Source organism: Melanerpes formicivorus, unplaced genomic scaffold (genome assembly GCF_026170545.1).
Source record: "Melanerpes formicivorus ecotype bairdi unplaced genomic scaffold, bMelFor1.0.p_v2 SCAF_38, whole genome shotgun sequence".
NCBI classification, from domain to species: Eukaryota; Metazoa; Chordata; class Aves; order Piciformes; family Picidae; genus Melanerpes; species Melanerpes formicivorus.
In genome coordinates, this window is record NW_027142390.1 from 874,020 (window position 1) to 1,148,126 (window position 274,107).

Below are 274,107 nucleotides of genomic sequence, written 5' to 3' on the forward strand. Positions count from 1 at the left end.
TTCTTGATCCTCCCAGAGGCTGCTGGGGATAGAGAATCATGGAAAGGTTTGGGTTGGAGAAGCCCTGAGCTCAGCCAGCCCAGCAGCAACCCAGCCCCCATGGCCACCAAGCCCTGGCCCCAGCTGCCATGGCCACAGGGCTCTGCAGCACCCCCAGGCCTGGGGACTCCACCACCCCCCTGGGCAGCCTCTGCCAGGCCCTGAGCACTCCTGCAGCACAGAGATTGTTCCTCCTCTCCAACCTGAGCCTCCCCTGGCACAGTTCCAGGCCATTTCCTCTCCCTCTGTCCCCTGAGACTAGGATCTGAAGTTACTTCCCTCAGCCATGGTGGAAGTTCTCCTGCTGTTCCCTTCCTCTCAGGGGGCCCAGGACTCCCCCCCTGCTGCTGCAGCCTGGCATCTCCTTGCTGGCCCATGGGGCATGCAGGAGCCACAGCAGGGACAGATTCACACCCCCCAGGAGAGTTACTGTCCAGGGCACACGAGGAAGGCAGGGGCAGGCAGGCTGCTCAGCTGAGCCCTCCTGCAGCACTGCTTCCAGCTGGGAGCCCTCAGCACAGGGAGGACCTGGAGCTGATGGAGAGGCTCCAGAGGAGGCCATGAGAATGGTCAGGGGCTTGGAGCACCTCCCCTGCGAGCACAGGGAGGGAGCTGGGGCTGTCCAGCCTGGAGAAGGGAAGGCTCTGGGGGGACCTTAGAGCAGCCTGCCAGGACCTGAAGAGGCTACAGAAGAGCTGCTGCCCCCCAGCCTGCTGCCCCCAGCCCTGCTGCCCCCCAACCCTGCTGCCCCCCAGCCTGCTGCCCCCCAGCCTGCTGTCCCCCCAGCCCTGCTGCCCCCCAGCCTGCTGCCCCCCAGCCCTGCTGCCCCCAAGCCCTGCTGCCCCCCAGCCCTGCTGCCCCCCAGCCCTGCTGCCCCCCAGCCTGCTGCCCCCCAGCCCTGCTGCCCCCAAACCCTGCTGCTCCCCAAGCCCTGCTGCCCCCCAAGCCCTGCTGCCCCCCAGCCCTGCTGTCCCTCCCCGCTGCTGTCCCTGCCTGCTGCTCCCCAAGCCCTGCTGCCCCCCAGCCCTGCTGTCCCTCCCCGCTGCTGTCCCTGCCTGCTGCTCCCCAAGCCCTGCTGCCCCCCAAGCCCTGCTGTCCCCAGCCCTGCTGTCCCCAGCCCTGCTGTCCCTGCCCGCTGTCCCTGCCCGCTGCTGGAGCCCAGCAGATGTCACTGCTGTAAAGCTCTTCAGCTGCTTGCTGAGCCCTGGCACAGGCTTAGCAGAGACCAGGCTGCAGAGGAGAGCCTCTGGCCCCGGGCTGGTGGCCAGCCCTGACCTGACTCTTGCCCCCTGGCTGCACAGAGCTGAGCAGAGCTCTCTGCAGCTCCTGCTGTGTGAGCTCGGTGCCCCGGGCAGCCTCTGGAGATTCAGCAGCCCTTGGCTCCTTCCCTCTCTGGATCCCAGCCCACTCTCAGCCTGCCTTTGTGCCCTGGCTCCTTCCCTGCTCAGAGTGCCTCTGCTGCCTCCCAGCCCCCTCGGGGCCGTGGCAGCTCCTGGCACACCCCCAGGTCCTGCTGGTGTTTGCTGGACCCCAGGGGGCTTTGGACCCCGGGAATACTTTGTTAGCCCCTTCCTCCCATGCATCTCCTCCAGACCTGAGGGGCACCTTCACCTGGGGCCTGCAGGGTGCCCAGGGAGGTGCTGGTGCTGGGGGCTCCGAGCTGCCAGCTGACTGAGTTTGCTGCTGCCCATGGCACTGCCACCCAGCTGCTCTCTGCCTGCCCCTCAGATCCTTGCAGCTGGATGAGCAGCAATTGTCTGTGCCTGACTCTGGCAGAGGCAGAGGGAATTTCCTTCTGCTCCATGGAAGCAATTAGCTGCCACAGCTCTCAGTGCTGGGGGAGGGTTTCTGCAGCCTGACCCAGGAATGAGCCAGGGCTCTGCTGTCACCCCGATGAAACTCAGCCTCACCCAATGCTTCCATTTGGGAGCTGCTGCTGCAGAGGAGGGGCAGGAGTCACCCAGGCTCCCACCCTTATGATTCAATAGTGGTTGGATGGCCTGACTGGCATCATGAGGCTCAGTCCAGCCAGCTCCTGCTTGCTTGCAGGGGGCACAAACCTCTCCCTTTCTGCCCCAGAAGCAGGACTGGAGAGTCCTTCTTTGTCTCCCCTGCAGTGGGGAGCAGAGCCCCAGCCTGGGGCCAGCTGGCCAGGGGGTGTGGAGCAACACCTTGGCTCTAGCAGGAAGGTCCATGGCAGGGCTCTGAGCTCCTGCTCCACCACTGCCAGGAGCAGGGCAGGGCACACAGAGCCCCTCCAGCTGGGGCTGGAAAGGCTCCAGAGGAGACTCCACAACCTCTCTGGGCAGCCTCACAACAAACAACTTTCTCCTCCTGCTCAGGTGGAAGCTCCTGGGTTCCAGCTTGTCCCTGCTGGTCCTTGTCCTGCCCCTGGGCTCCCCCAAACAGAGCCTGGCCTCTTCCTCCTGCCCCCCACCCCTCAGAGATTCACTGGGCAGAGCCCTCTCAGCCTTCTCCCCTCCAGGCTCTCAGCCTTTGCTCACAGCAGAGCTGTTCAGGTCCCTGCAGCACCCTCACAGCTCTGCACTGGACTCTCCAGCAGGGCTCTGCCTCTCTGGAGCTGGGCAGCCCAAGCCTGGATGCAGCATTCCCGGTGTGGCCCCGGCAGGGCAGGGCAGAGGGGGAGGAAGATAACCACCCAGAGCCCTTTGTGAGCGCTGCCGAGCCCCGGGGGCCGGCAGCGAGGCAGAGGGGAGCTGGGCTGAGGGCTGTGCTCCCTGCGGGGCCAGAGCCCAGCCGCTGCTGCCTGCCCTCTGCCGTCCCGGCCGGGACGCGCTCGGAGCTCACAGGTCAGGCAGCAGCCTGGGCTGGAAGGGACCCAAAGCTCTCCCAGTCCTAGCCCCATCCTGGCCGTGCACACCCCCAGCCACGGGGACTCCCCCACCTCCCTGGGCAGCCTCTGCCAGGCCCTGACCCCTGCTGCAGCAGAGACTTTTTGCCTCCTCTCCAACCCAGCCCTCCCCTGGCAGCTTCAGGACGTTTCCTTCCCTCCCCCGAGGCTGGGGAGCAGAGCCCAGCTCAGACCTCACTCCAGCCTCCTGTGGGCAGCAATGAGGTCTCCCTCAGCCTCCTCCTCTCCAGGCTGCACTCCCCCAGTCCCCTCAGCTGCTCCTCAGGGCTGGAGCAGCAGTCTCACCCTGCCCACAGCCATCCAGCCCCCCCAGCTCCCCTGCTGGGCAGGTTGTGTGGTTAGGAAGCCATGAAGCCCCAGGAGCCTTCTTCCCTCCCTGCTGCAGATGGCCTGGGGTTGGTTTTCTGGGTGTGAAGGAAGCAAGAACCACACCAAGGAGCCCCAACCAAGCCACTTCAATCACTGAAGGGATGTCAGTGCTAATGCTGCCCTTCCATCCTCAGCTGCTGCCACTCACAGCCTCTGCTCTCCCCCAGCAGATGGGCCAGAAGCAGTTTGCATTCAGCTCAGTGCTCCCTGCAGCTGGTGGCAGCCACTCTGCAGGGCAGGAGCAGCCCTGGAGGGCAGCCAGGCTCGGGGCATGCACAGAGCTTGCTGACACCTCGCCCTGCAGCCCAGCAGCTCTAAGAGCCCTCTGCCCAGCTCAGCTCCCAGGCTGCAATGAGCTGAAATGACTTCATCTGCTCAGGAGCTCCTCCTTTATGGTGTGCAGCTGTGACACTCAGCACCTGGCTGGCAGAGGGGCAGCAGCAGCAGCAGTGTCCTCTCCAGGACTCTTCTTTGATCCAAGAGGTGATAAGAGAGTCACAGAAGCGTTGGGCTGGAAGGGACCCCCAGGGGCACCTTGGCCACCCCCCTGCGGGCAGCAGGGACAGCTCCAGCCACAGCAGGCTGCCCAGGGACACAGCCAGCCTGAGCCTGAGTGTCTCCAGGCCTGGAGCCTCAACCCCCTCCCTGGGCAGCCTGTCCCAGCCTCTCCCCAGCCTCCCTCTGCAGAACTCCCTCCTGATGCCCAACCTACCTCTGCCCTGCCCCAGCCCCAAACCATTGCTCTCCTGCTCTCCCCACAGCCCCTTCTGAGCAGTCCCTGCCCAGCCTGCCTGCAGCTGCCCTGCAGACACTGAAAAGCAGCTCTGAGCTCTGCCTGCAGCCTGAGCACCCCCAGCTCCCTCAGCCTGTCCCCACAGGGGAGGTTCTGCAGCCCTCTGATCCTCTTTGTGGCCTCCTCTGGACCCTCTCCGTCAGCTCCAGGTCCTTCCTGTGTTGGTGGTCCTGCAGGTGAGGTCTGAGAGGGGCAGGATCCCCTCCCTCCACCTCTGGCAATGGGCACTGCCAGCCCAGGGGGCCAAGGGCAGCCCCAAGGCTGCTTTGGGAAGCCTGGGTGGGCACAGGCAGAGAGCTGCTTCAGCTGGGAAAGCCCTTTCAGAGCACTGACTGCAGCCAGCCTCTGACTCTGCCAAGCCTGGGGCTCACCCAGGGCCCTCAGCACCTCAGCTCTGCCCCTCTGAAACGCCTCCAGGGGTCAGCCACCTCCCTGGGCAGCCTGGGCCAGGCTCTGAGAAGCCTTGCAGAGGGAGGACTGCATCTGATGTCCAAGCAAAGCCTTCCCTGGTGCACCCTGAGGCTCTTCCCTCTTCTCCTGCTCAGCTTTCCATTCCCTTAATGCAAACCAGAGGCACCAGCAGCACCAAGTGGAGCTCAGCTCAGGGCTCTCTGAAGGCTATCAAAGGATATGGCAGCCCTGGGCAGCCCTGGGCTGGTGAGGGGTGCAGGGCAGCTGGAGATCGATGATCTTTAAGGCCCCTTCCAACCCAGGATTGGATGCTGTGGAAGAGGAATGGCCAGAAAAGAGCAACCCCCCCCAGCAGCCCCAAAGCAAGCAGGGGGGAGGAGAGGGTGCAGAGATTTGGCCTTTCCCTGAGCCTCCTCGGGAGCCCTCAGGCCATTTGCTCCTCCTCTCGCAGGCTCCCAGAAGGGAGAGGACAATGAGTGAGGCGTTGGGGGAAGCGCTGGGTGTTGAATTCCCTTGCAGGTCCTCCCTCTGCCTGTCCTGGGTGAGCAGAGAGGGTCGGGAAGCCCCAAAGCTGGGCTTGCCGCGGGCTGCCGTCGAGGTATGGATCTCAGCAGGGGTTTGTTGTGCCTTTAAAGCACACCGAGGAGCCGACAACCGCCCGAGAAGCAGAGAGGAAGAGCCTGCTTAGACCTAGCAGGTGATCAGCTCGGGTCTGTGTGTGCCTGTGCTTCGGGAGGGGAGGGGGGATGGCTCTGGGGCTCCCCAGCAGAGCCCTTCCTCTGGCAGGGGACAGCCAGGCCAAGGCTGGGGCTGCTCTGCTGGGGCTGCTCTGCTGGGGCTGCTCTGCTGGGGCTGCTCTGCTGGGGCTGCTCTGCTGGGGCTGCCTGCCCTCAGCTCTGTCTTCTTTATTGCAGCTTCCTCCAAGTGTGCTGGAGCCAGCCAGAGCAGCTCCTGCAGAGACAGATGGCTTAAAGCAGCCTTAGTGTGGCAGCCTCTGAGTGCTAGGTGCAGTGGGAGCCCAGGAGGCCAACCCTGAGCTGGGCTGCACCAGGAGGAGTGAGAGAGCAGCAGCACAGGGAGGGGATCCTGCCCCTCTGCTCTGCTCAGAGCCCACCTGCAGCACTGCCTCAAGTGGGACCCCCCAGCACAAGGAGGACCTGGAGCTGCTGGAGAGGCTCCAGAGGAGGCCACAGAGATGCTCAGAGGCTGCAGAACCTCCCCTGTGGGGCCAGGCTGGGAGAGCTGGGGCTGTGCAGCCTGGAGAAGAGAAGGCTGCAGGGCCAGGAGCAGGGGCAATGGTTTGGGATGAGAGCAGAGCAGACTGAGACTGGATGTGAGGAACAAGTTCTGCAGCAGGAGGCTGCTGGAGCACTGCAGCAGGCTGCCCAGGGAGGGAGCTGAGTTCCCATCCAGTGGCTTGCCCAGAGCTGCCTGAAGTTAGAATCCCAGAGCTGGCAGGGCTGGAAGGGACCCCAAGGCTCAGCCAGCCCCAACCCCCTGCCATGGGCAGGGACACCTCACACCACAGCAGGTTGCTCACAGCCACCTCCAGCCTGGCTGCAAACACCTCCAGGCAGGAGGCTTCCACCACCTCCCTGGGCAGCCTGTGCCAGGCTCTCACCACCCTCAGGGGAACAACTTCTTCCTAACAGCCAATCTCAATCTCCCCACTTCTAGCTCTGCTCCATCCCCCCCACTCCTGTCCCTCCCTCACACCCTCACAAGTCCCTCCCCAGCTTTCCTGCAGCCCCCTGCAGATCCTGGAAGGCCACAATGAGGTCTCCTGGGAGCCTTCTCCTCTCCAGCCTGCACAACCCCAATCCCTCAGGCTGAGCTCACAGCAGAGCAGCTCCAGCCCTCTGCTCCTCCTCTTGTCAGCAGTGAGCCTGAGCTGGCACTTGGTGCCCAGCCCTCGCTCCCTGGGGGCTGGTTGGGATCCCCCTCAGCATTTCCCCCCTGCCCTTGGGGTTTGTGTTTAACTTTGCTCAGTAAGTGACTGTTTAGCCCCTGGCCTGCTGCCTGTGCAGGCTGGGCACCTGTGGGACCACCTCCTTAGGACACTTAATTGCCCTGTTGGATGAGCTGCTGTCCATGCCCTTGTGAGGCATAATGAACACAAAGCAGCAGGGCTGTGCTGGGGGGGGCAAGGAGCCCATGTCTCCCCGGGCTCCCACACCATTAAGAGCCAGCACTTAGAGGCATCTCAGCTGTGTGGCAAAGGTGCTCCCAGGCTGGCTTGGGTCAGAAATGTCAACTGGGTGTGAAAGGGCAAAGGAGAACTCTCCCAGCCCGCAGCCTTCCCCCATGGGGCTCCAGCCTTCCCCCAGCAGCTCTGCCCAGGCTTCCCTGGGGGGGAAGGAGGAGGTGGCAGCTCCTGCAGGGAAGCTGCTCCCAGCAGCCTGATGCTGCTCTCCCAGGCCTTGGGTGGTTGGTGACCAAGCCAGGTGGCATCACAGTGAGGGGCAGGCCCCAAGGTCATCATCATCATCATCAAGACAGGCTTTGCTCTGGAGAGGTCTCTCTGTCACTCAGCAGAGAGAGGCTCTCAGAGCAAGGCAAAGGTCTGCAGCCTTCAGTGCTCCTCTCTGCCGCCCCAAGCACCTGTTGGCAGCAGCCCCCTCTGCCCTGCCCAGCACCAGCAGCTCACAAACCCTTCCCCAGGCAGTGCAGAAGCCCTGCAGCACCTGAGCCAGCCCAGCTCACCCCCTCAGAGGGCACCACCAGCACAGCAATCAGCCATGGGCACCAATCCTGCCCCAGAGCAGACCTGCACTCAGCCTTCCCAGGTGAGGGAGAGCCCCAGGCTGCCCCTGTGGCTGCAGCTAGTGACTTCCATTGCCCTGGGAGACAATCCTCTGGCAGACCTCAGCCCTGAGCTGCAGCAGCTGCAGAGATCCACCACAGGCAGGCAGGTGCCAGGCTTGGGGGTGAGGTGCCAGCCTGCCAGCTCACCAGAGCCCCCTTGTGCAGAAGGGGTCCAGGTGAAACCAGTTTGCTGCCTCCCTGCTGCTGCCGCCCTGCTGCTGCCTCCCTGCTGCTGGGCTCTTGGCTGCTCCAGCCCCTGGAGCTGCACCACAGCCTCCACAAGGCAGGGGGAGGTCCTGCAGCTGGGGAGGAGCAGCCCCCAGCACCAGGCCAGCTGAGGGGGCACCTGCTGGGGAGCAGCTCCATGGGGAGTCCCCCATGGGGGGCAAGAAGCTCATCAGGAGCCAGCAAGGTGCCCTCCCGGGGTGCATGAAGGAGCCAGCAGGGCAGGAGAGCTTCTCTTTGCCCTCCTCCCTGTGCTACTGAGCCCTGGCTCCAGCTCTGGGCTCCCCAGTTCCAGAGGGACAGGGAACTGCTGGAGGGAGTCCAGGGCAGGCTGGGAAGCTGCTGAGGGGCCTGGAGCAGCTCTGGGAGGAGCTGGGGCTGGGATGGGAAGGAGCTGGGATGGAGAGAAGAACAATCCCATGGGATAGAGCCAGCAGCCACCCCAGGCCCTGATGGCAAAAGGCATTTTGTCAGCCTCAGCTAAGTAAACTCAGAGGCAGCTGCTGAGGGCCAACCTCTCTAGGCAGGACACCTTCTGCTCCTTCTTTCCCTCCTTTTCCTTTCTCCCCAGCCACATCTCCTTCCCCAAGGGCTCTCTGCCTGGCAAGGAGGTGCCTGCTCTGCCTGGCTGCTGCTCTGCAGGAGGACATGTACCTGACACGTTCCTTCTGCTCATAATGAGCCTTCACTCAGGGCTCTGATCAATAGCAGACAGCAGCAGGTCTGTCTCCATTGCTTGTTTTCCCTATCTTGAATCTGCCAAGATAGATTAGGCCATTGCCAAGGTCACTCAGGCTGCTGCAAGTGGATGGGAAGAGATCTGGTTGACTTTTTCAGGCCAGGGCTGCAGAAAGGCAGGGCTGGAGCTCAGCTGAGTGCACAGTGACAGATCAAATCTGCATCAAGGGCACAGAGGGTGGCTTCAAGTGAAGGCTTTGTGCAGCACTGAGCCAGATCCACGTCCCCTGGCAGGGAGAGATCACCCCCCAGAGCATCCTGGGGGGAAGGAGGGGGAGCTCAGGAGGTGGTGCTGAGAGACCCTTGGGTGCCCCTCTGGAAGCCTGCAGGGTTTGCATCCTCTGCTGGTGGCAGGGACTGAGCTGTGGGGAGCCACAGGGCCAGCAGGAGTCACCCCAGAGCTGCTGCTTCACCTTGCTGCTGCACCAGCAGCAGAGCCTGGGCTGGGGGCTCAGCTTTTCCCAGCTGCACCTGCAGGAGCTGGTGGCACAGAGAGCCAAAGCAGAGCTCTGCCTGCAGCTCCCTCCTGGCTTTGGGCTCCAGACTCTGCAGGAGCTGGTGGCACAGAGAGCCAAAGCAGAGCTCTGCCTGCTGCTCCCTCCTGGCTTTGGGCTCCAGACTCTGCAGGAGCTGGTGGCACAGAGAGCCAAAGCAGAGCTCTGCCTGCTGCTCCCTCCTGGCTTTGGGCTCCAGACTCTGCAGGAGCTGGTGGCACAGAGAGCCAAAGCAGAGCTCTGCCTGCAGCTCCCTCCTGGCTTTGGGCTCCAGACTCTGCACCTGCAGGAGCTGGTGGCACAGAGAGCCAAAGCAGAGCTCTGCCTGCAGCTCCCTCCTGGCTTTGGGCTCCAGACTCTGCTCCTGCAGGAGCTGATGGCACAGAGAGCCAAAGCAGAGCTCTGCCTGCAGCTCCCTCCTGGCCTTGGGCTCCAGACTCTGCAGGAGCTGGTGGCACAGAGAGCCAAAGCAGAGCTCTGCCTGCAGCTCCCTCCTGGCTTTGGGCTCCAGACTCTGCAGGAGCTGGTGGCACAGAGAGCCAAAGCAGAGCTCTGCCTGCAGCTCCCTCCTGGCTTTGGGCTCCAGACTCTGCACCTGCAGGAGCTGGTGGCACAGAGAGCCAAAGCAGAGCTCTGCCTGCAGCTCCCTCCTGGCTTTGGGCTCCAGACTCTGCTCCTGCAGGAGCTGATGGCACAGAGAGCCAAAGCAGAGCTCTGCCTGCAGCTCCCTCCTGGCCTTGGGCTCCAGACTCTGCAGGAGCTGGTGGCACAGAGAGCCAAAGCAGAGCTCTGCCTGCAGCTCCCTCCTGGCTTTGGGCTCCAGACTCTGCAGGAGCTGGTGGCACAGAGAGCCAAAGCAGAGCTCTGCTTGCTGCTCCCTCCTGGCTTTGGGCTCCAGACTCTGCACCTGCAGGAGCTGGTGGCACAGAGAGCCAAAGCAGAGCTCTGCCTGCAGCTCCCTCCTGGCTTTGGGCTCCAGACTCTGCTCCTGCAGGAGCTGATGGCACAGAGAGCCAAAGCAGAGCTCTGCCTGCAGCTCCCTCCTGGCCTTGGGCTCCAGACTCTGCAGGAGCTGGTGGCACAGAGAGCCAAAGCAGAGCTCTGCCTGCAGCTCCCTCCTGGCTTTGGGCTCCAGACTCTGCAGGAGCTGGTGGCACAGAGAGCCAAAGCAGAGCTCTGCTTGCTGCTCCCTCCTGGCTTTGGGCTCCAGACTCTGCACCTGCAGGAGCTGGTGGCACAGAGAGCCAAAGCAGAGCTCTGCCTGCAGCTCCCTCCTGGCTTTGGGCTCCAGACTCTGCTCCTGCAGGAGCTGATGGCACAGAGAGCCAAAGCAGAGCTCTGCCTGCTGCTCCCTCCTGGCCTTGGGCTCCAGACTCTGCAGGAGCTGGTGGCACAGAGAGCCAAAGCAGAGCTCTGCCTGCAGCTCCCTCCTGGCTTTGGGCTCCAGACTCTGCAGGAGCTGGTGGCACAGAGAGCCAAAGCAGAGCTCTGCTTGCTGCTCCCTCCTGGCTTTGGGCTCCAGACTCTGCACCTGCAGGAGCTGGTGGCACAGGAAGCCAAAGCAGAGCTCTGCCTGCTGCTCCCTCCTGGCTTTGGGCTCCAGACTCTGCACCTGCAGGAGCTGGTGGCACAGAGAGCCAAAGCAGAGCTCTGCCTGCAGCTCCCTCCTGGCTTTGGGCTCCAGACTCTGCAGGAGCTGGTGGCACAGGGAGCCAAAGCAGAGCTCTGCCTGCAGCTCCCTCCTGGCTTTGGGCTCCAGACTCTGGTGGAGTTTGGAGCTGTTTGATCTGCAGGAAATGGAACTGAGTTCCTCTGCTCTGAGGCTGTGCCCCAGACCCAGCTCTGCTTTCATCTGCAGCTGCTCAGCCCTCTGGTTTCATCTCACTCTGCTTTCCCCTCAGCTCTTAAACTGCAGCCTGCCCTTAATTGCTGTCTTGGCCTGGAACCAGAGCAGTTGGGAGAAGAGTGATGAAAGCAAAGCAGAGCTCAGAGCTTGTGTGAGGCATTTAGAGATAAGAGAAGCCTCCTGACTGCCTCCACTTCTCCATGGCCACCAGGATGCCCTTGCAGGGCTGAGGCCAGAGCCTGGGTGACAGTAATGGATGAAAGGAGCTGTGTTAATTAGCTGAGCTGTAATAGAGGACCTCACCTCATTATCTGTCAGAGAAAACCCAACAGGCAAGCAGGAGCTGGAGAGCCAGAGCCTGCTGCAGGTGTCCTGTGTGACCTGCAGGCTTCAAAGCCCTGGGAGGTGTCTGGGTGGCCTGGCTGTGCCCTCACCCAGCTGGCAGTGCAGAAGCTGCAGCTCTGGGCATGGCTGTGCCCAGCTCACAGCTGTGCCTTGGCTGCCAGCTGGATTTCAAGGTGCTGATCAGCAGCTGCAGGATGAGGCCACAGGGAAGCTCTCCAGCTGCTGGGGAGCTGGGGTTTGGGTGCCAAGTGGTGCTGAGCCCTGCCCAGGGCTGGGCTGGGCAGTGCTGGCCTTCCCCTCTCTCCTCTGGGGGGCTGTGGGCTGCAGCAGCTCCTCACAGGGCTGAGCTCAGGGCACTGGTTTGAGGAGAACCCTTCCTGTGCTCCAAGCAGGCACCCATGGAGCTGGGGCAGCTCTGAGCCCTGCTGCTCTGTCTCCAGGCTGGGCAGATTTGCTTTGCTCTTCAAGCTCTTCTCCCCCTCACTGGTAGGCTCTGAGGCTCCCTGCCCTGGCTGGGGTGGGCATGGTGGTGCTGGCCCTTTCCCCCTCACCCTGCAGCTCCTGGGGGAATCTGGCAGCTCAGAGGAAGGGCTCAGAGCCAGGGAGCATGGGCCTGGCTGCCACACTTGGGCTGGTCCAGCACTGCTGACAAAGGCTTTGGGGCTGGGTTCTGACCTGCCCCCAGGGCTGTTTGCTGCTCTGCCCTTTCCTGCCTGGGAGGTGGGAACTGGTCCTGCCTGGCAGGGCTGCTCTGGCAGTGCCTGCAGAGGAGGTTGGGAGAACTGCAGCTGCTGGAGCCCTGCCTTGGGCAGGGGGCAGCAGTCAGGAGGCAGGGAAGGGCTTTCCCTCTCTCCACAGGGATCCTGACTCGCAGGCAGTCTTGCCAGCAGGGAGCCAAGTTGGCCATCCTTCGCTGCTGATCTGTCCCCTCCTGTTAGCAGGGCTGGGGCCGGCTGGGCTGCAGCTGGTGGGAGGGCAGTGCACAGCCCCAGCTGCCCTGACACCACACATGGCAGCCTGCTCCATCCCATCTGCTGCCCTTCCAGCCACCACGAGGAGCTCTGACACTGCTCTGTGCAGTGGGGAGGCTGTGGCAGGGCAGCACCAGGCTGGCACTCGGCTGCCACAGAGCGGTTCAGGCTGGAAGGAGCTCAGAGCTCCTCTCCTCCAACCTCCCCCCGTGCCCAGGGACACCTCTCAGCCAGGCTCTGCTGCTCAGGGCCTCATCCAGCCTGGCCTTGAGCACCCCCAGGCAGGAGGCAGCCACAGCCTCCCTGGGCAGCCTGTGCTAGAGCCTCTGCTCCCTCCTGCTGAGCAACTTCTTCCTCAGCTCCCCTCTGCCCCTGCTCTGCCTCAGCTCTACTCTGACCCTGCTCTGCCTCAGCTCCCCTCTGGCCCTGCTCTGCCTCAGCTCCCCTCTGGCCCTGCTCTGCCTCAGCTCCAAACCCTTCCCCCTGGGCCTGGCTCCAGACCCCTCAGGAGAAGTCTCTCTGCAGCCTCCCTGCAGGCTCCCTTCAGGCCCTGGCAGCAGCTCTGAGGTGCCCCTGGAGCCTTCTTCTCTCTTTGATTGAATGATCCTCCCTTAGCTGTCAGCATCCCAGGATCCCAGTCTGGGCTCAAAGGGACTCTCAAGAGCAGCTGATTCCTGCCCCCTGCCACGGGCAGGGCCACCCCCTGCTAGCTCAGGTGGCTCAAGACCACATCCAACCTGCTGTGATGCTTGGAGCCTCCACAGCTTCCCTGGGCAGCCTCTCCCACTCCTCACCACCCTCCTGGGGAACAATTTCTTCCTCTTGCCTCATCCCAGTCCAGCTCCTTGCAGTCTGGAGCCGTCCCCCCCGGTGCTGTCCCTGCAAGCTTTGTCAGTTGTCCCTCCCCAGCTCTCCTGCAGCCCTCTGCAGGTCCTGGAAGGCTGCTCTGAGGCCCAAGGGCCATCTGAACTCATCACCTGGAGCTGACTGTCTTTAAACCCAAGCCATCTGAGTGTCTCTTGCCCGTGCTGGAGGTGAAAAATGGCACAGCCCAACCTGAGCATCTTTCTTCCCTCTCCCCCCCTGCAGCAACACAACCTGCTGGGCTTTAACACACTTCAGTGTCGCTGCTGTCACAGCTGGGGGGCAGGAGGTGGATGGAGCTGATCTCCGTCCTTCAGGGGGTGGTTTGTCTTTGTTTTGCGCTGTCTGGGCTGTGTTTGATGTTCTCGGTGCATCTCAAACGGCTCTCCCTGCTCCAAGGAGAACAAACACTGCATTAACGGAAGCTTTATCAGTGTTTGGGCAGGGGCTGAGCCCCTGCTGAGCAGTGCTTTGCTCGACTACCCTGCAGCGAGCCTGCTCCTGGGGGGCTTTGGGAGGAGCAGCCCAGGGGGGCCGTGAAAGGCTGGGGGTCTGCAAAGCTCCTTCCAGCTGCTGCTTGCTTCATAGCCCCCCTGGGCTCCCCAGAGCTGTGCAGGGCTCTGAGGACTCCACAACAGGGGAGTGGAGATCTACTGGAAGCCTTCTCCCTGGAGCTGTCCCAGGCCAGGCTGGATGAGGCCCTGAGCAGCCTGGGCTGGGGGCAGGGTCCGTGCCCGTGGCAGGGGCTGGATGATCTCTGAGGCCCAACCCAACCCAACCCATGGCAGGACTCAATGCAATGAACATCTTTGGCTACAGCCCAGCCAAGAAACACTCCTGGTGCAGCTGCCCCTGGCTCTGCTGGGCCTGGACAACCTCTGCCCAGCCAAGCTCCTCCTGCCCTTTGTGGCTGCCCCCTCCCTGGAGCTGTCCCAGGCCAGGCTGGGCTGGGGGGAGGGTCCCTGCCCGTGGCAGGGGATGGATGATCTCTGAGGTGCCCTCCAAGCCAACCCACTCTGTGAATCCTTGGCTCTGTGGTGCCAGGTGCTGAAGGGCAGGGAGGGGATGGCTGCAGCTGCGTGGTGCTGCTCTGCCAGCTCTCTGCCCGCTCTCTGCCAGCTCTCTGCCAGCTCTCTGCCCGCTCTCTGCCCGCTCTCTGCCCGCTCTCTGCCAGCACTCTGCCCGCTCTCTGCCCGCTCTCTGCCCGCTCTCTGCCAGCTCTCTGCCAGCTCTCTGCCCGCTCTCTGCCAGCTCTCTGCCCGCTCTCTGCCCGCTCTCTGCCCGCTCTCTGCCAGCACTCTGCCAGCTCTCTGCCAGCACTCTGCCCGCTCTCTGCCCTCTCTCTGCCCGCTCTCTGCCAGCTCTCTGCCAGCTCTCTGCCCGCTCTCTGCCCGCTCTCTGCCAGCACTCTGCCAGCTCTCTGCCAGCACTCTGCCCGCTCTCTGCCCTCTCTCTGCCTGCTCTCTGCCAGCTCTCTGCCCGCTCTCTGCCCGCTCTCTGCCCGCTCTCTGCCAGCTCTCTGCCAGCACTCTGCCCGCTCTCTGCCCTCTCTCTGCCTGCTCTCTGCCAGCTCTCTGCCCGCTCTCTGCCCGCTCTCTGCCCGCTCTCTGCCAGCTCTCTGCCAGCACTCTGCCCGCTCTCTGCCCTCTCTCTGCCTGCTCTCTGCCAGCTCTCTGCCCGCTCTCTGCCAGCTCTCTGCCCGCTCTCTGCCAGCACTCTGCCCGCTCTCTGCCAGCTCTCTGCCAGCACTCTGCCCGCTCTCTGCCCGCTCTCTGCCAGCACTCTGCCAGCTCTCTGCCCGCTCTCTGCCCGCTCTCTGCCCGCTCTCTGCCAGCACTCTGCCAGCTCTCTGCCCGCTCTCTGCCCGCTCTCTGCCCGCTCTCTGCCAGCACTCTGCCAGCTCTCTGCCTGCTCTCTGCCTGCTCTCTGCCCGCTCTCTGCCCGCTCTCTGCCAGCTCTCTGCCCGCTCTCTGCCCGCTCTCTGCCAGCTCTCTGCCCGCTCTCTGCCCGCTCTCTGCCAGCACTCTGCCAGCTCTCTGCCCGCTCTCTGCCAGCTCTCTGCCAGCACTCTGCCTGCTCTCTGCCCGCTCTCTGCCCGCTCTCTGCCCACTCTCTGCCAGCACTCTGCCAGCTCTCTGCCCGCTCTCTGCCAGCTCTCTGCCCTCTCTCTGCCTGCTCTCTCCCAGCTCTCTGCCAGCTCTCTGCCAGCTCTCTCCCAGCTCTCTGCCAGCTCTCTGCCTGCTCTCTGCCCGCTCTCTGCCCTCTCTCTGCCAGCTCTCTGCCAGCTCTCTGCCCGCTCTCTGCCAGCACTCTGCCCGCTCTCTGCCCGCTCTCTGCCCCTGCTTCTCTCGTCTCAATGTGCCCAAATGGCCTTCAGAGCAAGCAACTGCTCTGGAAGCACCTCTGGTCCCTGAGCCAGGGCAGGTGACACCAGCAACTGTGGCTGGCATTAATCTGCTTCTGTTTTCCTTCTTCACTTGCCCAGCTGAGATGTTATTAACTCTGTCAGCTGCCTGCAGGCTAATTGGCCACTGTAAACATTGGAGTTACCTCTGAATGCCTGCAGGGAGATTATTTAGACCTTGAGGAGGAGCTGAGAGCTCCTTGAATGCTTCCTGAGCTGGGACACAGGAACCTTTGGATCTCTGCAGGTGGATACAGCCCCTGGGGCACCCGGCAGGGGGGGTGGGACTGAAGGGTCTTCAGGGTCCCCTCCAAGCTAAGCCATTCCCTGAATCCACGGTGGGGTTGGGAGCTGCACTGCTGGGAGCCTGGCTGCTCTCTAAGTGCAAGGAGGAAAAGCTCAGGGCAGGACAAACCCCAGGCTGGGCTCCAGGGGCAAGGGGGTTGGGATTGCTGCTTGTTTCTGCCCCTGCCTTCCTCCTCCTCCTGCTTTCCTTGCTGCCTGTGAGGAGTTCCCAGCCTTGGGCAGCCCATTGCTGCCTCCTGGGGGCTGGGGGTGTCTGCTGAACCCTGAGCCCCTTCAGCCCCTGCTCCCAGTCCTGACACCTCTCTCCCCCTCACTGTGCCACCATTTATTAAGTGTGTGAGTAAATACTAATTATCCTAATTAAGCAGGGAGATTACTGGGAGGGAAAGCAGCAGCAAGCTCCAGAGAAGCTTTTTGTCAGCTTAAAAGGGTTGAGAGAGCAGCAGAGCTGGGGGAGAGCTGCTCCCCTGAGCCCTGCAGCCAGCAGCCCTTAAGCCCAGCTGCTGGTGGAGGGCAACAAAGAGTTCCTCTCGTTGCTCACCCAGACCTTGCAGGGTTAAGAGTAAAGATGTGAGCTGAAGGCTGGGGGCTGAAGCTCCCACGGAGTGGGGAGGAAGATCATAGAGCAGTGGTTTGGGTTGGAAGTGACCTTAGAGCTAACCCAGCTCCAAGCCCCTGCCAGGGGACACCTCCCATGGGTCCCACTGCACAGAGCAGCCAGGGGGGCTGAAAGGATTCACAGCAAGGGCAGGGTTGGAAAGGACCTGAAAGCTCAGCCAGCTCCAGCCCCCTGCCATGGCCAGGGAGCCCTCCCCCCAGCACAGGCTGCTCCAGGCCTCATCCAGCCTGGCCCTGAACACCTCCAGGGAGGGCACAGCCACAGCCTCCCTGGGCAGCCTGTGCCAGGCTCTCCCCAGCCTCACTGCCAAGGATTCCTTCCTCCTCTCCACTCTCAGCCTCCTCTCTCCCAGCTCTGAGCCACTGTTCCTCATCCTGGCACTCCCAGCCCTAGTCCAGAGTCCCTCCCCAGCTCTGCTGGAGCCCTTCAGCTCCTGGAATCCTTCTCTCTAGATCCTTGTCTCTGGAAGGAAGATAAAGCCTTAGCCAACCTGATACCTTTCAAGGTTTGCAGCTTTATCATTGATCTTTATCATATTTAGTGCTTCTCCTTGTAACCAGATAATAGGCAAAGCTCTAAATCCCTCCTAAAGGCTCTTTAGAAGCTCACAAAGCAATTAAAATGCAATTGCAAGGCTGTGATCCTCCCAGAGAATGAGTGATGGCTTTTCAGGGTCCAGAGCTGTCAGCAGCACCATCCATCTGCTCATTTAGTCTTCCTTTGCTTTCCCCCTCCCAGACTGCTCCTTTCCTGTGCTAACCCAAGGCACAGCTCTGCAGAGCTCTGCCCCTCCTCACAGCAGGGCAGGGATAGCTCTACCCAAGCAGCAGCAGAGCTTGGGCACCTTCCACGTGGTGCTGAGCTCCCAGGACAAGAGCCTTGACTTTGAGACCAGCAGTGAGGCTGTCCCTAGGCTGCAGCCTCCACAGTGCTGTGGTCCTGTGGCTGAGTGGGAAGCACAGAATCACCTGCTGGGAAAAGGCCTTGAGGGTCATCCAGCCCAGCCACAGCCCAGCCCCTCCCTGCACACAGCTCTTGGACCACATCCCTCAGCTCCTCATCCAGAGGTCTTCTAACACCCTCCAGGGATGGGGACTCCACCACTGCCCTGGGCAGCCTGGGCCAGTGCCCCACAGCCCTTCTGGTGAGGAACTCTTCCCTAATATCTGATCTAACCCTCCCCCTTTGGCACCCTCCACACATCCAGTTGGAGCACCACAAGTGTGCAGGGTGGAGCTTTGTTCCTCCCCCAAGGTAGTCAGAGAATCCTGGGCTGCTCTGGGTTGGAAGGGATCTTTAAAGCTCCTCCAGTCCAGCCCCCTGCAGCCAGCAGGGACAGCCCCAGCCAGGGGCAGGCTGCTCCCAGCCCCCAGCCAGGGGCAGGCTGCTCCCAGCCCCAACCACCCTGCCCTGCACTGCTGCCAGCCAGGGGGCAGCTCCCAGCTCTCTGGGCAGCCTGGGCCAAGCTCTCCCTACCCTCAGCCCCAAACCTTTCTCCTTTCTCTCCACTCTGAGTCTCTTTTTCCCCTCCCCTCCAGTCTCAGTCTGCCTCTCCCAGCTCAAAGCTGCTGCTTCTCACCCTGGCACTCCCAGCCCTTGCTCTTCCACAGGCTAAGAGATGGCTCCTCGAGACCACAGGCCTTGGGAGCTCCTACTGAAGAGATGAACTAAACTGGGGAGAGGACAGCTGCTGGGATGTCTCCTGAGATGGAGAAGCTGTTGGCAGAGCTCTTGCAGCCAGCAGGCTCTCTCTTCACTGGAGGAGCAGCAGGCTGCCTGGGCTCCTGCATCAGGCTCCTGTTGCTGTGTTCCTGTGTGGTAGGGGCTGGCAGGATGCAGCTGACAGCCATCACGATTGTCCTCATCATCCTCCTCGCCTCAGGCAGCAGCTGAGCCCTGCCCATCTCAGGGGGGTCCTTGCTTGCTTGGTGTCTTATTTCTCTTCTCTGCAACAAGCCTCCCAGCGGGGCCCCTCCATAACACTCAGAGACATCAGAGGAGGCTCCTGCTGCCCTGGGGACCTCTGTGTCTCCACGCAGCCTGCCGGGAGGGGGAATTCATTAACGCCACAAAAGAAACTGAGAGTGTGGCTGGGGTGTGACCACACCGAGGAGTAGCAGCAGCAAGAGCACAGCATCAGCAGTGGGCTGGCTTGGAAGATCATCCAGTGCCAGCTTCCTGCAGGGGCAGGGACACCTCCACTAGGCCAAGCTGCTTAACACCTCATCCAGTGTGGCTTTGAACCCCTCTAGGGTTGGAGCCTCCACAGCTGCTGCAGCTGAAGATGATCTAAGATAGATTGAGCATCCCAGAGCTGGCAGGGCTGGAAGGGAGCTCAAGGCTCAGCTCCAAGCCCCTGCCATGGGCAGGGACACCTCACACCACAGCAGGTTGCTCACAGCCACCTCCAGCCTGGCTGCAAACACCTCCAGGCAGGAGGCTTCCACCACCTCCCTGGGCAGCCTGTGCCAGGCTCTCACCACCCTCCTGGGCAACAACTTCTTCCTCACAGCCAATCTGCATCTCCCCACTTCTGGCTTTGCTCCACCCCCCACTCCTGGCCACTTTGGAGCTTTGCTCTGAAGCTAACCTTTGGTTTTGTTACCAGCACAGGCAGGGACAGCTCAGCCTCCAGAACAATTCTTTCTTCCCTCTCTAAGCAGATTGCTCCAGGAGAGGTCCTGGAGTGTGCCCAGAGAAGGGCAGGGGAGCTGGGGCAGGGTCTGGAGAGCAGTGCTGGGGAGAGGCAGCTGAGGCAGTGCTCAGCCTGGAGGAGGCTGAGGGAGACTTCATTGTCCTTCCCATGGCAGCCCCTGGAAAAAGGAAGTCTCCATCCTCCTGGTCCATGGCAATAAGGCCTCCCCTAAGCCTTCCCTTCTCCAGGCTGAACACTCCCAGCTCTGGCAGCCATTACCCCCTGGCAGGACTTCTGTCCTGGCCCTTCTCTGGACCCTTCCCAGCCTGCCCACAGCTATTTATTTGTACAGCAGGGACCCAACCTGCAGGCAGTGCTCCAGGACCAGCCCTGAGCAGGGTGGGACAAGGACTTCTTTATCCCTGCTGGTGATGCCCTTGGTGATGCCACCCAGCACCCTGTTGGCTCTCTGTGCCCCTGCGGCCCACTGCTCACTCCTGCTGAGCTTGTTGGCCACTGGGACCCCCAGGGCCCCCTCCACAGGGCTGCTCTCCAGGCAGCTGTCTCCCAGGCTGAGCTGCACCCCTGGGCTGCCCTTGTCCCTGGTGAGCTTCAGAAGGCTCTTGGCAGCCCTTCCTTCAGCCTGTCCAGGTGGTCCTGGAGGCTGTCTGTCCCTTCTGGAGGCTCAGCCTCCCCGTGGGTGCCAGCTGCACACTCCCCAGGGTGATCACTTGTGCAGACCACCCAGGCTGCTGAGCTGGCTCCACGGGCAGGAGACAGGAGCTGCTGATTGATCTGCTGGCTGCATGACCCAGGCAGGCTGTTAGGCTGCTGGCTGTCACACAGGACTGGAGGTAAATAAATCCTGTGGTCATTACTCAGCTATCAGACACAAATCAGCTCCCAGCTCAAACAATGTTCCCTTTGCTCTGCAGCTTTGGCTGGGGGGGATCTGAAAGCCCAGGGCTTGAGCTGAGTGTCAGCTCTCCCTTCCACCTCCTCCTCAGCTCGCTTCAGATGGAGTTTGGTGAACAACTTGGACACCAAGAATTGATTCCTGGCCAGCACGAGGGCCTCTGGAGCCTCTGTGCTCAGCTTTGTGGGGCCATGAGGCACTGCTCCAGGATCCCTTCCCTGGGGGTGCTGGCTGACAGCAGCTGAGCCTGAGCCCAGGTGGCCAAGGAGCAGCCTGGCCTGGAGGAGCAGGGCAGGGACTGTGGTTTGGGTTGGTTTGAAATGGGTTTGGTTTAGTTTGGGTTGGTTTGAGATGGGTTGGTTTGAGATGGGTTGGTTTGAGATGGGTTTGGTTTAGTTTGGGTTGGTTTGAGATGGGTTTGGTTTAGTTTGGGTTGGTTTGAGATGGGTTGGTTTGAGATGGGTTGGTTTGAGATGGGTTTGGTTTAGTTTGGGTTGGTTTGAGATGGGTTGGTTTAGTTTGGGTTGGTTTGAGATGGGTTTGGTTTAGTTTGGGTTGGTTTAAGTTGGGTTGGTTTAGTTTGGGTTGGTTTGAGTTGGGTTGGCTCAGTTTGGTTTCTTTGGGGTTGGTTCAAGTTTGGTTTATTTTACATGGGTTTGGTTTGATTATTTTGCTTTGGTCAGGTTGGGTTGGGTTTGGTTTATTTTGCTTTGGTTTATTTTCTTTTGATTTGGTTCATCTGGGGCTGGTTTATTTGGTTTGCTTTGCTTTGTTTTATGCTGCTTTGGTTGGGTCTGGTTGGGTTGGGTTTGGTTTATTTTATGTTGATTTGTTTGGGGCTGGTTTGTTGTGTTTGGGGCTGGTCTGTTTCTGTTGATTCATTTGGGGCTGGCTTGTTGGGTTTGGGGCTGGTCTGTTTCTGTTGATTCATTTGGGGCTGGTCTGTTGTGTTTGGGGCTGGCTTGTTGGGTTTGGGGCTGGTCTGTTTCTGTTGATTCATTTGGGGCTGGTCTGTTGTGTTTGGGGCTGGCTTGTTGGGTTTGGGGCTGGTTTGTTTCTGTTGATTCATTTGGGGCTGGCTTGCTGGGTTTGGGGCTGGCTTGCTGGGTTTGGGGCTGGTCTGTTTCTGTTGATTCATTTGGGGCTGGTCTGTTGTGTTTGGGGCTGGTCTGTTTCTGTTGATTCATTTGGGGCTGGTCTGTTGTGTTTGGGGCTGGCTTGTTGGGTTTGGGGCTGGTCTGATTCTGTTGATTCATTTGGGGCTGGTTTGTTGTGTTCTGCCTTGGCTCAGTTTTCTCAGCCTGCCTGCTGAGCTGAGCTGGGAGATGTGAGGAGTCTCTGGGAGCCTCCTTCCAGGAGGGTTCCTTTGTGCTGGGACTTTTTCTGACACCTTGCTCTGTGCTTCCCTTTACTGATGGCAAACTCTGAGCAACAAATTGGGTAAAATGAATCTGTCTGAGGATTGGGCTGGAGGCAGCTGCTGCATTATGCAGCCCTGCTGCTCCCTGGGGACTCATTGTTAGCCACCCAGCGCCTCGGTGTGAGCAAACATCAGCTCCATAATCAAGTGTGGGACTCAGGGCTAATTGAAATCCAATCAGACTGAAACCCCTCTGGCTGCAGGGAGTGGAGGCAGCAGGGCACTGCCATGCAGAGAGGAGACTGAGAGGGTTCTCCAGGGGAGCAATGGGAGCCACTGCACCTCCATCCCAGCACCTGTGGCTCTGCCTCATTTCCACTGGAGAAATGGAAGCCTCCCAAGTCCTGCCCTCTCCTCCACTCCAGACTGGTTCTGTTCCCACTGAGTCCTGCAGCAAGGGAGCACAGAAACCATAGAATCATAGAATGGTTTGGGTTGGAAGGGCCCTCCAAAGGTCAGCCAGTCCTGGCACTGCCCTGCCAGATCCAGATGCCTTCATGGGACACCATGGTCCAGAGCTCTGTTTTGCTGCCTGAAGGCTCTCCAGCCCCAAGGGGAGGTGTGGGGAGTGAAGCAAACCACCAGCACTGCTCTGCTTGGCCACAGCCCACCTCTGGTTTGGATGCTGATGAGTTGATCTGAAGTGATCCTGGCCCCACCTCTGGTGTGGATGCTGATGAGCTGATCTGATGTGATCCTGGCCCCACCTCTGGTTTGGATGCTGATGAGCTGATCTGATGTGATCCTGGCCCCACCTCTGGTTTGGATGCTGATGAGCTGATCTGATGTGATCCTGGCCCCACCTCTGGTTTGGATGCTGATGAGTTGATCTGATGTGATCCTGGCCCCACCTCTGGTGTGGATGCTGATGAGCTGATCTGATGTGATCCTGGCCCCACCTCTGGTTTGGATATCCAGAAGCTGATCCAACGTGGTCCCAGATGAACCTCTGCTGGCTGGAGGAAGCTGTGGCTGGAGGCTGGGGGAGCTGGCAGCGTGCTGGCCCTCCGGGCTGCTGGCTGTGCAGCTCCATCAGGAGGGCTCTGGTGGCATCTCTGTGCCATGCTGGGCTGGGCTGGCATCGGCTGGGTGCCCGTGGGGGAGGAGATGAGGCTGGGGACAGCTGCCTGCCAAGCACCTGCTGCAAAAGCCTGCCTGTCAGGGACCCGAGGCAGCTCTTGTCACCCTCTCATCAGAGGTAATTGGATGCCTACAGAGGTGGTAATTACCCAGCCCAGCCTGGCTGCACAGCCTCATTTGTCTTTGTTTGTCGTCGGGGCAGGGCATTGATCACCAGCAGGGCATTGATCACCAGCAGGGTGCTGCAGAGAGGCTGGGCAGAGCCTGCTGCAAGCTCTTCTCCAGCGGGGCCAGGCTGGGTGAGGGCAGCAATGCCAGCGGCACGGCCCTGGCAGCACTCCTGTCGGCACCCCGGGGGCGCTGCCTGCGGCCGGGGCTGGGGGAGCTGCCTGCGGCCGGGGCTGGGGGAGCTGCCTGCGGCCGGGGCTGGAGCGGAGCTGCCTGCGGCCGGGGCCGGGGCTGGAGCTGCCTGCGGCCGGGGCTGGAGCGGAGCTGCCTGCGGCCAGGGCTGGAGCTGCCTGCGGCCGGGGCTGGGGGCGCTGCCTGCGGCCGGGGGGAGCTGCCTGCGGCCGGCGCTGGACCGGAGCTGCCTGCGGCCGGGGCTGGGGGGAGCTGCCTGCGGCCGGGGGGAGCTGCCTGCGGCCGGGGCTGGAGCGGAGCTGCCTGCGGCCGGGGCTGGAGCGGAGCTGCCTGCGGCCGGGGCTGGAGCGGAGCTGCCTGCGGCCGGGGCTGGGGGGAGCTGCCTGCGGCCGGCGCTGGAGCGGAGCTACCTGCAGCCGGGGCTGGAGCGGAGCTGCCTGCGGCCGGGGCTGGGGGAGCTGCGCTGAAGGGCTGCTCCATACAGCTCCGCAGTTGTTGGAGGTCAGCTCAGGGCCTCCTCGAAGAGCAGGCAGGGGAATAGATGGAATCATAACATCGCTGTGCTTGGGAGAGACCTCCAAGGCCATCAGCCCCAAGCCTTAGCCCAGCAGCCCCAAACCCAGGGCCAAAGGCTGCCCCCCGGCTCCACACCCACACCGCAGCCCCCTCCGGGCACGGGGACTCCACCGCTGCGCTGGGCAGCCTGGGCCAGGGCTTCACAGCCCCTCGGAGGAGCAAAACCTTCCCAAGGTGCAGCCCCAGCCTCCCCTGCGGCGCTCAGGGGGTGGCAGTGCCAGGCGGGCAGCTCATGAGCGCCGGGGGGCCGGGCAGGGCTGTGCCCGGGGCAGGGCTGTGCCCGGGCAGGGCTGCGCCCGGGGCGGGGGGCTCAGCTTCCCGGCGGGGTTTGCCCCCAGCCCTGCGCCCCCGGGGGGCTTTCCGGCTCCCTGCGGGTTCGCCCGGGCGCCAATTAGCAGCAGCTTGTTTCCTAACGATGCAATCTTGCCTGTTTTGAAAGCTTGACACCGTTCTGATGCTTCCCAATTATTGGAGCTGACACCTCTCCTCCAGAACCCTTTCATCTGTCAGCCTCTCGCTGCTTTTATCATCTCAATCATTTAATGACTCAACCCCCCCCTCATCCCCTCCCCCCTCCCCAAACCCCCAAACCTCCCCGCGAGTTTTTTCCTCCTTTTCTTTCCCTTCCCCTCACCTCAGCAGTAATTACAAAGGGCTCTGCTCGCGGGGGGAGTTTCTCCTTAGTGACAGAGGAGAGCTAATCGCCGGTGCCCAGGAGCCTGGCTTCTGAGGCAGGGCGGAGAGCAGAGCAGGCTGCAGGTGGAGCTGTCAGCGGGGCTCGGAGCTGGGACTCGCTTGGGAGGATTGAGCTCCACACAGACCTGCAGAGGTGAAGGCTCCAGGGGGACCTTCTCAGGAAGCAAAGGAGAAGTGAGGTGGGAGAAGCCTTCCAGGCTCACCAGGTCCTACTAAGCACAGCTGAGATCTCCTGCACACCTGGAACAGCTCTCTGAGGTCACCAAGCCTGCCCAGCACCTCCCGGGGGAGAGGCTCCCAGCCGGGGCTTGAGCCTCCCACCCCCTGAGGCCCAGCCCTGCTCTGCTCTGCAGCAGCTGCCCCCCAGGTCTGCTCATCAGCAGCCATGAGACACGTTGCTGTGGGACAAAATTCGATGGCAGAGGGGTGGAGGAAAGAAGGCAGAGCTGCTGTGGTGAGCCCGAGCCCAGCTGGCACACGCAGGGTAGTGAAGACATTCAGGCTGGAGAGGAATCCTAGTTGCAGGAGGAGCTGAGCAGGGAGCACAAAGAGCCAGGCTTGGGCAGCTGCCGGCTCACAAACCTCCCTGTGCTCAGGGGAGGCCCTGGGCTGCAGCCTCCCTGCTGCTCAGCAGCTTCTGGGGCTCCAGCACCGAGGGCAAGGGCCAAACGCTGCCTGCTTCCAAGGGAGCAGGGGGATCGTGGTCCCCTGCTGGCCCCAAGTGGGTGAGGGATGGCCAGCCTGGGGCTGCCAGCCAGCAGGAGCGGGCTGTGGGCACAGGCACCTGCTTCAGGTGCATGGCTTTGGGGTTCCTGGAGCTGTTCCAGGCCAGCTTGGATGAGGACCTCAGCAGCCAGGGCTGGTGGAGGTGTCCCTGCCCCTGGCAGGGGGCTGGGTGATCTCTAAGGTCCCTTCCAACCCAACCCATTCTGTGAGTGTGAGCAAGGTAGAAACCTCAGAGAGGTGGCAGCAGACACAAGGAAAGCTGCAGCAGGGACTTAGAGGCTGGCTGGGGGCTGGGCTGGGGGCTGGGCAGGTTAGCTTGGGCTTCTCTCTTCCCAGGCTCTCTTTATTCTTCCAGCCCTGCTGTCCTTTCCTCACTTTGTGTTTTCACCCTGAGGGAAGTTCTGTGCTGCAGGAGTGGTCAGGGCCTGGCAGAGGCTGCCCAGGGAGGTGGTGGAGTCCCCATGCCTGGGGGTGCTCCAGAGCCCTGTGGCCATGGCAGCTGGGGCCAGGGTTTGGTGGCCATGGGGGGGTTGGGTTGCTGGTTGGAGTGGAGGAGCTTGGAGGCATTTTCCAACCCAAACAGTTCTGTGCTGCTGTGAGAGTCTTGGGCTACTTAGCTTGGAGGTCCAGCCTGAGAGGAGCTCTCCTGGCCCCTGCTGCCCCCTGGCCCTCCACCCCCAAACTCCTGCTTGTGCTGCCATGAGAAGAAACTTTGCAGTGAGGAGGAGAGCTCAGGCACCAAGGGCAGCTGCTGGTGCTGCCTGCCCCACAGCTGAGCAGCCCTGAGCTCCAGCAGCTGGAGCAGGAGAGCAGCAGCAGCGACTGGAGGTGAAGCCAGAGGTCTGGGTGGAAGGAGCAGCCTGAGCAAGGCTGCTCAGAGGGGCAGAGGTGGGAAGCTACCACAGTGAGCAAAGGCTGCTGTGCATCACCTCGTTAGGCAACCCCCCCCCAGCTCACCTCCCCTTGGTCATTCACAGCTCAGAGCCACAAAAGCAATTACTGGGCAGCAGTGTAATTAAGGCAGGCTAAGGCTTGATCTGAGGCACTGAAGGCAGCAGCCCTGGCTGCAGGTCACTGCTTGGTGGAGCCCTGCTGGCTGGCTGGCAGCTGCTGCCTCACACTGGGCAATGCCCTCTGCTGCCAGCTGGCTCCGTGCCTGCTCCCCAGGGGTCAGGCCCCAGGGCTGCAGGGCAGCTTTCCCTCCTTAATCCCTGCTGCTAACAGCTCAGCTGAGGCTGCTCTGGCACCCAGCACACCGCCTGACACGTGTCCAGCCCTGCTGCTCCCAACACCAGGGCATGGAGCTGCTGGAGAGCCTCCAGAGGAGGCCATGAGGATGAGCAGAGGGCTGGGGACAGGCTGGGAGAGCCTGGAGAGGAGCAGCCTGAGTGGGATCTGATCAATGCTGATCAATACCTCCAGGGTGGGTGGCAGGAGGCTGGGAGCAGGCTGTGTTCAGCGCTGCCCAGGCACAGGATGAGGGGCAGTGGGCACTAACTGTCACGTCAGGGTGCTGGAGGCCTGCAGCAGGCTGCCAGGGAGGCTGTGGAGTGTCCTGCAGAGACTCCAACCCCCCCTGGGTGTGCTGCTGTGACCCTGCTCCAGCTGCCCCTGCTGTAGCAAGGGGGTTGGACTGGCTGATCTCCAGAGGTCCCTTCCAGCCCCTGGCTGCTGGGATCCCACCTGGGGGAACCACATGAACCCTCCCTCCTCTCTCTGTCTGCTCAGAGTCCTCTCCTGATGGAGCCATGGGTGCTGGCCTCACCGCTTGCACCAGCAGGGCCTTGCAGCCTGCTCTCTGCCTGGCTCCAGCAGGCTCTGCTCCCCTGCTCTCCCAGCTGGAATGACACCTGAGGAGCAGGGGGAAGGGGAGAAGGCTTCCCCTGCTCCTGCCAGCCTAGCAAGCTGCCTGTGTCCTGCCCTCAGCAGGCTCTGCAGGGCTGGAGGAGCAGCTTGGCTTTGATCTGCTCCTGCTCTGTGATGATCATTTCCCGGGGTCTGAAGTGCAGGGCTGCAGACTGCTGCAGCCCCAGCAGCTCCTCTGTGGTTGTTTTCCAAGTGATTTGCTTTCCTCAATAGCAGGAACTCCGTGGAGGCCTAGCAAGGTGTAATTAATGCCTTCAGAGCTTGCTGTGGGTGACAGCTCCCCTCTGAGTGACAGCTCCCAGGGAGGCAGCAGGAGCAGAGCAGAGCTGCTCCAGGAGCCCAGCAGAGCACAGCCCCCCAGCAGCTCCCCCCAGCAGCTCCCCCCAGCAGCTCCCCCCAGCAGCTCCCCCCAGCAGCTCCCTGCCTCTTGGCTCCCCTCTGGGCTGGGACTGGAAGGCAAGGAGGGAGCTGCTCCCCCACACAGCCCCTGCCCAGCTCCTGAGCAGGGCAAGGGCCCAGGGGGCTGAGAGCTCACTGCCCCGCAGCTTCCTGAGGGGAGGCTGCAGTGGGGCTGGGGCTGGGGCTGGGGCTGGCCTCTGCTCCCGAGTCTCAGGTGGCTCCAGGAAGGGAGATGGCCAGGAGGCACCGGCTGGCACCGGCTGGCACTGGCTGGCATTGTCTGGCACCGGCTGGCATTGTCTGGCACCGGCTGCATTGTCTGGCACTGGCTGGCACTAGCTGGCATTGTCTGGCACCGGCTGGCATTGTCTGGCACTGGCTGGCACTGGCTGGCACCGGCTGGCACCGGCTGGCACTGTCTTCTGGCCTTCTCAACTCCATTTGTAAAGCAGTTTCCATCCTGGTTCTTTGATGCCCCTGGAGCAGTGCACAGATGTTGGAGGCCCAGCCTGGAGTCTTGCCTGGCCCAGGGGAGCTTAGGGCAAGCCAAAGGAGCCTTGGAAGGTCGGTGCAGAGCTACCAGAGCAGAGCCTTGGCTGGGGCAAGTGAAGGGCTTCAGTTTGCAGGGGGGGCTCAGGCAGGGGGCAGTGAGGGTCACCAGCTCCTTGCTAAGGGCTTGCCCTTGCTGCAGCAGTGGTGCTGAGCCTGTGCTGCACAGCTCTGCTTGAGACAGGGCAGGAGCAGGGCTGTGGGGTCTCCATCTCTGGAGATGCTCCAACCCCCCCTGGCTGTGTTCCTCTGTGACCTTCTCCAGCTGGCCCTGCCTTGGCTGCAGCTCTGCAGAGCTCCCTTCCAGCCCCTGCCCTGCTGGGAGTCTGTCAGGCCTTCAGCTTTGCCATGGAGACAGCGGAGAAGGTGCTGAGAGAAGAAGACCTCCTTGGTCCCCTTGCTGCTGACAGCAGGGTGCAAGCTGAACCTGTGCCCAGGATGCCCAGCACCAGGCAGCACCAACTGCAGCTGTGAGTGGCACAGCCTGGGTGCCAAGCTCGCTGCAGCAGTGTGTGGCACAGCCTGGGTGCCAAGCTCACTGCAGGTGTGTGTGGCACAGCCTGGGTGCCAAGCTCGCTGCAGCAGTGTGTGGCACAGCCTGGGTGCCAAGCTCACTGCAGCTGTGTGTGGCACAGCCTGGGTGCCAAGCTCGCTGCAGCTGTGTGTGGCACAGCCTGGGTGCCAAGCTCACTGCAGGTGTGTGTGGCACAGCCTGGGTGCCAAGCTCGCTGCAGCTGTGAGTGGCACAGCCTGGGTGCCAAGCTCGCTGCAGCAGTGTGTGGCACAGCCTGGGTGCCAAGCTCGCTGCAGCAGTGTGTGGCACAGCCTGGGTGCCAAGCTCGCTGCAGCTGTGAGTGGCACAGCCTGGGTGCCAAGCTCACTGCAGCAGTGTGTGGCACAGCCTGGGTGCCAAGCTCACAAACAGGTCTCAGGCAGGGGACAAAACATCTGTGCTGCAGGAGTGCTCAGGGCCTGGCAGGGGCTGCCCAGGGACCTGCTGGAGTCCCCATGGCTGGGGGTGCGCCAGAAGCCTGTGGCCATGGCAGCTGGGGATGTGTTTTGGTGGCCGTGGTGGCTCTGGGCCGGGGGTGCTGGGCCGGGGGTGCTGGGCCGGGGGTGGCTCTGGGCCGGGGGTGGCGCTGGGCCGGGGGCGCTGGGCCGGGGGTGGCGCTGGGCCGGGGGCGCTGGGTGACTTCGGAGGTGTTTTGCAGCCCAGGCACCCCCAGGGCCGCGGCGGGCACCACGGAGAGCTCCCGGCGCAGCCGCAGGAGGCAGGGCGCTGCTGCCTCTCCTCCGGGGATCTTTCCCTGCTGAACTTCGCCAGCTTCCCTTTCCCCTCGGAGTGCACAGGACAGGGGAGAGCTTCCTTCAGCAGCGAGATGGAAAGCAGGAGGAGGGAGTGACAGAAATGCATCAGCAGCCAGGAGGCACAGGGGAAGCTCAGCTCTGGAGCGTGGCAGAGCAGCGGCTCTCACAGAGGCTCTCCTGTGCCCTCATCACCTGCTTCACCCTGAGCAGAGCCAGAACCAGGAGCCAGGCAGAGCACAGACAGAAGAGAGCCCATCCAGAGCTGGTGAGGACACAGGAGCTGAGCACAGACAGAAGAGAGCCCATCCAGAGCTGGTGAGGGCACAGGAGCTGAGCACAGACAGAAGAGAGCCCATCCAGAGCTGGTGAGGACACAGGAGCTGAGCACAGACAGAAGAGTCCATCCAGAGCTGGTGAGGACACAGGAGCTGAGCACAGACAGAAGAGAGCCCATCCAGAGCTGGTGAGGCAGGAGCTGAGCACAGACAGAAGAGAGCCCATCCAGAGCTGGTGAGGACACAGGAGCTGAGCACACCCTACTCAGGACTGGGGAGAATTAGCCCAGACTGCCTTTGAAGCAGGAGCAATTTCTTGTAGCAGCCTGGGGAGCTGAGAGGAGCTCTCAGGACCATCAGAATGCAAACACATAGAAAAGGAAGCAGCAACCAAGCAACCCAGCCCCAAGCACTCTGGTGTGCCACTGACTCCAAGGCCTCACCAGTGCTTGGAAAGGCTCTCAAATCAGTTAATGAGGTCCCCAAATCAACCCAGAGCCCTAGCAAGAGGTGGCTGAAACCAAAGCAAGCTCCCTGGGCTTGCTGCAAGCAGCTCAGGTGAGTCCAAGTAACTCAGGTGGTGGTAAAAGGGAACAGAGAGGTGTGAGGGACTGGGGCTTGTGTGCTCCTGGTGAGACCTGGCTGGGTGTGAGCTCACCCAGGGCTGCTGGAGAAGCTCCTCTGCTGCTGCTGTCATCATCTCCCTGCAGAGCTAGGAGAGGCTTTGAGCACCCCAAGGGGACCTGGCCTGCTCTGGAGCCCCTCTCTGCTCTAATTAGTGAGTTGTCTGATGGAGCACTTGGAGAGCTTGCAGATGAGAGGGGAGCAGAGGAGCTCTGCAGGGCAGGAGTGAACTACAGGAGTGCCCTGAAGCCCTGAGGAGAGGTTTCTGTGCTGAAACACCCTGGAGGGGGAGGGCAGAGTGGTGAAAGGACTCAAGGGTCTGGAGTGGCCAGCAAAGGAAGGAGGGAAGCTGCTCCTGGGGTTGGAGTGGCCAACAAGCTCCACCTGTGTTCAAAGGAGGACCATGAGAGAAGAGCACTGGGAAGCTGTCCTCCAGCCATGGGACTGCAGCCTGGCTTCCCTGCTGTGGTGAGTAGGGCTGGGGGAGGGAGATCTCTTCTGCTCTTTTATCAGTTTAACTTCCTGGGAGTGTGGGCAAGGGGAGGTTTATCTACCATCAGTGGAAGACTGGGACAAGGAGCTGGAGAGCCTCTGCTGGGAGCCAGGCTGGGAGAGCTGTGGTGGTTCAGCCTGGAGGAGGCTCCAGGCAGAGCTTCTGGTGGCCTTGCAGGGCTTCAAGAGGACAATCAGGAAGCTGGGGACAGCCTCTAGAGCAGGGATCCTGCTGGGACAGCACAAGGGAGGATGGTTTGGGCTCCCAGAGGGAGACTGAGAGTGGAGAGAAGGGAGAAAGGTTTGAGGCTGAGGGTAGGGAGAGCCTGGCCCAGGCTGCCCAGAGAGCTGGGAGCTGCCCCCTGGCTGGCAGCAGTGCAGGGCAGGGTGGTTGGGGCTGGGAGCAGCCTGCCCCTGGCTGGGGCTGGGGCTGGGAGCAGCCTGCCCCTGGCTGGGGGCTGGGAGCAGCCTGCCATGCTCGGGGCTGTCCCTGCTGAGGGCAGGGGGCTGGCCTGGAGGAGCTCTGGGGGTCCCTTCCCCTCCCCAAACCAGTCTGGGATTCATTTTCCAGTGGCAGCTCCATCAGCTTCAGGAAGATCTGCTGCTGGCTGAAAGTTCTGCCCCCAACCCAACCCAACCAACCCCAAAGCAATCCAAGGGACCACACCAGAGCCAGCTGCTAAAAGCCCTTCCTGGCCTCCAGCCTGCTCTGCTCATCCATCCCAGGCTCAGCCTCCCTGGGGCTGCAGCTTTGCCCCACTGCAGACCAAAGCTGCTCTCCTGCAGCAGCACAAAGCCCAGCAGAAGTCAGCAGCTTGGCAGGGCGCAGTGCACCCCTCCAGCAAATGACAGAGGTGTCCCTGGCACCAGCTGCTGCTTGTCCATCAGGAGGGAGGAGAGAGCTGAAACCTGGAGACAGCAGCACGGAGATGCCCCGGGGAGGAGCCATGGTGGCCAGGCAGAGGAGCCAGGCGGAGGAGCTGTGGTGCCAGCAGGCTGAGCTGGGCAGGGAACGTGAGCAGCCATGGCCAGAGGGGGTTCCCAAGGGCTCCTCCTCTCTGCCCTCCCTTCCTGGCTGTTACAAACAGGACCTCACAGGCTGGGGTAGAAGTGGGAGGTGGAAGTGTGGTGATGCTTCAAGGGAGGTTCTCCTCCCCCTCCATCTTGCTGGGAAGCTGCTGAGGGGCCTGGAGCAGCTCTGGGAGCAGCAGAGGCTGAGAGCCTGGGGTTCTGGGGTGCTCACCCCCCTGGGGGTCTGCCTGCACTGAGATGCTGAGGCTGTGTGAGCTCATCCTGCTTCTCCCAGCACTACCTGGTTGACAGCAGTGGTGGTGACTCCATCAGAAGGGACCTGGAGCCCTGGAGCTCCATGGGAGACAGGCAGAGGACAGGAGTGGAAGTGACAGCACATGGCAGCGTGGCAGGGAGCTGGACTGGGGGGTGGGCTCCATTGTGACATTTCTTTGTTGCAAGGAACATTGAGTAGAAACAAACAGCTCTGCCCTGGCCAGGGCACCTTCACCCCCAGCTGAGAGCGTGGCAGGGGCTGGGAGGGACCCCTGCAGATCACCCCCTCCAACCCCTGCCGAGGCAGGGCCACCTGCAGCAGCTCACACAGGAACACATCCAGCTGGGCTTGGAAGCTCTCCACACCAGGAGGCTCCACAGCCTCCCTGGCAGCCTGCTCCAGGCCTCCAGCACCCTCCAAGGACAGAAGTTCCTCCTCATGCTCAGGTGGAGCTGCTGTGGGTGCAGTCTGTGCCCCTTGCCCCTCACCCTGTCCCTGGGCACCACTGAGCACAGCCTGGTCCCAGCCTCCTGGCACTACCCTTGAGGTATTGATCAGCATTGCTCAGCTCCCCTCTGGGGCTGCTCTGCTGCAGGCTCTCAGCCCCAGGGCTCTCAGCCTCTGCTGCTCCCAGAGCTGCTCCAGGCCCCTCAGCAGCTTCCCAGCCCTCTGCTGTCCCCTCCCCAGCAAGTCTCTTGGAGAGGGGAGCCCAGAGCTGCCCCCAGCCCTCCAGCTGTGGCCTCACCAGGGCAGAGCAGAAGGGTAGGAGAACCTCCCTTGACCTGCTGGCCACAGGTGACCCTAGGGCAGGGGGCTCTGGAGGAGGAAGCTGTGGCTCTGCTCTAGAAGTGCCCTGAAGCAGGAGGAAGCTCTTGCAGGTGCCTGCTCCCCGCAGCCTCCCCAGGTGCCCAGCAGCCTCCAGAGCCTTTTGCTGTTCAGCAGCTCTGGATGGCTGTGAAGCAAAGCAGGAAGCTTCTGCTGCAGCACTTGCAGGTGGGGCTGGGACTCGTGGGCCTCATTGTCATGCAGGGGGTGCTGCTGGGGAGGGAGAGAGCCAGCGGCAGGCAGAAATCACCCAGGGAAACAGGAGAGCCCTTCCGGCTCCCAGCAGCTGTGGCTGAAGGTGGGAGGCAGAGGAAGCAACACAGGAAAAGCTGATTGCAAACGGTGCTGCAGATGACAACTGCTGGCTGCATCCTTCTGCAGAGCAGAGATGTCCCCAGGCACTCCCCAGCTGCTCCTGAGATCCCACACCAGAGGCTGTGCTGCTGGGCTGGGGAGCTGGGCAGGGGGCAGCCCCGGGGGTGCAGCAGGGACAAGGGCAGAGCCCTGCCCCCGGGGAGGAGCGAGCCCTGCACCAGGACAGCTCTGGGGCTGGGAAGCAGCTCCACGGAGAGCTTGGAGCCCTGGGGGCAGAAAGCTCTCTCCAGAGAGGGAGCCTGCAGCAGCTCTGCGGGCAGCCTGCCCCGGGGCTCTGCCCTGCACCCCGCGGCGCTCTCGCTGCAGCCACTCAAACCCTGGCCCGGCAGGGAGCTGAAGGTGGTCAGCAGGACAGCTCCTGAGCTGCTGTGCTCCTCCTGAGGCTGGAGAGCCACCGGCAGGCAGAGTGGCTTCAGCAGGACACATCTCCAGGCTGCGTGCACCAGGGAGCCTTCCCCAGCCGAAGCAGCACCGAGCTCCCAGGCAGAGCTTTGCCCATCCCGAGGCCAGGAGGCTCTGGAGCTTCCGAGCCTGGTCCCGTCGGTAACTGCCCGGGCAAGGAGCCCAGAGCCAGACTCTCCCTGCTCCTCCTCCCTGAGCCGCAAGAGCTCAGCTGGTGGCCTGAACGCTGCCTCCCCAGCACGGGAGCGCAGCCCTGGGTTTGCACTTGGCTGGAGGGCAAGGTCTGCAGCCCCGGGGGAGCAGTTCCCAGCCAATTGCTTGGCTATAATTAACAACGGCAGCAGGGCCTCAGGAGCTGTTGGAGGGACTTTTATTGTCCCATCCATCACCAGGGGCCCGGCTGCTGTTTATACTCCTGCTTAATAATGTCATGCCCACAGTGATGGATTTTGTCACCCTGCCAGCTTGCTCTCCCGGAGCCACTTCCCCCTCTCTCCTGCACAACTCTCCCCAGACAGGACCTTTCCTCTAGGAGCTGCCTGAAGCCCCTGGGCAGGGATCATGGAACCACTGAATGCTTTGGGACCTTCAAAGCTCATCCAGCCCAAGCCCCCCTGCCCAAGCAGGGCACCCAGAGCCCAGCAGCACAGTGCCCAGGGGGGGTTGGAAACTCTCCACACCAGGAGACCTCTCTGGGCAGCCTGCCCCAGGGCTCAGCACCCTCACAGGGCAGTGTTCCATGCAGGGCTCTTTAATACCTGCTGCTGGAGGCACCACAAAGCCTCTGGATTCTCACTCCCCCTGGCTTGCTGAGCTCCACATTAATCATGTCAGCAGCTCTCCAGAGCAGCAACTGCTGCTGCACAACTTGAGCAGTTTGCTCTGCCTCGCTGCCTGGACACTGGAGCAGGCTTAGGGTGCAGGCAGGCTGAGTGTGCACTGCCTGGATGGGGAGGGTGGAAATTTCCTTCCTCCTCCTCCCCCTGCACTCCTAAAAATGTCCTTTTTGGTTGGTTGGTTTGGTTTCTCCTGTGGTTTTCTGGGGCTCTCGCTCCAGGAAGGACATTGAGAGGATGGAGCAGGGCCAGGGAAGGGCAACAGAGCTGGGGAAGGGGCTGGGGAGCAGGGCTGGGGAGGAGCAGCTGAGGGGGCTGGGGGTGTGCAGCCTGGAGAGAGGAGGCTGAGGGAGACCTCACTGCTCTCTGCAGCTCCCTGGGAGGAGGCTGGAGCCAGGGGGGACTTGGTCTCCTCTCCCCAGTCTCAGCTGACAGAAGGAGAGGAGATGAAGCTGTGCCAGGGAAAGGTTAGGTCAGAGAGCAGGAAACATTTCTTTGCTGCAAGGGACTGGCAGAGGCTGCCCAGGGAGGTGGTGGAGTCCTGGTCCCTGGAGGTGTTCCAAAGCCCTGGGGATGTGGTGCTTGGAGATGTGGCTTAGTGCTGGACTTGGTAGAGCAGGGTGAGTGGCTGGACTCAGTGGTCATGAAGGCCCTCTCCAGACTCTTCTCTGACCCTCTGCAGCTCTGAGCTCCCCAAGACACCCTGTGAGCAGCTTTGGGGAATGGCTTCAGTGTAAAAGGAGCTGGAAGCAGCCCTGCAGCTGCAGGGGCTGTGAGCTCCATTTCCCAGAGCAAACAGGAGGAGGCTGCTGAGCTGCCAGCAGAGCTTCCTAATGTGTTGACATAGAGCTCACAGCCAGCTGGGGTTTGCTTCTCTCCATCTGCCTTTGTTTGCCAGCTGCTCTGCTCTGTAACCCAGCCCCTCCTGCTCCAGGGCCCTCCTGGGTGCCACTGCACAGAGCAGCTGGGGGGTTTGACGTGGTTGGGATGGGCTGGAAGGGAGGCTGTGGATGTCCTCTCCATGGAGAGGTTCAAGGCCAGGCTGGATGAGACCTTGAGCAAGCTGAGCTGGTGGGAGGTGTCCCTGCCCATGGCTGCTACTGGAGGAGCTTTCACTTCCTTCCAACTCAAACCAGTCTGGGGGGAATGGAATGAAGCTGGAGGTGGGGAGATTCAGGCTGGAGGTGAGGAGGAAGTTCTTCCCCATGAGGGTGGTGAAGCCCTGGAATGGGTTGGCCAGGGAGGTGGTTGGGGCCCTGTCCCTGGAGGTGTTTAAGCCCAGGCTGGATGAGGCTCTGGCCAGGCTGATCTAGTGTGGGGTGTCCCTGCCCATGGCAGGGGGGTTGGGGCTGGATGGTCCTTGTGGTCCCTTCCACCCCTGACTGATTCTGTGATACTATGATACTATGATTCTATGATCCCCAGGGCCAAGCCTCTCCTTCCCTGGCTGCTGGCCCAGCAGGCTCTGTCCCTTCTGCCTTCCATCCCCATCCCTCTGCTCCTCCATCCAGCTCCCACCTGCGGCTGGGCCTCAGCCCAGTGCCTGCCCCCAGCAGCAGTTGTGAGCTTGCTTCCAAGGCTCACTGAGCCTGAGCTGGGTCCAGCCAGCTCTCAGAGTGCAGCTTTTCATCTCCAGACAACCTCTGCTCTGCTCTGAGGCTGGAGGGGATGATGTCAGCCCGGAGCTGTTCAGGACTTCCCCATCCCCTGGCAGCAGCAAGCAGGAAGAGGAGCAGGCAGGCTAATCACAGCTGAGAGAGCCTGCAGTCACTGCCAAGTGTCTCCTTAATCAGCAGGAATGGAAAAGGAAATCACAAGAAATTACACAGCAGCTAAATGAGTTTGGGGTAAAATAGATATTGTTAAATTAATGCAAGTGCCTTGGGAGCAGCAGAAGGTGATTTAATTTCACCCATTAATGGTGTCAGCCTCCCACCCCCTCCCCTCCCCAGCCTGCTGGCAGCACTGCCAGCACTGAGGGGGTTGGTGGCAAGGAGGGAGGGCTCTGACCAGAGCCCTGACTGCTCTGACCAGAGCCCTGACTGCTCTGAGGTGGAGTAATGCAGAGCCACAGACTGCACTGGGCTGCAAGGGACCCCAGGGGCATCTTGGCCACCCCCCTGCAGGTAGCAGGGACAGCTCCAGCCACAGCAGGCTGCCCAGGGACACAGCCAGCCTGAGCCTGAGTGTCTCCAGGCCTGGAGCCTCAACCCCCTCCCTGGGCAGCCTGTCCCAGCCTCTCCCCAGCCTCCCTCTGCAGAACTCCCTCCTGATGCCCAACCTACCTCTGCCCTGCCCCAGCCCCAAACCATTGCTCTCCTGCTCTCCCCACAGCCCCTTCTGAGCAGTCCCTGCCCAGCCTGCCTGCAGCTGCCCTGCAGACACTGAAATGCAGCTCTAGGAGGAGCCTGCCCAGGGCACCCCTGGAGCTGCCTGCCCAGGGCACCCCTGGAGCTGGGACCCAAGAGTCTCCTCCTTGGCTGGGGCTCAGCCTTGCCCTTGAGCCACTGCACACAGCCTGAGGGTGAAAGACCTGCAGGTGCCAGCCCTGGGGCCACCCTCAGAGGCTGCTGGGATGCAAAGCCCTGGGAGGGTGATGGAATGGTGGAGTTCTGAGGTCTCCCAATCCAGCCAGCAACCCAACTCCCCCATGGCCACCAAACCCTGGCCCCAAGTGCCATGGCCACAGGGCTCCTGCACCCCTCCAGGGGTGGGGACTCCACCTGGGCAGCCTGAGCCAGTGCTGGCCAAGGCAGATTGAATGTGCAGGAGAAGCTGGTGGCTGCAGGAAGGGGATGTGGATGCCCAGGCTCCAGTCCCACAGGAGCACCCTCACTTTGCCCAGATTTCCTTTTCCTTCCCATTTCCCTTCCCAGGAAGGGCCTCACCCCGGAGCAGGAGCCCAGGCAAGCAGCTCTGCTCCCAGCACACCTTCCCCTTTGCACCCAGCAGGACCTTTCTGGTCTGGGACAGACCTGGGGCCAGCTCAGCTCAGCTGCCTTGGCTGCCCCATGAGTGCTGAAGGTCTGCAGCCTCTGATCCTGCCCAGCAAGAGGACAAAGCTCCACCTCAACAGGAGGAGCAACCTCCCTGGTGTGAGGGAGCAGAGCCCTGGGGCAGGCTGCCCAGAGAGGTTGTGGAGTCTCCTGGTGTGGAGAGCTCCCAACCCCCCCTGGGCACTGTGCTGCTGGGCAGGGTGCTGGGGGAGCTCCAGAGGTCTTCCCTGACCCTACTGTGCTGGGGGGCAGTGAAAGGGCTTGGTGAGGGTCACAGCTTCTGTGGCTTTGCCCCAGGGTGCTTGGGCTGAGCCAGCAGCTCCAGCTCAGGAGGAGGATGCCCACACTCATCTCTCAGGGTGGTTCCTCTCCTGTCCCACTGCAGAAGGATCTCCTGGGGCTGGCTTCCAGGAGGGTCTCCCCTCTGCCCAGCACACAAGGAGTTAAGCACAGCGCTGTGGTGGCACCAGAGAACTCTGGCTGCAGTGTGAGGCAGGGACAGCACAGATTAGTCACTGCCAGCCAGGCTCCCAGGAGCACTTCACTGAATGGCCTCCGAGGCTCAGCACTTAATTATTTAGGCTGCTTAATTTCCCACACATCTCTGTCTGCTGCCTGCAGAGCCCAGCACCCAAACCTCTGCTCCCAGCCACCTGCAGGCCAGGAGGCAGCAGCAGGGCTTGCTGCAGGCTGCTGGCTGCAGCGGGGCTGGGCTGCAGGGGTGCCCTGGGGAGTGGTTAATGCTGAGCAGCCCTCCTGGCTCTGCAAGCCCAGGTGCTCCCCTGCTGCTCCCCACTCTGCTGGCTCAGTGCTCCCTAGCAGCATAGAGTCCCTGAAGGGCTCAGGTGGGAAAGGAGCTCAGAGATCTCTGCTCCAACCTCCCCACCGCGGGCAGGGACAGCTCTCAGCCAGGCCCTCAGCACAGCTGGTGGCTTGCAGACTGCTCCTGCAGGTGTTGGCTGCTGAGGCTCCCCAGCCAACCCCCTCAGCATCTCCTCTCCTTCAGCTGGGGTCAGGCCCTTCGGCTCCTTGTGCCTGCAGGGGCATTAGTCGACCTCTAAAGCTCCCTTCCCCCCTCTGCTGCTCGGCTGGCAAGCTGCTGGCCTGCTGTGGCTCCCTGCAGAGCTGCTGGCCTGGTTTGGCTCCCTGCAGGGCTGCTGGCCTGGTTTGGCTCCCTGCAGGGCTGCTGGCCTGCTGTGGCTCCCTGCAGGGCTGCTGGCCTGGTTTGGCTCCCTGCAGAGCTGCTGGCCTGGTTTGGCTCCCTGCAGGGCTGCTGGCCTGCTGTGGCTCCCTGCAGTGCTGCTGGCCTGCTGTGGCTCCCTGCAGGGCTGCTGGCCTGGTTTGGCTCCCTGCAGGGCTGCTGGCCTGGTTTGGCTCCCTGCAGGGCTGCTGGCCTGGTTTGGCTCCCTGCAGGGCTGCTGGCCTGGTTTGGCTCCCTGCAGGGCTGCTGGCCTGGTTTGGCTCCCTGCAGGGCTGCTGGCCTGGTTTGGCTCCCTGCAGGGCTGCTGTGGCTCCCTGCAGTGCTGCTGGCCTGGTTTGGCTCCCTGCAGGGCTGCTGGCCTGGTTTGGCTCCCTGCAGGGCTGCTGGCCTGCTGTGGCTCCCTGCAGGGCTGCTGGCCTGCTGTGGCTCCCTGCAGCGCTGCTGGCCTGCTGTGGCTCCCTGCAGGGCTGCTGGCCTGCTGTGGCTCCCTGCAGGGCTGCTGGCCTGGTTTGGCTCCCTGCAGGGCTGCTGGCCTGGTTTGGCTCCCTGCAGGGCTGCTGGCCTGCTGTGGCTCCCTGCAGGGCTGCTGGCCTGCTGTGGCTCCCTGCAGGGCTGCTGGCCTGCTGTGGCTCCTTGCAGCGCTGCTGGCCTGGTTTGGCTCCCTGCAGGGCTGCTGGCCTGGTTTGGCTCCCTGCAGGGCTGCTGGCCTGGTTTGGCTCCCTGCAGGGCTGCTGGCCTGCTGTGGCTCCCTGCAGGGCTGCTGGCCTGCTGTGGCTCCCTGCAGGGCTGCTGGCCAGCTGTGGCTCCCTGCAGGGCTGCTGGCCAGCTGTGGCTCCCTGCAGGGCTGCTGGCCTGGTTTGGCTCCCTGCAGGGCTGCTGGCCTGGTTTGGCTCCCTGCAGGGCTGCTGGCCTGGTTTGGCTCCCTGCAGGGCTGCTGGCCTGGTTTGGCTCCCTGCAGGGCTGCTGGCCTGGTTTGGCTCCCTGCAGGGCTGCTGGCCTGGTTTGGCTCCCTGCAGGGCTGCTGGCCTGGTTTGGCTCCCTGCAGGGCTGCTGGCCTGCTGTGGCTCCCTGCAGGGCTGCTGGCCTGCTGTGGCTCCCTGCAGGGCTGCTGGCCAGCTGTGGCTCCCTGCAGGGCTGCTGGCCAGCTGTGGCTCCCTGCAGGGCTGCTGGCCTGGTTTGGCTCCCTGCAGGGCTGCTGGCCTGGTTTGGCTCCCTGCAGGGCTGCTGGCCTGCTGTGGCTCCCTGCAGGGCTGCTGGCCTGCTGTGGCTCCCTGCAGCGCTGCTGGCCTGCTGTGGCTCCCTGCAGGGCAGCTTGCCAGCTCTCCCTTCCCGCCCCTCCACTTTCCCCCTGTGCTCTGCCTGCCCTGTGAGGGCTGCAGAGAAGTTGCTGAGTGGCTCTGCAGTGCCGTGGAGCCCCGGGATGAAAGGCAGCAGAGGGTGAGGTGCTCTGCAGCGGCTTGTTCCAGACCAGCACATTTGCATCCCCCTCCTCCTCCTCTCATCCCGAGCCCGGGTCCCTCCCTGCGCTCCCGAGGCAGCCTGTCCAACTTTGCATCACAATGAGCACACCACGGGCTCCAAAAGCCCTGTTTGGAATGCCTGCTGAGAGCTGGTGTGAGCAGGGAGCCTTCGGTGTGAGCCGCGGACCCTGTCAGCACAGCCGCCGAGGAGGACTCCTCTCTTGTCTCCCAGCAGCCAGCCTGGAGGCCACTCCGTGCCTCTGCTCCCCCTGATCAATGATTTAGGGGAAGCAGTTTGTTCTGCCAAGCCTCCGGGCTCCAGAGCAGCTCCCATCCCAGAGCAGCAGCTCCAGAGCAGCTCCCATCCCAGAGCAGCAGCTCCACAGCAGCTCCCATCCCAGCTCAGCAGCTCCACAGCAGCTCCCATCCCAGAGCAGCAGCTCCACAGCAGCTCCCACCACAGCTCAGCAGCTCCAGAGCAGCTCCCATCCCAGAGCAGTAGCTCCACAGCAGCTCCCATCCCAGAGCAGCAGCTCCAGAGCAGCTCCCATCCCAGAGCAGCTCCCATCCCAGAGCAGCAGCTCCACAGCAGCTCCCACCACAGCTCAGCAGCTCCAGAGCAGCTCCCATCCCAGCTCAGCAGCTCCACAGCAGCTCCCATCCCAGAGCAGCTCCCATCCCAGAGCAGCAGCTCCAGAGCAGCTCCCATCCCAGAGCAGCAGCTCCAGAGCAGCTCCCACCACAGCTCAGCAGCTCCAGAGCAGCTCCCATCCCAGCTCAGCAGCTCCACAGCAGCTCCCATCCCAGAGCAGCAGCTCCACAGCAGCTCCCATCCCAGCTCAGCTCCAGAGCAGCTCCCATCACAGAAGGCAGCAGGGACAGAGTGCTGCTGGCACAGCAGCCAGGGAAGGAGAGGCTTGGCCCTGGGCAGCCCTCAGCTGGCTCCTGAAGATGCCCTGCAGGGGCTGCAGTCCCTTGGGGGGCACTTGAGGCTCCCCTGTGCTGGCTGCTGCTCCCCACAGCTGCCACCTCTGCCCTCCTGCCCCCCAAGGGGTGGCACAAGCTGTGGCAGTGCCCTTGGGGTGGCCAGCAGCAAGTGTGAGGCAGAGGCTTTGTGCAGCCCAGGCCTTGGCAGGGGCTCTGCCTGGTTCAGTTCAGGCCTGTTCCATCCCAGCTGTCTTCCCCTAAGCCAATTAGATCCCATGTCAGCCTGGGACCATTTTCCCATCACCTCTATGTCCTCCCCAGCCTTAACTAACCAATAATGAATCTAATTTCATTGGGCTTTGGGCCATAAAAGTGGATTGTCTCTGGCCATGAAATCTCTTTATAAGCCTCAGCAGCTGCTCCATGTCCCCTTGCTCTGCTTTATTGCCTGCCATTCCAGCCTGGCTCTGTGCAGGCTGGGCACACCCAGCAGGCAGCAGGATGCTGAGCCCTCTGCCACTGCTCAGGATTTCCCCACTGATGATTTGATTCCTCTTGGAATGGTTAAGCAGTAACAGAAATTAACCCAGAGCCTGATTAATTAGAGGATAAATGGCAGCCCAGCCAGGAGGAGAGGAACAGAGTGCTGGGGGCACTGGGGGCACTGGGAGCCATTCTCTGCTCACAGAGAGGGTTGGGTTGGAAGGGAGCTCAAAGCTCAGCCAGCTCCAAGCCCCTGCCATGGGCAGGGACCCCTCCCACCAGCCCAGGCTGCTCAGGGCCTCATCCAGCCTGGCCCTGAACACCTCCAGGGAGGGCACAGCCAGAGCCTCCCTGGGCAACCTGTGCCAGGCTCTCCCCAGCCTCACTGCCAACAATCTCTTCCTCCTCTCCAGTCTCAGCCTCCCCTCTCCCAGCTCAAAGCCATTGTTCCTCCCCCTGGCACTCCCAGCCCTTGTCCCCAGTCCCTCCCCAGCTCTCCTGGAGCCCTTCAGCTCCTGGCAGGCTGCTCTGAGCTCTCCCTGGAGCCTTCTCTTCTCCAGGCTGAACAAGTGAGGCTCTCCATCCCCCTGAGCATCTCTGTGGCCTCCTCTGGACCCTCTCCAGCAGTTCCAGGTCCATCTTGTGCCAGGGGCACCAGAGCTGGACACAGAGCTCCAGGAGGGCTCTCTTTAGGGAGACCAGGGGCAGAGGGCACAGACTGGCACCCAGGAGGTTCCACCTGAGCAGGAGGAGAAAGTTGTTTGTTGTGAGGGTGCTGGGGTCCTGGAGCAGGCTGCCCAGAGAGGTTGTGGAGTCTCCTGGTGTGGAGAGCTCCCAACCCCCCCTGGGCACTGTGCTGCTGGGCAGGGTGCTGTGGGAGCCCTGCTGGGGCAGGGGGCTTGGGCTGGGTGGTCTCCAGAGGTCCCTTCCAAGCTGGGGCTCTGAGGTGTTATTGGAACAGAGGCACCAGAGAGGGCTCTGCAGGTCATTAACAGACCCCCAAACCCCTCCTGCTTGCTCTCCATCCTGTGGCTGCTCCTGCTGGCAGCAGGAGGGGAGGGCTGGAGGTGCAGCTGGAGCTTCCCCTGCTGTGCAGGAGTGGTGCTGGGACAGGCACGGGGGGGAGCAGGCTGCTGAGGCAGGGGACAAGGAGGAAAGGAGGAGCTGGCTTGGCCACTGCCGGGTTCAGCCACACTGCTGAGGGCCTTCTCTGCTAGGCAAGGAGGTTTGGGTGGCTGCTTGCTGGAGTTTCAGAGAGGCTCTTGCCAAGTTGCCATGGGAACAGCTCTGTGGCCAGCGCTGGGCCCCTGCCCGGCTGCTGCCTTCCCTGAGCTCCATTTGGGTTTGCCCTGCTTTGGAGCTCCCAGGGCCGAAACTTTTGCTCATTCCCTCAGCCCAGCCTGGCCCTGGGTGGCTCCTGGACCCCTCAGGGGCAGGCCTCATCTCCATGGGGCAGTATGAGGGTGGTGAGGCACTGGAGCAGGCTGCCCAGGGAGTTTCATAGGACCACAGGAGGCTGGAAGGGAGCTTTGAGATGATCAAGCCCAACCACAGCTCACAATCCACCACTGAACCACAGCCCTCAGGCTCTGGCTGCCTCCTCCCTGGGGGTGTTCAGGACCAGGCTGGATGAGGCCCTGAGCCCCCTGGGCTGGTGGGAGGGGTGCCTGCCTACGGCAGGGGGCTGGAGCTGGCTGAGCTTCGAGCTCCCTTCCAGCCCCAGGCACTCTGTGACCAGGAGCAGGATGTCTTTCACGGCAGACCCCGTCCTGGGCTCTGGGCTCTGTGCTTCACCTGTCAGATCCCCACACCCCCGGGTGGCTTTGCCCCACGTTCACGCCAGGCACCAGCAGGGGCTCCTGCCTGCGCCCAGGGGTGCTGCCGGCCCCCAGCCCTCCGGGGTGACCACCGCCTGCCCCTGATCTCTGGTCTGCGCGGGACCAGGGGGAGGCAAATTGCTGCCTGGAGCTCGGGAGGGGGGCGAGGGAGCAGGAGAATGAGCCTGCGAAGGAAGAGCCTTTATCAGCTTGCTTCATGCCTTGTGGCCCCAGCTGCAAACAATCCCTCCCGCAAACACAGCCGGGGGAGGGGGGCACGGCAGCCCCAGCCCGGCGGCAGCAGGGAGGTAAACCCAGGAGGCTCCTCCGGCCGGGGGGCGAGGATCTGCCGGGGGGGCTGCAGCTGCTGCTTTGTTCTGGCCCGTCTCAGCCCCATCGTGGGGGAGAAAAGGAGAATCTCTCCTCTCTTATCTCCTCCTTCCCCAGCCGAACAGCTTAGCAGACATTGGCTGTGCGATAGCCCCGGGGACTGCAGGAGCACAGCAAAGGAGGAGAGTGGCTCCAGCTGGAGTCCCGCTGCTGGCCCTGACCACGGCTGCAGCTCTCCCTGCTCCGAAGGGACGGGCTTGGCCTTAGGAACCAGGGGCAAAGGGGAGAAGGCAGAGCCCCGGAGCATGCCCAGCCCCCATGGGTGCTTCTGCCAGCCGAGGACTTCACCTGCACCTCCACAAGCTGCAGGTGGAGCTGAGGGGCTGGACCCAGCAGTTGTGCTGAGCTGAGCTGGGCTGAGCTGAGCTGGGCTGGGCTGGGCTGGGCTGGGCTGAGCTGAGCTGAGCTGGCTCCAGGTGTGCCCAGGAGCAGACAGCTCCTGCTGGGTATAAAGGGAGAGCCTCGGAGGGGGCAGAGCTCCTTGCCTGGGCTCCTGGTGGGGCTCTGCTCCTCTGCCCTCTCCCGAGGACTGCCTGGGGGCTGCTGAGGCTTCTCTGAGGTGAGTTCACCTTCCTCTTGGGGTTGGGATTGGTCTGTCAGCTTCACTGAATCCGTTGCCATTTTACCCTGGGGAGCTTCTCTTGCTCCTCCTCCTCTGCTGGGGAGAGGTCCTCGGGCAGAGCAGCAGCTGGGGGTCAGCCCCAGATACAGCCCAGATGTAGACAAACCTCCTGGGCTCCAGTCTGTGCCCCTTGTGCTGTCCCTGGGCACCACTGAGCAGAGCCTGGCCCCAGCCTCTTGCCCCCCACAGCTCCTTCAGCTCTTGCTGAGCATTGCTCAGCTCCCCTCTGGGGCTGCTCTGCTGCAGGCTCTCAGCCCCAGGGCTCTCAGCCTCTGCTGCTCCCAGAGCTGCTCCAGGCCCCTCAGCAGCTCTGCAGCCTCCCCTGGACTCTCTCTCGACCTGGGGAGCCCAGGGCTGTACTCAGTCCTCTGGCTGTGGCCTCACTATGGCAGTGCAGAGGGGCAGGAGGTCCTCCCTTGCCCTGCTGGCCACCCTTCGTGCTGCTCTGGGTGCCAGGAGGGGTTCCAGCAGTGGCTATGTTCTCACCCAGCAGCTCTTCTCCTTCCTTCCTGCTTGTGGTTTCCCACCAGGGAGGTGAGACCCCTGGCAGATTGTTGTCCTGCTGGCCAGGGCTTGTGCTTAGCTGTGGTGTCCCTGGGGCCACTCCAGGCTTGTGCTTAGCTGTGGTGTCCCTGGGGCCACTCCAGGCTTGTGCTTAGCTGTGGTCCCTGGGGCCACTCCAGGCTTGTGCTGCTGTCCTGGGGAGCAGAATTTCTCCACAGCTTGTGAGTGAGGTCAGTGCTGAGCTCAGGGCTGGGTGTGCTGCTTGTGTAGAGGCAGAGCAGGCAGCACAGGGTGGGAGCTTTCTCTGGGACCTGCTGCAGCTCTAGGGCCAGGGAGAGCTTGCAGGAGACAGCAAATCCTCCTGCCCTGAGGGGACCAAGGTCCCAGGGTCAGGGAGCAGAGCTCTTCCAAGCCCTGCTCCATTGTGCCTGCAGCCACAGCAGCCCTCACCTCCCCTGCCCAGCTTTGACTCTCCCAGGCACTGCCTTCTCTTCCAAGTGGCCAAGGGGCCAGCTCCTGCACAGCCAGCTGCCCACTGCTGGTGCAGGCTTTAAGCCCTGGAGGGGTTTTAAACCCTTCTGCCTTCAACCCAGCAGGCTTTGTGTTAAGGACACCTCAGTGAGACTCTTCCTGCCCTAGCTCCAGAGGTGGTGTGCTGCACTTGGTGGTGTCTTGGCTGTGGCTTTTGGAGGCCCCATGGATCCACCCAGCCCCACAGAGGTACCCTTGAGAGGCTCTTAGCAGATCAGACAGCAGCAGTTAACTGTGAGCTGCATCTGGTCAGGAAGGTCCAGAGCAGCCTGGCCTGGAGCAGCAATGCTGTGGCCACAGGAGCAGGGCAGAGAGCACTGCTGAGGCCACAGCCTGAGCCCTGGGGTCAGCTCTGGGCCCCTCACCCCCAGAGGGACACTGAGAGGCTGGGGCAGGGGCTGGGGAGCAGGGCTGGGGAGGAGCAGCTGAGGCAGCTGGGGGTGTCCTGGGCAGCTGGTGCAGAAGGAGGAAAAGGGAAGGGGCAGGGAAAGCAGTGGGGCTGAGGGAAGTGTCTGCAGGACCCTGCCTGGGGTGCAGGCAGCTCCTCAGGTGGCTTTGGGCAGGGGCAGCTGCTCTGCTGCCTCCCAAGCTCCAGAGCCAGCTCAGCTGCCCTCCCCTGCTGTGTACCTTCCAGCTAAGTAGGCTTTGAACAAACCAAACACTTCTGGCCCTGCTGCAGTGTTTAGGCAAAGCCAAGCAAACAACACATAATGGCATAAATATTTAAGGGGAGCAGAGCAAACAGAGGCAGGGACCCAGGGAGCTGCCTCAGAAAAGCCAGGGGGGGAGAGTCCCTCAAAAGAAGGGGGGGAGGGGAAAGGGAATTGAGCAGGGGGAGGGGGCTGGGTGTGCAGCGCTGGAGCTGGGCTGCTGTGGTGCTCACAGCACGGCAGGGGCTGGGAGGGAGCTCTGGGGATGGAGTCTGAGCCCTGCCAGAGAAGGGCAGCTGGAGGGAGCCACAGTTAAGAGGTTCCTTCTTGTGTTGAGATGCACTTGAGGCAGCTCCTCCTTGAGGGGTGGGGGGGGTCCCCTTTTTCCTCCTCCTCCTCAAGGGCCCTCTGAGATCACTGAGTCCAACCCCCTGCCAGAGCAGGGCACCCAGAACACATCCAGGTGGGGCTGGAAGGAGACTCCACAGCCTCTCTGGGCAGCCTCCAGCAGCCTCACACCACACAAGTTCCTCCTGACACTGAGGTGCAGCCTCCTGGGTTGCAGCCTGTGCCTGCTGTGCCTTGTCCTACCACTGGGCCCCAAGCAGAGCCTGGCACCTCCACCCTGACCCCCACCCCTCAGGTATTGATAGGCACTGATCAGATCCCTCTCAGCCTTCTCTCCTCCAGGCTGCACAGCCCCAGGGCTCTCAGTCTGTCCTCATCACAGAGCTGTTCCAGGCCTCCAGCATCCTCATAGCCTCCCTTGGGCTCTCTCCCTGTCCCCCCAGAGCTGCACCCAGTGTCTGCTTTGCCTCCCTCTGCTCCTGCTTGGCTGTGGAAGGAGCTCTGGAGGGGAAGTGGCCTCCCACCTGCAAGGAGAGTCGGAGGCTGGGCAGCAATTAAAGACCTCCAGCCGTGCCCTGGGCAGAGATCCTCTCCAGGAGCTGCAGCTTGGTGTTTCCTCTTGTTTAGCACAGAGCAGATTTGGAGACTAAGCCCAGCTTTTGCCAGGGATTTTCCTGCTGCACTCAGCCCCCTGGCAGCAGCTCTGCAGGGCTAAGAAAAGAGCTTTCAAGACGCTGCCAATCTGCCTTTGGAAGGAGCCAAAAGCTGTCTGCTGCAGCTCATCAGGAGAAGAGTTAATTAATCCAATCAGCAAATAATCTCCCTCCCCATTCTCCAGCACAGTGCAAAGGGGATGGCAAGGACAGGGCTGTGGCCACCACTCTCACACAGCAGTGAGGGCATCCTGCTCTGCTCTGAGCAGCAGCAACCAGCCCTGGAGTGAGAGAACCCTGCAGGGGGCTGGGAGGGAAGGGACCCCAAGGCTCAGCCAGCCCCAGCCCCCTGCCATGGGCAGGGACCCCTCCCACCAGCCCAGGCTGCTCCAGGCCTCATCCAGCCTGGTCCTGAGCACCTCCAGACAGGAGGCAGCCACAGCCTCCCTGGGCAGCCTGTGCCAGGCTCTCCCCAGCCTCCATGCAAAGAATCTCTTCCTCCTCTCCAGTCTCACTCTGCCCTCTCCCAGCTCACAGCCATTGCCTCTCCCCCTGGCACTCCCAGCCCTTGTCCCCAGTCCCTCCCCAGCTCTCCTGGAGCCCTTCAGGCACTGGAAGCTGCTCTGAAGTCTCCCTGGAGCCTTCCCCAGGCTGCACAGCCCTAGCTCTCCCAGCCTGGCCCCACAGGGGAGGTTCTCCACCCCCCTGAGCATCTTTGTGGCCTCCTCTGGATCCTCTCCAGCAGGTTCAGGTCCTCCTTGTGCTGAGGGCCCCAGAGCTGGGCTCAGTGCCCCAGGTGGGGTCTGAGCAGAGGGGCACAGGGTTGGCTGCTGGGCTGCAAGTGACCATTGCCAGCTCTTGCTGAGCCCTTCAGCACCTGAGGGGCTGGGGAAAGGGAAGAGGGAAGCACCAGAGGGCCCTGGCAGGGCTGCAGCAGGGCCTCAGTGACTGCTGGGTGTCTCTGTGCCCCTCCTGGGCACCAGGGCCGAGGGAGCAGCGCTCAGGGCTGGTCTGGCACCTTGTGCCAGGTGCTGTCCAGGCTGCTGTGCCCTCCTCAGGAACTGCTGGGCATCCTTGCCCTCTAGTGTCTGCATCCTGCACCTCAGCAGCCTGCTGAGCACCCAGCCCTGGCTGAGGAGACAGCAGGTGGGGGATGTCTCACCTCTGGCTTCCCAGGCAGGGAGATGAGGCCCTCAGAGTGGTTCAGGGATGCAAAGTGATTGAGCCATAGCTCTGAAGTTCTCCTTCCCAGCCTCACCCCTCAGTCCCACTCTGCTCTGCCTCCTTAGCCTCTCACAGCCACTTCTGGTTCCTGTGCTGCCCTCCAGGTGGCTGTTTCCTGGTGGGGTCCCTGCTGCCTGGCTCTTCATGTCCAACCATCTCCACCAGATGCCAAACCCTCTCTTGGAGGCCCTGCAGACATCCAAGGTGAGCCCAGCCCCACCATGGCCCTCGAACCATGGCCCCAGCTGCCATGGCCACAGGGTTCTTGCTCCCCTCCAGGGGTGGGGACTCCACCACCTCCCTGAGCAGCCTCTGCCAACCTACCAAGTGCAGAGAGAGATCTAAACCTTCCTTTGGCTGAGGGTTGGAGGTGAGCTCTTGGAGCTGCTGCTCTCCACAGGGCTGAGCAGGTGACACTTGGTGATGGATGGAGCCACAGGCTGAGGGTAAGTAAAGATTTTGATAGCAGCTGATGGGTTCAGAGCAGCAGCTGAGGCTGCTCAGAGCTGCTCTGCACAGCCCATTAGGCTGCCAGGAGATGCCATTTGCTCACTGGAGACAGCAAGGTTCCACTGCTGGTCCCCTTGGCTAAGGAGATGAATCTCCTGAGCTGAATTCTGCTGGGGGCAAGGGGGATCTGGGGGCAAGGAGCAGCTGGGGGCAAGGAGTCACAGGTTTGGGAAGTTCTTTCAGGAAGTTCTTCTCTCTTTCCCCATAGACACCAGAAAGATTTGCTGCTGGGAATGGAAGAGTCCTTGGGAGAGTCACAGAGCTGGAAGGGAGCTCTGGAGATGGAGTCCAGCCCTGCTGCCAAGGCAGAGTCCCCTCGAGAAGGCCACACAGGGAAACATCCAGGTGGGTTTTGAATGCCTGCAGGGATGGAGACTCCACAACCTCTCTGGGCAGCCTGCTCCAGGCCTCCAGCACCCTCACAACAAACAACTTTCTCCTCCTGCTCAGATGGAACCTCCTGGCTGCCAGTCTGTGCCCCCTGCCCCTTGTGCTGTCCCTGGGCACCACTGAGCAGAGCCTGGCCTCAGCCTCTTGCCCCCCACAGCTCCTTCAGCTCTTGCTGAGCGTTGCTCAGCTGCCCTCTGGGGCTGCTCTGCTGCAGGCTCTCAGCCTCTGCTGCTCCCAGAGCTGCTCCAGGCCCCTCAGCAGCAGCAGCAGCTCAGCTCCTTCCCCACAGCAGCTTGGCTGGAGGGAGAGCTCTGCCCAGCTGGGAACCACCAGCAAAGTGCTTTGCTTGGGGTTTGGGACTGTGCAGCCAGCTGGGAGTGACAAACTCCTGCTGGAGCCTGGGCTGGGAATTCTGTGCAGGGAGGCTGGGGAGAGCCTGGCACAGGCTGCCCAGGGAGGCTGGGGATGTCCCCTCCCTGGGGATGCTCAAGGCCAGGCTGGATGAGACCTTGAGCAGCTGAATCTGGCTGTGAGCTGTCCCTGCCCACGGCAGGGGGTTGGAGTGGGTGAGCTCTGAGCTCCTTCCCAACCCATTCTGTGGTCTGGGCTCTGAGGCTGCTCCAGGTGCTCAGATCCCCCCAGCAGCCTCTCCTCAGCCCAGCCTGGCAGGGGAGGCACTGTCTGTCCCCTGTGTGGCCACCAGAGAAGTGGCAGACAGGGCTCCAAAGGCCCTCTTGGCGGGGGGGGTCCCTTGCAGCCTCCTCTTAGTGGGGAGGGGTCCCTTGCAGCCTCCTCTTAGTGGGGAGGGGTCCCTTGCAGCCTCCTCTTAGTGGGGAGGGGTCCCTTGCAGCCTCCTCTTAGTGGGGAGGGGTCCCTTGCAGCCTCCTCTTAGTGGGGAGGGGTCCCTTGCAGCCTCCTCTTAGTGGGGAGGGGTCCCTTGCAGCCTCCTCTTAGTGGGGAGGGGTCCCTTGCAGCCTCCTCTTAGTGGGGAGGGGTCCCTTGCAGCCTCAGCTCTTCCATCAGTGGCCCTGCAGCCCCTGGGCCATCTTGCAGCCAGCCACCCTCAAGCCCCCCTACCTTTTTCGGAGGTAGCTTTGGCAGAGGCCCTGTGAGGGCTGCAGGGGTCGCTGGGGCTGGGTTAGGACCCAAAGCTGGCTCAGCCCTGGGCCTTGATGACTTTGTTATGGATGGTGTGAAGTGGTGCCCTGAGCACAGAAGGCAATTAGCCAGGCAGTTGTGCTCCCCATCTAACAGCTCTAACAGAGAGAGAGCTACCAGAGAGTGTTCAGCAGGAGACACTGGAGTGGAGCAAAGCTGCTCCAGAGCAGCTCCCTGGGAGATGAATAAACAAACATGTTTGATGAGCAGCTTCCTGGGTGCAGCTCCCCTGGCTGGGGAGGCATTAGAGGGCACTTAATTATCTGCAGAGGCAATTAATGTCACAAATGAAGACTGAGCTGGGGCTCAGGGTAAATAATTGCCATGATCTATCATACAGCATGCCCAGAAAGCTCAACTCTGCCACGATATTGATGAGCAATCAGCTTGGCATGAGCACAGCACAACAAGCTGGGGATCATCCAGGCTGCAAGGAGAAATGGCAGCCCCACAAGCTCCCTCCCACCCCGCAGGAGGCTTTGCTTCCCCCTCCCCTTGTCAGCACAGAGGTGTTCCTCCTGGTGCCTCCAGCGTGGGGAGGAGTGGAACGTCTCTGCTCCTGGCTCTCGGCTGTAGGTGGCACACCAGGGATGGAGTAGGAGCAGGGCTGGGAGGAGCTCCCCTGCCTCCCTGTGCTGCCAGCACCTCGGGGAAGTCGTTCCTGTGCTGTGCTGGGGATGAATCTCTTCCAGCTCTTAGAGAGGCACAGAGTGGGTTGGGGTTGGAAGGGACCTTAGAGCTGATCCCGTTCCAGCCCCGCTGCCAGGGACACCTCCCCCCAGCCCAGCTTGCTCCAGGCTGATTCCCAGAGCCCAGGGAGGTGTGCAGAGCTCATGGGCACCTCTTACCCCGCACAGACAGAGCTCTTTCTGCCCTGCACAGCCTGAGGCCCCCCTGCCAGAGCCAGCTGTGGCTGTCCTTGGTCCTGAGCTTTTTGATGGCAAAACCTCAAGACCACCTCCCCTGGGCACAGCCCCACAGCATGGCTTGGGTTGGCAGGGACCTCCAAGAGCATCCAGTGCCAGCCCCCTGCCGTGGGCAGGGACCCCTCCCACTAGCCCAGGCTGCTCAAGGTCTCACCCAGCCTGGCCTTCAACACCTCCATGCTTGGAGCCTCCACAACTGCCCTGGGCAACCTCTGGGGCTGCTCTGCTGCAGGCTCTCAGTCCCAGGGCTCTCCAGCAGTTCCCTGACCCTCTGGGCAGCCCAGAACTGGACCCAGGCTCCAGCTGTGGCCTCTCTAGGGCGGAGAACTCTCCCCTAGAGCTGGGAGTGAAGCATCTGGGTGAGCACAGCTCTGCCTCCTTTCCTGGTACTCCATGAGCAGGGAGAAGTTGGTCACACAGGGGTTGACCTCTGGGGTGCCCCTCTGGGGGGGCTGTCAGAGTGTGACCCTGCCTGCACCATCTCCACCTGTGCCCTGGCAGCCACTGGTGAGTGGCACAGCTCCAGGTGAGGCTGCTCCACGCAGGGCTCGGCTTTGGGAAGCTCCTGGCAGGCTTTTTGTACCTGAGTTGCTTCCTCAGGCAGTGATCAGAGCAGAGCACTCTTCAGGGTGGATAAATCATTCAAGGCTGGCTCTGTGCTAACCTGGAGGAAAGGAGTTGGAGACCTTTGATGCTGTGCAGGGGGAGCAGCCGGGGGGGAAAGCATTGAGCAGCTCACCCTCAAGGAACAAGGAGCAGCAGCAGCTGGTGGGTGCTGGGTCCTGCTCAGACCCCTCCCTGTGTCCACACATCCCTCTGGCAGGCTCACAGCCTGCTGGGGTTTGGAGGGGACCTCTGCAGCCCGTGGAGCCCAACCTCCCAAACCAAGCAGGAGGAAGGAAAGGCTCAGAGTTTGTTCTCCATTGGGTCCAGCACCGGATGAGCTGGGAGTGGAACTCAGACCCAGCCAGGACCCTCCCAGCAGCTCCCTTCCACCTCCTGCTCACCACCCTAGAAGCCCCAAGCCAAGCAGCCAGCTCTTTTTTGCCCTTGCAGAACACATCTGCAGGCCTGGGAGCAAGGACCCCTCTTGGCTGGGAGCCCCTTGAGCCCAGGCAGCTCTGTCCCTCGGCAGAGAAGAAGAAGAAGGAGGCAGCCCCCGAGGACTCGTTGGGCTGCTGCCTGGTTGGCCGCTAACAAAGCCCTTCCTGGGGGGGCATTTCCAGCCTTTGTCTGCGGCAGTCCCTTCGGAGGGTTAGGAATGTTAAGCCGGGGCTGAGGAGGCTTCGCAAGCACCTCCCCAGCCCGGGGCTGGCGGGCACGGGAGACTCAATCAAGGGCTGGCACCGAGGTCTTCATCACTATGCGCTGCGGCCCCCGCCGCAGCTGCCGCATTTGCTTGTGGTGCTGATTAACTTCATCAGGCTAATTGATCAAGTTGTCTGGAGCAAACGGGAGGCTAAGTACCTTCCCCCGTGAGCCGGGCGGCTCCGCGGCCGCCTGCCGTTGGGGTGCAGGTGTGGTGCTGCAGTCGCAATGAGGCTCCCCTCACCCACCCCCCCCCCCGCCCCCGCCTGAACTCTTCCCCTCCCAGCTCTCTCAACAGGTTGGCTCTGGTGCGTGGCTCACTGAGCTGTGGGCTGTTGAACGCAGTCGCCTTCAAACCAGGGATGCAGAGACCCGCAGCCTTGGGAGGGACCTCTGGAGAGCCTTGAGTCCAACCCCCCCCGGGGCAGGACACAGCCGGGGGTGGGGGGTGGGGGGGCTTGAATGCCTCCAGAGATAGAGACTCCACAACCTCTCTGGGCAGCCTGCTCCAGGCCTCCAGCACCCCCACACCAAACAACTTTCTCCTCATGTTGCTCATCCCCATTGCTCCTGGCCCTGTCACTGGGCACCACCAGGCAGAGCCTGGTCCCCTTCATCCTGACCCCCACCCCTCAGGTGTTGAGAGACATCAGTGAAAGCCCCTCTCAGCCTTCTCTTCTCCAGCATCCACAGCCCCGGGGCTCTCAGCCTTCTCTTCTCCAGCATCCACAGCCCCGGGGCTCTCAGCCTTCTCCTCTCCAGCATCCACAGCCCCGGGGCTCTCAGCCTTCTCTTCTCCAGCATCCACAGCCCCGGGGCTCTCAGCCTTCTCTTCTCCAGCATCCACAGCCCCAGGGCTCTCAGCCTTCTCCTCTCCAGCATCCACAGCCCCAGGGCTCTCAGCCTTCTCTCCTCCAGCATCCACAGCCCCAGGGCTCTCAGCCTTCTCCTCTCCAGCATCCACAGCCCCAGGGCTCTCATCCATGGCAGAGCTCTTCCAGTCCCTTCAGCATCCTCCTAGCCTCCACTGGCAGCAGAGAAGCCTCAGCAGCTGAGGACAGCTCTGGAGACCATCAAGCATAGACCAAAAGGCTTCCTCTGCCTGGCTGTGCCTTGACTTTCAGGGCTTGTTTCAAACCCCACTGCTTCAAAAGTCACTTTCCCCGCATCCCCCACCCCCCCTCCTGCAAATACCTGAACCCCCCACCCCAAAGAAAGACCTTTCCCAGCCCCACTCTGGCTGCACCAAGCCTGCCTCATATCAGCGTTGGGCTGTTGGGGGCTAGGTGAGGAATGAAATGTTAGGCACAAGGTAGGGGATGGAAGGGGGGGGGGGGAAGGAAGAGTAGGGAAAGGAAGGGAAGGAAGGGTAGGGGAAGAAAAGGAAGGGAGGCTAGGGGAAGGAAGGGTAGGAAGGGTAGGGGATGGAAAGGAAGGAAGGGGAGAGGAAGGAAAGGAAGGAAAGGGAGGGGAAGGAAGGAAGGGTAGGGGAAGGAAGGGGAGGGGAAGGAAAGGAAGGAAGGGGAGGGGAAGGAAAGGAAGGAAGGGGAGGGGAAGGAAGGGTAGGGAAAGGAAGGAATGGGAGGGGGAGGAAAGGAAGGAAGGGTAGGGGAAGGAAAGGAAGGAGGGGAAGGAAGGGAAGGCGGGGAAGGAAGGGAAGGCAGGGAAGGAAGGGTAGGGAAAGGAAGGGAGGGAAGGAAGGGTAGGGGAAGGAAGGGAAGGAAGGGAAGGGGAAGAAAAGGAAGAAAGGTTGGGGGAAGGAAGGGTAGGGGAAGGGTAGGGGAAGGAAGGGTAGGGGAAGGGTAGGGGAAAGAAGGAAGGAGGAGGAGGGAAGAACTGAAGCCCCAAATGACAATTGATTGGAGCAAACAATAAAAAGTTAACCAAAATCCTTTATTATCCATTCTGGGGAGCAGCACAGGGCGGGGGGGGGGAGGGGGGAGCAAGGATCGGGGTTTTTGTGGTGGGGTTTGTGTTTTTCCACTGAATTGGCACATCAGAAGCAGCAGGGGAACGAGAGGGACTTCATTACAAAGAGTAGAAAACATCCATGCTGTTGGGGAGGCCTCCTCACGCTCCGCTGGGAGGGGCTGGGGTGGCAACAGAGGCAGAAACGACAACAGAAACACCAACGGAAGCCAACCCCCACCCCCAAACCGACCCCAAAAGCACAACGCAAAGACTCTGCCCCTCCCCCCCCCCCAAAATAACAACCAGCAAGACACGGGGGGGGGGGGAGCGGGAGGGGGGCAAAAGAAACTAAAGCCACACTCTGTCCTCCCAAGGGCCTGGAGAGTGCTGGAAAGAGAGAAAAGAAGAAGTGAGAAGGAAAGAAAAGAGAGAGATGGAGAAAGCACTGACCTCAGAAAGGAAAGGAAATGGAAACGTAAATAATAATAATAATAATAATAATAATAATAATAATAATAATAATAATAATAATAATAATAATAATAATAATAATAACTAATATCAATTAATTATTATTAATATTATTATAATAAGCTAATAAATGAAAATAATAAAACAAAATATAAGACATAATAAAATATAATACAAAATATAATAAATAATAAAAGATAATAAATAATAAAATATAATAAATAAAAGATAATAAATAATAAAATGGCAGAATATAATAAAATCATAAAATGTTATAATAAATAATAAAAATAATAATAAATAATGACATTATTAAATATAATGATGGATAATAAGACAGGATAAAATAGAATAATAAAATATAATAATAAATTAAAATAGGATCAAATAGAATAAAATAATAAAACATAGCTATGAATAATAAAGAAAATAGTAAATAAAAATATAAACTATAATAATAAATAATCAGTAAAAATATAAACTGTAATAATAAATTAAAAGAGTAACATAACTAAAAAGATAAAAGACAATAAATAGATAATAAAATAAACACATAATAATAAATAAAAATAATAATAGATAAAACTAATAAAAATAAAACCACTTAGCAGTTAAAAAAATAAATAAAAGAGCAAAACAGCAACAATAAATAAATAATAATAAATAAAACGAATGAAAGTAAAAACACTTGGCAGTAAAACAAACAAAACAGCAAAAATTAATAATTAATAATAAATAAAACTAATAATAAATAAAACTAATAATAAATAAAACTAATAATAGATAAAACGAATAAAAGTAAAACCACTTGGCAGTAAAAATAAATAAAAGAGCGAAAATAAATAATAATAAATAAAACTACTAATAAATAAAACTACTAATAAATAATTAATAATAAATAAAACTAATAATAGATAAAACTACTAAAAATAAAACCACTTGGCAGCAAAAATAAATAAGAGAGCAAAAATAAATAATAATAAATAAAACTAATAATAAATAAAACTACAAATGAATAAAACTAATAAAAACAAGTGTTTGCTTAGCAGTAAAAATGATAAACAAAAGAGCAAACATAAGTAATAATGGATAAAACTAATAACACATAAAACTAATGAAAATAAAACCACTTAGCTGCAAAAAAGCAAAATAGCAAAAATAAAGAAATAAGAATCAATAAAACTAATAACAAAGCTAATAAAAATAAAGCAAATTAGCAGGAAAAATAATAAATACATTAATAAATAATAAATAATAAAAATAAATAAGACTACATCCAGCTAATAAAAATAAAAGCGCTTAGCAGTGAAAAAAAAATGATAAATGAAAGAGCCAAACAGCAGCAATAAATAATAACAAATCAAACGAATAAAAGCAAAAGCACTCGGCGGTAAAAAGAAAAAGAAAGAAACAAAATAGCCGAAATTAATCAAATAATAATTAATCAATAAACAGAATTAAATAACCCGGCAGTGAAACTAACAACCCAGCAGGAGCGCGGAGCGGAACACCGAGCAACCAGCCGCAGCCGCAGGCGCAGCACCGCCCGCTCGCATGCCACAACCCAGACCCCGACACCAGCCCTGCGCAAGCGCTCAGCTCCCGCGGCCCGAGCCGAGCTGCCGGCGCCGGTTCGAGGCGCACCACAGCAACACCAACACCGCACTACACAGAGCCCCCCCCCGACCCCACCACCGGGGGCTGGGCGTGTGTGGGGGGGAGGCACACGGGAGGGGTCCCAGCGAGGCCATTTCACTGCATGCAGCCCGAAGAGCAAGACCCCCACTCCCCCCCACCCCCCTCCGCTTGAAACAGCCTCAAAAAAGAGCTCTCTGCTTCCTCGGCAGCCCAGGGGGAGCGGGCAAGGAGGGCGGGAGGGAGGCAGGGGGCGCGGGGGGGGGGGAACTCTTTGCCGGCACAGTTTTTGGTCTTTAGATTCTTTTTTGTTTTTGTCTGTTTTTTGTTTGTTTCTTTTTTTAAGTTACAAAAAATAAGGTCTATGGATCGCGGGGAGACCACAAAGTCAGCACACAGCATCAGCATCATCATCATCATCATCATCGTCACGCCAAGCCTTCGGAACGCCTCGCTGGGTGCTGGGTCTTGGCGGTGGTGGTTGTGTGCTCTGCCCCCCACCCACCCCCCCGCCGCGGGCTCCGGGGGGGGTCTCTGCTCTCAAGAGACTGCAACCAGGCACCCGGCGACCAGAGGAGAGATGCCCCCTCCCCCCCCCCCAAAAAAAATACCCCAACCCCTCCCCCCCCAAAGAAAACTCCTCACAAACTGTACAGGAAAAGCCACCAAACCCTCGCGGTCTGGAAGGACATAGAAAGACCGAAAGAAACGGGGGGAAAAAAGCCCAAAACGTAGCCCCTTAAAGAGTCCTTTTTTGTTCGTCTGGAGCGGAAGGCAAACCCCCTCCCCGCCGCCCCCCCGCCGCCAGCGGGCACCTCCCCGGGGGGCAGGGAGCGGCCGCTGGGAGCCTCCCGGCGGGGTCGGGGGGGGGGAAACTCCTCCTGCTCTGTCCCCGCAGCATCGCCGGGCCCTGGGTCCTGCACCGCCCCCACCCGGCGCAGAGGAGGTGACCCCCGGGGGGGGTGGGTGGGGGAAGGTCTGCACCAGGAGGGAAATCCTTGCAGCCCCGGCTTAGATCACCAGGTTGTTGTAGCTGACGTACTTCTTCTTGGCGGCCGGACCTGCAAGAGAAGCACACCGGGGGGGTCAAGCTTGGGCTGGGCAGCAGGGAGGGAGCCCTGCGGGGAAGGAGCCTGGGGGGGACTGGCAGCACAGCCTGGGCTGCCCTTGGCCTTCTGTGCCCATTGGCAGAGGTGGAGGGAGGGGATCCTGCCCCTCTGCTCTGCTCAGACCTCACCTGCAGGACCACCGACACAGGAAGGACCTGGAGCTGATGGAGAGGGTCCAGAGGAGGCCACAAAGAGGATCAGAGGGCTGCAGAACCTCCCCTGTGGGACAGGCTGAGGGAGCTGGGGGTGCTCAGGCTGCAGGCAGAGCTCAGAGCTGCATTTCAGTGTCTGCAGGGCAGCTGCAGGCAGGCTGGGCAGGGACTGCTCAGAAGGGGCTGTGGGGAGAGCAGGAGAGCAATGGTTTGGGGCTGGGGCAGGGCAGAGGTAGGTTGGGCATCAGGAGGGAGCTCTGCAGAGGGAGGCTGGGGAGAGACTGGGACAGGCTGCCCAGGGAGGGGGTTGAGGCTCCAGGCCTGGAGACACTCAGGCTCAGGCTGGCTGTGTCCCTGGGCAGCCTGCTGTGGCTGGAGCTGTCCCTGCTGCCTGCAGGGGGGTGGCCAAGGTGCCCTTGGGGGTCCCTTCCAAGCTGATGCAATCTCCGGGGGCCAGCTGGGGGCAGACAGCTATGAGCTCAGCCCAAGCTGTGTCTCCAGCCCCAGCTATAAACCAAATGACCACTGATTGATTTTGCTGTGCTCCTGCAGGCTGGGTGACTTCACTGGCACCATGGGCAGAGCACACCAAGATTTCTGGGGCTGGTTTGTGCCTCTGAAAAGTAAAACCACCAACAAACCACAGAGCAGCTTACAAGAGAGCTGGGGAGGGACTTGGCCAAGGGCTGGCAGTGCCAGGCTGAGGGGCAATGGCTTTGAGAGGAGAGACTGAGACTGGAGAGGAGGAAGGTGAGGTGGGGAGAGCCTGGCACAAGGTTGCCCAGGGGGCTGTGGCTGCTCCCTCCCTGGTGGTGTCCCAGGCCAGGCTGGATGAGGCCTTGAGCAGCCTGGGCTGGTGGGAGGGGTCCCTGCCCATGGCAGGGGGCTGGAGCTGGCTGAGCTTTGAGCTCCCTCCCAACCCAACCCTCTCTGTGACTCTTCCCATGCACGGGGGGGGGAGGGCAGGGGAACCTTCCTCCTCCTGCTCCTGGTGTGTCTGGGGAGCTGCACAGCTTGCACCAAGGAAGCAAAACCTAAGCCCAGAAGCTGAGCAGTGAGGCAGAGCCAAGCAGCACCTGAGAGGCCACCGGGACACGGGCAGAGGGCTCCAGCCCACCCCCTGTTATCAATCTCTGCTGATGACTTCCTCAGAGCCCCCTGTGTGCCTGCAGTGCTTTGCTGTGCCGCCCTGCAGCGCCCCGCCCCCAGCTGCTGCTCCTCCCTGCCCCGCAGGGGAGCCGGAGCTGCCTGCCCTGCCCAGGGCTGAGCCCACACAGCGCTGCTGATCTTCACTGCCCATTAACTCCCTCCCGGGCACACGGCAGCAGAAAACTCATTACCCTCCAAGGCCAGCCTGCAACTATTCCATAAGCTGTGCTGTGCTATCAAGTGCTGAAGAGAGGGGAAAATGCAGCTGGGAAGGTAAGAAACAACCAACCTCAAACCAGCCTGAAAGAGGCTGCAAAGTAATTGCAGCAGTTATTTGGTGGCACTCTCCAGCTCTGCCCATTACTGCAATCTCCAGCAGCAGCAGAGCTCCTGGGGCACAGGGGGAGGTGGGGGATGCTCTCTCCCCCGCTCCCTATCACGCCAGCCCCTCCTCTGCTTCCCAGGGGTGCTTTTGCACTCCAGCTTTCAGCACACCTGGGGTTTCTCTTTTGCTGGATGGCCTTCTCATTTTCCAGACCACTCTGAACCATCAGGGCCTAAAAGAGCTCAGCCAAGACATTAGGCTGCTGGTGTGGGCTTCTGTCACCTCAGGTCCTGGGTGGCATCAAGAGCAGCCTGGCCAGCAGAGGAGAGAGGGGATCTGATCCTCTGCTCTGTGGAGACCTCACCTGCAGGGCTGGGGCCAGCTCTGGGACCAGCAGCACAAGGACCTGGAGCTGATGGAGAGGGTCCAGAGGAGGCCACAAAGAGGATCAGAGGGCTGGAGAAGAACCTCTGCTGTGGGGACAGGCTGAGGGAGCTGGGGGTGCTCAGCCTGGGGAGGGGAAGGCTGCAGGCAGAGCTCAGAGCTGCATTTCAGTGTCTGCAGGGCAGCTGCAGGCAGGCTGGGCAGGGACTGCTCAGAAGGGGCTGTGGGGAGAGGAGGAGAGCAATGGTTTGGGGCTGGGGCAGGGCAGAGGTAGGTTGGACATCAGGAGGGAGTTCTGCAGAGGGAGGCTGGGGAGAGACTGGGACAGGCTGCCCAGGGACTCTGAAACCTCTGAGTGAGAAGATCCAAGCCTGAGACAGCCAAGTTCCCTCTGGCACTGCTCTGCTTCCCAAGATGAATGCAGCTGACAGAAGCATCATCCATAATGTAGGTGAGGTGATCAATAAAGGCTTCAGGGTTACTTGAGGGAGGAAGGACAGCCCTGCCTGGCCCTGGGAGGAGCTCTGGGCTCCGGCTGTGGAGCTGGTGCCTGTCACTGCTCTCTCCCTGCACCAGAGCTCCAGCAGCCTGCAACCCACCGGGCAGCAGCTCCCCTGCGCCCGGGGTGGCCACCAGACAGGGATCTCATGCAGCCTGTTGCTGCCGGTGCTAAGGGCTGACAGCTCTCCAGCAGAGCAGCAGGTTGGCCTCCTGCAACCAGCACCCCCCCGCAGTGCTCAGAGGACCCTGCCAGCCTCAGCTCCCCAAGGGGGGAGCCAGCAGCTGTGCTGTACAGAGCCCAGCCTGCAGGGATGCTCTGGGCAGCTGCAGCTGAGTCCTGAGCTCAGCGGCAGGGAAGCAGCAGACAGTCCCTGGGGTGGAGGTGGAGGGCTGCAGGGTCAGGGCACTGCTTTGGCTGCCCTCTTAGGGCATCAGGGCCAAGCACTGACCTAACCCCTCCATGGCCACCAAACCCTGGCCCCAGGGGCCATGGCCACAGGGTCCTGGAATCCCTCCAGGGCTGGGGACTCCACCACCCCCCTGGGCAGCCTCTGCCAGTCCCTGACCACTCTGGCAGCAGAGTCATTTCTCCTCATCTCCAGCCTGACCCTCCCCTGGCACAATTCCAGGCTGCCTCCCGGGGAGGTGGTGGAGTCCCCAGCCCTGGAGGTGTCCAAGGAATGTGTGGCCATGGCCCCTGGGGCCATGGTGGGGTTGGGCTGCTGGTTGGACTGGATGAGCCTCGAGGGCTTTTCCAACCTTAATGATTCTACGACTCTGTGATTCATCAACCCTTGCCCTTCCAGCTCCTACCTGACCTGGGGGCTGCTCCCAGTCTGCCTCCTTCCAGCAGGGCTGGTGCCAAGCCCCTCTCTGTGCCACCATCACCTGAGAAGAAGCAGAGCAGCCCCAATCCTCTCTCCCCTGCTGCACCAGCTCCCTCCCTTGGCTGGTTCTCACGCCCTGGAGCAGGGCCCCCAGGGCAGGCAGCCCTGGCAGCACACAGAGGGGAGGCAGAGCTGGCAGTGCTGGCTCCTGGTCACATTTAATCACTTTCCCTTCGATTTTGTGCACATTTGTAACCTCTCCCACGCCTAAAGAGAGAAGATTTACAGAGCTGACACTGGGGTTTATTGCAGCCCTCAGGCAGCTCCAGCCCTCAGATGGATGGAAGATGAGCTCAGGGCTTCCAGCACCGAGCAGGAGCTGCTGCTGCTCTGCTGCCTGCCCCTCTGCAGCCACCCCGGGGGATGAGGCTCACCTCCTCTTCCTCCTTGCCCTAATGCTTGCTTAGCAGCCTGCCACAGCTGCCCCAGGCTCTGCTGCCTGCAGGCTGGGGGAGAGCCTGGAGGAGGAGATGGAAGCTCCACTCCTGAGCTGTTGCCCAGGCCTGCCCCAAAGGCAGCAGAGGGAGTGAAGCCTGGAGGAAATCAGATCACTGCCCTGGCCCCTCTCCACATCCCCCCTGCTCCCTGCTGTGCTGGCAGCTCACCTGCTGAGGTTGGCTCCTCCAGAGCCTCAGTGTGGGCCTGGAGGAGCCAGCTGAGGACTGGGGACCCCTGCCCTCGCCCATGGTGGAGCTCAGCGTCCAAGCACACAGCTCAGGAGCTGCAGAGTTCACCTGGTGGAACTGGGGAGAAAATCCCAGGGCTGGCTGAGAGCATCGCAGGTCAGGCTGGGGCCACGTGGACTCAGTTTTACCCGGGGCAGACACACCAGAGGGTGCTTCAGGCAAGGAGTCTAATGAGCTGTCACAAGTGTCAGCTGCTGCAGCAGCCTCCCCCAGCGCTGCAGACACTGATTCGGCAAGACAAGATCAGATTCTCCTCTGGCTCAGCTCTGTCTGCACCAACAAGGGAGCTGGGAGCCAGGTGTCCAAGCAGTCTATCTGGTTCCATCACCAAGTGCCACTCAGGTGCCTCTGCTTCCACTCTGCAGAAGGCTGATAAGGGCTAGGAGCTCCTATCTCAGCAGCAGATCACCAGGTGAAGACCAGCAGCTAGAATCCTGCAGTGAGTGAGTAGAGCCAGGAGAGCACCACCAGAGGAGGAGCTGAAGCAAGCCAGCTCCTCAGTTTCGTGCCCCTTGCTCCAAGGAGGACATTGAGAGGCTGGGGCAGGGCCAGGGAAGGGCAACAGAGCTGGGGAAGGGTCTGGGGAGGAGCAGCTGAGGGGGCTGGGGGTGTGCAGGATGGAGCAGAGGAGGCTGAGGGAGACCTCCCTGCTCTCTGCAGCTCCCTGGGAGGAGGCTGCAGGGAGCTGGGGTTGGGCTCTGCTCCCAGGGAGCTGGGGTTGGGCTCTGCTCCCAGGGAGCATGCATCAGGAGAAGAGAAGCAGCCTCATGCTGCACCAGGGGAGGGTATGAGAAGAAACTCCTCTGCAAGGCTCTGACAGCCTGGCCCAGGCTCCCCAGGGAGGAGGCTGAGTCCCCATCCTGGGAAGGGTTTCAAAGCTGAGGAGCTGTGGTGCTGAGGGAGATGCTGAGTGCTGGGCTGGCAGTGCTGGGCTCAGGGCTGGCCTGGATGGCCTTGCAGGTCTCTGCCAGCCTAAAGCATTCCAAGGCTCTCTGACAGTCACCTGGGCTGCACTCAGTCACCTGCCTGTGGCACTCAGAGCCTCAGGAACACTCAGGTTGGAAGAGACCCTCAGGATCACCGAGGCTCTGCAAGGCTCACCCCCAGACCAGAGCCCCAGGCCCCACAGCCAAACCACCTTCAAACCCAGCCCGGGCTGGGGGCTCCACCACCCCCCTGGGCAGCCTCTGCCAGGCCCTGACCACTCCTGCAGCACAGAATTGTTCCTCATGACCAACCCAGACCTGGCACAAGCTGTTTCAGCTTCCCTGAGGGCAACTTCAGACTCACAGAGTGCTGGGAGGGGACCTCCAGAGAGCCTCGAGTCCAAGCCCCTGCCCAGGCAGCATCACCCAGGGCAGGCTCACTTCAGGTGTAAAGGATACAGAGTCCCAGGGTGCTGGGGGTGGGAAGGGAGCTCTGGAGCTCACCCAGCCCCAGCCCCCTGCCCCAGCAGGGCTCCCACAGCAGCTTGCCCAGCAGCACAGTGCCCAGGGGGGTTGGGAGCTCTGCACACCAGGAGACTCCACAACCTCTCTGGAGGGCAGGGCAGTGGAGGAGTGAATTTCACTCTTCCAAGCAGTGACTTCCCTCTGGCCCCCAGGTCTGCCCCCACCACAGGTGGCTGCCATCAGAGCCTGGTCCATGCTGTGTGCCTCAGTGCCACACTGTCCCTGCAGCTCCCAGCCCTGCTGTGCTGCTGCTGGGGCAGAGGCTCCTGGGGTGTGTGGCTGCTGGCAGCAGAGCCTTGGACAAGCAGAGGAGCACAGAAGTGCTGCCTGTGTCCCGGGGGGACAAAATGCTCTGCAAGCCTCTTAACAGCCCAATCACTTCCCCCCTTCTTTCACACCACACTGTAAATGTTTCACAGCCAGCAGGCCAGGCCTGCTGCCAGCAGCAGCTGCTCTGCCCAGCCCTGGCTGCAGCAGGAGAGGGACTGTGAGCAGAGGGCACTGCCACTGCTGGCTGTGGAGCTGCAGCTCAGCTGGGGAGCTCCTCTGCCTGGAAGAAGGGGAGTGGGCTCTGTGCTGGAGAGGAGTGGTCCTGATCTGCTCTGCAAAGCCAGCTTCAGTTTGGTGTCCACAGAGCAGCCTCAGGTGGAACATTTCCAGCCTCAGTGGGAAGGCTGAGACAGAGCTCTGAGGGAGCCCAGGGCTTCACCTCTCACTGTCAAGAACTTCCTTAGGATTCACAGACCCCTGGAGTGGTTTAGGCTGGCAGGGAGCTCAAAGCTCAGCCAGCTCCAACCCCCTGCCATGGGCAGGGACCCCTCCCACCAGCACAGGCTGCTCAGGGCCTCATCCAGCCTGGCCTTGGACACCCCCAGGCAGGAGGCAGCCACAGCCTCCCTGTGCAGCCTGTGCCAGGCTCTCCCCAGCCTCCCTGTGCAGAGCTCCCTCCTGATGGCCAACCTACCTCTGCCCTGCTCCAGTTCCAAACCAGTGCCCCTTGTCCTTCAGACACTGAGCATGCAGCACCCCAGCAGGGAGCCCAAGCAGTGCAGGGGAGCTCAGGGGGTGAGCTCCTGAGCGTTTAGGGCAGGAGAGAAACCAACCCAGCTCCTGTTGCTCCTTAGCTGGAGCCACCAGTGCCAAGATCCCCAGCTGAGCTGCACTGGCAAGGCCTCCCTTGGAATGCTGGGGGCTGGGGAGATAACAAAGAGCAGCCCAGGATTTGCACCTGCCTAGAACAAAGCAATTACTGCTCCTTGGGTTATCTGGCCTGGGGAGCCAGGCCCTGGTGAGAGCTGCTGCAGCCAAGTGTGGAAGCAGTTTGCAGGGAGCTTAATTAAAGCTCTGACTTGAGTCATCTCCCAAAGCATCCCAGAGGAGTGCTGCAGGCAGAGCTGGGAGGGAATGATTCCTCTCTATCTCTTGGTTTGGCTCCTGAACACCCTCCTCCACCTAATGGACACTTCCCAGCTGGGGGCACCTCTCACAGGACCTCCTGCCCTCAGCAGGGACAGCCCCAGCCAGGGCAGGCTGCTCCCAGCCCCAGCCAGGGCTCCCAGCCCCAGCCAGGGGCAGGCTGCTCCCAGCCCCAGCCAGGGGCAGGCTGCTCCCAGCCCCAGCCAGGGGCAGGCTGCTCCCAGCCCCCAACCAGGGGCAGGCTGCTCCCAGCCCCCAGCCAGGGGCAGGCTGCTCCCAGCCCCAGCCAGGGGCAGGCTGCTCCCAGCCCCCAACCAGGGGCAGGCTGCTCCCAGCCCCCAGCCAGGGGCAGGCTGCTCCCAGCCCCCAGCCCCAACCAGGGGCAGGCTGCTCCCAGCCCCCAGCCAGGGCAGGCTGCTCCCAGCCCCCAGCCAGGGGCAGGCTGCTCCCAGCCCCAACCCCCCTGCCCTGCACTGCTGCCAGCCAGGGGCAGGCTGCTCCCAGCCCCAACCACCCTGCCCTGCACTGCTGCCAGCCAGGGGGCAGCTCCCAGCTCTCTGGGCAGCCTGGGCCAGGCTCTCCCCACCCTCAGCCTCAAACCTTTCTCCCTTCTCTCCACTCTCAGTCTCCCTCTGGGAGCCCAAACCATCCTCCCATGTGCTGTCCCAGCAGGATCCCTGCTCTAGAGTCTGTCCCCAGCTTCCTGATTGTCCTCCTGAAGCACTGCAAGGCCACCAGAAGCTCTGCCTGGAGCCTACTCCAGGCTGAACCACCACAGCTCTCCCAGCCTGGCTCCCAGCAGAGAGCTTCCAGCCCTCTGCAGCCTGTGTCAGGCCTCAACAACCCTTCTGTTGCTTGAGTCCAACCTAAACCTCCCCTGGTGCAGCCTGAGGCCATTTCCTCTCGCCCTGCCAGCTGCTCCTGGGGACAAGAGACCAAGCCCCACCTTGCTCCTCCCTTCAGGGAGCTGTGGAGCTGCCAAGGTCCCACACATGTCCCTCCCACGAGGCTGGGCAGCCCCTGGGTCACTGTTGTGACTCTGCTGAAGGACTTCAGCAGGCAGCAAACCTCACACCACAGCTCCTCACTCAGCAGCTCCTCTCCTCGCTTCAAGGGGAGCTGCTGGACCCAGCTGGCAGAGAGCTGCAGGCAGCCAGCACCTGCAGAGGGAAGCCAGGACTGCTGAGGGCCTGGAGCAAGCTGCAGTGAGTGGCAAAGCTCTGCAGCATCTCCCCCCAGGCTGCTGTGAGCTGCATGGCTGAGCACTGCAGCCCTGCAAGCAGCAGCTGGTTCCTGGGCACCACCTGCTGCCTGCCAGCACCCTGGCAGTGCTCAGCAGCAGAGATGTGATGCAGGGCTCCTCAGCCCAGGGACAGGATGAGCACCCAGGGCTGTCACTATGGCAACTCCACTTCTGGCTCTTCTCCTCCCTGCAGCCAGCAGCACAGCCCTTGCTAGGTGCAGAGCCAGGCTCTGCTCCCAGGTCAGACCCAGTGCTGTGAGGAGACCTCCCAGCAGCCTGCCAGTGCCTGGAGGGTGCCTCAGGAGGGCCTGCAGGGACAGGACCAGGGGCAAGGGTTTGAAAGGAGAGCAGAGCAGATGGAGACTGGATGTGAGGAGCAAGCTCTGCAGCAGGAGGCTGCTGGAACACTGCAGCAGGCTGCCCAGGGAGGTGCTTGAAGCTTCATCCCTGGAGCTATTGAAGGGGAGGCTGGAGAGGGCTCTGAGCAACCTGCTCTGGTGGAGGATGTCCCTGCTGAGTGCAGGGGCTTGGCCTGGATGAGCTTGGGAGCTCCCTTCCAACCCAACCCAACCCATCCTATGCTTGTGTGGTGCTTGGGCCACAGCTCTCTGAGCCTCTTTAGAGTCAAGAAGGTTCCTCACAGCTCAGCAAACAGCAGCTCCAGGCTGGCAGCCCAGCAGGGACTCAGAAACCCCTTTGCTGGCTGCTGGCTCTGGCTGCCAGAGCCAGCCTGGGCACATCTGGGTGCTCCTCTTAGAAGCCATCAAACAGCCAGGAGGAGACATTTGGGCTTCAAAGGCAAAGGCTTCCTGGGGCCCCAGGGGCTGCCAGGCTGGGAGGGACCTCAGGGAGCAGCTGCTGCAAGTGTCCTGGGGGTGACAGAGGAGTTCCACCTCCACGGGTGGGAGGAGGAGAGCAGCAGGGCCTTGTTTGGCTGGAGCATCACCAGCGACACCACCATCATCATCACCACCACCACCACCATCACCAGTGACACCACCATCATCATCATCACCACCACCACCACCATCACCATCACCACCACCATCATCATCACCATCATCACCATCACCAGTGACACCACCACCATCATCATCACCACCATCATCATCACCACCACCACCACCATCACCATCATCACCATCACCAGTGACACCACCATCATCATCACCATCACCAGCGACACCACCATCATCATCATCACCACCACCACCACCATCATCACCATCATCAAACTGTTAATATTAGCACTACTAATAATAACCTTAATAACATAACAACAGCAGCAGCATTATGGATGGAGAGGGGAAGGGGAGAAGGGGAGAAGGGGGAAGGAGAAAAGGGGGAAGGGGGGAAGGGGGGAAGGGGGGGAAGGGGGGGAAGGGGGGAAGGGGGGAAGGGGGGAAGGGGAGAAGGGGAGAAGGGGGAAGGAGAAAAGGGGGAAGGGGGGAAGGGGGGAAGGGGGGAAGGGGGGAAGGGGGGAAGGGGGGAAGGGGGGAAGGGGGGAAGGGGAGAAGGGGAGAAGGGGAGAAGGGGAGAAGGGGAGAAGGGGAAGGGAGAAGGGGAGAAGGGAAGGGAGAAGAAATCAGAAAGCAAGAATAAAAGCAAGAGTAGAATCAGGACAGAGGCAGGAGCGAGGGCAGGGCAGGGATGGCAGCAGCTGGAGGCTCATCATGCTGTAAGGGGATAAGAAAGGAGGCAGCAGCCAGGCTGTTCCTTACCTTGGTGGCAGGCAGGCCCAAGCTATACAGTGGGTGGCAGAGTGTACCAAGTGACAGACTTTTGAACACTCTTCCTGCCTGGAGGGGTGCAGTCTACAGGAAGATAAATACAGTGGTAGGTACAGAGGGCTCTGCTCGCCCCCAGCTGCCCTGCAGCCTGGCACCCCCCACCCCCGTGCCCAGCTGGGAGGAGAGCAGCCAAGGGGGGGCCCAAGGCCAGGGCAGGGGGACCTGGGGCAGGTCTCTGAGCCCAGGGACCTGGGAGCAGGGCAGAGCTGCAGGGCAGAGCTGCAGGGCTGCAGAGCTGCAGGGCTGCGGGGCAGAGCTGCGGGGCTGCAGAGCTGCAGGGCAGAGCTGCAGAGCTGCTGGGCAGAGCTGCAGAGCTGCTGGGCAGAGCTGCAGGGCTGCTGGGCAGAGCTGCAGGGCAGAGCTGCTGGGCAGAGCTGCAGAGCTGCTGGGCAGAGCTGCAGGGCAGAGCTGGGCTGGGGGCATCTGGTGGCCTCTGCCTCCTGCTCAACAAACCCTGCAGGGCTTTGGCTGCAGCTGCAGAGTTGTGCTGGCAGCCTGGGCTTGGGCTACAGCTTAGATCCTGCTTTGATTTAAGCTTCAGTTTAGATTTGGGCTCAGTTCAAGACCTGGGCTTCAGGTTTGGCTTTAGTTTAAGATTTTCTGGGCTCAGTTTAGGCTTTGCCTTCAATTTAAGATTTGGCTTTAACTTCAGATTTTGCCTACAGCTCAGGGCTGGGCTTTAGAGTTTGTTTCAGTTTAAGGTTTTTGGCTTGAGTTTGGATTTTAGTTTAGCTTTTGGCTCAGCCCAAGATGTTGGTTTCACTTCAGGATTTTTTTGGCTCTCCTTTTTGGCCTTGATTGAAGATTTTTGCCTTCAGTTTAAGGTTTTGGCTCAACTTAAGACTTTGCCTTCAGCCTAAGATTTTTAACTTGAGCTTAAGGTTTTTTTGCCTTCAGTTCAAGGTTTCAGATCAACATTTTGGCTTCAGCTTAAGGTTTTGGGCTTCACTTTCAAACTTGGGCTCATTTTTAGCCTCCCCAGTCCCTCCTCCCCGCTCCATGAGGTCACTCCCAGCTCCTCACAAGCACTTCAGTTGCTCAGGGGGATGGAGGAGGCAAGGTCATGTCTGAGGATGACTGAGGATGGCCAGGAGCAAGCACATAGCACAGGGGAGTCTGCAGCTCTGCCCCGGCAGGAGATGCTTCAGTTCCACATGCACCACCCCCAGCTTGCTGATGGGAGCCCACACAGGCCATGCCCATTCTCAGTGCATGGAGGACAGCAAGGATGGACACACAGAGGTTGTGGCAGGGAGGACAGAGTGCAGGAAGCTCTGTTTGACCATGGGAATGTGCCAAAGGCTGCCTGGGCTGGGGCTGCACTTAACTGAATCAGCTGCCAGGCTCTACCCAACTCACTTCTACTCAACAATAAATGACAGAGAGAGAGAGAAAAAATCCTTCTAGAATCATGGAATCACAGAATCATTCTGCTTGGGAGAGACCTCTGAGTCACTGAGTCCAACCCTGACCCCAGCACTGCCAGCTCACCACTGAACCATGGCCCTCAGCACCACATCTCCAGGGCTTTGGAGCCCCTGCAGGGATGGAGACTGCACCACCTGAATGTGCCTGTCCAGAGCCTCAGCCCCCAAAGCCCCAGAGGATGTCACAGTCCACCCAAGTGACCACACTGCTGAGAGCCAGGCTCACACTGCTCTGAGCCAGGCTCACACTGCTCTCACACTGCTGAGAGCCAGGCTCACACTGCTCTCACACTGCTCTCACACTGCTCTGAGCCAGGCTCACACTGCTCTCACACTGCTCTCACACTGCTCTCACACTGCTGAGAGCCAGGCTCACACTGCTCTCACACTGCTGAGAGCCAGGCTCACACTGCTCTCACACTGCTCTGAGCCAGGCTCACACTGCTCTCACACTGCTCTCACACTGCTCTGAGCCAGGCTCACACTGCTCTCACACTGCTGAGAGCCAGGCTCACACTGCTCTCACACTGCTCTCACACTGCTCTGAGCCAGGCTCACACTGCTCTCACACTGCTCTCACACTGCTCTCACACTGCTGAGAGCCAGGCTCACACTGCTCTCACACTGCTGAGAGCCAGGCTCACACTGCTCTCACACTGCTCTGAGCCAGGCTCACACTGCTCTCACACTGCTCTGAGCCAGGCTCACACTGCTCTCACACTGCTCTCACACTGCTCTGAGCCAGGCTCACACTGCTCTCACACTGCTCTGAGCCAGGCTCACACTGCTCTCACACTGCTCTGAGCCAGGCTCACACTGCTCTCACACTGCTCTCACACTGCTCTGAGCCAGGCTCACACTGCTCTCACACTGCTCTGAGCCAGGCTCACACTGCTCTCACACTGCTCTCACACTGCTCTGAGCCAGGCTCACACTGCTCTCACACTGCTCTCACACTGCTCTCACACTGCTCTGAGCCAGCTCACACTGCTCTCACACTGCTCTCACACTGCTCTCACACTGCTCTGAGCCAGGCTCACAGTGCTCTCACACTGCTCTGAGCCAGGCTCACACTGCTCTCACACTGCTCACACTGCTCTCGCACTGCTCTCACACTGCTCTCACTGCTCTCACACTGCTCTGAGCCAGCTCACACTGCTCTCACACTGCTCTCACACTGCTCTGAGCCAGGCTCACACTGCTCTCACACTGCTCTGAGCCAGGCTCACACTGCTCTCACACTGCTCTCACTGCTCTCACACTGCTCTGAGCCAGCTCACACTGCTCTCACACTGCTCTCACTGCTCTCACACTGCTCTGAGCCAGCTCACACTGCTCTCACACTGCTCTCACACTGCTCTGAGCCAGGCTCACACTGCTCTCACACTGCTCTGAGCCAGCTCACACTGCTCTCACACTGCTCTCACTGCTCTCACACTGCTCTGAGCCAGGCTCACACTGCTCTCACACTGCTCTCACACTGCTCTGAGCCAGGCTCACACTGCTCTCACACTGCTCACACTGCTCTCGCACTGCTCTCACACTGCTCTCACTGCTCTCACACTGCTCTGAGCCAGCTCACACTGCTCTCACACTGCTCTCACACTGCTCTGAGCCAGGCTCACACTGCTCTCACACTGCTCACACTGCTCTCGCACTGCTCTCACACTGCTCTCACTGCTCTCACACTGCTCTGAGCCAGGCTCACACTGCTCTCACACTGCTCTCACACTGCTCTGAGCCAGGCTCACACTGCTCTCACACTGCTCTCACACTGCTCTGAGCCAGGCTCACACTGCTCTCACACTGCTCTCACACTGCTCTGAGCCAGGCTCACACTGCTCTCACACTGCTGAGAGCCAGGCTCACACTGCTCTCACACTGCTCTCACACTGCTCTGAGCCAGGCTCACACTGCTCTCACACTGCTCTCACACTGCTCTGAGCCAGGCTCACACTGCTCTCACACTGCTCTGAGCCAGGCTCACACTGCTCTCACACTGCTCACACTGCTCTGAGCCAGGCTCACACTGCTCTCACACTGCTCTGAGCCAGCTCACACTGCTCTCACACTGCTCTCACACTGCTCTGAGCCAGGCTCACACTGCTCTCACACTGCTCTGAGCCAGCTCACACTGCTCTCACACTGCTCACACTGCTCTGAGCCAGGCTCACACTGCTCACACTGCTCTGAGCCAGGCTCACACTGCTCTCACACTGCTCTGAGCCAGGCTCACACTGCTCTGAGCCAGGCTCACACTGCTCTCACACTGCTCTCACTGCTCTCACACTGCTCTGAGCCAGCTCACACTGCTCTCACACTGCTCTCACTGCTCTCACACTGCTCTGAGCCAGGCTCACACTGCTCTCACACTGCTCTCACACTGCTCTGAGCCAGGCTCACACTGCTCTCACACTGCTCTCACACTGCTCTGAGCCAGGCTCACACTGCTCTCACACTGCTCTGAGCCAGGCTCACACTGCTCTCACACTGCTCTCACACTGCTCTGAGCCAGCTCACACTGCTCTCACACTGCTCTCACTGCTCTCACACTGCTCTGAGCCAGGCTCACACTGCTCTCACACTGCTCTCACACTGCTCTGAGCCAGGCTCACACTGCTCTCACACTGCTCTCACACTGCTCTGAGCCAGGCTCACACTGCTCTCACACTGCTCTGAGCCAGGCTCACACTGCTCTCACACTGCTCTCACACTGCTCTCACACTGCTCTCACACTGCTCTGAGCCAGGCTCACACTGCTCTCACACTGCTCTCACACTGCTCTGAGCCAGGCTCACACTGCTCTCACACTGCTCTGAGCCAGGCTCACACTGCTCTCACACTGCTCTCACACTGCTCTCACACTGCTCTCACACTGCTCTGAGCCAGGCTCACACTGCTCTCACACTGCTCTCACTGCTCTCACACTGCTCTCACACTGCTCTCAGCCAGGCTCACACTGCTCTCACACTGCTCTGAGCCAGGCTCACACTGCTCTCACACTGCTCTGAGCCAGGCTCACACTGCTCTCACACTGCTCTCAGCCAGGCTCACACTGCTCTCACACTGCTCTGAGCCAGGCTCACACTGCTCTCACACTGCTCTCACTGCTCTCACACTGCTCTCACACTGCTCTCAGCCAGGCTCACACTGCTCTCACTGCTCTCACACTGCTGGGCTCAGGCTCAGACCTGAGAGGTTCTAGAGCTCCAAGGTTTCTGGCTCCTCTGTGCTGCCTCCTTCCTTTTGCCACTGCTCAGCAAACTCCTCCAGGGAAGCCTTCTGTCCCCCCCAGCTGCTCCCCCTGCCCAGCCCTGGTTTGTCACTTTGACCACACCATCCCAGCATCCAGCCCAGCCCCCTGCTCCAGCAGGGCTCCCACAGCAGCCTGCCCAGCAGCACAGTGCCCAGGGGGGGTTGGGAGCTCTCCACACCAGGAGACTCCACAACCTCTCTGGGCAGCCTGCTCCAGGCCTCCAGCACCCCCAAAGTGCAGAAGCTTTTCTCTGCACACTCAGCCTTGGCTGCAGAGATGCTGCAGGCCTCCTGCTCACCACCATCTGCTACTGGCCTGCTACTCATCTTCATCTCAGAGCCATCCCCACGGGCAGTGACATCTCCCCCTTGCCACTGGGAGAGCAGCATCCCCTGTGCTGCCAAGGTGTAGGATGGGTTTGGCTGGCAAAGCCCTTCCAGCTCATCCAGCCCAGCCAGCCTCCAGCCCCACCAAGGCTGGTGCCCTCAGCACCACCCCCTGCCCCTGTGCCCCCAAGGAAGGTGTTCCCAGCAGAGCCTGGGGAGCTCAGCTTCCTTCTCAGGGCTGCTTCAAATGAGAGGCAACTCCCTTCCAATGAGGTCTGCTCAGCCAGCCTGCTGCAGCCCCAACCTCCTCATTACCAGACAAGGGAGATGTTGATTTCTCTGTCACTCTGTTTGGCAAAGCCATGAATTAAACCCCCAGAGCTGGGGAAGAGGAGTAATTACATGGAAATCTCAATAATAGCTAAGTATGGGGTGGAGGCTCAAATGTTTTTTCCTCACAGCCTGACACTGAGCTTGCAGCAGAAACAGGAGCAGAGGCTCTCCCTGTCTGCTCAGCTGCAGGCCTGCTGGCAAGCAGCTTCTCAGCCTGGGGGAAGCTCAACCAAAGGCACAGAGAATGGGGAGGGGCTGGAAGGGACCTCTGGAGGCCATCCAGTCCAATCCCCCTGGCCAGAGCAGGACTTGAGGCAGGTCCTCCTTGGGCCCTGCTTTTCCTCCTCCTGGGGCCCCCTGAGATCATCCAGGCCAAGCCCCTGCCAGAGCAGGGCACACAGAGCACATCCAGGCGGGGCTGGAAAGCCTCCAGAGGAGACTCCACAACCTCTCTGCTCCTGGCCTCCAGCACCTTCACACCAAAGAAGTTTCTCCTCACCTTGAGGTGGAGCCTCCTGGGCTCCAGATTGTGTCCATTGCCCTTTGTCCTGTCCCAGGACACCACTGGACAGAGCCTGGGGCCCCTCCCTGCCCCCCACCCTTCAGATGTTTATAGACACCAAGCAGCTCCCCTCTGGGGCTGCTCCTCTGCAGGCTCTCAGCCCCAGGGCTCTCAGCCTGTCCTCCTCACACAGCTGTCCCAGGCCCTGCAGCATCCCCACAGCCTCTGCTGGGCTCTCTCCACTCCATCCCTGTCCCTCTTGACCTGGACACAACCCTCCAGCTGTGGCCTCATGAGAGCAAGATGAACTCATCACACGGATGGGAGCTGCTGTGCACCAAGTGCTGCCCATCTGAGTCTGCTGCAAACATCTCTTAGCAGGAGGAAGCTGGTGGATGAGTGGAAGCAGGCAGATGCCAGGTGGCAAACTGGGATGAGAAGAGAGCTGTGGCCTTAGCACATTCCCCTCAGCATGAAAGTCCTCTCAGCTGACAGCTGGGGAGGAAAGCCTGTGGAGCTCCTTGCTTCCCACATGTCCCAGCAGTGACATTCCCACTCCCCACTCCCCATTGCCCCTGCTGGCTGGCAGTCAGGGGCACTGCCTTGCAGGAACCTTTCCTCCCACCTGAATGCAGCTTCCTCTCCACTCCCCCCAGCCCCAGTGCCCAGCACAGCTCTCCCAAGTGCTCTGCAGGCCTCTCCTGAGCTCAGCTCCCTGCACACCACAGGCTGTGCACAGCTCTGGAGCCCTCCATATAGGGAGGACCTGGAGCTGATGGAGAGGGTCCAGAGGAGGCCACCAAAATGATCAGGGGGTTGGAGCAGCTCTGCTACAAGGCCAGGCTGAGGGAGCTGGGGGTGTTCAGTCTGGAGAGGAGAAGGCTCCAGGGAGACCTCAGAGCAGCCGGCCAGGAGCTGAAGGGGGCTGCAGGAAGGATGGAGAGAGACTGTTTGCAAGGGCCTCTGGTGACAGGACCAGGGGCAATGGCTTCAGACTAGAGAAGGGCAGATTTGGATTGGTTGTGAGGAACAAGCTCTGCACCAGGAGGCTGCTGGAACACTGCAACAGGTTGCCCAGGGAGGGGGTTGGGGATCCACCCCTGGAGATACTCAAGGTCAGGCTGGGCAGGGCTCTGGGCAACCTGATCCAGTTGGGGATCATAGAATCACAGAATTGTTAAGATTGGGAGGGAGCTCAAGGCTCAGCCAGCCCCAACCCCCTGCCATGGGCAGGGACACCTCACACCTCAGCAGGTTGCTCACAGCCACATCCAGCCTGGCTGCAAACACCTCCAGGCAGGAGGCTTCCACCACCTCCCTGGGCAGCCTGTGCCAGGCTCTCACCACCCTCCTGGCCAACAACTTCTTCCTCACAGCCAACTTCAATCTCCCCACTTCTAGCTCTGCTCCATCCCCCCCAGTCCTATCCCTCCCTGACACCCTCACAAGTCCCTCCCCAGCTTTCCTGCAGCCCCCTGCAGGTACTGGAAGGCCACAATGAGGTCTCCTGGGAGCCTTCTCCTCTCCAGACTGAGCAACCTCATAGGAGAAGGAGAAGGAGAAGGAGAAGGAGAAGGAGAAGGAGAAGGAGAAGGAGAAGGAGAAGGAGAAGGAGAAGGAGAAGGAGAAGGAGAAGGAGAAGGAGAAGGAGAAGGAGAAGGAGAAGGAGAAGGAGAAGGAGAAGGAGAAGGAGAAGGAGAAGGAGAAGGAGAAGGAGAAGGAGAAGGAGAAGGAGAAGGAGAGGGAGAAGGAGAAGGAGAGGGAGAAGGAGAGGGAGAAGGAGAGGGAGAAGGAGAAGGAGAGGGAGAGGGAGAAGGAGAGGGAGAGGGAGAAGGAGAGGGAGAGGGAGAAGGAGAGGAGAGGGAGAAAGAGAGGAGAGGGACAAAGAGAGGAGAGGGAGAAGGAGAGGAGAGGGAGAAGAGAGGAGAGGGAGAAGGAGAGGAGAGGGAGAAGGAGAGGAGAAGAAAGGGAAGAGCAGCCTCATCCGTAGCCTTGTCGGGCAGGGGCAGCAGGTGGGGAGAGGCAGAGCCCAGCGCCCGCTCTCTGCACTGGGGCTGTCCCTGCTGGCCGGGGGGCAGGGGCGGGGGGCCGGGCGAGCTCCGGGGGTCCCTCCCGGCCCGGGCCGCGCCGCGGGGCGCTGCCGGCACTCACTGTTGGGGTCGGCGCTCTCGCAGAGCTCGGTCTTGGCCTCGCCGTTGGGTCTGTCGCTGGGCTTGTGCGAGAGCCGCGAGGACATGGTGGCCGCCGTCACCACCGCCTTGAAGCTGCGCTTCCGCTTCTGCACGTTCAGCTCCGGGTGGAAGATGATGATGTAGACCTTCGGCATGTACAGCATCCCCAGGGCCACCGAGGCGCTCAAGTTCATGGATATGGTGAGGGTGGTGGTCTGGATGTAGAGCTGAGGGGAGAGACGGCAGAGGGGAGTCACGGAGCCGCCCCGCGGGCGCTGGGCTCGGAGCGCAGCCTGGGGAGCGCTTTGGACAAGGGCTGGGAGTGCCAGGCTGAGGAACAATGGCTCGGAGCTGGGAGAGGGGAGACTGAGACTGGAGAGGAGGAAGAGATCCTTGAGAGTGAGGGGAGTGAGGCACTGGAACAGGCTGCCCAGGGAGGCTGAGGATTTCTCTCCCTGGAGGTGGTCAAGGGCAGGCTGGGTGAAGCCTTGAGCAGCTGAGAGGCATCCTGCCCATGGAGGAGCTGATCTCTGAGGTCTCTTCCACCCTGAGCCAGTCCTCGAGTCCATCATCAACTATTTCTGTTTGCTCTCAGGGGGCCGAAGGTTAAAGGATTCCTCAGCCAGAGGGCGGCTGAAGGTTAGAGGATTCCTCAGCCAGGGAGGGGCTGAAGGTTAAAGGATTCCTCAGCCAGAGGGGACTGAAGGTTAAAGGATTCCTCAGCCAGGGAGGGGCTGAAGGTTAAAGGATTCCTCAGCCAGAGGGGACTGAAGGTTCCTCCATCAGAGAGGTCCTCTGCAGCACCAAGGCAGGCAGGTTCCTACCCCGCAAATGCCAAGGGGAGATAAAAGGAGAGGGAGAAAAGAGATTTGTCGAACAAGGGCAGCTGAGTGGCACACAATGGAGCTCAGACAAACGCAGCCCGGGGAGATAAGGGACGCCCGGAGATAGGTTTGTTGCGCGGGGCCGGGGCTTTGTCTGCTTTATCTCTGCCTCCCGGCTCTCCCAGGCGGACAGGGAAATGTCACTTAGGTGGAACTGTTCCATTTCTTCTTCCCCTCCTGCCGATAACCTCCCCGAGAGCTTCGGGAGCTGAACGGAAACGGCAGGCGCCGAGCGCCAAGGGCGACAGAAGCGACGCCGGGAGGCTGGGAGCCGGCTGGGGAAGCCGCTGGGTGCACAGCCCCCGGGTGCACAGCCCCGGGGTGCACAGCCCCCGGGCATGGGAGGGCTGGGAAGGGACCTCTGGAGATCGTCATCCAGGCCGGCCCCACCTCGAGAAGGTCACACGGGGACACAGCCGGGTGGGTTTGGCACGGCTCCGGAGATGGAGGCTCCTGCAGCTCTCTGGGCAGCCTGCTCCAGTGTCCAGCACCCTGGAACTAAGGAAGCTCCTCCCCAGGTTCAGGTGGAACTGCTGATGGTGCAGTTTGTGCCCCCTGCCCCCTGCCCAGAGCTGAACCCAGCACTCAAGGAGCAGCCTCCCCAGTGCCCAGCCCAGGGGCACAATCCCTGCCCTGCTCCTGCTGCCCACAGCATTCCTCATCCAGGCCAGGCTGCTGGGGGCCTCCTTGCCCCCCTGGGCACTGCTGCCTCATCTTCAGCTGCTGGCACCCAGCCCCCCCCAGGGCCCTCCATGCCAGGCAGCTTCCAGCCACTCTGCCCCCAGCCTGGAGCCTTCCTGGGCTTGCTGTGGCCCAAGGGCAGGACTCAGCCCTTGGCTTTGTTGAGCCTCAGCCCACTGCCCTCAGCCATGGATCCAGCCTGGCCACATCCCTCTGCAGAGCCTCCCTGCCCTCCAGCAGACCACCACTGCCACCCAGCTTGGTGCCAGCTCACTGAGGGTGCCTCAGTGCCCTCTCCCAGGTCATTGCTGAAGGTGTTCAAGAGAGCTGGAGCAGCACTGAGCCCTGGGAGCAGCACTGGTGAGCAGAGCCCAGCTGGGGTTAGCTCCATTCACCAGCTCTCCATTCCCCAGCTGCATTCAGCTCCATTCACAACTGGACTCAGCTCCATTCCCCAGCTGGCTTCAGCTCCATTCACAGCTGGATTCACAGCTCCATTCCCCAGCTGCATTCAGCTCCATTCCCCAACCAGATGTAACTCCATTTCCAAATCCCTTTAACTCCAGTTCCAGCTGTCTCTGACTCCAGTTCCAGCTGCTGGGGCACAGAAGCTGACCCCAGAGCTGCAGGGAAGTGCCTTTAGGAGCCAGGAAGCCTTTTTGCAGGCTGCCACCTTGCATTCCCAGCCTGAGCAGGAGGAGCTCTCCTTGCCCTGGCTCAGCTCACCCTCATTGCACAGCCAGTGGCCTTGCTTTTGCAGTATGGAAATGAAGAGGTAACTGGAGATATTTTGGGCCTCCTGTTATCACAAACCAATTTCTCTCCCTTTTTTGTGTCCCTCCCCCACCTCCTCTAGAGGAGTTGTGACAAATGCTCTTGCACAGGGAGCAGACAGTTTATGAATCTCCCAGGAGGCTCTGCCAGGTCCTTGGAAGATTCTCTCTCCTTCTCTGCTTTTATTTTTGTGCAAGCAGGAGAATGAGAAACATCCTTCAATAAAAATGAAAATGAGCTTCCAGGAGCTGTGTTTGCCACCAGAGGAAGAGATGGGAAGTGACAGGCCTGGAATGTCAATGTGCCCCCAGGGACCTGGGTGTCTGACAGCCCACACCCAGCCAGGCTGCCTGCAGGACCGCAGGGGAATGGCCCTTGGCCAGGGAGCTTGGTGCTGCTTGGCCTTGGGCTTGAAACTGGCTCTGCTTAGGAAGGACCCAGGGCCTCCAACAAAGGCTGGGGATGGTGCCCAGCCCACCACGAGAGGCTGTGGCACATTTGTCACAGAGCAGCATCAGCTGGCTCACTGCTCCAGGACCCTGGGCTGGAGTCAGCCTGGAAGATCCTCTGGTGGCAAAGTGCCCTCCAGACTTCCCCTGTCACAAAGGACCTCTGAAACATCTCCAGGCACAGAGCACCCCTGGAGCTCCTGCAGGCACAGAGCACCCCTGGAGCTTCTTCAGGCACAAAGGACCTCTGAAACATCTCCACTCACAGAGCACCCCTGGAGCTCCTGCAGGCACAGAGCACCCCTGGAGCTTCTTCAGGCACAAAGGACCTCTGAAACATCTCCAGGCACAAAGCACCCCTGGAGCTTCTCCTGTCCCAAAGCACCCCTGGAGCTCCTGCAGGCACAGAGCACCCCTGGAGCTTCTGCACTCACAGAGCACCCCTGGAGCTCCTGCAGGCACAGAGCACCCCTGGAGCTTCTGCAGGCACAAAGGACCTCTGAAACATCTCCACTCACAGAGCACCCCTGGAGCTTCTCCTGTCACAGAGCACCCCTGGAGCTTCCCCAGGCACAGAGCACCCCTGGAGCTTCTGCAGTCACAGAGCACCCCTGGAGCTTCCCCAGGCACAGAGCACCCCTGGAGCTTCTGCAGTCACAAAGCACCCCTGGAGCTTCTGCAGGCACAGAGCACCCCTGGAGCTCCTGCAGGCACAGAGCACCCCTGGAGCTTCTGCAGGCACAGAGCACCCCTGGAGCTTCTGCAGGCACAGAGCACCCCTGGAGCTCCTGCAGGCACAGAGCACCCCTGGAGCTTCTGCAGTCACAAAGCACCCCTGGAGCTTCTGCAGGCACAGAGCACCCCTGGAGCTTCTGCACTCACAGAGCACCCCTGGAGCTCCTGCAGGCACAAAGCACCCCTGGAGCTTCCCCAGGCACAGAGCACCCCTGGAGCTTCTGCAGTCACAAAGCACCCCTGGAGCTCCTGCAGGCACAGAGCACCCCTGGAGCTTCTGCAGTCACAAAGCACCCCTGGAGCTCCTGCAGGCACAGAGCACCCCTGGAGCTTCTGCAGTCACAAAGCACCCCTGGAGCTTCTGCAGGCACAGAGCACCCCTGGAGCTTCTGCAGTCACAAAGCACCCCTGGAGCTTCTGCAGGCACAGAGCACCCCTGGAGCTTCTGCACTCACAGAGCACCCCTGGAGCTTCTGCAGGCACAAAGCACCCCTGGAGCTTCCCCAGGCACAGAGCACCCCTGGAGCTTCTGCAGGCACAAAGCACCCCTGGAGCTTCCCCAGGCACAGAGCACCCCTGGAGCTTCTGCAGGCACAGAGCACCCCTGGAGCTTCCCCAGGCACAGAGCACCCCTGGAGCTTCTGCACTCACAGAGCACCCCTGGAGCTCCTGCAGGCACAGAGCACCCCTGGAGCTTCTGCAGGCACAGAGCACCCCTGGAGCTTCTGCAGGCACAGAGCACCCCTGGAGCTTCTGCAGGCACAGAGCACCCCTGGAGCTCCTGCAGGCACAGAGCACCCCTGGAGCTCCTGCAGGCACAGAGCACCCCTGGAGCTTCTGCACTCACAGAGCACCCCTGGAGCTTCTGCACTCACAGAGCACCCCTGGAGCTTCCCCAGTCACAGAGCACCCCTGGAGCTTCTCCTGTCCCAAGGCACCCCTAAATCTGCTCTGGACTCTGCCACCTGCAGCACCAGCAGCTGCCTGCATCCTCCTGGGGACTCCTTCTCTCCTCTCCCCCTGGCAGGCAGGACTCGCTGTGGCCACAGCCCTGCATGGGCTGCTGGGGGTGGTGAAGGTCCTCCAGGCTGCCCTTCTGCTCTGGCAGCAGCATGCCCTGCAGGAGGGACCCCCAGGCAGCTGCAGGAGCTGCTCTTCCCCTTGGCTTCACCGGGGGATGCTTCAGGACAGCTGAACCCAGGCAGCCACATCCTGCAGAGGGGCAGCAGCACCCCTGGGGGGTGAGCTCCCCTGCCTGCCCTGCATCACTAATCCTCTTCCCATGCCCTGCTGAGGCTCCCCAGCGGCCTGAGCACACCCAGGCTCCTGCTGCTGGCTCCCAGGGCTGAGGACACTCTCTGGCTTTCTGCACTCGGGTGGCAGCAGTTCAAGTGCAGGTAATGCCACACCTCCTGGTGACTTCCAGCCCCCTGCCTGCACCCCCAGCCTCCTAAGCACCATGAGCTGCTCAGGCTGCCACTGGCAGAGCCCTTTGGAGGCCCAGAGAAATGCTTTTGCCCAGACTAGCAGGTTTGAGCAGAGCTTAAGGAAACTGAGTTCCCTTGCTTCTGACCTGGTCTACAGGCACAGAATCACAGAGTTGTTTGGGCTGGAAGGGACCTCAGCAGCATCTGCAGCCCCTGGACACCCATGGGCTCCATCCAAAGCAGGGAGAGCAGCAGGGCCAGGGAGGGGATTCTGCCTCTCTGCTCTGCTGAGACTCCCTCACAGCAAACAACTTTCTCCTCCTGCTCAGATGGAGCCTCCTGGGTGCCAGTCTGTGCCCCCTGCCCCTTGTGCTGTCCCTGGGCACCACTGAGCAGAGCCTGGCCCCAGCCTCTTGCCCCCCACAGCAGCTTTCAGCCACCTCTGTGTCCCAGCAGGTCCCTGCTGCTCTGAGGGCTTCTCCCCCTCCCTCTACTGCTGATCAAGTGAGCAAAGAGCAGAGAGTGTGCTGAGCTCTCTTCAGGTGAGAGCTCTCCGTTCACCCTAGAAACCAGAGACTCCTCCTTGCAGATCAGCCCCAGGGCTGATAACTGAGAGCCAGAGGGGGCCTGGGCCAGTGCCTCCCAAGCTTTGAGCCAGAGATTCCTCCTCTTGCTGCTGAGAGGAGAAGCTGTGGAGCGAGGGGAGGCTCAGGCTGAGGAGGCACCACCAGCCAGGCAGAAAACAGAGCAGCAGCAGTGGCTCCAGGCCCCCAGCCAAACCTTTCATGTTCTATCCACTGCTACATCGACTCAAGCAGCTCAGCTTCCACAATTTAATCTCCAAAGGTGAGCAGGAGTCAGCAGTGTTACACTGCATGACAACAGCCACTGCTCCTGCTCCAGCAAACACACCAGGGACTGGGGCTAGCAATTGCTTCCCTGCTTGTTGCCTTGCAGGGCTATAAATAACCAGCTCCATGCCCACCTCTGCTCCCCTCCCGGCAGGGACTGACATTCAGGGCTGGGCTGCAGCCTGGGGAGCAGGGCATGCAGCCCCTGGGGGCTAGGGGAGCAGGGGATGCAGCCCCTAGGGGCTAGGGGAGCAGGGGATGCAGCCCCTGGGGGCTAGGGGAGCAGGGGATGCAGCCCCTGGGGGCTAAGGGAGCAGGGGATGCAGCCCCTGGGGGGAGGCTGTGCTGGGCCAGGGGAGCAGGGGATGCAGCCCCTGGGGGGAGGCTGTGCTGGGCTAGGGGAGCAGGGGATGCAGCCCCTGGGGGGAGGCTGTGCTGGGCCAGGGGAGCAGGGGATGCAGCCCCTGGGGGAGGCTGTGCTGGGTTAGGGGAGCAGGGGATGCAGCCCCTGGGGGGAGGCTGTGCTGGGTTAGGGGAGCAGGGGATGCAGCCCCTGGGGGGAGGCTGTGCTGGGTTAGGGGAGCAGGGGATGCAGCCCCTGGGGGGAGGCTGTGCTGGGCCAGGGGAGCAGGGGATGCAGCCCCTGGGGGAGGCTGTGTTGGGCCAGGGGAGCAGGGGATGCAGCCCCTGGGGGGCTAGGGGAGCAGGGGATGCAGCCCCTGGGGGGAGGCTGTGCTGGGTTAGGGGAGCAGGGGATGCAGCCCCTGGGGGGGCCATGGCCACAGGGTTCTGGACCCCTCCAGGGCACCTCCAGGCATGGGACCCCACCACCTCCCTGGGCAGCCTGTGCCAGCCCCAGACCTCTCTGGCAGCACAGAAAGTTTTCCTCCCCTCCAGCCTAGCCCTGCCCTGGCACAATTCCAGGCCATTTCCTCCCCTTCCCTTTGGTCATTTGCTTGGGGGACAGAGCCCTGCAGCAGGCTGCCCAGGGAGGTTGTGGAGTCTCCTTCCCTGGAGGCCTTCAGCACCCACCTGGATGTGTTCCTGGGTGCCCTGCCCTGCTTGGGCAGGGTTGGGTTGGTGGTCTCCAGAGGTCCCTCCCAAGCTCTACCACTCTGTGATTCTCTATTCCAGGATCTCCAGGTGAGGTGGCATCTCAGTCACAGCTGCCCTGAGGTTGTGCCAGGCTGGAGAGGAGGAACAATCTCTGTGCTGGAAGGGGGTCAGGGCCTGGCAGAGGCTGCCCAGGGGGGTGGTGGAGTCCCCATGCCTGGGGGTGCTGCAGAGCCCTGTGGCCATGGCCCTTGGCGCCAGGGCTTGGTGGCTGCGGCTGGCAGTTGGCCTCAAGGGCCTTGGGATGCCTTTTCCAACCCCAACACTTCCCTGCCTGGGGGAGTTTGGCTGTGTTTGAAGCAGGCAGCTCAGGAGATGCCATCAGCAAGCCCCAGAGCTGCCTCCTCCCTCGGCCTGCCGGCGCCGCTGGGTGTCACGGCTGCGGCCTCGGGGAGCGCAGCGCCAGGAGCAGCACGAGCGATGAACCAGCCCCAGCTCCTATGATTGCAGTAATGGCTTTTCCCTCTCTGCCTGCCTGAGCACTTAGCTCCTTTCAGCTCCCAATAATTCATCTGTCACTTCTCCCTGAGATGACATCATCAGAGAGAAGCCTTCAGCTCCTTCCTCGCCCTCTCCGCTGCGCTGCTAAATTGGCTGCCACACAGGCTTGGCATCGCAGGGCACTGGGTGCCAGGCTTCAGCTGCTGTTATAAATCATCTTTCCTCCACACTCATTGCATTTCATTCATTTTATCCATGGCCAGAGATTAGAGTTCAAATGAAATAGATTTTGCTATCCCTCTGCACTCCAAACCTCGCCACTCCAGCAGGCCTCCCCTCCCCTCCCCTCCCCTCCCCTCAGCTGCTGAATAATGCAGTGGAAAAGGAGGGGAAGAGCCCCCAGCACCCAGAGCCCAAGCCCTGCACTCCTCAGGCTGAGAGCCTGAGGGAAGTCAAGCCAGGATTCATGGAATCCTAGGATGGGCTGGGTTGGAAGGGACCTTAAAGATCACCCAGTGCCAGCCAGGGACAGCTCTCACCAGCCCAGGCTGCTCAGGGCCTCATCCAGCCTGGCCCTGAACACCTCCAGGGAGGAGGCAGCCACAGCCTCCCTGGGCAGCCTGTGCCAGGCTCTCCCCACCCTCCCTGCCTGCCTTGGCTGTGTCCCTGTAGCCTGGGTGGGGATCCTCCTGGGGAGCTCCTGGTGGGGATGGCACCTAGGCAAGAGCAGACAGCCCTGGGGAGCTCCTTGGAAGGGGAAGCAGGAGGTGATGCCAAGAGCTGGGTGCACTCAGCTGGGGGATTTGAGGTGGTGTGACCATGAGCTGGCTCTTGCCAGGCAGTATGAGATCTGCAGTTCCCCCACTCACAGGTTGGTAGAGGTTGGGAGGGAGCTCTGGAGCTCACCCAACCCCCTGCCCCAGCAGGGCTCCCACAGCAGCTTGGAGCTCACCCAGCCCAAGCTCCTGCTCCAGCAGGGCTCCCACAGCAGCTTGGAGCTCACCCAGCCCCAGCCCCCTGCCCCAGCAGGGCTCCCACAGCAGCTTGGAGCTCACCCAGCCCCAGCCCCCTGCCCCAGCAGGGCTCCCACAGCAGCTTGGAGCTCACCCAGCCCCAGCCCCTGCCCCAGCAGGGCTCCCACAGCAGCTTGGAGCTCACCCAGCGCCAGCCCCTGCCCCAGCAGGGCTCCCACAGCAGCTTGGAGCTCACCCAGCCCCAGCCCCCTGCTCCAGCAGGGCTCCCACAGCAGCTTGCCCAGGGGCACAGTGCCCAGAGAGGGTTGGGAGCTCTCCACAGCCTCTCTGGGCAGCCTGCTCCAGGCCTCCAGCTCCTTAAGAGTATCACAGTATCACAGTATCACAGTATCACCCAGGTTGGAAAGGACCTCGAGGATCATCGAGTCCAACCTGACACCGCAGACCCCATGCCTAGACCATGGCACCAAGTGCCACGTCCAATCTCCCCTTGAACGCCTCCAGGGTCGATGACTCAACCACCTCCCTGGGCAACCCATTCCAATGCCGAATGACTCGCTCGGTGAAGAACTTCCTCCTCACCTCGAGTCTGAACCTCCCCTGGCGCAGCTTGAGACTGTGTCCCCTTGTTCTGGTGCTGGTTGCCTGGGAGAAGAGGCCAACTCCCTCCTGGCTACAACCACCCTTCAGGTAGTTGTAGAGGGCAATAAGGTCACCCCTGAGCCTCCTCTTCTCCAGGCTAAACAATCCCAGCTCCCTCAGCCTCTCCTCATAGGGCTTGTGTTCAAGGCCTCTCACCAGCCTTGTTGCCCTTCTCTGGACACGCTCAAGTGTCTCAATGTCCTTCTTAAACTGAGGAGCCCAGAACTGGACACAGTACTCAAGGTGCGGCCTAACCAGAGCAGAGTACAGGGGCACTATGACCTCCCTGCTCCTGCTGGCCACACTATTCCTAATGCAGGCCAGAATGCTATTGGCCCTCCTGGCCACCTGAGCACACTGCTGGCTCATATTCAGGTGGCTGTCGATCAGCACACCCAGGTCCCTCTCTGTCTGGGAGCTCTCCAGCCACTCCGACCCCAGCCTATAGCTCTGCATGGGATTGCCGTAGCCAAAGTGCAGCACTCGGCACTTGGACTTGTTGAAAGCCATCCTATTGGACTCTGCCCATCTGTCCAGTCGGTCGAGGTCCTTCTGCAGAGCCTTTCTACCCTCTAATTGACTAACATCTGCCCCTAACTTTGTGTCATCTGCAAACTTGCTGATGACTGACTCTACCCCTTCATCCAGATCATCAACGAATATGTTGAAGAGGACAGGGCCCAGCACTGATCCCTGGGGGACACCACTGGTGACTGGCCTCCAGCTGGATGCGGCACCGTTCACGACCACTCTCTGGGCCCGGCCCTCCAGCCAGTTCCTAACCCAGCACAGAGTGTAATGGTCCAAGCCACGGGCTGACAGCTTAGCCAGCAGTTTGCTGTGGGGGACGGTGTCAAAGGCCTTGCTGAAGTCTAGGTAGACCACATCCACAGGCCTCCCCACATCCACCAGGCGGGTCACCTGATCATAGAAAGAGATCAGGTTGGAGAGGCAGGATCTGCCCTTCCTGAATCCATGTTGGCTGGACCTGAGCCCTTGGCCATCCTTCAGGTGCGCAGTTATTGCTGCCAGGATAATCTGCTCCATCACTTTCCCTGGCACTGAGGTCAGGCTGACCGGCCTGGAGCTTCCAGGTGCCTCCATCCGACCCTTCTCGTGGATGGGGACCACGTTGGCCAGTTTCCAGTCATCTGGGACCTCACCAGTGAGCCAGGACTGGAGGAAAATGATGGAGAGTGGCCTAGCTAGCACATCCGCCAGCTCTCTCAGCACCCTAGGATGGATCCCATCTGGTCCCATGGACTTGTGGATATCCAAGTGGCTCAGCAGGTCCCGAACTAACTCCTCATGGATTTCCAGGGTATTACTCTGCTCCCCGACCCCAACGCCCAGCTCCGGAGACCACTCGTCCTGAACTCCTGCCTTGCTGTTAAACATTGAGGTAAAGAAGGTGTTCAGGACCTCAGCTTTATCCTCATCCTCAGTAACTGTGTTCCCCTCCAGGTCCACTAGGGAGTTCAGGTTCTTCCTGCCCTTCTTCTTATTGTTAATATATTTATAAAAATGCTTTTTATTATCTTTGACTGAGGTGGCCAGCTTCAGTTCCAGCTGGGCCTTAGCCTCCCTAATTTTATTCCTACATAATCTAACAGCTTCCTTGAACATACCTCGAGAAGCCTTCCCCTCCTTCCAAAGGTGATACAGCCTCCTCTTCCCCCTTAAATCCTCCAGGAGCTGCTTGCTCATCCAGGCCGGTCGCCTTCCCCGCCGGCTTGCCTTCCGGCACGTGGGAACCGCCAATTCCTGTGCCTTCAAGAGCTCCTGTTTGAAGTAGGTCCAACCCTCCTGAACCCCTTGGTTCATGAGGGCTGGTACCCAGGGGACTTTGCAGACAAGTTTTTTAAATAGGCTGAAGTTCGCCCTTCGGAAGTCCAAGGTGGAGGTTCTGTTGGTGCTCTTCCCTGTCTCCCTGCATATTGAAAACTTCACTATCTCGTGGTCACTGCACCCTAGGCAGCCTCCCACGATCACATCTCCCACCAGCCCTTCCCTATTGCAGAACAGCAGGTCAAGCAGAGCACCTAGAGCAGGTCACAGAGCAACACATGCAGGCAGGCCTGGAGAGCCTCCCCCAGCAGCTCCCTGTGCAGCCTGCCCCAGCAGCTCTGAGCCTCCCCTCGGTGCCCAGCTCGGCTCTCTGCACCTCACAGCCTCAGCTCAGCAGGGTCCCTGCCATGCAGGCAGCCTGCTCTGGCAAGCTGCAGGCCTGAGGTGCTGCTGGCTCTGGCAGCCCCCAGCTGCTGCTGTCTCAGCTGCAGGTTGCCATGGCAATGGCACAGCCTCGGGCACCCCTGGCAGCAGCAGCTCTGCCTCGATGGTGCTGCAGAAAGCCTTGCCCCAGCTGAAAGGCACAGCTGCCCTGCTGCCCTGCCCCACACCACTCCTGCCCTGGCACCCCTCTCTCCTTGCAGAGCAGAGGAGACCACCCAGGCTCACAGCCCTGCAGCCCCTGCCCTGCTGTGCTCAGCTCCTGCAAGATCAGGCTGAGAAGCCCAAATGCAGAGCAGCCTCTGGGTGGGCTCAGGGCTCAGGACCACACACAGCAGCCTGGCAAGATGCCTCCTGCAGGTGTGCAGGGCCAGGCTGGATGAGGCCCTGAGCAGCCTGGGCTGGGGGGAGGGGTCCCTGCCCATGGCAGGGGGCTGGAGCTGGCTGAGCTTTGGGGTCCCTGTGAACCTGTGAGTCCTGCCCAGACAAGGGCAAGAGAAAGAAGCCAACACTCAGAGCACTCTCCTGAGAGGCTGAGCTCTGCCAGCACTGCAGAGCTGCTCCCCAGGAGCTGTTCCTCCTGACTTCTCTGGGGCTCAGAATCACAGAGTCAGCTCAGCAAGAGCTGAAGGAGCTGTGGGGGGCAGGAGGCTGGGGCCAGGCTCTGCTCAGTGCTGCCCAGGAACAGCACAAGGGGCAGGGGGCACAGACTGGCACCCAGGAGGCTCCACCTGAGCAGGAGGAGAAAGTTGTTTGCTGTGAGGGTGCTGGGGGCCTGGAGCAGGCTGCCCAGAGAGGTTGTGGAGTCTCCTGGTGTGGAGAGCTTCCAACTGGGCAGGGTGCTGTGGGAGCCCTGCTGGGGCAGGGGCTTGGGCTGGGGGAGCTCCAAGCTGCTGTGGGAGCCCTGCTGGAGCAGGGGGCTTGGGCTGGGTGAGCTCCAGAGCTCCCTTCCAGCCTTCACCACGCTGGGGTTCTGTGACATCCCTGTCCCCTCTCCCAGCTTCTCTCTCAGCTGTGCTGCCCTGCTGCAGCCCCTGGGCTCCCTGCACCTGCACAGTGCTCCTCAGGCAGCTGCTCAGGAGCACAGAACGAGCTGGGGATGGTTTTGTCCTCAGGCCAACTGCCCCCATGTCCCAGGAGTGCCCTCGAGGGGCTCCTGGCCTCTGCCCTTCCTCTGCTTTTCAAGAGCTCCTCCACTGGAGCCATCCCAGGCCTGGTGCTGCTAATGGCTCCCAATTAGAGCAAGCAGTTGCCAGGGCAACCTCTGCATCCATCACCCTTCATCAGCTGGAGCCAGCTGCCTCGGGGCTGAGCCCAGCCTGGGGCTGCATGCAGCTGGGGAGGTTTGCTGTGCTGAGCCGGGGCTGGGTGAGCCTGGGCTGCAAGAGGCTCTGGCTGCTCCTTGCCACGGGATTTAATCTCCAGAGCTCTCTCAGCTCAGGGCCTGCCAGCACTGCAGGTGCCTCACAGGCCCCTCCATGCCCAGGAGGAGGCTGAGCAGATCAGAGCTAACCCAGAGCACCAGCACTGAGCTTCCCCTCTTCAGCAGCAGCCAGAGGCTGCTTTGGTGCTGCAGGCACAACCTGCAGGCACAACCTGCAGCACCATCCAACCCCTCTCCCAGGCCAGTCCCATGAGGTGATCAGGGAATCAGAGAACCTCTTCAGCTGGAGAAGGCCTCTAAGGTCAGCAGCTCTCAACCCAGCCCCACCATGGCCACAGGGTTCTGGAGCCCCACCAGGGATGGGGACTCCACCAGCTCCCTGGGCAGCCTCTGCCAGGCCCTGACCACTCCTGCAGCACAGAAATTGTTCCTCCTCTCCAGCCTCAGCCTCCTCTGGCACAATTTCAGCCATTCCCTCTCCTCCTATCACCTGCTGAAGAGCCCAGCCCCAGCCTCACTGCAGCCTCCCCTCAGGGAGCTGCAGAGAGCAGTGAGGTCTCCCTCAGCCTCCTCTGCTCCAGGCTGCACACCCCCAGCCCCCTCAGCTGCTCCTCCCCAGCCCTGCTCTCCAGACCCTTCCCCACGTCTGTTGCTCTTCCCTGGCCCTGCTCCATCCCCTCAATGTCCTTCTGGGAGTGAGTGACCCAGAACTGACCCCAGGATTTGAGCTGTGGCCTCAGCAGTGCTGAGTGCAGGGGACCAAGCACTCCCCTGCTGCTGCTGCCCCATTCCTGGCACAGCCACGTCCCCTCTCCTGGGAGGGACCTTTCCCCTTCCCCTCCTGCCTCTCCCTTCCTGCTGGGGGGCTCAAACTGGATTTTCCTGCCTCTTGGCCTTGTCAAAGGCGTTTTGGACAGGATGAAGCAGCCCAGAGCTCTGTCTCTTGCTGCCTCCCCAGCTGCACAGCAAACCTGCTTGGATGCTGAGCTGGGATTTACTCACTGCCTGCTCTGCCTTGTTATGTCTCCAGAAATGAAGGCTGAGCACCTTGCAGCTCCCTTATCTCTGCCTGAAGAAGCCACCAGGCACCTTGTAAACAGAAGGCTGAATTTGTCATCCCCCCCTCAGCTCCTGTCAGCCACAGCAAGCCCTGGGCCCTGGGGGGAGGCAGTGTCTGGTCTGTGTGATCATGATCAAACCAAGGCAGTGCAGCTCCCAGTGGGAAGCCTGCCTCCACACATGCTGCCTGAGCTGCTACCAGCCCCAGCAGTGGGCACTCAGCGAGCCCCAGGGCCCCAAGCTGCCCAGGCACACAGCCAGGAGCAGCCTTGGATTGCCCCCAGCAAGTCCTTGCCCAGCTCCAGGCTCTTAGGGAACTGCCTGGGTTGGGCCAGGCCTCTGAGCTCATCAGAGCCAAGCAGCAGGGGCTGGGGATGGCATCTCCTGAGCTGCTTGCTTCTGCTGCTGCTTCCAACAGAGCCAGGCTCAGAGTCATGGAGTGGTTTGGGTTGGGCCAGGCCTCTGAGCTCATCCAGCCCAACCCCCCCATGGCCCCCAGACCCTGGCCCCAGCTGCCATGGCCACAGGGCTCTGCAGCAGCCCCAGCCATGGGGACTCCACCACCCCCCTGGGCAGCCTCTGCCAGGCCCTGAGCACTCCTGCAGCACAGAGATTGTTCCTCCTCTCCAGCCTAACCCTCCCCTGGCACATCTGCAGGCCAGCCCCACAGCTCCCCGTGGGGGACCCAGGGCCTTTGTGGACTCCAGCTGGTGCTGGGCTGTGGCAGCAGGTCAGGAGGCAGCCAGCAGCACAGGGAGCAGCGCCCAGCAGGGACATCCAGAGGCCCTACCTTGTCTTCCTTATCTTCAGTCATTAGCAGATTTCATCTTGCAGTCAATAGAAGAGGCTAAACCCACATTGATTTGGGAGTTGTGGAGAATCACATCACTTGATCTCCCTGCTTAAACTTCCCTGGCCCTCCAATTACAGCCCCAGAATAAATCTTAATGACTGCCTAATATCAGCTTGCACCAGACCTTCCCTCCAGCCCTAATCATGTTGTAAGCACCTTGGCTAAACTAATTGATTCTGATTCCTTTCTCTCAGCACCACCTAACAGAGCCCAGTGCTGAGCTTCCAAAGCCATTTCCCTCCTCACCCCACTTAGGAGTTATTGCTGCTGGTTAAGGGTGGGAGCAGGATCTGCTCTGCTGCTAACAGGAGAGATCTTGTCTCCAAATGAGACTTAATGATCTCCATTAAGCATTGCAGGGCTGCTCTGGGGCTGAAGATGTAAATCATGGGGAGAAGAGGAAGAGGAGAGAGGACACTGTGCAGCACAGGGAGCCACAGAGAGCAGCAGGCTGCAAGGGACCCCCCAAAGGGCATCTTGGCCACCCCCCTGCAGGCAGCAGGGACAGCTCCAGCCACAGCAGGCTGCCCAGGGACACAGCCAGCCTGAGCCTGGAGCCTCAACCCCCTCCCTGGGCAGCCTGTCCCAGTCTCTCCCCAGCCTCCCTCTGCAGAGCTCCCTCCTGATGCCCAACCTACCTCTGCCCTGCCCCAGCCCCAAACCATTGCTCTCCTCCTCTCCCCCCAGGCCCTTCTGAGCAGTCCCTGCCCAGCCTGCCTGCAGCTGCCCTGCAGACACTGAAATGCAGCTCTGAGCTCTGCCTGCAGCCTGAGCACAGCTCCTCACTGCCAACAATCTCTTCCTCCTCTCCACTCTCAGTCTCCCCTCTCCCAGCTCCAAGCCATTGTTCCTCATCCTGGCACTCCCAGCCCTTGTCCCAAGTCCCTCCCCAGCTCTCCTGGAGCCCTTCAGGTACTGGGAGGCTGCTCTGAGCTCTCCCTGGAGCCTTCTCCTCTCCAGGCTGCACAGCCCCAGCTCTCCCAGCTTGGCCCCACAGAGAAGGTTCTCCATCCTCTGATCATCTCTGTGGCCTCCTCTGGAGCCTCTCCATCAGCTCCATGGCCTGTGTTGGGGTCACCATAGGGTATAGGACATGTCCCTCTGCAGGCTGTGGCCCTTCCTAGTGCCCAACAGGCACTGGCTGAGCTGGCCAGGGTCCTCAGGACATGTCCTGCTGCTGGCTGTGGCCCTTCCTAGCGCCCAACAGCCGCTGGCTGAGCTGGCCAGGGTCCTCAGGACCCGTCCCGCTGCTGGCTGCGGCCCCTCCTAGCGCCCAACAGCCGCTGGCTGAGCTGGCCAGGGTCCTCAGGACATGTCCTGCTGCAGGCTGTAGCCTTTCCTAGCGCCCAACAGCCGCTGGCTGAGCTGGCCAGGGTCCTCAGGACATGTCCTGCTGCAGGCTGTAGCCTTTCCTAGCGCCCAACAGCCGCTGGCTGAGCTGGCCAGGGTCCTCAGGACATGTCCTGCTGCTGGCTGTGGCCCTTCCTAGCGCCCAACAGCCGCTGGCTGAGCTGGCCAGGGTCCTCAGGACATGTCCTGCTGCAGGCTGTGGCCCTTCCTAGTGCCCAACAGCCGCTGGCTGAGCTGGCCAGGGTCCTCAGGACCCGTCCCGCTGCTGGCTGCGGCCCCTCCTAGCGCCCCGCAGCTCCAGGGCCCCGCAGCCGGCGCTGTGCGGCGCTGGCACAGCCGAGCGGAGGCTGCGCCCTGGGGCGGGGCAGGACCTCCCCAGCTCCTCCCGCGGCCGAGCAGCCTGTGCCGAACGCCGGAGAAAGCGAAGGCATCGCTGCCGGGGGCAGCACATCGGAGCCTGCCCCAGGGCCCCCCGGCAGCTCCGCTGCAGCCCGCAGGAGTTCATCCTTGTCCCCTTCTAACCTCCCGCCGGAGCTCAGAGACAAAGGAGGAGGCGAGGCGGGGGGTGGCTGCTGCCCTCCTCCCGCTCCCAGGCCTGCTCGAGCCGTTTCAAACAGCAACTAAAGCCTCCAGGTCGATTCTTGCTGCCTCCAGCTCCTGCCGAGCCCCAGAGCTGCTATTTGCTCTGCCTCAAATGGGCCTCGCTGGGCTGCAGAGGCACTTCCAGGAGGAGCTGCTGGCTTGCTGCTGCACCCAGCTACATTTAGCTGCCTGGCAGGCACGGGGGGCTGACATTTCTCATCTGCCTGATGCAGAGCAAGCTGCAACTGTCTCCAGGAGCAGCAGAGGGTTTGGGTTGGCTGATGGGGAGCGATTCCCAGACCTGCTCCTGCGAGTTTGGCTGAGTGGCTGCAGGGAGAGGTCACTCTGGGCTTGGCTCTGCTGGGTAAAGCTGCACCTCCCTCCACACTGCTCTGCTGCAGGGCAAGGCAGGGTGGGGTATGGAAGGGACCCCTAGAGACCACCCAGCCCCAGCCCCCTGCCCCAGCAGGGCTCCCACAGCACCCTGCCCAGCAGCACAGGGACCAGGGGGGGTTGGGAGCTCTCCACACCAGGAGACTCCACAACCTCTCTGGGCAGCCTGCTCCAGGCAGGATGAGGAAGCCTCCTCCAGACAGAGGAAGAGGAGCAGTGATGGCAAATGAAGGCTTTCCTGCAGCAAAAGCAAGCTGCTGCACATGGCACAGAGCTGGCCTGGCACAGAGCTGGCCTGGCACAGCCTCCCCTCTGCCAGGATGAGGAACAATGGCTTTGAGCTGCAGGAGAGGAGGTTGAGGCTGGAGCTGAGGGAGAAATTCTTTAGGGTGAGGGTAGGGAGACACTGGAAGAGGCTGCCCAGGGAGGTCCTCCCTGGAGGTGTCCCAGGCCAGGCTGGATGAGCAGCCTGGGCTGGTGGGAGGGGTCCCTGCCCATGGCAGGGGGCTGGCACTGGCTGAGCTTTGAGCTCCCTTCCAGCCCAGGCCAAGCCAACCCTCTCTGGGTTTCTGTGGTGTGTGGCTGTGACCCTTCCCCCCACTCAGAAGCACTGTTCATGGATCAGGAGTTTTCCCTTCCTGTTGCTGCCACAGAAAGAGAGCAAGCAGGGGAAGCATCCTGCCCCCAGCCCCCCCAGGCTCAGTCTGCTCTCTTCCAGCTCAAAGTCATCTTCCTGCCCTCCTCTGGCCCTGCTCCGCGCTCCCTGTGCCAGGGCACACCACCACAAGCAGCAATTTCCTGCTTCAGAGAGTGCCTCTCAGCCAGGAGGCAGCCACCCAGCACCTCATGGCTCCACAGTGCAGGCAGCAGCTCCACTAACCGAAGCCCAATCGATCAATCAATCAATCAATCAATCAGCTGATTGCTGATTACCTCTGGCCTCTCACCTCCCCACTCCTGCAGGGCTGAGCAGGCAGCTGGCGACTGCTGCGCTGCTGCCCGCTGAGGGCTTGCTGCCACCTCCTGCCCCTTGCAAACTGCTCCCTCCTCCTCCTCAGGCGACTCTGGGGGCCGTGAGCGTGGCCCTGGGCTCTGCCTGCCGGGGGCTGGCAGCTTGGTTCCCCCCCAGGGCGGACAGCAGCAGCCGGAGCCTGGCCCGGAGGCAGCCAGCGCAGGTCGGTGCTGGAGGAGCCTTCTGCTGCTGCCCTCTCAGCAACCAGCAGCAGTAATTTGTGGCCCTCTGAGCAGGATCTGATGACTCTCCTCAGCTCTTCTCTTGCCCAGAGGGACTGCTGGTGCTGCTGCCCTGCTCTGAGCAGCTGTCTGGCAGTGCAGCCGGCACAGACCTGCAGTCCTGCAGCCTTCTGCTGGCTTGGCTGAGCCTCAGGAGGTTCAGCAGGCTCTGAGCAGGGCAGGATGCTAGGGTGGGAGAGCAGAGAATTGTTTGGGTTGGAAAAGACTTCTAGGATCACCCAGGCCAACACCAACCCAGCCCCACCATGGCCACCAAACCCTGGCCCCCAGGGCCATGGCCACAGGGCTCTGCAGCACCTCCAGCCATGGGGACTCCACCACCCCCCTGGGCAGCCTCTGCCAGGCCCTGACCGCTCCTGCAGCACAGAGATTGTTCCTCCTCTCCAGCCTGAGCCTGCCCTGGCACAGCTTCAGGCCAGTTCCTCTCCTGTCACCTGAGACTAGGGAGAAGTGAGCTTGGACTAGATGACCTTTGGAGGTCCCTTCCAACCCAAACTCTGCTATGATTCTAGGAGCCCAGCTCCCCCCTGGCTGCAGCCTCCTCCCAGGCAGCTGCAGAGAGCAGTGAGGTCTCCCTCAGCCTCCTCTGCTCCAGGCTGCACACCCCCAGCCCCCTCAGCTGCCCCTCCCCAGCCCCTTCCCCAGCCCCTTCCCCAGCTTGCCTGCCCCACGCTCTGGCAGAGCCAGATGCCCACTCCCTGCCAGCCCCAGCTCCCCCAGCACCCAGCAGCAGAGAGCTCCAGGAGCTGTGGCATTAAACCCTTCCTCATATTTGGGGTTGCCATGGCAACTGCCAGCTCCAGCCTTCCCAGGGGAGAGAAGAACTGCCTGTCCTACCTGCCCAATGGGTGTCTGTGTGGAAGGGACTTGCAGGGCAGCCTCACTTCCCCACAGCCCAGGAGCTGCTCTGGAGGGCTGCTGTGTTCATCTGACACCATCTGGCCTGAGCCAGCCCCCCCAGCTGCCTGCACTCTGTGGGCTTGGGGGAACATTCCCCAGCAGAGAGGAGAACCCTGCTGCCCAACACACTGCCCCCAGCCTGCTCCTGGGCTGGGCTGCAGAGAGACCTCACAGCCCAGAGAGACCTCACAGCCCAGAGAGACCTCACAGCCCAGAGAGACCTCACAGCCCAGAGAGACCTCACAGCACAGAGAGACCTCACAGCACAGAGAGACCTCACAGCCCAGAGAGACCTCATAGCCCAGAGAGACCTCACAGCCCAGAGAGACTCACAGCCCAGAGAGACCTCACAGCCCAGAGAGACCTCACAGCCCAGAGAGACCTCACAGCCCAGAGAGACCTCACAGCACAGAGAGACCTCACAGCCCAGAGAGACCTCACAGCCCAGAGAGACCTCACAGCACAGAGAGACTCACAGCCCAGAGAGACCTCACAGCCCAGAGAGACCTCACAGCACAGAGAGACCTCACAGCACAGAGAGACTCACAGCCCAGAGAGACCTCACAGCACAGAGAGACTCACAGCCCAGAGAGACCTCACAGCCCAGAGAGACCTCACAGCACAGAGAGACCTCACAGCACAGAGAGACCTCACAGCCCAGAGAGACCTCACAGCACAGAGAGACCTCATAGCCCAGAGAGACCTCACAGCCCAGAGAGACTCACAGCCCAGAGAGACTCACAGCACCGAGAGACCTCACAGCCCAGAGAGACTCACAGCCCAGAGAGACCTCACAGCCCAGAGAGACCTCACAGCACAGAGAGACCTCACAGCACAGAGAGACCTCACAGCCCAGAGAGACCTCACAGCACAGAGAGACCTCATAGCCCAGAGAGACCTCACAGCCCAGAGAGACTCACAGCCCAGAGAGACTCACAGCCCAGAGAGACCTCACAGCCCAGAGAGACTCACAGCCCAGAGAGACCTCACAGCCCAGAGAGACCTCATAGCCCAGAGAGACCTCACAGCCCAGAGAGACTCACAGCCCAGAGAGACTCACAGCACCGAGAGACCTCACAGCAGAGAGACTCACAGCACAGAGAGACTCACAGCACAGAGAGACTCACAGCCCAGAGAGACTCACAGCACAGAGAGACCTCACAGCCCAGAGAGACCTCACAGCACAGAGAGACTCACAGCACAGAGAGACTCACAGCACAGAGAGACCTCACAGCACCGAGAGACTCACAGCCCAGAGAGAGGGGGAGGAAGGTGGAGCAGGAGCTGGGGCTTGGGATTTCAGAGTGGTTGGCTGCCAAGAGAGAAAACCCAAAGAGATCCTAAGCCCAAAGGTTCCTGGGTGGGAAAAATCAGCTGGTGGAAGGTGATGACTGTAGGGCAACCTCCCCCCTGCCTCTCTTGGGGCATCCATTCAGCTCTGGGGCCCTTGCTTCAGGAAGGACATCAATGGGATGGAGCAGGGCCAGAGCTGAAGCAAGCCAGCACCTCAGTTTGGTGTCCCTTGCTCCCAGAAGGACATTGAGAGGATGGAGCAGGGCCAGAGAGGGGCAACAGAGCTGGGGAAGGGTCTGGGGAGCAGGGCTGGGGAGGAGCAGCTGAGGGGCTGGGGGTGTGCAGCCTGGGGCAGAGGAGGCTGAGGGAGACCTCACTGCTCTCTGCAGCTCCCTGAGAGGAGGCTGCAGCCAGGGGGGGTTGGGCTCTGCTCCCCAGGTGACAGGAGGAGAGAAAATGTCCTGAAATTGCACCAGGGGAGGCTGAGGTTGGAGAGGAGGAACAATCTCTGTGCTGCAGGAGTGGTCAGGGCCTGGCAGAGGCTGCCCAGGGAGCTGGTGGAGTCCCCATGGCTGGAGGTGCTCCTGAAGCCCATGGCCATGGCAGCTGGGGCCAGGGTTTGGTGCCCTGTTGGGTTCCTGGCTGGACTGGAGGATCCCAGAGGGCTTCCCCAACCCAACCCCTTCCATCATTCCAACTTTCCCTCATCTCTTCTCACTCTGGGACGAGCACAGCTCCCAGGCAGGAGCAGGCTCTGCCATTGCCTCTTGCTCAGAGTCAGGACCACAACTTCCTCCACTGGGCAAAAGCCCTGAGAAGAACCCAGGGAATGAACATGATCTGTACAGACAAACCCACTGGGAGCATCATGGGGGAGGATGCTGACAGCTGTTAGCAGCTTGCAGACACCCTCAGAAATGCAGGATTTGATTCCCAGCAATTACCAAATAACAGCAATCACAGCCAGGAGGCAGAGAAACCTCTGCAAGGCAGCAAGCCACAGCAGCAGCTCCCCCTGGGCCAGGTCTCCAGGGAGCAGTCCCTGAGCACAGCTGCATCTGCATGGGGGAGAGTGCAGCCAGCAGCTCCACACCAGGGCAGCTCCACAGCTGGGCAGCTCCACACCTGGGCAGCTCCACACCATGGCTTAGACTGGAAGGGACTCTCTAGGTCACCTCCTCCAACCTCCCTGCCACGGGCATGGACTCCTCTCAACCAGCCCAGCGTGCTCAAGGCCTCATCCAGCCTGGCCCTGAACACCTCCAGCGAGGGTGAGACCAGGACTTGTGTTCACCTGGGCACAGCTGGCACAGAGGCTGTGGATGCTCCTTCTCTGGAGCTGTTCAAGGCCAGCTTGGATGAGACTCAACCTCATCCAGCCCCCTGCAGCCAGCAGGGACAGCCCCAGGCAGGGGCAGGCTGCTCCCAGCCCCAGCCACCCTGCCCTGCACTGCTGCCAGCCAGGGGGCAGCTCCCAGCTCTCTGGGCAGCCTGGGCCAGGCTCTCCCCACCCTCAGCCTCAAACCTTTCTCCCTTCTCTCCACTGCCTGCCTGCAGCAGAGCAGCCCCAGAGGGGAGCTGAGCAATGCTCAGCAAGAGCTGAAGGAGCTGTGGGGGGCAAGAGGCTGGGGCCAGGTTGGACTGGGGGAGCTTTGGGGGTCCCTTCCCACCAAAGCAGTCTGGGATTCTCCAGTGCCATGCCTGCATGCCCCTTGCACAGCTCAGACATCACAGCTTTGAGTGCCAGAGATCAGAGGCAGCCTCAGCAGTGCACTCTGGGCTGTGACAGGCAGCAGATGTTGATGTCCCTTGTCCCCAGCCCTGCCTTGGCTGCCTGGGGGCTGCAGCAGCAGCAGCCACCAGTGCCCCCGGCGCTGCCTTGGGCTGCAGCACAGCAAAGCCAGGGGCTGTGCCTGCTGCCCTGTGACACGGAGCTGATCACCTCCCCTGCGCTGCCCTCCGGCCACCTGTAGCACAGCAGCCTCCAAAGCAGCACCCGGCAGCCCGGCCGCAGCCCCCCCGCGGCTGCAGACCCCCCGGCTGCGGCACCCCCATGGCCGCGGCACCCCCACGGCTGCAGACCCCCCACGGCTGCGGCACCCCCGCGGCTGCGGCACCCCCGCGGCTGCAGAACCCCCGCGGCTGCAGAACCCCCACGGCTGCGGTGCCCCCACGGCTGCAGACCCCCCACGGCTGCGGTGCCCCCACGGCTGCAGACCCCCCACGGCTGCGGTGCCCCCATGGCTGCGGCGCCCCCACGACTATGGCACCCCCACAACTGCAGCCCCCCCACGGCTGCGGCACCCCCACGGCCGCAGCCGCTGAAGCATTCTGAGCGCTGGCAGCAGCCTCTCGGACTCCTGGGGTGGTTGTGTCTCTCACCTGGGGACACCTTTGGCAGACCAAGAGCCTGAAGCACTGCGGCCTGGCCACCTGCAGCCCAGCAGCGCTGCCAGGCAGGCAGCACAGGGGCACAGCACAGGGGCACAGCACAGGGGGCACAGCACAGGGGGCACAGCACAGGGGCACAGCACCCTGCCCTGTGCCACAGCACCGCTCCGAAGGGCTCCAGCTGCGCCCGAAGCCACTTCTGCTGTGCCTTACCTCTGCCTCAGCAAGGAGAGCAGAAGGCTTTGGAGCAGACCTCCTTCCCACCTCTACCTGAGTGCCCTTGGGCTGCCTCGAATGCCCATTGGAGGGACCCTTGCAGGTGGCCTTCTCCACCCCCCCTGCAGAGAGCAGGGGCAGAGAATCACAGAAGGGGTTGGGTTGGAAGGGACCTGCAGTGCCAAGCCCCTGCCAGGGGCAGGGACACCTCCCACCAGCCCAGGCTGCTCAAGGCCTGGAATAGCTCCAGGGAGGACCTCCCTGGGCAGCCTGTTCCAGTACCTCCTCACCCTCACTTCTCAAGAGCTCCTTCCTCCTCTCCACTCTCAGTCTCTCTCCCAGCTCAAAGCCATTGTCTCTCATCCTGGCACTCCCAGCCCTGTTCCAGACTCCCTCCAAAGCTTTCTTGTAGCCACCCTCAGGTACTGCACGTTGGACATCTCCATGTGATCAGGTTGCTCAGGGCCCCATCAGGTCTGAGTGTCTCTAGGGGATGTCCACAGGGCTTCAATACATCCCTGAGCAACCTGCTCCAGCTCCTCTGCACCCTCCCTGTGCAGAGCTGAAGCCCACAGAGGACACTGCTGTGGAGCAAAGCCCTCCTCAGGCTCTGCAGTGCCCCCAGGGCTGAGCTCCAGAGGCTCAGGAGCCTGCAGGCCTTGGAGGGGTTTGCTGTGTGCCTGCAGCCTGCACTCCAGAGCCTGCACAGAGGCTGATGCCTGCTGGAGGCTGCTCTGACAGCTCAGTGCCACTCACTCGACCCCAGAGACTGAAGTGGGCTGGGGGCAGCAGTGACACTAATGGCTGACATGATTGCTATTGATCACTTGCCAGAGCAGCAAGCCAGCAGCCCCCCAGCTACAAGGGGCTGAGGACTGCATGCATCTCAGTCATGAGCTGCTGCAGAGCTCAGCTGACATCCACCTAAGGCTCAGCACAATCACTGCTGTTGGAAACCACCTCTGAGATCATCGAGTCCAAGCTTCTCCCCAAGCCCCTCCTGCCCCTGGGGGCCACATCCACTCATCCTTGAACACCCCCAGGGCTGGGGACTCCACCAGCTCCCTGGGCAGCCTCTGCCAGGCCCTGAGCACTCTGGCAGTAATTAAATTCCTCCTGACACCCAACCTAAACCTGCCCTGGTGCCCCTTGAGGCCATCTCCTCTTGTCCTGTTGTGAGTGGGGAGAAGAGGCCAACCCCAGCCTCATGCAGCCCTCTCAGGGAGCTGCAGAGAGCAGGGAGGTTTCCCCCAGCCTCCTCTGCTCCAGGCTGCACACCCCCAGCCCCCTCAGCTGCTCCTCCCCAGACCCTTCCCCAGACCCTTCCCCAGCTCTGTTGCCCTTCTCTGGACACTCTCCACCCCCTCAGTGTCTCTCATCCTGCAGTGCCCAGAGCTGAACCCAGCACTCAAGGAGCAGCCTCCCCACTGCCCAGCCCAGGGGCACAATCCCTGCCCTGCTCCTGCTGCCCACAGCATTCCTCATCCAGGCCAGGCTGCTGGGGGCCTCCTTGCCTCCCTGGGCACTGCTGCCTCACCTTCAGCTGCTGGCACCCAGCCCCCCCAGGGCCCTCCCTGCCAGGCAGCTTCCAGCCACTCTGCCCCCAGCCTGGAGCCTTCCTGGGCTTGCTGTGGCCCAAGGGCAGGACTCAGCCCTTGGCTTTGTTGTGCCTCAGCCATGGATCCAGCCTGGCCACATCCCTCTGCAGAGCCTCCCTGCCCTCCAGCAGACCACCACTGCCACCCAGCTTGGTGCCAGCTCACTGAGGCTGCCTCAGTGCCCTCTCCCAGGTCATTGCTGAAGGTGTTCAAGAGAGCTGGAGCAGCACTGAGCCCTGGGAGCAGCACTGCTGAGCAGAGCCCAGCTGGGGTCAGCTCCATTCACCAGCTCTCCATTCCCCAGCTGCATTCAGCTCTGTTCCCCAGATGGATTCACAGCTCCATTCCCCAGCTGCATTCAGCTCCATTCACAGCTGGACTCAGCTCCATTCCCAACTGCATTCACAGCTCCATCCCCCAGCTGGACTCAGCTCCATTTCCAACTGGGTTTACCTCCATTCCCCAGCTGGATTTATCGCTCTTCCCCAACAGGGTTTGTCTCCATTCCCCACCTGGCTTCAAGCCCCCTTCCAAAGAGCCTCTCCAGGACTCCTCTGCCTGGGTGGAGCCTTCCTACCCCGCAGCAGCTCCCCCCGCGCCTGCCGCCCGCCGGCAACCTCCACCCGCGCCGAGGCCCCGCTCCGCCGCCGGGGCCCCGGCTCCCTCCTCCCCACCTACCTTCTCAGCTGACTGGGCAGTGCCAAAAAATATCGGGATGAAGGCCAGCCAGACTATACAGGTAGTGTACATAGTGAAGCCGATGGGCTTGGCCTCGTTAAAGTTCTCCGGGACGCCCCGGGTCTTGATGGCGTACACAGTACACGTCACCATCAGCAGGATGCTGTAGCCCAGGGAGCAGATGATCTGCAGGTCTGTAATGTCACACTTGAGCACCCCCCGGGCCTGCTCGGGGTTCAGAGTCTTCTGCTCGTCGTAGTCGACGACGATGTTGGGAGGGTCGACGGCGAACCAGACCAGGACGCCCAGCAGCTGGACGGAGATGAGGCTGGAGGCGATGGCCAGCTGGGAGCTGGGGCTGATCAGCCTGGGGGCCGTCACCGACTTCTTGCCCTGCTCGAAGATGCGGTAGATGCGGTTGGTCTTGGTGAGCAGCGCGGCGTAGCTGATGCACATGCCCAGCCCCAGGAAGAGGCGGCGGCAGGAGCAGACGGCGGCGTCGGGCTGGGCGATCATCAGGAAGGTGATGATGTAGCAGAGGAAGATGCCGGTCAGCAGCACGTAGCTCAGCTCCCGGCCCGAGGCCCGCACGATCGGCGTGTCGTTGTACCTGATGAAGGTGGCCACCACGAAGATGGTGGCCACGATGCCCAGCATGGCCAGGAAGACCGGGATGAGGGCCCAGGGGGAGTGCCACTCCAGCTTGACGATGGGGATGGCGCGGCAGCCGGTGCGGTTCTCGTTGGGCCGCTGGTTGTAGGAGCAGAGCAGGCAGGTCACCTCGTCCGCCTGGTACTGGTAGCCGTCGCACAGCTCGCAGTGCCAGCAGCAGGGCATCCCCTTCACCATCTTCTTCCTCTCCCCCGGCTTGCAGGGCAGGCTGCAGACCGAGGGCGGCACCTGGCGCACGCCTCCGCCCCACTGCATCTCCTCCACCTGGGGGGCGAGAGCGGGAGGGTGGGTGGGTGCCCCCCAGGGGCGGGACCGGGGGGGAGCCCACCCCACACCAACCACGCGCTGAGACCTCAGCCGTGGCACTGCCACTGCCAGGCAGCCAAGGGGGCAGTGGAAGGAGGGAGGAACAGAGGAGCCTACATCAGAACCACCAAAGGGTTAACCTTCACCCATGGCAGGCTCAGGGTCACTGCCAGGCAGCCAAGGGGGCAGTGGCAGGAGGGAGGAACAGAGAGGAACCTGCAACAGAACCACCAAAGGGTTAACCGTCACCCATGGCAGGCTCATGGTCACTCTGAGACCACCAAGGGGGAATAGAAGGAGGGAGGACCAGAGAGGAACCTGCAACAGAACCACCAAAGGGTTAACCTTCACCCATGGCAGGCTCATGGTCACTGTCAGGCAACTGAGGTGGGAATGGCAGGAGGAAGGACCAGAGAGGAACCTAAACCAGAAAAGCCAAATGGTTAACCTTCACCCATGGCAGGCTCATGGTCACTGTCAGGCAGCCAAGGGGGCAGTGGCAGGAGGGAGGAACAGAGAGGAACCTGCAGCAGAACCACCAAATGGTTAACCCTCACCCATGGCAGGCTCAGGGTCACTGTGAGACCACCAAGGGGGGAATGGAAGGAGGGAGGACCAGAGAGGAACCTGCAACAGAACCACCAAAGGGTTAACCTTGGTGTGTGTTAGGCTCCTGGCTAGTGCCAGACAGAGGAGATGGGAATGGAAGGAAGGAGGACCCAAGAACCAGCTACAACAGAGAAACCAAATGGTTAACCTTCATCCATGGTAGGCTCCCGGTTACTGTGAGACCACCAAGGGGGGAATGGAAGGAAGGAAGACCCAAGAGGAACCTGGAGCAGAGGAAGGCCAAAGGGTTAAGCTCTGTGTGGGGCAGGCTCCTGGCAAAGCAGCAGGCCCCACGTGTTGGAGTGTCCTGAGGCACCTCAGTGCATCACTGCCCTCACTTGGCACTGCCACCAGCAGCTCCTGGGGGTGGGAGCAGAGACACCCCCAGACAAGCCAGCAGAGTGGAAACCTCTTCCTCCTTCCATGACAGCCAGCAAGAACCCTGCAGAGGCTCCACTCTCAAAGCTGCTTCTCCTCCCTCCAGAGCCTGAGGCTTCTTAGCAAGCCCGGAACAAGAGCTCTTCCATCTTGCCACCACAGCTGCCCAGGCTGGTGCTTTACTGGAGTGGAGAGGAGTCTCATGCAGGGCATGGAACCAGTGAGGAGGTGACAGGATCTGCAACCTGAGCCAGGGGAGAAAGGTGAAGGGCAGAGCAAATAGTCCCCAGTGGGAAAAGAAACCCAAGCCAACCCTGCAGGCTTGGCTGATGTGTCAGTGCCCAGCCCCACTCTGCTCTGGAAATGCCAGAGGGGCTCCTGGGGATGCAGACTCTAAAGGAAGATATCAAAGGCATGGAAATCTGCCTGCTCCCGAGCTCTCAGGAGCCCTAAGGACCTGCAAAAGAGGCTCCCAAGACCTGCAGGAAATTAGACTCACAAATCAGGTCAGCATATCCCTGACTGGAGCCACTCAGCAGAAGGAGGGAGGTGTGGCTCTGGAGTCTCCCTGAAACGGCCCAGAAATGCCCCCCTGAAAGAGCCCCCTCCAGCAACCCACCGAGACAGTCCAGGCTGGAGCCACTGGGAAGAGCCTGCCAGGGCTGGATGGCCATGGGGGTGCTGGCGTGATGGTTGGACTGGGTGAGCTTGGAGGCCTTTTCCAACCCAAGCCAGCATTACAGGAAGGCTCTGGAGGGGCAGGAAGGTGTCCAGAGCAGGGCCAGGAGGAGGAGCAGAGGGCTGGAGCTGCTCTGCTGTGAGCACAGCCTGAGGGAGTTGGGGTTGTGCAGGCTGGAGAGGAGAAGGCTCCCAGGAGACCTCCTTGTGGCCTTCCAGGATCTGCAGGGGGCTGCAGGAAAGCTGGGGAGGGACTTGTGAGGGTGTCAGGGAGGGACAGGACTGGGGGGATGGAGCAGAGCTAGAAGTGGGGAGATTCAGGAAGAAGTTGTTGGCCAGGAGGGTGGTGAGAGCCTGGCCCAGGCTGCCCAGGGAGGTGGTGGAAGCCTCCTGCCTGGAGGTGTTTGCAGCCAGGCTGGAGGTGGCTGTGAGCAACCTGCTGTGGTGTGAGGTGTCCCTGCCCATGGCAGGGGCTTGGGGCTGGCTGAGCCTTGAGCTCCCTTCCAGCCCTGCCAGCTCTGGGATGCTGTGATTCACCAGTGACTCTCTGACCTCCTGTGCATCTCCCATCCATAAGCTCCTGGAGCCAGAGGGCTGGGCTCTGCCTCTGTGATCAATTCTCCTCCTGCTCACTGCAGCAGAGGCAGCACTGAGGAGTGCTGAGCCTCTCTCCCAGGGCCTGCTGTAATTGCTCATTTTAATGAGGGAAGTAACTCAATCTCTGTGTCAAGCCCGAGCCTCACTGCTGCTCCCCTCCCTCCTGCAGCACCACCGGGCCTGGGCTGAGCTGTTTGTTCTCAGCTGAATTGTTTCAAGCAAGGTTTGATTAAAGTCCAAATCAGCACAGAAGAAGCAAACAAAGCAACCAACAAAGCAACCAAAGCCAAACAAACCAAGCAGCCACACCAACCTCATTACATCAGTGCTAATTAACCCACTCAGGGAGAGAAGGAGTGGAAGGGGGAAGGTTGGCTGCTGGGGCTCCCCCAGGGGCTGGGGATTGTTGGGTCAGAACCACTCTGCCCTCAGTTTCCTGGCCCCGTTAGGAAGCCATCCTGGAGGACACTGCTCAGAGTTGTTGGCCCCTTGCAGACTGCTCCTGGGCTCCAAGGCATCAGCTCAAAGAGTTGCTCCCTGCTCAGCTCCACCGACAGCAGTGTTTGCATGACTTGGCTCTTCAGGCTTAGCTATTAATGTCTTGTAATTAGCTTCTAAATCCAGAGCTCCTCCATGCTAATGGCTTTGAGCTAAGAGTGTGTCAACACCACACAGTCAACAGAGCCTCCTGCAAAACACCAGCCCCAAAGCCTTGCTGCAGGCAGCAGCCACCAGAAGTCAAACTGCCCCTGGAGGTGTCCTGGGGTGAGCCAGAGCAGGGCTGGGGCTGCTCAGGGGCTGGCACTGCCCAGCTCAGGCTCTGCTGAGGGCTGGCACTGCCCAGCTCAGGCTCTGCTCAGGGCTGGCACTGCCCAGCTCAGGCTCTGCTCAGGGCTGGCACTGCCCAGCTCAGGCTCTGCCCAGGGCTGCCACTGCCCAGCTCAGGCTCTGCTCAGGGCTGGCACTGCCCAGCTCAGGCTCTGCTCAGGGGCTGGCACTGCCCAGCTCAGGCTCTGCTCAGGGCTGGCACTGCCCAGCTCAGGCTCTGCCCAGGGCTGCCACTGCCCAGCTCAGGCTCTGCCCAGGGCTGCCACTGCCCAGCTCAGGCTCTGCTCAGGGGCTGGCACTGCCCAGCTCAGGCTCTGCTCAGGGAGCTCCTTGCTGAAGCTCAGGGCAGCTTGGCACAGCCAGGGGCTGCTCCTAGCAGGGAGAAGCTCAGGGCAGAGCTCCTGCCAAGGCCTGGGCTGCACAAAGCCTCTGCCTCACACTTGCTCCAGTCAGGAAGTCTCTTCTGCTGTCCAACCCACACCTCCCCTGCTGCAGCCTGAGGTCATCTCCCATCCCTTGTTACCAGGGAGAAGGAACTCACCCCCAGTTGGCTCCAACCTCCTTCCAGGCAGTGAGGAGGTCTCCCTCAGCCTCCTCTTCTCCATGCTGAGCACCCCCAGCTCCCCCAGCTGCTCCTCCCCAGCTTCATTGCCCTCCTCTGGACACTCTCCAGCCCCTCAAGGTCTCTCTCATCCTGCAGAGCCCCAAACTGAAGCCAGCATTTGAGGTGTGGCCACACCAGGGCTGAGTGCAGGGAGGGAGAAGAGGGCTCCAGGTCTCACTGCTGCCTCCTCACAGCTCTGTTCCCCCTGCTCCCAGTGCTGCTGCACAGGAGCTCCTCACCAGCAGGCTGGAGCTGCAGCCCAGGGAGTTTGCTGTGTGCTAGGAGGGCTTTCAGGTGCCTTGGGACACTTCAAACACCAGCAAAACCTCCCAGCTTCTCCTGCTCTGCTCTGTTAATTACCTGCAGTCCTTCTCCTTCACAGACAGAAGTCCAACATCCTTCTGCAGGGTTTGTTCTCTCTGTTCCAGCTCCTCCTGCTGCTGCCCTCGCTGGCACTGCCCCAGTGGAGCAGCAGCAGCTGCAGGGACAGTGTCCTGCCCCAGGCACACCCAGGGCAGGCACATCACCGCTGCCTGGCTGGAGGTGATGGAACCTCACAGCTCCTCAAGACTCCCAGCCAGAACTTTCCCATTTTTCACTGTCAGCACAAAGCAGAAAGGCTGCCAGGAGCTGCTGACAGCACTGCCACGAGGCCAGACCCTTGCCCTGCTGACTCAGACACCCCCAGGAGCAGCCTCCCCCAAGGGCTGCTCTGATTTCTCCTTCTCCTCAGGGCTGCTGTGACAGCTCCTGGGCAGGCCTGGCCTGGGCAGGGTCCCTCTGTGCCAAGTGCTTGAGGAGCATCTGTGGACACTAAAGTTCCTTCTAACCACCAGGAGGAACTTCTGTGACCTAAGGGTGACAGAGCCCTGCAGCAGGCTGCCCAGAGAGGCTGTGGAGTCTCACAAGTGTGGAGGTCACACCTGGAGTCCTGGGGCCAGCTCTGGGCTGCCCAGGTCCAGAGGGACAGAGAACTGCTGGAGAGAGTCCAGGGGAGGCTGCAGAGCTGCTGAGGGTCTGGAGCAGCTCTGGGAGCAGCAGAGGCTGAGAGCCCTGGGGCTGAGAGCCTGCAGCAGAGCAGCCCCAGAGGGCAGCTGAGCAATGCTCAGCAAGAGCTGAAGGAGCTGTGGGGGGCAAGAGGCTGGGGCCAGGCTCTGCTCAGTGGTGCCCAGGGACAGCACAAGGGGCAAGGGGCACAGACTGGAGCCCAGGAGGTTCCATGAGGTCAAACTCCTTTGTTGTGAGGCCTGTCCCAGGCTGCCCAGAGAGGTTGTGGAGTCTCCTGGTGTGGAGAGCTCCCAACCCCCCCTGGGCACTGTGCTGCTGGGCAGGGTGCTGGGGGAGCCCTGCTGGGGCAGGGGGCTTGGGCTGGGTGAGCTCCAGAGCTCCCTCCCAGCCTTCACCATGCTGGGTTCTGTGGCCTGGGCACAGCTTCCCCTGGCACCAGCTGTTGCCCCCCAGAGCAGAGGAGTTTGGGCACAGACAGCCACCTGCCCTCTGCCTCCCTTTGGACTCAAAGCCATCGATTTTCACCTCAGTTTCAACCCCAAGCTCTCCTCTGGTCCCCACTCTGCAGCTCCTTTGTGGTCACCTCCTGAAGCAGCAGCAGCAGCTCCTACCTCACCCCTAAGCCTCCTCTCCTCTTCTCTTGTTTCTGCCCCACCTTCCTTTGGGGTATTTCCCCCTCCCCCCTTTTCTTTCCATGGCTGTCATCACTTTCTGCCACTCTTACCTGCTCTGAGCTCCCCAGGAGCAAGCTGAGGCTGAGCTCTTCTAATCAGAGCCTTAATGAGCCCCAAAGGCTGTTTGTTCCACATCAAACCCAAGGACACTCTGAGAACAGCACCAAGGTGGAGAGGAAAATGCTTAATCCACAGCTTTGGGGTTTTTTGCCTGGTTGCAAAGCTGCTTACTGCCAACCCCTGCTCCTGACACCCAGGGGAAGGCAAAAGTCATTCATCAATGGGGCTTGGGGTCCCCCCCACCCCCCTGACTGACTACAGCTTTGTGTTCTCTTCTCACTCCTGGCAGGGGTTGGGGGCACACAGCTGCAGCTCCCTGCTGCAGCCCCCACCTCACATGTTGTGATTCACACAGAACCAAACCCTTCTAAAGCCCCATCCTGAGCTGCTTGAAAGGATAGGGCCAGAGCAGGGCTCCCCCAGTAGGGCACCCAGAACAGGGCACCCACAGCAGGGCTCCCCCAGCAGGGCTCCCACAGCACCCTGCCCAGCAGCACAGTGCCCAGAGGGGGTTGGGAGCTCTCCAGAGGAGACTCCACAACCTCTCTGGGCAGCCTGCTCCAGGCCTCCAGCACCCTCACAACAAACAACTTTCTCCTCCTGCTCAGATGGAACCTCCTGGGTGCCAGTCTGTGCCCCCTGCCCCTTGTGCTGTCCCATGGCACCATGAGCAGAGCCTGGCCCCAGCCTCTTGCCCCCCACAGCTCCTTCAGCTCTTGCTGAGCATTGCTCAGCTCCCCTCTGGGGCTGCTCTGCAGCAGGAAGGGAGGAAGAGTCCAGAGAGCAACCCAGGAGTGCATGGAGGAGCAGCAAGGGCCCAGGGCTCAGCAGCACTGCTGGGCAGAGCTCCAGCTTGGGAGCAGAAGGAGCCAGAATCTCACACCAGAGGAGTTCCTCCTCACCTTGAGGTGCAGCCTCCTGGGTTCCAGTTTGTGCCCACTGCCCCTTGGCCTATCTCAGGGCACCACTAAGCAGAGCCTGGCACCTTCTTGCCCCTCAGCCTTCAGGCAGCTGATGGCTCTCCCTCCCGAGGGGGCCTGGCTGCATCTCTCCCTGCTCTGTGCCTGGCCACAGCGAGCTGTGGTCTTCAGAGGGGCAGTGCCTGCCTCCAGCCCCAGGAGCTGCTCTCACCACACAGCACCCAGCCCCTTCCAAAGCTCTCTGTGCTGATGGGGCCAGGAGCAGGATGGTTGCACCACTTGGCAGAGCTCCTAGGAGTGCCTGTGGCTGGCCTCAGAAGCCACCACTGCAGCCTGGAAATCCTCTTGCTGCTCCTCACCCTTTGCCACCTCCTGATGCTTCTCCTGTCAGAGGTAAAGTGATCAAACCCTGCCTAATTAGAGGAGCCAGGTACAGCTTGCCTGGCTGCTGGCTGGGACAGGGCTCCTGTGCAAAGAGCAGCCTGGACTCCCCCTCTGAAGCCCTGCCTGCTCTCTGGCACCAGCAGCCTGTCCTTCAACAGCACAACCTGCAGTGAAACAGCAGAAGATGAGGCCTGGCTCCTCTGGGGGACAGCAGCAGTGCAGTGAGGACCCTGCCCCTTCACCCCACCAGCAGGGCACCGTGCCCAAGCCACCATGGCACTGCCCCTGGGCTGCCCACACTCAGCAGCTGCTGTGAGGTGAAGCAGCAGAGGCTGTGCCCCAGCAGAGGTCAGACCCCAGCAGCTCAACTTGAACAAAGCCAAGCAGGAAGCCTTGAGCCCAGACCCCCAGAGAGCTGCCACACACCAGCCTCACACGGCCAGAGCTGGCACAGCAGCCTCCAGCCCTCCCTGCCACCCCTCCTGGGGGTGCTGCTTCAGCTGGGAAGCATCAAAGCACCCTGGAGGTCTTTGATCCCCTGCTCTGGGCTGCTTGTTTTCCTTCAGGCAGCACGACCAAGAGGCCACCTGGCTCACTTGGAGCTCTCTGCTACCTGCCTGCAAGTGACTCACTCAAAATCAACCAACCAAAACCCAACCAAGCCAACTTCTGAGCCCAGAGAAGCTGAAAAGCTCCTGCAGAGGAAAGCCTGGGGGCTCCTCACCACACCACTCCACACCACTGGTGGCTCCAGACCACACCACTCCACTGCTGCCTTTGCCAAGCTGGCAGGGAAGGACTTCAGCCACCCAAAGTCATCACATTTGCTCCACCACCCGCTGGCTCCATCAGCTCCAGCAGCTGTGGCACAGCAGGGAAGAGGCAGCAGGACACAGCAAAGGGATCAGGGAATGCCAGGCTGGAAGGGACCCCCAGGGACCCTTCCTGGACATCAGCTAAACCATTTTGCCAGCAAGAGAGGTCAGGGGCTGGGATGTGCTGCCCAGGCAGCCACCAAGCCTGGCTGTGTTTCAGGGTGGTGTGGATGTGGTGCTTGGGGATATGGTTTAGGGGTGAGCCTTGTGGAGGAGGGCTCTGGGTTGGACTTGGTGGTCCTGGTTCCAGCCTGAATGTTGATTCTGTGGCCAGCTGCTGCAACCTTTGGAGCCTGCAGTGGCAGGGAAGCAGAGGCTGAGCAGAGGCTGAGCAGAGGCTGAGCAGAGGCTGAGCAGAGGCAGCAGCTCTGGGCTGGCCGTGGGGGCACAGCAGGAGCTGGGCAGGGGGCAGGAGCTGGGCAGGGGGCAGGAGCAGCAGCCACACCTTGAGTCCTGTGTCCTGTTCTGGGCTCCTCAGGTTAAGAAGGACATTGAGAGACTTGAGGGTGTCCAGAGAAGGGCAACAAAGCTGGGGAGGGGTCTGGAGCACAGCCCTGGGAGGAGAGGCTGAGGGAGCTGGGGTTGCTTAGCCTGGAGAAGAGGAGGCTCAGGGGAGACCTTCTTGCTCTCTGCAACTCCCTGCAGGGAGGTTGTAGCCAGGTGGGGGTTGGTCTCTTCTCCCAGGCACCCAGCACCAGAACAAGAGGCCACAGTCTCAAGCTGCGCCAGGGGAGGTTCAGGCTGGAGGTGAGGAGAAAGTTCTTCACTGAGAGAGTTGTTCATCATTGGAATGTGCTGCCCAGGGAGGGGTGGAGTCACCATCCCTGGAGGTGTTCAAGAGGGGACTGGATGTGGCACTTGGAGCCATGGTCTGGTCATGAGGTGTTGGGTGACAGGTTGGGCTTGATGAACCTTGGCGAGACTGTGAGGAGAGAGCACCCAGGGCAAGCTGCCAGCCCCTGCAGGGCAGGGGGGAGCAGAGCGGTTGGTGGCTGTAAGCGGGGAAGGCAAGCCCCGGGGGGCGGGGCAGCCGGGGGCGGGGCAGCCGGGGGCGGGGCAGCCGGGGGCGGGGCAGCCGGGGGCGGGGCAGACTCACGTTGAGCTGCAGGTCGTCCGTCCACTGCCCGACGAGGCGGTAGCCCGGGCTGCTGGTGTTGGTGCTGTGGAACTGGAAGATGTCGTAGCGCCCCGGGGCGTCCCCGTTCCTGTTGAACATCACTGGGGTGCCAGCACTGCCTGGGGGGGAGCAAACCACACCCAGCAATGCCCCCGGCCCGGCGCAGCTCCTCCCAGCCGCCCCCGGAGGATGCTTGGGGGCACAGCAGCGGCAGCCCCCTCTGCCCTGCCCCCTCTGCCCTGCCCCCTCTGCCCTGCCCCCTCTGCCCTGCCCCCTCTGCCCTGCCCCCACTCGGAGCCCTGCCTCTGGCCTCCACAGCTCAAGAGGGACAGGGAAGGGCTGGGGGGAGGCCAGCAGGAGGCCAGCAAGATGCAGAGGGGCCTGGAGCAGCTCTCTTTATCGCCTCGAAGGGTTGGAGCAGACGAGGCCCCCTCCAGCCCGGTGCTCCACGGCTCTGTGATCCTCCTCACACCTTCTCCCAGACACCAATTACCACCTCCCAAACCTCCTGGCTAAAAATAAAGCCAAGCTCTGCCAGCCTTACCTCACTCCAGCTCTGTGCCAAGCATGGCACAGCAGCAGGCTCTTCCTCCTGCCCTCCCAGCCTCCTGCCCACCTCCCTTTCCTCAGGGAGCTCTTTAGTGAGCAGCACTCCTCTGAATGGAGCCCAGAGAGGAGGTGGTGGTTGTTTTTTTCTCCCCCCCTGCCCAGAAAATGTTCCATCTGCTCTGGAGAGATCCTGCTGGCAGAAGTCAGCCCAGGTCTAGCAGCCAGAAATAGCTTCCTCCTCCACAGTGTGTTCTTCTTCCCACCCTCAGCATGCAGTTGGGGTGGAAAAGAACAGCCCAGGCTCCAGGAGCACTGTGCCTTCTCTCCTCCTTTATTTAGGCTCCAAGACATTGACACAGGCTGGGAGGTAGCTCAGCCAGCAACAGGCTCAGCATCCACAGAGTCAGAGAGGGGCAGGGGCTGGAAGGGACCTCTGGAGAGCAGCCAGTCCCAGCCCCCGCCAAGGGAGGGTCACCTCCTGAAGGTGACACAGGGACAGGTCCAGGTGCTCCTGGAACCTCTCCAGAACCTCCCTGGGCAGCCTGCTCCAGGGCTGCTTCACTCTTACACTGCAGCAGCTCCTCCTCATGAGGCAGGCTGCTGCCCCAGGGTGTGCCCCCTGCCCCCTGCCCTGCCCCTGGGCACCACTGCACAAAGCCTGCTGCCAGCACCAAGGGCTGCTCCCCTCTTCAGTCACCCCTGCCAAGGTGCTGGATGCTGGTGAGGAAGTGCAGGGCAAGCAGCAAGGCCAGAAGCCTCCCTCCCAGACCTGCCCCTGAGCCTGGTGCTGAGCCAGGCTGGCTGCCAGCCTGGGGCTGATGGCACAGGGGATTCCAGGCCCCCAGCCCAGCTCTGCCAGCAAGATCTGCACCCCACTTCCCCTGGCACTGGGATCACAGAGCTGTTTGGCTGGGAACAGCCCTCTAAGGCCCAGTCCAGCCATCAACCCCAGCCCACCACAGCCACTGGGAGGTGTCCCAGTGCCATGCCCACACCTTGCTTGCACAGCTCCAGGGCTGGGGAGTCCCCTGGGGCCCTGCTCAGGCCCTTCCACGCCAGCGTGGAGCCTTCCCTCAGCTGAGAGCCCGAAGCAGGGCTGCAGCCCCTCAGGGCCCCCAGCTGCAGCCTGATTCAAGCATGCCATTTGCTTCCAGACACACTGAGGCAGGTTGCAGCAGGGCAGAGTGACGCTGTGCCAAGGCTGAGGATGATGACAGCACTCCAGCATCTCTCTATTCAGAGCTTCCTCCTCCTGCCCTTTTCCCACCCCCCACCTCCCTCCCTAGAGCACTGCAAACCTCTCCCTCTTGCAGCACTGAACTTTAAGAGGAGGCTTTCTCCACGCTTCCCGTTCTTGACTCAATCCCAGTGAGTGATAAGGAAGGGGGAGAGCAGATGTGAGGGAGGGAATTAGCATAGTCTCTGCTCCTGCTCTGCTGAATTGCTCCCTGCCTAGCCCCAGCCCTCTGAGATCAGAGGCTGGAGCAGAAAATCTTCCACTGCAATCTCCCCTCCCTGGCTCCCCCTGAGCACCAGGCAGGGTTAATTGTCACTGCAGGCTGATGGAGCCAGGACACAGCCAGGGAGGGAGGGGAAGTGGCTGTGGTTCCTGGGCTCCCTGGGACAGGCAGCCCCCATGGGGATGGGATTGAGCTCCTGACACTCCCCAGAGGCTCAGACTCCTTAGTCAAGCTCGGGCTTGCCACAGGTGGCAAAAGCAAGAGGACAATTCAAAGCTATGCCCAGCTATGGGCAGGGACCCCTCCCACCAGCACAGGCTGCTCCAGGCCTCATCCAGCCTGGCCCTGAGCACCTCCAGGCTGGGCAGCCTGTGCCAGCGTCTAGTAAAGAGTGTAGTAAAGACTCAGAGAGTGCAGCAGGCTGGAAGGGAGCCTCCAAGGGCATCTTGTCCAAGCCCCTGCAGGCACAGCTCCAGCCAGAGCAGGCTGCCCAGGGCCACAGCAAGTCTCTAGGGACAGGACCTCAACCACCCCCCTGGCCCAGGCTGCTTTCTGTGCCTTGCAACTCCCCAGGCAAGAGCCAGAGAGAGGCCTGAGCTGTGTGGGGAAGCAGAACCTCTGCTGAAGCTCAAAGCCCTGAGAACCTCAGGTCCTAAGTCAAGCCCAAGTGTCCCTGGCCTGGCAGCTGGAGCAGTGGAGCTCCTGGCTGAGGACCTGCTGGGGAGGTTCAAGCCTTCTGTAAGCCCTCTGTGGGCTCTCTGCTGCCGTTGGCTTTGTCTCCTTGGCACCAGCTGGCTGCCAGGGCCCTGCCAGCCCTGCTGTGCATTGCTGCAGCACTTTGGCCTCCACTGGCAGCTGGGATTGCTTGGTGCTCTGATGGAAGTCAGAGCAAGCAGGGGATGGGAACCTCAGGGGTGGAGGAGGATCTGCAGAGCTGATCCTGCTGCTGGACTCTCTGATCTTCTCATGGCTCTGCAGGAGGGCTCTGCCCCTGGGGGCTTTTGGTGGCTCAGGATTTAGTTCCTTTCTATTAATGATTGATTGATTGATTGATTGGCTCAGCCCCAGCAAGCACTGCAGAGACTCTCAGCCTCTGGGCTGCCCCTTCTGGCTCACTCAGAGGCTGTGACAGTGCAGCTCCTCTTCAGCTCCCAACGTGTCATGGGAGCATGGGATGGCTTGGGGGGTCTCAGCAGAGCAGCATCCAGAGGGCTTCATCCTGCTCTGCCTGGGGATGTCTCTGTGTCCTCCTGCTGGGAGCCCAGGAGACCAACCCCCACCTGGCTCCAACCTCCCTTCAGGGAGTTGTAGGGAGCAAGAAGGTCTCCCCTGAGCCTCCAACCAGCACCAGGACAAGAGGACACAGTCTCAAGCTGTGCCAGGGGAGGTTCAGGCTGGAGGTGAGGAAGAAATTCTTCCCAGCAAGAGAGATTGGCCCTGGGGATGTGCTGCCCAGGGGGGTGGTGGAGTCCCCATGCCTGGAGGTGTTTAGGAGGAGCCTGGATGAGGCCCTTGGTGCCAGGGTTGAGTTGATCAGATGGTGCTGGGGGAGAGGTTGGGCTGGGTGATCTCTGAGGGCTTTGCCAGCCTGGTTAATCCAATCCTACCCTACCCTACCCTACCCTATCCTATCCTATCCTATCCTATCCTATCCTATCCTATCCTATCCTATCCTATCCTACCCCTCTCCTCCAGGCTGAACATCCCCAGCTCCTTCATGCTCTCCTCACAGGGTTTGTGCTGCAGCTCCCTCCCCAGCCCTGCCCTGCAGCCCCTTGCCCAGCCTTGTCCCCCAGCCCCCTCCCCAGCCTTGCCCCCTGCCCCGCAGCCCCCCGCAGCCCCCTGCCCGCTCACCGTTGAAGTTGACGCCGCGGATGTACTTGAGCAGCTTCTTGCCCCCTGCCCCGCAGCCCCCTGCCCCGCAGCCCCCCGCAGCCCCCTGCCCAGCCCTGCCCCGCAGCCCCCTGCCCCGCAGCCCCCTGCCCCGCAGCCCCCTGCTCACCGTTGAAGTTGACGCCGCGGATGTACTTGAGCAGCTTCTTGCCGCCTGCGTGCTCCATCTCGGGGCAGACCCCGGGGTAGTCGGCGCAGAGGTCTTTGTTCATGTGGTGCAGGGCGTGGGCCATGGCGTACACAGCATCGATCACGAACTGCACCTTCCCCTCCTGCTCGTAGGGAGAGTCCTTCCCGATCCGCTCCTGCCCTGCAGGGGGACGCGGCCGGGGAGGGGCCGTGAGGAGCAGCGCTGCCGGGGGCCGAAGGCTCACACAGTCCTTAGGGCTGGGAGAGACCCCCCCGGGGGCATCCGGCCCAGCCAGCAGCCCAACCCCACCCTGGACACCAAACCACGGCCCCAAGGGCCATGGCTGCAGGGCTCTGGAGCAGCTCCAGCCATGGGGACTCCACCACCCCCCTGGGCAGCCTCTGCCAGCCCCTGACCCCTCCTGCAGCACAGAGGTTGTTCCTCCTCTCCATCCCAAGCCTCCCCTGGCACAATTCCAGGCCAGTTCCTCTGCCTTGGAGGTTCACAGAAGCCTGCACTGGGTTGGGTTGGGAGGGAGCTCAGAGCTCCCCCAGCTCCAGCCCCCTGCCACGGGCAGGGACCCTCCAGCCCAGGCTGCTCAGGGCCTCATCCAGCCTGGTCCTGAGCACCTCCAGGCAGGAGGCAGCCACAGCCTCCCTGGGCAGAATCTCCCCAGCCTCACTGCCAAGAAATTCTTCCTCCTCTCCAATCTCAGTCTCCCCTTCTTGCTTTTATGGCTGCCCTGCTCAGACCCCACCTCAACCCTGCCTCCACTCTGGGGTCCCCAGCAGAGGAAGGACACAGAGCTGCTGGGGAGGAGGCCACAAGGATGCTGCCAGGGCTGGAGCAGCTCTGCCCTGAGCACAGGCTGAGGGAGCTGGGGCTGTGCAGCCTGCAGAGGGAAAGGCTCCAGGGGCACCTCAGAGCTGCTGCCAGGAGCTGAAGGGATCCTGCAGGGAGGCTGCAGAGAGACTGCTCCTGAGGGGGTCTGAGCCAGGCCCAGGGGGAAGGGTTTGGAGCTGAGGCAGAGCAGGGCCAGAGTGAAGCTGAGGAAGAAGCTCTCCAGCAGGAGGGAGCTGAGCCTCTGGCCCAGGCTGCCCAGGGAGGCTGTGGCTGCCTCCTGCCTGGGGGGGTCCAGGGCCAGGCTGGATGAGGCTTTGTGCAACCAAATCCAGCTGAGAGATGTCCCTGCCCCTGCCATGGGCAGGTTGGAGTGGATGAGCTCTGAGCTCCTTCCAACCTGAGCCACCCTCTGCACAGGTCTCTGGGGGTCTCTGCAACCAGGCAGCAAACCAAACAGCACTTCAGGAGCTCGGAGCAAGGCAGAGCAGGCTGACAACCACAGGGCTTTGATTCTCCCCCCCCCAAGCTGTCCACCAGCTCCTTCTGGCACCTTGCCTGAGTCACAGCAGCATGATTCAATCTGTCCAGCTGCAGGAGGTGTGATCCTGCTTCCCTACCTCCCCAGCCCTTCCCCCAAGGCAATTACTGCTTGTGAAGAGCTCTGAGCTGCAGCCATGGAGCAGCAGCAGCAGCACCACCGAGCTGTCAGTTTTCCAGGGGTGGCAACAGGACATCCCCCTGGCTGCACCTGCAGCAGCCTCCTGACCACACAGCAGCCCTGGGCACCTCCCTGCAGCACCTGCAGGCCTGGCTGCTGCCAGGAGCAGCGTGGAACCAGCCCTCAGGGACCTGCAAGGGGCTGGGAGCGAGAGGCAGGGAGGGAAAGGATTTCAGCTGGGAGAGAGGAGAGGAGAGGAGGAAGAAATTCTGGAGAGTGAGGCTGGGCAGAGCCTGGCACAGGCTGCCCAGGGAGGCTGTGGCTGGGCAGAGCCTGGCACAGGCTGCCCAGGGAGGCTGAGGCTGGGCAGAGCCTGGCACAGGCTGCTCATGGAGGCTGAGGCTGGGCAGAGCCTGGCACAGGCTGCCCAGGGAGGCTGTGGTTGCCTCCTCCCTGAGGGTGCTCAGGGCCAGGCTGGATGAGCAGCCTGGGCTGGGGGAGGTGTCCCTGCCCGTGGCAGGGGCTTGGAGCTGGCTGAGCTTTGAGCTCCCTCACAACCCAACCACTCTGTGAGCCTGTGACATCTTTTGGAGCCCTCCACAGCAAAGACTTGGTTGGAGGATACCAGAGGGGAAAATTCATCCCAGACCATCCTTGATGAGAAGTTTGATCAGAAAGAGGGCTGGAGGAGCTGGAAGGAGCTGACTGACAGCAGAGGGAAGGAATAAGTCAGTGGCTGTGAGAACAAATGATTCCAAGAGGCAAGACTGCACTTGCCTGTGGCTGCCCAGCTAACAGCTCTCTGCCTCTCTCCTGCACTAATGAGCAGCAGCTTCACCAGGCTAGCAGCCCCCAGAGCCAGCTCCCTGCGTGGCAGGGCTGCACCATCCCCATGGAGCAGCTCAGCTCTCCTCCAGCCCCTGGGGCACAGCTCTCAGCCTGCAGCCAGCCCCCAGGCAGAGCTCTGCCCTGGGCAGCTCAGCCCCCTCTGACCACTGCCCTGCCCCTGAGAGCTGAGCTGGCAGAGCAGAACCCAGAGCTCACCACCTCTGCACAGGGGCTCTGCAGGACATTCAACAGGTCATGCAATCATGGTTTGGGTTGGAGAAGGCCTCTGAGCTCCCCCAGTCCAACACCAGCCCAGCCCCACCATGGGCACCCAACCCTGGCCCCAGAGCCATGGCCACAGGGAGCAGCCCCAGGCCTGGGGACTCCACCAGCTCCCTGGGCAGCCTCTGCCAGGCCCTGAGCCCTCCTGCAGCACAGAGATTGTTCCTCACCCTCCCCAGCACCATCCCAGGCTGTTTCTTCTCCTTCTGTCTCCTGATCCCACAGAGCAGAGCCCAACCCCCCCTGGCTGCAGCCTCCTCCCAGGCAGCTGCAGAGAGCAGTGAGGTCTCCCTCAGCCTCCTCTGCTCCAGGCTGCACACCCCCAGCCCCTCAGCTGCTCCTCCCCAGCCCTGCTCTGCTCCAGGCTGAGCACCCCCAGCCCCCTCAGCTGCTCCTCTCCAGCCCTGCTCTGCAGACCCTTCCCCACCTCTGCTGCCCTTCTCCAGCCCTTCCCCACCTCTGCTGCCCTTCTCCAGCCCCTTCCCCACCTCTGCTGCCCTTCTCCAGCCCTTCCCCAGCTCTGCTGCCCTTCTCCAGCCCCTTCCCCACCTCTGCTGCCCTTCTCCAGCCCTTCCCCAGCTCTGCTGCCCTTCTCCAGCCCTGCCCCAGCTCTGCTGCCCTTCCCCAGCCCTGCCCCAGCTCTGCTGCCCTTCTCCAGCCCTGCCCCAGCTCTGCTGCCCTTCTCCAGCCCTGCCCCAGCTCTGCTGCCCTTCTCCAGCCCCTGCCCCACCTCTGCTGCCCTTCTCCAGCCCTGCCCCACCTCTGCTGCCCTTCTCCAGCCCCTTCCCCACCTCTGCTGCCCTTCTCCAGCCCTGCCCCACCTCTGCTGCCCTTCTCCAGCCCTGCCCCACCTCTGCTGCCCTTCTCCAGCCCCTTCCCCAGCTCTGCTGCCCTTCTCCAGCCCCTGCCCCACCTCTGCTGCCCTTCTCCAGCCCCTGCCCCACCTCTGCTGCCCTTCTCTGGCCCTGTCCCAGCCTCTCAGTGTCCTTCTTGCAGTGAGGAGTCCAAGCCTGCACCCAGCACTCAGGCTGTGCCCTCCCCAGTGCCCATCCAGGGGCACCATCCCTGCCCTGCTCCTGCTGCCCACACCACTGCTGCTCCAGCCCAGGCTGCTGCTGCCCTTCTTGCCCCCCTGGCACCCCCTGGCTCCTCTCCAGCTGCTGTCGAACACCACCCCCAGGTCCCTCTCTGCTGAGCAGCTCCCCAGGCACTCCTCCCCAAGCCTGTGCTTCTGCTGGGGCTTGTTGGCACCAGAGCCCAGCACTTGGCCTTGCTGAGTCTCATGGCCTTGGTCTTGGCCCAGGGACCCAGGCTGGCCAGAGCCCTCTGCAGAGCCTCCAGCTGCTGAGCACTGCCACCCAGCTTGGTGCCACCTGCTCCCTCCCTGCCCAGGGCAGGCTGTCACCATCTCCACCTCCCCAGCAGGAAGCAGAGGCTGGGAGCAAGGCAGAGGAAGGCAGAGCCAGAAAGGAGGCCGAGGAGCTGCTTTTAGAACTTCTCCTGGAGATCTCTCAGCGATTTTTAGTCACATCCCAGCCTTTGGGGGAGACTCCAGGTGCCAGATTTAGCAGGCTGTCCCCAGGGGGAACTGCACAGCACTCCTACTCCCACCCAGCAGCTCCAACCAGCAGCAGAAGACATCAAAGAGGGGAGGTTCCCACCCAGCTCCTTTGATCAATATTCCACAGCCCACTGCTGCTGCTGCCAGCAGCTCAGCAGGGAGGGAGGGGGGAAGCAAAGGGTGGCAAGAGCAAGGTGGGTGCCAGCTGGAGGTGGTGGCTCCAGGGCTGAGATCACAGCAGAGCCCTTCACAGGACCATGGAATGCTCTGGGGTGGAAGGGACCTCAGGGATCCTCTGCTCCAACCTCCCTGCCATGCACCTCTCAGCCAGCCCAGGCTGCTCAAGGCCACTTCTGGAGCCTCTGTGCCAGGAAGGCTCTGGAGGGGCTGGAAGGTGTCCAGAGCAGGGCCAGGAGGAGGAGCAGAGGGCTGGAGCTTCTCTGCTGTGAGCACAGCCTGAGGGAGTTGGGGTTGTGCAGGCTGGAGAGGAGAAGGCTCCAGGGAGACCTCATTGTGGCCTTCCAGGATCTGCAGGGGGCTGCAGGAAAGCTGGGGAGGGACTTGTGAGGGTGTGAGGGAGGGACAGGACTGGGGGGGATGGAGCAGAGCTAGAAGTGGGGAGATTGAGACTGGCTGTGAGGAAGAAGTTGTTGCCCAGGAGGGTGGTGAGAGCCTGGCACAGGCTGCCCAGGGAGGTGGTGGAAGCCTCCTGCCTGGAGGTGTTTGCAGCCAGGCTGGAGGTGGCTGTGAGCAACCTGCTGTGGTGTGAGGTGTCCCTGCCCATGGCAGGGGGTTGGAGCTGGCTGAGCCCTGAGCTCCCTTCCAGCCCTGCCAGATCTGTGAGCCCAGCAGAGCCCAGCAGGGGGAGGGGGCAGGGGGGCAGCAGGGGGAGGGGGCAGGCAGCAGGGGGGCAGCAGGGGGGCGGCAGCAGGGGGGTGGGGGGCAGGGGGCGGGCAGCAGGGGGGCGGGGGGCAGGCCCCTCACCCGTGCACTTGCGGTCGGTGTCCTCCTTCTTGGAGCCGCTGATGGTCAGCTTGCAGTTGAAGTTCTCCTCCCAGTACTCTGCGAACCAAACGTTCCTGCGGTTGTTCTCCAGCGTGCGGGAGGTGAAGTAGGTGTCAAAGCCTGCAGGGGCAGGGCAGGACGAGAGTCAGAGCAGGGCAGGGCTTGGGAGGTCCTCCGGAGCTCAGCGGCTCCCAGCCGGCTGCCAGAGCGCCCAGGGCAGGGCTCAGAGCAGCACAGCCAGGGGGGGTTGGGAGCTCTCCACACCAGGAGACTCCACAACCTCTCTGGGCAGCCTGCTCCAGGCCTCCAGCACCCTCACAACAAACAACTTTCTCCTCCTGCTCAGGTGGAGCCTCCTGGGTGCCAGTCTGTGCCCCCTGCCCCTTGTGCTGTCCCTGGGCACCATGAGCAGAGCCTGGCCCCAGCCTCTTGCCCCCCACAGCTCCTTCAGCTCTTGCTGAGCATTGCTCAGCTGCCCTCTGGGGCTGCTCTGCTGCAGGCTCTCAGCCCCAGGGCTCTCAGCCTCTGCTGCTCCCAGAGCTGCTCCAGGTCCCTCAGCATCCTTGCAGCCTCCCCTGGCCTCTCCCCAGCAGTTTCTCCTCCTGCTCAGGTGGAAGCTCCTGGGTTCCAGCTCAGTGTTCATTGTTCCTTGTCCTGCCCCTGGGCTCCCCCAAACAGGGCCTGGCCTCTTCCTCCTGCCCCCCACCCCTCAGAGATTCACTGAGCAGAGCCCTCTCTGCCTTCTCCCCTCCAGGCTCTCAGCCCCAGGGCTCTCAGCCCTTCCTCACAGCAGAGCTGTTCAGGCCCCTGCAGCACCCTCACAGCTCTGCACTGGACTCTCCAGCAGGGCTCTGCCTCTCTGGAGCTGGGCAGCCCAGACCCAGTGCTGAAAACTCTCCTGAGACCTCCCTCAACCCCCAGCCCCTGCCCCCCTCTCTGTGCACCCCGGCAGGGCTGTGCAAGGGAAGCAGCCCTGAACCTTTCATCTCAGCAGCTGCATCTTGCCACCGAACTCCTGTGCCCCCAGGAGGGAGGGATGAAAGGCTGGGAAAGATCTGTGAGGCAGAGGATTAAGAGGGAGAGCTCAGAGCAAGCCCCACAGCCTGAGAGGAGCCAGTCAGCAGCCCCAATGAGTGACCTGATGGAGGCTGAGCTCAGGAGGGCTCACTCAGTGATTAACCTCCCCAGCCCTGCACTTTCATCCCCCTGGCCCTCCCCAGTGCCCCTGCCTGGGGCTGGAGCATTCCCTTCCCCTTCATCTCCTTCCACATTGCTGCAGAAGCCCTTGAGAGGGCAGAGCTCCCCACAGGCAGCTCTGAAGCACCAGGAGCTGCCAGGCTTTGGGAATGGACTCCTGGCGTGGCTGAGGAGAGCCCTGTGGGGGCTTCAGTTTCTTCCCCAAGCCACCAACAGCCTCTAGGGGCACAGAAGTGCCAAGGGGCAGGGCTGGGCTGGGCACCCCCTGAGGGCCAGAGGCTCTCCAGGAGCCTCTCTGCACTCCCAGAGGGAAGAAGGGAGAGAGGCTGCTGGGCTGGGAGAGGAACTCAAGCAGCTGGGCTGGGGAGAAGAACAATGCCAGGGGCTGGAGACACAGAGACACAAAGCAAGAGCCAAGCCCAGCCCTGAGGGCAAGGAGGGCACCACTGGCACCACTGGTGCTGGGGGCAGGCACTGGGCAAGGCCCAGCCTGGGCTCAGCACCAGCTGGGAACCAGAGTCAGGAGCTGGATGGAGGAGCACAGGGCTGGGGCTGGAAGGCAGCAGGGACAGAGTGCTGCTGGCACAGCAGCCAGGGAAGGAGAGGCTTGGCCCTGGGCAGCCCTCAGCTGGCTCCTGAAGAGTCATGGACTGGTGTGGGATGGAAGGGACCTCTGAGGGCCACCTGGCTTCAGCCCCAGATGCCTCTGTGGCAGCTAAAAGAAGACTCCCAAGGGGACAATGTGACAACCATCTGCTGCCTCCAGATGGCTTAGGGAGGGAAGAGCTCTGTGCCAAGGCAGCTGACCTGTGGGGCTGGTGCTCCACAGCTTCCTGGGGTAAAAATCAATGAGGCTCTGCTCAAAGGGTGATGGAATCGCTGCAGGTCTGCCCCAAAGCTCTGCAGAGGCCAAAGTGAACAGCAGCCTCCTCACTGATGGGTTTGGGTTGCCTCAAGGAGCCCTCTGCACCCTCCAGCAGGAAGGCAGAGCCCAGGGGAGCAGAGGGCAGCTGCTGGTGACCAGCAGAGCCAAGGCACAGCCCAGGGTTCCAGCACCCCTGCCTGGCTTCATGCCTCACTGGGCACCACCTCGATGTGCTGCAGAGCAGAGGGCCCCAGCATGGGCTGGGCTGGAAGGGACCCCAAAGCTCAGCCAGCTCCAAGCCCCTGCCAGGGGCAGGGACCCCTCCCACCAGCCCAGGCTGCTCCAGGCCTCATCCAGCCTGGTCCTGAGCACCTCCAGGGAGGGGACAGCCACAGCCTCCCTGGGCAGCCTGTGCCAGGCTCTCCCCAGCCTCACTGCCAAGGATTCCTTCCTCCTCTCCAGCCCCAGTCTCCCCTCTCCCAGCTCACAGCCACTGTCCCTCCCCCTGACACTCCCAGCCCTGGTCCCCAGTCCCTCCCCAGCTCTCCTGGAGCCCTTCAGGAGGCTGCTCTGAGCTCTCCCTGCAGCCTTCTCCTCTCCAGGCTGCACAGCCCCAGCTCTCCCAGCCTGCCCCCATAGAGAAGCTTATCCAGCTCCTGCTCATCTCTGTGGCCTCCTCTGGGCCCTCCCCAGCAGCCCCAGGTCCTTGCTGGGCTGGGGGCCCCAGGGCTGGAGGCAGTGCTGCAGGTGGGGGCAGAGCAGAGGGGCAGAATGCCCTCCCTGTGCTGCTGCTCTGCCTCCTGCTGCCCTGCAGTGCCCATCCCTCCCCTCCCCAGGCAGCAGCAGGCTGTCCTGCAGGCACAGGCTGTGCTCAGAGGCTCTGGGGCCGGGAGGACACCTCCAGTGCCTGCCTGATCACAGAGGCTGCTTTTTAGGGGGGGATGAACATGATTCCTAACCACCCAGAGCTGGGCCCCCTGAGCAGCACAGCCTTGAGCCTGGGCTTAAGCTTCATCTGTTTGAACTGAAGGCATGAAGGCAACTTCAGAGGTTTGCTGCCAGGCACAAGAGCTCTGGGCTCAGGGGCTCAGGGGAGTTAGTGACCCAAGCCAAGCACAACCCAAAGCCAGGCCCCCAGGAGCAGGACTCCTCAGAGTGGGAGTCAATAATCTCTGCTTACCCTTCCAGGGGGCTCAGAGCCACCCTTGGGAGAGGCCTTGGTGGCTTCCCAGCGCTCCCTGAGCCAGCAGGCTGCACACAAACAGCTTTGGCTTTGCAGCCAAATGCCTCCAAGGGGCAGATTTCACTGCCCCCCCCCCCAATGCCTCCAAGGGGCAGATTTCACTGCCCCCCTCCTTGCCAAATGCCTCCAAGGGGCAGATTTCACTGCCCCCCTCCTTGCCAAATGCCTCCAAGGGGCAGATTTCACTGCCCCCTCCCTGCCAAATGCCTCCAAGGGGCAGATTTCACTGCCCCCCTCCTTGCCAAATGCCTCCAAGGGGCAGATTTCACTCCCCCCTCCCTGCCAAATGCCTCCAAGGGGCAGATTTCACTGCCCCCCTCCTTGCCAAATGCCTCCAAGGGGCAGATTTCACTGCCCCCCTCCCTGCCAAATGCCTCCAAGGGGCAGATTTCACTCCCCCCTCCCTGCCAAATGCCTCCAAGGGAGGGAGCTCCCTGTGGGAGGGCTCCCAGGGGGCAATGAAGCTCTTTAGTCACAGGGAGCTGAGGAAATCCTTCCCCTGGCACCCAGAGGGCTGAGGGCACCCAAGAGAGCTGAGGGCACCCGGAGGGCTGAGGGCACCCAGAGAGCTGAGGGCACCCAAGAGGGCTGAGGGCACCCAGGGGCTGCAGTGGTTTCCCCACCCCAGGATCTACCTGGGGAGGAAAATTTGCTTAGGAAGAGGGAGAGAAGTGAGAGGGAGAGACCCAAAGGCAAGCTGGGGGCTGGAGGAGCCCAGCCCAGGGCCAGGGTGGGAGATGCCTCCCAGCCCTCAGCAGCTCTGGTTGCCTGCCTGCTCCTCCCAGGGAGATGCCCCCAGCCCAAGCACTGCACTGACCAGGGCAGGGCTCATCAGTTAATTAGGTGACTGCAATTAGAAATCACCAGGTGAGGCTCCAAGGGGAGAGTCCAGGGGAGGCTGCAGAGCTGCTGAGGGGCTTGGAGCAGCTCTGGGAGCAGCAGAGGCTGAGAGCCCTGGGGCTGAGAGCCTGCAGCAGAGCAGCCCCAGAGGGGAGCTGAGCAATGCTCAGCAAGAGCTGAAGGAGCTGTGGGGGGCAAGAGGCTGGGGCCAGGCTCTGCTGAGTGGTGCCCAGGGACAGCACAAGGGGCAGGGGGCACAGCCTGGCACCCAGGAGGCTCCACCTGAGCAGGAGGAGAAGCTCCTTGGGTGTGAGGCTGCATCACAGACTCGGGGTGAGGGCAGGGGAGCTGCAGTGCCCTCTGCTCCCAGGGATCTTCATCAGGAGTCCTCCCCTGACACCACTGCACACAGGAGGTTCAAAAGCTGCTTTAGAGGAGAGGAACCAGAGCAGCCCTCTGGGTCAGGAGGGAGGATTCCCACCAGGGGCACTGAGCTGCAGCCCTGCCCCACGCCCCCAGGGCCTGCATGGGGCAGGGGCTGCCAGGCTGGGCTGCTGCCCGGGCCAGGGCCCTCCGGGGCTGCTCGAGCTGCAGGCTGCTAATTGAGTTTGTTCCCCTTGATTTACAGAGGGAAGCAAGGCCTCTGGCTCGCTGGAGCCGATCTCAGCATCAAAAGCAAGGCACTAGGAGCTGTGGGGAAGCAGGAGGCTGCTTGCTGGATGATGAAAGGAGGATGTTCAGCTGCCTGCTCCCAGCTCCCTTGGATCCATGGCCAAGTGCAATTACCACAATCACAGGCAGGGAAGAGAAACAAAGCAACCCACAGCAGGCTCCATGCAGGCAGGCAGGCAATCCAGATGGAAACCTGCCTCACCCAGCACAGAAACCCGAACTCCTGAGGAGTACTACCCCTGGCAGGCACAGGCTGCACTCCTGGGGCTCTGGGGCAGGACAAGGAGCCAGAGCTGGGCTGAGAAGGGAAGTGCTGGGAGCTGGAATCCCTTGGCAGGCACAGGCTGCACTCCTGGGGCTCTGGGGCAGGACAAGGAGCCAGAGCTGGGCTGAGAAGGGAAGTGCTGGGAGCTGGAAACCCCTGGCAGGCACAGGCTGCGCTCATGGAGCTCTGGGGGGAAGCAGAGGAAGCAGAAGTGGTCAGGAAGGGGAAATGCTGGGAGCTGGAAACCCCTGGCAGGCAGAGATTTCACTGCATGGAGCTCTGGGAGGAGGAAAAGGAAGCAGAAGTGGTCCGGAAGGGGAAGTGCTGGGAGCTGCAATCCCCTGGCAGGCACAGGCTGCACTCCTGGGGCTCTGGGGCAGGACAAGGAGCCAGAGCTGGGCTGAGAAGGGAAGTGCTGGGAGCTGGAAACCCCTGGCAGGCAGAGATTTCACTGCATGGAGCTCTGGGGGGAGGAAAAGGAACCAGAAGTGTTCAGGAAGGGGAAGTGCTGGGAGCTGGAAAGCTGCTCCAGGAGAGTGGGAATTTGCTGTGTGCTCTTCCCCAGCCCTTTCCCCCTGCTCCTCAGAGGCCTGAGCAGATGGAGGGTGCAGATGGCAATTAGGGATGGATGAGCAGGGCTGGAGAAGGTAAGGACCAGCCTGAACCTTCCAGAGCAGCCACAGAGGGCCCAGGAAGCATTTGCTCTTGACAGCTCCACTGCTACCCTGGGCTGCTGTGCTCTGCCTCTCCTTTCACACCCAGGACAGGTCCTGCTGCTGCCTGAGTGGATTCCCCTTTCTGGGAGGTCAACCACAACCCAGGGGCATCAGGAGAGGAATCTGCTGCCTGGCAGCTGCTCCTGAGCAAGGGACACAAGGCCAGATGTGACTCCAGCATCACAAAGAGGTCAGGGTGCAGCCTGCTCAGCCCCAAAGCAGAGGAGAGGAGAGGAAATGTGCCAGGAGAGGAACAATCTCTGTGCTGCAGGAGTGCTCAGGGCCTGGCAGAGGCTGCCCAGGGGGGTGGTGCAGTCCCCAGCCCTGGAGGGGCTCCAGAGCCCTGTGGCCATGGCAGCTGGGGCCAGGGCTTGGTGCCCATGGTGGGGCTGGGTTGGTGTTGAGCTGGAGGATCTCAGAGGCCTTTTCCAGCCCAAACCATTCCATGGTTCCATAACTCCATGGCTGCAAGGGCAGAATAGAATGGAACAGAACAGAATGAACCAGGCTGGAAAGGACCTTTGAGATCATTGAGTCCAAGCTCTCCCCCAGCACCATCTGAGCAACTCAACCCTGGCACCAAGGGCCTCAGCCAGGCTCCTCCTAAACCCCTCCAGGGCTGGGGACTCCACCACCTCCCTGGGCAGCACATCCCCAGGGCCAATCTCTCTGCCTGGGAAGAACTTCTTCCTCACCTCCAGGCAACTTCTAGCCCTCAGGCTGCTGGAGCCACTGAGCTGGAAGGTCTCTGTGGGCTCACTGCAGCTCACTCTGAGCTCCCCAGTTGCAAAGGACAGAGAGTTGCTGGAGAGAGGGCAGAAGAAGGGCTGCAAAGAGGCTGAGGGGCAAAGGCTGAGAGCCCTGGGGCTGAGAGCCTGCAGCAGAGCAGCCCCAGAGGGCAGCTGAGCAATGCTCAGCAAGAGCTGAAGGAGCTGTGGGGGGCAAGAGGCTGGGGCCAGGCTCTGCTCAGTGGTGCCCAGGGACAGCACAAGGGGCAGGGGGCACAGACTGGCACCCAGGAGGCTCCACCTGAGCAGGAGGAGAAAGTTGTTTGCTGTGAGGGTGCTGGAGGCCTGGAGCAGGCTGCCCAGAGAGGTTGTGGAGTCTCCTGGTGTGGAGAGCTCCCAACCCCCCCTGGGCACTGTGCTGCTGTGGGAGCCCTGCTGGGGCAGGGCTTGGGCTGGGGGAGCTCCAGGGCTCCCTCCCATCCCTCCCACCCCACTCAGGACATGGATCCCTGCAGCTGGCAGTTACCTGCCTGCCTACCCCTGGACCCTCCCCCCCTTGGTTGCCATCACTCTGGAGTCCCAGAGCACAGCTCCTGCTTCCCTCCCCCCTGCTTGTTGAGGTGTAATGGAGAAGGAAAACATTTGGAGCTCAAGTGGGGAAGTTGCTGCTGCTGAGAGCTTTTAGCAGCTGTTTTGTTTCCGTGTCAGAAACCCTCAGGGATGAATGGAGTGTGAAAAGACTGCCAAAGCCTCCTGCTCTGCCGAGAGGAAGGCTTCATTGTCTATCAACTTTACCTATTTATGGGGAAATAAGACAGGAAAATGCCTCCAGGGCTTAAAAAAAGCCCTAAAAGGGATGAAGCATATCAGGAGCTGAGGAGAAGGAGAGATGAGAGCAGAGTGAGCCACAGGCAAAGGTTGGCTTTGCATGGGAGGGAGGGCAGCAGAGACACAGAGTGGGCTGGGATGGATGGAAGGGACCCCAAGGCTCAGCCAGCTCCAGCCCCCTGCCATGGGCAGGGACCCCTCCCACCAGCACAGGCTGCTCCAGGCCTCATCCAGCCTGGTCCTGAACACCCCCAGGCAGGAGGCAGCCACAGCCTCCCTGGGCAGCCTGTGCCAGGCTCTCCCCAGCCTCACTGGCAAGGATTCCTCCTCTCCTCTCCAGCCTCAGCCTCTCCTCTCCAGCTCAAAGCCATTGTTCCTCCCCCAGTCACTCCCAGCCCTTGTCCCCAGTCCCTCCCCAGCTCTCCTGGAGCCCTTCAGCTCCTGGCAGCAGCTCTGAGGTGCCCCTGGAGCCTTCTCCTCTGCAGGCTGCACAGCCCCAGCTCCCTCAGCCTGTGCTCAGGGCAGAGCTGCTCCAGCCCTGGCAGCATCTCTGTGGCCTCCTCTCCAGCAGCTCTGTGTCCTTCCTCTGCTGGGGACACCACAGCTGGAGGCAGGGTTGGGGCTGAGGTCTGAGCAGAGCCCAGGGGCAGGATCCCCTCTGCTGCCCTGCTGCCCACACTCCCCTGGCTGCAGCCCAGCACCCAGCGGCCTGAGGGCTGCAGCAGAGCTCTGCTGGCTCCTGGGGAGCTGCTCAGCACCCCCAAGGCCCTTTCTTCCCCAGGGCTGCTGTTAGCCCAGCCTGGAGCTGTGCCTGGGCAGTTAGTTTCTATTAAGTGATGAGTTCTGTCACATCACCACAGCCTCCAGAGCAGCTCTGGGACCCTGCCTCTCACCAAGGACTCCTCATGGGGGGGAGGGGGGAGCGTGGAGCTGCCAGGTGAGCAGCACAGGCACTGAGCACCTCCAGGGCATCAGTTTGGCCTCAGGGGACCGGAGCCCAGGGAGGGCAGAGAGGGACTGGAGATGAGGAAGAAGCTCTTGGCAGTGAGGGTGGGGAGGCTCTGGCCCAGGCTGCCCAGGGAGGCTGTGGCTGGCTCCTGCCTGGGGGTGCTCAGGGCCAGGCTGGATGAGGCCCTGAGCAGCTGAGAGGGGTCCCTGGGCATGGCAGGAGTTGCAGGAGAGGAGTTCTGAGCTCCCTTCCAGCCTGAGCCACTCTGTGACTCCATCCTGTGTGAGGAGCTCAGGTCACAGGCATGGACCCCAGCAGCCTGTGCCCCCCCTGCCATCTGCTGGGCACAGCCCAGGGGCTCAGGGTCCTGCTGACCAAACCTTGCCAACATCTCAGCTCCTTGGAAGCTCCTCTCCCACATCAGCAGCTCTGCTGGAACCATTTCCCCCTCAACATCCTTCACCCTGGGGGGGCTGCAGAAGAGCAGCCCCAGAGGGGAGCTGAGCAATGCTCTGCAAGAGCTGAAGGAGCTGTGGGGGGCAAGAGGCTGGGGCCAGGCTCTGCTGAGTGGTGCCCAGGGGCAGCACAAGGGGCACAGACTGGAACCCAGGAGGTGAAACTCATTTGGTGTGAGGGTGCTGGAGGCCTGGAGCAGGACTTTCAGGTCCCTTCCATCCCAACCCCTTCCATCCCAACCCCTTCCATCCCAACCCCTTCCATGAAGCTCTGATGCCCTTTGTGCCACCCCATGGCTGCACCCACCCAGCCCAGGACACAGCCAGGACACTGCTGGGCAGCAGCTCAGCACCAGCAGGGGAGGCTGCAGCAGGGGAAGCCTTACCCTCGATGGTGGCTCTCTTGGGCAGGATGGTGATGGCTCCTTCTGCCACGTCCTCCTGCTGCAGCAGAGGGCTCACCTTGGAGCCCCACGTGTCTGAGCCCACCCAGAGGAAGTGGCCAACTTGATCTGCTCTCTTGGCAGCTGCCAGGATCTGCCTGTGGAGGAAGCACAGCAGCAAGCTTGAAGCCTGGGAGGGACCTCCAGGGGTCACTGAGTCCAACTCCCCCTGCCCAAATCCAGCTACAAATTGGCTTCCTCTCAGCACAGAGACTGCTGGGGGAGAAGTGGGGCAGGAAGGGCAAAAGCAGCAGAGCCCTGCAAGCCCCCAGAGCCCCTGCAAGCCCCCAGAGCCCCTGCAAGCTCCCAGAGCCCTGCAAGGCCCCAGAGCCCCTCCATGCCCCCAGAGCCCTGCAAGCCCCCAGAGCCCCTGCAAGCCCCCAGAGCCCTGCAAGCCCCCAGAGCCCTCCATGCCCCCAGAGCCCCTCCATGCCCCAGAGCCCTGCAAGCCCCCAGAGCCCCTCCATGCCCCCAGAGCCCCTGCAAGCCCCAGAGCCCCTCCATGCCCCTGCTGGGGCTGGCTGAGCTTCGAGGTCCCTTCCAGCCCAAGGCACCCTGCGATTCCCTGCCCCCACCAGCCCCCCCGGTGCTCCTCACTTGATGTCCTCATCGTTGGCAAAGATGACAATGGCTCTGGCGTTGGGGGTCTCCAGCAGCTGCCTGATGATCCTGTCAAAGTCAATGCTCTTGTCCTTGCGCTCCTGGGGGATCTTCAGGGACTGGGCAATGCACAGCCCGCCTGGCGGGGAGGGGAGACAAAGGGGGAGAGGGGAGGCAGAAGGGGGAGGGGGGAGGCAGAAGGGGGAGAGGGGAGGCAGAAGGGGGAGAGGGGAGGCAGAAGGGGGAGAGGGGAGGCAGAAGGGGGAGAGGGGAGGCAGAAGGGGGAGAGGCCAAGGACCTTGTCAGAGGAACGCAGCCCTGGCTGGGTGCAGCCTGGCAGCTTGCAGAGCATTTAGTCTTCATGGGAAGCCCCCTGAGAGCTTCCTGCAGCTGTGGGGTTGCCCTCCCCCCGGTATAGGGAGCCAAGCTGTGTCCCCAGACCACCATCCCACTCCCCCCAAACCATTAACCCCGGCCCCAACCCCCCCACCCCGAGCCCCAGCAGGGGACAGCCCTCCCCCAGCTGCCTCCCCCTGGGCTGCTGCCAGCCTCAGCTGTGCCCCTGGGAGGCCAAAGCTCAGAGGAGCTGCCCTGTGCCAGCCCCAGCAGGCAGGCAGGGGGAGGTGGGGGGCACAGAGGGAGCCCCCAGCTCTGCTCCCCAGGGGCTGGGGCTGTATCTAGCCATCAAAGTGTGGCTGCAGTCTCCATGGCTACCCCCTGGTTATCTGCTGCCTTTGATGCCTCTGCAACACTAAGAGCATTCTTCTGCTTGCCTGCAGTCCTCCAGCAGCTCTTTCTTGCCTTATCACCACTTAATTGGATTAGCAGGTAGCAAAAGAGACAGTTTGACACTCCTCTCCCCTCGCTGCTGCTGCTGCTCCTTTCAGATGCTGCCTCCACAGAGCAGCACTGCCAGCACCAGCCCCAAACCCTCCCCTCCCGAAGGCTCTGCTGCTGCTGCTGCAGAGCAGCCCTCGATGAGCTGTGATCAATAGGTGACTTTTACAACCAGCAGCTGCCAAGAGCTGCCCCCAGGGCGCTGAGAACACCACACAAAGCCAGGGGGGTCCCAGGGCTTCCTCCTTGGGAGAGAGCAGCTGAGGGCTCTCAAAGGCTTCCCTGCTCCGGAGGCTCCTGGCAGGGCAGCGACCGAGCCTGGCACTGGGGCTTGGAGCAAAGCTAAGCTGAGCCTGCAGCCACTCTGACCCTCCCCTTCTCCCTGCTCTGGCTGGGCTCCCCTGCCCTCCCCTCCCCTCCCCTCCCCTCCCTCCCAGCCCATCCCTCATGCCCTCCTGCAGGGAAGCAGCCCAGGGCTCAGCTTGCCCTGGCAGGGCTCAGCTTGGCACAGCTCCTCCTGCTCTGACAGGGATCTGAAAGCCTCCCTGCTGCCCAGCACCACCCCAGGATTGTGTCCTGCTGGGAGCCAGAGCAGGGCTGGGGCTGCTCAGGGGCTGCCCAGCTCAGGCTCTGCTCAGGGGCTGCCACTGCCCAGCTCAGGCTCTGCTCAGGCACTGCCCAGCTCAGGCTCTGCTCAGGGCTGGCACTGCCCAGCTCAGGCTCTGCTCAGGGCTGGCACTGCCCTGCTCAGGGGCTGGCACTGCCCAGCTCAGGCTCTGCTCAGGGCTGGCACTGCCCAGCTCAGGCTCTGCCCAGGGCTGGCACTGCCCAGCTCAGGCTCTGCTCGGGGCTGGCACTGCCCAGCTCAGGCTCTGCTCAGGGCTGGCACTGCCCAGCTCAGGCTCTGCTCAGGCACTGCCCAGCTCAGGCTCTGCTCAGGGCTGGCACTGCCCAGCTCAGGCTCTGCTCAGGGGCTGGCACTGCCCAGCTCAGGCTCTGCTCAGGCACTGCCCAGCTCAGGCTCTGCCCAGGGGCTGGCGCTGCCCAGCTCAGGCTCTGCTCAGGGGCTGGCACTGCCCAGCTCAGGCTCTGCCCAGGGCTGGCACTGCCCAGCTCAGGCTCTGCTCAGGGCTGGCACTGCCCAGCTCAGGCTCTGCTCAGGGGCTGGCACTGCCCAGCTCAGGCTCTGCTCAGGCACTGCCCAGCTCAGGCTCTGCCCAGGGGCTGGCGCTGCCCAGCTCAGGCTCTGCTCAGGGGCTGGCACTGCCCAGCTCAGGCTCTGCCCAGGGCTGGCACTGCCCAGCTCAGGCTCTGCTCAGGGCTGGCGCTGCCCAGCTCAGGCTCTGCTCAGGGCTGGCACTGCCCAGCTCAGGCTCTGCTCAGGGAGCTCCTTGCTGAAGCTCAGGGCAGCTTGGCACAGCCAGGGGCTGCTCCTAGCAGGGAGAAGCTCAGGGCAGAGCTCCTGCCAAGGCCTGGGCTGCACAAAGCCTCTGCCTCAGGCTTGCTGCTGGCCACCCCAAGGGCACTGCCACAGCTTGTGCCACCCCTTGGGGGGCAGGAGGGCAGAGGTGGCAGCTGTGGGGAGCAGCAGGCAGCACAGGGGAGCCTCAAGTGCCCCCCAAGGGACTGCAGCCCCTGCAGGGCATCTTCAGGAGCCAGCTGAGGGCTGCCCAGGGCTCAGCAAAGCCTGAGCTGCAGGCTCTGGGCACCAGCAGGAAGCCTCCCTCTGCACCAGGGGAAGGAAGTCAAAGAGTTTGACAGAGTTTGGGATTGCCCAAGGGAGAGGAATTCATTGGGGGAGGAACCAAGCAAACATCAAAGGCTTGGGGCAGGGTTTGGGTTTTTCCCCCCTTTTTGGTGCCCATTTTGTGTCCCTGCTGGGCTCTGGCTCATGCCTGGGGATCCTGCACAGGCAGCTGGGCAGCTGCTGGGCCTCTGACTCCCAAACCTCAATCATTCTGTAGCAGAGGAAAACACAGAGGCACAGCTGGGATCAGGCTGGAAGGGACCCCCAGGGGCACCTTGGCCACCCCCCTGCAGGCAGCAGGGACAGCTCCAGCCACAGCAGGCTGCCCAGGGACACAGCCAGGCTGAGCCTGGAGCCTCAACCCCCTCCCTGGGCAGCCTGTCCCAGCCTCTCCCCAGCCTCCCTCTGCAGAGCTCCCTCCTGATGCCCAACCTACCTCTGCCCTGCCCCAGCCCCAAACCATTGCTCTCCTGCTCTCCCCACAGCCCCTTCTGAGCAGTCCCTGCCCAGCCTGCCTGCAGCTGCCCTGCAGACACTGAAATGCAGCTCTGAGCTCTGCCTGCAGCCTGAGCACCCCCAGCTCCCTCAGCCTGTCCCACAGGGGAGGTTCTGCAGCCCTCTGCTCACCTCCACTGCTCTGCTCTGAGGCTCTGGGCCAGGCTGTGGTTTCTGTAGCCAGCCTCCTGCTCCCCCAGGGCAGAGAAGTCCCTGCCCAGGCCAGCAGCAGCAGCTGGGAGCTGCAGGGGTGTGTGGCTGGGCTGGCAGCTGAGCAGGCTCTCCCCAGCCTGCCCATGGGATTGTGCTCATCAGCTGTGCACCAGCAATGAAGTTACCTTAAAGCAGGGACCTGCTCAGGGACAGCTTCCTGCTGCCCACACAACCATCCCAGGAGAGGATCCTGCTGCCCACACAACCACCCCAGGAGAGGATCCTGCTGCCCATTAAGGCTCTGCTGCATCCCAGGGGAATGGGATGTGTGCTCAGCTGCTTTCTCCTCTCATCTCCCACCCCAGGCCTCATCCTGACCACAGAGGAGAAGACCCAAACTGCTGCCAGAGGGCCAATACCTCCTGGTCTCTCCTCCCTGCAGGGTTCCATGGGGGCACAGCTTTGCTGCATGCTTAGTGACCTCCCCACTGCCCTGGATCACCTCCCCCAGCTGGCCTTTGCTGAGGCAGTCCAGCTGCAGCCATCCCCCAGAGGAAGGGCAGACTCCCTTCTGGAGCCCTCCCCACAGCCCAGGGGTGGGAGAGGATCCTCATCCTCCTGGGCAGCCAGGGCAGGGGCTGGGGGCAGCCAGGACAGGGGCTGGGGGCAGCCAGGGCAGGGGCTGGGGGCAGCCAGGGCAGGGGCTGGGGGCAGCCAGGGCAGGGCAGGGGCAGAGGGCAGCCAGGGCAGGGCAGGGGCAGAGGGCAGCCAGGGCAGGGGCTGAGGAGAGCCAGGGCAGGGGCTGAGGAGAGCCAGGGCAGGGGCTGAGGGCAGCCAGGGCAGGGCAGGGGCAGAGGGCAGCCAGGGCAGGGCAGGGGCAGAGGGCAGCCAGGGCAGCTCAGCCAGGAGCACATCCAGCTGGGCTTGGAAGCTCTCCACACCAGGAGACTCCACTACCTCCCTGGGCAGCCTGTCCCAGGGCTCCAGCAGCCTTCAAGCAAAGAACTCCCTCCTCCTGCTCAGGTGGAGGGCTCCAGTCTGCGCCCCCTGCCCCTGTCCTGTCCCTGGCCCCAGCCCCTCAATGTCCTCCTTGCAGTGAGGAGCCCAGGGCTGAGCCCAGGGCTCCATGTGGGGCAGGCCCTGCCCTGCTGCTGGCCTCCTCCTGTCCCCCTCAGACACAGCCACAGCATCACAGAAGGGCCTGGGGGGGGAGGGACCCCCAAAGCTCACCCAGCCCAAGCCCCCTGCCCTCAGCAGGGCCCAGAGCAGGCTGCTCAGAGCCCTGCCCAGCCTCCCCTCCAGGCAGGGAGCCTCAACCACCTCCTGGGCTCCTCAGACACACAGAGTCCAGGCTGGGAGCCCTGGGGGCAGCTGAGCACCAAAGCCTTTGCCTGCTGGGGGAACCCCCTGCCTGCCTGCCCCTCAGCTCCCAGCAGAGCCAGGGTGGGCAGGGGGAGGCGAGGTTCAGCCCCTGCTCCCCTCCAGGGCTTTGTTCCCCTCCCACAGAGCCCTGGCTGCTCCCAGCCCTCCTGAGCCTGCCTCGGGCTGCCAGGAGCAGCCTCCTGCAGCCTTCCCCCTGCCCACCCCGGGCTGTGTGCTCTGTGCCAGGCCTTGATTTGTCTCCACTGCCTCTTGGAGCTCCACTCTGTAATTTAGGAGGCTGCTTGGTGCTTTGATGTTCTGGCAGAGCTATTTTCCCCCTCCCTCAGTAATAATGATGCCACCCCTGGCTACTGAATCATTACAGGCTGCAGGCTCAGAATGAGCTCTAATGATGAAGCTTTTCCAGCCACAATTGGGACTGCTCCCAGCTCACTACATCCATCTGAGTTTGCTTTGGGTTTCTTTTCTCCCCCCTCCCTCCCTCCCCTCTCCTGGAGGGGTGAGACAGGACTGGAGCCTTACCTCAGTTCATGGCAGCAGCTGCCAGGGCAAGGGAAGCCTTGGCAGTGCCCCTGAGGGGGAGGGTGCAGAGGACAGAGTGACACAGTGGGCAGGGAGGAGGAGAGAGCTTCGAGGCTCACTTGGGGAAGGAAATCTCTCTGCTCATTTTTCTTTCCACCCAAGAAGAGATCAGAGCTCCCAGGAGGGAGCACAGCTCAGAGCTCCCAGGAGGGAGCAAGGCTCAGGGCTCCCAGGAGGGAGCAAAGCTCAGAGCCCCCAGGAGGGAGCACAGCTCAGAGCTCCCAGGAGGGAGCACAGCTCAGGGCTCCCAGGAGGGAGCACAGCTCAGAGCCCCCAGGAGGGAGCAAAGCTCAGAGCCCCCAGGAGGGAGCACAGCTCAGAGCTCCCAGGAGGGAGCACAGCTCAGAGCTCCCAGGAGGGAGCAAAGCTCAGGGCTCCCAGGAGGGAGCACAGCTCAGGGCCGCCAGGAGGGAGCAAAGCTCAGAGCTCCCAGGAGGGAGCACGGCTCAGAGCCCCCAGGAGGGAGCAAAGCTCAGAGCCCCCAGGAGGGAGCACAGCTCAGGGCTCCCAGGAGGGAGCACAGCTCAGGGCCCCCAGGAGGGAGCAAGGCTCAGAGCTCCCAGGAGGGAGCACAGCTCAGAGCCCCCAGGAGGGAGCACAGCTCAGAGCCCCCAGGAGGGAGCACAGCTCAGAGCCCCCAGGAGGGAGCACAGCTCAGAGCCCCCAGGAGGGAGCACAGCTCAGAGCCCCCAGGAGGGAGCAAAGCTCAGAGCTCCCAGGAGGGAGCACGGCTCAGAGCCCCCAGGAGGGAGCAAAGCTCAGAGCCCCCAGGAGGGAGCACAGCTCAGAGCCCCCAGGAGGGAGCAAAGCTCAGAGCCCCCAGGAGGGAGCACAGCTCAGAGCCCCCAGGAGGGAGCACAGCTCAGAGCCCCCAGGAGGGAGCAAAGCTCAGAGCTCCCAGGAGGGAGCACGGCTCAGGGCTGCCAGGAGGGAGCAAAGCTCAGAGCTCCCAGGAGGGAGCACAGCTCAGAGCCCCCAGGAGGGAGCACAGCTCAGAGCCCCCAGGAGGGAGCACAGCTCAGAGCCCCCAGGAGGGAGCACAGCTCAGAGCCCCCAGGAGGGAGCAAAGCTCAGAGCCCCCAGGAGGGAGCACAGCTCAGAGCCCCCAGGAGGGAGCAAAGCTCAGAGCCCCCAGGAGGGAGCAAAGCTCAGAGCTCCCAGGAGGGAGCACGGCTCAGGGCTGCCAGGAGGGAGCACGGCTCAGAGCCCCCAGGAGGGAGCACAGCTCAGAGCCCCCAGGAGGGAGCACAGCTCAGAGCCCCCAGGAGGGAGCACGGCTCAGGGCTGCCAGGAGGGAGCACAGCTCAGGGCTGCCAGGAGGGAGCACAGCTCAGGGCTGCCAGGAGGGAGCACAGCTCAGAGCCCCCAGGAGGGAGCACGGCTCAGAGCCCCCAGGAGGGAGCACAGCTCAGAGCCCCCAGGAGGGAGCACAGCTCAGAGCCCCCAGGAGGGAGCACGGCTCAGGGCCCCCAGGAGGGAGCACGGCTCAGGGCCCCCAGGAGGGAGCACAGCTCAGAGCCCCCAGGAGGGAGCACAGCTCAGAGCTCCCAGGAGGGAGCAAAGCTCAGGGCTCCCAGGAGGGAGCACAGCTCAGAGCCCCCAGGAGGGAGCACAGCTCAGAGCTCCCAGGAGGGAGCAAGGCTCAGAGCTCCCAGGAGGGAGCACAGCTCAGGGCTCCCAGGAGGGAGCACAGCTCAGGGCTGCCAGGAGGGAGCACAGCTCAGAGCCCCCAGGAGGGAGCAAGGCTCAGGGCTGCCAGGAGGGAGCACAGCTCAGAGCCCCCAGGAGGGAGCAAGGCTCAGGGCTGCCAGGAGGGAGCACAGCTCAGAGCTCCCAGGAGGGAGCACAGCTCAGGGCTCCCAGGAGGGAGCACAGCTCAGAGCTCCCAGGAGGGAGCACAGCTCAGAGCCCCCAGGAGGGAGCAAAGCTCAGAGCTCCCAGGAGGGAGCACAGCTCAGAGCTCCCAGGAGGGAGCAAAGCTCAGGGCTCCCAGGAGGGAGCAAAGCTCAGAGCTCCCAGGAGGGAGCACAGCTCCCAGCAGGCAGTGCTGGGCTCACAGAGGTTCCCCAGCTGAGAAGGGACATGGCAGAAGAGATTGGGAGGAACTGGTTCAGGTTTGGGCTCCTCACTACAGGAAGGCCCTTGGAGGGCTGGGGAAGGGTCTGGGGAGCAGGGCTGGGGAGGAGCAGCTGAGGGGGCTGGGGGTGTGCAGGATGGAGCAGAGGAGGCTGAGGGAGACCTCACTGCTCTCTGCAGCTCCCTGGGAGGAGGCTGCAGCCAGTGGGGGTTGGGCTCTGCTCCCCAGGCTCAGGGGACAGAAGGAGAGGACATGGCCTGAAGCTGTGCCAGGGGAGGCTGAGGTTGGAGAGGAGGAACAATCTCTGTGCTGCAGAGTGCTCAGGGCCTGGCAGAGGCTGCCCAGGGGGGTGGGGGAGTCCCCATGGCTGGAGCTGCTCCTGCAGCCTGTGGCCATGGCCCTGGGGCCCAGGGTGGGGCTGGGTTGGTGTTGGCCTGGAGGAGCTCAGAGAGCTTCTCCAACCCAAACACTTCTGTGATCTCCTGGGCACAGGGAGGGCAAGGAGTGAGCTGTGGGGGCAGGGCACAGGGCTGAGCTCAAAGCAGAGGGTTTGGCATGCCCTCAGCTGAGCCAGAGGAGCCCAAGCACTGCTGTGGTGGGAGGAGAAGAGGATGAGGCTGGGGCACACCAGGGGCATCACCTCCTGCCCTGCTCCCTGAGTGAGGGGAGGCTGTGGTGCAGGGAGCCCTCTGCCTCGGGAAGCAGAGCTCTGCAGGCTGGGAGGCACAGCCCTGCTCTGGCTCCTGGAGAGCCTGGGTGCTGCTGCTCCCAGCTGAGGCTTTGCCACATCTCCCTCAGTGACCTCAGCAGAGCTTGCAGCAGGCTCCAGAGCTGGCCCCTGCCCAGCAAGTGCATTTCCTCCCTGCAGCTGGCCCTGCAACCCCATCTGGGCTGCCCACAGGCCTGGCTGGGCAGCTTCAGGAGCAGCAAAGGCTTCCTCAGCACAAAATGTGCCTGAGCCAGCAACCACCTCTGCCCCACAGCCCTCTGCCCCACAGCCCTCTGCCCCACAGCCCTCTGCCCCACAGCCCTCTGCCCCTGCCCCACAGCTCCTCTGCTCTTCCAGGGGGGGCTTTTTGCCCTGCTGCAGGCTCCAGGGGCTCTGCTTTCGCTGGCTGAGCAGCAGAGGGATGGAGTGTCAGGCCTGGCTGAGCCCCAGCTCCTGCAGCCTCACCTCACTGCCCTCTGCCTCCACACCCCACCAGCCCAGGCTGCCAGCTAGCAAAGGACAAAGAGCAGGAAACCTGCTTCACAGCAAGCAACCCTTGGAGACTCCGAAGGGTTTGGGCTGCTGGGAGCAGGGAGTGAGGGCACAGCCTCAGACCTGTGCAGAAACAAACGCTGTGGCTTGGCAAAGAGGCTCTGCTGGGGCCTGCTGGATGCAGCTGGGGTGGGAGCAGGGGCTGGCACCCCCTCAGGCTGTGCTGGGCAGGCTGCAGAGCTGGGCAGGACCTCGTGAAGCTCAACAAGGGCAGGGGTAGGGTCCTGCCCCCATGGAGGAACAGGGAGCAGGACCTGGGAGTGCTGGGGGACACCAAGTTCCCCAGGAGGCAAGAAGGGCAATGATCTCCTGGGGGGCATCAAGCAGAGTGTGGCCAGCAGGTCGAGGGAGGTTCTCCTCCCCCTCTGCTCTGCCCTGCTGAGGCCACAGCTGGAGGGCTGGGGCCAGCTCTGGGCTCCCCTCTCCAGGAGGGACAGAGACTTGCTGGAGAGGGGAGAGCAGAGGGCTGCCAAGAGGCTGAGGAGCCTGGAGCAGCTCTGGGAGGAGCACTGAGCTGAGCAGTGCTGATCAATACTTCCAGGGTGGTGGCAGGAGGAGCCTCCAGCATCCTCACACCAAAGAAGTTTCCCCTCCTGGGCTCCACTCTGTGGCCCCAGCCTCCTGGCACCACCCTTGCAGCTTTGATCAGCATTGCTCAGCTGCCCTCTGGGGCTGCTCTGCTGCAGGCTCTCAGCCCCAGGGCTCTCAGCCTCTGCTGCTCCCAGAGCTGCTCCAGGCCCCTCAGCAGCTCCCCAGCCCTTTTCTGCCCTCTCTCCAGTCCCTCTTGAGCTGGGGAGCTGAGAACTGGGCTCAGCACTCCAGAAACACCCCCAGTGAGCCCACAGAGATCCTCCAGCTCAGTGACTTCAGCAGAGCAAGGGCTAGAAGCTTGCCCAGGCTCACAGAGACCTTCCTCAGCCCATGGCAGAGAGCTCTGCACAGCAAGAAGGGCAGGAGGAGACTACCCACAGCCTCCCTGTCAGCCCTCTCCAGTCTGCTGGCTCCTCCACACTGATCTGAGGGCAGCAAAAGGCTTCCCTCCAGCTGCCTCCAGAGCTGCCCAGCTCAGCCCTGCCTGCCCAGCCCCATGAGCAGCTCCAGCAGGCTCCAGCTGCCCCCCAGCAGGCTCCAGCTCCCCCCCAGCAGGCTCCAGCTCCCCCCCAGCAGGCTCCAGCTCCTGCCCAGCAGGCTCCAGCTCCCACCCAACAGGCTCCAGCTCCTCCCCTGCAGGCTCCAGCTCCTCCCCTGCAGGCTCCAGCTCCCCCCCCAGCAGGCTCCAGCTCCCCCCCCAGCAGGCTCCAGCTCCCCCCCAGCTCCAGCTCCCGCCCAGCAGGCTCCAGCTCCCGCCCAGCAGGCTCCAGCTCCCGCCCAGCAGGCTCCAGCTCCCCCCCCAGCAGGCTCCAGCTCCCCCCCCAGCAGGCTCCAGCTCCTCCCCAGCAGGCTCCAGCTCCTGCCCAGCAGGCTCCAGCTCCCCCCCAGCAGGCTCCAGCTCCCCCCCAGCAGGCTCCAGCTCCCCCCCTGCAGGCTCCAGCTCCCCCCCTGCAGGCTCCAGCTCCCCCCCTGCAGGCTCCAGCTCCTCCCCAGCAGGCTCCAGCTCCCCCCCTCCAGGCTCCAGCTCCTCCCCTGCAGGCTCCAGCTCCTGCCCAGCAGGCTCCAGCTCCCCCCCTGCAGGCTCCAGCTCCTGCCCAGCAGGCTCCAGCTCCTGCCCAGCAGGCTCCAGCTCCCCCCCCCGCAGGCTCCAGCTCCTCCCCTGCAGGCTCCAGCTCCCCCCCCAGCAGGCTCCAGCTCCCCCCCAGCAGGCTCCAGCTCCTCCCCAGCAGGCTCCAGCTCCCCCCCTGCAGGCTCCAGCTCCTGCCCAGCAGGCTCCAGCTCCTGCCCAGCAGGCTCCAGCTCCCCCCCTGCAGGCTCCAGCTCCCCCCCTGCAGGCTCCAGCTCCTCCCCAGCAGGCTCCAGCTCCCCCCCTGCAGGCTCCAGCTCCTGCCCAGCAGGCTCCAGCTCCCCCCCTGCAGGCTCCAGCTCCTGCCCAGCAGGCTCCAGCTCCCCCCCAGCAGGCTCCAGCTCCCCCCAGCAGGCTCCAGCTCCTGCCCAGCAGGCTCCAGCTCCCCCCCTGCAGGCTCCAGCTCCCCCCCTGCAGGCTCCAGCTCCTCCCCTGCAGGCTCCAGCTCCCCCCCAGCAGGCTCCAGCTCCTGCCCAGCAGGCTCCAGCTCCCCCCCAGCAGCCTGGGCTGGCTGTGCTCTGGTGAGTCATGGCTCTCCCTCTCCACCCCACGCCGAGCCCCAGGCGGTGTCAGCTCTCCAGCTGTTGAGCCCTGTTTAATTCCTGCATCACAAACCCTGCTGGCTCTCCAGCAAAGCTCTGCAGATGCCCTCCCACACAGAGGCTCTCTGGCTGTCTCCTGGGATACTGCTGGTAACCAACCAGAGGCCTCTGCTTCAAATCTGAGTGGAGAAGCTGGAGGCCAGGGGGTGATGGGGAGGGGAAGAGCAGCAAGGGGGAGTGAGGGGAAGATGGCCAAATGGAAGGCAGGTCAGAGAATCACAGAATGGTTTGGGTGGGAAGAGACCTCCAAGATCATCGAGGCCAACCTTCTACCCAGCCCCACCATGGCCTCCAAACCCTGGCCCCAAGGGCCATGGCCACAGGGAGCACCTCCAGCCATGGGGACTCCACCAGCTCCCTGGGCAGCCTCTGCCAGCCCCTGACCACTCCTGCAGCACAGAGATTGTTCCTCCTCTCCAACCTGAGCCTCCCCTGGTGCAGCTTGAGGCCATCTCCCATCTCACCCCAACTCTGCAGCCCTCCCACCCCAGCTCAAGATCATCTCCTGGACAAACTCAAGGCAAGGTCTGAAGGATTCCAGAGCTCTTCAGCCATGCTTTGTGATCTCTCAGGGTTGTTGGCACTCTCCCCTTGGCCTCCCCATGGACTCTCACATCAAAGGCTGCTGCTTCCCATTCTGCTGATTGCTGCCTTCACTCAGAGCATCAGAAACACGAAGCTCTGTTTGCTGCTTCCAGCAAATGCAGAGTTCAAAGATGCCCAAAGTCCTCTGCCTGGGCTGAGGGAATATTGATGCAGTCTCTGCTTCGAGGCACTGAGCTTGGGGAGGCAAAGGCATTTTTTCCTCTGGCCACAGCTCAACAATGCAATGAACATCCTCACAGCTACTTAAAGAAGTACAGAGAGCCTTCTGGTGCCAGAGAGCAGCCAGGGTTGGAAAAGGCCTCTGAGATCCTCCAGGCCAACCAGCAGCACAGCCCCACCCTGACCAAGCCCTGGCCCCAGCTGCCATGGCCATGGGGCTTGAGCACCCCCAGGGCTGGGGACTCCACCACCTCCCTGGGCAGCCTCTGCCAGGCCCTGACCACTCCTGCAGCACAGAAATTGTTCCTCCTCTCCAACCTGAGCCTCCCCTGGCACAGCTTCAGGGCAGTTCCTCTCCTTCCATCACCTGAGACTGGGGAGCAGAGCCCAACCCCCCCTGGCTGCAGCCTCCCAGGGAGCTGCAGAGAGCAGGGAGGTCTCCCTCAGCCTCTGCTCCAGGCTGAGCCCCCCCAGCCCCCTCAGCTGCTCCTCCCCAGCCCTGCTCCCCAGACCTTCCCCCAGCCCTGCTGCCCTTCTCTGGCCCTGCTCCAGCCTCTCAATGTCCTTCCTGGAGTCAGAAGCCCCAACCTGGACTCAGCATTCAAGCTGTGGCCTCACCAGTGCAGAGTCCAGGGGGACACTCAGGTCTCTGCTCCTGCTGGCCACACCACTGCTGATCCAGGCCAGGCTGCTGGTGGCCTTCTTGGCCACCTGGGCACCCTGCTGGCTTGAAGAACCTTTGTGGAAGGGGAGCACAGTTTGAAATAATTTTAAGTCATCCTTCCACTCCTAAACCAGAGACCAAACACAAGGCCCAGGGCTGCTGCTGGGAGCAGCAGGAGGGAAGCTCACAGCCAGGATCCTCTTCCCCAGCTCAGCATTCTCTGCCCAGCAGCTGCTGTGGTTGATGTGCTGGAGAGTTGTGGCAGGAGGAAGAGAGGACAGGAGAGGTTTGATCCTCTCCACTGCTTTCTGTCCTGTGCTGCTTTGTCATCAGGGAGATCACTTCTGCTCCAGCTCCGTGGCCCTGCTGGGGGCTGTGCTGCTCAGCTCCACTTCCCTTCCACTACAGCAGTGGAATCCTTCCAGGCAGGGCGCTGGTGACCCCCAGGCAGGGAGCTGGAGCAGTAGCAGAAGGATGTGCTGCTGCCACGCTCCAGCTCCCACTTCTCAATATCCCCTGCCAGAAGCAGCCCTCTGGAGCTGCAGCCCAGCTCCCTTCTCCCGTGTCCTCAACCATCAAAGACTAGCAACAGCCTCCCAACAAAGCTGGCAGTGCAGAGGGAGAGTGCTTTGGGTTCGAAACACAAGGGACGGCCAGCCCAGCCCTGACAGCTCTGCCCATGCCCCCGGGGGAGAGCAGCAAGAGGAGCTTCAGCCGCTGCGGAGAACCCTGCGGGCCGCTGACCAGGGCGCTGCCCATGGTGCTGCTGGCTGCTGCCGGCCAGAGCGCTGTCCATGGTGCTGCCCATGGTGCTGCCAGCCAGGGCGCTGCTGGCTGCTGCGGGCCAGGGCGCTGCCCATGGTGCTGTCCATGGTGCTGTCCATGGTGCTGCCGGCCGCTGGCCATGGTGCTGCGGGCCAGGGCGCTGTCCATGGCGCTGTCCGTGGTGCTGCCGGCAGCCAGCGCGTCCCAGCCTCCCGCCCAGCTCCGGCGCCAGCCTCCCGCCCCACACAGCCCAGGGCAGGGGGCAGCAGCTCCCTGGGCTTGGCTCGGGGTTGGGTTTTCTTTCTTGTTGTCTCTTGTAACTGAAGGACCACAAGTGCCATGGGCACAGGTTTCCTGCACACCTCCAGGGCTGGGGACTCCACCACCTCCCTGGGCAAAACAAAGAGCTTTTGGGGCAGAAGTCATGAGCAGGTCCCACTGCAACCTGTCAGACAGCAGCACTGCCCTGAAGGGAGTCCTGCTTCATAGAATCCCAGCAGGGTAGGGCTGGAAGGGAGCTCTGGAGCTCACCCAGCCCAAGCCCCCGGCTCCAGCAGGGCTCCCACAGCAGCCTGCCCAGCAGCACAGTGCCCAGGGGGGGTTGGGAGCTCTCCACACCAGGAGACTCCACAACCTCTCTGGGCAGCCTGCTCCAGGCCTCCAGCACCCTCACAACAAACAACTTTCTCCTCCTGCTCAGGTGGAACCTCCTGGGTGCCAGTCTGTGCCCCCTGCCCCTTGTGCTGCCCCTGGGCACCACTGAGCAGAGCCTGGCCCCAGCCTCTTGCCCCCCACAGCTCCTTCAGCTCTTGCTGAGCATTGCTCAGCTGCCCTCTGGGGCTGCTCTGCTGCAGGCTCTCAGCCCCAGGGCTCTCAGCCTTTGCTGCTCCCAGAGCTGCTCCAGGCCCCTCAGCAGCTCTGCAGCCTCCCCTGGACTCTCTCCAGCAGTTCTCTCTCTTTCTGGAACTGGGGAGCCAGGAACTGGCCCCAGGCCTGCAGCTGTGACCTCCCTGGGTAGAGCAGAGTGCAGGAGAACCTCCCTTGTCCTGCTGGCCACACTCAGGACACTTCATAGGTCCTGAGGGCACAATTCTGGCTCATGGTGCACTTGTTCCACCTGCACTCCTGCACCCTTCTCCCCAGATCTCTTTCCAGGGGTCAGCTCCTCGCCTGCCCTGGTGCAAGGAGCTATTTGTATCCCCTTTATTTGTGTGACAGTTGAGATGAGAGTGGGACCTGGCCTCTGGGCTCCTGCTGCTGGCAGAGCCTCACAACCTGCCTGCAACCCCCCGGCAGCGACGCGAGAGGCGTGGGGTGGCGCAGGGCTCCCTGCCACAGGGTCCAAGGGGCTGGGCAGGATCTGATGCCAGCTGCCAGGAGCCAAGCTGGGAACGTTTCTGTGGTGTTTTCCTCCTTTCCCCTCCTCCAGGAGCAGAACTCCAGAGCAGAGAGCAGGACCACAACAGGGAGCAGCAGAGATGCTCACTGCCCTACCCCAGCCCTCAGGTGGATTTCTCCCCCACACAGCTCAGGATTTGGCTCTGGCTGCCGTTCCCTTCTCTGTCTGGCAGCCAGCACAGCACCTGGGAGGGAGGCTGGGGGTGACAGAGCAGCTCAGCTCCCTGCAGAAGCTCTCATCTCGCTTCAGCTTAGCAGGAGGCTTCAGCAGGCTGAGGAGATGACTTCTGGAGATTAACCACCCTGAGGAGCAGCTTTGCAGAGAGGAGGCAGCTGAAGGGAGCACTTTGTCCTCCAGGAATATCATTTGCTGGGATTATCCTCATCAGGGAAATTATCCCTGGCAGCTCAGCCTTTTTGTCTCATGCTGCTCCATCAGGAGCTGCTCCACCAGGGCTTCCTGGCTCCCTCCCCTCACTTCCCCACCATCACCTCCCTGCCAGGAGCTTGGCAGCTTCCACCCCCAGCCTGCTTGCCCTTAGGAAAGTACCACAATGGTGTGGACACAGAACCATGGAGTCATGGGGGATGCAAAAGGCCTCTGAGGTCATCCAGTCCAACAATCCCCAACCCAACACCACCATGCCCATAGAACCACTGAAGTTGGAAAAGGCCACTGAGGTCATCCAGTCCAATCCCCAACCCAACACCACCATGCCCATGGAATCAAGAAGGATGCAAAAGACCTCTAGGATCATCCACTCCACACCCATCAACCCAACACCACCATGCTCAAAGAACCACTGAAGGCTGGAAAGCCCTCTAGGATCACCAGGCCCAACCACCAGCCCAGCTCCACCCTGCCTGCAGAATCAAGAGGGATGCAAAAGACCTCTAGGATCATCCAGTCCACATCCATCAACCCAACACCACCATGGCCAAAGCAGGAATGACCTCTAGGATCATCCAGTCCACATCCATCAACCCAGCACCACCATGGCCAAAGCTGGAATGACCTCTAGGATCATCCAGTCCACATCCATCAACCCAACACCACCATGGCCAAAGGCTCATTAGAGCTGGAATGACCTCTAGGATCATCCAGTCCACATCCATCAACCCAGCACCACTGTGGCCAAAGCAGGAATGACCTCTAGGATCATCCAGTCCACATCCATCAACCCAACACCACCATGGTCAAAGCTGGAATGACCTCTAGGATCATCCATTCCAACAGCCAGCTGCACCCTGCCCATGGAATAAGAGAACCTCTAAGGTTGGAAGAGGCCTCTTAGGATTCACAGGTTGCATTGGGTTGGAAGGGAGCCTCCAAGCTCCTCTTATCCAACCCCCTGCAGGCAGCAGGGACAGCTCCAGCCAGAGCAGGCTGCCCAGGGCCACATCCAGGCTGACCTTGAGAGTCTGCAGGGCTGGAGCCTCGAGGCCCTCCCTGGGCAACGTGGCCAGCAGAAAGGTTTCTGTGTCCTGGGTGCTCCTGTGGCTTTGGGGTTAAAACTCTTTCTGCTTCATGGGACCAGGAGGAAGATCTTCCCCCTGAGCACCAGGTCAAGGCAGCAGAGTCATTGTTGTGCTGTTGGCTTGCTTGGGGTGGGGTTGGCTTTGATCCTGGGGAAGACAAAAAGCCTTCTGCAGCCTCTTTAAGTGAAGATGATTTGAAATCTGCTGTAATCACTTCCTGCTAACAGAGTTACTGCCTGGGAGTGGGAGCAGCCCTCCTGCACGGCAGCCTTCACACAAAGCAGAGCAGGAGAGCCAGGAAAGCAGCTTCACCAAGACCTCAGAGAGGCCCTGGGCTGCTCCCCAGCAGCGTGAGGCAGCAGGGAGGGGATTGTGTCCCTAAGCTGAGACCCCCCTGCAGTGCTGGGGCAGCTCTGCAGTCCTCAGCACAGGCAGGGACCTGGGGGAGCAGGGCCAGAGGAGACCACCAGGATGATCAGAGGTTAGAGAACCTCCCCTGTGGGGCCAGGCTGGGAGAGCTGGGGCTGTGCAGCCTGGAGAGGAGAAGGCTCCAGGCAGACCTCAGAGCACCTGAAGGGCTCCAGGAGAGCTGGGGAGGGACTTGGGACAAGGGCTGGGAGTGCCAGGATGAGGACAATGGCTCTGAGCTGGGAGAGGGGAGGCTGAGAGTGGAGAGGAGGAAGAGATTCCTGGCAGTGAGGGTGGGGAGAGCCTGGCACAGGCTGCACAGGGAGGCTGTGGCTGCCTCCTGCCTGGAGGTGTTCAGGACCAGGCTGGATGAGGCCTTGAGCAGCCTGGGCTGGTGGGAGGGGTCCCTGCCCATGGCAGGGGGCTGGAGCTGGCTGAGCTTTGGGGTCCCTTCCATCCCAACCCATTCCATGACCTGGCTACTTCTGGAGCCAGCTTCTATCCCATTAGTATCTCCTGGTTCCTTTGCTTCCCTTTCTCCTGCTCCTGCAGCCACAGCAGCCAGGCATGGAGCTCACTGCTGAAGGGACCCAGAGTCAGCAGCAGGAGCATCCTCCCCTCTCTGCTGGGCTTTCATTGAGCCCTACCTGCTCATAAAAGAGCTATCAGGGACAGCTCTCTGCTGCCTGCCAATTCCAAACAACTCCAGGCAGCAGTCCCCAAGCTCCCCCTGATAGATGTCCAACCAACCACCTCCTAATCACAGCAAATTGTTGGGGAGAGCTGCACGAATCCAGGCTGCCATCAATCTCTGTTCCCTTGCTGCAACTCAGCTGGATGCCTCTGAGAGCTGGGAAGCTGCAGCTGCAGCCAGCTGCTGGGGAAAAGGCAGAGCTGGAGACACCACCCAGAGCTTTGCCTGCACAGACTCAGCCTCTCCAGAGCTGGAGACACCACCCAGAGCTTTGCCTGCACAGATTCAGCCTCTCTAGAGCTGGAGACACCACCCAGAGCTTTGCCTGCACAGATTCAGCCTCTCCAGAGCTGGAGACACCACCCAGAGCTTTGCCTGCACAGATTCAGCCTCTCCAGAGCTGGAGACATCACCCAGAGCTTTGCCTGCACAGATTCAGCCTCTCTAGAGCTGGAGACACTCACCCAGAGCTTTGCCTGCACAGATTCAGCCTCTCCAGAGCTGGAGACACCACCCAGAGCTTTGCCTGCACAGATTCAGCCTCTCCAGAGCTGGAGACACCACCCAGAGCTTTGCCTGCACAGATTCAGCCTCTCCAGAGCTGGAGACATCACCCAGAGCTTTGCCTGCACAGATTCAGCCTCTCCAGAGCTGGAGACATCACCCAGAGCTTTGCCTGCACAGATTCAGCCTCTCCAGAGCTGGAGACACTCACCCAGAGCTTTGCCTGCACAGATTCAGCCTCTCCAGAGCTGGAGACACCACCCAGAGCTTTGCCTGCACAGATTCAGCCTCTCCAGAGCTGGAAACACCACCCAGAGCTTTGCCTGCACAGATTCAGCCTCTCCAGGAGCTGGTAGGGCTCCAGGGGGGAGAGCTGGAGCAGGTCCCTGCACACCTCTGGGCTCTCTTTCCAGCTGCTGTACAAATGGTATTGCCACCACTCACCCTCAAAGCTGCTCCAGCTGGGGGCCTCCCAGCACAGCCTCCCCAGCCACCAGCAGCTGGAGCTGAGCAGCAGCTGGAGCTGAGCAGCAGCTGGAGGAGCACAGTGCAGCAGCAGCACCTCTCCAGCCTCACACCACTGGCACCAGCAGGTCCCACCACAGGCAAGGAGAAGGCTTCTGCCACCCCACAGCAATTTGGTGCTCATCAGGAGCTGCTCCCTCGAGTCCCACCATGGAATGAGGACACAGGAGAAGTTCTTCAGGTCAAGAGCTGGGAGCCTTCAGAGGAACCTTCCTGTCCTTGCAGGGAGCTTGGAAGCTCCTCAGCCAGGGATGACTCTCATGCAGGAGCAGCCCCTCCAAGCCTGCCCTTGGGGGAAGCTGAAGGACTCACACTGCACAGAGAGGCATTGGAGGGCAGCTTGCAGCTCCCTGAGAACTTCTCGTTCCAGAGCTGAGGGAAGCATCAGAAAGGAAGAGGTTCTCCCTCTCTGCCCTGCCCTGGGGAGCCCACATCTGGAGCACTGCAGCCAGCTCTGTGCTCTGCAAGGTCAGGCAGCAGCAGCAGGAGCTCTGCTCTCGTGGCTGAGGATGGGAAGCTCACAGCATGGAGGTCCCCAGACCTCTCCTTCCTGAGGCCACAGAACCAATCACCAAGATCACAGAGCCCTGGGGCTGAGAGCCTGCAGCAGAGCAGCCCCAGAGGGGAGCTGAAGGAGCCGTAGGGGGCAAGAGGCTGGGGCCAGGCTCTGCTGAGTGGTGCCCAGGGACAGCACAAGGGGCAGGGGGCACAGACTGGAGCCCAGGAGGCTCCAGCTGAGCAGGGGGAGAAACTTCTGTAGTTTAAGGGTGCTGGAGGCCTGGAGCAGGCTGCCCAGAGAGGTTGTGGAGTCTCCTGGTGTGGAGAGCTCCCAACCCCCCCCTGGGCACTGTGCTCCTTTAGCAGGGGCTTGGGCTGAGTGATCTCCAGAGCTCCCTTCCAACCCCCCCACGCCAGGGCTGGGTGAAGCAGAGGTTAACTCACTGCCCTGGATATGAACACACCTTAGATGCCCAACCAGCTGCTCCAGGTGAAACCCTGCAAACCCTCCTGTAGTCCCCAGAGCATCTCCCCAGGTGCCCTGGCCCAGGAGAGCAGGGCCCATGCCCCTCCAGCCCTGCCTCCCACTGCTTGATAGCTCTCAGAAGCAGATCCTCTCCCTGAGGCTTCAAAAGGCTTCCAAGCCCTCAGCCCCCAGGAGCAGCAATCTGCAGCAATCACCCTGAATGCCCCTGAAGTCCCCAGCAGTGCAGCACTTGGCTGTTGCTGGGCTGCTTTCAGGCTCCTGCGTGGTTCAGGTGGAAGGAAATTGGTGTTTTTATCACCATTATTGGGTAGAGAGAGGCTGGAGGGAAGGGGAGGAAAAGAAGGCCTGGAGCAGCACCTCAGGGATTGCTTCTGGATGAAACACAGAGCTGGAGCCTCTCCCACCCTCACTCACAGCATCTGGTGCCTGCTGCTGGGGCTCTGTGACAACAGAGCCAGCTCCTGGCTGCCCTGCAGGCAGTGCTGCTGGGACAGAAGGCGCCCAGGGCCCTTCCCTGCTCCTGGAGAGCAGGGGGGTGAAGGTTTGCTTGGTTACCCTGCCCCTGGGGCCAGGAACACTCAATCTGAATCAACATCCCACACCTTCGTCCAGCCTGGCAGCCAAGGCTCAGGGCTGGGCACCAGAGGAGTGCCAGAGGCTCCCCAGGAGCCCCTCTGCATTCCCAAGGGACAGAGAGAGGGAGGAAGGGAGAGAGGCTGCCGGGCTGGGAGGGAGGGAGAGAGGCTGCCGGGAGGGAGGGAGAGAGAGAGGCTGCCGGGAGGGAGGGAGGGAGAGAGGCTGCCGGGCCGGGAGGGAGGGAGAGAGAGGCTGCCGGGCTGGGAGGGAGGGAGAGAGGCTGCCGGGCTGGGAGGGAGGGAGAGAGGCTGCCGGGCTGGGAGGGAGGGAGAGAGGCTGCCGGGCTGGGGACTCCCTCACCTCTCTGGGCAACCTGGGCCAGGCTCTCACCACCCTTGGTGCCAAACCCTTCTCCCTTCAGGCCCTGGCACAGGCTGCCCAGGGAGGTGGTGGGGATCCCAGGCCCTGGAGGTGGTCAGGAGCCCTGGGGCCATGGTGGGGTTGGGCTGCTGGCTGGGACTGGCTGATCAAGGAGGACTTTTCCTGCTGCCACAGCTCTGTGCTCTGTGACTTGGCTGGCTCAGAACTGAGTCGAGACAGGCCCAGGAGATGGCACCCAGGTGGCCAGCCCAGCACAGGCTCTTTGCAAAGCACTCCTTTCCCCCAGCTCTGTTTTCCCACCTCCCCCTCCTGCCCCCAGCCCCCATTTCCGTGCTACCTGGGGAGGGACACAAGCGAGGCGAAGCCTCCCCTCTGGCTGGAGAGGGACAGGGAGATGGGGCCCACCCCTGGGGCTGGAGGCACAGGCAGGGGTGCTGAGCAGAGCCAGGGCAGAGGGATCCTGCAGCCCCAGCAGGAGAGCAGTGTTCTGCTGGGGAATTATCCCCAGCTGCAGGGGTAAGCCTGGCAGGGAGCCTGTCCTCTGCAGCTCGCTGCCCGCGCTCCTTAGCCCTCCCCCTTTGAAGCCTTGCAACTCTGACCCCAACTCGATTGCTTCTCAGGCACCAGGCATCGTCTCCCGGCGTGAGCTCAGCCTGGCTTTTGTCTGAGCAAGACACCCTCCAGCGAGCTGCAGAGCCGGAGGGGAGCCCTGCTCGGGCTGCTCTCCCTGCACACGGGGGAGGGACTGCAGCAGGACAGCCGGCAGGCTCGGCTCAGCCGGCAGGCTCGGCTCAGCCGGCAGGCTCGGCTCAGCCGGCAGGCTCGGCTCAGCCGGCAGGCTCGGCTCAGCCGGCAGGCTCGGCTCAGCCGGCAGGCTCGGCTCAGCCGGCAGGCTCGGCTCAGCCGGCAGGCTCGGCTCAGCCGGCAGGCTCGGCTCAGCCGGCAGGCTCGGCTCAGCCGGCAGGCTCGGCTCAGCCGGCAGGCTCGGCTCAGCCGGCAGGCTCGGCTCAGCCGGCCTGGGGAGCCTCAGGAAGCTCAGCAGGGACAGGGGGCAGCGCCGGGGAAGCTGCTCTGAGGGGAAGGAGCTGAGAGACCTAAGGGGAAACAAGCTGCCCCTGAGGCAGCAGAGTGCCCCTGAGGCCATGAAGGTCAGTGGGCTCCTGGGGAGCACTCAGGAGGCTGTGGCCAGCAGATCAACCTGCAGAGCTTCCCCTGCCCCCCCCGGCCCCTGGGCAAGCTGCTGGGGGTGCCCTGCTGGGGGAGCCCTGCTGGGGCTCTCCAGAGCTCCCCTCCAGCTCTGATCATTCTGCAATCCATGACCATGGCAGAGGAGCAGTTGGAGGCCACAAGACTCTCCTGGGAGAGCAGAGCTGCTCACAAGACCGACAGGAGGCTTCACAAAGGAGGTCCTCTCCCCATGGAGGGGGTCCCCCCCAGCCTGCTCCTGTGGCCTGTGTCCCTTGCAGTGCTCATGCTCTGAGAGCAGGAAAGAAACAAAGATGTGAATGTCAGAGGAGGAAGAGCTGCAGCCCCACAGCCAGGGGAGCTGGGAGAGCAGCCTGCAGCTGGTGCCTGGCTTCCAGCACTCCCTCCCTGCCCAGGCTGTTGGCATTCAGCTCCTGGCCTGAGGGAACCTTTGCTGTGCTCAGCAGCTGAGGTGCTCAAAGGCATTAAAGAGAAGGCTTTCCTCCAGCAACCAAAGCCTCAACCCAACCATGCAGCTGACTGCTGGGGAGTGAAGCACAACCCCAAGAGCAGCCCTGGGAGAGAATGGCTGAGGTGCTCACAGCCTGCATCCTGCAGGGGCTGGCACCCCCAGGCCCTGGGGCTGCAGCAGGGGCTGGCACCAGCTGTGCCAGGGTGAGGGGCAAGGGCTCTGAGCTGGGGGAGGGCAGAGTGAGACTGGAGGTGAGGAAGAGACTCCTGACAGGGAGGCTGGGGAGGCTCTGGCACAGGCTGCCCAGGGAGGCTGTGGCTGCCCCCTGCCTGGAGGTGTTCAGGACCAGGCTGGATGAGGCCCTGAGCAAGCTGGGCTGGGGGAGGTTCATGGAAAGGTTTGGGTTGGAAGGGACCTTAAAGATCATCCAGCACCAGCTCCCCTGCCCTGGGCAGTGGCACCTCCAGACCTCTGACCACCTTTGTGGCCTCCTCTGGACCTGCTCCAGCAGTTCAATGTCCTCGATGGGACAGAGCAGCCAGGAGGTGTCCCTGCCCACAGCAGGGGGAGTTGGGACTGGATGACCTTCAAGGTCCCTCCCAACCCAACCCAACCCAACCCAACCCAACCCATTCTGTGCCCCTGTGGCCTTTGCTCCCTGGAGCCCTGCAGTGCTGGGTGAGCCTGGAGGTCTCTTCCAAAAGGTTGTAGAGAGCCTGAGGGTCTCCCCTAAGCCTCCTCCTTCTCTCCAGGCTGAGCAACCCCAGCTCCCCTTTTGTCTCCTCCAAATACATCAAAGAACCTCCAGACCCTGCACAGCCCTCAGGTACAGCTCAGCCTGGCCAAGAGTTGCTGCTTGCAGCCCAGTCCCAGCTCCCAGCTCCATCAGAGTCAGCTCCTGAGCCACCCCAGCTGGCTCAGCTGACAGCAGCTCGCAGCAGAACATAAGCCCTTGTGAGAGGGAACATCCTGAGAGCTGCAGATAAGGCAGGAGGTAATTACCTCCTAATCTTTGCATTTGATCTGCAGACCTGATTGGGTCACAGATTTCAGCCCCAGCCAGCACAGGACACACTGCCTGGAGAGGAGGGAGCAGGGAGCAGGTGAGAGCAGAGCCCTGGCAGCACTTAGAGACAAAGGGGAGAGGAGTCAGGGCCAGGAGGGCAAAGCCCCAGGGCCTGAAGAGTCCAAACAGAGCTGCAGGAGGGACCTCAAAGATCCCTGGGGAAGGGTGGGAGAGGGAGGGGAAGAATAGAATAGACCAGACCAGGCTGGAAGAGACCTTCAAGACCATCGAGTCCAACCCATCAACCAATCCAACACCACCTAAACAGCTAACCCATGGCACCAAGCACCCTGTCAAGTCTCCTCCTGAACACCTCCAGGGATGGTGACTCCACCACCTCCCCAGGCAGCCCATTCCAATGGGCAATCACTCTCTCTGTGCAAAACTTCCTCCTGACCTCCAGCCTGAACCTCCCCTGGCGCAGCCTCAAACTGTGTCCTCTTGTTCTGGTGCTGGCTGCCTGGGAGAAGAGACCAACCTCTGCCTGTCCACAACCTCCCTGCAGGGAGTCGTAGGGAGCAAGAAGGTCACCCCTGAGCCTCCTCCTCTCCAGGCTAAAGGGGAAGGGGGGCAAAGGGAGGGGAAGGGCAAGGGGGGCAAAGGGAGGGGAAGGGCAAGGGGGGCAAAGGGAGGGGAAGGGCAAGGGGGGCAAAGGGAGGGGAAGGGCAAGGGGGGCAAAGGGAGGGGAAGGGCAAGGGGGGCAAAGGGAGGGGAAGGGCAAGGGGAGGGGAAGGGGAAGGGGGGCAAAGGGAGGATGAGAAAGGAAAAGAGAAAGGAAGGAGAAGGATTTGTAGATTGGCAGCATGGGTTGGGCTGGGAGGGAGCTCAAAGCTCAGCCAGCTCCAGCCCCCTGCCATGGGCAGGGACCCCTCCCAGCAGCCCAGGCTGCCCAAGGCCTCCCTGTGGAGGCAAGGCCAGGAGTGGGTGCCAGGCCCTGGCTGTGCAGAGCTGCCAGCTGCTGCAGGGAGACCTGGAGCCCTTCTGGCAGCTCTGGGCTTTATCTGATTCCTTTTTTCCCCCCTCCTTGATCTCTGCTTCCTTCCACCAAGCCACAACCTGGCTGGGCCTCTCCCTGCCCTTTGCCTTTCCAATGCCTATTTGATTTGTGAGAGAGTAAATCATTTATGGGAGATTTAATTTCTGGGAACTGATAATGAGGGGGAGCCAGATATGGATCCTCTCATTTGGAGCCTGCTCTGCAATTTAATCAGCCCCACCAGCAGCTCCAAAGTGCTGGGGGAAGAGTTGTACTGGGGAATAAAGGATGCAAAAATGAGACAGCAATTGGATTAATGATTTTATCAGGGCTGCTCTCTCTAATCTACTTGAGCTCTGATGCTCTCTCTCAACACACTTGTCCTTCTCAGGGGAAGGTTATGGCTCTGGAGGCAACCTGGGGCCTGTCTGGGGCTGAGTAATGACAGGAAAGGGGCTCCAGGAGAGCTGGGGAGGGACTGGGGGCAAGGGCTGGGAGTGCCAGGGGGAGGGGAAAAGGTTTTGAGCTGGGAGAGGAGAGATTGAGAGTGGAGAGGAGGAAGGAATCCTTGGCAGTGAGGGTGGGGAGACTGGCACAGGTTGCCCAGGGAGGCTGTGGCTGCCTCCTGCCTGGAGGTGTTCAGGACCAGGCTGGATGAGGCCTTGAGCAGCCTGGGCTGGTGGGAGGGGTCCCTGCCCATGGCAGGGGGCTGGGGCTGGCTGAGCTTTGAGCTCCCTTCCAACCCTTCTATGAATCCTTCTCCTTCCTTTTCTCCTTCCCCATCCTTCTCCTCCTCCTCTCTCCCTTCCTTCCTTCCTTTCCTCTCTACTCCTCCTCCTCACAAGCAGCACTGAAGGGAATCCCCCAGTGCAGAGGGGAAAGGCACAGCCACATTCCCCTCCAACACCACAGGAAGAAACAACTTGGAGCATCTCAGCAGGTGACCACCCAGGTCCCCTTCAGAGCTGCTCAGCAGAGGAGCTGCCCCAGTGCCAGGCTTGCTCCCCCTGCCCCTGCCAGCCTCTCCTGGGCAGAGCAGAGTTCACTTTGCAAGGCAAACAGCAGCTGCCAAAGCCATGAGGCAGCCAGGCCTGAGAAGGATGTTTAGAAGGCTCAGCAAAGCAAACTTTCACCATCCCACTCTGACAGGATTAGAAACCTCTCCAGTGGCTCCAAGAGCTGGAATTTGGCCCTGAACAAAACCCAAACCCCAAAACAGATCTGGCCCCAGAGCCAGTGGAGAAGAAACTGAGCTGGATCTTCCCAGCTGTGCTACTTAAGAGGGTAAAAAAGAGGTCAGGGGAGGCCACAAGGATGCTGAGGGCCCTGGGGCAGCTCTGGGAGCAGTAGAGGCTGAGAGCCTGCAGCAGAGCAGACCCAGAGGGCAGCTGAGCAATGCTCAGCAAGAGCTGAAGGAGCTGTGGGGGCAAGAGGCTGGGGCCAGGCTCTGCTCAGTGGTGCTTGGTGCCCCCCAGGCTGCACCATCAGATGGGTTGGGCTGGAAAGGACCTCAGACCTCAGCCAGCTCCAAGCTCCTGCCATGAGCAGGGACCCCTCCCACTAGCACAGGCTGCTCAGAGCCTCATCCAGCCTGGTCCTGAGCACCTCCAGGGAGGGGACAGCCACAGCCTCCCTGGGCAGCCTGTGCCAGGCTCTCCCCAGCCTCACTGCCAGGAATTTCTCCCTAGCCTCCAGCCTCAACCCAAGCCCCACTGTACCCTTGCTTCCTGAAGCCATCTCTGAAGCAGTGCAGGAGATTCCCAGAGCTGGGAACCCTTTTCCCAAGCACTGGTGATGGCAGGCACTGACCACCCTCACCAGCATCTGCTGCCAACTCCTCTTCAGTGCTTGTGCTCTCCTGAGCTGAGCCAGGCAGCCTCTGCAGCCCCCAGCCCTTCACAGCAGCCCCCAGCCCTTCACAGCAGCCCCCAGCCCTCCACAGCAGCCCCCAGCCCTCCACAGCAGCCCCCAGCCCTCCACAGCAGCCCCCAGCAGCCCCCAGCCCTCCCCAGCAGCCAGCCTGGAGCCAGGGCAGGGCTGAGCTTTCTTCTCCAGCCACTTGCCCAAGCCCATGAGCTGGGGCAGGAGAAAGCAGAGGTCATTTTCCTCACCTAGGCAGCCTGAGCTGCCCAGAAAGCCTTCTCCAGGCAGTTCTACCTCTGGCTGCAGCTCAGATCATGTGGCTCTGGCTGCTCCTGTCAGTGTCACTGACTTTGCCTTGCAACAGTGGAGGCTTTGCACAGTCTTTGGGTTCCTTTCTCTGCCTCAATTTGCATCCTCACAGCTGTCCCTGGGCAGCTGGATTCATCCCCTCAGGAAAGTCCCTGCCTGTAATTAAGCCCAGGAGGAAACCCTGGAGCACAGCACAGAGGCCTCCAGCACTGCCCTGCTGCTCACCTGGGGAAGCAAAGCAAACCAGGAGCTGCCAGGCAGCTCTGCTCCAGCAGGAAGCCTCCTGAGGAAGCAAGGGGAAACTTCTCCCTTCCCCATCTGCTCCACACTGCTGCTCCTCCAGCCAGGCCTGAGGTGCTCATCACTTGTGAGTCACAGCTGTCCTCTCTCTGCCCCCCAGCAGGACCCTGCAGAGCCTCCTGCAGGCGCTGAGGAGTGTCCAACACCCACCACAGCAGAGAGCTGCTGCTGGAGAGCAGGACCATGCCATCTGTGCCAGAGGGTGCCTGCCTCAGGAGCAGGCAGGGAGGGAAGCCTGCAGCCTAGGCAACTGTCTGCTCTCTGCTGAAAACTTCCAGCTGAAGCAGAGGCAAAGCCCTCTGGAGACCACAGCAAGTGTCAGAGAACCACTGAGGCAGGAAGGGACCTTTGAGATCATCAAATCCAACCACTGGCCCTGCTCTACCCAGCCCAGCACTAAGCCACATCTGCAAGCATCACATCCACAGAGATCTGAAACCCCTCCAGGGCTGGGGACTCCACCTCCTCCCCGGGCAGCCCCTGCCACTCCCTGACTACTCTTGCAGCAGAGAATTCCCCCCCCCAATCTCCAACCTAACCTTCCCCTGGCACAACTTGAGGCTGTTTTCCTCTCCTCCTATCACTTGAGACTGGGGAGAAGATCTCAGCCCCTCCTGGCTCCTACCTCCTCTCAGGGAGCTGCAGAGAGCAAGGAGGTCTCCTCTCAGCCTCCTCTTCTCCAGGCTGCACACCCCCAGCTGCTCCTCCCCAGCCCCTTCCCCAGCCCCTTGATCACTTTCTTGCAGTGAGGTGCCCCAAAACACCACCAAGCCAGCCCCTGCCCTCTGGGAGCAGCAGCAGCAGAGAGCAGTGGTTGATATCAGCTGGTTCTGGAGCATTCCTCACCCCTGCCAAGGGTCTCCAGGCACCCTCTGAGCCCTTGGCCACGTTGGTCCCCACCATGCAGGAGGCATCCCGTGGAGGCAACCTTCTGTTGACAGCAGGGAGATGATGGCTGTCTCCTCCCTGGAGGTGTTCAGGACCAGGCTGGATGAGGCCCTGAGCAGCCTGGGCTGGGGGAGCTGTCCCTGCCCAGGGCAGGGGGCTGGAGCTGGCTGAGCTTTGAGCTCCCTCCCAACCCAGCCCTCACTGTGCCTGTGGTTTGCCACAGCAAGCAATGCTGCGTGGAGAGCTTGGGTAAGAGACAAAGAGCTGCTCCTGGCTGGAGCCCAATGCAAGCCAGCAGTGCTGAGAGCAGCAGAGGACCTCTCTGCAAAGCAGCTCTCCACAGCAAGCATCTCCCAGCAGGCTGGGGGTGGGACGGGGCAGGAGCAGCACCCCGCTGCCAGCCAGCTGCGGCTCCACCTGCGCCGCATTCAGGCAGCCACAGCTCTAATGACAGCCAAATTACCTCTTCCCCTGCTCTCATCGTTCTGATTCTGGGCTCCCTTGGAAGGAAGGGATGGCATCACAGCTTAATCAATAGCATTCTGCTCCAAGAAAGGCTTCCTGAGGCTGACAAACCCACCTCTGCTCCGCTCTGAAACCTGCTCCCGTTCCCAAGGCCACATCAAAAGCAGGGAGTTTGTCTCTCCTGCTGAGGAGGCTGCTGAGACCCCCAGGGAAATCAAAGAGCTGCTCCAAAACACAGTGGGGCTCTGGCTGGGCTGGGTGCAAAGCAGGGCTGAAAGCAGGGAGAGGGTCAGGGGAGGGCTGCAGAGCTGCTGAGGGGCCTGGAGCAGCTCTGGGAGCAGCAGAGGCTGAGAGCCCTGGGGCTGAGAGCCTGCAGCAGAGCAGCCCCAGAGGGGAGCTGAGCAATGCTCAGCAAGAGCTGAAGGAGCTGTGGGGGGCAGGAGGCTGGGGCCAGGCTCTGCTCAGTGGTGCCCAGGGACAGCACAAGGGGCAGAGGGCACAGACTGGAACCCAGGAGGTTCCACCTGAGCAGGAGGAGAAAGTTGTTTGCTGTGAGGGTGCTGAGCCCTGGAGCAGGCTGCCCAGAGAGGCTGTGGAGTCTCCTGGTGTGGAGAGCTCCCAACCCCCCCTGGGCACTGTGCTGCTGGGCAGGGTGCTGTGGGAGCCCTGCTGGGGCTGGGGGCTTGGGCTGGGTGAGCTCCAGAGCTCCCTTCCAGCCTTCACAGAATGGTTGGGGTTGGAAAGGACCTCTGGAGACCCCTCTGGCAGGGCAGGAGGACCTAAGGCAGGTCCCACAGGAGCATTTGATGAGAGGAAATGGATGAGTTGGGTTGGAAGGGATCTCAAAGCTCATCCAGCTCCAGCCCCCTGCCACAGACAGGGACACCTCCCTCCAGCCCAGCTTGCTCAAGGCCTCATCCAGCCTGGCCCTGAGCACCTCCAGGGGGGAGGCAGCCACAGCCTCCCTGTTCCAGTGTCTCCCCCCCTCCCTGTATGGAGCTCCAGGGGCAGAGTTGCATACTGCCCCTGGAAGCAGCTCTGCAGGCTGAGCAGGGCTGGGGAAGGCTCTGAAGCCAGAGGTCAGTAACAGATTCCCACCACAAACCAGCCCAGGGGGGTGCCTGGGCCCAGGCATCACTGCCCCCAGGGCCCTGCTCTGCCCCAGCTCAGCCCCAGGGAGCAGCCAGCCTGCAGCCTCGCTCCCTGCCCCGCACCAGCATTAATGAAGTGGCAAATCAGCTCTGGAGCTCTGCTGGGAAGTGTCAGCAGGGGCCTGGGGCTGCCAAGGCCACGTCAGCTGTGACCCTGCCCAGGCAGAGGCAGTCAGGGGCCAACATGTTACATGTGCCAGGCATAAATATTCATGGAGTGCTTCATGACCCCACTGAGCACAGCTCCTGCCCTGCTAAGTGCTGCTGCTCACAGCTCCTGACCCTCAGCTCTGGGCATTTCAACCCAGCAGCACCAAGGGTCCTGCACAGATCATCCTGTAATGGATGATCAGCCCTGGAGACAGGAGACAGCAGCAGAGAGCATCCCTGGGCTGCTGCAAAGCTGAACTGCTGTCAGAGAGGGGCTGGGGCTCAGGCCTGAGCTGCAGCAGCTCCACAGCAAGCAGCTGGGGATGGATTGGGCTGAGGTTGAAGCCTCTTCCCTGCTCACTGTTTCCCACTGCAGGCTGAGGCAGTGGCTAAGCTGCCCCAGAGGATGTTTGCTCAAGTGGCCTTCAAGGACACTGAAGTTGCTGCTGCCCTCCATCCAAACCTCACAGGCAGGAACCCAGAAGCAGAGGAAAGGAGGAGAGGGAAGCATCAAAAGCACAGTGATGAGGCTGCAAACAGAGGAGGGGCTGCTAAGGAGCTCAGGGCCAGGCTGGATGAGGCCTCGAGGAGCCTGGGCTGGTGGGAGGGGTCCCTGCCCAGGGCAGGGGGTTGGGGCTGGATGAGCTTTGAGTCCCTTCCAACCTAAACCATTCTATGACTGCAAATTACTGAGCTGAGGGCACTGTAACTCTGCTCTGCATTAGTAAGGCCACAGCTGGAGGATTGAGTCCAGCTCTGGGCTCCCCACTTCAAGAGGGACACAGAACCACTGGAGAGAGCCCAGGGGAGGCTGCAGAGATGCTGAGGGGCCTGGAGCAGCTCTGGGAGCACCAAGGCTGAGAGCCCTGGGGCTGAGAGCCTGCAGCAGAGCAGCCCCAGAGGGCAGCTGAGCAATGCTCAGCAAGAGCTGAAGGAGCTGTGGGGGGCAAGAGGCTGGGGCCAGGCTCTGCTCAGGGGTGCCCAGGGACAGCACAAGGGGCAGGGGGCACAGAGTGGAGCCCAGGAGGCTCCACCTCAGCAGGAGGAGAAAGTTGTTTGCTGTGAGGGTGCTGGAGGCCTGTCCCAGGCTGCCCAGAGAGGTTGTGGAGTCTCCTGGTGTGGAGAGCTCCCAACCCCCCCTGGGCACTGTGCTGCTGGGCAGGGTGCTGTGGGAGCCCTGCTGGGGCTTGGTGAGCTCCAGAGCTCCCTTCCAGCCCTACCCTGCTGGCATCCTGCAACTCTCTCTCCTGTATTTGTTCTCTAAGAGTCTGAGGGCAGTGAACCTCTCCTCGGAGCAGCCCGGAGTGAATCTCCATTACTCGCCAGGGCCCCCCGGGGCAGGACGCCGCTGCCAGCCTGCAGAGCTCTCAGAAGTGCTAATTGCTTCTCTTGTTTTAAGTGGAGCTGACAGAGAGGTGGCTTGGCAGGGCAGCTCAGCGCGAAGCGGCCCGGGAGGAGCTCTGCTTCCTCAGAGCCGGGGCAGGGAGGGCTCCGAGGCTGCTCGGCTGCAGGCGCAGCTCGCGTAGCGCAGGCTGGGGCCGCGGCTCTCGGCTGCTGCTTCTCTGCTGCTGCTTCTCTGCTTCCCCTCCCGACGTCAATGAGCGAAAGTTATTTGATTACAGCAATCAGAGGGCTGAGAGCAGGCCTGGCTGCCATCACAGTATCACTTAGGTTGGAAAGGACCTCGAGGATCATCGAGTCCAACCTATCAACACAGACCCCGTGGCCAGACCATGGCACCAAGTGCCACATCCAATCTCCCCTTGAACGCCTCCAGGGTCGATGACTCAACCACCTCCCTGGGCAGCACATCCCAATGATGAATGACTCGGTGAAGAACTTCCTCCTCACCTCGAGTCTAAACCTCCCCTGGCACAGCTTGAGACTGTGTCCTCTTGTTCTGGTGCTGGCTGCCTGGGAGAAGAGGCCAACCCCTTCCTGGCTACAACCTCCCTTCAGGTAGTTGTAGAGGGCAATGAGGTCAGCCCTGAGCCTCCTCTTCTCCAGGCTAAGCAATCCCAGCTCCCTCAGCCTCTCCTCACAGGGCCATGAATAGGTTAGGGAAGCACAGGAGCCAAGGAGACACACACAGAGTGCATGACCACGGCAGCGGGGAGGCACAGACTTGGAACTGAGCAGAGCAGGAGCCAGCAGGGCAGGGGCTGGAAGGGAGCTCTGCAGGTCAGCCACACCTAGCCAAGGCCCCACAGGAACTCAGCCAGCTGGGGCTGGAAGCTCTCCAGAGATAGAATAGAATAGGAATAGACCAGGTTGGAAGAGACCTTCAAGATCATCGAGTCCAACCTATCATCCAACACCACCTAATCAACTAACCCATGGCACCAAGCACCCCATCAAGTCTCCTCCTGAGCACCTCCAGGTATGGTGACTCCACCACCTCCCCAGGCAGCCCATTCCAATGGGCAATCACTCTCTCTGTGTAGAACTTCCTCCTGACCTCCAGCCTGAACCTCCCCTGGCGCAGCCTGAGACTGTGTCCTCCTGTTCTGATGGAGACTCCACCACCACCTCCCTGGGCAGCCTGCCCCAGGCCTGCAGCACCCTTAAGCCAAAGCAGGTCTTTTAGAACAGAACAGACTGAACCAGGCTGGAAAAGCCCTCAGAGATCACCCAGCCCAACCTCTCCCCCAGCACCATCTGAGCAGCTCAACCCTGGCACCAAGGGCCTCAGCCAGGCTCTGCCTGAGCACCTCCAGGGCTGGGGACTCCACCACCTCCCTGGGCAGCAGGGAGGCCAATCACTCTTTCTATGAAGAACTTCTTCCTCACCTCCAGCCTGAACCTCCCCTGGCACAGCTTGAGACTGTGTCCTCTTGTTCTAGTGCTGGGTGCCTGGGAGAAGAGCCAACCCCCCACCTGGCTGCAACCTCCCTTCAGGGAGTTGTCTTCCTCCCCTTCAGGTGGAACTTCTCCCTTCAGCCTGGCTGGGGAGGGGTAGGACAACCCCAAAGCTCCCTCTCTGCAAGAGCAGCTTTTGGGACCCCAGAATTCCAGCAGGAGAAGCTGCTTCAGGCTCTGCTCCTCAGCCCCTGCTGCACCAGCTCTGAATGCAAACCACAGCTGCCCAGGGCCTGGGGAAGCAAACTGGTACCTGGAGACACCCTGGAGCCCCTCCACAGGCTGGGATGTCCAGAGGACCTCAAGTGAGGTTTGCTTTGGACACTGACCCAGCCAGGTATGGAGAAGCCATCCTTGGGAGTGAGGGAAGAGGCAGGGGCTGGAGGAAATGAAGGCCCCAGGACACCCAGCAGTGATCCAGCAGCAGCAGCATCTTAATGAGCCAATAAAAGGCTTTAGACAATCTGTCTAGACTTGGCTTCTGCCTGGCTATAAAATGGGCCTTAAAAGAGAGATACAAACAGCAATCAGAAGTCAATGAAGAGCTGGTGGAAGGAGCTTCCTGCTGGGTTACAGCTGCAGCCTGCACTGCTCCTCAGACAGCAGCACTTCCCCCCAAATCCTTCATGTGCTAAGCAGCAGAGCTGCTCTCGCTGCAGGCTCGCAGGCAGCCTCCTCACTTGGGCTTGCAGGACATCTCTGCTCTGCTGAGACCCCCCCTGCAGGGCTGGGACCCCCAACACAGGACATGGAGCTGATGGAGGGGGCCCAAAGGAGGCCACAAAGAGGACCAGAAGGATGGAGAAGCTCCCCTGTGGGGACAGGCTGAGGGAGCTCAGGCTGCAGGCAGAGCTCAGAGCTGCATCTCAGTGTCTGCAGGGCAGCTGCAGGCAGGCTGGGCAGGGACTGCTCAGAAGGGGATGGGGGGAGAGCAGGAGAGCAATGGTTTGGGGCTGGGGCAGGGCAGAGGTAGGTTGGGCATCAGGAGGGAGTTCTGCAGAGGGAGGCTGGGGAGAGGCTGGGACAGGCTGCCCAGGGAGGGGGTTGAGGCTCCAGGCCTGGAGGCACTCAGGCTCAGCACTGGGATGCAGTCACCTGGGAATCCAGGTCAGTGTCCTCTGCAGGGGAAAAGGGGCTGGGGAAGGAATTTGTCTCACCTCACAGACCTCCTTTGTTTCCAGAGTCACAGCCAGCTCTGCTGCTGAAGTCACAGACTGGGCCCGGCCAGAAGGGACCTCCAGAGCTCATCCAGTCCAAGATGCCTCAGTCAGCAGGGACCTCCTCCATTGAGCAGGCTGCTCAGGGCCTCATCAACCCTCAGAGCTTGAAGATCTCCAGGGCTGGAGCCTCAGCCACCTCCCTGGGCAGCCTGCTGCAGTGTTCCAGCAGCCTCTTGGTGCAGGACTTGTTGCTCACAGCCAAGCTCAATCTGCTCTGCTCTCATTTCAAACCATTGTCCCTGGTCCTGTCCCTGCAGGCCTTTGGGAGCAGTCCCTCTGCAGCCTTCTTGGAGCCCCTTCAGGCACTGGAAGGCTGCTCTTGGGTCCCCCTGGAGCCTTCTCTTCTCCAGGCTGAGCACCCCCAGCTCCCTCACAGCAGAGCACAGCAGGCCTCCTCTGGAGCCTCTCCAGCAGCTCCAGGTCCCCCCTGTGCTGAGGGCTCCAGCCCTGCACACAGTGCTGCAGGAGAGGTCTCAGCAGGGCAGAGTGGCAGAGTCTCCTCTGGCTGTGCTGGCAGTGCAGCTCTGCCTGCAGCCCTCTTTGGGGGGTTGGCTTTTTCTGGTGGTTACTTGGGTTTGGCTGAGGGGGGAAAGGGCAAATCTTTCCTTATTGATGGATAGCTTTCTCCTCCCCCCCTCTGCCATCCTCAATCTTTGCAAGCTCACTCCCTCCCTCCCTCCCTCTCCACTTCCATCTTCATTGCTCCTTCTGCCCTGACCTGGCAGTGCTGGGCTCATGGATGGACTCTCTGCTCTGAAAGGTCCAGGCTGAGAGATGCAGTGGCTGTGGGAAAGGGACAGATGTGAGATGAATGCTGGGGCCCAGGCAGAAAGACAAATGGGAAGCCCTGGAAGTGCTCAGCGATGAATGAGCTGACTTCATTAGTGGGGAGCTGTTGGTTTTGGCTGGGCTGGATGCAGGGAAAGCAGCTCTCCAGCAGATGAGTGAAGCCATTCCCACCAGCAAGCAGTCATCAGTTCAGCACAGCCCAAGGCAAAGGAGCAGCCCTGCTGCTTCTCCAACCTACCTCAGACCTCCTTCCCCCTCCCTGCAGGCGCTGAGCCACCCAGCAGCTGGATGCAAGAGCACCACAGGCAGTGCTCAGTGGGACCAGCACCCACTGGGAGAGCTCCACAAGCCTCAAGCCATGCTCCAGAGCCACAGGCTCCACAGAAGCACAGGGGGCTGGGACCCCCCCCCCCCCGCAAAGGGGCTGGGACCCCCCCCCCCCCCCCCGCAAAGGGGCTGGGACCCCCCCCCCCCCCCCCGCAGAGGGGCTGGGACTCCCCCCCCCCCGCAAAGGGGCTGTTCCTGAAGTGCCAGCACCCGAGGTGAAACCCCACTGCCTCCTCCCTGGAGGTGCTCCAGGCCAGGCTGGATGAGGCCCTGAGCCCCCTGGGCTGGTGGGAGGGGTCCCTGCCCACGGCAGGGGCTTGGGGACTGGATGAGCTTGGAGCTCCCTTCCAAGCCAACTCATCTGCAGGATCTGTGAATGAAGCTCTGTGAAGAGGTAGTCCTGAGGCTGCCTTTTGGGGCTGCACCTCCCAACCCTGTGTTCAGACCCCAATCTCTCACCACAGGCCTCAGCTGCTGGCTCACCCTGAAAGGCTGCAGGAGGTTTCTGCCCCTTGGGGCAGGGCAGTGGGAGAGATCCAATGGACACAATGTGCAGAGCACTGCTCCCACAGCTAGAGACCAATCAATAGTGCTGGGGGTGGGCAGGGCAACACCTCAGCCCAGAGCTCCTTCCAGAGCACTGACTCACTCCCATGAGTGTCTGAGCAGTGACACCAGGAGAAGCTGGGCTCTGGCAGCTGCCATGCAGAGCAGAAGCCAATCCCAGACCCATTCAGGTGGAAAAGCCTCTCAAGGTCCTCCAGTCCAACCTTCAACCCAACCCCCCCATGGCCACAGGGTTCTGGAACCCCTCCAGGGCTGGGGACTCCACCACCTCCCTGGGCAGCCTCTGCCCAAAGCAAAATGTGCTCAGGGTCCTTGCACACCTCCAGGGATGGTCCTGTGGCCGAGAGGAGAAGCCTGGGGTGTGTGTCACACACTCTGATGTTAATCAAACCTCTCTCTCTCACTCTTGAGCCATCAAAGCCCTGCTCTGGGGGTTTAGGATCCTCACCACAAGCAGCAGGCACTTGGCAGCAGAACCCAAGGTGAGAAGCAGCTCAGAAAGGGGGAAGGAAGGTGGAAAACACTGCTGATGGAATCACTGAGTCATGGAATGGTTTGGGGTGGGAAAAGGCCTCTGAGCTCACCCAGTCCAACACCAACCCAACCCCCCATGGCCACCAAACCCTGGCCACAGGTTGCAGGAACACCTCCAGGCGTGGGGACTCCACCACCCCCCTGGGCAGCCTCTGCCAGGCCCTGACCACTCCTGCAGGACCAAAATCCCTCCTCATAGCCAACCTAAACTTCCCCTTCAAAGGCCATAGATGCTGGGCATCACTGGGTGACAAAGACCTGGTGCTGAGGAACGTGGTTTGGCAGCAAGCTTGGGAGCGCTGGGCTGGTGCTTGGGCTTCATGATCTGCAAGGTCTTTTCCAGCCTACAGGATTCCATGTGTGCCATCAGCCCCTGGCAGAGTGGTGCAAAGCTGCCCCCACAGCTCATCTTTGCTCTTTGTTGTAGAGCCAAGGCAATCCCTGCCAGCCACAGCGATGGCAGAGGGCAGCCAGGGCTGGGGAGGGGCAGCTGAGGGGGCTGGGGGTCTGCAGCCTGGAGGAGGCTGAGGGAGACCTCACTGCTCTCTGCAGCTCCCTGAGAGGGGTTGGGGCTCCTCTGCCCAGTCTCAGGTGATGGAAGGAGAAGAAATGGCCTCAAATTGTGCCAGGGGAGGGTTAAGGTTGGAGAGGAGAAAGGATTTCTTTGGTGCAGGAGTGGTCAGGGCCTGGCAGAGGCTGCCCAGGGGGGTGGTGCAGTCCCCATGCCTGGAGGTGTTCCTGCAGCCTGTGGCCATGGTGGGGGTGGGTAGAAGGTTGGACTGGGTGAGCTCAGAGGCCTTTTCCCACCCCAGACCATTCCATGACTCAGTGATTCCATCAGCAGTGTTTTCCACCTTCCTTCCCCGTTGCTGAGCTGCTTCTCACCTTGGGTTCTGCTGCCAAGTGCCTGCTGCTTGTGGTGAGGATTCCAAACCCCCAGAGCAGGGCTTTGATGGATCAAGAGTGAGAGAGAGAGGTTTGATTAACATCAGAGTGTGAGAGACACACACACACCCCCTCCCCCTCAGCAGGGTTTCCTGCCTGGCAGCAGGGCTTGCTTCTCTGTTAGAGACCCCCAGAAGAGCTTCTTCTCCCTCCTCCCAACACAGACAACTGCTCAGCTCCCTGGCAGCAAGGATTTAACTCTGTCCCCATTTGTGCTGCTGCTGGAACTCCCCACAGACAGCAGCAAAATCCAAGTTCCACTAAACCCAACCCAACCCCATGAAATTATGCAGCCTGGGGCTGGTCACAGGCAGGGGAAGAGACCTCCAGGAGCTGTGTGAATCACTGCTGGGGGATGCAGCAGCTCCTGGCTCCTCACAGGGTCAGCTCCCAACAGATGAGGAGTACTGAGTCACAGCACCAGACTCTGATCCTCCACCCCCACCCCCCTCAGGGGTTCACAGAAAGCAATCAGAGATGATTCACAGCACCACAAACCCTGAATGAAGAGGTTCAGCTCCTGGAAACACCACTCAGGGCAGGCAACAGACACCCAGGCTGGAGGGAAGGCTCAGGAGCTGGCCAGAGGGGTTCAGAGCAGCTGCTGCAGACAGAGTAGAATGAACCAGGCTGGAAAAGCCCTTTGAGACCATCGAGCCCAACCTCTCCCCCAGCACCATCTGAGCAACTCAACCCTGGCACCAAGGGCCTCAGCCAGGCTCCTCCTAAACCCCTCCAGGGCTGGGGACTCCACCACCTCCCTGGGCAGCACATCCCAGTGGCCAAAGGAACCCCTGGAGAAGGATTGCTGTAGGAAGCACTTCACAGAATCCCAGCATGGGAGGTGGGAAAGGAGCTCTGGGGATCACCCAGCCCAAGCCCCTGCTCCAGCAGGGCTCCCACAGCAGCACAGTGCCCAGGGGGGGTTGGGAGCTCTCCACACCAGGAGACTCCACAACCTCTCTGGGCAGCCTGCTCCAGGCCTCCAGCACCCTCACAGCAAACAACTTTCTCCTCCTGCTCAGTTCCAACCTCCTGGCTGCCAGTCTGTGCCCCTTGTGCTGTCCCTGGGCACCACTCAGCAGAGCCTGGCCCCAGCCTCTTGCCCCTGAGATAGAATCAAAGTAGTGTTGAGGTTGGGGGAGACCTCTGAGACCACCAAGTCCAGCTGCTCACAATCCACCACTGCACCACAGCCCTCAGCACCACATCCACACAGCTCTGAGACCCCTCCAGGGATGGGGACTCCACCACCTCCCTGGGCAGCCTGAGAATGTTTGCTGGGAAGAAGTTGTTCCTCATATCCAACCTGAACCTCCCCTGGCACAGCTTGAGCAGAGCCTGGCCCCAGCCTCTTGCCCCCCACAGCTCCTTCAGCTCTTGCTGAGCATTGCTCAGCTCCCCTCTGGGGCTGCTCTGCAGCAGGAAGGGAGGAAGAGTCCAGAGAGCAATCCAGGTTTGCATGGAGGGGCAGCAAGAGCCCAGAGCTCAGCAGCACTGCTGGGCAGAGCTCCAGCTTGTGAGGAGGAGGAATCAGGGCTCCAAGGCTCTCTTCTTTAATCTGGGAGAGGGGAGAAGAACATTCTTGCCAGTGAGGCTGGGGAGAGCCTGGCAGAGGCTGCCCAGGGAGGCTGTGGCTGGCCCCTGCCTGGAGGTGTTCCAGGTCAGGCTGGATGAGGAGCAGCCTGGGCTGGGGGGAGGGGTCCCTGCCCATGGCAGGGGGCTGGCACTGCTTGAGCTTTGGGGTCCCTTCCTATCCAAGCTGTTCTCTGATCCCTTACCCTGGCAGGGGCTGGGTGTTCCTGCTGGGCCTGAGCAAGCTCAGCTCCTGCAGCCTGCTCCCTGCCTCAGCCAGGTGATGGCTGTGCGGCGCTGGGGGCCGGCAGGGGCAGGAGGGTTAAAGCCTTCAGTGCCTCAAGGAAAGGAAGTTTCCAGCAAGAAAAAATAATGATAAAGAAGAAGAGACATCCAAGAGGAGATGGAGAGCCTGTCCCAGGCCCTGTGCTCCCCAGGCTGCAGTGGATTAGAGCTGATTCTGCCTTTTTGTTCTGCCAAGGTGAAGAGAGCCTCCCGACAAACGCTCCGCCGCCACGAGACCTCCTCCGAGGGAGCTCCACCAGAGAGATAATCAGATCAGTGCTCTGCTACAACAGCTTTAATCCCTCTTGAGCCTGTCTTTAGGACACAGGCAAAGACAGCAGGCTTGGCCCGTTTTCCTCCCCCCCCCTCCCCCTTTTCTTTTCCCTTCCCCAGCCGGTTTGGAACAGCAGCACTGAAGCCCTTGGGAGCTCTGGGTGGCACAGCCAGCAGACCCTGCCCCAGAGCAGCCCTGCTGGGCAGGAAGGCTGAGTGGTGGGATGGGGGCTGAGCCATGGAGGGGCAAGAGAACCAATGCTTGGTAGAGCTGTTGAGGTGGGAAGAGGTCCTTCAGCTCATCCAGTCCAGGCTCCCAATCCACCCCTGCTGCTAAGCCACATCCCTCAGCACCACATCCCTCAGCACCACCTCCACGAGGCTTTGAAACACCTCCAGGCATGGGGACTCCACCACCCACCCTGGGCAGCCTGGACCAGGGCCTGGGAAACCTTTCAGACAAGAAGTTTCTTCTAATGTCCAACCTCGACCTCCCCTGGGGCAGCTTGAGGCCATCTCCTCGTCCTGCCTCTTGTTGCATGTGAGGAGAGACCAAGCCCCAGCTCACTGCAGCCTCCTCTGAAGCAGCTGTAGAGGGTGATGAGGTCCCCCCTCAGCTTCCTCTTCTGGAGGCTGAACAACCCCAGCTGCTCCTCACCAGACCTGTGCTCAAGGCCACCCTCTGTGGGGGGCTCCAGCACCTCAATGTCCTCCTTAGAGCGAGGAGCCCAAAGCTGAGCCCAGGATTGGAGGTGTGGCCTCACCAATGCCAAGCAGGGGTGGGGGGCACACAATCACAGCCTAGGCCTGCTGGCAGAGAGGCCAAAGCAGCAGAGACACAGAACCATGGAAAACAACTGTGAGGGCTGGAAAAGGCCTCTGAGGTCATCCAGTCCAACACCAAACCATGCCCTGAAGCTCTGTGGTCTGTCTCCCGGCTTGGGGGCTCTGAGCATCCCCATCCTGGGGCAGGCTGCCCGGGCAGGCTGTGCAGTCTGCTTCCCTGGAGGCTTTCAGAGCCCCCCTGGATGTGCTCCTGGCTGCCCTGCCCTGGCAGGGAGCTGGACTGGAGGATCTCTGGAGGTCCCTTCCAGCCTCACTGATGCTGTGATCCTCCCAGGGTTTGGATCATCATGAAGGTTAGAAAGGACCTCCAAGGTCACCAAGGCCAACACTGCCATGGCCACCAAACTCCACCTGGATGTGCCACATCCACATGTTGTGAGCTGGAGCATCCCCATCCTGCCAGGCTGTGCTCCTCAGCCTGTGGAGAGAGCAGCAGAGGCTGCCCCAGCCAAGCAGGCAGCCAAGTGACCTGGAAAGGGCGAGCTGGGGAGAGGAAGGGAAGGCTGAATGCCCTCTGAATCTTTCAGTGATCCATCAGGAGGCCTTTGGCTAACAGCTTCCACATCTCTCCCTTACAGACAGCAATTAACCTTCTGGCAGGGATTAATCTCTGCCAATAAAGAATAAATCACAAAGCCATCAATCTTTGAGCTCCCAGCACCCCCTGCTTGCATTAATAGCCTTTACATTTGGCCATCATTAGCCCATTCCCTTAGCTTATTAATCCCCCAGCCTGCAGAGCAGGCTGCAGCTCCCCAGCTCCTGCCACGGGGACATATCCCAGCCCTCTGCAAGGGCTCAGAAGGTGAAGCCACTTGGGGAAGAGTTATTAGCTGAAAGGTCTCAGGCAAAGCCTTCCCTGTGCTGGAGCAGGTTGGAACACTGGGCAAGGAGAGCACCTTCCCCTCACCAGCTCCCAGCCCCGTGGCTGGAGCACTGCATGGAGGGTAGCCAGCTGGCTACAGAGGGGAGGCCAAAGGTAATCAACCTGCTGGTACCCAGGGACAGGATCTTCCTTTCTGCCAGAAGACAGCAACCAGGGGATTAGGGAACAGATCTTAGGGGTTGGAAGGAACCTCCAGGGATCATCCAGCCCAAGCCCCCTGCCAGAGCAGGGTCACAAGGGCAGGGCACACAGCAACACAGCCAGGGGGGGTTGGAAGCTCTCCACACCAGGAGACTCCACAACCTCTCTGGGCAGCCTGCTCCAGGCCTCCAGCACCCTCACAGCAAACAACTTTCTCCTCCTGCTCAGGTGGAGCCTCCTGGGTGCCAGTCTGTGCCCCCTGCCCCTTGTGCTGTCCCTGGGCACCACTGAGCAGAGCCTGGCCCCAGCCTCCTGCCCCCCACAGCTCCTTCAGCTCTTGCTGAGCATTGCTCAGCTGCCCTCTGGGGCTGCTCTGCTGCAGGCTCCCAGCCCCAGGGGCTCTGGGGCAGCTTCCTTGTGCTCAGACTAAGGAAAGAAGCTCTGGATGTGCTGTGCCATGCAAATGCAACTGCTTGATTCACTGCTGGGCAGAGCTGCAGGAGCAGCAGAGAGGCACAGGCAGCACAGAGCCATGGAGATGATTGGGTTGGGGAAGCTCTCTGAGCTCACTCAGTCCAGCCAGCAACTCAACCCCCCCATGGCCACCAGATCCTGGCCCCAAGTGCCATGGCCACAGGGCTCTGGAACCCCTCCAGGCATGGGGACTCCACCACCTCCCTGGGCAGCCTCTGCCAGGCCCTGACCACTCTGCAGCACAGAGATTTTCCCTTCTCTCCAACCTGAGCCTCCCCTGGCACAACTTCAGCCATGTCCTCTCCTCCTACCACCTGAGACTGGGGAGACAGCCAAACCTGACCCAGCACAGGACTCAGCACCCTCTGCAAGCACCTCCTACAGGCAAGGGACATCACCCAGCACAGTTTGGCCTTCTGGGGCCACCACCCCTCACAGGAACCAGCACCAAGTGAAACCTGATGCATGACACCAGAGGTCTGATGCAGCTTGCACCAAGCCTGCTGCCTCTGCATGCCTGGGCAGAGACCTTTGGGCCTTCAGGTGAGAGCTGAATGGGTCAAGAGGGATGCCCAGGAGCAGGTAGACAAAGCAGGCACAGGTCTGGAAGGTGAGGAACCAGCAGCTTGGCACAAGCAGCCCTCCCCCCTAGCTGTGGGGAGAGCAGAGCTCAGCATCCTCTGCCCCCTACCCACCCCAGCACCACCACAGCAGGACAGAGCTCCAGGAGGCTCAGGGCTTTCCTCCAGCAAGGACTGAAAACTGCTCAGGCTTCCAAGTCCCTGGAACTCCATCAGCAATTCAGGAAGGAGAGCATCTCCAGCCCAGCCCAGAGGCACAGAACCCAAGACAGGCAGCACCAAGCCAAGCTCCCAGGAGAGCAGCCAAAGGCTGGGGTCACAACCACCAGCATTCACCCCAGGGAGGGAGGGATTTGCCTACCTGCCTCTCTGGATATCTGCATGAAGGACTCCACTCCTTTCTCTCCATAGTTCCCTTCAGATGCCAGGGTGGACACATAGTTCCAGCCCAGGGCTTTGACAATGTCCACCATTGCCTGGGCCTGGAAGGAGTCCGGAGGCACCACCCGCGAGAAGAAGTCGTAGCGCCGGTCGTCGCTCAGCTCCGGGGCCGTGGAGGCATAGCTGATCTGGGGGATCTGGGGGAAGAAGCAGATCCTGATCAGTGCAAAGGTGCAGGCACTCAGCACAGCCCTTGCAGCAGGCAGCTGCAGCAGCTCTGGCTCCGGCAGAGCCTCCCTTGGCCTCAGTACCCATCTGCGCCTCTGCCCCTGCTGCCCTGCGGCGCCCGGAGCGCCCTGGGAGCCGGCACAGGAGGGCAGCACTCGCTGGGGAGCTGCACCACAGAACGGGCTGGGAGGGGAGGGAGCTCAAAGCTCAGCCAGCTCCAGCCCCCTGCCACGGGCAGGGACCCCTCCCACCAGCACAGGCTGCTCCAGGCCTCATCCAGCCTGGTCCTGAGCACCTCCAGGCAGCCACTGCCTCCCTGGGCAGCCTGCGCCAGGCTCTCCCCAGCCTCACCACCAAGAATCTCTTCCTCATCCCCACTCTCAGTCTCCCCTCTCCCAGCTCAGAGCCATTGTTCCTCAGCCTGGCACTCCCAGCCCTTGTCCCCAGTCCCTCCCCAGCTCTCCTGGAGCCCATCAGGTACTGGAAGCTGCTCTGAGCTCTCCCTGGAGCCTTCTCCTCTCCAGGCTGTGGGGAGCTCAGGGAAGCAGGGCCCAGAGCCATCACCCCTCTCACCTGCCAGGAACTGTTAAACCTCAGCAAGCAAACTGTCAGAGGGGGCTGGGGAGCTCTGATCCCCCCTCCCCTGGCACAGCCTCTCCTGCAGAGGCTTCCTGTCTGCTGGCTTCACAACCTGATGGGGCCTGAAGCTGTGCCAGGGGAGGGGCAGGGTGGCCAGGAGGGGGAAATTCCTGTGCTGGCAGAGGCTGCCCAGGGGGGTGGTGGAGTCCCCAGGGCTGGAGGGGTGCAGGGGCCCTGTGGCCATGGTTTGGGGTTGGGTTGCTGGCTGGAGTGGGTGACCTCAGAGGCCTCTCCCAACCCAACAGCTCTGTGCTGCTGCAATCAAGCTCTCTGCTCTGGGGGCTGAGGGGCAGGCAGCAGCAGCCTGCAGAGCCTTGCCAGTGCTGCAGTCACAGCTGCAGTGGGAGCTGAGCCCTGCTGCTGACCACTGGGCCACTATCTGTGTGCTCAGGATCCCCCCTCAGGGCCAGCAGAGCCTGGGGACCACCCTCCAAGAGGGAGAGATCGATGCCCCCAGGGTCTCAGGGCTCTTTTCACTCTCTGTCTCGGGGATGACTCTCAGCCAGCAGCAGCTGCCGCAGCCAGAGACAGCTCCGGGCAGCCTGGCCCTCGAAAGAGCCAAAGTTCAGCTCCTAATGTGCCTGTGCCCGGAGCTGCTGCGGTGACAAACGGCGGCTGACAGCTCGGGATCACTCTCCTCTCATTTGTGCAAAGCAAGCTAATGGAGCTTGCTCAGGCACTTAGCAGCTGAAGTCCTCTCCTCAGCGGCCGGGGCGGGGTGGGATGAAGCCGAGCAGCTCCCCGGGAGGGCTGGGGGGGGCTGCTTAGCCCTTCTCAGTTCAGCAAGCAGCCCAAACACAGCACACAGAGCAGCACCAGCCCCACCCTGCACACCCCCAGCAGAGCCCTGCCGAGAGCCAGCTGCTGGGTTTGTAACAGCAAGCCCAAGGGAGTGCAGATCTGAGCTCTCAGCGGGGCAGTGCTCGGCTTCCAACTGCTCTCAGCCCCTGCTTCTGCCCTGGCAGCCCTGGCTGGCTTGCCAGGAGGTGGTAGGTATTAGCCAGGGGGTTGGACTTGATGATCTCTGAGGTCTTTTCCAGCCTGGCTGATTCTGTGATCCTGTGAAAGAGCCAAAGGAGCAAGTTCTGCCCTCTGCACACAGCCCCAGCCCGGTGGTGGGGTGGGAAGGGAGCCCTGGAGCTCCCCCAGCCCAAGCCCCCTGCCCCAGGAGCATCACACAAGAACACACCCAGGTGGGTTTGGAATCCCTCCAGAGGTGGAGCCTCCAGCACCACCTCCCTGGCATCTGAATGAAGCAGAGGAATGTTTTCTGTCTCTGCTTCCACCCAGGCCAAAGCTGCTGCTCCTCCACACCTCCCCCTCAGCACCTGGGTTGGGAGAGTCAAGCTTTCTCCTTCAGCCCTTTCCCCCCAACCCTGTTTTCAGCTCTGAAGCACACCTGACAGCTCAGCAAGCTCCTGGGCATCCCAGCCTGCTCTCCAAATGGCTCTCACACCTTGGCAGAAGAGGAGACAGAGATGCCCCTGGCCCTTGCACAGCAAGGCAGGGGGAGAAAAGCCTCTGCTGCTCCCCCAGGGAGCTCAGAGCAGAGCAGCCAAGGCCTGCAGGAGAGGCAGGCAGCCTGCCTGAGCCTTCACCACCACCACAGAAACACAGGGCTGGAGCTGGGGCTCCCTGGAGGCCACCAGCAAGCACCTCAGTGGTGTGGGAAGCAGGTTCTGAAGGCAGCTTCCACCACCCCCAGGAGCTTCAGGTGGCCTGGCTGATGTTCTGCTGGCAGCACTGCATGAGGCAGTGATTAATTGATGCTAATTGACTGCTGCCACTGGACAGCATTCCTCATCCACCTCACTTCCTTCTCTGGATGGAGAGCTCTCCCTGGGTCACACTTGGCTGTCCTTGCTGGAGCAGCAGGGCTGGAAGCAGAGGATCTCCAAGCCCCAAACCACTCTAGGCTGATGTTTCCATCCTCTGAAGCTGTGGCAGGAGAGCTGAGCAGGGTGCTGCAGGAGCTGGCTGGTGCTAGCACTGAGCCCTGCTGCTCCCTGGCCACTGCCAGCCACACCTCACAGGCTCAGCTCTGGCTGCAGGGCAGCTCTCACCTCTGGCTGTGGGAGATGTGCAAGCTGGGGGGCTCTGCTCCATCAGGCTGCTCAAGATCTCAGCATGGATGAGGCCCTGAGCAAGCTGGGCTGGTGGGAGGGGTCCCTGCCCATGGCAGGGGCTTGGACTGGATGAGCTTTGGAGCTCCCTCCCAAGCCCTCCTGTGGCTCTCTGGTTTGAGATGTGGCCTCACCAGTGCTGAGCCCAGGGGCACAATCCCTGCCCTGGCCCTGTTGCAGCTCCCCCCAGGGCCCTTGGCCCATGGATCCAGCCTGTCCAGGCCCTTCTGCAGAGCCCTCCTGCTCTGGGGCAGAGCAGCACTTCCACCCAGCCTGCTGCCTCCCTCCCCAGCCACAGCAGCGCCATGGGAAGGGCTCCTGGCAGCTGCTGGCAGGCTGGGAGTGTTCTCCACATCTACACCAGGTCTCTCCTGCTTCCTTTCAGAGCAGGAGAAAGCTTCTGTATGAATTATTCCAGGGAAAAAATAATTGTAGCAATTAAGGGAACAATGATGACAGCAATTAGGAGTGTCCCCATGGCTCGTGGGAGCACTTTATCAGCTCAGACAGAAAGCAGGAAGGGGAAGGGGGGTGGTGGTGGGGGAAATGATGGAGAGGGAGCAGAATGAGAAGTGGCCATAAATATGAATGTCCAAATGCTTCACCCTGAGGAGCTGTGCCTGGAACCAGGGCTGCCTCTGACAGCCATCAGCTGGTGGCACAGCCTGGGCCCTGAGAGCTCCAAGCAGGGGCTGAGCTCGGAGCTCCTGAGGGCTGAAGCTGCCCTGGAGAGGTGGCAGGAAAGCAGGCTCCAGGAATTGCAACGAACATCAGCATGGAAGCAGCCCTGGGGAGGACACAGGGTGCTGGTAAGGCATGGAAGAGGCCTCTGAGCTCAGCCAGTCCACCCAGCAGCCCAGCACCACCATGGCCACCAAACCCTGGCCCCAAGTGCCATGGCCACAGGGCTCTGAACACCTCCAGGGGTGGGGACTCCACCTCCTCTCCACTCTCAGTCTCCCCTCTCCCAGCTCAGAGCCATTGTCCCTCCCCCTGGCACTCCCAGCCCTTGTCCCAGGTCCCTCCCCAGCTCTCCTGGAGCCCTTCAGGCACTGGCAGGCAGCTCTGAGCTCTCCCTGGAGCCTTCTCCTCCCCAGGCTGAACAGCCCCAGCCCTCCCAGCCTGGCCCCACAGGGGAGGATCTCCAACCTCTGATCATCTCTGTGGCCTCTCCAGCAGCTCCAGGTCCTTTTTGTGCTGGGGGTACAGGAGCTGGAGGCAGTGCTACAGGTGGGCTCTCAGCAGAGGGGCAGAATCCCCTCCCTCATCTTCTTGTTCTCCCTGCAGCCCAGCACAGGGTTGCCCTTCTCTGGACCTGCTCCAGCCCCTCTCAACGTCCTTCTTGGACCAGAAGGGGCCCAAAGCTGAACCCAAGGTTTGAGGAGTGGTCTCCCCAGCGCTGAGTCCGGTGGGACAGCCCCTGCCCCGCTCCTGCTGCCCAGAGCACCGCTGCTGCCGGCCGGCCGGGAAGCTCTTCCACCGCCCACCGGCAGGCAGCCGCATCCATCAGCCGGCCCGGGGCCGTTAGCGGTGATGAGGAGAGAGGCACACGGCTGTGATGGAGCCTCAGCACTCCGCGCTTGCTGAGTGACAAATTCCCCTCGGGCAGCGCTCGCAGCTCGGAGCCAGGCCGGCAGGAGAGCTGCCGCTGAGCGCCGGCCGGCGCGGCACAGCCCCCAGCCTGCTGCACGCTGCTCGATGTGCCCTGGCGAACCAGGAGCTGCCCCCCGGGACACAGCAGCTCAAGCATCAGCAGCACAGCCCCCAGCCAGCCTGCTGCTCGATGTGCCCTGGCTAACCAGGAGCTGCCTCCCAGGGCACAGCAGCTCAAGCATCAGCAGCACAGCCCCCAGCCAGCCTGCTGCATGCTGCTCCATGTGCCCTGGCGAACCAGGAGCTGCCCCCCGGGACACAGCAGCTCAAGCATCAGCAGCACAGCCCCCAGCCAGCCTGCTGCTCCATGTGCCCTGGTGAACCAGGAGCTGCCCCCCAGGGCACAGCAGCTCAAGCATCAGCAGCACAGCCCCCAGCCAGCCTGCTGCATGCTGCTCGATGTGCCCTGGCGAACCAGGAGCTGCCCCCCAGGGCACAGCAGCTCAAGCATCAGCAGCACAGCCCCCAGCCAGCCTGCTGCATGCTGCTCGATGTGCCCTGGCGAACCAGGAGCTGCCCCCCAGGGCACAGCAGCTCCCAGGACACAGCAGCTCAAGCATCAGCAGCACAGCCCCCAGCCAGCCTGCTGCATGCTGCTCGATGTGCCCTGGTGAACCAGGAGCTGCCTCCCAGGACACAGCAGCTCAAGCATCAGCAGCACAGCCCCCAGCCAGCCTGCTACTCGATGTGCCCTGGCGAACCAGGAGCTGCCCCCCGGGACACAGCAGCTCCCAGGACACAGCAGCTCAAGCATCAGCAGCACAGCCCCCAGCCAGCCTGCTGCACGCTGCTCCATGTGCCCTGGCAAACCAGGAGCTGCCCCCCAGGGCACAGCAGCTCAAGCATCAGCGGTGCAGCCCCCAGCCAGCCTGCTGCACGCTGCTCGGTGTGCCCTGGCGAACCAGGAGCTGCCCCCCAGGACACACACAGCAGCTCCCAGGACACAGCGGCGCTGTCCCGGCCGCTGCCGGCCCCCGGCGCAGCTCTCCGCTGCCTCCCGCTCCAGCCCTGCCGGAATGAGAGCCGGGGAGCAGCGCTCGGTAGTGCATGGCACTACCCCGGAGCTGCCTGGGGAGCCCGACAGAGCATCAAAGGCCCTGGGCCATTACCGACCGATTCTGCCGGCCCGTTTGCGGCTGAACTCGCAGCAGGTGAGGGGAGCACCAGGAGCCTCTCCCCCTCCTGAGGGCCACAAGCTGCCAGCGAGCAGGCACCACGCAGCTGCTCATGCAGCAGGAGGCTCTGCCAGCTCCTGCCGGGATGCAGACCCGGCCCACAGGTGACACTCGTGTCCCACTCGTGTCCCACCACACTCAGACACAACTCACAGATTCAGAGTGCAGCAGGCTGGAAGGGACCCCAGGGGCACCTTGGCCACCCCCCTGCAGGGACAGCTCCAGCCACAGCAGGCTGCCCAGGGACACAGCCAGGCTGAGCCTGAGTGTCTCCAGGCCTGGAGCCTCAACCCCCTCCCTGGGCAGCCTGTCCCAGTCTCTCCCCAGCCTCCCTCTGCAGAACTCCCTCCTGATGCCCAACCTACCTCTGCCCTGCCCCAGCCCCAAACCATTGCTCTCCTGCTCTCCCCACAGCCCCTTCTGAGCAGTCCCTGCCCAGCCTGCCTGCAGCTGCCCTGCAGACACTGAAATGCAGCTCTGAGCTCTGCCTGCAGCCTTCTCACAGCTCCTCACTCTCAACAATCTCTTCCTCCTCTCCACTCAGCCTCCCCCCTCCCAGCCCAAAGTCCTTGTCCCATATCCTGGCACTCCCAGCCCTTGTCCAAAGTCCCTCCCCAGCTCTCCTGGAGCCCTTCAGGTACTGGGAGGCTGCTCTGAGCTCTCCCTGGAGCCTTCTCTTCTCCAGCTGAGCAGCAGCAGAGTTTCCAGGCAGGAAGAGGCAAACCCAGGCAGAGCCAAAGCCAGCAGAGGGGAAGGGAATCACAGCACTCATCCCTCCAAGCTGAGTTATTAGACTAAATGGAAGCTGTCAGGATGCTCCTTGGCCATGCCTCAGCACAGCCCTTCCAGAGGAGCATCCATCTTGGTGCTGGAGAAGAATGAGGCTGTGATTGGAATGTTGATTCCTTCATTCTTGCTGTAGCAGAGTGCCTGAGAGCCAAGGAGGATCAAGGCTGTGGCAGAACAAGGCTCTCCTCTCCCCTCTGCCAAGGCAGATTTACCCACAGCAGCTCTTGGGTGATGATGGCAGCGGGGAGCTGAGCTCCAGGCCAGCAGCTCAACACCACAGCACTCAGCTCCTCTCAACCTCTCCTGCAGGGAAAGGCTGAAGGACCTGGGAGGGGCAGTTAGGGGTGGAAGGGAGCTCTGGAGCTCACCCAGCCCAAGCCCCCTGCCCCAGCAGGGCTCCCACAGCACCCTGCCCAGCAGCACAGTGCCCAGGGGGGGTTGGGAGCTCTCCACACCAGGAGACTCCACAACCTCTCTGGGCAGCCTGCTCCAGGCCTCCAGCACCCTCACAGCAAACAACTTTCTCCTGCTGCTCAGATGCAGAGCAGGGCTGGGGAGGGGCAGCTGAGGGGGCTGGGGGTGTGCAGCCTGGAGGAGGCTGAGGGAGACCTCCCTGCTCTCTGCAGCTCCCTGAGAGGGGTTGGGGCTCCTCTGCCCAGTCTCAGGTGACAGAAGGAGAAGAAATGGCCTCAAATTGTGCCAGGGGAGGGTTAAGGTTGGAGAGGAGGAACAGTTTCTGTGCTGCAGGAGTGGTCAGGGCCTGGCAGAGGCTGCCCAGGGGGGTGGTGGAGTCCCCATGCCTGGAGGGGTTCCTGCAACCTGTGGCCATGGCAGCTGGGGCCATGGTTTGGTGGCCTTGGTGGGGTTAGGGTGATGATTAGATGCTCCCAGAGGTGTTCCCCAACCAGGACATTTCTGTCACCCTGGCCATGAACAGACACTGCCTGGGGGGGCAGAGGGAGGAGCAGCCTTGAGCCAGGCTCTGGGCAGGCCTGCAGGACCCAGATGTCCAAGCCTGGAGCCCCTGGGCTCTCTCTCTGCCCCTGGGTGGGTGCTTGGCTGGTTCACTGCTGCACCTCCAAGCTGGCTTCCAGCTCTGAGAGCTCAGACAAATGGGCTCCCAGGGCAGCCTTGGACTTGTGTGACCTTCCCTTCCATCTCTGCCTCTCTCAGTGGCGAGGCTTTGGCTGGCAGTGAGCTGCTGCAGCTCTGCATGAGGCTTTTCCTTCCAGCTGGCCCAGGCAGAGGGCAGCCAGGCTTCAACAAGATGGAAGAGATGGCTCTGACCCCACAAAGCTCCTGAGAGGAAAGGTTCAGAGGCTGCTGCTGGGAAGCACTAAATATCCCAAGCTCCCTGCCCTGGGTAAGAGGCTGCTAATGCTGCAGGCCTTGGTGTGCTGGTCAGGAGCCAGGGGCTGCTGCTGCTGCAAGGTGCTCCTGCAGCAGAGCTACAGAGCACAGCAACCTGAGTACTGCCAGCCGTGGGGGGAGGCAGAGCTGGGAGGGCACAACACCACCACTGTCCCTTCTGAGAGCAAGAGAGTGGCCTGGCACAGGCTGCCCAGGGGGGTGGTGGAGTCCCTGGAGGGGCTCCAGAGCCCTGTGGCCATGGCAGCTGGGGCCAGGGGTTGGTGCCCATGGGGGGGGTGGGTTGCTGGTCAGGCTGGGTGACCCTGGAGGGCTTTCCCCAGGCAAGCAAATCAGTGATGCTAGGAGAGATTGCCACCTTGCCAGCTGCTGAGGACTGCACTGGCTCCCAGGGGGCTCCAGCACAAGGCCCAGCTGCAGGAGGGGAGAGGCAGAGAGGGGCTGAGGAAGGCATTCTTGAGAGTGAGGCTGGGGAGGTTCTGGCACAGGCTGCCCAGGGAGGCTGTGCCTGCCCCTTCCTTGCCTGGAGGTGTTCAGGGCCAGGCTGGATGAGGTCCTGAGCAGCCTGGGCTGGTGGGAGGTCCAACCTGAGCCTCCCCCAGCACGACTTCAGGCCATTTCCTCTCCTTCTGTCACCTGATCCTAGGGAGAATCAACCAACACCCCCTGGCTGCAGCCTCCTCTCAGGGAGCTGCAGAGAGCAGTGAGGTCTCCCTCAGCCTCCTCTGCTCCAGGCTGAGCACCCCCAGCCCCCTCAGCTCCCTATTCTCCAGACCCTTCCCCAGCTCTGCTGCTGTTCTCCAGCCCTGCCCCAGCTCCTCAATGACCTTTTTGGAGAGAGTGGCTCAAAACTGCCCCCAGGACTCCAGGCGTGGCCTCCCCAGTGCCCAGCTAAGGGAACAATCCCTGCCCTCCTCCTGCTGGCCTCAGCACTGCTGCTCCAGCCCAGGATGCTCCTGACCTTCTTGGCCACCTGGGCACACTCCTGGCTCCTGTTCAGCTGCTGTCAACCCACAGCCACACCTCCACCTCTTCCTGTGGGAGCTCCTGCATCCCTGAGGACATCCCAAGCCTGACCCCAGCTCCAGAGCAAGCCCTGGCTGCTGCCTCTTACTCCAAGCAGGATGGCAAAGTGGGGAGAGGGAGGAAGGATCAGGCCCTAATGGAGAGCTCAGTGCAGAGCCAGGCTGAAGGCAGCCTTGGCACAGGGGGGTGGCCATCAGCACTGCCTGACACAGGGCACCCCAGGGGCAGGGCAGAGGCCTTGCTGCTGCTCCAGACTGCAGGGAAATGGCAAAGCCATCTCAGCCCCCAGGGGAAGGAGTCTGGCACGGCAGGGCAGGGCTCACAAGAGGCAAATGGCCTTCAGAGCTCTCCCTTCCTCCCCCCTCACCACTCCTGGCTGCTGCTTTGAACCCAGGTGGGACAAGCAGAGGGTTGGACCCCAGCCAGGGGCAGGCTGCTCCCAGCCCCAACCACCCTGCCCTGCACTGCTGCCAGCCAGGGGCAGGCTGCTCCCAGCCCCAACCCCCCTGCCCTGCACTGCTGCCAGCCAGGGGGCAGCTCCCAGCTCTCTGGGCAGCCTGGGTCAGGCTCTCCCCACCCTCAGCCTCAAACCTTTCTCCCTTCTCTCCACTCTCAGTCTCCCTCTGGGAGCCCAAACCATCCTCCCATGTGCTGTCCCAGCAGGATCCCTGCTCTGGAGTCTGTCCCCAGCCCTCTGATTGTCCTCCTGAAGCACTGCAAGGCCACCAGAAGCTCTCCCTGGAGCCTTCTCCTCTGCAGGTTGCCCAGGGCCAACTCTCCCAGCCTGGCTGACAGCAGAGGGCTTCCAGCCCTGCCAGCACTGCTGTGCCCTGCCCTGGCCCTGCCCAACAGGTCCCTGTCCTCCCTGTGCTGGCATCTCAAGCCTGTGGCTGCATCCAGCACAGAAGGTAACCTCTGGGCTCTCTTCTCTCCCGCTTTGCCAGCATAATAGGGGAGGCAGAGACACCAATTAGCTGGGTGCTGGGGCAGCCAGGCATGAATATTAATGAGCCCATCCAAACTAATGTCACCAATTAGCACTCTTCCAGCAGCTCTATTGCAATCCCCCAGCCCAGGATGGAGATGAAGATCTCTCCTCCTCAGAGAGGCAGAGCAGCTGCTGGGGGAGCTCTGCCACACCTCACAGGGCACTAACAAGGCTACAAACTCTCTTTCCCCCCTGTATAAGATGATAATGAAGAGGTCTAAGTATTTGAAGGACTAAAAAGGTCTTCCTCATTCACCAGGGGTACAAGAGAACACCCAACTAAACCCATCCCAGCTGGTCACAGAGGTGAGGCGCCAGGTGGTACCATCAGAGCTGGAGGTTGCCCTTGGTGTCGATGAATGGCCTCAAGGGGAGGCTTAGGTTGGGCATGAGGAACAATCTCTGTGCTGCAGGAGTGGTCAGGGACTGGCAGGGGCTGCCCAGGGGGGTGGTGGAGTCCCCAGCCCTGGAGGGGCTCAAGGAACCTGTGGCCATGGCAGGGTTGGGCTGCTGGTTGGACTGGGTGAGCTCAGAGGGTTTTCCCAACCCATTCCATGAGTCTGTGGAAGGTTATCCAGGCTGAACCTGACCACAGCCTGGGCACAACCTGCATGTGTGTGACAGCACAGACAGGCTTCTCCAGGCTGAGCACCCCCAGCCCCCTCAGCTGCTCCTCCCCAGCTCTGCTGCCCTTCCCTGGCCCTGCTCCAGCCTCTCAATGTCCTTCCTGGGGTGAGAGCCCCAAAGCTGTGCACTCAAGCTGTGTCCTCCCCAGTGCCCAGCCCAGGGGCACCCTCCCTGCCCTGCTCCTGCTGCCCACACCACTGCTGCTCCAGCCCAGGCTGCTGGTGTCCTCCTTGCCCACCTGGCACCCCCTGGCTCCTCTCCAGCCAGCTGTGGACCTCCACCTCCAGAAGAGAGCTCTCACAGGATCCTGAACAACTCCACATAGCCTCCTTCACCCCAGAAGTCTTCCCTTCAGCACAGAGCCGCTGTGCCCAGGGCTGTGCCAGGCCCTTCACAAAGCTCCTCCTGCACTTCAGGGCAGTGTGGGCTCTGTTCAACAAGCAGCAGCACCACCAGGGCCTGGGCACCACTTTGCTTCCCTGCTGCTCCTGATGCATAGAAGCAGGGAACAAACCAACCCCAGGCCAAACCCCACTGGCACAAACAGATGGCAGGAGAAATGGTCTCAGCCATCTTCCCCCTCCAGGCTGTTGTGGACCAGATGCAGGACACCCTGGGCCTGCAGAGGGGTTTGTGACCCCTTCATGCTCTGCAGTTACAGAGGGAAGAAGGGAGCAGCATGGGAAGGTGCAAGAGCTTCTCAGAGGCTTCCCCCACCCCTTGCTGGCCAGCCCATTGCACAGTGAGGGTGGGGAGACACTGCCCCAGGCCCCCCAGGGAGGCTGTGGATGTCCCTCTTGTGCCTGCCAGCCGGCAGGGGAGGCACACAGGGGCTCCTGGCTGCTCCCATGCCCGCGGCAGGCAGGGCACAGCCTGGCTCCACCGAGCTGCCTCTCGCACTCCCTCGCAGCCCTCAGCCTTTCCCTCGCCTCTCCCAGCTCTGCCTCCGCGCCGGGCAGCTCAGTTCCCTGCTCGCAGCCAACGCAGGGCTTGTGTCCAGCGCAGCACCGCCAGGGGAAGGGCTGGGTCCCGCCTGCAGCACGGACACCTGCCCCTCCAGGGGGCACCGCTGCCCGGCTCACCACCCGGCTTGTGCCCGGGGTGCGGCCGCGGCTGCCCCCGGGCCCCGCAGCGCTCCTGCCCATGGGACCGACCCCGCAAACGACAGCCACAGCCGACCCTGGTCCTACAAACTGCCGCCACGGCCGCTCCTGGCTCCGCAGCGCTCCTGCCCATGGGACCGACCCCGCAAACAACAGCCACAGCCGGCCCTAGCCCCGCAAACTGCCGCCCCGGCCGCTTCTAGCTCCGCAGCGCTCCTGCCCGTGGGACCGATGCCGCAAACGGCCGCCCCGGCCGCTCCCGGCCCCGCAAACGGCTGCCCCTGGCCCCGCAGCACTCCTGCCCGTGGGACCGACCCCGCAAACGGCTGCCCCCGGCCCCGCAGCACTCCTGCCCGTGGGACCGGCCCCGCAAACGGCCGCCCCTGGCCCCGCAGCACTCCTGCCCGTGGGACCGGCCCCGCAAACAGCCGCCCCAGCCGCCCCCCGCCGTGTGCCGGAGCCCGCAGCCGGCCTGGCTGACTCACCGCTCCCGGTGCCGCTCCCGTCGAGGCTCGGTGCGCCAGGACCGGGGCCGCGGCTCCTCCTGGGGTACTTAAAGACCCCCGGGGCTCCGCCCGCGCCTCGCTCCCCTCCCTCGGGAAAACAAACAGACCCCAGGTGGCTCCAATCTCCACTCCGGGAGGGGCAGGGAGCCTGAAGGTCTCCCCCCAGCCTCCTCATCACCCTCAACAACCCCCAGCTGCTCCTCCCCAGCTGCTCCTCCCCAGCCCTGCTTTCCAGACCCTTCCCCAGCCTGATTGCCCTTCTCTGCACCTGCTCCAGCCTCAGAATGTCCTTCTGGGAGGGAGGGCCCCAATCCTGCCCCCAGGACCCCCCTGGCAGGGGGCTTGGAGCTAGATGATCCTTGAGGTCCCTTCCAACCCTAACACTTGTGGGACTCAAGGTGAGGCCTCCCCTGTGCCAGGGACTGATCCCTGCCTTGGTCCTGCTGGCCACATTACTGCTGCTCCTGCCCGGGATGCTGGTGGCCTCCTTGGCCAGCTGGGCACCCACACTGGCTCATCTTCAGCTGCCTTTTGACCCCCACCTCAAAGCCAGAGGTGTCCCAAGATCCTAACAGCCTCCTGCAGGTCCTTCTTTTCTGGACAGCTTTGTGGCCACTCTTGCCCCAGGCTGCAGCACTGCCCTGGGGGGTTCTTGATTTCTGTGCTGACACCTAGGTGGAAATGAGCAAAACAAAACCCCCAGCCCAATTATCTGGGGGGAAACCAAACCTCAGGCTAGGTCAGAGGGAACTTTCCTCCCCCACAGAAGGGACATTCATTGAGAACCAGAGTGAGGGAAGCTGTTCCTAGAGATGATTGCCATTAATGACTTCCATCCAGGCTGAATCTTGAGTGGCAGCCAAGCTCTGCGGGGATGAGCACTCAGGTACACAGCCCAGGCTGCTAATGTCCAGCTGCTGCCCTGGCCAGAAAGCAGCCTTACCTCTGGGGGCATCCATCACTGCAGACAGCTCTCTGCTCCTGCCTTCTCCTGGGGCTGCTGCCCAGGGTCAGAATCCTTTTGGTTGGCAAAGCCCTTCCAGCTCCCCCAGTCCAAACCTCCTCTAACCCTACCAAGCCTGCTGCTCAAGCACAGCACCACATCTCCATGGCTTTATAACACCTCCAGGGGTAAGGATAGGGACTGAGATTCAACCTCCTCCCTGGGCAGCCTGGGCCAGGCCTTGAGGAGCCTTTCAGTCACCAAGTTTCTCCTCCTACCCAACCTAAACCCTAGGAGGAGCCTCTGGAAGCAGTGCTGGTGGGATGTAGCTCATGCTGATAGCTGCAGACCTCGCTGCTGGTGGTGCCCAGTGCTGTCTGCAAGGGCATTTGCTCTGGCAGGGAGAAGAATCAGGCAGAGCAGCTAAGGAAAGCACAGAGAGAGCAGCTCAGGTGTGGGGTTTGGGAAGGAAACATCCTGCTGAGCGTTGGAAACCCAAGGAAGAAGCACCCAGGAGGGCAGCAGCTCTCTGCTTGAGGGCCACAGGCACCTGGGGCCATGGCTGAGTGATGAGAGGGTGATGAGTTCCAGGCTCAGGCTGTGGTGCCACCCAGCCCAAGCCCAGAGCAGATCCTTCAACCTGCAGCTTGGTTCAGTGCCCTCAGGGGCCCTGTCCTGCCTCTTCCAGGGAAGGTCTCCACCAGCTCTCTGCTGCAGTATTTCATAGTTTCATAGTTTCATAGTTTCATTCAGGGTTGGAAGGGACCACAAGGATCATCTAGTTCCAACCCCCCTGCCATGGGCAGGGACACCCCACACTAGATCAGCCTGGCCAGAGCCTCGTCCAGCCTGCTCTTAAACACCCCCAGGGACGGGGCCCCAACCACCTCCCTGGACAACCCATTCCAGGGTTTCACCACTCTCATGGTGAAGAACCTCCTCCTCACATCCAGCCTGAATCTCCCCACCTCCAGCTTCATTCCATTCCCCCTAGTCCTATCACTACCTGATAGCCTGAGAAGTCCTTCCCCAGCCTTCCTGTAGGCCCCCTGCAGATACTGGAAGGCGACAATTAGGTCTCCTCGGAGCCTTCTCTTCTGCAGACTGAACAGCCCCAACTCCTTCAGTCTGTCCTCATAGGAGAGGTGCTCCAGCCCTCTGATCATCCTCGTGGCCCTTCTCTGGACACGTTCCAGCACCTCCAGATCCCTCTTGTAATAGGGGCTCCAGAACTGGACACAGTACTCCAGGTGGGGTCTCACCAGGGCTGAGTAGAGGGGGAGGATCACCTCCCTCGACCTGCTGGCCACACTTCTCCTGATGCAGCCCAGGATCTGGTTGGCTTTGCAGGCTGCAAGTGCACACTGAGAGCTCCTGGTGAGCTTTTTGTCCACCAGCACCCCCAAGTCTCTCTCCTCAGGGCTGCTTTCCAGCCAGTCCCTGCCCAGCCTGGATTTGTGCCTGGGATTGCCTCGACCCAGATGCAGGACCCTGCCCTTGCTCTTGTTGAACCTCCTGAGCTTGGCTTGTGCCCACCTCTCCAGCCTGTCAAGGTCCCTCTGGATGGCCTCCCTTCCCTCCAGCTGTCTGCTGCACCACACAGCTTGGTGTCATCAGCAAACTTGCTGAGGGTGCACTCAATGCCACTGTCCATGTCCCCCACAAAGATGTTGAATAAGATAGGTCCCAGGACTGATCCCTGAGGGACTCCACTTGTCCCTGGCCTCCACTGGGACATGGAGCCATTGACAGCCACTCTCTGGGTGCGGCCATCAAGCCAGTTCCTTATCCATCTAGTGGTCCACCAATCAAACCCATGTGTCACCAGCCTGGAGACCAGGATGTGGTGCGGGACAGTGTCGAAGGCTTTGCTCAGGTCCAGGTAATCGACATCAGTTGCTCGCCCCTCAGCTATTGATGTTGTCACCTGCTCATAGAAGGCCACCAGGTTGGTCAGGCAGGATTTGCCCTTGGCAAAGCCATGCTGACTGTTCCCAATCACCTCTTCACTATTCTTTTGAGCGAGTAGTGACTCCAGGAGGATCTGCTCCATGATCTTTCCAGGCACAGAGGTGAGACTGACTGGCCTGGAGTTCCCTGGTTCCTCCTTCTTGCCCTTTTTGAAGATGGGGGCAATGTTTCCCCTTTTCCAGTCTGTGGGGACTTCACCAGACTGCCAGGACTTTTGAAATATAATAGAGAGGGGTTTAGCAACCTCCTTTCACCCTCCTTATTGTTCAGAGCTTCCTCCTCCTGCCCAAGAGCTTCCTCCAACCATCCAAGACCTTCCTCTTAACATCCAAAGCTTCCTCCTAAGGTTCAAATATTTCTTCCTGACATCCAAGACCTTCCTCCTACCACCCAAGATCTTCCCCCGATGTCTGGAACTTCCTCCTGATGTCTGAAACTCCTTCCTACTATCCAAGAGCTTCCTCCTCACGTCCAAGACCTCCCTCCTACCATCCAAAACTTCCTCCTTCCGTCCAAGAACTTCCTTCTGCCATCCCAAACTCCTTCCCTACCACCCAGCCAAGCCCCTATCCCTCCCCACCGCTGCCTGCAGGCTGATCACCACTCAGCCAACCCCCCCGGGAGGCTTCTCAAGTGTGGCCAACTGTCCAAGCACATCTCTAACCTGACCCTCCCTCCCCCCTCCAGCTTCAGCAGCAGCTGAGCTTAACCCACAGCTGCTTCCAGGGTGCCCCTCAGGGGCTGCTGTCACAGCAGGGCAAAGGGTTGGCAGGGACCTCTGGAGGTGACCCAACCCCCCTGGCCCAGGCAGGGTCACCTGGAGCAGGTCACACAGGAGCACACCCAGGCAGGTTTTGAATGCCTCCAGGGATGGAGCCTCCACCCCCTCTCTCTGGGCCTCCCCCCTCACAGAGGGCATCTGCAGGAGGGGCCCTGGGCTGGGCTGGTGCCAGCTGGAGCATCCTGCCGGGGGGAGAGCTGAGCAACAGTCAGGGAGCCCTGCAGGTTCACCCAGCAGCCCGGGGCTGGGTGAGGACTCCTGGAGCAGCCAGGATGCTCTCCCAGCAGCCACCTGGGAGCCTGGACAGCCTGGGGCTGCTTTCCTCTCCAGAGAACAGAGAGCCTTTAATTGCTGAAGCTGTTCAGAACCATTTGCTCCTTTGATTGCCTCTCTGTGTTGGAGGCTCACACAGGAGAGTGGAGCAGAAAAGAAGGCAGGAAGTAAATAATCGTCAGAGATCACACAGTGGTTGGGTTGGGAAAGGACCTTCAGGGAGGCTGTGGCTGTCCCCTCCCTGGAGGTGCTCAGGGCCAGGCTGGATGAGGCCCTGGGCAGCCTGGGGCTGGTGGGAGGGGTCCCTGCCCGCGGCAGGGGGTTGGAGCTGGAGGAGCTTTGGAGGACCCTTCCAGCCCACTCTGTGATCTCTCTAACCAAGCTCTGTCCTTCCTCTGTGTCTGGAGGAGCCTCGGCTCAGCCCTTTGTGGAGTGCTGAGAGAGGAGAGAGCCCTGGATAGAAAACCACCTCCCTGGTCTGAGCAGCATCGCCCTGCCCGGAGCTCCCTGGGTGCTGATCTCCTACCAGCAGAGGCTGCCCCCAGCAGCTAATGGTGCAGGAGGCTCTGTGCACTCTGTGCTCAATTCAGCTGGGGGAAGAGAGAAATCTTTTCAGCCTTTTTCCTTTGCAGAAGGCAGAGCTGCTGGGAGCACAGCTCCCTCCCTCCCTCCCTCCCTCCCCCCACCAAGTTCTGGTGGCAAAAGCCTTTTGTGTAATTAAATGATGGAGTGGATGAACACCAGCACCCCCCACCCCCAGTATCAAAGGGAAGGGAGAAATCAAGGGCTGGAGGGAAGGGAAGAGCTTCTCAGATCTGGTTTCAAAGTGATGCTGTCTCAGTGAGGAGCAGGCTGAACGATTTCCCTGCAGCAGGGGAGGCTGAGAACCTTCCCCTGAGCTCCACACCCTGGCTGCAAGCAAAACCCCTGCCCAGGAGGCACCTGGGTGATGGGAAGAGCAGCAGGGCTGGGTTATTCACCCCCCCAAAGCCACCAGGCTGAGAGACTCTCGGGGGCAAGAGGTCCTCTTCCAGCTGCTGGGGGGTCCTGAGGCATGGGGGAGGCCAGGGTGATGGGGGGAACATGGTGGGCTCCAGCATGGCCAGGGCACCACAGCAGCTCCAGCAGGGCCAGGGCACCACAGCAGCTCCAGCATGGCCAGGGGACCACAGCAGCTCCACCACAGCCAGGGGACCACAGCAGCTCCACCAGGGCCAGGGGACCACAGCAGCTCCACCAGGGGACCACAGCAGCTCCACCAGGGCCAGGGGACCACAGCAGCTCCACCAGGGGACCACAGCAGCTCCACCACAGCCAGGGGACCACAGCAGCTCCACCACGGCCAGGGGACCACAGCAGCTCCAGCAGGGCCAGGGGACCACAGCAGCTCCACCACAACCAGGGGACCACAGCAGCTCCACCACGGCCAGGGCACCACAGCAGCTCCAGCAGGGCCAGGGGACCACAGCAGCTCCACCACAACCAGGGGACCACAGCAGCTCCACCAGGGCCAGGGCACCACAGCAGCTCCACCAGGGGACCACAGCAGCTCCACCACAGCCAGGGGACCACAGCAGCTCCACCAGGGGACCACAGCAGCTCCACCACGGCCAGGGGACCACAGCAGCTCCACCACGGCCAGGGGACCACAGCAGCTCCACCACGGCCAGGGGAGCACAGCAGCTCCACCACGGCCAGGGGAGCACAGCAGCTCCACCACGGCCAGGGGAGCACAGCAGCTCCACCACGGCCAGGGGACCACAGCAGCTCCACCACGGCCAGGGCACCACAGCAGCTCCAGCAGGGCCAGGGGACCACAGCAGCTCCACCACAGCCAGGGCACCACAGCAGCTCCAGCAGGGCCAGGGGACCACAGCAGCTCCAGCAGGGCCAGGGGACCACAGCAGCTCCACCAGGGCCAGGGGACCACAGCAGCTCCAGCAGGGCCAGGGCACCACAGCAGCTCCAGCAGGGCCAGGGGACCACAGCAGCTCCACCACAGCCAGGGCACCACAGCAGCTCCACCACGGCCAGGGCACCACAGCAGCTCCAGCAGGGCCAGGGGACCACAGCAGCTCCACCACAGCCAGGGCACCACAGCAGCTCCACCACGGCCAGGGGAGCACAGCAGCTCCAGCAGGGCCAGGGGACCACAGCAGCTCCACCAGGGCCAGGGGACCACAGCAGCTCCACCACAGCCAGGGCACCACAGCAGCTCCACCACGGCCAGGGCACCACAGCAGCTCCAGCAGGGCCAGGGGACCACAGCAGCTCCACCACAGCCAGGGCACCACAGCAGCTCCACCACGGCCAGGGCACCACAGCAGCTCCAGCAGGGCCAGGGGAGCACAGCAGCTCCACCACAGCCAGGGCACCACAGCAGCTCCACCAGGGCCAGGGGACCACAGCAGCTCCACCAGGGCCAGGGGACCACAGCAGCTCCACCACAGCCAGGGGACCACAGCAGCTCCACCACGGCCAGGGGAGCACAGCAGCTCCACCACAGCCAGGGGAGCACAGCAGCTCCACCACAGCCAGGGGACCACAGCAGCTCCACCACGGCCAGGGCACCACAGCAGCTCCACCACGGCCAGGGCACCACAGCAGCTCCACCACGGCCAGGGCACCACAGCAGCTCCAGCAGGGCCAGGGGACCACAGCAGCTCCACCACAGCCAGGGCACCACAGCAGCTCCACCACGGCCAGGGCACCACAGCAGCTCCAGCAGGGCCAGGGGAGCACAGCAGCTCCACCACGGCCAGGGCACCACAGCAGCTCCACCACGGCCAGGGCACCACAGCAGCTCCAGCAGGGCCAGGGCACCACAGCAGCTCCACCACGGCCAGGGCACCACAGCAGCTCCAGCAGGGCCAGGGGACCACAGCAGCTCCACCACAGCCAGGGCACCACAGCAGCTCCAGCAGGGCCAGGGCACCACAGCAGCTCCAGCAGGGCCAGGGGACCACAGCAGCTCCAGCAGGGCCAGGGCACCACAGCAGCTCCACCACGGCCAGGGGAGCACAGCAGCTCCACCACGGCCTGGGGAGCACAGGAGCTCCAGCATGAGAAGGGGACTGTGGCACACCCAGCCTGGGACATTACTGTCCCCTCATCCAGCTGGGAAAGAGGAGATGTTCATGGAGAGGGTGACAGATGAGAGCCCTGGGGGGGAAAGGAGAGAGAGAGACTCCGGGGGGGGAAAGGAGAGAGACTCCTGGGGGAGGAAAGGAGAGAGACTCCTGGGGGAGGAAAGGAGAGAGAGACTCCTGGGGGGGCGGGGGGGGGGGAAGGAGAGAGACCCCTGGGGGGTTCCTAGAAGATGTTCCTGGGTGAGGATGGGAGGCCACCCTCAATCTGTCGGTGTGGGACTGGAGTGCAGAGCTCCCTGTGCTGGCAGCAGCCAGCGCCAGCAGCTGGTCCCTCTGCTCTGCTCTGCCCTTTCATCAATGCCTTTTGCCTGCTTCCTCCCGGGGCCAGCTCCCCCAGCCCCAGAGGCGCAGGGCTGCAGCTGTGCTGCCCAAGTCACCACCCCCCCTCTCCTCAGGCCTGTGTGCAGAGCTGGGCACCGGTGCTGAGAGATGCAGGAGGCACTCTCCCTGCTGCAGGAGGCACTCTCCCTGCTGCAGGACATTCATAATGCAAGGCCTGCAGGGGCAACCACTCCCCTGCTGCACACAGCTGGGGGCTGACTTCAGGAGGGAAGGAGGAGAGCTGGAGGGCCCAGAGACAGCAGGCTGAGCAGAGCCTTTTGATTCATATTTCATGGCCAAACTCAAAGAAAACCCAAAAGCAGCCTGAGGAGAGCGACTGAGGTGAGAGAGAGGGGGAGGAGGGCTCAGGGAAGTGAGAAGAACCAACCATCTCCCCCAGGTGAACCCTTCAGCCCACACCTCAGGCACAGAGCAGGATGCCAGGAGTGGAGCAGCTGCTCAGCACTGACTGCACCTGAGCAACTCTGTCCTGGCAGTGAGGAGAAAGCTGCTGGGAGAGACAGGGAGCTGCTGGAGTCAATCCACAGCCCCTTCAGAGTAGCTCAAGGGAAGGATTCTGCTCTGCTGTGCTCTGCTGAGACCACTCCTGCACTGCTGGGGCCAGGTCTGATGTCCTCAGCACAGCACAGACAAGGACCTGGTGCAGTGTGGCCACAGGAGCCCACAGCAATGCTGGGAGGAGCTGCTGAGATGGGGCCAGAGGAGAGAGCTGCTGAGCTGGGGCCAGAGCAGAGCTGCTGAGCTGGGGCCAGAGCAGAGCTGCTGAGCTGGGGCCAGAGCAGAGCTGCTGAGCTGGGGCCAGAGCAGAGCTGCTGAGCTGGGGCCAGAGCAGAGCTGCTGAGCTGGGGCCAGAGCAGAGCTGCTGAGCTGGGGCCAGAGCAGAGAGCTGCTGAGCTGGATTCAGAGGATCTGGGTCCAGAGTGGAGCTGCTGAGCTGGGTCCAGAGAGGAGCTGCTGAGCTGGATTCAGAGGATCTGGGTCCAGAGAGGAGCTGCTGAGCTGGATTCAGAGGATCTGGGTCCAGAGAGGAGCTGCTGAGCTGGGTCCAGAGAGGAGCTGCTGAGCTGGGTCCAGAGAGGAGCTGCTGAGCTGGGTCCAGAGTGGAGCTGCTGAGCTGGGTCCAGAGGAGAGAGCTGTTGAGCTGGGTCCAGAGTGGAGCTGCTGAGCTGGGTCCAGAGAGGAGCTGCTGAGCTGGGTCCAGAGAGGAGCTGGGTCCAGAGAGGAGCTGCTGAGCTGGGTCCAGAGTGGAGCTGCTGAGCTGGGTCCAGAGGACCTAGGTCCAGAGAGGAGCTGCTGAGCTGGGTCCAGAGAGGAGCTGGGTCCAGGGTGGAGCTGCTGAGCTGGGTCCAGAGGAGAGAGCTGTTGAGCTGGGTCCAGAGTGGAACTGCTGAGCTGGGTCCAGAGGACCTAGGTCCAGAGTGGAGCTGCTGAGCTGGGTCCAGAGAGGAGCTGGGTCCAGAGAGGAGCTGCTGAGCTGGGTCCAGAGAGGAGCTGGGTCCAGAGAGGAGCTGCTGAGCTGGGTCCAGAGAGGAGCTGCTGAGCTGGGTCCAGAGAGGAGCTGCTGAGCTGGGTCCAGAGAGGAGCTGCTGAGCTGGGTCCAGAGAGGAGCTGCTGAGCTGGGTCCAGAGAGGAGCTGCAGAGCTGGGTCCAGAGTGGAGCTGCTGAGCTGGGTCCTGAGAGGAGCTGCTGAGCTGGGTCCAGAGAGGAGCTGCTGAGCTGGGTCCAGAGAGGAGCTGCTGAGCTCCCCAAAGGCAAACTCTTGCAAATGAGTTGTCAGGGAGGGGCTGAGGTGTTGGCTGCCTGCTCGGTGACTCAGAGCAGAGCCACCCAAATCTCCAGCGAGGGCTGGGTGATGTCAGTGCTGAGAACAGATGCCTGGCTGTACAGTGACAAAAGCTCCAAGCACAGGAGGGCTGCAGATTACATAAAGACAGAGCTGGGAGCGCTGCGAGGCACAGCTCAGCCTGGAGGCACACAGAGAGCTCAAGGACTCAGGGCCCTGAGGACAGGCCCCGAGGCAGAGCCCAGCTCCCAGCCCTGTGGGCATCACACCAGCCCTGGCCCCTGGGAGCCTGTGCCCAGCTGATGGGAGGCTGGCAGAGCAGCAGCTCCCAGAGGACTGCATTCATTGGTAACTTCCTCTGGAGCAGGCAGGGAGTAGCTGGGCACAGAACTGTCACAGAGTGGTGGAACCTCTGCAGATCCTCCTGCCCAAGCCCCCTGCCCCAGCAGGGCTCCCACAGCACCCTGCCCAGCAGCACAGTGCCCAGGGGGGGTTGGGAGCTCTCCACACCAGGAGACTCCACAACCTCTCTGGGCAGCCTGCTCCAGGCCTCCAGCACCCTCACAGCAAACAACTTTCTCCTCCTGCTCAGGTGGAACCTCCTGGGCTCCAGTCTGTGCCCCCTGCCCCTTGTGCTGTCCCTGGGCACCACTGAGCAGAGCCTGGCCCCAGCCTCTTGCCCCCCACAGCTCCTTCAGCTCTTGCTGAGCATTGCTCAGCTGCCCTCTGGGGCTGCTCTGCTGCAGGCTCTCAGCCCCAGGGCTCTCAGCCTCTGCTGCTCCCAGAGCTGTCCCAATCCCTTCATCTTCACAGCCTCCTCTGGACCCACTCCACCAGCTCCAGGTCCTTGTTGTGCTGGGGCTCCCCTGGCTGCACAGAGCCCTGCAGGGGAGGTCTGAGCAGAGCAGAGGGGCAGGATCCCCTCCCTCCCTCCCTCTGCTGGCTCCTGCATCCCACAGCCTGTGCACGACGCTGGGGGCACGAGGAGGAGGTGAGGATGCACTCCTGGGCTCAGCACATCAAGAATCACACATTTCCCTCCAGCACCAAGGGAAAAGTGAGTTAATAAACCCAGCAGATCCATTATTAGGTTCAGCTGCAGTGGCTTTGATGGTGCTGAGGCAGTGCTGCTCCTCCTGGGAGCCTGCAAGGTGTGGGGGGAGGCAGGGAATAAATAAATAGCTAATTTCTTACCCACTTAGCTGCAGCCTGGCAGTGTCTGCCTGGTGAGTCAGAGCAGATTGAAATACAGGAACCTGTGACAGAGCCTCCTTAATATTCCCAGGGCTGAGGCTCCTCAGCTCTGCTCCTGCTGGGGTGACAGATCCATCACAGGCAGCTGAATGCAGGCTCAGTGCTTCCCCGGCAGGGAAGTGATGGAGGGGGAAAGCTGAGGCCTCCTGAGCCTCCCTTCCTCAATCACAGCTCTGGGAGCTGCGAGGAAGGGACCACTCCTGGTGGCTTTTGGCAGCTGGAAGGCTGAGGCAGGTCACCAGCACCACTGGAGGAGGAGAGGGGGCTGGAGACCTCCCTCCCTGCCAGCAGGGTGCTGTGCCCTCACCCAGCCCCTAAGGGATCATCTGCCCCCAGCCTGGGTGTGCTGAGCCCCCAGCCTGGGTGTGCTGAGCCCCCTGTGTGTGCTGAGCCCCCTGGGTGTGCTGAGCCCCCAGCCTGTCTGTGCTGAGCCCCCTGTGTGTGCTGAGCCCCCAGCCTGTCTGTGCTGAGCCCCCTGTGTGTGCTGAGCCCCCAGCCTGTCTGTGCTGAGCCCCCTGTGTGTGCTGAGCCCCCAGCCTGTCTGTGCTGAGCCCCCTGTGTGTGCTGAGCCCCCAGCCTGTCTGTGCTGAGCCCCCTGGGTGTGCTGAGCCCCCAGCCTGGGTGTGCTGAGCCCCCTGGGTGTGCTGAGCCCCAGCCTGGGTGTGCTGAGCCCCAGCCTGGGTGGGTGTGCTGAGCCCCCAGCCTGGGTGTGCTGAGCCCCCAGCCTGGGTGTGCTGAGCCCCCTGGGTGTGCTGAGCCCCCTGGGTGTGCTGAGCCCCAGCCTGGGTGTGCTGAGCCCCCTGGGTGTGCTGAGCCCCCTGGGTGTGCTGAGCCCCAGCCTGTGTGTGCTGAGCCCCCTGGGTGTGCTGAGCCCCAGCCTGGGTGGGTGTGTGCTGAGCCCCAGCCTGGGTGTGCTGAGCCCCCTGTCTGTGCTGAGCCCCCTGGGTGTGCTGAGCCCCAGCCTGGGTGACTGCCGTGCAGAGCTGCCTGGCACTGCCTGGCAGGCAAAGCCCTTTGCTGTGAGGGTGCTGAGCACTGGGACAGGATGCCCAGGCAGGTGGAGGAGCTCCCACCCCTGGGAACGTTCAGGACCAGGCTCGGTGGGGCTCTGAGCAAGCTGACCTAGCTGCTGTCTCTGCTGGCAGCTTCAGAGGTCCCTTCCAACCCCCTCAGCCTGCCCCCCCAGGGGAGGCTCTTCCTCCTCTGGGCAGTTCCCTGTCCCTGTGCTGCTGGGGACACCAGAACTGGCAGCAGTGCTCCAGGCAGGGTCTCAAGCTTGAGGAGGGCAGGTTGAGAGTGGAGATGAGGAAGGAATTCTTGGCAGTGAGGGAGGGGAGACTCTGGCACAGGCTGCCCGGGGGGGTGTGGATGTCCCCTTCCTTGCTCTGGAGGTGCTCAGGACCAGGCTGGATGAGGCCTGGAGCAGCCAGGGCTGGTGGGAGCTGTCCCTGCCCACGGCAGGGGGTTGGAGCTGGCTGATCCGGGAGGTGCTCTCCAGCCCCAGCCCTGCTGACTCTGACTCCAGTGCCTGTTGCTGCTGCCCTGCCCCCTCCCGGGCTGCTCAGCTGCTGTTTGCAGCAGACCCTGGGGGGTTCTCTTCTCCTGCATCCTGCTGGAGTCTGGGCAGGCTTTCAGCGCTGCTTTCATCTTCCTGCTTTTATTCAAACAGGCCTAAAATTGCCTGCCCTGCTTTCCCCCAGCCAGCCCTTTCTCTTCCCCCCCTGGGGAGCTCCTGTTTCATCCTCTCCTTTACTTCAGTGCCTTTGCTTTGCTGCCTTCATCCCACTTCAGAGCCCTTCGCTGCTCCTCTTCTCCTGCTGCCTGATGCATTTAATCTCCTGCTTCCCCCTTCCCTTCTCTGCTCACACACTCACACTTTGATCACAAGTTTCTTCTGCTCGATTCAGCTTCAGCACATGGCTGCACTTCAGAGGCTGCACCTCCAAAGAGCCTTCCCCCCTCCTCCTCCTCCTCCACCCCTCTCCCAGGATGGTTTCCTGCCCTGCTTTGCCTCATCAGTGGCAGCCACTGGCTCCCTCTCCAGCAGCGCTGAACAAATCCCTTCTGCATCTGGGTTGGTGATCCCCAGCGAGCAAAGCCTCATCAAGGCAATTAAAGGCAAAGATGATTCCCTGGGAGGATCAAACAACTTCCATCCTTCCCCCGCCCCCCCCCGGGAGTTCAGCACCGCTGGGGGCAGGGTGGGAACCAGTGGCAGCCCCCGGGGAGGGCAGAGCCTGGGGGCAGGCTCTGGCTGATGCCTCTGGAGCACGCTGTTGGTATTCATTTGGCTGGGGCCCTGGAATCTTTTTGGTGCGGGGAGACCTTCGAGACCCTTGAGTCCAACCCTGAGCCCAGCACTGCCAGGTCCCCACCAAACCATGGCCCTCAGCACCACATCCCCCTGGCTCTGGAGCCTCTGCAGGGATGGGGACTGCACCACTGCCTGGTGGTGAGGAGCAGAGGCTGAGAGCCCTGGGGCTGTGCAGCCTGCAGGAGAGAAGGCTGAGAGGAGATCTCAGCGATGTCTACCACTCCCTGAGGGGTGGTGGGGGGCAAGCAGCAGGGGCCAGGCTCTCCTGAGGGGTGTCCTGTGACAGCACAAGGGGCAGAGGGCACAAACTGGAGCCCAGGAGGTTCCCCCTCAGCATGAGGAGAAAATTGTTTGCTGTGGGGGGTGCTGAGCCCTAGAGCAGGCTGCCCAGAGGGGTTGTGGAGTCTCCTGGTGTGGAGAGCTTCCAACCCCCCCTGGATGTGTTCCTGGGTGCCCTGCCCTGGGTGCCCTGCCCTGGCAGAGGGTTGGGACTGGGTGCTCTCCAGAGCTCCCTTCCAACCCCTTCCATTCTCTGCCCCTCAGCTGCTGTGGTGACTTTTGTCCCTCTGAAGCCTGTGCCCTGCATCGTGCTGCCCCTTGCTGAGTTCCCCCCAGCCCCCGGAGGTGGCACAGAGCTCTCCCTCATCCCTGTGCTCTGGAGAGCCCCTGCACAGCCCAGCCACGGGTGGAGGAGCCTTAAAGTAGGACAGCATCAAACACAGCAGAGAGGGTGGCAGAGAGCTCCCCCCTGCCTGGCAGCTCGGGAGTGTCTCTGGAAAGGTTTCGCTGCCAGTGTAAAATGAAAGCAGAAGTGACAGTGCCTGAAAGAGGGGGTGAGGGGAGGGGGTGGGGAAGAGAATAGCTGAGACAAAACCCTCCCATCTGCTTTGAAATGTTCCCCACAGCCACAGGGAGAGAAGCTTCGGAGGGCAGAGGCTCAGGAGGGAGCTCTCAAGGCTCTGGGAGAGGGTGAAGTGGGGAGCTTGGGACTGGCTTCTCCCTGCAGGGTGCTGCTGAGGGTGTCAGGCCACCCCCCAGGTCCCTGCTGGGTGCTGCAGCGGCAGGGGGGGTGCACACAGCTCTTGGCACCCACGCTGCTCTTTCCACAGGGTCAGAGTTGTTTGGGTGGGAAAAGACCTCCCAGGATCCTCAGAGCCAACTCTCAGCCACAGACCACCGTGGCCCTGTCCCACCTCAGAGGTTCACAGCAAGGCTTAGGTTGGAAGGGGCCTTAAAGACCACCCAGTGCCAGCCCCCTGCCATGGGCAGGGACCCCTCCCCCCAGCCCTGGCTGCTCAGGGCCTCATCCAGCCTGGCCTTGAACACCTCCAGGCAGGGGACAGCCACAGCCTCCCTGGGCAGCCTGTGCCAGGCTCTGCCCAGCCTCACTCCCAACAACTTCCTCCTCACCTCCAGCCTCAATCTGCCCTCTCCCAGGCTCCATGGTGGGGCAGGGCTGCTGCTGGCACTCAGTGGTCTCTGTTCTGTGATCCCCAGGGGTCAGTGCCCCCCAGCACCCCCAGCTCCCATCCCCGTGCCGCCCAGCCCAGCAGCCTGCAGAGCTGAGCCTGGCCTGGCTGGCAGCTGCTCCTCTGGCCTCTGCTGGGGGTTACAGATGGAGCTGATTGCAGGAGGAGTGTTAATTATTAATAGGCATTATCCCAATTGATTTTCAATTACAGAATATCATTTTCTATTACCTGGCAGGGAGGCTGCAGGGATTCCATTAAGTGCAGAAGGAGGCTCATCAATTCCCATTAAGAGCCACCTGAACCGAAGCCCTCCTCTGCCTCTCTCCCAGCCCGCGGCTCCCCTTAGCCCTTCCCATCCGTTTCCAGTCACTCGAAGCGACTCCCTCTGAAAGGAGTCGTTAAGGGCCTGCTGGGGGCTCTCTGACCCGGCAGGGGCTTCCCCCGGCCGCTGGCACCTCCCCCCGCACCTCCCCACCGCGACTCAGAGCAATAGGAGGTGACTGGGAGCAGCCAGCAGGGCTGCAGCCAGCAGGGCTTCAGCCAGGGCAAATCCTGCCTGAGCAACCTGGTGGCCTTCCCTGAGCAGGTGAAACATCAACAGCTGAGGGGGGAGCAGCTGATGTCGTTCACCTGGCCCTGAGCACAGCCTTCCACACTGTCCTGCCCCACATGCTGGGCCCCAGGCTGGTGACACAGGGCTGTGAGGGGTGAGCACCACACGGATAAGGAGCTGGCTTGATGGCTGCACCCAGAGAGTGGCTGTCCATGGGTCATAGTAGCATAGAATCAGTCAGGGTTGGAAGGGACCACAAGGCTCAGCCAGCCCCAACCCCCCTGCCATGGGCAGGGACACCCCACACTAGATCAGCCTGGCCAGAGCCTCATCCAGCCTGGCCTTAAACACCTCCAGGGACAGGGCCCCAACCACCTCCCTGCACAACCCATTCCAGGGCTTCACCACTCTCATGGGGAAGAACTTCCTCCTCCCCTCCAGCCTGAATCTCCCCACCTCCAGCTTCATTCCATTCCTCCTACTCCTATCACTGCCTGAGATCCTGAGCAGTCCCTCCCCAGCCTTCCTGTAGCTCCCTTCAGATACTGGAAGGCCACAATGAGGTCACCTGGGAGCCTTCTCTTCTCCAGACTGAACAACCCCAACTCCCTCAGGCTGTGCTCACAGCAGAGCAGCTCCAGCCCTCTGCTCCTCCTCCTGGCCCTGCTCTGGACACCTTCCAGCCCCTCCAGATCCCTCTTGTCCTAGGGGCTCCAGCTCTTGCACACCCCCAGGCATGGGGACTCCACCACCCCCCTGGGCAGCCTCTGCCAGTCCCTGAGCACTCCTGCAGCACAGAGATTGTTCCTCATGCCCAACCTAAGCCTCCCCTGGTGCAGCTTGGGGCCATTTCCTCTCCTTCCATCACCTGAGACTGGGGAGAAGAGCCTCAGCCCCACCTGGCTCCATCCCCTGGCAGCACAGAAGTTGTTCCTCACACAAGCAGCAGGGAGCTCAAAGCTGACCTGAGCATTGTCCCCAGGTGCCTGTCCCTGCCTCTGTTTCTCTTCTTCCCACCTGGCTGTCTCAGAGGACGGAGCAGCTCCCTGGGGGTGCTGCTCAGGCTGTGATCTGTGCACTTCCTGTCACTTCTGCCCTTGGGGACAGCACTGGCTGGCTTGGACCTGAGCATCTTGACTTGCAGAGCTCCAACCTGACCTTGCTTGGCACCATCACAGCCAGGGGGGGAGGAGGAGACAACTGGAGGGACCAGGCAGAACCTTGCATGGGGGTGGGAGGGGGATGGAAAACCGACAGGAGCCAGAAGTGGGATCCTAGAATGGGTTGGGCTGGAAGGGACCTTAAAACCCATCCAGTTCCAACCCCCCTGCTGTGGGCAGGGACACCCCACACCAGCCCAGGCTGCTTCAACACCTCCAGGGAGGCTTCCAGTGCCCAGGATTATCCTTCCCACCTAACGCTGACCATTAACTCATCACCGACTTCATCATTTACTCCTTGCCCACATCAAACCACCACCTCTGAGCAGCCTCAAGCTCATCTTGCAGCAGGAATCTCTCTCCCGCGACCCAGATGTCTCTTAAATGCCGAGAATCACCTGCTAATGGTTTCAGAGGGTTAATTAAGGGCTTCTTTCCCCCCCAGGGATAATAGAACTCAGAACGAGCATTATCTCCAGCGCCACCTCTGCAAATGGAGATCACAGGCAGATTACTGCTGCCTTTTATTCCCCCGTTGTGCAGGGAAGGGTGGCAGGGAACTTGCACACAGCCATTGACTGCGGGGCTGGAGCTCCTCCTGCTCTGCTCGCAGGCTGGGGGCCGCAGGCTGGGTGTGCAGAGCCCTTGTGTCTGCCCCTGCTGCCCACGAGGAGCTCACAGCTGCTTGGGAAGCCTTTGGCTACGTCCTGCATCACATCCCCGGTACCAAGGGAACCTTCCTGGGGAGGGGTGAGAGGAGGCAGAGGTGCTCCAGCCCCCTGCCCCTCCTCACTGTCTGCTCTGGCCCTGCCCTGTCCCTTCTTGTCTCGCTGAGGACTCCAGGGCTGGACCCAGCACGCCAGGTGGGGGTCTCATGGGAGCAGAGTAGAGGAGGAGGAGGAGGAGGAGGATCAGCTTCCTCACCCCCCTGCCCACAGTTCTGGTGCAGCCCCAGGCCAGGCTTCCTGGGGTGCAGCACTTCTCACCTTGTCCTGCTCCAAGGCTCTGCCTTGAGGCTGGGCACTCAGGAAGGCTTTTGGGTAGCTGGGTGTGAGAAGCCTCCACGCCTGGGCTGTGAGCCCAGCTCAGCCCAGGGAGCTGAGACCCTGGGGAGGCAGTGGTGGGCCACAGGCCCTGCTGCCCTCTCTGTTCCTCTGTAGCTCATGGAGGAGAACTTCCTGACATCCACTCTGAATCTACCCCCCTAGCCCAGCCCCCCTGCGATGCTGTGGTGCCCCTGGGCCGGTGCTGCTCCCAGCTTCCACCACAGCAGCTGCTTGTGCCGGGGCAGGGCTGAGGACAGCGCTGGCAGGAGCAGGGCTGAGCTGCTTTCCAGTGCCTAGGCTCTGTCCTTGGCCCTCAGCCCACCCCCAAACTCACAAAGCAGGTCCCAGGATGTCAGCTGGAAGCTGATTTCCAAGCAGGGCCGTGGCCAGCTTGACCCCCAGCAGAACCCCACCACAGCCTGCTCCTCCTGCCTGCCCCTGGAGAGTGGCAAGCACCTGGGGCTGCTTGCAGCACCTCTGCTTTGGGCTGCAGATTACCTGGGGAGGAGAATCCATTTCCATCCCTCTCCAAGGCTTTGCAGCTCATCCTCCTCCTGCCTTGCTCCAGACAAATCCCATCAGCAGGGCTGTGCTGGGAGCCCACTGCCCTGCTGGCAAGCCCAGCTCCCCTGCACACAGACAACGCAGGCAGCTCTCTGCTTCCTCCACCTCATCTCCAGCACCACCCCCTGCTCCCTCACTGCAAAGAGTTTATGGCCAGAGGCTTGCCCCCTGCTCTCCTGCCCTCCTTCTCTCCCTGCTGAGGCTGCCACCCACCCTAGGTGTGACAGGAGCAGGGGCAAGGGTGAGGCTGGGGCAGGGCAGGTTTAGGTTGGGCAGCAGGAGGGAGCCCTGCACAGTCAGACACTGGAGCAGGCTGCCCAGGGAGGGGGCTGAGGCTCCAGCCCTGCAGGGACTCAAGGTGAAACTCGCTGTGGAACTGAGCAGCCTGAGCCCCCCCGAGCAGCCCGAGCCCCCCGAGCAGCCTGAGCAGCCTGAGCCCCCTGAGCAGCCTGAGCCCCCCGAGCAGCCTGAGCCCCCCGAGCCGCCTGAGCAGCCTGAGCCTGCTGAGCACCCTGAGCAGCCTGAGCCCCCCCGAGCCGCCTGAGCAGCCTGAGCCCCCCCGAGCAGCCTGAGCCCCCCCGAGCAGCCTGAGCAGCCTGAGCCCGCTGAGCACCCTGAGCCGCCTGAGCCCCCCGAGCTGCCTGAGCCCCCCGAGCCGCCTGAGCACCCTGAGCCCCCCGAGCCCCCCGAGCACCCCGAGCAGCCTGAGCCCCCCGAGCCGCCTGAGCACCCTGAGCCCCCCGAGCCCCCCGAGCACCCCGAGCAGCCTGAGCCCCCCGAGCAGCCTGAGCCCCCCCGAGCAGCCCGAGCCCCCCGAGCAGCCTGAGCCCCCCGAGCAGCCTGAGCACACTGAGCACTCTGAGCTGTCCGACTTGCAGCGCCTGAAGGGGCCCCAGGAGAGCTGGGGAGGGACCTCTGCGAAGGGCTGGGAGTGACAGGACAGGAGGGAATGGATTGAAGGTGGAAGAGGGCAGATTGAGACTGGAGAGGAGGAAGAAACTCTTGGCAGTGAGGCTGGGGAGAGCCTGGCACAGGCTGCCCAGGGAGGCTGTGGCTGCCTCCTGCCTGGGGGTGTTCAGGACCAGCCTGGATGAGGCTCTGAGCAGGCTGTGCTGGTGGGGGGGGTCCCTGCCCATGGCAGGGGGCTGGAGCTGGCTGAGCTTTGAGCTCCCTCCCACCCTAAGCCATTCCAGGATCTCTGATCCCCCCTTTGGGCTTCCCCAGAGCTGGCTGCTTCTGCCAGCCTGCACCTTTGGATGGATGTTTATTGCCCTTCTTGGGCACCTGCTCCTTTCCTCCACCTCTTTCATGTTTTTAATCACACCTCAGAGCCTCCCTTGCTGCCCTCTCACTCCTCACAGCCTGCTTCCTCTCCCCATTCACCTCACTGCTGACAGCTGACCCCTGGGCACCTCCCTGCACCCTGCCTGGACTTGCTCTAATGAAGAGCTGCAGCTACCCTTGGCCTGAATTAATACACAGAACCCAGCATGGAGAGGTTGGAAGGGAGCTCTGGAGCTCCCCCAGCCCAACCCCTGCTCCAGCAGGACTCCCACAGCAGCACAGTGCCCAGGGGGGGTTGGGAGCTCTCCACCCCAGGAGACTCCACAACCTCTCTGGGCAGCCTGCTCCAGGCCTCCAGCACCCTCACAACAAACAACTTTCTCCTCCTGCTCAGTTCCAACCTCCTGGGTGCCAGTCTGTGCCCCCTGCCCCTTGTGCTGTCCCTGGGCACCACTGAGCAGAGCCTGGCCCCAGCCTCTTGCCCCCCACAGCTCCTTCAGCTCTTGCTGAGCATTGCTCAGCTGCCCTCTGGGGCTGCTCTGCTGCAGGCTCTCAGCCCCAGGGCTCTCAGCCTCTGCTGCTCCCAGAGCTGCTCCAGGCCCCTCAGCAGCTCTGCAGCCTCCCCTGGACTCTCTCCAGCAGTTCCCTGTCCCTCTGGAAGTGGGGAGCCCAGAGCTGGCCCCAGACCTGCAGCTGTGCCCTCAGGAGGGCAGAGCAGAGGGGCTAAGGAGAACCTTTCTTGGCATTATTGATTTCTGGGCAGGTTCTGCACCCTGATTCTGGGGCCTGAATCCCCCCTGGCAGGCACTGCAGCCTCCCCCCTGCTGCAAGGACTGCCAACCCATCCCTTTAATCTCTATTACAGGGCAGCTTAGGGAAATGTGCCCAAATTTCAGGGTGTCAGAGCAAATCCTGCCAGGGGAAGAACCAAACTGATTCCTTGATCAGATCCTCACAAATCCTCCTCACTGCTGCCAGTTGCAGGAGCTCCAGGGGGGGTTGTGTTCATTCCCAGCAGAGTTCTCTAATCCCTTGTCAGAGCCCTGAAGGCTTTCACCCAAGCTCTTAACCAGGCTGAATCAGAGCTTGGCAGGGAGCAAACCAAGCACCCAGCTCCAGTCCTGCCAACAATGGGCTGAGGGGGAAAGAAAAACCCCTGCAATCCCTCATTCACTTCCCTGATCCTTTGATGCCTGCAGATGCTGCTCTGCAAACTGATTCAGCTGATAAATCCTTGGGGCAAGTGGCTCCAAGTGGAGAGGTTGCCTTGGCCAGAGCAATCCCAGGGCCCAGCCCTGCCCCTGCTTTGCTCCTCACTTCCAAGTGTTCCACAGGATCAGAATCATAGAGCCACAGAGCTGGCAGGGCTGGAAGGGACCTCAAGGCTCAGCCCCAACCCCCTGCCATGGGCAGGGACACCTCACACCACAGCAGGTTGCTCACAGCCACATCCAACCTGGCTGCAAACACCTCCAAGCAGGAGGCTTCCACCACCTCCCTGGGCAGCCTGTGCCAGGCTCTCACCACCCTCCTGGCCAACAACTTCTTCCTCACAGCCAATCTCAATCTCCCCACTTCTAGTTCTGCTCCATCCCCCCCAGTCCTATCCCTCCCTGACACCCTCACAAGTCCCTCCCCAGCTTTCCTGCAGCCCCCTGCAGATCCTGGAAGGCCACAATGAGGTCTCCTGGGAGCCTTCTCCTCTCCAGCCTGCACAACCCCAACTCCCTCAGGCTGTGCTCACAGCAGAGCAGCTCCAGCCCTCTGCTCCTCCTCCTGGCCCTGCTCTGGACACCTTCCAGCCCCTCCAGATCCTTCCTGGCACAGAGGCTCCAGTGCTGGCCCCAGAGCTCCAGCTGTGGTCTGAGCAGAGTGGAGCAGAGGGGCAGAATCACAGAATTGTTTGGGTTGGAGGAGGCCTCTGAGGTCACTGACCCTAACTCTCAACCCAGCCCCCCCATGGCCACCAAACCATGGCCCCAGGTGCCATGGCCACAGGCTTCTGGCACACCTCCAGGCATGGGGCTGCCAATGTCTCCAGGGCTGGTGCCAGGGGTGGGCATCTCCCCCCTCCCTGTGCAGCCTGTGGCAGTGCCTCAGGACCCTCCCTCTGCAAAGCTCCCTCCTGACATCCAACCTCCCTCTGCCCTGCTCCTGTTCCTAACCACTGCTCCTCGTCCTACCCCCACAGCCCCTTCTGAGCAGTCCCTCCCCAGCCTTCTGCTGCTGTCAGTGCACAGAGCTCAGGGCCAGGAGCTGCCCCTGCCTGCTGTCAGGCACAGCAGGGAGGTGCTGCCCAGCTCTGTGCATCCTCTGCCCTGTGACAGCAATCAGCAGAGGCTTTATCCCCCCGGGGCTGACTGCTGGTCAGCTGCTTCAGGAGAGACATTTCCCTGCCAGCCCTTGTACAAGATAAGCCAAAGCAAAGCCTCCACCCTCCACAATCCCTGCTCCCTTGTTGTGTGACTGCAGAGGATCTACCTCTGAGGGAGGAGGATGCAAAGCCCCCAGCTAAGCCTGGAGGGGAATCAAAGGAGATGATAACAAAATCTCTCCCTCACAGAGCTAGAAGGAAGCTGCAACTGATTTATCAGCACAAGAGGAAGTTACTTCCCTCTGCTGCTGAGAATGGACCTCCAGCCCGTGCAGGAGCCACAGCCAGCAGCAAACTACCCACAGGCATCTGCAGCCAGCTAGGAAAGTGGTTCCCAAGTGCCTCCAGTTGGCCAACATCACAGACTGAGGCTGGGACATGCATGGAGCATGCCCTGAGAGGCAGATCTCCAAGGCAAGGAAGCATCCCTGAGGAGCAGAGCCCCCAGCAAGGAACCAATCCCAGACTCAGAGAGTGGTAGGGGCCAGAAGGGAGCTCTGGAGCTCACCCAGCCCAAGCCCCCTGCACCCACAGCACCCTGCCCAGCAGCACAGTGCCCACGGGGGGTTGGGAGCTCTCCACACCAGGAGACTCCACAACCTCTCTGGGCAGCCTGCTCCAGGCCTCCAGCACCCTCACAGCAAACAACTTTCTCCTCCTGCTCAGGTGGAGCCTCCTGGGTGCCAGGAGGTTGTGCAGCTTGGCACAGCCAGGGGCTGCTCCTAGCAGGGAGAAGCTCAGGGCAGAGCTCCTGCCAAGGCCTGGGCTGCACAAAGCCTCTGCCTCAGGCTTGCTGCTGGCCACCCCAAGGGCACTGCCACAGCTTGTGCCACCCCTTGGGGGGCAGGAGGGCAGAGGTGGCAGCTGTGGGGAGCAGCAGCCAGCACAGGGGAGCCTCAAGTGCCCCCCAAGGGACTGCAGCCCCTGCAGGGCATCTTCAGGAGCCAGCTGAGGGCTGCCCAGGGCCAAGCCTCTCCTTCCCTGGCTGCTGTGCCAGCAGCACTCTGTCCCTGCTGCCTTCCAGCCCCAGCCCTGTGCTCCTCCATCCAGCTCCTGCCTCTGGTTCCCAGCTGGTGCTGAGCCCAGGCTGGGCCTTGCCCAGTGCCTGCCCCCAGCACCAGTGGTGCCAGTGGTGCCCTCCTTGCCCTCAGGGCTGGGCTTGGCTCTTGCTTTGTGTCTCTGTGTCTCCAGCCCATGGCATTGTTCTTCTCCCCAGCCCAGCTGCTTGAGTTCCTCTCCCAGCCCAGCAGCCTCTCTCCCTTCTTCCCTCTGGGAGTGCAGAGAGGCTCCTGGAGAGCCTCTGGCTCTCAGCCCAGCCCTGCCCTTGACAACAGCACACAGAAAATATCCTGGCTGGTACCAAACAGAAACAGCAGAGAGGTTTTTTGTGTTGCTTGCAGAAGAACACCGTGGGTGGCACCACCTCCACCTTCCCACATGCTCCACACTCCTACAGGTCCTGGGACCTCGACCAAAACCCTTCTGAGAGACATCTCCTGCCCCGTGCGGTTCAAGGCCCTCTGTCCTCGCCTGTTCCCCAGCTCCTGCAGCGATCTCTGTCCCCAGGGCGGTGCTGAGAACCCGAGGCCACCTCCCGGGCTGGGGCAGCCTCTGTCCTCCCTGCCGGGGAGCTGAGCGCTGCGCTGCCTGCGGAGGGACAGCAGCCTCCTGCCGCCTCGGCGGCCGCTACCGGGGGCTGGGGGTCGCTGCCCGCGGGCTGGGGGTCGCTGCCTGGGGGCTGGGGGTCGCTGCCCGCGGGCTGGGGGTCGCTGCCTGGGGGCTGGGGGTCGCTGCCCGGGGGCTGGGGGCCGCTCCTGGGGGCTGGGGGTCGCTGCCCGGGGGCTGGGGATCGCTGCCCGGGGGCTGGGGATCGCTGCCTGGGGGATGGGGGTCGCTGCCCGGGGGATGGGGGTCGCTGCCTGGGGGCTGGGGGTCGCTGCCCGGGGGCTGGGGGTCGCTGCCCGGGGCTGGGGGTCGCTGCCCGCGGGCTGGGGGTCGCTGCCCGCCGCGGAGCGGAGCCCAGGCTGTGTCTGCGCTGCCGGCGCCGCGCCCCGGGCCGGAGCCTGCCCCCTGCCGCCCCTGCGCTCTGTCTGACACCGGAGCTTCCAGGAGCGACCTGCGGAGCTCATCGGCGCTCTGAGCCAGGCTGCACAACGCAGCCCAGCTCCTGCTAATGGAGCAGCAAAGGAGGCACAGAGCAAAGCAAGAGCCTCAGAGGTGCTCACAGCCCGGAGAGAGCAGCAGGGAGGCTCTGGAGGTGCAGGAGGCAGCAGGCTGGGCACAGCCTCCTTGGATTACAGAATGGGTTGGGTTGGGTTGGGGAGACCCTCTGAGCTCCTCCAGCCCAGCCAGCAACCCAACCCCCCCATGGCCACCAAACCCTGGCCCCAAGGGCCATGGCCACAGGTTCCTTGCACACCTCCAGGCATGGGGACTCCACCAGCTCCCTGGGCAGCCTCTGCCAGGCCCTGACCACTCTGCAGCACAGAAATTGTTCCTCAAATCCAACCTCAGCCTCCCCTGGTGCAATTTCAGGCCATTTCCTCTCCCTCTATCCCCTGAGAGAGGGGAGCAGAGCCCAACCCCCCCCGGCTGCAGCCTCCTCTCAGGGAGCTGCAGAGAGCAGCGAGGTCTCCCCTCAGGACTCTGCTCTTGCCCTTGCTGAGCTCCATGAGGCTCTCTCCACCAGCTCTGCAGCCTGCCCAGGATGCAGCCCCTGCTCCAGATGCTGCCTCCCCAGGAGGTGCTGCCCACAGGCCTGCCCATAGTGGGAGGCACAGGAGAGATTTCCAGCCCCGGGGAGGACACAGAGCTGGCTGAGGAAGCACTCCCCGACGAGCTCTGAGGAGTGGGGAGGAAGCCCTGGCCCAGCCCACAGCACTCTGCATCCTAATTCACTGTGGAGACAGCAAGGCCTGGAAGTAACTGGAAGTGACAGAGGGACCTGTGCTGTGCAGGAGCTCAGGGCAGGTTACACAACAGCCACTGGCAGCTCTGCTGCAGAGTCAAGGCTCCTGCCCTGCAAGCTTCTGCCACAGCCCCCCTGCCTGGGGGCCACAGCCCCCCTGCCTGCACTGCCCACAGCCCTGCCTGGCAGCAAGGGGAAGGACCAGCCCAGGCCCCCACCCTGCCTGCCCCTTGGCACACCAGCCAGCCCTGCTAAGTGTCCTGAGCAGACAATGGGTTGGGTTGGCACAGCCCTCTGAGCTCCTCCAGGCCAACACCAACCCAGCCCCCCCATGGCCACCAGACCCTGGCCCCCAGTGCCATGGCCACAGGGTTCTGGAGCACCTCCAGGCTTGGGGACTCCCCCACCTCCCTGGGCAGCCTCTGCCAGGCCCTGACCACTCCTGCAGCACAGAGATTGTTCCTCCTCTCCAACCTGAGCCTCCCCTGGCACAGCTTCAGGACATTTCCTCTCCTCCTGTCACCTGAGGCCAGGGAGCAGAGCCCAGCCCCAACCTCTCAGGCAGCTGCAGAGAGCAGTGAGGTCTCCCTCAGCCTCCTTCAGGCTGCACACCCCCAGCCCCTCAGCTGCTCCTCCCCAGCCCTGCTCCCCAGACCCTTCCCCAGCTCTGTTGCCCTTCTCTGGCCCTGCTCCAGCCTCTCAATGTCCTTCCTGGAGTGAGAGCCCAGCGCTGAGGGTGCTTCTGAGCCAGCAATCACAGACAACAAGAAGCCATTCCTCCTGCAGCCTGAAAGCTGCCTGAGAGTCAGACACCATCAACAACCTTTGCCTCCCCCCTGGCTGCTCTGGGTCCTGAAGTGCTCCCTGATGAATTGGAGCTGATGCTTTCTTGGCCAGGCTCAGTTCCTCAAGCTGTAGACATCCACACTGCTGATAAAGTGGCACATCAGCTTCCCCCCTGGTGTCAAGGGCTGGAGGCAGCAGCCACAGCCTCACCCAATGCATCATCCTCTGCAGCCTGCAAGTGCAGGAGGTTGCACAACCAGAGCCAGGAGGCTGAGTGCTTGCATCCTCAGCCCTGTTTTATGGAGCAGGGTTTCACTCCATCAGTGTCAGATCCCCTCCTTGCAGGCATTCTGTGTCCTGGGAGCCTGGCTGGCAGCTCAGCCTGCTGCCTGCATGCTCAGCCTGCTGCCTGCATGCTCCTCACTCCCAGCCTCCTGCAGGACACTGCAGGTGTCCCTGCTGACTGCAGGAGGGGGCAAGAGATGGCTCCCACAGGTCCCCTCCAGGGCAAGGGGCAAGAGAGGACTCCCACAGGTCCCCTCCAGGCCAAGGGGCAAGAGAGGACTCCCACAGGTCCCCTCCAGCCCAAGGGGCAAGAGGTGGCTCCCACAGGTCCCTTCCAGCCCAAGGGGCAAGAGAGGACTCCCACAGGTCCCCTCCAGCCCAAGGGGCAAGAGAGGACTCCCACAGGTCCCCTCCAGCCCAAGGGGCAAGAGAGGACTCCCACAGGTCCCCTCCAGGCCAAGGGGCAAGAGAGGACTCCCACAGGTCCCCTCCAGCCCAAGGGGCAAGAGAGGACTCCCACAGGTCCCCTCCAGCCCAAGGGGCAAGAGAGGACTCCCACAGGTCCCTTCCAAGCCAGCCCTTGCTCTGGCTCTGTGCCTGCTGTGTTCCTTCATCCTCTCCCAGCCTGGCTGTTCAGGAACCCAGCCCAGCTCCCTGCTGCTCTGCACCAGCAGAGCTTGGCCACCCTGAGCAGCAAGCCCAGGCTGCTCAGGGCCTCATCCAGCCTGGTTTTAAACACCTCCAGGACACAACAAAGTCCTCAACAAGCACCAAGCAGAGAGCAGTGAGGTCTCCCTCAGCCTCCCCTGCTCCAGGCTGCACACCCCCAGCCCCCTCAGCTGCTCCTCCCCAGCCCTGCTCCCCAGCCCCTTCCCCAGCTCTGTTGCCCTTCTCTGGCCCTGCTCCATCCTCTCAGTGTCCTTCTGGGGGTGAGGAGCCCAGAAGTGAAGCCAGGATTTGAGGTGCAGCACAGCACAGGGGTCAGCCCCTGCCCTGCTGGCCATGCAAGGCAGGGCCAGGCCAGGCTGCTGGTCACCTCCTTGGCCACCTGAGCACACTCAGCCCCTCCAGGAGAGGCCAAGCTCAGCTGAGGAGTCATTAACTCCCACCTCCCATTGGAAAGGTGGAGCCTGCTCCTTGCAGCTCCCCAGCAGCATCAGCTGGAAGCTGTGGGGTGGGTGTGAGGGGGGATTGGTAAATCCAGCTCTGGAAGCTGGGGGAGCTTTGATCACTGCCTGCTGTTATCATCCCTCCATCTCCTGCTGAAGGCTAAGCTACTTATGGGGAAGCCTTTGCAGTGCCCTGCAGGCTGCCAGAGCTGCCTCAGGTCTCAGAGGAAGGTTTAATCTGCAGACCCATGAGAAGGGCTCTGCCACTTCCCCCTCTGCCTACCTGCAGCAGGTGGGATCCTGGAGCAGAAAAGCTGAGCTGCCTCCTCCTGGGCTCCTGGAGGGGGGCAATGTGCTTTGGAGGCAGTGCTGCTGCTCTCGCAAGGAGCTGATCCTCCTGGGGCTGATTTAAGCCACCTGGGTAATTAGGCACCACAGTGATGAAGTGATTTGCCTCCCCTGGCACCACTCCAGGCCCTCTCCTCTCCTTCTGTCCCCTGAGACCAGGGGGCAGAGCCCAACCCCACCCCTGGCTGCAGCCTCCTCCCAGGGAGCTGCAGAGAGCAGGGAGGTCTCCCTCAGCCTCCTCTGCTCCAGGCTGCACACCCCCAGCTCCCTCAGCCTCTCCTCCCTCAGCCTCCTCTGCCCCAGGCTGCACACCCCCAGCCCCCTCAGCTGCTCCTCCCTCAGCCTCCTCTGCCCCAGGCTGCACACCCCCAGCCCCCTCAGCTGCTCCTCCCTCAGCCTCCTCTGCCCCATGCTGCACACCCCCAGCCCCCTCAGCCTCTCCTCCCTCAGCCTCCCCTGCCCCAGGCTGCACACCCCCAGCCCCCTCAGCTGCCCCTCCCCAGCCCTGCTCTGCAGCCCCTTCCCCAGGTGTGACACTGAGGGACCCACAAAACACTCCCCCAACAGCTGGGAGCAGCAGAGACCTTCCCGGCCCTCTGCCCAGAGCCTTGCCCCAGATGCCTACAGGATGTGCACCACGAGCTGAGCTCCCCCAGGAGCAGCACAGCCCCTCAGGATCTGGGGAGGGATTTGCCCTTCCCCCTCCAACCACCCCAAGCTTCTCCAACCTCTGCTGCTTCCCCATGAGGGTGGTGAGAGCCTGGCCCAGGCTGCCCAGGGAGGTGGTGGAAGCCTCCTGCCTGGAGGTGTTTGCAGCCAGGCTGGAGGTGGCTGTGAGCAACCTGCTGTGGTGTGAGGTGTCCCTGCCCATGGCAGGGGCTTGGGGCTGGCTGAGCCTTGAGCTCCCTTCCAGCCCTGCCAGCTCTGTGGCTGGAAAGGACCTTTCAGATCATTGACTCCAACCATTAACCCAGCACCACCAAGTCCACTGCTCAGCACCACAGCTAGAGGTGTTATAGACCCCTCCAGGGATGAGGATTCCACCCCTGCCCTGCAGCAGCCTGCCCAGGCTTCATTCCAGTGAAGACATCTTCCTGCTGCTGTTTCCTCAGGGTCCACACAAGCAGGACTCAGCAGAATGAGCAACCACAGCCCTCTGAAACTCCCCAACCACCTAATGATGGCCTCTCAGCACAGGCAGCTGCTGGAGCAGGTCTAGGGGAGGCCACAAAGGTGCTGGCAGGGCTGGGAGCCAGGCTGGGAGAGCTGGGGTGGTTCAGCCTGCAGAGGAGAAGGCTCCAGGGAGAGCTTCTGGTGGCCTTGCAGTGCTTGAAGGAGCTGAGAAGAGAGCTGGGGACAGACTCCAGAGCAGGGATCCTGCTGGGACAGCACAAGGGAGGATGGTTTGGGCTCCCAGAGGGAGACTCAGAGTGGAGAGAAGGGAGAAAGGTTTGAGGCTGAGGGTGGGGAGAGCCTGGCCCAGGCTGCCCAGAGAGCTGGGAGCTGCCCCCTGGCTGGCAGCAGTGCAGGGCAGGGTGGCTGGGGCTGGGAGCAGCCTGCCCCTGGCTGGGGGCTGGGAGCAGCCTGCCCCTGGCTGGCAGCAGTGCAGGGCAGGGGGGCTGGGGCTGGGAGCTGCCCCTGGCTGGCAGCAGTGCAGGGCAGGGGGGCTGGGGCTGGGAGCTGCCCCCTGGCTGGCAGCAGTGCAGGGCAGGGGGGTTGGGAGCAGCCTGCCCCTGGCTGGCAGCAGTGCAGGGCAGGGGGGTTGGGGCTGGGAGCAGCCTGCCCCTGGCTGGCAGCAGTGCAGGGCAGGGGGGTTGGGGCTGGGAGCAGCTTCCTGCTGCAGAGCCAGGTGACACAGCAAGCAGCTCTTGAGCAAGGACATCGACACCAGCTTGAGGAGAGGGCAAAACACTTGCACCCCAGCCACTTAATTCCAGTGCCAGAGGGTTGAGCACACTTGGAAGGAGCAGCAGCAGCTTCTGGTTCATTAAGCCTGTGCTGTGAGCAGGGCTGTGGAGTGCTGGGTCAAGCTTCTCTCATTATCTTAATGGGGAGACCACTCAGGTGGAGCTGGGATGCCTGTCTGGCTGTCACAGCAGCTCTAATGAATTGGCCTAGAAACACAGAGGGGGGAGGGGGGGCTGGGGGGGCTGGGAGTGAGCTTTGCTCAAGCTGCTGGAGCTGGAGGTTGTTGCAGCCAGGATGATGACAGCAAATCAAACGTCCCTGCACAGCCAGGCACCAGGGCAAGCTCCTCCAGGCTGCAGCTTGCCCTCCTGATGGGGTGCTGGGAGGGGTGGCCCTGCCCCTCTGGGGGCACTGGGGAGGCACAGCTCAGGAGCTGGGCTCAGCTTTGGATCCCTCACTCCAAGGGGGACAGGAAGGGGCTGGAGCAAGTCAGTCCCACTGGCACAGGATCCAAGGCTTCATCTTCCACCTCCTCCTCATCATCATCCTGCCAGAGGGGAATGAATGCACTGAGAGGATGGCAGCTCTGTGAGGAGCAGCAACCAGCTGGGATGTCAAAGCCACCACCCAGAGGAGGAGGGAGGGAGTGGGGAAGGGAGCAAAGAAGTGAGGCCACCCCTGGGGTGCTGGGGGCAGCTCTGGGCTCTCACTGCCAGAAGGACATTGAGAGGATGGAGCAGGGGCAGGGAAGGGCAGCAGGGCTGGGGAAGGGGCTGGGGAGGAGCAGCTGAGGGGGCTGGGGGTGTGCAGCCTGGAGCAGAGGAGGCTGAGGGAGGAGAGACTGAGGGGGCTGGGGGCTGCTGGGGCCAGGGGCTGCTGCCTGGCTCTGGAGCTGCTGCCTGGCTCTGGAGCTGCTGGCTGGCTCTGGGGCTGCTGGGGCCAGGGGCTGCTGCCTGGCTCTGGGGCTGCTGCCTGGCTCTGGGGCTGCTGGGGCCAGGGGCTGCTGCCTGGCTCTGGAGCTGCTGCCTGGCTCTGGGGCTGCTGGGGCCAGGGGCTGCTGCCTGGCTCTGGGGCTGCTGCCTGGCTCTGGGGCTGCTGCCTGGCTCTGGAGCTGCTGCCTGGCTCTGGGGCTGCTGCCTGGCTCTGGAGCTGCTGCCTGGCTCTGGAGCTGCTGGCTGGCTCTGGAGCTGCTGGCTGGCTCTGGAGCTGCTGGCTGGCTCTGGAGCTGCTGGCTGGCTCTGGAGCTGCTGCCTGGCTCTGGGGCTGCTGCCTGGCTCTGGAGCTGCTGGCTGGCTCTGGAGCTGCTGCCTGGCTCTGGGGCTGCTGGCTGGCTCTGGGGCTGCTGCCTGGCTCTGGAGCTGCTGGCTGGCTCTGGGGCTGCTGCCTGGCTCTGGGGCTGCTGGCTGGCTCTGGGGCTGCTGGCTGGCTCTGGGGCTGCTGGCTGGCTCTGGAGCTGCTGGCTGGCTCTGGAGCTGCTGCCTGGCTCTGGGGCTGCTGCCTGGCTCTGGGGCTGCTGGGGCCAGGGGCTGCTGCCTGGCTCTGGGGCTGCTGCCTGGCTCTGGGGCTGCTGGGGCCAGGGGCTGCTGCCTGGCTCTGGGGCTGCTGCCTGGCTCTGGGGCTGCTGCCTGGCTCTGGGGCTGGGTGTGTGACTTTCTGCAGGGGCTCTCAATGACTAAGTGCACAACAGGAGAGGAAATCAGACTGTTCTCCACTTGGGTCCCTGCCAGCCTCCACTTCAGTTGCCAAATTGCTCCCCATTAACTTTTATTTCCCCCCCAGCCTTGCAGTTCTGCTCTCCCCTCCAGCCCTTTGCCAGGAAGCTCTTTAATTGCCAGCTCTCTGCCTCCCAGCTGTCTCAGGGTGGTCTCCTGGCCCTGCACCTCTGTTTGTCCTCTGTGCTGGCATCCAGTGGTGGAGAGCAAAGCAAGGGCCTGCTGCCTGCCAGGCTTGAGGCAAAAGCCACCTAAAAATAACTTCCCCCATCAGCTCCCACACTCCTGAAGGGGAAAGCCATCCATCAGAGCACACCATAAAAGTGCTCCTTGGATGGATGTCTGCAGGCAGAAAGCTGTGGAGAGCCTACAGAGAGCCATTAAGGAAGAGCTTTTCTCCAGGAGGACAGCCAAGCCTTGGAAGGAGCTGCTCAGAGCTGAGGGGCAGGCTCCAGCCTTGGAAGTTTGCAGGAGCAGGCTGGGCAAAGCTCTGAGCAGCCCTGGCCCAGAGCAAGGCCAGGGGAGGGAAGGCTCAGGGGAGACCTTGGCAGCAGGGAGCAGCACAGCAGGGGTGGCTGCAAGAGGCTGGGGACTCCCTCTGTGCCAGGAGCCCCAGGGGACAGAGCAGGGCTGGGGGGCACAAGCCACTGCTGGGGACACTCCAGCTGGGCTCCAGAAGGAAAGGTTTGCCCATGAGCACAGCTGGGCACTGGGATCCTCTCCCAGGGGGGTGGTGGATTCCCCTCCCCTGGGCAGAGTGCCCCAGCAGGGACCCCTGCCCCCCAGCCCAGGCTGCTCAAGGGCCCTGAACCCCCCCAGGGAGGGGACAGCCACAGCCCCCCTGGGCAGCCTGTGCCAGGCTCTCCCCAGCCTCACTGCCAAGGATTCCTTCCTCCTCTCCAGCCTCAGTCTCCCCTCTCCCAGCTCAGAGCCCTTGTTCCTCACCCTGGCACTCCCAGCCCTTGCCAAAAGCCTTCCCCAGCTCCCCTGGAGCTGCCTTGCAGGGAAGGAACATTGCCTGAGCTCCAGCCTGAGCCTCCCCTGCTGCAGCCTGCAGCCATTGCCTCTGCTCCTGGCCCTTGCCCCCAGGGAGCAGGGGCTGACCCCTCCCCACGGCAGCCTCCTCCCAGGGAGCTGCAGAGAGCAGGGAGGTCTCCCTCAGCCTCCTCTGCCCCAGGCTGAGCCCCCCCAGCCCCCCCAGCTGCTCCTCCCTCAGCCTCCTCTGCCCCAGGCTGCACCCCCCCAGCCCCCCCAGCTGCTCCTCCCTCAGCCTCCTCTGCTCCAGGCTGCACACCCCCAGCCCCCCCAGCTGCCCCTCCCCAGCCCTGCTCCCCAGCCCCTTCCCCAGCTCTGTTGCTTTCAATCTTCTCAATGCTCAGCAAGAGCTGAAGGAGCTGTGGGGGGCAAGAGGCTGGGGCCAGGCTCTGCTCAGGGGTGGCTCCTGGGGGGGCAGCAGGAGGGGGCTCCTGGCCCTGCTGGGGGGCAGCAGGAGGGGGCAGCAGGAGGGGGCAGCAGGAGGGGGCAGCAGGAGGGGGGCTGCCTGCAGGCTTGGGGAGCTGCTTTGCAAGGCCTCCCAGGAAGCTTTAGGGATTCCCTTCTCTCTGCTGCCTTCTGCTGCCCTTGCCCTGTGCCTTGCAGGGTGAGTGCCAGCCCTCTGCACAGGAGCCTCCTGCACGCTGCCACCAGCCCTCCTCAGCTCTGCTCCCCACACTCCTGCTGGCTTTGAGCCTCAAGGAGATGACTGCTGGCTGAGCCTGGTGCTGGTGAGGATTTATCTCTCCCTTCACAGCAGGCAGAAAGGGAAGGAGGGAAGAGGAGGAGAGGCTTCTCCCTCTCTCTGTTGGTTTTATGGTGTGTGGGGTTCTGTTGATTTTTGCTCTAAGTCATCCACACAAATGTGGGAGAGGGGAGGGGGGAACAAAGCCCTCCCTGCACCCAGGCCCCTGCCTGCTGCTAAATCATCTGCTGCCACTTCCCCTCAGCCAGGGTTAGCAGCTGGAGAGCAGCAGCAAGCAGGAGCTGGAGCATGAGGCACAGCTCAAGGCTCTTGGGCAGACAGCTCTCAGGCTGAGGTGCCTCTGAAAGCCACCCCTGCTGCCTGCTGGGCTGCAGAGGCCACCCCAGGGGTGCTCCCATGGCCCCACCTCAGCCCTCACAACCCCTCACCCCCCTGGAGAGCTTCAGCTGCCAGCAATGGCTTCAGCCCCCCCGAGCTGCCAGCACCCAGGAGGAGCAGGAGGAAGAAAGATGAAGAGGAGGAGGAAGGAGCAGGCTGGGAGGCTCTCTGCCCCTCAGCCAGCCTGACCTGGGGAGCAGCAGAGAGCTCCTAATGCTGCAGCCTTCAGCACTGAAGCCTCTGGACACAAAGCTCAGGGGAGGTGGAAGGGGAAGCAAAACCAAAGAGAGAACTTGGTCTGCATCATGGAAACTAATGGCAGAGAGCTGAGCTGCTGCCTGCCTCGGGGGGCACAGCTGAGCTGGGCTGCCCCCCAGCCCCACAGCAGGAGCTCAGCAAAGTTCTCCCAGGGGCAGAAGTTCCTAAGGCTCCCATGGCAGGAAAGGAAGGGAGGGCTCAGAGCTGCTGCCAGGAGCTGAGGGGCTCCAGGAGAGCTGGGGAGGGACTGGGGACAAGGGCTGGGAGGGACAGGGTGAGGGACAGTGGCTGTGAGCTGGAGAGGAGAGACTGAGGATGAGGAAGAGATTCTTGGCAGTGAGGCTGGGGAGAGCCTGGCACAGGCTGCCCAGGGAGGCTGTGGCTGCCTCCTGCCTGGAGGTGTTCAGGACCAGGCTGGATGAGGCCTGGAGCAGCCTGGGCAGGTGGGAGGTGGATCTGGAGCCCCCAGTGATGCCAGCTTGGGGCCAAGGATTGACTCTGTTCATAGAAAGGGCTTGGGTTGGAAGGGACTAAGGCTGGGGCCAGGCCCTGCTCAGTGGTGCCCAGGGGCAGCACAAGGGGCAGGGGGCACAGACTGGCACCCAGGAGGCTCCACCTGAGCAGGAGGAGAAAGTTGTTTGCTGTGAGGGTGCTGGAGGCCTGGAGCAGGCTGCCCAGAGAGGTTGTGGAGTCTCCTGGTGTGGAGAGCTCCCAACCCCCCCTGGGCACTGTGCTGCTGTGGGAGCCCTGCTGGGGCAGGGGGCTTGGGGAGCTCCAGAGCTGCCTTGCACCATGCTGGGATCCTGTGATCCCACTCAGAGCCCAGGCTCTGCCCCTGCCTGTCTCTGGAGCCTGCTGAGCATCACCACCAGCCACACCTCTGAGCACCCAGGGCTGGCTCTGCATTATTAATGCACTAATAACTGAGCAGAATGTCTGAGCTCCCTCCCTGGGAGATCCATTTGTCACTGCCCTGCCACCACTGCTGCCTTCCCAGCAGAGGGACAGCCTGCAGCCACGGGGCTGCAGAGCCCTGCCTGGCACGGGCTGTGCAGGGCACTCCTCCTGCTCAGCTCCATGCCCTGCGCCTCTGCCAGCACAGATGTGTGCCTCTGGCCTCTGGGAGGGCTTGCAGCCCATTCAGAGATGAGTCAGAGGAGGAAAACCAGCAGCCAGCAGATTCAATCAGCCATTGTGGCACCCAAGCTGCTCAGAAGCACTGACACAAGTGTCTGAGGAGGCTGCCAGAGCAGCAGATGCTGCCGAGGCTGCCAGCACGCAGCAGCTGGATCCACAGCAAGCCCCAGGGGCAGGAGGCTCTGGGCACCACTGCAGCCTGGGAGGGGATCTGCGCCAAGGAGAAGGCCCTGGGAGTGCTGGTGGGCAGCAAGTCCTGCCCTGGGGGCCAGGAAGGCCACTGGGGGCCTGGGGGCATTCAGAGGAGCATGGCCAGCAGAGCCAGGGAGGTTCTCCTCCCCCTCTGAGACCTCCCCTGGAACACTGCATCCAGCCCTGGGCCACTACTCCACCCCAGCCCTCAGCACCTTCCCTAGATGGCTTTCAAATCCACCCCAGGGTGTGGATCATGGAATGGTTTGGGTTGGCAAAGCTCTCTGAGCTCAGCCAGCCCAGCATCACCCCAGCCCCCCCATGGCCACCAGACCCTGGCCCCAGAGCCATGGCCACAGGCTGCAGGAGCACCTCCAGGCATGGGGACTGCGCCACCCCCCTGGGCAGCCTCTGCCAGGCCCTGAGCACTCTGCAGCACAGAGATTGTTCCTCCTCTCCAACCCAGCCCTCCCCTGGCACAGCTTCAGGCCAGTTCCTCTCCTTCTGTCCCCTCAGACTGGGGAGCAGAGCCCAACCCCCAGCTGGCTCCAACCTGCTTTCAGGTAGCTGTAGAGAGCCATGGCCCTGCTGATCCCTGCCTCTTAACTCCACACATCCCTCCCTTTCCAACTCCTTCATTCCTGCTCCCAGCTCCTCCAGCCCCAGCCCCCCAGGCAGATAAAGACATCCAAGCAGCATCCTTAATCCCTCCTCTCCCTCAGCTTCTCCAAGCTGCAGTTGCATAACAGCATCCTCAGACACTCTCTGACTCTGCCTTGGCAGCAACCATCTCTCTGCTCTCTCAGAGCTCACAATTCACCATCAACCCCCCCAAAAACACCCCAGAGAACCAAAAATCTTCCCTCCCCCCCACCCCCCCCCCAAAAACACCCCAAAGAACCAAAACCCTCCCAGCCCCCCCAACCCCCCCCAAACACAACCCCCCCAAACCCAACAGCTCTCCCAACCACCCCCAGGCAACATCACCACCACCAAACACTGAGCTAAACTAACCCCCCCCACCCCCAGCTACAAGAATGGCCACAAAGCAGCCAAGCTCCGCCCAAAAAGCACCAAACCCACCAGAAAAGCACAAAAAAAGCTACTCAGAAGTACTGCTGGCACTCAGCAGCTCACTGCCTTGGTGCCCAGGGACAGCTCAAACCAACCTGCCCAGAGCCCAGGCTGGCACTCAGCAGCTCACTGCCTTGGTGCCCAGGGACAGCTCAAACCAACCTGCCCAGGGCCCAGGCTGGCACTCAGCAGCTCACTGCCTTGGTGCCCAGGGACAGCTCAAACCAACCTGCCCAGAGCCCAGGCTGGCACTCAGCAGCTCACTGCCTTGGTGCCCAGGGACAGCTCAAACCAACCTGCCAGGGCCCAGGCTGGCACTCAGCAGCTCACTGCCTTGGTGCCCAGGGACAGCTCAAACCAACCTGCCAGGGCCCAGGCTGGCACTCAGCAGCTCACTGCCTTGGTGCCCATGGGCAGCTCAAACCAACCTGCCCAGAGCCCAGGCTGGCACTCAGCAGCTCACTGCCTTGGTGCCCAGGGACAGCTCAAACCAACCTGCCCAGAGCCCAGGCTGGCACTCAGCAGCTCACTGCCTTGGTGCCCATGGGCAGCTCAAACCAACCTGCCCAGAGCCCAGGCTGGCACTCAGCAGCTCACTGCCTTGGTGCCCAGGGACAGCTCAAACCAACCTGCCCAGAGCCCAGGCTGGCACTCAGCAGCTCACTGCCTTGGTGCCCAGGGACAGCTCAAACCAACCTGCCCAGAGCCCAGGCTGGCACTCAGCAGCTCACTGCCTTGGTGCTCAGGGACAGCTCAAACCAACCTGCCCAGGGCCCAGGCTGGCACTCAGCAGCTCACTGCCTTGGTGCCCAGGGACAGCTCAAACCAACCTGCCAGGGCCCAGGCTGGCACTCAGCAGCTCACTGCCTTGGTGCCCAGGGACAGCTCAAACCAACCTGCCCAGAGCCCAGGCTGGCACTCAGCAGCTCACTGCCTTGGTGCCCAGGGACAGCTCAAACCAACCTGCCAGAGCCCAGGCTGGCACTCAGCAGCTCACTGCCTTGGTGCCCAGGGACCACCTGCCAGGACCCCCAGGTGCTCCTGCCCAGGTCTCCTGCAGCCAGCAGGGACACCCCAGGGGCAGCAGGTTGCTCCCTGCACAAGCCCAGGCCCTTCCCCTCCCCTCCCCAGCAGCCTCTCCCCAGCCTGGCTGCCTCCAAGCCTTTCAAGCCCTTCCCTTTGATTCCCACAGCAGTGCTCCCTAGGGAGGGAGGGAGGGAGGGGGTGAAGAGCAGAGAGAAGGAGGGGAGGAAGCAAAGCAGCCCAAGAGGCCCCAAGTAGGATTTGCTGTGCTGCTCCTCATCTTCTCGTTGGTTTCCTGCTGCTCCCCCGGTGCCTATGTAGGCCAACCAGAGCACATCCATGCTCTGCATCTGGCCCAGCCCCAGGACGAGGGAGGTGAGATGGCAGAGTGCTGGGCAGGGAGCTCCATGAGCTCCCCTGGGCTGGCATCCCTGGCACCCACCTGGCCAGGCTCAGCCTCACAGCTGGCAGGAGCTGCCCGGAGCCTGCAGAGCTGCTCCCCTCCACCCTCCCTCCCTGCCCCCAGCACAGACCCTCAGCAGGCAGACAGTGCCAGCAGGGTGTGGGAAACAGCCCAGGCAGACAGGGAGGTGGCAAAGCCAAGCTGTGAGGTGCTGGGCACTGACTGGAGGGGAAGGATCCATCCAGGAGCATCTTGAGAGGGGGCCCAGGGACAGCTGCAAGAGAGTCAACAAGGCCAAGGTCCTGCAGCTGGGTTGGGCCAACCCCAGGCACAAATCCAGGCTGGGTGCAGAGTGGGCTGAGGGCAGCCCTGAAGAAAGAGCCTTGGGGGTGCCCCAAGCAGCCAGGGAGAAGCCAGGAGCCAGCTGGTCCCTGCTGGTCACCCAGCTCCTTTTGGACCAGGCTGGAGATTCATCCTGAGCAGCCCCCAGCAGCCCCTGCCCCTTCCCCCCCTCCAGCAGGGCTGCCTGCTGCAGGGCTGGCAGGAGACAAAGCAGCCCTTGGGAAGGGGCAGGGCTGAGTGTGGGTGAGAGAGGAGCTCATGACCTGCCAGAGCTCTGCCTTCAATGCCCTCCTTGTCAGGGAGAGAGGGGAAAAACAACCCCCCCCAGGCAGCCCTCAGTGCCTCCCTTCTGGGCCATTGTGCTTGGAGGCCAGTCCCTTGTTCCTGGTTCTGAGGAGACACTTGGGCTGGGGGGAGAGCCAGAATTGATGGTTGTTTGCAGAGGCAGAGCTCAGGTTGGGTAATGCAGCTGCTCTGCCCTGGCTTCTGAATGAACAGAGCCATGCCTGAGGAACCCCAACCTCCAGAGCCATCCCCCGGGGCAGCACTCCCAGCAGGGGCTCCAGAGGGCTGCTCTGCCTCCTCCCAACTGCAGACCTTCTCTGAGGTGGGGCTGACACACTTTAAACTCACACAGCAGCCAGCAGCTGCCTTGCTGCTGCTCACTCAGATCCGTGCCCCACTCCCAGCCCTTGCCAAAGTCCCTCCCCAGCTCCCCTGGAGCCCCTTCAGGTCCTGGGTGCTGCTCTGAGGCCTCCCTGGAGCCTGCTCTTCATCCCCCTGAGTGATGCAGAGCACAGCTGCTCAAACCCAGCAGCTCCTGCTCCTAAGGACAGGGAATTGGTGGTGGAAGTTGGTGGACTGGGAGGTTAGATGCAGGTGGTGGTGGTGCTGACCACAGCCCTCCCAGCACCCAGCCCAGCTCCTGATGGCTAAGGAACTGCTCTGCTACATAGGAGCACAGAGCTGGCAGGGCTGGCAGGGACCCCAAGGCTCAGCCAGCTCCAACCCCCTGCCATGGGCAGGGACACCTCACACCACAGCAGGTTGCTCACAGCCACCTCCAGCCTGGCTGCAAACACCTCCAGGCAGGAGGCTGCCACCACCTCCTTGGGCAGCCTGTGCCAGGCTCTCACCACCCTCCTGGGCAACAACTTCTTCCTCACAGCCAACCTCAATCTCCCCACTGCTAGTTCTGCTCCATCCCCCCCAGTCCTGTCCCTCCCTGACACCCTCACAAGTCCCTCCCCAGCTTTCCTGCAGCCCCCTGCAGCTCCTGGAAGGCCACAATGAGGTCTCCCTGGAGCCTTCTCCTCTCCAGCCTGCACAACCCCAACTCTCTCAGGCTGTGCTCACAGCAGAGGACACAGCTGAAGACCTCAGCAGAGAGCACAGCAACGACCCAAGAGCTGCTTGGAACCAGCTCCCCAGCCCCAGCCCTGCCAGCCTGCCCCCCCAGGGGAGGGGCTCAGCCTCTGCTCACCCTTGTGGCCCCCTCTGGGCTTTCCCCAGCAGCTCCATGGCCCTGGGGAGCTGGGGGGCAGTGCTGCTGGGGGGCAGTGCTGCTGGGGGGCAGTGCAGCTGGGGGGCAGTGCAGCTGGGGGGGTCTCACCTGGGTTGAGACTGGAGAGGAGGAAGGAACTGCTGGCAGTGAGGAGAGCCTGGCACAGGCTGCCCAGGGAGGGCTGTGGCTGTCCCCTCCCTGGAGGTGTTCAGGACCAGGCTGGATGAGGCCCTGAGCAGCCTGGGCTGGTGGGAGGGGTCCCTGCCCATGGCAGGGGGCTGGAGCTGGCTGAGCTTTGAGCTCCCTTCCCTCCCAGCCCATTCTGTGACTCTTCCTCATCCTGCTCCTGCTGGATCCCATCTGTGCCACTCTCTCCTTCACCTCCACTCCCCATCTGCTTCAGCCCTGCTCCCTCCCTGGACACTGCCTGCTGCTCCGGGCCATTCCTGGAGGGGTTTAACTCATTCATTGATTCTCTGAGGCAGAGGCAGAGGCCTCAGCTTCCTCCTTCAGTGATGTTTTGATTTCCCTCCCAGTTTTACATCCACTCTCAGCAGGGAGCAGCCAGAGGTGCCCCAGAGCTGCTTCACCCCCTGTTAAGCTTTATGAGCTGCCTTATGGCCACCTGAGATGAGCAACCAGAGCTGACACAAGCCCCTGCTCCCTCCACTGGGAAGAGCTTCCTCTGAGAGGTGGTAGGAGAGGTGTGGGGAGAGGCAGGAAATCAGAGCATGAAGCTCAAGCCCTAGCAACAAGAAACTGAGTCCCCCTGGGCAGCAAAGCCTCCTGCTGCCCTCTGCACCACCTGGGCAGGGAGGGCTGAGAGGCTGCTGAGGAGCAGCCTGAGAGGGGATCTTACAGTCACAGAGGCATGGAATTGTTTGGCTTGGCTAAGCTCTCCAAGGTCAGCAGCTCTGACTCTCACCCCAGCCCCCCCATGGCCCCCAGACCCTGGCCCCAGCTGCCATGGCCACAGGGCTCTGCAGCACCCCCAGGGCTGGGGACTGCACCAGCTCCCTGGGCAGCCTCTGCCAGGCCCTGAGCACTCCTGCAGCACAGAGATTGTTCCTCCTCTCCAACCTCAGCCTCCCCTGGCACAATTTCAGCCATCTCCTCTCTATCCCCTGAGACCAGGGAGCAGAGCCCAACCCCCCTGGCTGCAGCCTCCTCTCAGGGAGCTGCAGAGAGCAGTGAGGTCTCCCTCAGCCTCCTCTGCCCCAGGCTGAGCACCCCCAGCCCCTCAGCTGCTCCTCCCCAGCCCTGCTCTCCAGACCCTTCCCCAGCTTGGTTGCTTTCAATCTTCTCAATGCTCAGCAAGAGCTGAAGGAGCTGTGGGGGGCAAGAGGCTGGGGCCAGGCTCTGCTCAGTGCTGCCCAGGGACAGCACAAGGGGCAGGGGGCACAGACTGGCACCCAGGAGGCTCCACCTGAGCAGGAGGAGAAAGTTGTTTGTTGTGAGGGTGCTGGAGGCCTGGAGCAGGCTGCCCAGAGAGTGTGGAGTCTCCTGGTGTGGAGAGCTCCCAACCCCCCCTGGGCACTGTGCTGCTGGGCAGGGTGCTGTGGAAGCCCTGCTGGGGCAGGGGGCTTGGGCTGGGTGAGCTCCAGGGCTCCCTTGCAGCATGCTGGGATTCAGGGCTCCTGTGGCTGTGGCTCCCAGGGGCTGTCAGCCTCTCCAGGCTCAGTGCACAGCTCTCACAGATTGTCTTGGATGATCAGAGGCAATTCCCCTAATCTGTTCTGCCTCTCAGTCTGCCATCTGCAAGCAGGAGATAAAGCATCTCCCCTCCAACCCTCCTGGGCTTCTTCCTGCCTGGATGAGAAATTCTCCAGAGCTGGAGCTCTCTCCCTCTGCCTTTCACCAAAGGTTTGGCTTGAGGCCTTTCGAGGCAGTGGGAGTCACTTATCCTCCCCCAAAAACCCACCCCAGCAACCCCACCCAGAGTGAAACCCCCCCAGCCACCCCCCAGCCACGGCTCTCACTTCCTTCTCAGGAGCCAACAGCATCCACAGCCTCTTCTTCCTCCCCCTGGCTTCAGAAGTTGCTTGGAGGATTGCTCCTGGCTTCCTTCTGCCTGAAATGAAAGCCCAGCTGGAGCAGCCCAGAAGGCTTCAAAGGATGCCCTCAGGATTTGGTGCCCTGGCTGCAGCCCCCAGCCCTGCCCCCAGCGTGCCCTGAGGGGAGTGGGCTGCTGCTGGCCTTTGCCTTTCTCTTCTGGTGTTGGAACATCCTGAAGTTGAAATCCATCTCACTGCACTTCACCTCCAGCCCAAAGCCACTCAGGCAGCTGGGCCCCAGGGATCACAGCATCCCAGAGCTGGCAGGGAGCTCAAGGCTCAGCCAGCCCCATGGGCAGGGACACCTCACACCACAGCAGGTTGCTCACAGCCACCTCCAGCCTGGCTGCAAACACCTCCAGGCAGGAGGCTTCCACCACCTCCCTGGGCAGCCTGTGCCAGGCTCTCACCACCCTCCTGGGCAACAACTTCTTCCTCACAGCCAATCTCAAGCTCCCCACTTCTATCTCTGCTCCATCCCCCCCAGTCCTATCCCTCCCTCACACCCTCACAAGTCCCTCCCCAGCTTTCCTGCAGCCCCCTGCAGCTCCTGGAAGGCCACAATTCAGTCTCCTGGGAGCCTTCTCCTCTCCAGCCTGCACAACCCCAACTCCCTCAGGCTGTGCTCACAGCAGAGCAGCTCCAGCCCTCTGCTCCTCCTCCTGGCCCTGCTCTGGACACCTTCCAGCCCCTCCAGAGCCTTCCTGGCACAGAGGCTCCAGAGCTGGCCCCAGAGCTCCAGCTGTGGTCTGAGCAGAGTGGAGCAGAGGGGCAGAATCCCCTCCCTGGCCCTGCCTGGCTACCCTCCTGCTGCAGCCCAGGCTCTGCTTGCCTCTCTGGGCTGCAAGTGCTCCCTGATGGCTCCCCCAGCACCCCCAAGTCCTTTCCTCTCCAGGGCTGCTCTGCAGCCAGCCCCTCCCAGCCTGTGGCAGTGCCTGGCCTTGCCCTGCCCCAGCTGCAGGACCCTGCCCTCGGTGTTGTGTGAGAGCAATGCCCACAGCACAGGGAGGGAGAGAGAGGGCAAAGCCCTTGCTTGTGGTAGAGCTTCTCTTAGCTCTGATCCTCCTGTGTGTCAATCCTTGGTGCTCTGCCATGCAGGGGAGCCAGGGGACCTCTGCTAAAGTAGGACATCAGATGAGCACTGCTTGAGGAGGGGAAAAAAATGATCTCTTTCCTCTTTGAGTGCCAGGAGTTAGAAGGCTCCTAATGAGCTGCAGGGGGGGCTGGCTGGGGGGGGCTGCTTTGGGGTTTTGTTTGGTTCTGGGCTGGTTGTTTTTCATCTCTCATCAAAGCCTTGAAGGAAGGAGAAAAAAGCAGTGATACTAAAAGGAGGTCAGGGTCTGAGGTGGGGGTTCTGAAGCCTCTCAAGCAGGGGGGGTATTGTTGGAGGTACCTCCTGCAGTCTGCCTTCCTGGGGCAATTACCAAGTGAGGTCCCACAGCACAGCCCCACAATGAAGACCAACCCCCCCCAGAACCCCCAAACCCCTCCAGTCCTGGGGGCCTGGCCTGGTGCTGACTGCCAACAAACCCAGAGAGAGGTTGACACAAACCCCACACCAAGCACAGAGCCAAGCACAGAGCTGGACTTGGCCCTGAGGACCACAAACAGCTTGACAGCATCAGTAACCACAGTGAGGATGCTGCAGCAGCAGATCCCTGCCTGCATTGCCAGCTAAAGCCAGAGGAAGGCTGCCCAAGCCCAAGCCATGAGGCTGTCACAGTGCAGAGGTCCTGCAGTGCCATCAACCTCTGCTGAGCTTCTCCTCCTTCAGGACCCACAAAGAGGTTGACAGCTGCTGAGGATGCTCCAGCAGCAGACCCCTGCCTTGTGTTACCCAGCTAAAGCCAGAGGAAGGCTGCCCAAGCCCAAGCCATGAGGCTGCCTCAGTGCAGAGGTCCTGCAGTGCCATCAACCTCTGCTGAACTTCTCCTTCAGGACCATGAACAGCTTGACAGCATCAGTGACTGTGGTCAGGATGCTCCAGCAGCAGATCCCTGCCTGCATTGCCAGCTAAAGCCAGAGGAAGGCTGCCCGAGCCCGAGCCCGAGCCCGAGCCCAAGCCCAAGCCCGAGCCCAGGGAGGGCTGCATTTGGTGTGCACAGAGAGCAGGATGGGCTCAGCCTGCAGGGGATAAAGTCTTTCCCTTCCCTGCTTCCTCTGGCCTGGGACACCCCCTCTGGGCCTGGCCTAGCCTGAGCCTGCTGGAATCATTCCTTAGCTGTGAATGTGTTTGGTTCCACATGTCCAAAGCCTTCCTCTGCTCTTTGTTATTCACCTTGGTGTGCCAGACACAGACAGAAGAGAAGAGCTGAGGATCCTGTGCAGCTTCTGACCCTGTGCAGCTTCTGACCCACACTTGGAACAGGTTGCCCTCTGCTGCCTCTGCTTCCCCCTGCTTGGTGACTCCCTGCTCACTCAGACCCAAGCTCTTCACCTCCCTCTCTCTCTCTCTCTTCCTTATTCAGATTCCACCCCAGGCCCCAAGCCCTGGGAGGATGTTGTCATCCTGGGGATGTCTGATGGCTCTCTTCCTGCAGAATAACAATTAGCAGCCTGCCTGCACTCCAGTGGTAGTCCCCAGCCTGGGGATCCCCCAGCTGAGCTTGCTGGTGCAGAGCACCTGTGCATGGAGGGGGTGCCAGCAGCTGACAGTGACAGTGACCACGGGCAGGAGGCTCCAGCAGCAGATCCCTGCCCTGTGTTACCCAGCCAAAGCCAGAGGAAGGCTGCCCAAGCCCAGACCATGAAGCTGTCACAGTGCAGAGGTCCTGCAGTGCCATCAACCTCTGCTGAACTTCTCCTTCAGGGCCATGAACAGCTTCACAGCATCAGTAACCACAGTGAGGATGCTCCAGCAGCAGATCCCTGCCTGTATTGCCCAGGTGGAGCCAGAGGAAGGCTGCCCAAGCCCAAGCCATGAGGCTGTCACAGTGCAGAGGTCCTGCAGTGCCATCAGCCTCTGCTGAGCTTCTCCTCCTTGAGGCCCATGGAGAGGCTGAGCAGCCCTGCCTGCTCTGCCTGAGGAGCATCTCACCCCAGCCCCAAAGGAATTCTTGGGGCCTCATTGCAAAGCAAACCTCTCTCCAGGCCCTCCTGAAGCATTTCTGTCCATGCTGCTACCCCAGATCCTCACATCCAGAGCCCAGAGGCTCAGGGAAGGTTTCTCCTGATGAGAAACTTCAGAGCTCTGGCCAAGAATGAATAATCCCTGACAATGCCTGCAAGAGAGACAAGCTGCATAGAGAAGATGGAGCCACAGAACAGCAGCATGGTGCAGGGGGCTGGGAGGGGGCTCTGGAGCTCACCCAGCCCCAGCCCCCTGCCCCAGCAGGGCTCCCACAGCACCCTGCCCAGCAGCACAGTGCCCAGGGGGGGTTGGGAGCTCTCCACACCAGGAGACTCCACAACCTCTCTGGGCAGCCTGCTCCAGGCCTCCAGCACCCTCACAGCAAACAACTTTCTCCTCCTGCTCAGCTCCAACCTCCTGGGTGCCAGTCTGTGCCCCCTGCCCCTTGTGCTGGCCCTGGGCACCACTGAGCAGAGCCTGGCCCCAGCCTCTTGCCCCCCACAGCTCCTTCAGCTCTTGCTGAGCATTGCTCAGCTCCCCTCTGGGGCTGCTCTGCTGCAGGCTCTCAGCCCCAGGGCTCTCAGCCTCTGCTGCTCCCAGAGCTGCTCCAGGCCCCTCAGCAGCTCTGCAGCCTCCCCTGGACTCTCTCCAGCAGTTCCCTGTCCCTCTGGAACTGGGGAGCCCAAGCCTAGACACAAGGTTGCAGCTGTAGCCTCAGTAGGGCAGAGCAGAGGGGGAGGAGAAGCTGCTTTGACCTGCTGGCCACATTCTTTGTGCAGCCACATCAGAGACCCCTGACCCCAGCTCCCTTTGCTCCTTCATTCAGCTAAGGCAATGAACCTGAGCCCAGGTGATCCCAGCTCCCCTTCCTGATGTCCCTTCCCAAGCAGAGCAGCTTTCCCAGGGCTTCTCTGGCAGCTGCTGTTCCAAGGCTCCAGCACAGCCTCCTCCTCATCATTCACTTTCACAACCAGCACAAAACCCTCCCTGACAGCTCCAACAGAAGCTCTGATCCAGCCCCACACCTTCCAGCTAACAAAACACAATCTCCCCCTGGGAGCCCTGCCCAAGGGACACAGAGGAACTGCCTGCCGGTGGAGAGGGCTGTGGAGCAGAGCAGCCCCTGGCAGAACAGCTCCAGGGCTGGAGGAGAAAGTGTGGGTGGGAGAGGGCAGGGAAGCCAGAGGCAGCAGCAGGGTGGGACAGCTGCAGGAGGCAAGCAAGGGGCAGGAGGGAAGGAGATTCGTTGGGCTGCTGGCTTCAGGTCCCACTGAATGCAGAGAGTCAGGGAAGGGTTTGGGCCCTCTGAGCTCACCCAGTCCAACACCAGGTCCAACACCTTCAGCCCAACCCCCCATGGCCACCAAACCCATGGCCACAGGCTGCAGGAACACCTCCAGGGCTGGGGACTCCACCACCTCCCTGGGCAGCCTCTGCCAGGCCCTGGCCACTCCTGCAGCACAGAGATTGTTCCTCATCTCCAACCCCAGCCTCCCCTGGCACAGTTTCAGGACGTTTCCTCTCCCTCTATCACCTCAGACTGGGGAGCAGAGCCCAACCCCAGCTCCCTGCAGCCTCCTCCCAGGGAGCTGCAGAGAGCAGTGAGGTCTCCCTCAGCCTCCTCTGCTCCAGGCTGCACACCCCCAGCCCCTCAGCTGCTCCTCCCCAGCCCTGCTCCCCAGACCCTTCCCCAGCTCTGCTGCCTTTCCCTGGCCCTGCTCCAGCCTCTCAATGTCCTTCTGGGAGCAAGGATCCCAACCCTGCAGCCAGCACTCCAGCTGTGGCCTCCCCAGTGCTGAGCCCAGGGGCACAACCCCTGCCCTGCTCCTGCTGCCCACACCACAGCTGCCCCAGGCCAGGCTGCTGGTGGCCTCCTTGCCCTCCTGCCCACACTGCTGCTTCACCTGCAGCTGCTGCCAGCCCACTGCCAGCCCAGAGACATGAAGTTCCCCCAGCCAGGAGCCATCTCCTTCCAGATGAGCTAACCATGCTGGTGTCTGCTGTTCTCTTGCCATCAAGCAGAGCTTTTGTTGGCTGATGACAGCTCCTCCCCATCTCCCTGCTTTGGGAACACAGCTCTATAATCACAGAGCCACCCTGGGCTTTGAACAACTTTAATTAAGAGCAGATAAACTGTCAAGGAAGAAGCAGGAAGGTGCATTAATTAAGGTTAGTCCCACTTGTACACAATTCAAACCTTCATCTTCCACCTGCTCTCATCAATACCTCATCATCATCATCCTGCCAGAGAGGAATTAATGCACTGAGAGGATGGCAGCGCTGTGAGGAGCAGCAACCAGCTGGGATGTCAAAATAACCACCCAAGGGAGGAGGGAGGGAGTGGGGAAGGGAGCAGGAGCAAAGGAGTGAGGCCACCCCTGGGGTGCTGGGGGCAGCTCTGGGCTCTCACTGCCAGAAGGACATTGAGAGGATGGAGCAGGGGCAGGGAAGGGCAGCAGGGCTGGGGAGCAGGGCTGGGGAAGGGGCTGGGGAAGGGGCTGGGGAAGGGGCTGGGGAAGGGGCTGGGGAAGGGGCTGGGGAAGGGGCTGGGGAGCAGGGCTGGGGAAGGGGCTGGGGAAGGGGCTGGGGAAGGGGCTGGGGAAGGGGCTGGGGAAGGGGCTGGGGAAGGGGCTGGGGAAGGGGCTGGGGAAGGGGCTGGGGAAGGGGCTGGGGAAGGGGCTGGGGAAGGGGCTGGGGAGCAGGGCTGGGGAGCAGGGCTGGGGAGGAGCAGCTGGGGAGGAGCAGCTGGGGGGGCTGGGGGTGTGCAGCCTGGAGCAGAGGAGGCTGAGGGAGACCTCACTGCTCTCTGCAGCTCCCTGGGAGGAGGCTGCAGCCAGGGGGGTTGGGCTCTGCTCCCCAGCCTCAGGTGATGGAAGGAGAGGACATGGCCTGAAGCTGTGCCAGGGGAGGCTGAGGTTGGAGAGGAGGAACCTGCTCTGGCTGGGGCTGTCCCTGCTGGCTGCAGGGGGCTGGACAGGATGACCTTGGAAGGTCCCTTCCAAGCCAACCCCTTCTGTGCCTGCCTGCTGCTGCCTCAGCCCAGGGTCTCAGCTCTGCCTGCATCCTGGCAGCTCCAGTGCTGCTTCTTTCCACTGCACTGCTCCTGTCTCATCAGGCCCTCAGAGATGCTGCTGCTTGGACACATTACCAGCAGAGCTGTGGCTGCTGCTCCCCAGAATCATGTTCTTGTCAACAAGGTGTGAATTTACAACCTCCTTTGGAGACACAGAATGAGAAAGTGCAAAGGGGGGGGGGGGAAAAACCACCCTGAAAAGCAGCTAATTAACCTCAGGAGCTGATCTGAACTCAAATTAAGGCAACAAGACACTGGAACACTTTGGCCTTCTCTTAGGCTCCATCCCCATCAAAGCCCAGAAGAATTCTCCCTGGGCTGGGTTGTCACAGTGCTTGGTGCTCAGCAGCTGCAGCTGGCAGCAGCGGGATGGTCCCAGCAGGGCTGCAGCAGCAGCAGCAGCAGCAGGGCTGCAGCAGGGCTTCAGCAGCAGCAGGGCTGCAGCAGGGCTTCAGCACACATCCAGCCACTCACAGTCACTTATTTAAGCTGAACAAAGTCAGCTGAGCCCTCACAGAGCCAGAGAGCTGTGTTGGTTGGGAGGCATCTGCAAGCTCACCCAGCCCAGCAGCAGCCCCACCATGGCCACTGAACCCTGGCCCCAGGTGCCATGGGCACAGCTTGCCTGAGCACCCCCAGGGGTGGCAACTCCACCACCTCCCTGGGCAGCCTCTGCCAGTGCCTCATTAACCAAGAGGATCTGGATGGCTCTCCAGGCCTCCAGCACCCTCACAGCAAACAACTTTCTCCTCCTGCTCAGGTGGAACATCCTGGCTGCCAGTCTGTGCCCCCTGCCCCTTGTGCTGTCCCTGGGCACCAATGAGCAGAGCCTGGCCCCAGCCTCTTGCCCCCCACAGCTCCTTCAGCTCTTGCTGAGCATTGCTCAGCTCCCCTCTGGGGCTGCTCTGCTGCAGGCTCTCAGCCCCAGGGCTCTCAGCCTCTGCTGCTCCCAGAGCTGCTCCAGGCCCCTCAGCAGCTTCCCAGCCTCTCCTGGACTCTCTCCATGAGTTCTCTGTCTCTCTTGCCCTGGGGAGCCCAGAGCTGGACCCAGTCCTCCAGCTGAGCAGAGCCTCTCTCAAGCTGCAGTCAAGGGCTGAGCTGTGTGTGTGCAGCAGGGGGTGGTGAATGGGCACTGGGTAAGCTGGAGCCTGGCTGGCAGCACCTGGAGGAAGGGTAGGTGCTGGGAAGAGGCAGCAGGAGGCCTGGGTGATGGCACAGACCAGCTCCTGACACCCAGCTGACAGCGCAGCAGTTCCCTGTCCCTCTAGCAGTGGGGAGCCCAGAGCTGGCCCCTCTGCACCTCCCCCTTTGCCCTGGGTCTGTCATCTCCCACCAAAACCTCTCTGTTGTCCTCACTGCAGCAAACAGAATCCTGCTGACAGCTCTCCAGGCCCCAAAGCCTCCACCCTCAGAGAAGAAAACGTCCTTCTGTCCCCTTCTTCCTGCTGCATTGAGCACACCACCAGCTGGAGCTGAGCACCCTGCAAAGCTGTGAATCCTTCCTGTGCCACCCAGAGCTGCCAACTGCACTTGCTGAGTGGCTGCATTCAGCCTGTGCTGTGTGCAGCAGCACCATGGATGTAATTACGAGCCTGAGTTTAATGGCACTGAAACAAATCTCCATTCTGATGAATGCCTAATTACTGTGATTAAAATATTTATGAAATAATAAATTTATTAGAAAAAAGAGAGAGAGGGAGAGAGAAATCCTCTGCCTGGGAGCCTGCAGGAAGCTTTCCTCTGCTCCATGGCTACAATGGCAGCAGAGAGCAGAACCTTGCAAGGCACCAAACCATCTGGAGATGAGAGAGGCACAAAGGCCTCCTGAGATCCTGAGCACTCTGTGCTCTCCCTCAGAGAGACCAAACAGAGGGAGCTGGGGCCTGATCATCTTCAAGGCACCAAACCTGAGCTCATCCATCCCAGATGAGGCAGGCACAAAGGTCTCTGAGATCCTGAGCACTCTGTGCTCTCCATCAGAGACACCAAACAGAGAGAGCTGGGACCTGATCATCTTCAAGGCACCAAACCTGAGCTTATCCATGCAGGCATGAAGGCCTCTTGAGCTGCTGAGCCCTCTGTGCTCTCCATCAGAGACACCAAACAGAACTGGGATTTGATGCTTTTCAAGGCACCAAACCTGGGCTTATCTATCCCAGATGATGCAAGCATGAAGGGCTGCTGAGCTGCTGAGCCCTCTGTGCTCTCCATCAGAGACACCAAACAGAGAACTGGGATTTGATGCTTTTCAAGGCACCAAACCTGAGCTTATGCATCTCAGATGATGCAGGCATGAAGGGCTGCTGAGATCCTGAGCACTCTGTGCTCTCCACCAGAGAGACCAAACAGAGAGCTGGGACCTGATCATCTTCAAGGCACCAGACCTGAGCTTAGCCACCCCAGATGATGCAGGCATGAATAGAATAGAGAATAGAATAGAGCAGGTTGGAAGAGACCTTTGAGATCCTGAGCCCTCTGTGCTCTCCATCAGAGTCACCAAACAAAGGGAGCTGGGACCTGATCATCTTCAAGGCACCAAACCTGGGCTCATCCATCCCAGATGAGGCAGGCATGAAGGGCTGCTGAGCTGCTGAGCCCTCTGTGCTCTCCAGAGAGGCCAAACAGAGGGAGCTGGGACCTGATCACCTTCAAGGCACCAAACCTGAGCATTTCCACTCCAAATGATGCAGGCACAAAGGTCTCTGAGCTGCTGAGCCCTCTGTGCTCTCCAGCAGAGACAGCAAACAGAGAGCTGGGACCTGATGGATCTCTGCATTTGGATGATCACAGACCTGTTCAATCAGAAGAGACCTCTGAGGCCACCAGGATCATCTCCCCCCACACCAGCTGATGCTTTGGGTTGCATCCACCTGAGGCCCAGCAGCACAGGCACCAGGGTGGCACAGGCACCCCCCCAGCCCTGCCCCCACAGCCCCTGGCCTGGGTGGGTTCAGGCTGGGGATGAGGCACAGCCTCTGGAGGGTCACAGAGCTGTCTGGGAGGGCAAACCTCTCCAAGAGCATCCAGCCCAAGCATCCACCCAAGCCCAGCACAGCCTTCAAACCTCACCCCAAAGGTTTCTTGGACACCTCCAGGGCAGCTCAGCCCTTCAAACAAAGGCTGCTGGGGAAGCAAACTCCTGGTGGAGGCTTTCCCTGGGGGTTGTTTAGCCCAGGCTGGAAATGCATCACTGGGGTGAGGTGGAGTTGGAAACAGCCACCAGGGCCCAGCCAGACCTTGGGAAGCTGAAGCTAATGGCTTGAGCCTGCATCCAGGGCGAGCTGGAGCGTCCCAAGGCCCAGCTGCTGGATCTTGCAGATGCATCTCTCCCACTAAAGCACTCAAAGCCTCTGCTCTTTGTGGCCAGCTCCCAGCAGCGAGGCCAGGGCAGAAGGCTTGCTGGCTGGAGCTACCTGCTGCATCCTGGCTTGCACTTCAGCCTCCCCCTGCTGTGAAAGCCCAGGCAGAGCAGAGGCAGGGACACCTCCAGCCAAGAGGATAAAAGCTGGCTGCTGAAGGGGGAAAGAGCCTTTTGGGGAGGCTCCAGGGTATCACAGGATCCCAGAACGGTAAAGCTTGAAAGGGAGCTCTGGAGATCACCCAGGCCAAGCCCCCTGCCCCAGCAGGGTCACCCAGGGACACATCCAGGGGGGGTTGGGAGCTCTCCACACCAGGAGACTCCACAACCTCTCTGGGCAGCCTGCTCCAGGCCTCCAGCACCCTCACAACAAACAACTTTCCTGCTCAGATGGAACCTCCTGGGCTCCACTCTGTGTCCCTTGGCCCTTGTGCTGTGCCAGGACACCACTGAGCAGAGCCTGGCCCCAGCCTCTTGCCCCCCACCCTGCAGATATTCATAGACATCCCTAAGATCTCCTCTCAGCCTTCTCTCCTCCAGGCTGCACAGCCCCAGGGCTCTCAGCCTGCCCTCAGCTGTGGTCACCTCAAGCCTTGCTGTGCTGTCACTGCCTGTGAGCAGCCAGAGGGACGTGGAACCTCTCCTGAAGGCGGATGAGCCACAGGCTTGTAGCAACCCACCTGAGGAGCAGCTGGATCAGAGTCGGTGTGCAGGGCAGCTGCAGGCTTTGGCTTTGTCAGGAGTTGTTTTGCCTGGCAGGGAAAAGCCCAGAGCAGCTGTAGCAGGGGAGGAGCAAGATCTGAGGGCAGCTCTGCAGTAGGCAGAGCAGCACAGCACAGGGAGCACACCAAAGCCAGGACACTTTGCCTGGCTTCTGAGCTGCGAGCTCCAGCAAGGCATTGCCCTGGGGCTGTCTGAGCAGCCTCGGAGTCAGCCGGGGTGTGACACACACCAGCAGGGCCCTGCCAGCCCTGGCACTGCTCTGGCACTGCCTGGCACTCCTCTGGGCTGTGCAGGCACCAGGCTTGACCTTGGCTGCTTCCCCTGCCAGGGCAATGCTCCCACAGTGACCTCCAGCCCGACCTCGACTCTCCCTTTGCCCAGCCTCCAGGCAGAGGTGGCCAAGCTCACAGCCAGCTGAGTGCCACAGGGGGAAGAGCCACAGCAGAGCCTCAGGAACACTCAGGTGGAAGAGACCCTCAGGATCACCAAGGCCAACCCAGAGCCCTGCTCTGCAAGGCTCACCCCCAGACCAGAGCCCCAAGCCCCACAGCCAAACCACCTTCAAACCCAGCCCGGGCTGGGGGCTCCACCGCCTCCCTGGGCAGCACATTCCAGTCCCTGACCTCTCTTTTTCCTCCTGCCCAGTCTGAAGCTCCCCAGGGGCAGCTGGGGGCCATCCCCTCTTGTTCTGTCACTGGTCACCTGTGAGCAGGGAGCAGCAGCAGCCTCTCCACAGCCTCCTCTCAGGGAGCTGGGGGCAGCCAGGAGGTCTCCCTCAGCCTCCTCTGTGTCACACTCACCATCCCCAGCTCCTTCAGCCTCTCCTCAGCAGATTTCTTCCCCAGCTCCTTGCCCTGCTCTGCCCTGGCTCCAGCACCTCCACAGCTCTCTGGCACTGAGGTGCCCACAAGTGGACACAACCTCCCTCCCCATCCTCTGTGTCCATGCCAAGGTCTGAAAAGCTGCAGACCTGAGGCTCCTGCTGGTGTGAGGAAGGGGAGAGCCTTGGTCCTGCAGGCACAGCCCAGCTCCCCCTCAGCAGGCACCAGCCACAGGCTGACCAAACTCTTTCCCCTGCTTCCCAGCCTGCTCCCACAGGCAGGAGCAGCCAAGCCTGCACACAAGCCCTGGCTGGAGGCCTGGGGGGTGCCTCTGCATTCCTCACACACTGCTCCTCTATTAACCACACCTCAGCGATTCCTCTGACTCCTACCAGCAGCACAATGCAAACCAGGCAGCAAGCAAGAGCCCAGCGAGCAGGTGACAGAGCTGGCAGCAGAGGGACAGCAGCAGCAGCAGGCAGAAACCCAAACCCCCTTTGGGGAGGGAGGGGAAAGAGAGGCAAAGGAGGGAAGGTCCTGAGTGCCTGCTTTTAGCTTGTTGGAATAGAGTTAACCAGGTTGGGAAAGGCCTTTGAGATCACCCAGCCCAACCTCTCCCCCAGCACCATCTGATCAGCTCAGCCCTGGCACCAAGGGCCTCAGCCAGGCTCTGCCTAAGCACCTCCAGGGGTGGGGACTCCACCACCTCCCTGGGCAGCACATCCCCAGGGCCAATCTCTCTGGCTGGGAAGAATTTCTTCCCAACATCCAGCCTGAGCTCCCCTGGCACAGCTTGAGACTGTGTCCTCTTGTTCTGGTGCTGGGTGCCTGGGAGCAGAGCCCAACCCCCACCTGGCTGCAACCTCCCTGCAGGGAGTTGCAGAGAGCAAGAAGGTCTCCCCTGAGCCTCCTCTTCTCCAGGCTAAGCAACCCCAGCTCCCTCAGCCTCTCCTCCCAGGGCTGTGCCCCAGACCCCTCCCCAGCTCTGCTGCCCTTCTCTGGACACCTTCCAGCAGCTCAACCTCCTTCCTGACCTGAGGAGCCCAAGGCTGGACACAAGACTCAAGGTGTGGCCTCAGCAGTGCTGAGCAGAGGGCAGGATGAGCTCCCTGCTCCTGCTGGCCACACTGCTCCTGCTGCAGGCCAGGATGCCCTTGGCCCTCTTGGCCACCTGGGCACACTGCAGGCTCATGTTCAGCTGCTGTCACCCAGCACCCCCAGGTCCCTCTCTGCCTGGCTGCTCTCAGCCACTGCCCCCAGTGCAGCACTGCCTGGGGGTGCTGTGGGCAGAGTGCAGCCCCTGGCAGTGGGATGTGTTCAGTCTCCTGCCCCTCTGCCCAGCCTGGCAGGGTGCCTCTGCAGAGCCTCTCTCCCCTCTGACAGCTCAGGCCCTCACCAAAAGAGGCACTAAAACAACTGGAGAGTTAGCTGAGGAGGCCTTGGGCAGCAGGGAGCATCCTGCAGCCAGGGCTGCCTCAGCCCCAGCCAGAGGAGTGCCAGGAGCTGGGGAGGAGTTCACAGCAGATCAGCCTCTAGGGAAGAGGAAAAGCAATGAATCAAACCCAAGCAGCCTCAAACCTCTCACTTAGCCTCCCAGGGAGCAGCACTCACCCAGGGCCCCCCCATGGCCCGCAATTAAAGCAGCCCTCTAGCACCAGCTCATTAGGTGGAGCTCAGCAGGAGGGGGCTCAGCCTGGGGCTCTGGCTCTGCACCCAGATCCCAGGCACATGGAAACCTCAGGGCCTGGCTCCTGAGAGCCCTGCAGGGAGCCTGAAAGGCCAAGAGGGAGGGAGGGTCCCCCTGCCACCCCTGCAGAGCCAAGGGGGGCTCAGAGAGGCTGAGCAGAGGAGCAGCACAAGGTGGGCTCAAACCCAAGGGCTCCAGAAGCACCTCCTGGGGGCACAGCTGCTGGGAAGCTTCCCAGCCAGCCCCTCAGCCTGCAGGGAGCCATGGGGTGGGAGCCATGGGGTGGGAAAGGCCCCCAGGATCATGGGGGCCAGCTGCCAGGGAGCTCTGCCAGGGCTGGGGCCAGGCTCAGCACCACAGCTCTGCCTCTCTGAAACCCCTCCAGGGGTGGGGATACAGCCCCCCCCGGGCAGCCTGGGCCAGGCTGGGGGAAGCCTTGCAGCCAGGAAGTGTCTTTGAACCTCCAACCTGACCCTGCCCTGAGGCGACCCCAGGCCATTTCCTCTCATCTAACACTTGGTACTAGGGAGCAGAGCCTGACCCCCCCCGGCTCTGGCCTCCTCTCAGGGAGCTGCAGGGAGCAATGAGGACTCCCCTCAGCCTCCTCTGCCCCAGGCTGGACAACCCCAGCTCCCTCAGCCCCCTGATCCTGCTGCCAAGAGCCTCACTGAATCCTGCCTCAGCTTCTGGCTTGAGAGACAGCCTCCACCTCCCCCCACAGGCACCAGAACCTGAGGCACAGCCTCCACCTCCCCCCACAGGCACCAGGAGCTGAGGCACAGCCTCCACCTCCCCCCACAGGCACCAGGAGCTGAGGCACAGCCTCCACCTCCCCCCACAGGCACCAGGAGCTGAGGCACAGCCTCCACCTCCCCCCACAGGCACCAGGAGCTGAGGCACAGCCTCCACCTCCCCCCACAGCAGCAGGAGCTGAGGCACAGCCTCCACCTCCCCCCACAGCAGCAGGAGCTGAGGCACAGCCTCCACCTCCCCCCACAGCAGCAGGAGCTGAGGCACAGCCTCCACCTCCCCCCACAGCAGCAGGAGCTGAGGCACAGCCTCCACCTCCCCCCACAGGCACCAGGAGCTGAGGCACAGCCTCCACCTCCCCCCACAGGCACCAGAACCTGAGGCACAGCCTCCACCAGCACCAGAGAGAGGGACCCCTCACCCCCTCCCCCCTTGACTGCCTGCTTCTCAGGGCAGCCACTGAGCACAGAAACCTGCTGAGGTAATTAGCTCCTCATTAAAGATGGTAATGAGGGCTCTTAAAGGAGTCCCCCAAAACTCCTCCCTGAAGCATCAAGCACCTGGCAAACTCCTCCAGCCCACACTGAGAGCAGCCCTGCAGGGAAGGAGCTGGGGGTGCTGGGGGGGGAGAAGCTGGGCAGGAGGCAGCAATGGGCACTGCCAGCCCCTGGGGCTGCCCTTGGCCTTCTGGGCTGGCAGTGCCCATTGCCAGAGGTGGAGGGAGGGGATCCTGCCCCTCTCAGACCTCACCTGCAGGACCACCAACACAGGAAGGACCTGGACCCTCTCCATCAGCTCCAGAGGAGGCCACAAAGAGGATCAGAGGGCTGCAGAACCTCCCCTGTGGGACAGGCTGAGGGAGCTGGGGGTGCTCAGGCTGCAGGCAGAGCTCAGAGCTGCATTTCAGTGTCTGCAGGGCAGCTGCAGGCAGGCTGGGCAGGGACTGCTCAGGAGGGGCTGTGGGGAGAGCAGGAGAGCAATGGTTTGGGGCTGGGGCAGGGCAGAGGTAGGTTGGGCATCAGGAGGGAGTTCTGCAGAGGGAGGCTGGGGAGAGACTGGGACAGGCTGCCCAGGGAGGGGGTTGAGGCTCCAGGCCTGGAGACACTCAGGCTCAGGCTGGCTGTGTCCCTGGGCAGCCTGCTGTGGCTGGAGCTGTCCCTGCTGCCTGCAGGGGGGTGGCCAAGGTGCCCCTGGGGGGTCCCTTCCAGCCTGCTGCTCTCTCTGAGGCTGTCAGCTCCATGCAGCTCCATTTGTGAGGCCAGCTCTGCTGCTGGGGGTTTGGTTTTGCCTCCCCAAGCACAGCCAGCAGCCTGACCCCAGCTTGCCCTGGCTGTTAGGCAGCAGCTCCCCAGGCTGCTTCTGCTCTCCCCTTCAGCACAGCTGGTTAGCCCCCAGGCTGTGTGCTCTTCCTTGCCATGCTCTAACAGAACTGTGCTCAGGGAAGTCCTCCTCCTTGGCACCCCTGAGCAGTTATGCAGCTCTACCTCCATGCTCCTGGGGGCTGCATCCAGCTGGGGCCCTGCAGCACAGACACCAGGGCAGCACATCCCCCCCACACTGCCCTGCCCCCACAGCCCCTGGCTGCAGCAGGAATCCAGGCTGGGGATGAGGCACAGAGCTGCCTGGGTGGGAGCAGCTCTCCAAGAGCATCCAGCCCAAGCAGCCACCCAAGCCCAGCACAGCCTTCAAACCACATCCCCAAGTGCCATGGCCACAGGGCTCTGGAACACCTCCAGGCATGGCCAGGGACACCTCACACCACAGCAGGTTGCTCACAGCCACCTCCAGCCTGGCTGCAAACACCTCCAGGCAGGAGGCTTCCACCACCTCCCTGGGCAGCCTCTGCCAGGCTCTCACCACCCTCCTGGCCAACAACTTCTTCCTCACAGCCAATCTCAAGCTCCCCACTTCTAGCTCTGCTCCATCCCCCCCAGTCCTATCCCTCCCTCACACCCTCACAAGTCCCTCCCCAGCTTTCCTGCAGCCCCCTGCAGATCCTGGAAGGCCACAATGAGGTCTCCTGGGAGCCTTCTCCTCTCCAGCCTGCACAACCCCAACTCCCTCAGGCTGTGCTCACAGCAGAGCAGCTCCAGCCCTCTGCTCCTCCTCCTGGCCCTGCTCTGGACACCTTCCAGCCCCTCCAGACCCTTCCTGGCACAGAGGCTCCAGAGCTGGCCCCAGAGCTCCAGCTTGAACATGAAACTGAAGTATCTCATGGATTGTCCCACCCATAGCTCATGGCAACAACAGACCCTGAAAGCCTCCTGCTGCCCCTCAGCCCCTGCAGCTCTCCTGTGGAAGAGAAGTCCTCAGGGATGTGACCCGAGGAGACACACAGCCCTCACTGGCAGTGCCTGCACCCACCCCCAACACATCCCCAGGGACTCCTGGAGGGAGCTCTGACTGCACCTGAGCCCCAGCAGCCTCTCCCCACCAGCCCCAGAGCCTCAGCCAGAGGCAGAGGGAGGGTTTAGAGCTTCCCCTGCACACAGCTGGGGCTTGGAGCCTTCCCCAGAGCTGCAGGGGGAACCCCCCGGCCCCAGCTGGTGCCATCACCTCCCACCCCAGGGGTGAGTGAGGGATGAGTGGGGAGGGGGATCCAGAGGCAGCTCCTCCCCTCCCTGCTCTCCCCAGGCAGGCAAAGCTGGGCTAAGGGAGAGCCTTCCCTTCAGCTTGGCTGGGGCTTTGTTGTGCTTGGCTGCTTCTCCCTGTGCAAAGCAGAGCTGCTGCAGGACTTCAGGCAGCAATTACACGGCTGAGCTCCGAGCAGAGGACCTCGGTGCTGCTCTCTCCCCTGCTGATCCACCTGTTGGCATCAGCTGAAGATGCTCCCAGCCCTCTCTCTGCCGGGTTGGGAGCAGGCAGCCGAGCTGCGTGGAGAGAGAGAGTAACTGCAGGTGAAGAGAGGGAGATCAAGAGCCCAGATCTTTACCCACCCTGGAGAGAAAGCCTCTTCAGCAGCAAGAGCTGGCAGAGCAAGCTCCACTCTGCTCTGGATTGCAGACACATTCCCTCCCCACATCAAGGCAGAGCAGCAATGCTTCTCTTCCAGGGTACTGCCAGAGAGCTGCCAACACTCCTCAGGTTCCTTTGCTGAGGTCTCCACAGATGGAAAGCTTTCATCCAGGAGATTCACACATTGCAGTGCTTTGAAGGCACCCTGGCCAACCCCCCTGCAGGCAGCAGGGACCCCTCCAGCCGGAGCAGGCTGCCCAGGGGGGGCCCCTCCAGCCCAATCTTGAACACCTCTAAGGACAGGACCTCAACCCCCTCCCTGTGCAGCCTGTCCCAGTCTCTCCCCAGCCTCCCTGTGCAGAGCTTCCTCCTGGTGTCCAACCTAACTCTGCCCTGCTCCAGTTCCAAGCCACTGCCCCTTGGCCTATCCCCACAGCCCCTTCTGAACAGTCCCTCCCCAGCTCTCCTGGAGCCTCTTCAGGCACTGGAAGGCTGCTCTGAGGTCTCCCTGGAGCCTTCTCCAGGCTGAACAGCCCCAGCTCTCCCAGCCTGGCCCCACAGGAGAGGTTCTCCAGGCCTCTGACCATCCTTGTGACCCTCCTCTGGACTCTCCCCAGCAGCTCCAGGTCCTTCTGGTGCTGGGGGTCCCACATCCTACAGCTGAGTCCTGTCACTGGGAGGGAAAAGCCACCGTGGGCACAAACAGAAGTGCTCAGGAGACAATGAGGCAGCACTCACCCCCCTGCCGCGGTCAGGAACACCTCCAGCCAGCCAGGAGAAGCAAGCTGGCTGCAGCAGCCCCCGGCTTTGGAGGAGGTTTTCAGGCTAACAGGTGTTTTGTGGGGGGGTGGTAATTGGTTGGGGTTTGAGTCCAAATAACTTCCAGCTGCTCACCCACCCCCACACCCCAGCAGGAAGCTGCTTAGCAGGTCCAGGTCTCCTCCTCTCTCTTAACACCGTTCTTTTTTCTCCCTCCTTCCTCTCTGGCTGGGACGTGTTCTGAGCCGGGTTGGAGGGAGGAGAGGGACACGGGGAAGGGTTTGATTGCCTGAACAAAATCAGCTTAGAGGTGGCAGAGCCGAGCTGTGAAACACACACTCGGTACAATCCCTCCCAGTGCGTTCCTCCTTTCCGGCTGATTTGGTTGCAAAGCAGTTTCCAGCAGATGCTTAGTCACAAGACATTAAAGCGTTTGGATCCCTGCGAACGTCTCGACGGGCAGGGACCTGCCCCCAACGCCTCCTTCCCTGCACAACCCCCTTCCCCACACACACACAACCTGCCCCCCCCGAGGTGTCACAGGTGCTGTGTGCCTCCGGATTGCTTTCGGGGCGAGATCCCAGCAGGGAGCACCCAGGCTGTGCTCCCGAGGCAGGCGGCTGCCCGATTCCCCCCCGCCGACGGCTGGGAGCCAGGGAGCAGATCGGCAGCTGCCAGACCGAAGACTTCAGCGCAACTTCGGCACCTCTCGCATCCCTGCCAGCTCCTCCGCTCCGGCTCACGCAGAGAACATGAGCTCATCGCTTTTGCAGCCCAGGGAGGGGGCTTTGCAAGGCGAGGAGTCTCCGGCAGAGCTCAGCGCCGCGGCTGGAGCCATGGAGGCTCTCTCACGCACACGAGTGGGGCTGCTTCCCCCCGAGAGCCGCGGGGCAAAGCCGCTGGAGATTCGGCACCGCGCCGAGCCCAGCAGCAACCCTCGCAGCGTTTTCATCTGGCGGGGAGGGGGAGAGGCGAGGAGAACAAAGCCAGCTCCTCGGCGTAGGTTGGGGAAGATGGAGAGGACGGCGTCCAGCCGGGCAGTGCCCAGGGCGGCAGCGAGGGGCGAGGGAGCATCGTCGCCCTACGACGGCACCGCCAGCCAGCTGGGAACGAGGGGGAAGGAGCGGCGAGAGCGGATTCACCATGCAAACCCTCACAAGTTTCCAGCTGGGGAGAGCGGGGGAATCTCTCCACCCTCTGCACAAAAATAAAACTAAACCCCACCAACCACCTTCCGCATGCGAGGGCGGAGGAGAGGAAGCGAGAAACTCCGCTGCTCACCATGCATCTGGCGGCGGCTCTGTCGCTGTCACCGCAACCGCGATCCAGCCCTGCCGAGAAGCATCCCACCGGGCCCCGCTGGCTCCATCCAGCCGCCCTCCCCTTTACCCCCGGGGCCATCCATCCCCACCGAGGAGCCCTGCTCTGCCGCCGCGAAGCAAAGCCCAGCTCAGCCCCGGGGAGATGCTTTCTCCCGGACTTGGGGCGCTGGAAAAGGGGCAGAAGGATGCAGCCTGGGGTGGGGGGACACACGATGGCAGCTGTCCCTGGAGATGGAGGGGGGATGAGCGGATCGTGCCGGAGCTGCAGCGCATCTCTCCCCCGCACACACACGCTCGGTTCTTTAATCCTCCGGCGCTGCTCATCCATCCCCCAGCGCTCTGCCAGAGCCGCGGAGCCGCAGCCGGAGCCCGGCTCACCGCCCCCGGGGCCAGCCGCTCTCCCCATCCCCTCCTCCGCCTCCATCCAACCGGGGGCGATCGGGCTGGCTCCGCACCCCCTAGGGTGGGCACAGGGACCCCCGCTCCAGAAGGCGGGTGGGCGGGCGGGTGGGTGGCTGGAGCTGCCCAGTGCAGCCCAGTCTCCACCAAGCGCTAATGGGGAAAACCCACCCAGCGCGCCCCCATCCAGCCTCATCCTGCCCCCGCAGCCGCGGAGCCCGTCCCGGTCGCGCCGGTGCTGCCTCTGCTCTCGCCTCTCTGCCGAGCCATGTTCCCCGTTGAACACAAACCCACCTTCATCTTCATCACCGCCTGGGCTTTTTCGGCCTTTTTTTCCCCCCCTTCCTTTTCTCCTTTCCCCCCCTCCCCCTTTCCCTTCACGGTTTCGCTTCTTGCAAATGGGGCGATAAATCCAGAAAGTGCCACGCACCGCGGAGCGGGGAGATGGGGGAGGACGCTGGAACCCAGCGGTTGCCTGGCTGGGGACAAGATGCTCTGGGGAGGGAGCAAATAAAGCACCTGAAGGGGCACCGAGGGATCCCGTTGGAAGCAGCATCCACCGCCCGACCCCGCGGCACGGCTCGGCACGGCTCGGCCCGGAGCGGCGCAGCCCTACCTGGAAGAGCCGGAGGATGTTGGCCACCATAATGGACACTGAACTTCCCGAAGCTCCGATCACTCCAACTACTTTTTCCGGCTTGACGAACACCGGTGGCTCCCCGTTGGTGCACCTCACGTCGGAGGTGTCCTTCTGGATCAGAGCCTGGACAAAGGTGAGGGACTGCTCCAAGGCGTAGGTGTCTCGGGAGCAGGTGTCCAAGATCCGAGCCCCCAGCGTGACGTTGGGCAGCAGGTCCGGGTCGCTGTTGATCTGGTCCAAGGCGTAGAGCATCGCCTCCAGCCTGTGGATGCCGTTCTCCTTCTTGATGTCCCCGCAGGGCACGCCCGAGGGGCCCTTGGCGTGGACCGGGAAGAGGCCGCCCAGAGTGATGTCCCCTTCCAGGCGGATGGAATGAGGGGCGTACATCTCCTGCCCATGGACCACCTCGGAGAGCAGCAGCTCCAGCAGGCAGCAGGGCAACTTCAGCAGAGTCAGGAGCCGCAGGAGCTCACCCAGCCGGACCATGATGCTGCCGCCTCCTCCTCCACCACGGCTCCCCGGGCGATGCTGCCCCACGCTCCCACCCGCTCTCCCCTTCATGCAGCCCCGGAGGGACCGGGCCGAGATGGGATGGGAGCCGGGGAGGGGGTAGGGGAGGAGGGGAGGGGAGGGGGGGGCTCGGCCGGTCCCTCCCGCCCTGGCCGCGGCTGCCTCCGCCGCGCTCCGCGGCAGCCCCGGCACTGGGGAGCCGCTTCGAGCAGCTACCGCTTTAAATGGTGGCCGGGGCCTCTCCGCCTCCCGCCCCCTCCACCGCCCCGCCCGCCGCTGCTGCGCAGGATGCGGCCGCACCGCCCGGGGCCGGGCCGGGACAGCGGCTGAGGATGGGGATGGAGACGATGGGGACTGGAATGGATACGGGACGGGGGTGGAATGGGGATGACGGCGATGGTGGGGATGAGAAGGGGAAGAGATGGGGATGGAATAGGGATGATGAGGATGGAAGCAAGTGGCGACCCCGATCCCTCTACCGGGGAAATAAGGGGGGGCTACAGGTGATGCGGGGACCGGCCGGACCTCGAGAGCATCGGGGCAAGGGAGAAAGGACGCAAGGAAGCAGACCCCTGCCAGCCTGCCTGTCCCGAGCGCGGCGGCAGCGCCTGGGTGATGCTCCCGGGAGCTGGAGCTGCGAGCGGGGGCTGCGCGGTTGCCCGTGGCTGGGAAGCACCGGGCAAAGGGGTTTCCCTTGGGTGGGGGGGTGGCTGCTCAGCCCTACTGGAGCATCCTTCCTCCTTCTGCTCCTGCTCCCCCGGCCGGTGCCCGGGCTGCGGGCGCCCCCCGCTAACAGCGCCCGGCAGAGCTGGGGCTGGCAGCGGCGGCAGCCGGGGGACAGCCGGGGCTGGCAGCTGGGAGCCTCTAGCCTGCAGCCCAAGTAGCATCCAATGAGCCTGTGGCATCCAGACCGAGCCACGCAGCTATTTGACATGGAAAAGCGATCCTCCTCCCCGCTAAGGTGGGTACCAAAGGCGCCGGCGGGGAGGGGGAGGAGGAGTTTGGCTGTAGCCTCCTATTCCCACAGCCGAGGTAATGCAGCCACTCTATTTTAAGGTCTCCCAGACCCATTTCTGTTCAGCACACCCAGATCCCGAGGATGCAGGAACATCCTGCTTTTGTTCCCTGCCTCCCCAAGCTGTTCCATCCAAAGAGCCAACACCTGTGGCTGCTCCCTGCTGACCAGCAGATCCGAGCCCTGCCACATCCAAGACTAACCCAGCACGCACCTCTGATGCCTGGTTCCCGCCGGACCCAGCTCGGGGTTTTTGGGTGGCCACCTTCAGTTCCTCTTCCACAGACTCCAGATCAAAGCATCCTCCTCATCTGGCCCCCAGCACACACTGCACCACCAGCACTTTGAACCAGAGAATGCTTGCAGTGGGAAAGACCTCTCGGATCATCCAGCTGCCAACCCAACCCCACCATGGCCCCCAGACCATGGCCCCAGGTGCCACAGCCACACCTCCAGGACACCTCCAGGGACGGGGACTCCACCACCTCCCTGCAGGCATTCACAAGCCCATGGGAGCCCAGGCTGCTTTGGGCTGGAAGGGACATTTAAAGCTCATGCAGCCCAACCCCCTGCATCTGCACCTGGAGCAGGTTGCTCAGAGCCCCATCCACCTCCAGCCACAGCTCTGGAGCGTTGCTCAACCAAGAGACATCAACAGCTCCTGCTCAATTCATAGTATAGAATCAGTCAGGGTTGGAAGGGACCACAAGGATCAGCCAGTCCCAACCCCCCTGCCATGGGCAGGGACACCCCACACTAGATCAGCCTGGCCACAGCCTCAGCCAGCCTGGGCTTAAACACCTCCAGGGACAGGGCCCCAACCTCCTCCCTGGACAACCCATTCCAGGGCTTCACCACTCTCATGGGGAAGAACTTCCTCCTCCCCTCCAGCCTGAATCTCCCCACCTCCAGCTTCATTCCATTCCCCTAGTCCTATCACTGCCTGAGATCCTGAGCAGTCCCTCCCCAGCCTTCCTGGAGCCCCCTTCAGATCCTGGAAGGCCACAATGAGGTCACCTCGGAGCCTTCTCTTCTCCAGACTGAACAGCCCCAACTCCTTCAGTCTGTCCTCACAGCAGAGCAGCTCCAGCCCTCTGCTCATCCTCCTGGCCCTGCTCTGGACACCTTCCAGCACCTCCAGATCCCTCTTGCCATAGGGGCTCCAGAACTGGAGGCAGGACTCCAGGTGGGGTCTCCCCAGAGCTGAGCAGAGGGGGAGAATCACCTCCCTTGCCCTGCTGGCCACACTTCTCCTGCTGCAGCCCAGGCTCTGGTTGGCTTTCTGGGCTGCAAGTGCACACTGAGAGCTCCTGTTGAGCTTCTCCTGCCCCAGCACCTCCAAGGCTCTCTCCTCAGGGCTGCTTTCCAGCCTGGATTTGTGCCTGGGATTGCCTCCACCCAGCTGCAGGAGCCTGCCCTTGGTCTTGTTGAACCTCCTGAGGCTGGCTTGTGCCCAGCTCTGCAGCCTGTCCAGCTCCCTCTGGATTCCCAACACAACATTCCAGGGACTCTGTTGTTCCTGGTTTAAGGGTAAAGAACATCACTAAGAGCTGATGGTTCTCCTCTCCTCTCCTGGCCTGGCCAGATTCTCCCTCCCCACACTGAGTGTGGTGAGTCTGGGAGACACCAAGGAAGGGCTGTGCTGGGCAGGGCTTGGCTGAGATGGAGCTGGCCAGGAGTCAGTGACACACTTCCCAATCATTGAAGCATTTAACCACTTCAAACACCTCTCTGTACTGAAAACTCACCACATCCCCCAGCTTTGTTTTCCTTTCCCTGCAGCGCTGGTTCTGTGTCCACGTGGCAGGAGGTCCTGCAGCCAAGGTTTCCAAGCTGGTGCTGTTCAGGGACCACCACAGCCAGAGGGTGAAGGTTCCTCAGTGAAGGAGGACGTTTGGAGAGGGGCAGCAGCAGAGGATGCAGCAGGCTGGAGGCTCCTGCAGCAGGGCCAGGCTGTAGTGAGCACAGACAGCAGCAAAAGCAGCTGGAGAGCTCCACGGGAAATGCTCCTCTGGGGGCTTGGGATCCAAAGGGAGCTTTCCCATGGACTGAAAACGTCAGCAGAGATGATTGCACTGTCAGCTGGGTGTCAGGAGCTGGTCTGTGCCATCACCCAGGCCTTCTGCTGCCTCTTCCCAGCACCTACCCTTCCTCCAGGTGCTGCCAGCCAGGCTCCAGCTTACCCAGTGCCCATTCACCACCCCCTGCTGCACACACACAGCTCAGCCCTTGACTGCAGCTTGAGAGAGGCTCTGCTCAGCTGGAGGATTGGGTCCAGTTCTGGGCTCCCCAGGTCAAGAGAGACAGAGAACTCATGGAGAGAGTCCAGGAGAGGCTGGGAAGCTGCTGAGGGGCCTGGAGCAGCTCTGGGAGGAGCAAAGGCTGAGAGCCCTGGGGCTGAGAGCCTGCAGCAGAGCAGCCCCAGAGGGCAGCTGAGCAATGCTCAGCAAGAGCTGAAGGAGCTGTGGGGGGCAAGAGGCTGGGGCCAGGCTCTGCTCAGTGGTGCCCAGGGGCAGGGGGCACAGACTGGAGCCCAGGAGGTTCCACCTGAGCAGGAGGAGAAAGTTGTTTGTTGTGAGGGTGCTGGAGGCCTGGAGCAGGCTGCCCAGAGAGGTTGTGGAGTCTCCTGGTGTGGAGAGCTCCCAACCCCCCCTGGGCACTGTGCTGCTGGGCAGGCTGCTGTGGGAGCCCTGCTGGGGCAGGGGGCTGGGGCTGGGTGAGCTCCAGAGCTCCCTTCCCACCCCCTCCACGCTGGGACTCTGGGGCTCTGTGGCTGATCTGCTCCTCTTTGAGTCATCTCTCTCGCAGCCATTCTGTGCTAACCTCATCTCCATCCCCCTTTGACATCTGAACGTAGGAAAGTGAAGTGTGAGCTCTTCAGCATGGATTTACCTCCTGCCCACTTCAAGCTCCCTGTGGAGAGTCTCAGCTGTATTTATTATTACTAACCCCCCCTGCCTGGAGTGGTTGTGGAGGAGAGTTTGCAAGCACGACTCCAGCTCGCCTGAAGTGCTCAGACTGCAGGAAGGATGCAAATAGAAATCATCTTTTCCTTTTCTTTATTTATTTCATCCCCACCCCACCCCACCCCCCTCCCCCCCCAGTACATCTCAGGGGTCTGCAGGAGCCTTCCCCTTGAAAGTTTCCTGCTGCTGGCTTTGGGTTGGGTTCTTGGGCAAACCCCTGGCCACATTCAATGTGTTTATCCTCTCAAAACTCCTGAAAATCCATCTGCTCCCTGCCTCAGCCTCCTTCCCCACCACTGCCCTTGAAAACCAGACCACAGAGACTCACAGAATGCCTGTGGTTGGGAGAGATTCCCAGGGCTGACTCCAGCCCCACCGTGGCCACCAGACCCTGGCCCCAGCTGCCATGGCCACAGGGCTCTGCAGCACCTCCAGCCATGGGGACTCCACCACCCCCCTGGGCAGCCTCTGCCAGGTCCTGACCACTCCTGCAGCACAGAAATTGTTCCTCCTCTCCAACCTGAGCCTCCCCTGGCACAACTTCAGGCCATGTCCTCTCCTCCTGTCACTTCTAACCTTCAAGAGCTCAGCCCCCACTGCAGCCTCCTCCCAGGGGGCTGCAGAGAGCAATGAGGGCTCCCCTCTGCCTCCCCTCTGCCTCCCCTCTGCCTCCCCAGCTCCTCCCCTTTGCCTCCCCAGCCCTGATCCTAGGGAGACCAGACCACCCCCCCCCTCACTCCAGCCTCCTCCCACACATTCCACATCCCCAAGGGAACTCAGCTGAGCAAGATGGGCCCAGGCCCCATCCCAGCTCAGCATCTTGCCTTGCAAGAGCAGCAGGGGCTGGAGCTCTGCAGAATGCTGATGCCTTTAATCTGCTCCTACCATGAGTCTCCTCCTGGTCTCTCTCAGATAGAGTTTGGTTTAAACCCTGAAGCATGAAGAATTATTCTAATTACCTTACCAAACCTGGCCTCCTCAATCAGCACTCTGGATGGTCCTGATAGCCATCCAAGTGCCCAAGGACCTCCTCCACTCTCCCTGAGCCCTTGGCCCTGGTGGCCTCTCCTGGTGTCGAGCATCCCTCCTTCCTTGGACACCCCACCCTGCCCATCAGCTCCCAGCCCCCTGCTTCTGAACCTGGGCTCTGAAAATAGGAGGAGATCTCCCTTTGCCTGTACCTGATCCCTCTGCACCATGTGCAGCCAGCTACCTACATCCAATCTGGTCCTCTCAGACAAGAGACTAAATATAATAGCCTGGGCATCTGTCACTGCCAGATTTTACTTGCAAGCAGCATTTCACTTCATTTTGGGGCACTCATTACCTGGAGGTGAGACAGCACTGACTAAATTGCACTGGGAGCCCATCCCACCTGCCCCCTGCAACAGCTCCCAGCCCCCTGAACCCAAAACACAGCTCCCAGCCCCCCAGAAGGATTCCACCAGCAGCACCCGAGCCACAGTTGGTTCCTGGCCACTCAGAAGTGAGCTCAGCCACTCTGAGAGCCATCAGGGGCAAGTCTGAGCTGCAGCACCCCAGAGGATGCCAAAGCAAGGGCAGGCCTGAAGGGGCCCCAAGCAACCTGCCCTGGCTGCAGATCTCCCTGCTGAGTGCAGGTGGGATGGAGAAGATGAGCTCTAGAGGTCCCTCCCAACCCTCTGTGCTTCTGTCCTGGCTCTGTGAGAGTTGTAGTCCTCATGGGATGGCTCTGCCAAGGGGCAGGGCTGGGCTGGGCACCCCCTGAGGGCCAGAGGCTCTCCAGGAGCCTCTCTGCACTCCCAGAGGGAAGAAGGGAGAGAGGCTGCTGGGCTGGGAGAGGAACTCAAGCAGCTGGGCTGGGGAGAAGAACAATGCCATGGGCTGGAGACACAGAGACACAAAGCAAGAGCCAAGCCCAGCCCTGAGGGCAAGGAGGGCACCACTGGCACCACTGGTGCTGGGGGCAGGCACTGGGCAAGGCCCAGCCTGGGCTCAGCACCAGCTGGGAACCAGAGGCAGGAGCTGGATGGAGGAGCACAGGGCTGGGGCTGGAAGGCAGCAGGGACAGAGTGCTGCTGGCACAGCAGCCAGGGAAGGAGAGGCTTGGCCCTGGGCAGCCCTCAGCTGGCTCCTGAAGATGCCCTGCAGGGGCTGCAGTCCCTTGGGGGGCACTTGAGGCTCCCCTGTGCTGCCTGCTGCTCCCCACAGCTGCCACCTCTGCCCTCCTGCCCCCCAAGGGCTGGCACAAGCTGTGGCAGTGCCCTTGGGGTGGCCAGCAGCAAGCCTGAGGCAGAGGCTTTGTGCAGCCCAGGCCTTGGCAGGAGCTCTGCCCTGAGCTTCTCCCTGCTAGGAGCAGCCCCTGGCTGTGCCAAGCTGCCCTGAGCTTCAGCAAGGAGCTCCCTGAGCAGAGCCTGAGCTGGGCAGTGGCAGCTCCTGAGCAGAGCCTGAGCTGGGCAGTGCCAGCCCTGAGCAGAGCCTGAGCTGGGCAGTGCCAGCCCCTGAGCAGAGCCTGAGCTGGGCAGTGCCAGCCCTCAGCAGCCCCAGCCCTGCTCTGGCTCCCTCCAGGACACTCCATGCCCACAACAGAACACTCTCATGTTTACATCTTGTTCTAAACCCTTGGACCAGAGACTGTTCAAGAGCTTTCCAAACTATCCATGTCTTTAACAGAAGCCCCAGCAGAGCTCTGGAGCTGCTGCTCAGAAGCATTTCTCCTGCCCTGCTGCCTGCACCTCTGCCCCCACTGCCCCTCAGTTATGTTCCACCCCCAGCCACCTCAGCCCTGCCTCCCGTGCTGCTGCTCAGGGACAGGAAGAAGGCTCTGGGGGAGCGGCAGAGCCTTGGCTGCAGGTCGCAGCCAATCTGTTCCGTGTGGAGCTGAGGCCAAGTCCTCGGCAGGAGGCTTGGGCTCCTTCCTCTGCCCCGCGCCGCGGCCGGCAGGGCACCGCCGTGCTGCCGGCTGCCGCCGACGGGGGGGACCCCGCCGCTGACGTGGGACGAGGCTGCCCGCGGTGCAGCCCCACGGGGAGGCCTCCCCGCGCCCGAGGAGAGGTGACAGATGCTCCGTGCCCCGCCGGAGCTGGCACAGCACGGGGCCGGAGCCATCACCCTGACCGGGGCAGCATGCCCGGGGCGCTGCCCGGCCTCTGCCCGCTCCTGCCGGCGGGGGCCGTGCCCCGGCACGGGGGCAGAGCAGCGCTCAGGCCGCTGGCAGCAGAGCTCCGAGCGCTCCCTGCCGAGGTGCGAGGCTGTCAGAAGCCCTCCCCGTCGCGGGAGCGGCTAAAGGAGCAGCTCTGGGAGCAGCGGCCGGGCTGCAGCGCCAGGGACTGCAGCGCCAGGGACTGCAGCGCCAGGGACTGCAGCGCCAGGGACTGCAGCGCCAGGGGCTGCAGCGCCAGGGACTGCAGCGCCAGGGACTGCAGCGCCAGGGACTGCAGCGCCAGGGACTGCAGCGCCAGGGGCTGCAGCGCCAGGGGCTGCAGCGCCAGGGACTGCAGCGCCAGGGACTGCAGCGCCAGGGACTGCAGCGCCAGGGACTGCAGCGCCAGGGACTGCAGCGCCAGGGACTGCAGCGCCAGGGACTGCAGCGCCAGGGACTGCTGCCGGAGCTCGGCTGCCCCAGGGGCTCAGCACACCTGCACAGATCAGCTCTGATCCAGCCCCTGGGAAAATAACCACGCTGCAAAGCTTGCCAAGGGCATTTGGGGTCACTGCCCCCCATCCAGGCTCCCTCTGCCAGACAGCAGCAGAGCCTGCAGGCTCAGAAAGGGGAGACGTTGGCAGGGAGTGGGGGGGAATGAGCTGGGGTGTCCTGGAGGGAGCCAGAGCAGGGCTGGGGCTGCTGAGGGCTGTGACTGCCCAGCTCAGGCTCTGCTGAGGGCTGGCACTGCCCAGCTCAGGCTCTGCTCAGGGGCTGGCACTGCCCAGCTCAGGCTCTGCTGAGGGGCTGGCACTGCCCAGCTCAGGCCCTGCTGAGGGCTGGCACTGCCCAGCTCAGGCTCTGCTGGGGGCTGGCACTGCCCAGCTCAGGCCCAGCTCAGGCTCTCCTTGCTGAAGCTCAGGGCAGCTTGGCACAGCCAGGGGCTGCTCCTAGCAGGGAGAAGCTCAGGGCAGAGCTCCTGCCAAGGCCTGGGCTGCACAAAGCCTCTGCCTCAGGCTTGCTGCTGGCCACCCCAAGGGCACTGCCACAGCTTGTGCCACCTCTTGGGGGGCAGGAAGGCAGAGGTGGCAGCTGTGGGGAGCAGCAGCCCCTGGCTCAGGTGGTGTGGCTGGGGGTGCTGGGCTCCTGGGTGGAAGTAGGTGAACTACTTCCAGCTGAAGCAGTGATGAGGAGGGGAGGCCAGGTGGGCTGGCAGCCTCAGAGCTGATCCACTTCCACTGGGGTCGATAAAACCTCATTAATTGGAAGGAGTGAGGCATTAATTTGAAAGCTGTTGCCAGAGCAGAGGGAGCAGGGCTGCAGGATTAAACAATGCAGGGACAGGGACAGCCTCACAGCCTCAAAACACAAATCCTATTGCTGGGTACAAGCAGAACCAGGTTAAATCCCTTCAAGAGGAGATGAACTGGGCCAGCAGCCTTCTGAAAGGGCTCTCTGTGCCTCTCAATAGTTTCACACCTAAGAGAAAATGGATTTTACCCTCACTCAGTTCCAGTCAATGCCTTTTGCTGCTTCTGGAGGAGCTGAAGGGCTGAGGAGCTGACTGGCTGCAAATGGTGATGCCCCAGCAGGAGACACAGGCACAGAGCCTCAGCATGCTGGGGCTTGGAAGGGAGCTCTGGAGCTCACCCAGCCCCAGCCCCCTGCTCCAGCAGGGCTCCCACAGCAGCCTGCCCTGGGTCACAATGCCCAGGGGGGGTTGGAATCTGCCCCAAACTGGAGGCCACCAGGAACGCTGGGGTGGAGCCCAGCTCCCCAGCAACTTAACCACACTCAGTTCATGCTCACAGACTGCACTGGGCTGGAAGGGACCCCAGGGGCACCTTGGCCACCCCCCTGCAGGGACAGCTCCAGCCACAGCAGGCTGCCCAGGGACACAGCCAGGCTGGGCTTGGATGTCTCCAAGGAAAGAGCATCAAACACCTCTGGGCAGCCTGCCCCAGCACCTCCCAGCTGTGCAGAGCTCCCTCCTGATGCCCAACCTACCTCTGCCCTGCCCCAGCCCCAAACCATTGCTCTCCTCCTCTCCCCACAGCCCCTTCTGAGCAGTCCCTGCCCAGCCTGCCTGCAGCTGCCCTGCAGACACTGAAATGCAGCTCTGAGCTCTGCCTGCAGCCTGAGCACCCCCAGCTCCCTCAGCCTGTCCCACAGGGGAGGTTCTGCAGCCCTCTGATTGCCTTTGTGGCCTCCTCTGGCCCCACACCAGCAGCTCCATGCCCCTCTTGTGCTGAGTTTCCAACCACTGCCTCATTTCCTTCCTTCAAACCCTTGCCCCAGGGAAGAGCAGAGCATGGCCATGGAGACAGGGCAGAGGTTTGCTTCTTAACCACAGCCCTGAGCTGCAGGAGAGCACTTCTGGAGCGCTGCTCCCTGCCAGCTCCATCACTGTCACCTCCCCACTGCCTCCCCAGCCCTGCTCTGCAGCACATCAGTGCAGCCCAAGTGCCAACCCTTGTATCAATTCCTTATTTATAAGCCTGATTAAATATTGAAGCAGTGGTGTAAAGGACCTGATCCCAGCCCTCCCCTTCCCCAGCTCTGCCACAGCTGACAAATCCCTGCCTGCCCCCAGCCCTGCTCCCAAAGCAAACAGCTCCCAGCACAGCTGCCTCGTGGTGTGCACGGCCAGGAAGCTCCTCTGACCCAGCCATGGGCTCAGACTCTGCCCTCTGTGGCTACCCAGTCTGCCCCTGCCAGGCTGACTGCTGCCCTCCCTCTGCAGTGGCTGTCCCAGGGGCTGCTGAAGGCAGGGGAGGTGTTTGGGTTTGCATTCCTTCTGTGAGGAGATGACACCAAATAAATCCAGGAGCAGAGAGGAGAGCAGAGGAGGGTTTGGTATTCATGAGGCAGCCTGCAGCAGGGAAGGAGGAAAAAGGTGGAGATGAGATTGTGTGTGGGGGGAAGCACCTCAAAGGCATCAGGTGGCAGAAGCAGAGGAACTGGCCTGAAGCTGTGCCAGGGGAGGCTCAGGTTGGAGAGGAGGAGGAAAGTTTCTGTGCTGCCAGAGTGGTCAGGGCCTGGCAGAGGCTGCCCAGGGAGGTGGTGGAGTCCCCAGCCCTGGGGGTGCTCCAGAGCCCTGTGGCCATGGCCCTGGGGCTGTGGCTTGGTGGCCATGGGGGGGCTGGGCTGATGTTGAGCTGGATGCTCCTGGAGGTCTTTCCCAGCCCAAACAACTCTCTGATTCTCTGAGAGCTGGTGGGGCTGGTGACACTGAGCCACTCCAAAGCAAGGCAGGCAGGGCACAGAGGGGCTCCTGGAGCTCCCTGCCCGCTGCCCTCTCTGCTCACCAGCAGCTGCAAGCAGAGGATTCCCCTGGGCAGGTGCCACAGGAGGACAAAGGACACCTTGGAAGCTGCAGCTCACAGAATGGGTTGGGGTGGAAGGGACCCTCAGCACCCATCCAGTCCAGACCCCTGCCCCAAAGCAACTTGCTGAAATGAAGCAAAACCTCCAGGTTTGGAGGAGGTGACACAGGAGTGAGGCCCAGGGAGACACCAGGGACGGTGCTGGGGGGCAGAGGATGTTTGCTCAGTCAGGGAATGGTTTAGGTGGGAAGGGACCCCCAAAGATCACCCAGGGCAATGCCCCCACAGCCAGCAGGGACAGCCCCAAGCAGGGGCAGGCTGCTCCCAGCCCCAACCACCCTGCCCTGCACTGCTGCCAGCCAGGGGGCAGCTCCCAGCTCTCTGGGCAGCCTGGGCCAGGCTGAGCCCCCCCTGCAGTGCTGGGGCAGCTCTGGGCTCCTCAGCACAGCACAGGCAGGGAGCAGGGCCAGGGCAGGGCACAGCAGTGCTGGCAGGGCTGGAAGCCCTCTGCTGTCAGCCAGGCTGGGAGAGTTGGCCCTGGGCAGCCTGCAGAGGAGAAGGCTCCAGGGAGAGCTTCTGGTGGCCTTGCAGTGCTTCAGGAGGACAATCAGGAAGCTGGGGACAGACTCTAGAGCAGGGATCCTGCTGGGACAGCACAAGGGAGGATGGTTTGGGCTCCCAGAGGGAGACTGAGAGTGGAGAGAAGGGAGAAAGGTTTGAGGCTGAGGGTGGGGAGAGCCTGGCCCAGGCTGCCCAGAGAGCTGGGAGCTGCCCCCTGGCTGGCAGCAGTGCAGGGCAGGGTGGTTGGGGCTGGGAGCAGCCTGCCCCTGGCTGGGGGCTGGGAGCAGCCTGCCCTGGCTGGGGGCTGGGAGCAGCCTGCCCCTGGCTGGGGCTGGGAGCAGCCTGCCCTGGCTGGGGGCTGGGAGCAGCCTGCCCTGCTTGGGGCTGGGAGCAGCCTGCCCCTGGCTGGGGGCTGGGAGCAGCCTGCCCTGGCTGGGGGCTGGGAGCAGCCTGCCCCTGGCTGGGGGCTGGGAGCAGCCTGCCCTGGCTGGGGGCTGGGAGCAGCCTGCCCCTGGCTGGGGGCTGGGAGCAGCCTGCCCCTGGCTGGGGGCTGGGAGCAGCCTGCCCTGCTTGGGGCTGTCCCTGCTGGCTGCAGGGGGCTGCACTGGAGGAGCTTCAGGGGTCCCATCCCACCCAAACCATTCCCTGACTGAGCAAACATCCTCTGCCCCCCAGCACCATCCCTGGTGTCTCCCTGGGCCTCATTCCTGTGTCACCACCTCCAAACTTGGAGGTTTTGCCTAATTTTAGCAAGTTGCTTTGGGTTTGGGTTTTTTTTTTCCTCCTGACCCAGATCTGAAAAGCTTTTCCTGCTGGGAAATAAATCCTGCAGCAGCTCTCCTGGCCCCAGCAGTTCTTTTTATAGCCAAATCAGAGAGTTCTTTGCTGGTTCCCTTTGATTCCTTACCTGGACAGTGCTCTGCATTGCCCTGAAGTTCAGAAGCTGCCTCTCACTCCTCCACTGGAGTCTCCCTGGGTCCAGCCTGGGCTGGCTCAGCCTGGACGCTGCAGAGCAGCAGTGGTGGCTCAGGGCTGGCCTGAGGGGGGGAGAAGAAATCCTCTTGTGAGGGCAGCTTGGAGGGGCAGAAAATGAAACTCAGGAAGTGGAGCTGGAATGAGTGAGGATTGCAGAGGGGTCACAACATCCCAGCAGGGAAGGGAGCTCTGGAGCTCCCCCAGCCCCCTGCCCCAGCAGGGCTCCCACAGCAGCACAGTGCCCAGGGGGGGTTGGGAGCTCTCCACACCAGGAGACTCCACAACCTCTCTGGGCAGCCTGCTCCAGGCCTCCAGCACCCTCACAGCAAACAACTTTCTCCTCCTGCTCAGTTCCAACCTCCTGGGTGCCAGTCTGTGCCCCCTGCCCCTTGTGCTGTCCCTGGGCACCACTCAGCAGAGCCTGGCCCCAGCCTCTTGCCCCTGAGATAGAATCAAAGTAGTGTTGAGGTTGGGGGAGACCTCTGAGACCACCAAGTCCAGCTGCTCACAATCCACCACTGCACCACAGCCCTCAGCACCACATCCACACAGCTCTGAGACCCCTCCAGGGATGGGGCTCCACCACCTCCCTGGGCAGCCTGAGAATGTTTGCTGGGAAGAAGTTGTTCCTCATATCCAACCTGAACCTCCCCTGGCACAGCTTGAGCAGAGCCTGGCCCCAGCCTCTTGCCCCCCACAGCTCCTTCAGCTCTTGCTGGGCATTGCTCAGCTCCCCTCTGGGGCTGCTCTGCTGCAGGCTCTCAGCCCCAGGGCTCTCAGCCTCTGCTCCTCCCAGAGCTGCTCCAGGTCCCTCAGCATCTCTGCAGCCTCCCCTGGACTCTCTCCAGGGTTTATTTCTCTGGAGCTGGTGAGTGTGCAGCAGCACTGGCTGGAGGCTCAGCATGACCTCCTGTCCCAGCCCTGTCCCAGCCAGGAAGGAGGCTCAGGGCACAAGGCAAACCCCACTCCATTTCCTGTTTAGTTCCTTTCCTTTCTTGGAGGAGCAAAAAAAGGCAAAGCAAAAAGAAAAGGAGGAGAGATTGGTGAGGAAAGCAGCAGAGGCAGAAGGCAGCAGCATGAAAGCACTTCAGAAGGGGAAGAAAACCTCTTGGTGCTGCTTCTGGTGCTTCCTCCTTCACTTCTGCATTCACACCTGGGCACTGCAGCAGTGAGCAAGGCACAGGAGGAAGGCAGCACAGCACAGCACAGAGCAGCCCCAGGCTGTCTCCCATGGGCACAGGCTGGGGGAGCTGGGGCTGTGCAGCCTGGAGAGGAGAGGGCTCCAGGCTGACCTCAGAGCAGCCTGCCAGGAGCTGAGGGGCTCCAGGAGAGCTGGGGAGGGACTGGGGACAAGGGCTGGGAGGGACAGGCTGAGGACAATGGCTTTGAGCTGGGAGAGAGGAGACTGAGAGTGGAGAGGAGGAAGAGATTGTTGGCAGTGAGGCTGGGGAGAGCCTGGCACAGGCTGCCCAGGGAGGCTGTGGCTGTCCCCTCCCTGGAGGTGTTCAGGACCAGGCTGGATGAGGCCCTGAGCAGCCTGGGCTGGGGGTAGGGGTCCCTGCCCATGGCAGGGGGCTGGAGCTGGCTGAGCTTTGAGCTCCCTTCCAAGCCCTTCTACAGCTCTGTGATGCTCAGGGTGCAGTGAGGCAGGCAGGGGATGCCAGGGCAGGATTGCTCTGCTGCTGCTTCCCAGCAGAGCAGAGTGATGTGAGGAGCAGAGAGCCTTCTTGGCCCCAGGGAGGGCCTTCTTGGCCCCAGGGGCACACTGCTGTGCCAAGGATGACTTCCTGCCCCCCAGCACTCCCAGCTCCTCCTCCCTGGCCCTCCTGTGGCTGCTCTAGGCCGTTTCTCACTTGCCCCCTGATCTGCAGCAGCCCAAAGCTCTCCCATTCAGCCCCTGCTGGGAGCCTCAGAAGGAAGGCTGCAGAGCTGCTGGGTGCCCAGGAGGGGCAGGGAAGCCTTTTGCCTGGCACCTGCCTCTCCTCCTCAGCATCCTTCATGCTACTGGGGCTTTACAGCTGGGGTGGAGCTTCCTGGTGGCAGCCCCTGGCCCATCACACCCTCTGCTTTTGGGGCCATTCTCTCTCTCTCTCTCTCTCTCTCCTGGGACCTGGGCCCAATTCCAGAGGTTTTTTTGGGGTTGTTTTGGTGTTTTCTCCCCCCCAGCTTTCCTGTGTGGGACCCTGGGGAGCAATCTCTCTGCTTGCCAAGGCAGCTCATCTCCTGCTCAGCAATAAGCCAGCCACTAACTCACACAGCTCCCAGACACCTGGAAGTGGAGCAGTAAGGCTTGCAGGCAGATGAGCAGGGGGGAGCCATGGAAATGTGATGCCCAGCCCAGCTCAGGTGGCTACAGACCCAACTGCAATTCAAATCTCTCTTCTCCCTCCCTCCCTCTCCCAGGCCCTAGCTGATGGTCCCCCCCACAGCTACTCCCTTGGACTGCTTGTGCCCAGCCAGCCTCCACCTCCATGGCTTCACTGCCAGCTCAGGGATCCACCTTCCATGCTTTAAGGAGTGAGGGGGGAATAGTTTAGGGATGGAAATGCCCTCCTTGGGTGTTTCACATTCATGGCAGGGCTGGGGGCCCAGGCACAGCTCACAGCACTGCCACTGCCTCCCAGAACCTCCTCCTAGGGAAGGGGAGGGAGTGTGGGTTAGAGGAGCTGAGCCCTGGCTGGAGGAGAGCTCAGAGGGCTGTGGGCAGTGGGGCAGGGTCTAGTTGGAGCTGTTGGAGCTTGCAGTGCTCCCCAGGGGTCAGGACGGGGTCCAAGCCTGCTCATGGAATCCCAGAATGGGTTGGGTGGGAAGGGAGCTCAAAGCTCAGCCAGCTCCAGCCCCCTGCCATGGGCAGGGACCCCTCCCACCAGCCCAGGCTGCTCCAGGCCTCATCCAGCCTGGTTCTGAACACCTCCAGGCAGGAGGCAGCCACAGCCTCCCAGGGCAGCCTGTGCCAGGCTCTCCCCAGCCTCACCACCAAGAATCTCTTCCTCCTCTCCACTCTCAGTCTCCCCTCTCCAGCTCCAAGCCATTGTCCTCCCCCTGGCACTCCCAGCCCTTGTCCCCAGTCCCTCCCCAGCTCTCCTGGAGCCCTTCAGGTACCTGCTCTGAGGTCTCCCTGCAGCCTTCTCTTCATCCCATGAGTGATGGAGAGCACAGCTGCTCACATGCAGGAGCTGCTGCTCTTGGGGTCAGGGAACTGGTGGTGGAAGGTGGTGGATTGGGAAGTTAGCTGGAGGTGGTGGTGGTGGTGGTGCTGATCACAGCCCTTCCAGCACCCAACTGTGAGAGAGCCTCCTCAGATCCTGATGACTAAGGAGCTGCTCTGCTGCACGAAGGCATCTTCTGCAGGGAGCACAGCAAGCACCCAGGAGCTGCTGGGAACCACCTACAGCTCCCAGGCAGCACTGAGAGAAGCCTCTCCACGGGGCCAGGGGCCAGGGCTGCGCTGGGGCTTCACCTCTGGGACCTGCTGCCTTGCTGCCAGCAGGGCTCCTGCCTGGGGCTGAGCTGCAAGCCCTCATCTGCACCACATCAGAGGGTGTGGAGGCCTCCAGCAGAAGCAGCCCTAATAGGCAGAGCTTAGCAACACCATCTGCCAGAGACCTTGGGGAACAAACCCATCTCCCTGCAGCCTGCAGAGGGACCAGGCTCCCCCAGCCCCAGCTGAGCCTCCTCAGCTGGCCCAGCCCAGGGGCTCAACCCTTGGCACTCTGATCCACAGCCAAAGGTTCCCAGCAGGAGACAGCTTCCTGCCTGCAGCAAGAGAAAGAACTCTCCAAGGGTTGCTCCTCCTGCAGGAGTGCCCAGGGCCTGGCAGAGGCTGCCCAGGGAGCTGGTGCAGTCCCCAGCCCTGGGGGTGCTGCAGAGCCCTGTGGCCATGGCAGCTGGGGCCAGGGTCTGGGGGCCATGGGGGGGCTGGGGTGAGAGTCAGAGCTGCTGACCTTGGAGAGCTTAGCCAAGCCAAACAATTCCATGCCTCTGTGACTGTAAGATCCCCTCTCAGGCTGCTCCTCAGCAGCCTCTCTGCCCTCCCAAGGTGGGGTTGGGTTGCTGCTGGGACTGGAGGAGCTCAGAGAGCTTTTCCAACCCAACCCATTCCATGGATCTGTGGATGGCACCCAGCAGGTGAAACTGAGATGAAGCACACTCAGCCTTGCCAAGGGAAGTGAGGAGCAGAGGGCTGGGAAGCTCCCTCCCTGCTGCCCTCCCTGCTCACCAGCCCCTGGGCAACACTGAATGTCCTGGGCAGGTGGACACAGAGCATCCCAGAGCTGGCAGGGAGCTCAAGGCTCAGCCAGCCCCAGCCCCCTGCCATGGCCAGGGACACCTCACACCACAGCAGGTTGCTCACAGCCACCTCCAGCCTGGCTGCAAACACCTCCAGGCAGGAGGCTTCCACCACCTCCCTGGGCAGCCTGTGCCAGGCTCTCACCACCCTCCTGGGGAACAACTTCTTCCTCACAGCCAATCTCAATCTCCCCACTTCTAGCTCTGCTCCATCCCCCCCAGTCCTGTCCCTCCCTCACACCCTCACAAGTCCCTCCCCAGCTTTCCTGCAGCCCCCTGCAGATCCTGGAAGGCCACAATGAGGTCTCCTGGGAGCCTTCTCCTCTCCAGCCTGCACAACCCCAACTCCCTCAGGCTGTGCTCACAGCAGAGCAGCTCCAGCCCTCTGCTCCTCCTCCTGGCCCTGCTCTGGACACCTTCCAGCCCCTCCAGAGCCTTCCTGGCACAGAGGCTCCAGAGCTGGCCCCAGAGCTGCAGCTGTGGTCTCAGCAGAGTGGAGCAGAGGGGCAGAATCCCCTCCCTGGGCTGCCAGTGCCCACTGCTGGCTCCTGCCCAGCCTCTCCCCCACCACATTCCTCCTTCCAGGGATAAACCTACAAGGAGGGAGGGGGCACAGCAGAGATCCCCACTCAGCCTGGCAGTTGGGACAGCTCTGAGAGATCTGAGCAGCCAATGAGGCAGAGCAAACCCTGTTTAGCTGAACAAGTGCTCCTGGCTCCTTCCAGGAGGGAAGAGCAGAGTTGGGGTGGGGGTTCCCCCCTCCCCCTCCCCTTTCCCTGCTCCTCTGAATGATTTTGTTGGGCAGGGGAAGTTCTGGGGGCAGCTGTGGTTGGTTACCCTTCTGCAGGGGGGATTTGTCACCTCTCTGATCCAGGCTCCTGCCACAGGGCTCTCTGGAGCACAGCTCAGGGCTGTAGCTGGCTTCTGTCAGATGAATGATTGGCTCTAAAGGGGGAAAAGGTGTAATTAATTAAAGGTAACACCACTAACCCCTGCCTCTGCTCCAGAGCCCAGCCCCAGCTCTGCAGCTCACAGCCAGCAGGAAGCTGCTCCTGGCCGAGTGCAGCAGCCAGGGCCGGTGGGAGCTGCCCCTGCCCCTGCCAGGGGATTGCAGCTGGGGGATCTCTGAGCTCATTGCCAACCCAACCTGCTCTGAGGCTCCAGGAATTGTGTGCTGGCACTGCCCAGCTCAGGCACTGCCCAGCTCAGGCTCTGCCCAGCTCAGGCTCTGCTCAGGGCTGGCACTGCCCAGCTCAGGCTCTGCTCAGGGGCTGGCACTGCCCAGCTCAGGCTCTGCTCAGGGAGCTCCTTGCTGAAGCTCAGGGCAGCTTGGCACAGCCAGGGGCTGCTCCTAGCAGGGAGAAGCTCAGGGCAGAGCTCCTGCCAGGGCCTGGGCTGCACAAAGCCTCTGCCTCAGGCTTGCTGCTGGCCACCCCAAGGGCACTGCCACAGCTTGTGCCAGCCCTTGGGGGGCAGGAGGGCAGAGGTGGCAGCTGTGGGGAGCAGCAGCCAGCACAGGGGAGCCTCAAGTGCCCCCCAAGGGACTGCAGCCCCTGCAGGGCATCTTCAGGAGCCAGCTGAGGGCTGCCCAGGGCCAAGCCTCTCCTTCCCTGGCTGCTGTGCCAGCAGCACTCTGTCCCTGCTGCCTTCCAGCCCCAGCCCTGTGCTCCTCCATCCAGCTCCTGCCTCTGGTTCCCAGCTGGTGCTGAGCCCAGGCTGGGCCTTGCCCAGTGCCTGCCCCCAGCACCAGTGGTGCCAGTGGTGCCCTCCTTGCCCTCAGGGCTGGGCTTGGCTCTTGCTTTGTGTCTCTGTGTCTCCAGCCCATGGCATTGTTCTTCTCCCCAGCCCAGCTGCTTGAGTTCCTCTCCCAGCCCAGCAGCCTCTCTCCCTTCTTCCCTCTGGGAGTGCAGAGAGGCTCCTGGAGAGCCTCTGGCCCTCAGGGGGTGCCCAGCTCTGATCCTTCCCAGGTGGCTGACACCAAACCTTCCTCCCGAGCTCTGCTTCCCTGCACTCCAAACCCAGCCCTCAGCAGCCAGGCTCCAAGCCCAGCCCAGCCTCCAGGCCCTCACGGGCAGGCACAGCCTCTGAAGCCCCAAGCCCTGGGCTGGCTCCCACTGCAGATTAACCCAATGGAGGCTTGGTCAGGAGGAAACCTCTCTGCCAGAGGAGCAATTCAGCTGCAGAACCCAGAGCTGGCATGCAAACCTGAATTAATAGCTTCATGTAATTCAGTTCTTGCTGGTTGCCTGGAAACTAACTTGGGGGGGGTGAGGAGAGGGGAAAAAAGGAAAAGCACCAACAGTAATGAGCCTGAAGAGCTTAATAGGGAGGTGCTGATGGCACCAAGCAGGCAGGCAGCCTGATGTGTCTCTAACAAAATCACTCCAATCGCTCCTTGAGCATCAGATGTCCTTCTGAGCAACAGGCTCCAAGGCTGAAGGGGAGCAGGGATGGCAGAGTGCTGCTGGGGAGCCTGCAGGGCAGCGCCTGGCAGGCTGGGATGTGCTGGCAGAGCAGCTCCAGCCCGGCCCTGCCCCCTGCCCCTCTCTCCCTTGGGGCTTTGCCACAGGCCAGAGGCCATGCTCTCTGCCAGCAAAGGCTTCCTGCATCCCTGGGGGTGGCAGCTGGCCTGGCCAAGCCCCCCAGCCGGCCCCTGGAGCTGGGGAAGGGGCTGCAGGGCAGGATTGCTGAGGAGCAGCTGAGGGGCCTGGGGGCTCAGTGCTCCCTTACTGAGACACCAAGAGGCTGGCACTTGTCCCTAGCCCCCCAGCTGCCTCCCCCCAAGCCCAGGCTCACCTGCAGCAGCAAAGCAGAGAGCAGAAGCCACCACAGAACCATTCATCCTCCACAACCTGAGGCAAGACAGACAGCAGCAGCAGCTCTGCCTCCTGCAGCTCCCTGGGAGCTGTGGCTATAAACAGGGTTCAGACAGCAGCTCTCTTCTGCTCCCAGCAGCACAAGACCTCTTGGTAGCACTGCAGAGGCAAGGGAGGCTTCACAGAGCAGCCTCCAGGAGCTGAGGGGCTCCAGCAGAGCTGGGGAGGGACTGGGGACAAGGGCTGGGAGGGACAGGGGGAGGGACAGTGGCTGTGAGCTGGAGAGGGGAGACTGAGACTGGGGATGAGGAAGAGATTGTTGGCAGTGAGGCTGGGGAGAGCCTGGCACAGGCTGCCCAGGGAGGCTGTGGCTGCCTGGAGGTGTTCAGGACCAGGCTGGATGAGGCCTGGAGCAGCCTGGGCTGGTGGGAGGGCTGGGCTTGGCTCTTGCTTTGTGTCTCTGTGTCTCCAGCCCATGGCATTGTTCTTCTCCCCAGCCCAGCTGCTTGAGTTCCTCTCCCAGCCCAGCAGCCTCTCTCCCTTCTTCCCTCTGGGAGTGCAGAGAGGCTCCTGGAGAGCCTCTGGCCCTCAGGGGGTGCCCAGCCCAGCCCTGCCCCTTGGCAGAGTCATCCCATGAGGACTACAACTCTCACAGAGCCAGGACAGAAGCACAGAGGGTTGGAAGGGACCTCTAGAGCTCATCCTCTCCATCCCACCTGCACTCAGCAGGGAGATCTGCAGCCAGGGCAGGTTGCTTGGGGCCCCTTCAGGCCTGCCCTTGCTCTGGCATCCTCTGGGGTGCTGCAGCTCAGACTTGCCCCTGATGGCTCTCAGAGTGGCTGAGCTCACTTCTGAGTGGCCAGGAACCAATTGTGGCTCGGGTGCTGCTGGTGGAATCCTTCCCACCCCATCTCCCTTCTTCCCTTTGGGAGTTCAGAGAGGCTCCTGGAGAGCCTCTGGCCCTGGTGGCCAGCCCAGGCCTGCCCATTCCCAAGCCCCAGGGCCAAGAGCAGACCAAACTGCAGCCCTCTGTCGTTTTTAAGCCCAGAAAAGCTGAACCTTCCCATCAGGAGAGCAGAAGAATTGCTTTAATTAGTGGAAGCATTCCAAGTGGAGGGAGAAGCAATTGCCTGCTCTCCCCCTTCATCCCCTGATGCTGGTATCAAACCACCTTCATCCCTCCCAGGCTGAGGCACAGAAGAGCCTCCTCAGGGAGGATTTGGTTGATGTTAATGCCAAAGAAATAAATAATGAAAGCCATCTCCTTGTTCTCTTTTGCTTCCTGAGGGCTGCACAGAGAAGCTGCCCAGCAGAGCTGTGCTGGCTCCAGCTCCAGCTCACACTGCAGCCTGGGGGTTGGTGCAAAACAAGGTGGTGGTGGGGAAAGGATGATCTCAATTGGAGCTAACAGGAGACTGTGGAAGGAGAGGGAAACAGAGGAGAGCCTCTGGTGCTCAGAGGGCGTTCAGCACCCTGCACCTGTGAGCCTGATCAGTTCGTGGCTGCTCCAGCATCCCCTGCACAACCATCACTGCACTGCTGGCTGGGGGAGCTGCTGCAAGCACCCAGCCAGGAGCACAGAGGAGCCTGGCCTTTGGGACCTGTGAGGGCTGCAGGCAGAGGGCTGCAGGCAGAGGGCTGCAGGGAGAAGGCTGCAGGGAGAGGGCTGCAGGCAGAGGGCTGCAGGCAGAGGGCTGCAGGGAGAAGGCTGCAGGGAGAGGGCTGCAGGCAGAGGGCTGCAGGCAGAGGGCTGCAGGGAGAGGGCTGCAGGGAGAGGGCTGCAGGCAGAGGGCTGCAGGGAGAGGGCTGCAGGCAGAGGGCTGCAGGCAGAGGGCTGCAGGGAGAGGGCTGCAGGGAGAGGGCTGCAGGCAGAGGGCTGCAGGCAGAGGGCTGCAGGGAGAGGGCTGCAGGGAGAGGGCTGCAGGCAGAGGGCTGCAGGCAGAGGGCTGCAGGGAGAGGGCTGCAGGCAGAGGGCTGCAGGGAGAGGGCTGCAGGGAGAGGGCTGCAGGCAGAGGGCTGCAGGCAGAGGGCTGCAGGGAGAGGGCTGCAGGGAGAAGGCTGCAGGGAGAGGGCTGCAGGAAAAAAGGTTCCTCTGGAGGCTGGGAGAGGCTGGCCTGAGATCTGAGAGACTTGAGTGGGAGGCTTGCAGCAGCCTTCTCCTTTGGCCACTCTGGAAAGAGAATTCAAGGTGGAGCTGCTGCAGTGCCAGGCAGGCACAAGGCTCTGCTGCTGCCTTCTGGGGTGCTGTAAGGGGAGGTGAAGCTTGATGCTTCCCCCAGAGGGGAGAAGGGAGGGAGGCTGGTGGGGTGGGAGAGAGGCTCAAGCAGCTGGGCTGGGAAGAAGAGACACAGAGACACAAACCAGCTGGGATGGGAAGAGCAATGCCATGGGATGGAGACACAAACCAGCTGGGCTGGGAAGAAGAACAATCCAGTGATGGAGAGAAGGACTGAAGCTTGAAGAGGGCAGATTGAGACTGGAGATGGGGAAGAGACTCTTGGCAGTGAGGCTGGGGAGAGCCTGGCACAGGCTGCCCAGGGAGGCTGTGGCTGCCTCCTGCCTGGAGGTGTTCAGGACCAGGCTGGATGAGGCCTGGAGCAGCCTGGGCCCCAGCACAAGGCAGAGGGTTGGAGCTGGGGGAATTTTGAGGTCCCTTCCAACCCAACCCACTCTGTGGATGGAGAGGTGACAGAACAGAACAGCTGCAGGAGGAGCCAAGGAGGAGCCCATGCAGGGACCCTGTGAGCTCCAGCTCCCCACCACCACCAACCTCTGCCTGCAGCTGGCTGGGAACGCTTGCTGGGGGCAGTGGAAGGTGAGGGAAGGCTGGGGGCAACCAGAAACTCCAAGCAAACCTCCCCATGCATCTTCCACCTCCCCTCTGGTGGTGAGCAAGGGGGAGCAAAGCTCAGGCCTGAGCTCTCTTGACAAGTGTGAGCTGCCAGGAGCTCCTTTGCCATGTGTGTGATGGCAAACCCTGGCCCCCAGCCTGCCTGCTGGCTGAGGTCACTGCAAAGGTGCAGGCAGCACATCCCAGCAGAGTGAGGGCTGTGCTGCTCAGATATTTCTCCACCTCATGCCTTGCCTGGTTACCATGACACCCAGGCACCCAGGCCTGCCTCCTCTCCTCTCTCTCTCTAGACATGCAGGCTGGAATTTCATCTTCCCTGCACAAGCACAGCCCCCAGCCCCTGCCTGATGCCACAGAGCAGCAGGCTGGCATCACTTCATGCCCAGCACACACTGAGTGACCTCCAGGTGCTGATGCTCCTGCCCTGGGGGGCTTCCACCTCGGGGATTTCTCCTCCTGCTTGTAAGCCTCACCCAGAACCTTGCTGCTCACTGGGAGGTGGAAAAACCCTGGAAGAGGAGAGCCACAGCATGCCACAGCTCCTGAAATCCCTGCTTCAAACTCGACCTTGCTCTGGGTGGTGAATGAGGGCTGCTGCTGGTTCAGGAGCCCTGGGAGCTCTCTTTCCTTCCTGGTCTTAGTGCAACCTTCAGGCAAAAGCTTATTGATAATTAATGCCAGCATGGGGAGGGGCAGAAAGGAGCTCTGGAGCTCCCCCAGCCCAAGCCCCCTGCTCCAGCAGGGCTCCCACAGCACCCTGCCCAGCAGCACAGGGACCAGGGGGGGTTGGGAGCTCTCCACACCAGGAGACTCCACAACCTCTCTGGGCAGCCTGCTCCAGGCCTCCAGCACCCTCACAACAAACAACTTTCTCCTCCTGCTCAGGTGGAACCTCCTGGGTGCCACTCTGTGTCCCCTGCCCCTTGTGCTGTCCCTGGGCACCACTGAGCAGAGCCTGGCCCCAGCCTCTTGCCCCCCACAGCTCCTTCAGCTCTTGCTGAGCATTGCTCAGCTGCCCTCTGGGGCTGCTCTGCTGCAGGCTCTCAGCCCCAGGGCTCTCAGCCTCTGCTGCTCCCAGAGCTGCTCCAGGTCCCCTCAGCAGCTTCCCAGCCCTTAGATCCTTGGGTCCCCAAGCAGATGGCTTTGTTCCTAGCCCTGGCATGAGCCTGCCCACTCTTGGTGGCAGGGCTGCTCAGTGGGCACAGCACAGCTCTGCCAGCCAGGTCCCTGCCAGCAGCCCAGGCTGCAGGTTCAGGACAGATCCATTTCCACCCCTTCCAAGCTGGTGCCAGAGTGGCCTCCTTTGTCTTGGCTGCTGATCTTTTGGGGCTTACTTGAAGCTTGCTGAAATCTGCAGGAGGAAATTGCCACCTCTCCTACACCAGCACTGAGGTGGAAATCAAAGACATTCCCCTGCACAGCCTCAGGCCTCGCTCCTCCTGTCCTGCACTGTGTTCCTCACCCCTGGGACAATGATTCAGAGCTGGGTTTCTGGTGAGAGGTCTTTCAAGCCCTGCTGCCCACACACAAACCTTATTTCTCTTCAGACAGAGCCAGGATTGCTGCTCAGACAAAAGCATTGCCCTTACCTCCAGTGCAGCAGGCAGCAAGGTGCAGCTCAGCCTCTGCCTTGTCCTGGCTTTGATCTCTCAGCAGGGACGTTGGTGGCTGTGGGAAGGAGGACCCAAAGCTTTCATCATCTTCCTCGTCACCTGGAAGGCTTTCCTGCCCTTGGGGGATGGCCTGGGTGAAGCTGTGCCAAAACAAACACAGAGTCCCAGGATGGGTTGGGTTGGGAGGGACCTCGGAGCTCAGCCAGCTCCCAACCCCCTGCCATGGGCAGGGACACCTCCCACCAGCCCAGGCTGCTCAAGGCCTCATCCAGCCTGGTCCTGAACACCTCCAGGGAGGGAGCAGCCAGAGCAGAGCACTCCTTGAACTCTATTGATGTATTCTGAGCAACAGAAGAAAGCATAAACAGAATAGACTTGGATTTGTTATGTTCAGCTGGAGCCTCCTGGGTGCCACTCTGTGCCCCCTGCCCCTTGTGCTGGCCCTGGGCACCACTGAGCAGAGCCTGGCCCCAGCCTCTTGCCCCCCACAGCTCCTTCAGCTCTTGCTGAGCATTGCTCAGCTGCCCTCTGGGGCTGCTCTGCTGCAGGCTCTCAGCCCCTGCTGCTCTCAGCCTCTGCTGCTCAGAGCTGCTCCAGGCCCTCAGCATCCTTGCAGCCTGCCCTGGGCTCTCTCCAGTTGCAGCCATCAGGGCAGGAGGGAGCTGCTCTGCCTGGGACCACAGCAGGCTTGAGGCAGCTCTGGGGCTCTGGAGGACTGCAGAAGCACCAAGAGAAGCTGTGCTGCTTCCACCCCCCTGCATCCAGCTGCCCTTTGCCTCCCAGGCTCTGCTCACATCTCCATGCAGCAGGCAGCAGCTCCTGGGCTGCTTTACCACCCACAGGCTGGAGCAGGGCTGCAGGGGAACCTTGCCCTGGTCCTTGCCTGCAAGAACAACTTCCTAGGCACAGCCTCAGGCCACCCCTTCCTCTGAGAGCCATCAGCACCACCATGAAGCCAGCAAAGCAGCAGCACCACTCCAGCCTGCAGGCTGCTGGGCTCTTCCCTCAGCCTTTCTGCTCAGCCAAGAGCTCCCACAGGAGTGGTTTTGTATCTCCAGCCCACTTGAGCCTAACCCAAGTACTGCACTTGCACTGCCAGGTTGAACTGCTCCCCCAAGCCCTCCAGCTCAGAGCAAAGCTCCCCTGGAGCCTTTCCTGGAGCCCAAGCACTCTCCAGGCCACTGCTCTGCAGGCACAATTAGCCACGGGAAGGCTGCAGTGACCTGCTGGGAACGAGCCCAGCCCTTCGGGTCCTGCTGAGCTCTCCCCTTCCCCTCCCGCAGCCAAGAGCTCAAGGACCTCTTCTGCAGCAGCTGCAAAGCATCCTCCTGCCAGGAGAGCACCTGGGGAGCCTCTCCCCTGGGGGGGTTGGGGGGTGGAGGGTGAGATGGCCTCTGGCAGCTGGGTGCTGGCACATGGAGAAGATAGCACTGGGGCTACCAAGCTGGTGAGGCCAGGAGCGAGGGGGCTGGGGCTGCAGCACTCCCCTGCCCTGCTCCCCCTGCCCTGCTCCCCCTGCCCCTGGGGGCTCTCCCATCCCTGGCACTCCAGGAGCCCACCACTCCCCTTCTCCATCCTCAGAGAGCAATCCCAAGCACATCTCCCACAGCAGCTTCAAAGCACCCTCCCCCTGCAAGGAAACCACCTGGGGAGCCTCTGCCCTGGGGTGCTCAGGGACTGCAGTGTGCCAGCTGGGTGCTGGCATGGGGAGAGGTTGGGGATGGAGGGAGGGGGAGATGCCCTCTGGGTGCTGGCACAGGGAGAGGTTGGGGATGGAGAGGGTGAGATGCCCTCTGGCAGCTGGGTGCTGGCACAGGGAGAGGTTGGGGATGGAGGGAGGGGGAGATGCCCTGTGGCAGCTGGGTGCTGGCACAGGGAGAGGACAACTCTGGTGCTGCCAACCTCCACTGCTGCACAGTGAGGGTGGTGAGACACTGGCCCAGGCTGCCCAGGGAGGTGGTCGAGGCCCATCCCTGGAGGGTGCTGCTGTGTCCCTGGGCAGCCTGCTGTGGCTGGAGCTGTCCCTGCTGCCTGCAGGGGGCTTGGACAAGATGCCCTTGGAGGCTCCCTTTCAACCTGCTGCCCTCTGTGCACCTGCTGAGGCCACTGGTGATGGTTTGGGGCTGCAGCTGCAGCAGGAAGCTAGGGGGAGGGATGAGAAGATCTCAGGCAGCTTGGTGAAGGGGAGAGGGCAGCTCCATGGGTGGGTGAGATAAATCTAGAGCTTGTCGTGATCAAAAGCTTTCCCCCCCCAAAAAATAAAGAGCTGAAGCCAGAGAGGGAGAGAGAGAGAGAGGGGAGGGGGAGAGGAGCAGAGAGCTCCCAGCAGCCAGAGTAAACCCAAGCAACAGAATTAGAAACAAGCTGGGTTGCAAAACGTGGTCACCAGAATGCATCACCATGACAATTCCTGCTAGAAGCAACAAGGGCTTGGCTGCTGGCAGAGCTGGGGGAGTGAGCTTGCTCCCTCCACAGCACAATGCAGCTCCCAGCAGCAGCACTCAGATGCACAGCCTGGGAGCAGGGGCTCTGGGCTGGCATGGGGGGGCCAGCAGCAGGTGTGAGAGCTCCAGGACACAGAGCATCAACCTCAGGCTGGCCCTGGGGGAGGGTCTGCAGAGCAGGGCTGGGCAGGGGCTGGGGGTGTTCAGCGTGGAGGAGAGGAGGCTGAGGGAGGCCTCCTTGCTCTCTGCAGCTCCCTGGGGGGAGGCTGGAGGGAGCTGGGGTTGGGCTCTGCTCCTTGTCTCAGGGCACAGAAGGAGAGGAAACGTCACAGAATCACCAAGGCTGGAAGAGACCTCAAGGATCATCGAGTCCAAGCTGTCCCCACAGACCTCATGATTAAACCATGGCACCAAGTGCCACATCCAGTCCCCTCTGGAACACCTCCAGGGACAGGGACTCCACCACCCCCCTGGGCAGCCTCTGCCAGGCCCTGAGCACTCCTGCAGCACAGAGATTGTTCCTCCAATCCAACCTAAACCTTCTCTGCTGCAGCTCGAGGCCATGTCCTCATTGGTTACTTGAGAGAAGAGACCAAGACCAAGCTCACTGCAGCCTCCTCTCAGGGAGCTGTCTCCACCACCTGCTCCCAGTCCCTGGCCACTCTGGCAGCAAAGAAATCCTTCCTGGTACCCAGGAAGCTTCTTCAGCTCCTTCCTGCTGCCAGAGTGGCAAAGGGCACTGGGGGGGAACCAGAGAGTGGACCACTGGGGACTGCTTGGGCTCCACACACAGCCCAGCCCTGTCAAAGCCACAGGGATGCATTTCTAACACTGGGGTTTGGGTAACTTCATAGAGTTATTTAGGTTGGGAAAGGCCTCTGAGCTCACCCAGTCCAGCCAGCAACCCAACCCCTCCATGGCCACCAAACCCTGGCCCCAGGGTTCTTGCACACCCCCAGGGCTGGGGGCTCCACCAGCCCCCTGGGCAGCCTCTGCCAGTCCCTGGCCACTCCTGCAGCACAGAAATCCTCCCTAGTATCCAGAGAGCTTCCTGAGCTCCCTCCCCTGCAGCAGCCTGAGATTGAACCTGCCAGCTGAACACCAAGCTGCTGGCCTGCAAAGGGACAGCCCTGACAGGTACAGAGTGTGGCAGGGCAGGAGGTGTGCACAAGGCTCTGAGCACCCTGAGAAAGTCATTTGCCCTTCCCCAGAAGCAGCAAACCCCAGAGCAGAGCTGGGGCACAAGGAGGCAATGAACTGCCCTGGGGGGCTGAGGGATTCCCTGCTGGGTGCTCCTCACCTGCTGCTGGCTGCTGGCACAGGGAGAGGCTGGGCAGTGAGGGAGGGGGAGATGCCCTCTGGGTGCTGGGTGCTGGCACAGGGAGAGGCTGGGCAGTGGAGGAGGATCAGATGCCCTCTGGGTGCTGGGTGCTGGCACAGGGAGAGGTTGGGCAGTGGAGGGAGGATCAGATGCCCTCTGGGTGCTGGGTGCTGGCACAGGGAGAGGTTGGGCAGTGGAGGAGGATCAGATGCCCTCTGGGTGCTGGCACAGGGAGAGGTTGGGCAGTGGAGGAGGATCAGATGCCCTCTGGGTGCTGGCACAGGAAGAGGCTGGGCAGTGGAGGGAGGATCAGATGCCCTCTGGGTGCTGGCACAGGGAGAGGTTGGGCAGTGGAGGGAGGATCAGATGCCCTCTGGGTGCTGGCACAGGGAGAGGATGGGCAGTGGAGGGAGGATCAGATGCCCTCTGGGTGCTGGGTGCTGGCACAGGGAGAGGCTGGGGAGTGGAGGAGGATCAGAAGCCCTCTGGGTGCTGGCACAGGGAGAGGATGGGCAGTGGAGGGAGGATCAGATGCCCTCTGGGTGCTGGCACAGGGAGGGGATGGGCAGTGGAGGGAGGATCAGATGCCCTCTGGGTGCTGGCACAGGGAGAGGTTGGGCAGTGGAGGGAGGATCAGATGCCCTCTGGGTGCTGGCACAGGGAGAGGTTGGGCAGTGGAGGGAGGATCAGAAGCCCTCCTCACCTGCTGCTGTCCTGAGCAAAGCAAGGAGGGGGAAGGGGATTAAAACCAAAGGGGGGAGGGGCAATGATGGCAGAGCCATCAGCACCACAGTGTCTGTCCCAGGCCTCAGATACAAGCAATAAATCAATAAATAGCTGCAGGGAGAGGCTTTAAAATATCTGAGGAGCCTCAAAGAATAGCTTGGCTCTCCAGCCCAGTCCCATCACTTCCCCCACACTTTCTTCTCCTCCTTTTTTGCTTTTTGGGCCTTTTTTTTTTGGGTGTGGAAAGAGGCTTAAAGCTTCCAGCTCCAGAGCAGGAGCAAATGCTGGCTGCAGGGCCAAGTGTCAGCCCAGGAGCTCGGCTCTTCCCCTTGTACCTACTCCACAGGCTTCAGCCTGCAGCCTCCCAGGAGCCTGGCTGCCAGACAAACACAACAGAGAGAGAGAGAACTGCTGCCAGGGGCTGAGCTGCTGAGCACTGCCCTGCTGCTCCCTGCCCTGCTGCTCCCTGCCCTGCTGCTCCCTGCCCTGCTGCTCCCTGCCCTGCCTGTGCTGGAGGTGGTTTGCTGCTCCTCGACAGAAGTCACCCAGCAGAGAGGAACCAACTGCCAGCTCCACAGCCACAGAGCTGCCAGGGCTGGAAGGGAGCTCAAGGCTCAGCTCCAAGCCCCTGCCCTGGGCAGGGACACCTCACACCACAGCAGGTTGCTCACAGCCACCTCCAGCCTGGCTGCAAACACCTCCAGGCAGGAGGCTGCCACCACCTCCCTGGGCAGCCTGTGCCAGGCTCTCACCAGAAGTGCTGCTGGAGCACCAGGCCCAGCAGTGTGGCATCAGGAAAGCTAAGCCCCAGAGCACATCACCACAAATCCAAACCTCTGCCCCCTGGAGAGCAGCAGCCTGGCACCCAGCTGCTGTGCCTGCAGCAGGAGCCTGGCACCCAGCTGCTGTGCCTGCAGCAGGAGCCTGGCACCCAGCTGCTGTGCCTGCAGCAGGAGCCTGGCACCCAGCTGCTGTGCCTGGAGCAGGAGCCTGGCTCCCAGCTGCTGTGCCTGGGGCAGGAGCCTGGCACCCAGCTGCTGTGCCTGGGGCAGGAGCCTGGCACCCAGCTGCTGTGCCTGGGGCAGGAGCCTGGCACCCAGCTGCTGTGCCTGCAGCAGGAGCCTGGCACCCAGCTGCTGTGCCTGGGGCAGGAGCCTGGCTCCCAGCTGCTGTGCCTGCAGCAGGAGCCTGGCACCCAGCTGCTGTGCCTGGAGCAGGAGCCTGGCACCCAGCTGCTGTGCCTGGGGCAGGAGCCTGGGTCCCAGCTGCTGTGCCTGGGGCAGGAGCCTGGCACCCAGCTGCTGTGCCTGGAGCAGGAGCCTGGCACCCAGCTGCTGTGCCTGGAGCAGGAGCCTGGCTCCCAGCTGCTGTGCCTGGGGCAGGAGCCTGGCACCCAGCTGCTGTGCCTGGGGCAGGAGCCTGGCACCCAGCTGCTGTGCCTGGGGCAGGAGCCCCATAACTGGACTCATGGTCTGACAGAATGCTCTGGGTTGGAAGGGAGCTCCAAAGCTCATCCAGGCCAACCCCCTGCGCCCAGCAGGGACATCCTCCCCTGGAGCAGGTTGCCCAGAGCCCTGCCCAGCCTCCCCTGCAGCAGAATCAGCTGTTGTCTATTTCCACACCACCTCTCCTCCCAGGCCTCCCAGCTGTGCTGTGGGTGCCAGCCATGCCCCCAGCTAGGAGCAGCTGAGCTCAGAGCCACACAAGCTGCACTCTGCTGCTTCCAGCACACAGCACTCCTCCAGACCCCCACAGCAAACCCAGGCTGTTCCCACGAGCACCACTGAGGCAATAGCAGCCTGAGGCTGGGTGAGGAAGGGGAAGTGAGGCAGAGCTGTGCTTCCACCTCCATGGACAAGCTCCTCAACACCACCCCCGGGGCTGGGGGCCTGGAGAGCTGAGCCTGAGATGGGGCTGAGCTAGAGAGCACACTTTAGCAGGGCCTGCCTGGACAGCACAAGGGAGGATGGTTTGGGCTCCCAGAGGGAGACTCAGAGTGGAGAGAAGGGAGAAAGGTTTGAGGCTGAGGGTGGGGAGAGCCTGGCCCAGGCTGCCCAGAGAGCTGGGAGCTGCCCCCTGGCTGGCAGCAGTGCAGGGCAGGGTGGCTGGGGGCTGGGGGCAGCCTGCTCTGGCTGGGGCTGGGGGCAGCCTGCTCTGGCTGGGGGATGGGAGCCTGGTTGGGGCTGGGAGCAGCCTGCCCTGCTTGCAGACATCCTTGATGACTGCAGGGGGTGGACTGGATGCCCTTTAAAGGTCCCTTCCCACCCAGAGCATTCCCTGAGCCTCTGCTCCCTGCAGCCTGGTGATCATTCATGAGCTTCGCTCCCTGGTGAGTCAGCCCCAGCCAGCCAAGCCGTGCAGGCAGGGCCACATGCAGACACCCGAGGAGGGTGCTGAGGGATGCACAGCATCCTGCTAAATCATGCCAGCTCTCCCCCCCCAGCACTTTCCTGCCTGCCAGGGGAGGTTGGGCTGCTTGGGCTGCCTGACTAACACCTCGAGCTGGGGGGAGGGCAGCCTGGGGGGGGGCAGCCTGGGACCCCTCAGCACTGACTCAGTTTGCCAGCAGCTGAAGTGACGAAGTGTGGAGCTGCCCCCACAGCCCGGGGCAGGGAGCAGCAGCCAGCGAGGGGGCACAGCTCTGCTCCCCCAGCAGGAGCTATATTTGCTGGTGGCAAGGCAGGAAAACAGGCTCCTGCCACCTCTGAAAATAACCCCTGCCAGCCCCCCCAGGAACGCAGCAGATGACTGCCTGCAGGCCTGGGCAGATACTCATGCAGACAGTGACACCTCCAGTCCCTGCCTGCTGCCTGGGGAAGGCACCAGCACAGCCACCAGGGCTGCCTCTGGTCACCCCCAGGCTTCCCTCTGGCCCAGACCTGGCTGCTCTGAGCATGGAATCAGAATGGAAAGGGCTGGGAGGGAGCTCTGGAGCTCCCCAAGCCCCTGCCCCAGCAGGGCTCCCACAGCACCCTGCCCAGCAGCACAGTGCCCAGGGGGGGTTGGGAGCTCTCCACAC

At 61.9% G+C, this 274,107-nt stretch overlaps 1 protein-coding gene across 2 annotated transcripts; it reads right to left on the minus strand.

Moving 5' to 3' along the window:
• Positions 1-56,482: 56,482 nt before the first annotated feature.
• GRM7 (glutamate metabotropic receptor 7) lies at positions 56,483-243,138 on the minus strand. Of its 2 annotated transcripts, XM_068157753.1 has the most exons (11): positions 242,530-243,138; positions 170,330-170,546; positions 128,841-128,982; positions 128,187-128,341; positions 119,022-119,162; positions 113,845-114,045; positions 109,813-109,952; positions 100,124-101,059; positions 74,953-75,199; positions 66,889-66,981; positions 56,861-56,925 (listed from the first exon to the last, which is right to left on the minus strand). In XM_068157753.1, exons 1-10 carry the CDS (start codon positions 243,112-243,114, stop codon positions 66,911-66,913), a joined length of 2,835 nt encoding a protein of 944 aa, XP_068013854.1. In that variant the 5' UTR covers positions 243,115-243,138; the 3' UTR covers positions 56,861-56,925; positions 66,889-66,910. The 2 variants fall into 2 exon arrangements, with proteins under 2 accessions (XP_068013855.1, XP_068013854.1); XM_068157754.1 differs by lacking the exon at positions 66,889-66,981 and having other exon boundaries at positions 56,483-56,925.
• Between the last annotated feature and the right edge of the window lie 30,969 nt (positions 243,139-274,107).

Coding starts and splice junctions, on each gene's coding strand:
- GRM7 (XM_068157753.1), bottom strand. CDS start 243,114: ATGAAGGGGAGAGCGGGTGGGAGCGTGGGGCAGCATCGCCCGGGGAGC. Junction 114,046..119,021: donor CACCGACCGCAAGTGCACGG/GTGAGGGGCCTG, acceptor GTCCCCCTGCAG/GGCAGGAGCGGATCGGGAAG. Junction 66,982..74,952: donor CGAGAGCGCCGACCCCAACA/GTGAGTGCCGGC, acceptor ATCTTCCTGTAG/ACTGCACCCCTCCAGGCAGG.